The sequence below is a fragment of the Ornithodoros turicata genome, chromosome 7 (assembly GCF_037126465.1).
Source record: "Ornithodoros turicata isolate Travis chromosome 7, ASM3712646v1, whole genome shotgun sequence".
Classification (NCBI taxonomy): domain Eukaryota; kingdom Metazoa; phylum Arthropoda; class Arachnida; order Ixodida; family Argasidae; genus Ornithodoros; species Ornithodoros turicata.
In genome coordinates this window covers 48,645,708-48,880,717 of record NC_088207.1, presented here as the reverse complement: position 1 = coordinate 48,880,717, position 235,010 = coordinate 48,645,708, and the positions used below count along the sequence as shown (strand labels likewise).

The following is a 235,010-nucleotide window of genomic DNA, read 5'->3' as shown; positions in this document are numbered from 1 at the left end:
CCTTCCGGGACTATCTACACGGAGTTTAGGGAATATTTGGGGAGCTCAGAAGACTAAAATGGGGAGTAACTGCGATAGGGGGATTGCAAGCTGTAATTGCTCCCTAATGTCTTCTTTGCCTCTCGGAGCCCGGATATAACGAACGAAGTAGGCACCTATATAACGAACTGACGCAGGTGAAGAATGAAGCAAAAGACTCAGGGCGAGAGCCACCAATATTTCTACCAGAAATTGCTCTTCTCTACACTCTAAAAACAGAACTTCACCGCAGGGCATGCTGTGCGCCAACCGCTGCCACGAATGATAGGATTGTCGCTGATCCGAAGACAGAGGGGGGGGGGGGGGGGCGTACGCCTTTTTGCGTCAAGTAATGATATAAGTATGCAAATTGACACAAAAAGTCGTGCGCCCCCCCCCCCCCCCTGTCTAGCGATAACCTGTTGTCTATCATTCGTGACAATATGGTTGGCGCACAACGTACTATGAGGTGAAGTTCCGTTTTTAGGATGTACTGGTGGTGGTTCCTTGTTCCTTTGTCATTAGAAAAAACAGCACTGAACCGTATGTGCACATGCGTAGCTGCATCCCCTACACTCTTAAAAATGAACTTCACCGCATAGCACGCTCGTAGCCAACCATCATCTCGAATGATATCATCACCTGCCCTAATTTGTTGAAAACGGGAGGCGTACGCCTTTTTGTTTTGAACAAATCAAGGTAGATAACGATATCACTCGAGATGATGGTTGGCTAGGAGCGTGCTATGCGGTGAAGTTCATTTGTAAGAGTGTAGAAGTGAAATGAAACAACAAATAAGTGATGACGATGTAATGGGATGTTTCGCCGCGGACGCGGCATCCTGTCCCATTGCTTGAGGGGGAGAAGATGGTGACAAGGACTGCGCACGCACTGTATTTTACACCTTTTTGCCGTACACGAAGCCATTATAACGTTTCGTCTGAAATTTCAACCGGTACGACATCATTCAGCAACATACGCTGGTGCTTCGCCCCGTCTCTCGTTTCTCATCTTTGCGGTGCAAATAACGTTTGGAATGGCAATCATAATCCGTATTATCGTGATAGACGTCTTGGCTCTCGTCGTCCTTAGTCATTATGCCAAACATACGCTTTAATTTATAGCGCAATATTTTCCTCGTTTGCTGCTGTCAACGTACCTGCGCCCTGGCCATTTCGCTTATTTATCAGTTGCGCAAAATCGAAAGGAGATGTGACGAAAGATTCTACCGTCCGCCCTGTTGGCGCTCCCGCCACCGCCTCTATATGCTTCTGTGTGCACGTAACTGCAGGGGATTGCCTTGGGAAGGACTTTGTAGGGATGTAGTTTAAGCGTATTTAGCGTCTAAGAAGTGAGCGCTTCGCTCAGGCGAGGAGGGAAGTAAAATGCATTTATCACTATTCATGAGCCTGCTATACCACGCCTGCATGCACTCTGCCGCCTGCATGAAAAGTAACGCCACAGTACGAAAGGTAGCTTCTTTATCGAGAAACTGCGATAGCGAGACCGAGCTGTACAGTCAGAGGCTTTCCAGACGAATGTCTACGCACGCGGAAGTCGGCCCAGGACGCATACTAACTTCCCTGTCCCCCATGCACTCCTGGTCACAGCCACCGTTGCTTCGCCACGCTTATACGGAATAAAACAATAACATAATAAGAGTTACAGTCACAGAGCTATATCTCCGCCAGTAGGGCATACGAGAAGATGGCATCAGAGAAGCCGATTTACATGTATTTTGTTAACGCAAATGTGTTACGTGTTTGCTTTCAAAGCATATATAAATGTGGTCTAAGTTACTTCGTGTCGTTTTCACAGCATGATCAGTGCAGCAACAGTTTGAAGCATGCACGCGCACTACGTTGTGACTCGGAGACGTTATGCGCCCCCTTAGGCCAATCACGGACATCTTTAGATTTGTGGGCGGAGTTGATTTGTCCCGAAAGTGTAGTCCTTGTGTGCGTTTTAGAAGAACCTTGTTGTACTTACACATACCTCGATATAAAAAGTTTCGATAAATCTTAGGAAAAAAATTTGTATCAAGTGTCCAGCATGATCCTTCTGAGGCATGTCTCATAGGCATATTCCCCACACGTAATATACGCATACATACACATGTTGCAATACATATTGCATACATGTTGCAACAGAAAGACATCATCTTAATCGTGATTTCGCCAAAAGCAGCCGAAAACCAGACAGAGCCACAAGAATGAGACACGGACCACGGTCCGTGCCTCATTCTTGTGTATCTGTTTGTGTCTCTGTCCGGTTTTTGGCTGCTATATGGGATGGTACAAACCACCCCTCCGTTCACAAGTTATTTCACCAAAAGTATATGTAGCTGTAAGAAGCATGGCGCCACCAGCAAAATGTACAGCGTGTACCATATCATTTTTAATCCAATCCAATCCGACCTCGTCTCAATGCAGGCCCTGTGTGCTGCGACAGACTGTGGAAACACCGCATTTTGACTGGTTTTCCTTGGGCCGCCGCCTTCGGGCATCCAAGGTTTCAAACATTTCTGCCTCGTTAGTGCAAGATGGAAAACGCGCGGTGCTACTTCTGCTTGTTTCCGCGTGTATATAACAATGTACACAATCCATAATGCACACAACTGTTCAAGCTGCGATCTGTCAGTGTCATATTTTGAGGCATTCTTCTTGAGGGCAGCGAAAGCGTAACACAAGGTTGTCCACATGTCGAGACGTCACGTCGTGGTAAGAGCAACATACCGCATGCTACTCTGCGGGCGAGCTGTCAGTCAGGTGATGCATCTAAGGTAGGTCCAGCATGGGACCAACGGCCTTCTTTGAAACGGCGCGGTCTTCCGCGTTGCCAAGACAGTTTTGCTATCACTAGGGCGACAAGGTCGTCCAAGATAACGAGGGATGAAGCTTTTGCGTTGTGCAAAAATAGAGCGCGCGTTCGATCTGCAGCGTCTTCTGGCGTCGAAGTGGGGACACTCACCGGTCACCTTACAGGAGCAATGAAATGCCATTGCGTAACGTTTAGATTTTGTGCAAACGAATAACATGAGCTCTTGGGAACGAACAACGAGTGCAACTGACCTGTAGCACGCGGGAGAGGGAAACCCTCCACTCCTTCAAAAAACGTGTAAGTGAACGGGGGAAGACTTCCCCCTTCCCTTCCACGGGAAGTTGACGTCACCTTGTGACGTATCGCAGCCCCGCTGCTCCCCACGCAGGTCTGCTGACGTCACGCGAGCAGGCTATAGGACGGTGGCAGTTTATCGGTTCGTTCTTGAAAATTTGATCGCGCGGTGACAATACACAGCACAGCGAAATTAATGGGTGACTTCTAATTGACTGCTTGATGAATGAGACAGGGTTTTGACTATTTTGAGCCATGTTTTGTGTCACTTCCTTGATATGTGGTACACGGGAGGGTATACAGTCAACCCTCGATTTATGAACCTTCGATTTATGAATTCCCTCGTTTTATGAACACTAGCACGAGGAACCAAACTTCTTACATGCATTTTTCCCTCGTTTTATGAACCTCGATATTCGAATAATGAATGGAATTTCTGGGAACCAACTAGGAGATGCCCAGCGTTTTTGCCCTCAATTTATGAACGAATCGTTCCGAGGTCAATGAAAACCTTCATAGGGATTATTCGTGGTCTTTTGAATGACGCCTGAACAGACAAAACGTTTTCCAGGTATTGCACCCTCGGTTCTTAACCCCTCGAAATCCGAACAACAAACGGGTTTTCCAGAAGTGTTCCTGACCTCAATTGGTGAATAAGGTGTCCGCTGTCACCCGGAGATCAATAAACGTAGGTTAAAAATCCCAGAGGAAATCCGAGACCAGTTGAGTGCGAATGTGCTGACATCTCTTCTTTCCAATATTGACACAGCGGAAGGCATGGTTCAAAGCAAAATTAAACAATTTAGTATTGCATAATAAACAGAGTGTGAATGCGCTAACACATGTTCTTTATGAGATTGACACAGCAGAAGGCATGGTCGAAAGCAAAATTACACAATATATTGCATTATAAACACAGTCCCAACTCGGAAATGCTGTTCCATTTGCTCGATAGTACTCACTTAAAGTAGCACAGAAGTCATTTTTAACACCCAGTTTTCTTCCTATAAAACTGTTAAGTACGCCAGTAAGATGCACCATGCGAAGTAATTTACACCACGGAGTCATAATTATCGCGGAAATTGAATTTAAAATACGCCGCAAAAAGTGACCGTGCGCAACGGTGGTGAAGAGCAGTACCAGCCTCTGATCTGCCTGGAACCTCGCGCTGACGCTATAAGGAGAACGCTCGCTGATTGGCCTAGAGAAATGTTGTCTGCTACTCCGCTGTCGTCTGCTACTCGGCTGTTCGGGGTTCTGATAAAGCCTTTCTCCTTGCTCGGTAATGCTTCGGCCGCTCCTTCTCTCCCCAATTCTCCGGGAAAACTGGCAAAACAGGTTTACGGCAGCAAAGGGACAAGGCGCTGACCCCCACTGACCGGCAAACCAGAACGAGTCTCCTTATGCCGTCATCGGTGACGTGCCATGATACCTCCTCATCCTCGTTATAGCTGGAGTGGCGAGGCGCGGAGCTATGTTTATGTGAGTTTTTTTCTGGGAAACAAATTGCACACATCAAAACCTTTCGCGCTTTTCGGTATAATGACACACACACTTTCATCAGGTGTCTTAATCTGAAATTTTTTTGGATGGCCCTCTGTACTCCTTTAACGGAATTTTCGATTTATGAATCCCTCGATTTATGAACGATTTCTCGGGGAACCGAGGGTGTTCATAAATCGAGGGTTGACTGTACACTGAAATGGTGAACAGGATTAATTGTGGTGGTGTGATCAGCAACGGGTATAGGGGTTACGTGCTTTCGACATCCGCCGAATATTTTTTTTAGAAATTCGGCATGTTCCGAAGAACTTGGAATTATACCCTTGCACATAGTGCTACATGCAACATGCTACAGCTGCCCTTCGAGCCTCTATAGCCTCTATAGTTCAGGGGAAACATTTCCCTGTAACACTTCGATCAGTGGGATCAGTGGTCCCACAAAGCAGACGAAATTCTTTGCTTTTTCAGTGCCTATAGAAGCTGCTCGCCTTCCATTAGTCCTCCTTCTCCCCAGTAATTATAGCTGCCGATTTTTCGGCATCTATTCCTGGCGCAAGCGTTTTGTAAGGTGCCGAAAATGTCAGTTTGTGACGAAACATATGAATGCCGAAAACCAACCGCCGAAACACCGCGGAAATAAATGCCGAAAACGCGGCAACTGCCTTAGGCCAGGCATTTTCGCAGGCCCCGCAGACGCGGAGGGCCCATGCTTCAAATGCCACACAATCATTCACAGATGCCCAACAGGTAGCCAAATATGCGTAAACGTGCTTGCCGGGCGAATCCTCGCCTCTTTCATCAAACCGGTCGCATATGAACTGTGAGCATAGGTTTCCAAAGGCATGCGCACATTTCCCGTCGGCACCCATACCCGAACGGCGTATATATATAGTCAGCTTTCTCGCGGGGTGCGAGCGAACTTTCCCACGCTGAAACGGATGGCTACGAGGTAGAAGATTGAGCTGTGCTACTTCGGTACCTTCCAGAGTAACAAAGACACGTTCCTTGACTTTGAAGTAAAGCGCCTCGAGGTCTGTTTGCTGGGCAATCATACCTGTGTGTGTGTGTGTCTCAGACGTTGCGGAACGTGGTTACAGTGCTTCATCATTCTCCAATCTACTTCTTTACGGTGGCACTCTGTGGGACACGTGTGCTGACGAAGCTAATTTAGAGACACAAAGTGAAAGCCCGAAATTCTTCGGCTCTTATTGATGAGTGACGTTCAGTGGAGTAAACACAGGAGAATTGACTGAAGTTCAGGTGGAATTTGCATTTAAAGTGGCAACGGTTACGAAGACTGTTGCCTGACGAGTGATAACCACTTCTTTGTGATAATCGCAAGCTTTCTTCAACAACACCCGGGACGCCTATTCGGTAGCGCAGTAGCCTGACACCTCAATGGATTGGATTGGATTCCCTTTAGAAATATTGTGGCTCCACAAGTGTTGAGCCGGCTACTCCAGCTCGGATGTACCACTAAAGGGTGCACTCTTAAAAATGAACTTCACCGCATAGCACGCTCCTAGCCAACCATTATCTCGAATGATATCGTTACCTGCCCTGATTTGTTGAAAACGGGAGGCGTACGCCTTTTTTGTGACACTTATGCTGTTCATAATTGTCACAGAAAAGGTGTACGCCTCCCGTTTTCAACAAATCAGGGCAGGTAACGATATCATTCGAGATAATGGTTGGCTAGGAGCGTGCTATGCGGTGAAGTTCATTTTTAAGAGTGTGGTCAATAGCAAAGATCACCAGGACGGGGGTTCACGATGATGCGATTATGCGATGATTAAAGTGTTTCGTGGGTGGGCAAGATTTCCGTGGGTCACCGCTATACGTTCCACTGTTCTGTACTGACACCAGGCGTCAAGAACCTTTTACCCGCTTCGATGGTCCCTGACCGGAGTGCCACGGCCGGAGTACTTTAAGAACACCTTGATGATTTTTTTTATTCTTGACGATTCTATTTAATTTGATTTGACTTTGATTGGATTCTTGATTCTTTGTCAACATGTATACGGCAAGTTATCGGTGTATTCCGTGACGTGTTGCTCAACTGGTTAACAAGCTTATCCACCGTTTCCGATATACTTGGCCACTCTGCACTCTAAGAAAAAAGGAGTAACCCTTTTGGGGACTAAATGTATTGCCACAAAAGATAGTCCCTTTCGGGAGTAAATGCACGGGAATAATTGAATGTCACAGAGTGGAGACTGCATTTCACGCTGTGTTCTAACAGTCCCTGTGTGCATGCATGAAGATACTTTGAATCCAACTGTCAACCGTGATGTATCGAGCGATATAAGATCTTGCGACATACAGAGTGCACAAATTGCGAAGAAAGAAGCACTAACTGTTTCTTACTCTGTGTGGACGAAAAATTGCTAAGTTGGCTGAGTTATACAGCCTTATATGCCATCAAGTTGACCAAGAGCAGACATTTACGTAGACTTTTACACTCGGAAGACGATTTGTGAAGTTCAGTGACTCTTTGCAGTCCTGCACTCTTAAAAATGAACTTCACCACATAGCACGCTCCTAGCCAACCATTACCCCGAATGACAACGTTCTCGCCCCTGATTTGTTGAAAACGGGAGGAGGAGCCTATTTTGTGCCATTATGCACGGCACAAAATAGGCTCCTCCTCCCGTTTTCAACAAATCAGGGGCGAGAACGTCGTCATTCGGGATGGTGGTTGGCTAGGAGCGTGCTATGTGGTGAAGTTCATTTTTAAGAGTGTGGGGAGTAAATGTCGGGGTTAGGGGACTAAAGTGGGGAGTAATTGCAGTCTAGGGGACTAGAAGCTGCAATTACTCCCCATTTCACTCCTTGGTTTCTTATATAGAGTGTGGGCCCTGGAGGCGGGCTAGCACCAATGCCGGCGTGACGCTCTATACGACTTCTATAGACGCTCTACCGTCGCCACGAACACACACGCAATCAATAGATGAATCGTGCTTATCAATGGAAACACAAAAAACAAGGCACGCAATCACGAAAGCAAACAACCACTTACCGCATGGCCGTGAGTCACATCCGCCACAGTAAGCACCATTCCTCGGTCTTACTTCTCACGTATACGCCAAAATAAAAGTGATACATTCTGATGAATGGCGTGTATAACTGATTGGCAGCGCCGTGACGGCGTTTTGCAACGTGCCTCCCCCCCCCCCCCCCCACCTTTCTTTCGTCTGGGCCTCCACTTGTCATTCAGGAGTCTGGTCTTTCGACGAGCCACACCGGCGTCGGCAAGATCATCTATCAAGCGAACGACGATGTGCTCCGGGCCATGCGTGCTCTGATGCGGAACCAAGCGTTCGTACGCTCGGAGCCATGGGTGGTCACATATCGTCACTTATATGATATACCTGTTGTAGCTCGATCTATGGAGAGAACGTGAGGGCACCACGTGAACGCACATGGTCCAGACAAGATCTGTAGCGACGGTCGTGTTGCGGGATGGGAGTTCCTGATGGTTGTGATTGGTTTGGACTACTTTTTTTGTGGCAGGGAACGTTGGCTTTTAAGACTGCCGCTTTCGTTGATTACGATATGGGTTTGATCTGGGTTTGACATCCTTCAAGTGTTTTACAGCAGTTATTGTGTGGGTAACACTTCCTTCACGATGGCGCACTTATGCGTGCGAAAGCTACAGAAGAATCGTCGAAGCCCCCATACTCAGCATTAAAAAAAAAGAATTAACGAGGCAACGAAACATCGGCTTCCGTGCATCCAAACATGGGGCAACATGGCACTCTCAGGAGCGTTGTATTCGGGTACCGCTAGGGGAGCTATTGGTGCAGAAACCGAAACGATGGATGCTCCTCGGTAGTGCCCCTAGCGGTATCTGCACACAACTCCTGAGACCCCAATGTTGCCCTGTTCTGATGTACGGAAGCCGATGATTTCGTTGCTTTGTTTATTTTCTACGCTCAGTGTGGCTTCCACGATTTTTCTGTAGCTTTCGCACGCCGTCGTGCGCCACCGGAAGTGCGTCAGCTAAGCAGACAACGAGTTACGTGTGCAAATGACACCGGAGTTTATCTGCACGTACCCTGTAGAACGTGAGGTTCCATGGGCTAATGGTTCGCAAGGTTTATGGGGTTCCTGACGACTACCAGTTTGCTCCAGACGCTTTGTGTTTTTCTTCTTTTCAATGCTTTTTCTTCGCTTCAGCCTGTTTTTGTTGTGTATAACACAGTCAGACCCGAGCAAAACCTAAGTGATCCGTAAACGACCTGTATATGTCTAAGCGCGCTAAAACCCCAGCGTCAGGGAGCTAAAATAAGAAACACAGCCACATTGCACTGTCTGGCGAACCAAGAAACTTTATTGTCTTAAAATTCCGCTTATATCCTGATCTTCCTCATATTCGCTCCGCCTTCTTCTCGAGGTTGCCCCTCCTCCAACCGGCCTCCCCTGATCCAGTGTTCTTACACTCTTAAAAATGAACTTCACCGCAAAGCACGCTCCTAGCCAACCATAATCTCTAATACCGTTATATGCCGTGATTTGCTGAAAACGGGAGGCGTACGCCTTTTTTGTGACAATTATGAACAGCATAAGTGTCACAGAAAAGGCGTACGCCTCACGTTTTCAACAAATCAGGGCAGATAACGATATCATTCGAGATTATGGTTGGCTAGGAGCGTGCTACGCGGTGAAGTTCATTTTTAAGAGTGTACAATGCCCGGATGATCCTCGCTATCAGTAGCAGTACGTTCTTTATCATCATCTAGAAGCCCCTGAACCCAATCCGATAAATGAATTGACGGAAAGCTTACACATTTCAAACCTGCTTTCTTTATCTGCATAGCTTCATGGAACAATAAGGCGCTCATCTTCCTTCCTTTATAGATAATTTTTGTTTCTCCAAATTTTGCAACACAACCCTGACAAACCCTCAAATGGTCTACCTACGCACCATACCCCCATTCACAGAATATTGATGTTCCTTCAATATATTCGTGCCCACATTCCAAAGGTATGCAATAAACCGCCCCCACTCTACAATCTATATATATTTTTTTTCATGTTTGGTCATACACCCAACCACCCTCTCCTGATTTACTGTATTGATTAAAGATCTCAAACCTGGTTTCTTTCTGAAAACCACGTCCACATCGTATTTACTTCAGCTTATGAGAGGCTTTATGTGTGCATGTGAGCACCCCAAAATTTTCCCTCTTTTCCTTTTCGGCCCCTTTTCATCATCTTCATAAGGTCTTTGATCACACCGTCAGGGTATCCCGCCTCCACCAGCCTTTGAATTTGACCTTCACAGCCCGCTTTCATTCTGTGGATACATGTTCTATTCGAGGCATTAGTTATTACACATTTCGCAACTGAGTTTTTCACAGTTTTTGAAACACACGACCCGTACGGAGTGAAAGCTTTTTTGCTCGTTGTTTCTACTGCCAACACACGCCGGCCTGGTGGTTGATGGTAACCAAGTCTAGAAACTGTGACATCCCTTCCTGCTCCAATTCTAAAACTCTCCCCATTTTTGTCAAACAGCTCCTTAACATCCGACTCCCTAGCTTTGGATTGCGCACACACAAGATAATCATCCACGTATCTTAAGATTCTATTTATACCCAAACCATCCCGCTCACTAAAAACCTTTCTATCAATTTTCGCCATAACCAAGTCACTAATGGAAGGAGCAATTTTTGGCCCTATGCAAACACCCGCCTTTTGTCTAAAAATGTTTCCACCCATTTCCACAACGGTTGACTCCAGATGTAACCTAATCAACTGTATAAACTGCACCACCGAGCACCCTGATTGATTTTGAAACCTTGAATTGCCAAATGTTTCAATTGCTTCTTCTACTACCTGAAAGATTAACCTCTCGGGCAGGCTATAGAATAGATCTACAACATCCAAGGAAAAAAAATTACCTTTTCCTCCTCTACAGTTTTTATATATTCAACTACTTCGCAAAAATTCCTCACCAAGAAGGGATCATCAACATCCAAAATTTTAAGGTTGTCCTGAAGAAATTTGCTCACCACATCCTGCCAGGTATTTTTTTTCTTTTTTTTCACAAATTATTGTACGGAAAAGGGTTCCCTCTTTATGTAATTTTACCGTATCGAGCGCCTCAAGGTACTGACCCTGAGCATTCTTTATCAGGCACGCAATCTTTTCAAAATTGTTATCTTCAAACCACTTCCTAGCTTTTGTTTTTAGATTCCTGCTTGGCCTCCCCAACACACTAACAAAATCCGTGTCTATAGAGCCTCTTTCTGCTTTTTCTGAAAATCTGTTTTCCCCGCTATAACAAAGGTACTGACCTTGTCACCCTCAAGAAGCTAGTTATTTTTTCTTCAATTCCGTACCTACATTCTTGGTGTGCCCTACAGCTTTCTATTTCCTCTTATCATTGCATCCATCTAGAACAGCCTCATCAATGAAATGGCTCCTGTGCTCTTCTTTAATCTGATAAACCATATCAATCAAGTCATCCTTCGTGGTAGTGGTAGCAGGTGTATATTTGGGTCCCTTTTTCAGGAGTTCAACACATTCCTTGCAACCGCAGGCCGTGGCGACTTCACGTCCTGCGGTTCATCTGACCAGGTCGTTCCAGGTCACGTCATCCAGCTGGTTCCCATCCCATTGATGAAGGTGATCGATCGATTACAGCTATATATCATCTTCAATACCAGCTTAAGCGATTGAGCGTGTGCCGTAAGGCGATTATAGGATTCGGGGACCTCCTCTACCGCAGCGTCACTAATTAAACCACTTAGATGCACTTAGATGACCTTTCCTTTTTCCTTAATAAACATACCCCCCCCCCCCTTAGATGCTTCATGATGGCGGCTATGCTCGCAGCACATAAAGTAAAGTAAAGAAGAGATTGCCAGTACCATGAAGCGAAGTCCAAGTCTATAATAAACATATTTGAGAGAAAAAAAGAAAGCATAACGCTAGAATGCAAGCGGACTGAAGCATATTACTTGAACACAGGATACCATGAGCATGTGTGCAGTATATCGAACACACACCCTGTATATACTGGATAACATGTTATGCTCAATACCATTATACCATTATGTATCGTATCATTATTACCATTACCATACCATACCATATCATTATTAAGTAGTATAAAAAACAAGTGTAAATGTTAAACCTAAGATTTGTAATACCACAGGGTACTCAGGTACGAAAAATACAAAATTTATGTTTGTCATTAACATGCAAGCTGAAGGAGACCAGCTACAAAGAGTAGAAGGTTTATTGCAGAAGCTTTAAGAAGTGAGCTGGCCAAAGGCCAAGGCAGAAAGAACTTCTTCGAGCAAGCGCCCAGAGGGAGCTAGTATTGAGGCACCCTCAGAGCCGTATATTAAAAGGGAGTCTGGCCATTAATGGGTCATGCCTATACCTGAAGCTCCACCCACTTTTTCAGACCAATAGAGTCTTGAAATATGGGGCGCCATCAATCAACCTATCCTCACTATTTGTCCCCGTATCCAACATGGGCAGCACCATTTTGGGTGGCAAGTGGATTGGATGGGATTGAAATGGATACATCTGGCTATCTGCAGAACTAGTGGATTTTTGGTGCAAATTTGATTAACGGCACCTAGAGTGCGTGGGGAACGTCGGGAATTGTCGTCTGCTTCCGTCGTTGTACCGCTGCCGGCAGAACCGCCTGCTGGGGGCACATTCTGTCGTTTTTTTGATTTTGAAGCAAATCTACATGAATAGTTGGAATATAAAAGGCAAGAATCATTATATCCACGAAATCCAGCAATTAAATATAAGATTGTACAGCACAGTGCCGTTTTTATTTATGATTTCGTTGTGATCGCCGTGTTCACTAGGCCTAACACCGGCGACAAAACGTATTATTTTCGGTTAGATATCGATGGGTAAGCATCAGTTGAAACTGATTTCCAAGAAACGTATATGAGGATGTACATTTGCAGCGTGAAATCAGTCTGTAAAAATTTTTTGTCACGAAATCCCCGCTTCACTGTGTTTGTCTTCGTCCCCATTTTGGGTGGCAGTGAGGTGTCATGGCGACCCCCTTGATAACAAGCAAACCAATCAGTGGAGTGAAACTGTGATTGACAGGTCGAGCCTCTTTTTGTGACTCTTCCCAATAGCCAGATTCCCGTTTAATATACGGCTCTGGGCATCTTCTTCTTCTTCCTCAGTCACTGGCCGTCATCCACCAAGGGAGATGGGGCTGTTAGCCCGTGTAGTCCGTGTCCCATCTTCGTTCCCTTATGGCGGGCTAGAAGGACCATGGTTCCCTTCTCCAGAGATAATGTCCATGGCGATCGGGTCGCCCAACGATGACGATAACGCTGTTGACACCACGGTCGTAACAATAAATAACCATGGAGAGATTTCGTATAAAGCCATGTACTTTGTATACGTCACGACAGTCAAATTTTGATTCTTAATTACCAGCGGCTTGCTGGGCAAGTGACTGATAAACGTATTCGTCTCAGCTGTGCTACTATCACTTCTTATTTCCTTCTGGTTCGCTATACGATGTACGCTAAGGTACATCGTACAGTGCACAGCATACAAGCGGTGAAGACTCGACCGTAGTATGAAGGCGTGACCAGACGCTTCCATCGGAGCAGTCAGGCCCGTTTCTCACCTTGATGTATTTTGCGCGTCTGCTTCCGCTCGCGCCATGCATGCAGCGCTGAGTTAAGTAGACGACCTGGTCTATAGAAGTCATCATCACGAAACTACCCATCTTTTCCGCAATCAACAAGCGGCAAACGCCTCCAGGAGTTTGTGTCTGCATGTGTGCAGCTCAAGACCGGTTGCCGTAAGCACCCAAGAACCGCCTCGTTGGCTCCAGTTACGTTCTGCGCATGCGTTTTAAACGCAGACGACAGTAGTCCCTTCGTAATGACTGACAGGTGTTGATTGGCGGTAGCAGGTCGATGACAGATTGGAACCTTCACTATATGTCTGAAGGGTCCTTCTTCCGAAACTTGCCATTTCATTCAACTCGCTTTGAACCATGGGCCATTATCCTTCGCTATCTGTATGATTTCAATTTCGGGTACGTTGCCTCGGTAAAGCATTTGTATAGAGTATAGATTAAGCTGTAATAGCGGGAGAGTTGGGGTGTATCGTCCTGACCGGTGCGAGTCGTTGCACTTTTAACGAAACGTCATTGTCTTATCCTCTTTCTCCTCTCGCGATCAAGCGCTCCAATCATCATCATTCAAATGAATTGTTGTTGCTGTTGTCCTTTTTCTCCACCAGGTTTGTCAAAGAACACGCCTGTGGAGCGCCACAGTATACGAAAGCAAACATGCGTCGAGTGAATAAAGCATTCGCTTGCTGGTGGTACGTTTAAGGTCGTGGGTTCGAACCCTACCATTGGCTCTGCTGTCTTAGGTTTTCCCTGGGGGTTTTCGGTAGATTTTCCAGACGAATGTCGGCACAGTTCCCCCTGAAGTCGACCTTGACAGATACTAACGCCCCCTGCCTGTCATTCTACTTCCTGCTGTCCTCTCTCTTTCCACCTGTCCACGTCTGTACACTGCTGATAGCCACAGTTGCTTCGCGATGCTAATACGGAATCGAGCAATTGCTAATATCCTGTTGATGTGTCGTCTGCTAACATACGAGCGGAACGAAATCGGTTAACAGACGACGAGGTTTCTGTCATCTGCGAATGCAGACGACAGAATATGCCGGCATTCGCAGACGATAGAAGCGTAATGGAAATTAACTGTTCTGAGGCTGGCAGACAACATAACTCAAGCCTCAAGGTGCTGCAGTCGTCGAAAAACCCAGATTGCCAGAAGTCAGGTTCGAATCCTGCCGCTGTCTGGCTTTTTCGACTACTGCTATATATACAATGTAACCGAAGCTAATTAGTTTTCATCGTCTGCTAGCGTATAGTTGTCTGCCGCTGAGTGTCTTTCGCTCGTAGCCGCTTAGCGGTGCTAATACAAAAATCGTAATATCGTAAGTAAGTAGGTAAGTAAGTAAGTATCGTAGTATCGTAAGTATCGTATATAAGTAATCGTGCAATTAAGTGAATGTTAATTAAGTGAATGTTTGGTCCACCTTCCCTATAGTTGCTTGTGCGCCATAAAAACTTCAATCGTCATCATCATCATGACCTTGCCCCTCTGCTGCTCCCGATCATTGATGTGTCAGCTATGCGACCTATGTGGTCCCATTTTGCTGTCTTTTTCTTTTTTTTTTTTTTTTTTTTTCATTAACTGTTCTTCCTGTCTTCCAAATTAATCCGGCACTCGCGATCTAATTCTCACCTCACGAAGCGCTCAATTCATATCAGCTTGACGGAGGATTTTGCAGCTGTACAGCCACGCGGATAACCCGGAGGTATTTCCTCCGATATCGACGTTGAATCCCTCTTTACCGATTCATTCACCTGTCTCATTGGCAAATGGTCGTATTGAGACCAACTCCTGCAACCATTCCGCATTTTTAAATCGTACCCCCCATTTACCCCTAGGGGATGAACTAGGGTAATGTATTATACCTCTCCCCCTTCCACAGCGAGGTTCGTGCATGGTTAAACAGAAGTCAAAGAAAGGTCTGATTTTATGAATTAGTCAGTGAAGAGAATACTAAATATTCTAAATGTGTAGAGGAAAGCTACAAGGAAAGCCATTTCATTTGTGGAAGCAAAGGCTCTAAAGTTAATTAGTTCATTAAATTCCTTAATTAAATGTAGTTCCTGGAGAAGCCAAGGAACGTATATGAAAAGTTTCCGGTTTGGTCGCAACACTTCCTCTGAAATCTGAAATCCCATGCGCCAGGTTTACTTTTAGGGCTGGTACTCATTGGCAGAATGTCGGCACATTTCTCCCTGAAGTCGGCCCAGGACGCACACTAACCCTCATGTCCCCCACTCCCTCATGCTGTCCTCTCTTGATCTGTCCACGTCTGTAGGGGCCACTCATAGCACCAGTTCCGCCGCGGCGCTAACACAGAATAAAAAAAAACTATACATCCACTGTATGTAGTATAGGAAGTAGTATAACAACAACCAACTGTACAAATGTCTACTGCACTGTATATTACGCAGTATATGGACTTGTCTTGGTAGCCGTGTTTGCGTTGCGCTCGAAACGTCCTTTGAAATGAAATTAGGGCTCTGCGAATAGTAATTTTAGAACCGAAGTGGGGACTTCGAAGTGAACTGTTATGTAATTGTGCCGAACGCATGTACATCATGTATATGCCCCCACACCATGTACTTCATACACTGAACGTGCACAGGGATCTTCGTATATGAAGCAGCATTCGTTTTGTCTTGCACCCTTTCTTCTGGCGTTTTGGGGCTTACAAGAGCAGCTTCTGAACTGTTCGAATCTGTTCGGGTTCGAAGATACATCAATCACTTCGATACGAAATTCGAATATAAAATTCCATATTCGATTCGAATTCTGCATCGAATATGCAAGTATAATCCCATCGGTGATTCGCACAGCCCGAGAGTGCTTTATACATTTAGATTTCTGCATACTCTAGATTTTTTCACAGGTTCTACCTGCATTTACTGCATGCTACATCGTGCATTTTTATAGCTACTACTTACAACAGATAGGCAAACGAGCCGAGGCGATCTCCATATATGGACAAAGACAACACATAGGGCCTCCAAGTGTCTATGAGAGACAAACTGAACAGGTTTTTTCGTGAATTCCTCGTTCACTTTGTGTGTAAATTTATTAGACGACTCATACTATAGAGCACACTACGAGTACTAATACTAATACACACACACACTACACTAATACACACACACACACATTAATACACTAGTGTACTACTTACAAGTTGAGACTTTGCCTAATGTTACTTTTAACCGATCGCAAAGCACCACTATAGAGTTCACCCACCTTTCTCTGGGTACTTTCTCTGGGTACAAATCGCAAAGCACCATTAAAGTTCACCCACCTGGGTATAAATTTTATGATAACGTACTCAATCATCGCCAAATTCAGCCGGTCCTTCGTGAATTCCTTCGTCCGCGATATAAGCGATAACGATTCGGCTTGATTTAATTCATCCCCACTGGCCCTGAGGTGCGCCACCAAATTTTGGCCGCGCATATAGTGTCTTTCGGGTCGGATGCATGGTGCCACGCATACCGTGTTACTTAGCCCATGGGTGTATCAGGCGTCCTACACCATTAGCACGCCACCAATTACCATCGCTAATCGCTGGGAGATAATCGCATGAGATGTCACAGCCGTAGGAAGACATCAGGCCTGCCCCATAGGTGCTCTTGTCGCGGAAGATAAATCGGTCTCTACTTAATATGCAGGGAAGGGTTTTTATGCAGTTAGTTATGTCTCCGATTAGGTGTCAAGGCATGCGGTGTGGTGCTGAAACTTCAGGAGTCTCTTATCTTCTCCCTTTTCGTTGTTGTTGTTTGTCTATGTATCAAGGTGATGAGTACGTAGCGTATAAGCTTGTCAGTGCCTGCTTAGCCGGCTTACGATGACCTGCTTAAGACGCGATGTGGAGGTTTATATTTGGGTTGATCTTGGTTCCGGACGGCGGTTGTTTCCGATGCCCAGCATTCACAAAATGTTATTAATGTAGCACAATGAATGTTATTTACTAAATTTCACCGTCGTTATATATAGTAACACTACGACTTGCGAGACAAGAAGACATCTTTTTTAGAAAAACATGACACGCGACCTTTATTACGCCACTGGCATTTTGGGATGTTGCCAACGTGTGGACAAAATATGAAGCAGTCTCGAGGGAATTTCTGTCCCATACACTAAGAACTATAGGCTGAATTCATACTGTGGCATTTCAGGTTGGTCTCATGATGTTGTTGACAACAACGCTGAGCGGGAGTTTCGTTTACGGCTAAGCACAATGGAGTTGCAGAAACAGCTTCGTGTTTGCCAGCACAATACCGAATTTTATGCAGTTCAGAAGTCACTTCGCGAAGACATTCTTGGTTGAGACTCTTTGCAAAACAAAAACGTACACGAGACCTATAGGAACGCGGTTGCAGCCCGCACATCCTCCCCTTCTCCCCCACGGTACATGCCCCCTCCTCCTCGGTCCAACGAATGTCACATTCAGGTTTACATCCCCTTACAGAAGCCAAACAACCCCCCCCCCCCCCATTAACCACACATTTATCCGCCCACTCTTTGCCTTTTAGCATTCTTTAATCTCACAGAAACGTGCAGTACCTCCCAACTTTTAAAAACTTTCTGGCGAAACAGCAGACGAGCAAACCCTCTCTTACATGAAGACCACACGCGATTCGACAAAAGCCGCTTTTCGCAGAAGCACTTCACGTAAAGTAGAGGATGATCCACATAAGTGAAATTGGCTTCTGCACAGCAGCGACGGCACACGATGGCAAACATCGATATTCACTTCTCGTCCCAGCCTTCCACAGCCGTAGCACCTGACGCCTGGGGCTATGGTTCATGTTCTCCTGGGCACCGAAGTCCTTAGCTTCGATTTTTGTCTTTGTGCCGTCTTGGCGAATGCCCCTATGCCTGGCACGCGCCACACGCTGTTTTTGTTTTGTGTGTAGCGGAGACCTCACACCTGCCGGACATAGAGGATTGCTGCTGGGGGTATAGAAGGAGATCGTCCAAGTGTTCAAAAGATATTGGTTGCAGATAGAGACTCTGGCGTGTTGTTCTGCAAGAGAGGAGCCAAGTGGCAGCATAGAATTGCGCAGTGCGTTTTTTTCTTTCTCTCTTTCCCTCTCTAGAAAAATTGATGGGGGTGTTTACTAGGTTTGTGTGGTTTCTGAAACAACAGTGCGGTAAAAATATGATGGATGTTGGTCATCTTCTTTTGTTGGCAGGGAGTGTGTCTGTCTGGTGCGAAATGTGTCAGTTGAACAAAGAGATAACTGTGATTTATTAGTGATGCCGTCCTTAACAAGGACTCGTAGCTACGTCACACATTCCTGTATTTGTCGACATATCGTCAATATGCTTAAGTGTACCAGGACCGGTGCGAAGAACTGTGCATCGATCTGCAAGGTAGATTATGTGCTATAAAGTCATTGTAATTGTCTGAAACAGATGCGAAAGAGGAACTTGCAGTCCCGTGCAGTCGTATCAAGTAGTCCGACAAAACCCTATTACAACGCAATTACTTAGAATGTAATTAATTCAATTAAAATAGGCAATCGTTCATTTTGCTAATGGTGTACTTTGGCCGTAGCGTGTGAGTAATGAAGAGACAGTTCTAAGATATCGGTGACGGTGGCGTTTTATTTAATAAACAAGCACTTGTTGACGTCGTAAAACGATGCCGGTCTTCAGCGACTCCATAGTTCTCGGTCTGGCGTATACGGCACCCGTCGGTCAGCGTGTACGACCGACAGACAGCGCGGCGCGTGTTTGCGACTTGTACTACGCCATACGGCTGGCATCTGCAGCCTTTAGGTCAATGGACGTTATTTATAGGTCAGGTAGGGCACCGGGCTACCCAGCCTTGGGGTAACTCTTCATCTATCGTGATTTCTTTGTGGGCTGTACTATAATGCGATTGCATTTGTGAAGAACATGCAAAGCTGCGTGTTATGTAGCTGGCCAACAGCTACGACACAACGGAAGAACGGACTATTCTGCTTTTGGGTTGTAACAGGAAAAGAACAGTGAAGATGGCATAGACGCCGGCGGGATGATGACATATGTTGGCACAGTTCCCTTAGAAGTCGGCCCAGGACGCACATTCTGCCAGAGCGTCAGTCGTGACGTTGCCCACCTCTGTGAGGCCGACAACGGCGAGCTCTTTTAGCAGTACCACTACCACCACCACCACCGAGATGGTGAATGAGATCCATGAGGGGAACAGCCTGAGACTTGGGCAGCAAACGCAAAAAAAAAGAAAAAAAAAGAAGAACAGCCTCTGTTCGAAATATCGAAATCGTCGATATTTCGAATACAACAGAACAGAAAAACAGACTGTTCTTCTAATGGGATGTAGAATAAGGTGAAAGAGTAACCTGCTCGAATGTCGATATTTGGAACAGATCACAGAACAGTACTGGGCAGTAGAAGCAGAAGAACAAGCTCTGTTCGAAATACTGAAATCTCCTATATTTCGAACAGAACAAAGAACGGACTGTCCTTTTACTGCATGTTCTTCTATGGGTTCAAGTACAGTGGAAGAACAGCCTCTGTTCGAAGTATGGGCGCCTCCCGACCCGAGCTTCAATGCAGATGCCAGAGAATGCTGCATGAAGGTTCTCCGGGAAATGTTCTGAATATTGTGAAACTCCTAAGTAAGATATAATAACAACCCTCCTTTAACGAAAATTTTATCTTCCCGCGCATGTTAGTAACATCGTACTTATTCCAAGTCCGTCCAAACGTTATGACCATGCAATTTACACGAAGGCGGTGCGTTTGCATTTACATACTTATATTTGTTTACAGTGTTTCACGCAGGGTTTCTACGCAGAAGTTCGCGTCGTCTCACATTGACCGTCATTAAGTACATCGTACACTCCACGACTGAACGAAACTGCTTCAGTTATATACTAACATCCTCGGATCACCTCCCTCAGCGAAGATTTCAAAGTTCGATACAGTCATGCTCCAGGTGCTTTATGTCTTCCTAAGAAGCATTCTGCATTCTACACCATGATTGCACCACAAGTCAATACATCAGAATTAGAGACGTTTTAATAACTGTGGATGCCGCCACCTGAACACTAAAGACGCTGTCTTGTATACGCTCCATTAATGTACTCGCTAACGGAGCTTTAATCTCGGCATGATCTACCGAAAAAAGAAATGCGTTTGCAGTGCAGCGACTTGAGTCAGGGTCACTCTGGCGTCTCCGCGGTCCCGTTGATAGCACCGAGGGCGCGTGGCTAAAGGGAGATAAGGGCCAGGTATTCCTTGCCAAGTAAATGAAGTAGCCAACACAGCAGCGCGATACGCACTGCATCCCAGATGAGGTACGGATGCTAACTTTGGGTCTGTAATTTGTTTCGTTCCATCGTTTTGATGAATAGGGATCCCATCGTAAAGATAACTAGGCGGCAGATGAAATGAGAGATAAAGTGCCTGATAATAAACTGCTTGTCTGATGTGATGTCATCGATCGATGCCTTGTATATATATATGTGAGGAAATCGAACAACAACAAATTTATTAGCTAACGAACGAAATAAGGAATATAGCCTTGGGTGCTCTTCGTGGCTTTCTCTCTCCCCCATTCCGTCCCCGATTTTGGTCTGCCCATCCTGTTTCAGTAATTAAAAGGGTTTAAGTACGAGCACCGTTGAATTTATGTTCAAAGAAACGAGACAGGGTCGAATGCCATGAAAAAAAGGATAGCGGCAGAGAAAAGACGAAACAAAAGGGGGAAAAAAAACCCCTCAGATTTCTGTAAGAGAGTTTGCGTTGTAGTCTCCAATCTCAAGGTTTATATATGCAGTATAACAGCTATATGCAAAACCTTAATGAAGGAAGTTCTGTCCGGCAACTTGGCACATCCTCGACTTTTCTCGCATCCAAGACTTCGATGGCGTGACCTGTGAAGTGCTCGCTTCGCGTTAGTTGCGATGCTGTCTCATGACACATAATACTACATAATATACATACTAAATAATACACATGACACATAATACTGCATAATATAAATACTACACAATACACATGACACATGATACAACGTAATATACATACTACATAATACTGCTTAATACGCATACTACATAATACACATGACACATAAGACTACATAAATACTAATGCTGTCATTCACGTAACTTCTGTGGAAGTATTTTTTAGCGATTGCAAGCACAGGTTACATTTTCATGATGCGTCATGTTCTCATCAGCGCCATGCAGAACGAAAATGTACATACCTTATGCAGTGGTTCCCAAACTTCCCCGCCCCGGGGCCCATAAAAATAGAAACGACCCCCCATCCCCCCGGTTTCCGTCGTCGCGATGTCGGACGTCTTTTGATCTCAGCGCTAGAAGGTTAGCCAAACCGATACAATGACACTTTATTGGATCTACATTCAGAGCGAATTCTCTGGGCCAAAAAGTCTTGCACAGCGGCAGGAGCGCACGACCACGAAAGCATAGCTATACCTCTCCCTAGTGGTTGAAGTGAGCCTGTTTTTTGGAGCATAGTTTCTCGAAACGAGGACGGTGTTTGACACCGCAACCCTCAGTCCAGTCTCGACCTTGAGCTGTGACCTGCTGTACTTTGTTTCGAGTGTCGCCACAGTGGAGAAGCGAAGCTCGCATAAGTACGCAGTCGCAAACGGAAGCAATATATTTATGGCTTTTCTCGTCAGCAGCGGGTATTCTGTTGCCGAACCTGCCCAAAATTCCGGAAGCATGGTTACCGCGGAAACCGCAACCTCAAACTTTAATCCGAACTCAGATCCATGAGCTGCTCTTAGTCTGCTGAACTAAAGCCCTCGGGAAGATAAATCATGCTAAATTGATCCCTCATCCTGTCATGTCTCTTGAACTGGCTCTGCGGTAGGTACTTCTCAAACTGAAGCTTGAGAGCCGAGATTTGTCCTTTAATATAACCGAGGACTTCAGCTGTGTCACACGACGCCATGCGCCACGACTGCGCGGTGCGCCGCGACAGAGGCAGACGCTGTGGCCTTTAGTGGGAGTGAATGTCGTTCTCACGACATAGATTTTGGCCCTCGTGCACAAATGACATCAGGCGTGAAAGCAAGGCTGTGTGATGCATCGAAAGTACCCCGTACACGAGCGCATTTACACTCTAAGAAAAAAAAGGAGTAAAACAGGGAGCAATTGCAGCTTCTACTCCCCTAGTCTGCCGATTACTCCCCATTTTAGTCCCCTAACCCGACATTTACTCCCCAGGACTGCAAATTGTCACTGAACTTCGCGAATGGTCTCCTGAATGCAACGGCCCACGTAAATGTGTGCCCTTGGTCAATTTGAAAGGCATAAAGCTGTATAACCCAGCCAACGTAGCAATTTTCCATCCGCACAGAGTAAGAAACAGTCAGCGCATCTTTGTTCACAAATTGTGCACTGTGTATGGCGCAAGATTTTATATCACTCGATATATCACGGTTGACGGTTTGCTTCAAAGTATTTTCATGCATTCACACGAATTATGTACTTGGCACTCTTGCAGCAGCGCGGGAAATGCAGTCTCCACTCTGTGACATTCATTTACTCCCGCGCATTTGCTCCCCAAAGGGACTATTTTTTGTGGCAATGCATTTAGTCCCAAAAAAGAGTAAAAGTACTCCTTTTTTTCTTAGAGTATATGAGAAACCTCCGGGTCTGCTGTCACGGGTCTGGTAACGCAGAACAGCGGGAACGGCGTGACATTTTTTCTTTTTCTTTTTTTAATTTGTGGGCCGCTTCGCGACTACCCTCGGAACATGTCGCGATCCCCCTCGCGGTCGCGACTCACAGTTTGGGAACCACTGCCTTATTGGAAACGTACAATCATTTTCAGGCTGTTCCCGCAGACCCAGGAGGTTCCCCCGCCTTGCTACTGCTGGTGGCTGTCGTTGTAGCAACCATATACGCACACGTATATATGCATTTCAGCCCACTTTCCATTTCAAAATAAAGTTGTTGTTGTTGTTGTTGTTGTTCCTTTCGGGGAGCCTCGGCGATCCGATTTTGTTTAAGTGGTTTGTTTTCGCTGACTTTCATAATACTGCTTGTCCCATGTGTCTCGTTTCAAATGGAACTTCTTGTCGCAAGCATCGTGCCGTAGGGCTTTATAAAGAGGCCTCGAGATATCCGACTGGGTGATGTCATATATGTCAGTCTATAAGCTGTCATATACGCCGCTTCACGCGCAACCCCTGGCAATAAAACACTGTTTAAGATCTTTCGCTTCGTACACCATCACCCACGCACTTCGAGACTCTATACCTAACTAAACGTTTTTTCTATATGCAAACCAGTATAGTTTATAACGCCATTGTGCTGTACGGAATGCCATTCTGTCGGCCACAACAGTCAGCTGCGAGAGGTCCTTGGTAATGACCTGCACTGTTGATAGCCGTTAACTGCAGTGCGCGGCAGCATGTACGTACACAATCTGCCAGACGAATGAACTCGGATGTTTTCCGTCTGTCAAAAAAGGGAGCCTTCACCCTCCAGGGCGAATGGCCGGGGAACACGAAATATGGCGTTCGATTGTCGGCGTTGGCGGCACCTGTTGGGGCTCCGATTGTTCCAAGATACCTGGCTGCCAATCTGCTCCGTCTACCATATACCTTCACCGGTGCACATGTGGAGGGTAAGACGTCGCCCTATAGGGTTATAAGGAGCATATGATGTACCCTGATCTATGTGTACACGTGCGCGCGTGCGGATAGCGCGTGCGAATTACGCGTGTGTGTCACGCGAGTATAAGGCATTGTTTTCAGCCCCTGTCTTGCTGAGAGTACATCCTTAAAGGTCGTGGCGTTCGTTTCTGTCCATTGTTATTCCTAGGACAATGTGGTATCCTGTCGCTGATATGTGATCCGTCTCGAAGGTTGTGCTAGTGCACATTTCGGCTCACGCTTTGTTTTGTTTTTGTTTTTTGTTTTTATACAAGTCTCGTTCAAGGTTGACCGAGACGTTTATTTATCTAAATACGAGGAAAAATTCGGGAAGCACCAAACTACGTCAGTTTGTCGAAGTATATTCGCCATGCGCATCTAGACAACGCTGCCATCGCTGTGGCAACTCTTTGATGTCTTTGGCGTATAAAGAAGTGTGCTGCTGTCGTAGCCACTGCAGGACGTCTTTCTGGGGGGCTTCGTCGGTGTGGAACGTCTTTCCTCTAAGGTGCTCTTTAAGGGGCTCAAAGAAATGGTAATCGCTGATATGTCGCCATTCCATGCTGCATCATTTTGTCTCTGGAGTGAAATGATGCATCCACATTTCATCACATGTGATGATTGATTGCAAGAATTCCTCCCCCTCAGATTGAAACTGGTTCAGAAGCTGCTCAGAAGTTGCCATGCGCTCTCTCTTCTGGTCACAAGTGAGGTGTCGGGGAACAGACACACCCATCTGCACATGCACTTGTATACCCATCTTGCACAGACTTTGCGGAACAGTAAGTGCTCGTGCATGACTGTCGTGTGACGAATTCAACCTCTCCCTAGTATTTTTTTCTTCATCAACATCAACGTCAACGTCTCCACACTGCCGCCACCAATATTACGCTGGGCTGCAGTGTATACCGAACTGTTACTCGCGGGTTCTCGAGGATGGCTTGCTCAGCGCCTGGGATGTTCGCTGGCGTAACTGTAGTCGGACGAACGATTCCATGTGGTTAGTTCGCCACCATATCCCATCCTTCTCCAAACTGTCTGCACAGTTCCTGCACAGTTCCACTTGTAAGTGTCTGCAATCTTCGCAAAACCTCAGCTGGTTTGACTTTCTCCTTCACAAGTAACTTACTCATGCATCGCTGTTCCACAGCTACACCACAGCCACAGACACACTGGTCGCCGTCATGAAAGCTGCCGCTACTGCACGTTCTGCACGTGCCGCTGACCTGTGAGGAGGATTGCAGATCGTCCTCCGAAAGTTTTATTCAATTACATTTACTCCCTGACTTTTCTTGAGTAAAAATCTCGGTCTACGCTGAACGACCCTTGCGAAATAAATTTTGCGATGGTCGCTCTTCGCGAAAGTATATCTCGTTAATTCAATTGCATGTGCCGTGCAACTGTATCGTCGAGGTATTCGTTTTTGGAGTCTGTGTAGTCTAGGCTAAAGTCACTGAATAGCTTCAGAGTACTGCGACTGATGTACAACTGCTGTTTTCACGAGTCCTTGAAATAAGGGAAATGAATTCATATGCTGTAAAAAGACTCGTTGATTTTCACTATAGCTAAACTTTCTAGCATGTTAGAAACGTCAGAAAAAAAGCTGAGCCGCAAGAACGGGATCTTTTTTTTTTTTTTGCGACCATAATAATGCGCAGCTGGGCCCGTTGGTACACGTCAACCAGGATACCGAGCACCTAACGAACGGGACACGGAGATAGGAGCACAGGACACACGTTATGTGGTGAAGCTCTGCTCCTAGATCGTAACGCTTTCAGGTATATAAAAACGTGTATCTTTCCCGAAGTTCAGTGAATGGTGTAAAATGTTCGGACAAGTCAACGTCCGAATAAGTCATAAGTTTTCGTCTCTCTTTATTTTTGCGAAAGGTACATATTAGTCACCCCAGCTCCCTACTTCCTCTGTCGTTGTTTTAGTTGCACGAAGGTTGCACTGGGAGGTACCCGGGTTCGAATCCCGGTGCCGGCTGTGCTGTCCGGGGTTTTTCCTGGGTTTCCCCCAGACGGGGGGCTGAAAGACATATGTCGACACAGTTCCCTTAGAAGTCAGCACAGTAGCATATTCCCGGAGAGCGTCAGTGTTGACGTTGCCCGCCTCTGTGAGGCCGACAAATGGCGAGCTCTTTTATTAGCACCACCACCACCAGGGGGACGTGGTACCGGAGTGGTTCCTCGCGTGCCCCTTCTGTGGACTTAACTTCGCCGGTCGCTGCAGTCCCTCAAAGCGTGTTCGTCCTGGAGTCTTTTTCGGAGGTACTCTTCACGGCTCCACAAACTAGGTGCTAACAAGCATAGACACGCACCATTCGCGCCTCGTTGGCACCTTGTGTTTTCAAAGTATAATCAGCGCCATTCGTTCCGCGAGTTACTAGTCTTGGGCATTTACACGTCCGCGCGAAGACAACCGAAGGCATCCATCACGCTCAAAGCCTTTCATTAAACATTGCGATCTCCACACCCACCCTTGTACACACACACACACACATTCTTAAAGGTGACCCTCGCCTAGTGGTCCAGTCCCCCTATCCATATGTATAGTATTTGCCGTTCTTGCGGGAGCATCGGCGCGCGTGCGCCGGCGAGTGGGCGGCACAAGACGTGGGGCACCTGCCGCCCTTGGTCCACGCTCGTCCGAGGAGCATCCCCCTCTGCCCCTAGGGCACCAGATCACGAGACACTTCGCCACCTGGTGGTGAAGGTTGCCAGCTTCGAGACGGGTTTGTTCTGCTGCTACCGGAATGCAGACGGTATTGTTCTGCCGCCTTCCGAGTTACGGCTGTTTTCCTTCTTTGCCGCGGAGCCCCAAAGATGCCGCGCTTCCTTTTGGTCGGGGGGGTTAAGCGACGGGAAAGAAGAGGTATAGTATACAGTGTGTGAATGGTTCACAAGGACCACTGCTGTGGTGGTGTTCGGCAGGACGTTGACCGCCGTGTATACATCGTATGTTATGTTACGGGGAGAGTTGAGGTCAAAGATCTTCTTGCGGGTTTGGTTTATGGGAGGTACCACGGGCGTGAAGGTATATGACGTGTGATGTTGTTGTTGAGGTCTTTGGTGTTGTGGAGTGGTGGGAAGTTGCTCTTAGTGAGAATTAATGAAGTTGCGCACAGTTGTGACAAGGGTACGAAGTCCCACAAGCAAAAAAAAAAAGTTTGTTTTTACTCAAATGGTGCTCTTTACGTTTCAGTGTAATTTTGTAGGTGCCTTTTTTTTTTCGGACAAACAAATGAGTTAGACGAAGTTAACCGTACAGGCCAAGTATGAAGCATAAAGCAGAAACAAGAGGGAGAATTCTTGAACGGTATTTGCGCAAGGACTTCAACATCTTTAATAGCTATATAGAAGCATACCTCACTCTCATTCTCTTTAATCTGAATGACGGCAGTTAACAAAAAAAAAAAGCCAAGTTGCTGTTTTTATTTTTCTATTCAACAACAACAACAAATACACCGACGATCATGAATGGGGATATTACAAATGCAGATTTACCGTCCACTATTATTACAACCACAAATAAACGAACAAATAATAATGCTAATAATAATAGTGTTGGCACGAAAACCACTTTCTCCAAAACAAACCGCCCGTTGATTGCGACACTTTCCATATTTTCCAGAGGATGAAACGCACGCTTATATTTTTCTCCCACTATACTTTGGAGCCCGTTTCCCGTGCGCCCTTCAAAGCCAGCGTATGGGCTACACCGTCTTTAATGACAAGCTGTACCACCTAGAAGAACAGCTCCGAGGTTGTGGCTGACCACACGTGGCATTTACGCTCCGCACGTACCTTATTTAAGCGCGTCCAATTTCCTAAGACATCATTTGTCACTGAATGCTACCAGCTTTCTCGTATATACCTGTCCGTTTCTGCCGAGAAAAGGTGTGGCGAAATTCGCTTCTGTTTGCTGTCGTATAGTTGTACCTGCAGCAGACACCCATCTCAGCGGGATGTCGAAGGCTATTCGAGTGCGCTACTTTGTATTCAAAGCGCGACGAAAAGTAGTCCTTAACGTGTATACGCGTTGTCGTGCTTCACTTCTCGCACGCGTGACGCAGTAGCTCGATGTTATTACAGGGTTTTTTTCTTCTTTCTTTTTTTAGTGTTGGGCAAAAAAAAAAAAAAAAACGTTTCGTGATAGCGCTTTGTGGTCCATATATTTGAGGATGCCGAAATTCGATAAAGCGGAACCAGTTTGTATACCTGGATATCGGTTTAGATTTCATAAAAAAGAAGCAAATAAAAGGGGTGGCGCATTCCACAAGTGCCGCGGTGAAACGTGTGGCGAATTTCGACGACCATCGGCCGTGCCTTCACGTTGATCCGGTGCTTTACGAAGATCCGGTGATTGACACAGCTTAGCCGAAGTCATATAGGTGGCAGCATGTGCGGTAAGCCGTTTATTGCTGTCTCAGACGCGAAAATGCTCCGGTGCTTTATATCATGCTTGGTGAGATCTGAAGGCGGATCTCAGGATCGAAATCATGATGGTGATGATGATGATGATGACGGTGATTTCATTTTTGCATGTTTGCGAGCGTAGGACAGGATAGCCTATTACTTTTGAATTTGAAGCTGTTGAAGCTGATATTTCAGCGTTGAATAAACAAGGTTAAAATCTGGGCAGGTTATACACGTGGAAACACCGGTACGAGAAGAGGAGGAGGAGGAGATGATGATGATGATGATGATGATGATGATGATGGTAGTGGTGGTGGTAGGAGAAAAAAGAATGGAGATGTGAGCCCGCTCACCGCGGGACAAGCTACTCCAGGTCTAGTAGAGAAGAGGAGGCCGTTGTTTGTCGTTACTTGTACCGTCCTTTGTCCCTTTTTTACCCAGCACTAAGGTTTTATCGATTTTAAAATGATATTTCGCATCTTCTCCCCGACTGCCGCAGATTGGACAACCCTCGAGCTGCGGTGCACAGATTGATTGATTGATTATTTAAAGAAAACAAGGGAGAAATTGAACTTGTCTCCTGACTACGGTTCTGCTACTCCCAAAACAAAACAAACAGACAGACTTTTCTCTGTCCACACTGCTCGGCCCAGTACGACACCCCCCTACACAGCGGTCTGTGACCAATGCAGTTTTGACGTTCCTCAGCGAGACAGGTCTCGTGCACAGCCTGTGAACTCAGGCCTTGTCATCTCATTCGTCAGTGCCCCACTCTCACCGCTCACCCTCATACACATCACTCTCATCTTTTTTTTTTTTTAGTCTTATTTGTCTTTAATCTGTCTCATCCTTCTTTCACCTTTTGTTAGTTTATCCTTTATTTCCTATTTCTTTTCTTTTCATGTTGTACGGAATAGCAAACCGACGCACCGTTTGGCCGACTTTCCCCCCCCCCCTTTTTTTCTGTTCTAAGAAACATGTCCCCCCCTATTACTTTACCATTATTATTTACATTTACATTTATTATTACATTTACATTTATTATTAACTTTTAACATGCACGCCAACCTTTTCGGTAGTAGACAGTGACCAAACGCTCACGTAATGAACAGCGTTGAAGCATATTTATTGAAGCATCTGGCTGACCTTTCCTTTTGTTCTTTCTGAGTAAACATATTCGCCCCCCCCTTTTTCCCGCCTATTGGATTGGATTGAATTGGATATGAAAGAAAAATATGGAGAACATCCGCCTATTTGTGGGGTAAACCTCTCCACTTCATCGTCAGAATATAACTGTTGTTGTTGCCCATTGAACACTTGGAACCGTGTATAAGGTAGTGAGCGTTATGTTTTACTGTAATCTACCAAAAAGAAAGAAAGAAAGAACGAAACTTAATTTGGGTTTTTAGTGTATACTCGATATACAATGATTTATTTTCGTGGCCCAAGGCGCGACGATATTTCTCCTTTCATTCTCGTAATTTATTGGATGAAATATTGGTCCCTGCCCCTACATCGAGGCATCATCAGAATACAAGTTGCTTTCGCTTCTTGCTCGTATATCTTTTAGTGGAACAACATCGTCCCCGACCGCATGGAAATTGCTGCCTCTCTTATATGACCGGCAGTTTTGATCAGTGCGTGACCATCTCTTCTGTGACCCGGTCTTCCCAGTTCCTACTATATCATGAGCTACAAATCTCGTTTTATCTTCCGTTATCATCCAGCTCCTTTCAGAAAGAAAAATGAAAAGAAAAGGAAGCGAAGTGCGTATACGTATATTACCATTACACACGAATATATCTAAGTTTATACCCTACGTTCAAATTCCGGCGAAATGCATCGCTATGCAGTTAATTGACGTCCAATTAAGATTCCCGACCATCTTTAATTAGTTTTATTGCTTCTGTACGCACCGCACCCGCACTGATGGTGGTCGGACACGACCCTTCGGGAATACATGAGACCAAGAACCCCACGGGGCAACTGAAGCTCCCGGCGTGCACTGGCAAATTTCCTTTTTTTTTTTCTTCCTATATATATATATATAGTATACTATATACTCTCCTTCTTTCTTCCTTTTCTTCTTTCCTAATAACTGGACTTTAGGTCGTGCAACGACATCGTCTGCGATTTTTCATGTCTGCTTTCTTTTTGCTTTGTATAGCAGACGATCTTCTGCTCTTATTTCTTTCGCAGACGGTGCAGTAGTTTTCTCCGAAATCACGGCACTCGATGCGGTATAATTGGGCCCGTTACATAATGAAGTCGAAATGGACTATAATGGGCTGTTAATTACATATTCGGGGTTGCCGCATACTTGTCTGCGACATGTAACGGAGAGTCTCAATCTGATGGAAGACAAGATGAAAGGCTGTTATTGTCGCGGCGTCGACAAGGAGCAGTTTCTCTCTGCACTGCAAAGTGGATGAAGATTTGAGTCGTTTGTGCAAACCGATGCGCCCGGATGTTCTGCAGAAGATGACGACAAAATATATGAACTGCACTGGAAACTGCAGAAAAAGGAAGCGAGCTTGGAGCAAAAAGGTCAAGTGCATTCCCTGTGCTCCAAAGGATTCACCAAGGACGAAGGCGCGTGCATGACTTGCAGATTTTTAGGCTCCCATGTTTCCGCGAGCCTCGTTGTTATTGGACAATTGCCCTCTCGGAAAGACGTTACAGCTCCGCGCGAGAGAGAGCACATTATAGCATGATGGCACATTTTGGAGACATGCGTTCTCACGAATGAAGGTTGCAGAGGTGACGGTTGCCCTCATCATTGGCTGCATTAAGACTATGCATGCGCCATACTTTTTCTTCTGTTCTTTGTTTGTCTTTATATGTGTTGTTGGGGCCCCCACCTATGCCAGTAGCCAGAAACAGAGGGGTAAATAAGGTGACGTTCAACCGCAGTCGATGCACGAGGTGTAGGTAGGTAGGTACGTGGAAGTCTTCTTGAGGCATGTTGTGAGGTCCACCGCGTGGAGGAATGAATGGCCAGGTCTGATATGTGATGACGCCACTGTTGAGTGGCAGGGTTGACACTGTGGCTGAAAGATAAGATCACCTTTTTGCAAGTATACGATGGAGACCACTTTACTTTTGCGGTGGGCCACTGCAGCCATCGACTCCGCTCCATTGTTGCCTCGACATGCATTCATGCATCGCAAAGCAACTTTTACTGTTAACTTACACACTCTTTTTTAAATACTTACACACTTTTTTTATATATTCCGTGTTACCTCCCCGAAGCAACTGTGGGTGTGAGCGGGGAATAGACGTGGAAAGATGGAAAGAGGACAGCAGAAAGGAGTGGGGTACAGGGGGGGTTAGTATGCGTGCTGGGCCGACTTCAGGGGGAACTATATGCCGACATTCATCTGTGAAAGTCTGCCGGAAAACCCAGGGAAAACCTCACCTGGTGTGCAATGGCAATTGTAAGTATTATGCAGAATTCCATACTGGCCATATTGCACTGGAATCGGAGACAGCACAGCCGATGCCGGAATTCTATCCCGCGTCACATCCCAACCACGGCGTTATGGAAGGCGATCATCCTATATAACCACTACGCCACGCCGGCTGGTCACACACATTTCTCGTGTGCAGTCTTCGTACTGTTGGCACGAGAAACCAGACACGTGACCCTATACATTTCATGCAAATAATTAGGTCAACTTAGTAACACTTTTCGCCGCAGTAATGCCAACTTTCGGACGAATAAACTCCCAGTGAAAAAGAAAAAGGCAGCTTGTCTGGAAAACACGCGACAAATACCTAAAGAGCTCTCCTTCGTATTTATAAAACGTGCATAGAAACAAGTATAGCGGTGGCGATGCAGGGGTAGATAACGATAGAGAGACTCTTTCGCAATTAGGACAACCCTCGAGCGTCTTATACTGCGTTGATATTTTGCAGCCATTGGTAGCGCTTGGGGCGAACCGTTATAGACGTTTCACCTGTCTGCCGGAGGAAAAATAATAAAGCGAGTCCGTTAAGAAGAGGACAGGAACGAAATTATCTCGGATCCACGCAGGTGGTGCATGGCTCAAAGTCCTGCGGGGGACCTGCGATCCGCAACGGCGGAGGAGGAGGAGGATCTATTGTCCTAGAGAGTCGGTGGCAGTCGCGTGCCTGCCACACGACACCTGCACAGCCTAGATTGGGCGCAATTGGAACTAAGGACTTTTTTTTTTGTCACATTTTTTTTACAAGGTAAGAGCGAGAAGTGCTCGAGGTACCAACTTGGACGCGTTACTTTTCCTACAGTGTATAGGAAATAAAGGAGTGCGCACGTCTTTATGCACCGCTCTTTGATATCTGTGTTTTGCACGAGTGGACAAAGGCATATATAGTCTTGTTCGGTACCTATTATTTAAACGGATCGCGTGTAACGTCAGTCGGAAGAGCAACAGGTATTGTGAGGAAGACGTACGAACAGGCGCCACCATGGTATCTCCAGAAAAAGGGCAGCTCAACTCCTTTTGGGACCGTGGCAGGTTTTGGCTGTTCTGCTAGGAATAAATGCGCCTACACAAGTATATAGAATGTTGACCAGCTCAGTGTTCACTTGTCCCGGCTAAGAGAGCTTACCGACTACCTTGACGACACTTAGTTGTCATCCTCAAGGCACACCCATACACTCTCTTAAGGGACTTCTGTGTAGTGTCCATTAAAGACACTCATGGACTCCTTTAACGGAGTTTATGACAGCTCACTCACGATACCATAACATTTTGTTGAGTCTGCCGCTTATTTATTTCGTTCTGGTTTTTGTATCACTTCCTGATCCTCTACTTTTGGCAGGCCGTATACGTATATACTATAATATCGTTGATGATGTTGTTGTTGATGATGATGATGATGATGATGTTGATGAAGAAAAAATACTTTAGGAAGAGATTGATTTAGTCACTATAATATCGTATTCTAACTAAAAACAATAATTATAATGATGCTGGCTGTGGTCGCTATCAACGCACTTTCGCATCGTATATAGGCGCTTTCAATATTTCATTTAAATTTTTGGTACGATGGTACGAGAGGTGCTTCGCGGATCATGCGCAATATGAACGCGAATCTAATCTAAAAATATTAAAGAGTGACGGAAGGAACAACTTATTTATTTACACATGGTAAAACAAGACTTTCGTGCACGAGACTGCACTTCTTCAGGTTACAAAAATATAAACATGGTACAGGCACATATATACAGTTGGAGGTGGAGTTCTGGCATGAGAGGGTGCCAGAACTCTCCCTCCAACTGTATATATGTGCCTGTACCATGTTTATATTTTTGTAACCTGAAGAAGTGCAGTCTCGTGCACGAAAGTCTTGTTTTACCATGTGTAAATAAATAAGTTGTTCCTACCGTTTAATATCACTCTTTGATTTACTCACCACCGGCAACTTGACATCGGCTATTTTTTCTGCCTTCGTATCTTCTAAAAATATTAGTACGAAACTGTCATCGGGGACCGGCACTCGGCACGGAGTTATAACGCTATAACCGCAACTTTTGTGGATATAATATAGCGCCGCGCGAGTGTCATGTGCAGAAAACCTTTCTCAAAACGTGGTGGACGACATAGACATCTTCAAGACGTGCTCAATGATCTTGCAGACGCAAGGACTGCAGTGCAGTGCAGGAGGCGTACAACTGAAGCAGGTGCCTTCTCGCTGTCACATCTTCATCCAAACACTCTCCGCCTAAAAAAAAAAGAAAAAGAAAATAAAGACAGAGCTATACGCCTCTATATTTCTTTTCTTGTAAACACCGGATTCCTTGTCTGGCCTTTCAATGCTTCTAACGGACGAGGCAAAGCAAAGCAAAATCAATGAACCCATCACGGCACCAAGCCATGGCACCACGCCTTGTTAAAATAAAAAAAGATTAACTCCAGGGCGGCACAACAAGAATCGGGCGCCGCCATCTTAACATTTCATTTTGAGCTCCACAATAAACACGCCATATTATAGGAGGCGACCACATCAAGTTGTCATGCCGCACCACACACACACATATATATTTAGCATTCTGATGCATGCCTTCTCAGGAGCTGCAGTCCCGTGTGCCAAACCACGAGCTTCCGAAAAGCTATAATGGGAAATTACTGGCTGCGAAAAGTCACTCTGCTCTGGGCAAAGGAACCTCCTGGCTAAAATGTATCATTTCCAAACGCCCAAAAGGGGAGAGGAGGTCACCAGGTGTGCGGAATAGGGACAAATAATTTGGCAAGAGAAAAAAAAGAAAGGCAAACATGCTCGAGACCGAGAGGCGGTGGCAATATAGACCGAGGGTGTTTTTTACGACCTCTGGCTAACTTTGTTACAGCTGCCTATATGTCTCTCTCTCTCTCTCTGTGCGCGCGCAGGACTGCCGAAGGAATTTTCTGATCAGGGAAAGTGATTCGAATCTGTGTATGGGGCGTCAAACTGGGAGAAACGGAAAAAAAGTAGATCAAGATGCGTCAAAGAATTTTATTCGTGGCGTTGATGTGGGATAAGTTGTCTTCTGGCAGCTGTCGGCTGCTATACTGTCGTCTGCTACTGTTGCTGTTGTTTTTGGCTTTCAGCGAGAAGAGAGATATAATTGTCGTCTGCTACTGTGGCGGCGGTGGTTTCGCTTTTGAGGGTCGTAAATGACACCGCATCTTTCGTGGCCTAAATACAGGTGGTCCCTGTCCAAGTTGGAGTGTCCGAAATGGTCTGTAATTGATTTGTGCTTGGTTTATGGGCGTTTTACTGCGCGATATTTAGCTTCTGAAAAAGTACAGCGGAGAGTTTTCTTGTAGCATTGTGGGTAAAAACACTCATGCACGTCCACAGGAAGTCGAAGTAGAACATCTGTAAAATTTTATGGCTTTCAAATGTGCGCCCGTCGTGTGATGCTCGTAGTTCAGTGAGAGGTCCTGTTTCTTTTTTAAGGTTTTCGTTATTCTTTAGCCAGCTTAAACAACCTGGGATAACTGGTTATGCAATGAGTTCTCGTCGGTTATCTGTTTTAGTCCAGTCCAGTTCGCTCGATTTCAGTACAGTGTGACGGGGATAATGGAATAGGTATGTCTTGCTCGCACTGAACTGAGCAGGAACTTTGGCAGATATTGACCGAGAAAGCCCTTTAGGCATGTATATCTTCTTGTTCCACGCATTCCTTTGACAAGGTGAGAAATAGGTGATGCGGGTGCTATAATCTCGAAAACAACATGTACCTGCATTCACTCCCACACTAATCCTGTATCCTATTACTTTCTTCTGTATCTGTTTCGTGTAAAAAATCGTCCGAAAGTCCTTGTCCTTGCAACAACCATTGCAATTTCTTTTCTCCCACATTTTCCAGCCCGTCTAGTGGCTCATTCCAACCTTGTCTCTGGGAACGGCGCCAACAACACATCTTCACAGCAAGCACGTTCACGAGGCAGCTGATGCCCAACTCCATCGATTACATCAAGAAAACGACGCGTCTCATTGGCGGACATCGGAAGAACCGCTATGTTGGGAGAGAGAGTCACACGCGCGCGTCTCGCACGCGTCCAGTGTCGCGTGCCGCTCTCGCGCGACGTTCCGGTTGGCCAAGCGGCCGTGACATCACCGCTCGTGGCGCCTCCCATTGGTGGGCGGCGGTGCGCGAGCGCAGCACGGAGCTGGGACACGCCCGTGCGCGCGAGCTCCGGTGCAGTCAGTCACAAGCTCCGCGGCGCGCGTGGAGATCGCAATGTCTGCTCAGATGCTCTTGCCCTCTCCCCCGAGCGAAGACATGTCTGCTTCAGCTTACTATGGACACGTGACTTCGGCTGCTCCCTGGACTACTACGACCAGTTTGCCGGGGCTTGGGATATGTCGCAGGTAAGGAAGTCTGCAGGCCGTGGAGTGGTTTACGAAAGGACAGCCAGAAGCTAATTTCCCGCTGCAGCTCTTGCAGTTTGCGCCGTTTCCTGTAAGCTGCGTTCAATTTTAATTGTCGCTGTCGGAATAAGGTGAATGTGTTGCGGAGTACAGGTTGCACTGATCTCATGTGTGCGTGAAGTGTGCGTAAATGAACATCGAAGGACAATGTGGGGTGACGGCGTGGATTTCTTGTGTACGAATTCTCGTCGAGTCGCTCGCTGTGGATGGAAACTATTTCACACTCCTATACCGCGTACCTGTGACAGTTAGCTTCCCAATCAACTGTAGGCTTTACATTTGTTACATGCGACTTGACAGTGACACGGCGTATTTATACCCTACGGTTTGTCAGCTGCACTATGTTTGATTCTATTTGCAATGTTGCGATTGTTTGCAGTTTGTCAGCTTCTTACTGCGATCGCCCCATCGTCTGCACGATACCTTTCCATCTCCTTCTTTTAATTTGAAACATATCACACGTGAACCTTTTTTATTTATTCAAATGAGGCGCATTGTGTGCGCATTCCAGCATCCAAGTCATTCATGCACTGGCAGCGGCAACATTTAGTTACCGTGCATCAAAGAGCTCAATGTGGATATACTGTTCATCCCATTTACGTGAGAGTTCATGCGCATGCAAGCATTGATTCTTTCACTCAACACCTCTGTCGAAGTCATTCCCGTGCACATTCTGTTCTCTTGTATCCCTTGGGAACAATTCCTCCACATTATTCATTATCTCTTACCCCATCCTTTTTTTCTCTCTCTTGCGATGTAAATCACGTACATGTTCCTGTATCTCTGCTCAATCGACGATACAATAACAAGAGCCACCTGTGAACTGACATTCGTCTTGTTCATTGAAGCGAATCATGGCTGGTTAACTCCCAATTAGCGCCCAGCCGTGGTATAGAGCCATTCACTGTGCGCAACCAGGCGTGTAGCAACATGACGTCGACCAGTGCACGTGCACCCCCTTGTTTGCGTGTGCCACACAAGAGAGTTGCTCGTCTCTACTAAAATGATGGACCTACGTTCGGTGTGGCGAAAGTGTGTTGGCTGTAATTGTGATTTCGCACGAGACTACGGGGGGAACTTCGGGAACATCACGCGATGCACAATTATGGTGGGGCCGGCGTAATGATTTTGTTGTTTACGACTTTCGCCTTTTGAGCAAAACGTCAAAACATTTCGCCGAGCAGTAAGACTTTATGACGAGGTACCTAAGTCAGTTTTCGTTTTTCTTTCGTGTTTCTTTTTCCACGTGTCTTAGTGAGGTTAATATCGCGATATTTTGGTACCTGTTGTTGAATTACTAAAATATGTATTATATATACCAGGCCATATAGTGTTAGTTACCAAGTTCGACTGTTGGGGTTGACTCTATTGTACAGGTTCCTTACATCATGCATCTACGGCCATTCCTATTGGTAGTCACATGAGCACGTGACCTCTCTCATGCCGCCTCACTGGCGGACAGGTCTGCAGTGATGTCAGAGCCTCTCTTTCTTTCTTTTTATTGCATTGTACTACATTTATGAAGGTATAGGTATACAATAGGACCGAAAGGAGAAGCCCTGGTATTCGGTATTCCTCGCGGCTAACGCCTGATTGGCTGTAAAATCTTAAGTGCAGGTTCGCATGAATGCAAATAATTTTTGTTTCACATTTATTTGGCGTAACTTGGGACGAAGCGTCGCCACCCTTTTAATCTGTATGATCATCACGTGACTCCTTCTTTCCCCTTTACAATGTATCACGTGCTCTACTGGATGAGAAGGTCGTGTATCCGCATCGTATAAAAGATAGTGGCTCGCATATAGTGGCTCTGCGCGAAGTTGCCTTTCTGCGTTACGCTGAGCGAGTTTATCTTCAAACACTTTCTTCTTCGCTTCTTCTCAGCTTTTTTTTTTTCTAAGCAGCGTTCATGAGTTTTAATTTCTGTTTACCATTAACGACACAATGTAGGATTTCTGCATTTTTAGATTCACTTTCGCCGAACCTTTTCCAAGGATCGTTGTCGTGCTATATGACTGCAGTGAATGACGACAGTGTTTTCCTTTTTAATAATTTTTGCCCAGGATCATATAGTTGTCCCGTGACATGAAGCCACGAATTATAATAGCGTCTTTGTCCAGACGGTGTTCTTCCAACATCCGGGCTTCTTTCTTTTTTTTTTTTTCATTAAACACTTTCGCAAGCATTCATCTTTACGTAGCACTTTTTCCTGCATGGCCCAGTAATATTGCGTATATGGTAAGGTGTCGGTCTACATCCACTAAGAACAGGGATTTGTGCAAAATTTTCATCTTGGGGGTGGGGTGAAATTGCGTATGGGGGTGTGTTACACCCGTATCTGCTGGCTTTTTGGCCCTTTCGTCAGGCTTTCCTTTTCTTTTTTTGGCGGGGTGGGAGGGGGGCGTGATGGAAAAAATCCTGACTACGAGGCAGTGAAGATGAGCGGACTCGAACCCGGCTCCTATTATTATTTTTGTCTGACCTGGGCCCTCACTTCTTCCCAGGTACGACGGAGGATCGCCAGACACCCCCGACAGCCAATCGGATGACTCGAGCCGCGACTCGCAACCGAGCCCAACTTCCTCCACGTCATCGGCGCTGGGCGGATCGGCAGTAACATCGTCTTCTTCCTCTAAGTCCAACTACAAACATGTCCCGCATCGCGAGAAACCTCCTCATCTAGTAGCCCGTCGGAATGCCCGCGAGAGGCGACGAGTGCAGGCCGTCAACAACGCTTTCTCGAGGCTTCGGAAGTGTGTACCTGTGGAAAACCGATCCAAGAGGCTGTCCAAGGTAGGTTTTCCTTTGAGTTGCTGAAAGAAGGCTCCTTATCTGCGTGAATGCTTACGCGAAATGGTCGGAATGGTGAATAGTATTGTACCTGAGCTTCCGTGGCCCAAGCGAAAAGTTTTAAAAAGGACTACCAACGTCGTCGACCATGTCCGTCCGTCCATGACAGCTATGGAGAGAGAAGAAAGGGAGCTTGATACCGTGTATCTACACGAGCGACATTCCCCACAGTGCTACAGCGGAAGATGCGAAAAACGTCATAGCTTTCTGCTGTCACGCGATCGCGAGCGCTCGACGTTTTGTCCTGACGGACACTGCTAACCGTAGGGAATATCCTGCAATATAGCAACAAGATATTTCGTAGCAGACGACAGGAAAAGACGCTGACTGTGTCATCTGCTAAGTGTCGTCTGCTAAGCGCGCAGTATGCCTACGCCGCTCCCAAAATTCCGGCACCGTGTGAATGCTCAACATGACACGGGACGGTGCTCCTGCTCCGTGAGCAGTGTTTTCGCTTCTTCTTCCACTAGAATATTTCGTGAGGATGTCGCTGCATGCATACACGGGTAGAGACATCTTCCGATCCCCCACCTCTTCTTCTTCGTCCAATCAAAAGATGGACTTCGTTTCATTGCCCATAACTTCTTCCTACATCTCTCTCTCTCCACACTTGTCACGGACAGACATACACGGCTCGCGACATTGGCGGACCCCCCCCCCCAAAAAAATAAAATAAAATAAATAATAAATAAAATAAATACGAACAATCGCTTGAATAGCTTGAAGGACAAATACTACACGTAGTGCCTGTCAGTTGCGTGCCATATTACTATTCCTGCGTCTCATTTCATCTGTCCATTTAAAAAAAAACACAGTTCCCGCAAACTGCGATGTACACAAGAATGTTCTATTATCTCACGCTGCTCAGCGATGTTTCGATTGTCCGTAAACGGCATAATACGTACAAGATAATCCTCCCACTGACGAAGCCGTGCCGCGCATTTAAATGTGCAGCGACGATGGAATCAGTCCTTCCTCACTCGAGACGGAATTTCGTAGAGAGGAAAAGATGCTGGACGATTACCGGCAAACCGTTCTTGGAGTGATACAGAAAGGCGGCTTCTCCTATAACACATAAGTGTACGGTGAAGCAAGCTTTACAGAGCAACCATGTCATTCGAGCAGATCAGCCAAATACGTGATAGTAAAAAGACGGCAATTATTCAAGCTGTAAAATGCACGATCGGTACCTATGTGACACTTACCGATCGTCTGTGTGTGTTGTTCCGTAGGTGAAGACACTGCACAGGGCTATCGAATACATCCACGCGTTACAAGACATTCTGGAAGATGCGGATAAAACGACTTCTGTGAGCTCTTCCGTACCGGAAACGAACCTGTCGGTGAACCATTTCCCAGACCCTCAAGTCACGCACAACAACAAGGAGAATGATGCTAGTCAGCGATGGATTACGCTGGAAAACGTGAGTACACGCAGACTATCAATATCGACACCTTGTAATTCTATATGTATGTTTCTTTGCTATTCGGTTGTTGTAAGCTTCGTTGTTGAGCACAGTCGTCGTCTCGTGTTAAAATAGGAATTACAGAATCATTCCTGTATGAAACCTCGATAATTACAAATTGGTTTGGTTTGATGTAATTACACGAAGCTAAGATAATTCCAAATTAACACTAATGTACTCTGTGAGCACTCGCAATATTGATGCGACTTTCTTGAAACTGCGTAATCTAGAAATACGAGTATATCTGCTTTTCCAATCCGAACTGGGCAGTGGTACATACTTCTGTGCAGGACAAATCATCCGCGAACACATGTTTTTTTTTTTTTTTTCTGTGGAATTCAGTTCAGTTTTCAGTTCAGTATTTTGTTGGAATAATACTACATCCTTTATTAATGATCATGAGAAGAAGAAGGAAAATAAAAACACTCAGTTGCTCTAAGCTAGACAATAATTAGTAATACAATCTTAGTTCTGTGTGAGCGCTGCAGTACAGCGTAAATGGGGAAAACAGCCATTGTCAAGCTTCCCCGAATTTTTGCTACATCTTCAAACCGAAAATGAAACAAAATTCAAATTTAAATAGAAAATACTTTATTATCATAAATAATTCTTTGTCATTTTGCCATCCAATATAGATATACGAAGCACTTATCAATTTTTTACTCTTTCCAGGCGGTGTGCTCAGCTCAGGAGTCCTATTCCAACTACCTTAGCTTCTACGAAGAATACCCAACCGGATTTGCTAGCTGATTATAGACGGGCCTATACGTCATCGTCTCCTCCAAGTGCCAGGGATACTTTTTCCCGCAAAGTGCCGACAAGACATCTCCATCCGCAGTATTCCGACCCGAGTCCTCTATACCAGTCAAGTTCAAGTATAACCCCGCGATGAAAATTCGCGTCTGTACAAGATGGGCATTGCATGGACATTCCATATACTTCGGTATTTTACATTCCAAGACGCCTGTTCGTCAACTTAGTTCGTGGGAAAGGTTGTCCACACTTCGTTATAGTCATGTTGTTGCAGTATTCCGAATCCCGATCTTGTCGTCCTTGTCGCTGTCCTTGTGCGTCAAGCTTTATTTGATTTACGTTTTATTTCCGCAGTGATCATTCAACAACTGCCACGTATTGTGAATGTCGTCGTGTCCTTTTCTTTTTTTTTTTTACATTCCCCTTCAACGTATAGATGCTTGACATGGCGTCACCGCGACCTGTAATATACTCGTGCAAAGTTCCCTCGTCCATAAACTGCCGGATTTCCGTAACCTTGCACTGCTGTCAGTGTTACGAAGTACGTTCTCGTTAAGGAGTTCAAAGGTAGTCTTCAAGGTGCTAGTCTTCAAAGGTACAGCTCACTCGCATATAAGAACGTGTCAAGCACTGAAGGAAAGAACGACATACATTACTTTCCAATGTTCTATACCGGGCAGCTTGCCTTCATGTCTATACTCATAGTACCAGGCAATACTCCAGCGGCCCATGCCTTACTTTCTTGATGTCTGCTAGAGCTCAGCAGGGTTGTCGTGCACTTGAAAGTGTCCGCAATTCGCGGAGCAGTGTACAAAGAGCAGCGTCAAGAAGTGCTATACTGCGCTCAGCGGCAATCACTGTATACAATGCCAAGTGTAGTGGTCATAGACTGCTGCTTCTGGAATAAAATGTGAATAGTATTCCTTTTAATGTTGTGTATTTTGGGTGATATTTTTGTGTAGATGTCTCGTGGCGGCAAACTCTGCCCCCCATGGGAGTACCGAGAAGGGGGGGAGGGGGGGGGCAAGGGAGCAAGATCGCTTGTGAAAATAGTACGTTAGTATTTAGTCATAGGTCGTAATGATTATCCTCAGATGGCATAATACGAACATCTGAACAACCCGCACAGTCCGCAACGTACGCCTCCAGAAAGAGAGGTGGTAACGAGGGGAGGTTGCACACTTGCCCCCCTTGGAAAAAGCCCACGGGCACGTCTGGCAAATCTCCCGTGCGCACATTCCAAATCCACGTGTATACGATTGATATATGGCAATCGCCGAAAAAGCCACACAGCGGATTCGTCAGTTTCTGTGTTCCAGCCTAAGAAAAGTTAGTTTTCACCACGTGTACGGTTGCGATGATACGAGCAAAGCAAACTAAATGGTCCTGGCCGCACTCTTCGCCACCGAAGTCTCGGAAAAGCAACCGATCGTTAAAAGCGTGAATGAACCTACTGCCGTACACGACGTTGATGGTTCTTTACTCTGTGCATTAACGAGAACTTCGTCATTACGACTTTGCGTGTCAAGGTGGCTCTCCCTTACGGCGTCCTCGAAGACTGGAAGGGATCGGGAGGGAGTGGGGGGGCCAAGAGAAAGCGAGAGGGAAGTTCGTAGAAGTTGTCATCTTGGAAGCAAATAAGTATAGGTCTTCCCGACGAAGCTCCCGTTTTCTTCAAAATATGTCGGCGAGGGAGAACAAGAAAGTATAAAGACTGTCTTATTGTGTTTTAGTGACAGCCAGTACTTTTGAAACGATAGTTTTGTGGAAGCTAGCTTACCGCCTCTGTACATACGCACCCGAAAACCGGATGAGAACAAGTTTTTTTTTTTTACTATCTTTTTTTTTTTTTTTTTTCTGTTCATCAGACAAATGGTGAGTTGTCACGAAAAAAAATTATAACGTGTTTGCATTTTCTTGTTCGCTTCTGTAGTTGGCAGAAAACATGGGTGTGTGGTGATGGTAACAGACACACAAAAACGAATTTTTAGCACTCACTGATACGCGTTATGATTTTTCCATCCTCTCCCAGAGGAAATCTAACTTATAAGTCTGTCCTAACTGATGTCATGATGGGCCTTCCCGCATGACAAGGCGCTACACAAGCAGAGTCGACCATGGCTGCTTAGTTTCACATGAGTTTCAGCAATAATGTCACATTAGCACCGTCCCAGACCACTCCCAGACAGCTATACGAATGACGGAGTGAAGTGATTTATTTATTTATTGGTAGATCCTGCCAGGAAGAAGGGCCGCATAAAGTCACGACTTTCACTCATGCACTTAAAATAAATTAGAGCTATATGCATTTTAGTTCAGGTTTGCGCATCCGCATCCCTCTTCGCAACTTGTATTTTTTTTTTCAAAAGCACTTTTAATTTCTTCCCTGTCAATTTGTCGCCATGTGCCGGAAGACAGACTTTACAATAATCGGACGTGAACACTTCTCTGAAAGGTCCCGAGAACAAACTTGAACGGCTCTGAGCCGTGATACACAGGTTTTGAACCTGGACTTACACGTAACTTCTGATCCCGGGCTCACTTGCGTTCAAAGTCGAATAAAGTTATGTAAGCGTAGTCATGTAAAACAGTGTAAAATACGTAAAGTCATGTCAACCGTGTACACATAGTGTAAACAAGGGGCCTCGAACTGAAATGAGGTCGTGGGTCACATTGACCTTCGACCGCATCATGGAGGGCCACATAGAGAAGAAATAGCGGTGATTACCATAAGATACCCTGATGTGCCATAAAATAAAAAAAATATACACAAAGAACAGGAGCGATGTAGTTATTGTGGAGCCGGACGGTGTGTGCAGAATTCATTACTGAAAAATACCGCTCGACGCACCAAGAGAAATAAATAAGTTGCCCTTCAGACTGGGTACTGAAAATATGAAAAACTATTTCGAGAAAAATGCGTAGTCTTTCACAAACGATTATGACAATGTTAAGGAGCACTGAAATTATCTGTTGTTTACACGCTCCATTGTTGCGTTTGCTTACAATTTCAAGTTGGAAAAGAAATAAAAAAAAAATCACAGAGAAAGGGCTAGCTGACACAATTTGAAATGGATGGCTTTGCAAATGCGGGTTTGCTACGTTAATATCTATCCGAAAAATTAAAATACCATGGCCTTTGTACATAGTTGTTCTGTCTCTATTTGACTTAGTGTGAGAATTAAGATGAGCCCATCTTAATCCTCACAGTAGTTACGGTGGTAGAAGTGCTCACATGAGAAAATTCTGCCTAACATGGACAGGGGCAGCTGTACGCGATACGCCAAGGTCAAGAACAATGCCTGAAAGTCTGTCTGTTTTATAATTCTGAATTATTTATTTATTTATTATTATTATTTTAGAGGGTAGCTTCCTTCTCTTTGGTGGTCAAGGGCCCGCGGGCCACATAATAGGTCATTGCGGGCCACATGCGGCCCGTGGACCACGTGTTTGAGACTTGAGAGGTGCTGGAAGATTTACCCATGAAAGATAACTCATTGTGCGCACTCCTACGCCCTACAGCAAGGCTCGCGCCCAGTTCGTTTCGCGTCTTACAATGCGGGTATGTCAATCAACGGGCATCTGCTTCACGGGTTTCGGTTTCGACTACTCCCGACAACAGGGCAACGACCGTCGCGTCCTCTGTACGCCATCTTCGCTCGTTTATTACGAGAGTATCATTCGTTTCGCCATCTTGAAGGATGTTGTTACACAAAAGTGGGTTCATTCAGTTTGGTTTAGCGGGAAAAACTGTTCTACGGGGGTGCTGGGGAGCATCGGAGCTCTGACCTCTGCTCATACGTCAAGATCAGGGCTGCTTTGACGAACGTTGCCCATGCGCAATCTTGTGCAACCGCTCTTACTACGACAGTACGTGTTTCGTTGACTGAACAGTTCCGTGCCAGTTCTAATTGATCGTGTGCCAGTACAACCGTGACACTATCACGTGCAGTGTGTTTTCGTGTACTGTCTACGTCTTACGACCCCACGCTTCGTAGACGGTTATATCAGTGCAGCGCCGCAGCTGTTTGATGCTATTTAAGCCTAAGAAGATTGCTTCGCCACTGCCTGCTCAACGAAGCGCTAGTGTCAGTTTTTTTAGCGTAGTGTTTGACACCAAGAATTGAGCTGCAATTTTCTGCTCCCCCTCACGCTTTCAGAGACATAACTCAACTTCGGGCAAAACCTTGTGAAGAGTACAAGTGACACCGAGGTACGTTGCCGAGCTTTTCATTTCAACGGTACGTACGATGTGCAATACCGTGTGGGAATTTTTGCCGTGTAGTGTAGCGATCACAGACGCACAGTGATATTAGTTCGGTGTAGCTAATGTCGCGACGCATGCGATCTACGCCAAAGAAATGGGGCGTATACGTCGCATTTGACAGTTGCGACAATGTGTCACGTTCTTCGGCGGGCGATCGTATATATGTACCGGGTGTGTACAGTACACTTACAATACATAAATTGCTGCGGGATGACACTGTACTGTGCTAGCGGGTGGCACAAGGCTCTATTCATCCATTAAAGTATGGAAATTGGCTCGCTGATAACATAGATGACACCCTTGTGATAACGCTGTTCAGATTAACATGCTCTAGCTACCGAAAACTTCTGTTTTTTTTCTCTCCACTTTTGTCGTCCATGTATAAATCATCCTTTGCTCCAGTGTGCTGTGTACATCATTAACACTTAACAAAGCTTTACACATATACCACCACACATATCGGTAAAAGTAAAACAAACTTCCTCGTGTATAGCCTTCTGTGTCATCCTTTATGAACATCCCATTTCACTCCTCGTAAAATAAACCTATGTCACAAACCTAGTGTACGAATGCAATGACTTTCCAGCAAGATGCAGTTAGTTTTGGAGTGCCAGTAGTAGTTTTCTGCATATATACAGTGAAAGTAATTGCAAATACATATTACGAATTATGTGGTTCGCTGAACTTCCAAGCTTCCTCACTCACTTCGTCCATTTACGCTGTACCAAATATAGCGTAGAAAACGATGGAAAGAGGGACACAGTTAACATCGCTGTCACTTAATCCACTAAATCTGGCCAAGGCTTAGGCTACTGCATCAAAGCCCTCATATCTAGGAAAGCAATTTCCTCTTCATGCAGCCTTCCTGTTCATTACATAATGCCACTTCCCGATACGTATTTATACGTACCATTCATAGTGTAGCACAAGTGCATTTATTGTGTAAGAGAAGTCGGCACAGTTGTTTCGTGAAGGGTTTTCTTGGTGACTTTACTGAGATTCAAAATGTGACTCGTACTCTCACCAGTCCTTTCTTCTGAGAGAGAACCCTGTGAAGATGGTACATCGTTTTCCTAAGCTTTCTGTATGATGCGTTATGATTCTTTTTTTCCTGTGACCAATCTAGACTGCATCAAGATGTTCTGGAAGTTCAACTTGATCACCACTTCGCATGTGGATGCACTTCTCAACAAAGATGTAATGTCTTTTCTATGATTTTCAATGGGCTGGAGCAGTGAAATGAGAATGTGTTACTTTTGTTCAGAATGTGACACTGCAGGAATTGATGGATGAAGAGGACATCCTTCAGGAATGCAAGGGACAGACAAAGCGGTTGATTGAATTGTAAGACGTTTTGAAAACGATACTGCTCAAACTCGAGCAAATATTCTCTTATGTTTTGAAAGTAACCAGAACTTCGCTTTCAGTTTAATACGCCCTGAAATTATGTCGGAACTAGTGGGCCTTATCGTTAAAGAGCCAGAAGCTGGCACAGATGAAAAACTGCAGTACAAGTAAGCCTGCCGCTTTCATTCACGAGATTATTTTTGAGGTACGATCAGGTGCCATTGTTGCAAAAGAATGAGTATTCAATATTTCATGCATGATGCAAGCTGAAACGAAAATAATTATCGACTTACCTGCCATGCCACTGTAGTAGAATACAGTAGCTTTAAATATAGCATCTATCCGCATGTAACTGATAATTGGTTGCTTTCCATCGTGAGACAGCTACCATCAACGCGCACACTTGTGGGTTTAGATGCTTGGTACAGTTTATTATGAAATACCTCAACATAGGTATCCAAATGTTGCCTGTGAGATCCTGACGTCGGACGTGGCGCAGATCAACGACACGCTTGTTTCGACTGAAGCACTTATGAACCGATTGATGGCGTACCTAGACACCGATCCGCCTCTGAATCCACTTCTGGCAAGTTTCTTCAGCAAGACGATGGGCGTGCTTGTCATGCGTAAAACTGAAGCTGTAAGTTCCAGTACTGCTGTTTGATATTATATCCTTGGGAAAACATTTGTATCGCTCATCATGTGGTCTCCTATGCAGATGTTCCAGTTTTGTAAATCTAGAGAAAACTTTGTGCCACTACTATTGAAACACATCGATACTTCCGCTATTATGGACCTTTTACTAAAGTTTGTGACTAGCGTTGACAACCAAGAATTAAGAGCTTCAATTATGCAGGTCAGTGTGTGGACTTAATTTCATCAGTGTGGAAGGCATGTTGGTCGATGCACACACAAAATGACACTTTTAGGAGTGCTTAGTTTGTAAAATCATGTATTTTTCAGTGGTTAAATGGCGAACAGGTGATACAGCGACTAGTTGGATTGATTGACGTGTCATGCAGCGAAGACCAAAATGGAAATGCAGCTGAAGCGCTGTGCGAAATTGTGAAAGCCAGCCGTGAGCAGATGTGTTTGTTACAAGAGAAAGCCCCTCCTGATCCTCTACTGGAAGCAGTAGAATCGTATGTAGTAATGTCCTTTACTGTACGAGAGCAGTAGCTGCTCAGCCATGTAAATGGCTCAAGAACTATTGTCTAGGCACAATGGCTTCTGTGTTATAACTAGAGATTGACTTTTTCGGGTTAAATGCCTGTCCCGGATTCGGGGGGTAAAAATCGGGCGGTATAATCTGTATTTCAGGGAGAAATCGGGCGATAATTGTGCCTTCGGGTGTTATCGGGTGTTTTTGTTTCTCCTCTTGTCTATTAAGTCCTTTCCTAATCTCTCTCTCTCTCTTTTTTTTTTTGAGGGATCGTGACCTTCCAGCGGTAATCCCCGAAGGCATAGACAGTGTTGACACACATGGGTGTATTGCTGGGAACGTAAGTGACCCATTCTTACATGTGTTACACGTGGCGACCTTTGTTCGTCTTCAGTGGAAACGTCACTTGAGGATTAGTGACTGGAATTCGAGGAGAAATCGGGTTTAACCCGAATTGGTCGGAGGTCAGTGCGGGGGGAATAACCGGGTGAAATCGGGTTTAACCCGAAAAAGTCACTCCCTAGTTATAACTTGTTTGTGTTTTAAGTTTTAAACTTGATTTCCTCTAATACTTATACTGATGCAAGACCTCCTTTTTTTTTCTCGTTGCTTTTCTAAGCACTGTTGTCTGTGGCCCATGTACATCTAGAATGAAATATAAGTAGGGAGTGACTTTTTCGGATTAAACCCGATTCCGCCCGGTTATTCCCTCTTCCCGAACTGACCTCCGACCAATTCGGGTTAAACCCGATTTCTACCCGAGTTCCAGTCACTTTGCAATCCTCAAGTGACGTTTCCGCTGAAGATGAACAGAGGTCACCATGTGTAACACATGTAAGGACGGGTCACTTACCTTCCCAGCACTACACCCACGTGTGTCGGCACTGTCCATGCCTTTGGGGATTAGCGCTGGTAGGTCACCGAAAAAAGAAGAAATAAAGATTAGGTCTTAATAGTCTTAATACACAAGAGGAGAAACAAAAACACCCGAAGGCACAATTATCACCCGATTTCTCCCCGAATTACGGATTTAAAAATAGCGCCCGATTTTTACACCCCAAACCTGTGAAAGGCATTTAACCCGAAAAAGTCACTCCCTAAATACAAGACACATCTGAGGTCTGAATAAGTGAAAATGAAGTTGATAGTACGTATCGCTAATGTATCCGTAAGCACCGCAAATGGCACTGTGACTTTCATTTTTGAGTGTTCACAGCTAACGTGTGTTTATACGAGGTGGAGGACACACATTCCTTATTCCTGCAAATTTCACGTCCTCCTCAAGACCACACGGCAGGTAGCACGCAGTAACTCAAATTTTTCTTAATCTTTCCAAACAGGACAGAAGTGGTTGCAGATTTGCTTAACCACATGTTTACTTCAGGAAAGAAAGAGTCCGTCCTTGTGAGCGGAATTTCTGTACTACTTTCTCTACTGGAGTTTAGGAAGCAAGGGTACGTATTCCTTCTCTTCTGTTCTTGGCCAACATATTAGAAAAACGCTTCTGACGACCGAACTTTTGTAACAGTTTGGCAGGGCAGCAGCAGCAACAACAACAACAGGCACTGAATTGTGACGCAGGAGGGGGATCGCAGGAAGGGGGACCAGGTGGTGCTGCCTCGCTGCTTCAGGGAGAGACAGCTTGCTTTGCTTCTCTCTTCTTCCGCTCGGAGAATGCGGAGCAGATGACTACCCTAGACATTGAACGTCTCAGAGCGGGAGTGGCCAAGGTACTGGCTGCCGTAGGGCCCCGTCTCGGAGACTTCCTTTCGCTGCTCAGCAGTCCTCCAGAGGTTAGTTCCATGCAAGGGCGCGGTAACGCTGAACGATAATATTGTGTGGACACGGGCAAGCTGGTGGATGAATAGAGCCTGAAGTTTTCGGGTTTTATATTTTTCCAAATTCGGAGGGCAGAAATCGGGTCAATAAATTTATGTCGAAAATTCATGCAAATTCGGGTGTAAAAATTACCATCAGACTGAATTCGGGGAAAAATCAGGCTTTATTGCAGCTTAAACGTTCATTCTAGTGCTCATCCAGAGTGTCAGAAGTAGAGGTCAACCATGTGTTTTGTAAAACATTAATATGTCTTTACCTTCAGGTGCATAGCTGAGGTGCAGTTTTGCGGGTAGAAATCGGGTTTAACCCGAAACAGGTGGACCTTGATTCGGGGTGCAAATTCGGGGAAAAATCGGGTTTAACCCTAAAACTTCAGGCTCTATGGATGAACAATGTAACGCTGAACCTCATTTACTGTAACGTATAACTATTAACGTCGTTTCCTCGTCTGAACAGAAACCGTCATGGACTACATCGTTTGGCCTTCTGGATCCACCTTTGGGCCAGACACGCCTTGAAGTATGCCACCTAGTAAATGCGTTGATAAACTCAAACAATGATGAAATCAACGGAAGACTGGCCGAGCTCGGCACTCTGCCTGCTGTTCTGGTGAGTGTTACCGAGGACAACTTACTCAGGACGTCCCTATCAACGTGCACCAAGATTTTAAAAAGATGGAGCGCCGTATGCAAATGAAGCCAACTGAATGTTGTTAGCAATCATGTATTAGTTAGATGAAAATAATTAGCTGACTTTTAAAATAGTATTGGTTTAAGGAGGATGTTGCTCTTAAGGCCAAAAGCTTTTCTTTTTAAGATATCTTAATGAAACTTTGCGGCCGCACACATTTTGATATTCTGGTCTCGGATGTGTCATGAGTTTTGAAATTGGCTTCATTAGAAAGAAAGTTACAAGATTATAAAAATTAATCATCGCCAGAACATTCTGAAAATATGATTTTTGTCTAGCAGTAAGGTTACTGGAGGAGGTGAAGCTATTTTCTGTTCTTTTTTTTTTTCTTTGTTTAATGCAATATTTAGTGGCAGGTACACGAAAAACTGGGAAGGTTCAGCTTTGGTGGTTATGACCTTCTCCTTTGTGCAAGAAATCGTACTTTAAATTTCGAACAACAGAAAATTGCTTCGCTCCCTAGATAATTTATTCACAAACATTAGGAAGCGAACATTTTGGAATTGCTCGAAGGTCAAGAGAGACTAGTAATTTATTTAGTAAATAATAATTGAGTTCTAGTGTGAGTGGTTGGCTAAAAAAACGGAAGCTGAGAAAACACCACTCAAAAGGGGGAAACCAGGGGCTTGGTACAGTCAGCAAGACACAAGTATACTGTTTTTATTATTTTGCGGTCTGACTCTTCCAAAGTATTTCAGGAATAGATAACAACCATTCCAATAAAAATGCTTTTGAAAGCTTAAGTTTTGGGCCGTTTTTTTTTTCACTCTCTGAGCCACATCCCTGCTTAACGGGCGAGGCGTCAATCAGAAAGTTGCAGCGTGCCTTGGGAAACATTCTGACTGTGTGCTTGAAAATATAGTATGTGACATGTAATGCCTAATGTAGTGGTTGCCATTCCTGTCACCATTCATCTAGTCTTCACTCAGTAATTCAAAACATTTGAAAACAATAGCTCCCTTTTTACACTTCACTGTTTTCATGTTGTCGCAGGATCTGTTCTTCACTTATTCCTGGAACAACTTCCTTCACACCCAAGTTGCGCAGATTATTAATTCTGTGCTTAGTTCTGCAAGTTCTCTCGACCAGGAAGGGAACAAGGTCCATCCCCTAATAGACCAGCTCTTTGGAGCTTGTGCCATAGTACAGCGAGTGCTAGATGCCTGGGATGAAAATAACGTAGAACAGTAAGTTGTATAATCGCTATTTTTAGGTGTTGCGCTCTTTGGAACTCTGCCCTTATTTTATTTTTTTATTTTTTTCTTCACAGGTCACAGCCAGGAAAGCACAGGAGAGGATATATGGGTCACCTGACAAAAATAATCAACGACGTCGTAGCTGCAGCCGAAAACGGAAACAACTCAGAAATCGTACAAGCACGGTTAAAAGGTGATTAACAATGATACGCTTTCGGTCATGTGGTTCTTCACCTCCATGTTTTCCTCCTCCCTGTTAAGCTCTTCCCGCTGAACTTCTGAGCCGATGGGAGGCCTTCACCGCAGAAACCCTTCCTGAAGTGAACAAAAAGAACACTTCTGCATTGGTGAGTCCGATTCACAACGTCAGTCTTTTGTGTAGCTCATTGGATGCATTGGATCATTTGTGCTTCATAGTGTGGTGGTCTACCAAACACGTCAAGCACAGAAGATGACGAATGCATCGACCTGCGGGAGGTAGGCTTCAATCAGGATACGGCCCTTCAGCAGGTATTTAGGATACTATGTATACAGTGGGAGCAGCCTGCGCACTAATTCTGCATGCAGCATGGAACAAACTTTCGTTTTTGTTTTTGTACATTATGTCTTCTCTTTTCTTACAATGGTAGGCCTGTGTGAGTACTGTTGCTTAGTGGTGAATAATATTTCTGATAACGAAATTACTTGACATCTATTCCTCATCAAATAGTGCTATTAAAAATGTCCGCCACACTCGTGACGGCCATTGAGATGCAAATGCAGAAACAAGAGAAGACCCTGTTTCATTTGTGGTGATTAGTCTTGAGAATCATGTCGTTCGGTTGGCAACACTAACGCATGACGTCTGTCTTGCGTCTCTCAAATATGTGATTGAGCAAACCATTCAGTGCTCAGTGCTCTTGACACGTATCTGTATGATAAAATCAGATACGATGTCCAGGACCTATAATAAGATAAGCTGTCAAAGACGTTACACAGTCATTATATGGGGTTATTAATAAGTCTTTTGTCAGCTTTCATGCATCCACTTCGTTGAGGCCTCCACTTCCACTACGTTTCATGACTCTTCGTTGTTGCACCAAAAAAGCAATCAATCAATCAGTCAAGCTTTCATGCACTGACAGATTAAATTAGCCTTACCAATTCTGCGCGGTGTCTTCTTAGGCACGCCTTTCTGTCGACCTTTGAAATTGCACTGCGTTTGCAGACCTCTATGTCTGTTGGCAACATTCAGGTCCCGACGGACTCCCCTAACTACGTTACATGACAACCTATAGGCAATACACGTTTATAGTCACACTGATAGCAATGACCTGTGCAGGATCCCATTTTGCTGATAAAACAACTTTTCGCCACATATTTCAGTGCCAGGTGTTTTGCTAATTGTTCACTTTAACCCTGAAAGAGCACACTTAACATTAGGATGCAGAAACAATTAATACTGAATCCCCTAAGGTTAACTTCTGCAGTGTTCCCCGTGACAAGCATCTTGAGGTGAAGAGTCACCCGCCCTTGCCATGTCATGCTATTTTCATGTCATGTGCCAGCTACGACGTGGGAACATACAGTACAACTTGGCACAATGCAATGCATTTTTTTTTAAATACCGCCTGCTCCGTAAATGAAGGCCTCTTTCAAAGCTCGCAACTGTCTCTGGGTTTCTTGTTTGTTGGCTCTGCCTGTGTGGGTTACCTGATTACTTGCCTACAACGGTGGTGCTTTGTCTTGTTCCCTCTTTCCTTCTGACTCTGTCCTCCTCCTCCTGCAGGTATTCCCAAGGTCGGTTCAACAGGTGAGAGGCTCCCCTTATTTTTTGTTCCCCTTTGCTCCTGGTATGTGTCTAGTCACAGCACTGGCATTCTGTCCTGTCCTTCCGAATTGCATGGGGAGATAGGGAAATAATATTCCTGTGTAATTTGGATACTTTTGTGCTATTTATGTACTAACAATTTATTTTGCCGCAATTTTTTGTAGCTGTTTAATGTAGTGCAACTTGTGCTTTTGTGTTGCAACGGCGTCTTGCATTCTGAAGCATTTTTCCCTCGTTGCGTCAACCCGCAGGCCTTTTCTGATTACCAGATGCAGCAGATGACTAGTAACTTTGTCGACCAGTTTGGCTTCAATGACGACGAGTTCGTAGAGGCTGATGAAAACATTGTGTAAGTGTTTGCTTGCTAGTTTCCATGTCTTCCACCAACTGTAACGCTTCGTTCTAGGGGCCATCTGGACCAGCTAGCACGGGCTAACTTCCAGTTACCTTCTGAAGTTAATATGGTAAGCATTTGTGCAACAATTATTTCAGGGTTCTACCTCGGGATTATTGGTAGAATATTACTTTTCATTTTTTGTTTGCTTTCGAAATGGTGGTCCCACAAATTTCACAAGCTTAGCATGGCTGGAATACAAGTTGTCTCACGATGTAAAACTGAGTTATTGAGATTATTAGGGTAAAACTGAACATTATTTGAATTTTATTTATTTTTATGTATTATATTATAATTTGATTTAGTTATTTAATTTTAGATTTGAAGGAATCTAATATTGGCATAAATTGATTTTATGAAGTAGCATGCTTCCTATACTGAGATTTATAAGAAGAGACAGAAAGACAGAGGTGACACAGTATGTTTAGTGCAACCAACAAGCAGATGTCGTCTGCATTTGTTGCACTCCTTTTTGTCGTCATGGAGCAGTATTCATCAGACCCCTTCATGGAGCATTGGAGTAGTTGGAACGGACGCAAATGCTGTTGTATTTTTTATCTATAGAGCAATGCTGAACTGTTTGAGCGTGTGTGTCGAGAAAAAGCACAGGCTCTGGACGATGCAGACAGCGATGAAGATGTCTGGGAAGATAAGGAAGTGACATTTTCACCAGCGGCTGATACACAGCGGTATGTTTGCATCACTTCCGCGACTTCTGTAGCGTATCGTAGGGTAGCATTTTGTTAGTCGTTTGACTGTTATGTGTGGGCAGTGTCTCCCGTATCTCTATGCCTGTCAAGTCAGCGGCGCTCCTCGTTCTTCACGTATGTCCGCATTAGTATCGGGGACCTCGGACAGGTGGCGCCAAATCCCTGGGATACGCACCACGTGATACACACGTAGCAGCTGTCCGCAATCAAAATTTAGCCTCGCGTTGCATCAAGAAGCACTTCAATTCTAAATTTTTTTTTTAAATTGGAAAAACGATTCATCGATAGCAGACGACAGTTCTCGCGACCCTCGGGGACTAGTGCCACCACTGCAAAAAAGGACCAAGGGAGAGGAGGTGCAGTAAAGAAGCGCTGGAGTACTGAGCGACCATCTTGCCAGGCATTACAGAAATATAGGAAGCATTGATGGGGGTAACAATATCCATGTGGATTGGCAAGGAAGGGGAAAGTGAAAGAAGTAGGCAAAATTTGGTGTTTGTTGTTAAACAATGTCGTGCAAGGCACGTTCAGCAAGAGTTACGAATGAGCTTGGAGTCTCTTACGTACCTTCCCATACAAATAAAAAAAAGATTACCTCTAGACTCTAGCGCAATGACCATAGAAAAAAAAATGAACAGTCACGATGGACATAGAAACTAATAAGTGCATGGATAATAAGTGCATAGAGTTGCTGGTATGTGAAAGTTCACAGACTATAAAGAGGGAACTGTGTTTTCTGGTTTGATGTTTTTCGAAGATCGGGGTAAAAACCGGGTTTTATTTCAGGAGCCGTAAAACATGGTAAAACTGGGTCATATTGGGTGGAAAAGTATATCTTCGGGCGGAAAATTAAAAAAAAAAAAGATGCGTTTCTCGCATTCTAGATGAACATGAGATGCAGAACAAGTGTGCTCAATACCGAGCGTTTAGCTTTCTCCGGTGTCCGTATTGGTGGCTGAGAATGGGCACTCTGCCAAGTTAATTTACGGGTTTAACCCTAAATGGTGGTGATGCAAATCGGGTTTTACCCTAAAACACAGTGCCCTTATAAAGTATGTGACAGATGTATTGATGGCTTGATGGCTTGTGTTTCCAGAATGGTTTTGCAGTAAGTAGAGAACATACAACCTCCTTGGATGTAAAATCGAGCTTACGCAAAAAGAAATATTGCACCATTAGTGAAAAGTTGGTTGTGCTCTTCATTCCCGAAATCCAGACGACTGACCGACGATGGGGATGAACGCTACAGCAGTGATTCTGATGATGATGGAGGGGCGCAGCCTAGTGCAGCTGTGGCCACGTCCAGCGACGAGGTCAAGATGGATGTGGACCATGGAGACTGTAAGTGTGGTTCATGATTAGAGCCTGAAGTTTTCGGGAAATATTTTTTTCTAAATTTGGGGGGTAAAAATCGGGTAAATAAACGTGTGCACTAAATTCGTGCTAATTCGGCTGGAAAAACTTCCAGTACGCTAAATTCAATCCCCTCTGGGATGTCTACCAAGATGACCCTCAAGATGAACGTTTCGAGAGATATCCTAAAACTCGCGTGTTTCATGCGAGTGATCACGAAAATCCTGTAAAAATTTGTCTCACGACGTCACAACTCGGAATTCCCGGAACCCTGCACGACCTGTGTGTATGAAAAGGGGCGCGTTTTGCCCCGGCCCCCTCCGGCAAATTGAAAACTCTCCGCCTATGTGCCATAATATGAAGCAGCTGTCGCCCCAATTGAACGTCTTCTAATTTCTCAGCCCCATGGGGAGGCCAAGCGGATGCTATTGCCATGGACACTACTAGCCCTTGGGATAATGCAGCGTCCTGCCCCGATGAAGGAGGGTGGGCTTCCTTCGACAATTTTGCCAATTTCAACGCTGCCAACTTTGAGAAGTAAGCCGCAAATCCGTCTTTCCACAACAAAATGCTTCATCCTTTGCTTGTCCTCCAGTGTTGCTGACACCACTACTCCTTCACTCACCGTTGCCATGGAAACATCAGAACAGCAGCAACAGCAGCCTGTTACACAAACTCTTACTCCTTCTAAAATATGTGGTATGCAGAAAACTCTATTGCTTATGTAAACTGTAGTTTTATTTCTCTGTTTGAAACCATGCAACTGCTTCTTTTTTTTTTTTTTCGCTTTAGATACAACCACGGAATTTGATGTTCCAACAAGCAGCACCGAAGTTAACTCTGCTGTGGTCAGTTCCTCCGTTGGTGCTAGCAAATCAAACAGGTGGGCCAGTATTGAGTGTACATCGACAGACCTGCAGTTGTGGCTTTCACTATCGTTAAAAACTCTTACTGTTGCCATTAAAGCCATTTTGGTATCACTAAAGATCATCAGATATTTGTTCGTATATCATTGAGCTATTTCACGCAAATTCTATTGTTCCGACTACGCTTATGACAGTGATGTCGTATTATGTAAAAATTTATTTGTTCTAGTACAAATTTAAGAGAATCCACTGTGGGTGTGTGCCTGCAATTCAGTCTTCACTAACTCGAAAGTATAGGAGGGAATTAATAAACGGGCTTACGGTGACTCTTTCTGTGTTTTATTATCGTAGAACGTGAAGAAAAAACAATGTACAGGTTTCCGGCGATGCAGAATCAAAAACCTTGTCCAGCCACCTCCTATTGATTGCGTTTTGTTTTTCATTTTTGTTGTTATTTGTATTGCGTTTGTAGCTCTCTTCACCCTTACCCTTTTCTCTTGTACCATGGGACTTGGTTTTTGATATATGCTTCACCACTTGTAACAGGTCCTCAAACCTGAAGAAGCGCAGCCTACTGCACGAAAGTCTTGTTTTTTTATGTATATAGTAAACAGTTGATGCTCTTAACCGTCTTCGTTATTTTTGTGTTTTATTACTTAGTGCACTCGAGGCACAAGATGGTCCAGCTGACTCAACACCCACTTGCGAGGCCGCAACGAAGCAGAACGTCGAGCACGACGATGACGCTCAGTCTTCCGAACCCACCACTACTGATCTCCCGCGTGCAAACGGGCCAGCACCTCAGCAGGCAGCAGAGTCCAAGCATGTTTCTCCTAACACTTCAGGTGTCAGGTAATCTTTCCCTTGTTCCTGCTGATCTTATCAAGTGTGACTTGTGAAGCCTAACCTCTTTCCTAATCTTGTTAAATTCCTTGACTTGCCTCTTGAAACCTCTTGACTTTCCAGTAAACAGCTCTTGTTGCATGTCAAAACAAACCCAGATGTGTAGTTACCCAGCCACAAGCCAGTCTTGCTTCTGCTGCGTTTCCACTTGTGCACTGATACAGCGTCTTGCACATATATGTAGGGCATGATTTTTTCGGATGATATTTTTCAGCAATATCGGGGGGTAAATACCGTATTTACACACGTGTAAGACTCGTATTTTTTGCCCAAAAACATGCCGCCATTAAGGGGCGCGTTCAGTACACTGGGGAAAATTGGAACCCAACACTTAAAGTAACGCAGAAGTCATTTTTAACACCCTGTTTTCTTCCTATAAAACTGTTAAGTAGGCTAGTAAGATGCACCATGTGAAGTAATTCACACCACAGAGTCATAATTATTGCAGAAATTGAATTTAAAGTACGCCACAAAAAGCGACCGTGCGCAACGGTGGTGAAGAGCAGTACCAACATGTGTCCTGCCTGGAACCTCGTGCTGACGCTATAAGGAGAACGCTCGCTGATTGGTCTAGAGAAATGTTGTCTGCTACTCCGCTGTCGTCTGCTACTCGGCTGTTCGGGGTTCTGAAAAAAAGCCTTTCTCCTGGCTCGGTAATGATTCGGCCGTTCTTTCTATCCCCAATTCTCCGGGAGAAGTGGCAAAACTGGTTTACGGCGGCAAAGGGAGAAGGCACTGACCGGCGAACCAGAACGAGTTCTCCTTATAACGTCATCGGTGACGTGGCATCATACCTTCTCATCCTCGTTGTACCTGGAGTGGCGAGTTAAGGGAGAACGCGCGGAGCCATGTTTATGTGAGTTTTTTCCTGGGAAACAAATTGCACAGATCCAAACCTTTCGCGCTATTCGGTAAAATGACACACACACTTTCATCAGATGTCTTAATCTGAAATTTTTTTGGATGGCCCTTTGTAGTCCTTTAAGGTACACTTAACTCCATTTTTATTCTGAGATATCAGCAGCAATCTCCACGGAATCGAATGTTGTGATTCTGCCTCGTCATCGCGATTTATTCCGAGATATCCATGGCAATCTCCCCAGTATGGATTGCCGCAATTATGCCTCATTATTGAGATTTTTTCCAAGATATCCGATTTTATCCAAGATGCATCTAAGAGACAGCAGTGTCTTTGTTTTCACAGTTTTTATGATCATATTTATGCATTTACAACATAGTCTCCGAAGTTCTGTTTTAGTTGTGATGACTTCGAGTATTGGGGAAGAACAGGGTTGAGAGCATCGCTTTTAATCTTTTTAATGCAGCGTAATAAGAGCCTGAAGTTTTCGGGAAATATTTTTTCCTACATTCGGGGGGTAAAAATCGGGTAAATAAACATATGCACTAAATTCGTGCAAATTCGGGTGAAAAAACTTCCAGTACGCTAAATTCGGGGAGAAAATCGGGCTCAGTTATTCAAACTAACTGAAGTGGTTTGGTAAAAACGGTGATGTAACTGTATTTTTCTGCCAAACAAGTAAGTTAGTGCATTCCTACAGACATCCCAGTGAGGGCAATTTGCCGGGTAAAAATTGGGTTTCACCCTAAAGAGGCAACCTTTAATTTGGGGTGCAAATTCGGGGGAAAATCTGGTTCAACCCTAAAACTTCAGGCTCTAAATATACAATACAGCTATAAAAGTGTGTTACAGGAATGTTCCTGTAATACATGGTATGAGCACTACATCACTAAAATACCATAAGGCAAATGCAAAATAGCAAATTTTTGCCGAGTGACAGAAAGGCACAACACTCTCCTTTCTCACAGTATGACCATATATCCTATTGCAGGCTTGAGGATGAGCACAACCCGACCTCAGTTGCGGTTGAGCTCGCCGACTCTCCAAACCAGGTGGACAGCAATACGAGCGTTGCGCCTTCAGCAGCAGCAGCAGCAGCGGTGCAGAACGGACCCATGTGAAAACTGGAGTAGTGTAGCTGCGTGTTTGTGTGCATGTATGTGAACTCGTCTGAATGATGGAAAAGGCGAAGGAGGCACGGTCAGGCACGGGATGGCGGGCTGTGACCCAAGGTTCTTTGCTCACGACTGTTGGTGTGCGAGCCCAAATGGTTTGGAGTACCCTGCTGTTTAGTGCCACATGTATTTGCCTTATGTCGCTTCCTGGTTTTATTTGTGACAACACCCACCCTCGGATGAAACAGTATTAAGGCTCCAGTCTTGCATGCTATCATCTACGAGATGCAAGGTAATACAGAACGCTGAGGAATGGCGCAAGGACATTTGGTTTGCACGGGCAACATATTTAGGGGTGAGTTATTCTAGAAAATGGGGGGGCCCCTTTGGTACACTCCCTTTCTCTCATTGTAGATGGGAAGTCCTTTCCTGTTATTTTGTAATATTACCCAATCACCCAAGAGATGGAAGTGGATACCTATCTGAACGAAATTCTTCTGGAGTGATGTGTTGCGCTCGATACATGTGTAGCTTCTGTTGGTATAAAATGCTGTACATAGGAACTGGTGTTTTAGAAAAGAACGTTTGATGGCAGAAAATGCTTTAATGAATTATGCTTTAATAACTCGAGTTAGTCTCTTCACTAATGCTACATCATTTTAGTTGCAGCTACTACAATTACTGTTGATAATGTTAACTGCAATGAGTAAGATGCTCACTTTTAATTGTTTTTGTAAAGTATAGAACCGAGCCGTCTCTCTGACAGATGTCTCGGAGATCATCATTAAAATATTAGCCACTTCAGATTTCCCATCCCATTGCTTCGTGTAAGCACAAAGTTTGCTTCCAGTGTTCTCACACAAACAGCTAACAGGCCTGTGGCACCCAAAACTTGTAAATGGGATGCAAGTTCATATTCCTGCGTAACATACTTCCGGTCAGATGGATGAATGCAAATGAAAATAGCACATTGTGTAAAAGGTCCTGACAAAATTTTGTAAATTTTAATGCCTAGCATACCTTCCTGCATGCAAGAACAGGGATGCAACACTACCCGGTTGGTGTGCCGAAAACTGTCCTCATACTGTAGCTCAGAATGTGTTCGGGAAAAGTGCCTTTGAGATGTGTCTCCTTGAAGGACTGACAGCAGGACATGGTAGGAGGCTTTGGGTATGCAGCTATTGCAGGGAAGGATGTAACTGTGCACATTATAATACTAGAAATCGGAGAATAATAGGAAAAATGACCTGTACATTTGTCAAAATTTGTAGTTTGAAAAGAAGTTGCAATAAAAGCATGAAGTGCTTATGGTCTTACTGTACTACGTGGCATGTGTACTAATCACTCATGTCCTTGGCAGAAGCATACATGAACACAGCACAACGTAAACCGCCTGTGTGTAAAACTCTACTAAAGATGGAAATGAATACCTCAAATTAAATGCATTTCCTGTTAATCGGTCCGATGCTGTGCAACGGTGGTAAAAATGCTGTTTGCATTGAATCTCTTAATTTTTCCTAGACTTGAGACTTAATTTTTAATAAACAGTAAAACAGTATGCCTGTACACGTGCTTCCCTGTATAACTAGGCCGTAGTGTAGAGAAGCCGAACCTCAAGTCATGTTTTTCGAAGTGTCGTTAACTTTACATATCTTAAACTGTTACATAATTGCAAAAGACGTTCGTGTTGCGAGAAGTCCGAAGTCTGCACAAACGTCTCGGCTATCAGCTACGTGATTTTGCGATTCTTACGGTGGATGGGATGGGAACCGTCTGATTGGACCTTACTCGCAAATATTCACGTAAGAACATTTTGCAGACAGCTGACAGTTATGTAAACCATCTCATTGTTGATTTTGTTTTCAGAGCTTTTCAAAACATGCGATCATTTAAGAACTCATGTACAAAGGAATGATGTTCAATATGCATGCTCATATTTTCGTGCCGACGGATGAATCGTTTACTACTCTTTTACGCCTTCGAAAAATGTTGAGTGTTTGAACAAAAATATAACGCAAAAAACTTTGGAAATTCCGTCGTCGTTTTTGCAAATAATTGATAAATACTTCGATGCAATAAGTCGCAGACGAAGTTTTGCAAGGCGCGGTAGGTACGGGCGGGAAATCACAGATGAGCATTTAAAATAACCCGAGGCGGTTAATTTATGTTTGTACAAGAAAACAGGTCAAGTATCTATCAATGTAAGGGCATGACAAATTTTATTTTCCTCATTTGTGAAGTTATCTCATGAAACAATGCCAACAGCACAGGCGTTCTTGCGATACGAAACTTCGCCTCGCCTAACTCAAGCCAAGCTTTGCGGCTGCTTACCCAAGCGTGCTTTGTAACGTCGAGGAAGTCGTTGTTGTAAGTAGTTTTTCACGTTGCCAATTTCAAACAACAAGCATGCTGTTGTGACCGTAATAGAATAACAAGGCACCCTGAACTGTCGCCAAATGGTAGCGGTATATGACAATCGCGAAAACTACCAAAATTGGTCATTTTATTGTGACCCGCTTTAAGCCTTACATCATTCATTCAAGTCGCATGTCCATCAGTTTGCCCATTTTTCTCTTTTGTTACCGCGAAACACACTCGTTAGCTTTCGTATTGCATGACAACAGAGCAGTCGCGTGTAGTTTGCTTCAGTTTTTCGCATGTCACTTAATTTACAGTACCGGTCTGTTCAAATGCCTTGGCGAGGTAACGCTACCACGATTCTAGCGGACATTGACCGATGGGCGATCGATATAGGGATACTAAAGGGGGGATCCTTAGCTTACATCTCGTGTTTTATATTCTACACGCATTGTCAATCTTTTTCTAATACTTTAGTGACGTGTTCCCCCATTGCAACACACGTTAACCTCTTTCTCTTTCGCGCACATATGATCATGGAGCGCCTCCGTAGCAGGCCGTGACCCATATATTGTTGAGCATACGAAATTGACTTATATACATCTTGCTTGTGTGTAGCGAAAAATCGACGAGGAATTTTTGGATTGCACGTGTCGTAATGTCAGTAAAAAATTACTGACACGGTGATAAAAATTGTGAAGGCCAGGCCAGAACATAACAGTGCAGAACAGGCGCCTAGCACTTGTACAGTATGCCTTTGAAAACATTTGATGCCCTTTACTGACAATGTGGTTCGATGTCACCTGCCATAAAAGTATATCTGAGAGTGTCTGTTTCACCTACGCCATACGATTTTGCTCCTGCTCATTTCAATTGCATAGATGCTGGAGTGTGGTTTGCATGCTAAACCAGCTGCACTCTGGACTGTCGTTGAAAAGGGTTATGTTTCATGTTTATGTTGCACGAAAATTGGCACAGTTTATATGGTTGCCACTGACCTGTTACATTGCTGTGAAACACTCACGCTTTGTGCACAGCATGTTGGCTACGGACGTAACAGCTGTACTGAGTACCGCATGTTACTTACTCCAGCTCTCAGATAGCAAGGTTTGGTCTATAGTGTCAGCATGTGCACTAACATGTAATTGCCATTACATCTATTCGTGTCACGTAACACATCTTCAAATCATGATTGTTTTGTAATGCTCGTCCACAGGCACAGGATAGATGATACTTGGTTACACCGGCTTAGCAGTTTGCAGCATTACAGCAGTTTGCTTGATGTGAAACATCTTTGGAGGGGCATATAGATGTGCACTTTGAAGTGGTTAGAGGGGGTGAAAAACACCAATGACTTAGGTGTTAAAAAGTATGGTGCATTGTTGCAACAGTTGAGCTCGGAGACTGGCATTAGTGAGGTATTTAGGATGTAGATTAGATGTAGATAGTATGCCTAGATGCAGGCTACCTGGTGGATAAGCTCCATGATAAGCCCCTTCGTGTTGTGTTGTTTACCTGCCTTGCCCATCGCTATATCTATATCATATTAACTGTACTTAAAACAATATTTAAGAAGTGTTTTTGAGTATATTTGCACTCCTTAACCACATGTAAATATTTTGCGCTGAGCTTTCAGGCACTATATTGTATTGACATGGCACATCAGTGCATTGCCATGCGATTGGAATCGTAGAATGTACTAGCTAAATAATTTAGGTGGTGGCCCTTTTACAAGATCTACAGTGCAGGTCGTTTGTAGTTGGTGCAGTGTGTAGTGGAGCAGATTTTGCATAATTTTCCTCCAAAATTAAATCATTATTTTAGGTCACTATAGGTTTTTTTTTTCACAAATAAAAGGCAGCTTTTCACTATGGGATTGGCTGGTGAAGTGGTCACCCGCATGAGGTCAGCATGACATGCAACTTTGGAATACACATCCTCCATGGAGGGTTGCACATCTTGCATTTTTTTTTCTTTTTTAAATCATTTGCAAGGCTGTAAGGCATTCCAATAGGAAAGACAATAGGCCTGTTTAGGAGTTTTTTTTAGCATTTTAGGCTGAAATTTAGCAGTTTGCTGAATTTCGTAGTTCCCTTGTCTTGGTGGTGCTGTGTAAGATAAGGAACTACAACCATGTTTTAAATAACATGTTTGAACCAACAGCATTTTGTTTGCATCGTATAAAGCCCCACAGTTTGGACAAGCGGGTTGCGCGCATTCCCTTTGCGTTTGTTGTTATACATTTGTTTGACACGCGTGGTCTAGCAAATAGCACGCGAAATTCGTCGAAAGTCTACGCGTATGTAGTGGTGTATTACATTCCGGTACATGCACTTGCAATCGTAGGCGCCACTCTCGTCAAATTCAGACGCGAAGATGGACGTAGCCGGGCAACATACGATCGTCGACTCCATTTATCATCGCCACCGCCAATCACGAATCATGCGCAGACGACAACTGTGGAAAGCAGACGACAAATACACGCGCGGCACGCTGCGCAGGGCAATATATCTATATTATTTGATGGAAAAACTCGGTGAAACAATTTTTCATGTTGAATAACACCTATCGTATTACAATTTGAAATCTATATTGGCCCCGCGGAGATGTCGAACGAATTGTAAATATCATCGTGTCATATACACAAAATGTGGCTCTGGCGAGGAACGAGGGGGGGTTGTCCTCCGCTGGCGCTTCGAAAGCTAGCGATCGATTTTCGCTGCGCGTTCCATTTTTCCGTGCTCGTAGGGGGGAGGTCAGTGCTTTTTCGGAGACCGAGTAATTCTGCAAGTGGCGGTTGGAAAGTTGTGCAGGGAAGCCGAATAGTGACGGCAACCCAGGCCAATTTGGTGGTCACTGTATCGCGTAAATGGTCGAGGTTCCCGTCCGTGGACCGCAGCGTGGTGGGCACGGAGGAAGCACGGCGGATAGTCGATCCACGACGGACAGAGGGTCAGTGGAGTGACGGCGCTGAAAAACCCGCATCGTTCTGCATCGCGATCGCAGGCGTGATTTGCACGCGTTCGTGTGTTCTTGACAACGTTGAACGCTGTGCTTCTTTAGCATGTTGTTTATTCGTTGCATGCATTTGCATGATTTAAGGCTGCCGATTGGGAATCTCGCTGCCCCGTAAGTGGGTAGCATGGAAGGAGGGACGCAAATGGTGAAATCGCTAGTTAGGGTTTGCTGTGCTCGGTGAAATCAGAATACTAGTTTATAATCAGCTGTGCAACAGTTGTGCTGCCATGTGGTGCTTAAAGCTGCACAATCGTGAGAAATCGTATCCCTTTATGTGTACTATACAATGGTCGTGTACACCATCAGTCCAATACAAGGTATCCATACAACATACATTAACAGTATAGCAGCACAGTTCCCGCTATATAAGCAATTTAAACTTATTTAGACTTCACAAATTGTATGTTTTGCTCCTTGGGTTACTCCAGCAATCTTATTTGTTTGTTACCAGTGTCGAGATATGCCTGTGTTACTGCCTACCTTTGCTAGCTGACTGTGAGTATATCCTTCATGCAGTTGGTGCTGGTGATTGCCATGTTCAGCTTCCACAAGCCGAAGATCTACCGCTCGGCACTGGGCTGCTGCATCTGCAGAGCAAAGTCCTCTTCTTCCCGTTTTACGGACTCGAAGAAGTACGAGCCCGAGTTTGCGCGGTGCTTCCGCATCGTGGACGACAAGCGTTCAGGTGAAATTTGCAATGCCTGTGTACTGCTCGTCAAGCGCTGGAAGAAACTACCTCCGGGCACCACCCGCGACTGGCACCACGTAAGTCAACAGCCTTCCTTCGCGCAACGAAAACATTCCATATCCCCCCTCTTTCCGATTCACACCATGTCCCCATACAATGACACATTAAAGTAGCACAGAAGTCATTTTTAACATCCAGTTTTCTTCCTATAAAACTGTTAAGTAGGCCAGTAAGATGCACCATGCGAAGTAATTTACACCGCAGAGTCATAATTATTGCGGAAATTGAATTTAAAATACACAGCAAAAATCGGCCGTGCGCAACGGTGGTGAAGAGCAGTACCAGCCCGTGATCTGCCTGGAACCTCGCGCTGACGCTATAAGGAGAACGCTCGCTGGTTGGCCTAGAGAAATGTTGTCTGCTACTCGGCTGTCCGGGGTTCTGATAAAGCCTTTCTCCTTGCTCGGTAATGCTTCGGCCGCTCCTTCTATCCCCAATTCTCCGGGAGAACTGGCAAAACAGGTTTACGGCGGCAAAGGGACAAGGCGCTGACCTCCACTGACCGGCGAACCAGAACGAGTTCTCCTTATACCGTCATCGGTGACGTGGCATCATACCTCCTCATCCTCGTTATAGCTGGAGTGGCGAGTTAAGGGTGAACGCGCGGAGCTACATTTATGTGAGTTTTTTTCTGGGAAACAAATTGCACACATCAAAACCTTTTGCGCTATTCGATATAATGACACACACACTTTCATCGGATGTCTTAATCTGAAATTTTTTTGGATGGCCCTCTGTACTCCTTTAATGTTCTTCTGGGTGCAGGTCGTAGATGCCCGAGCGGGACCAGGCACTAAGTCTGTCAACAAGGGCAAGGTGAAGTCCCCAAAGCGTCCTCTCAAGAAGCACCGCTTAACGGCGGAGAAGCGCTGCAAGTTGGACTTGGGAGGAGGTGCCCTCTCGGACGATATCACCAGTAAGTGGACGTGGCTCTTAAATTTTGCAACCCCCCACCCCGAGTCAAAACGGGAGAGTCTTGCAGTTGTCCGCTTTCCTCGAACGTTCTGACGCTTCCCTTTTCTGCTACACAGTTGGAGACGACAGCCTGAGCGAATCGTCTAACCTGTCGCCACCAGAGAGCCGCGCCGCTAGCCCGACACCGAGCAATTCGTCCGAGGACTCTGGCATTCTCGACGAAGAGGACGACGACGATCAGGGATCGTCGCAGAGGTGCAGCAAGAAGGCCAAGAAGAAGAAGCTGAAACAACGCGGCTCTGGACGTCAGGACCGCTACAACTCTCAGCAGCAGCGCTCAAGGGATCGGGCCGCTTCGTTCAAAATTTCCTCCTTCCTCGACATGAGCTTTTGGAGAAAGTAAGTGCGCTTATAGTGGGATGAAAACACTATGTGTGGATTCATGTTTCATGAAAAGAACCCACGCATGTCCTGTTAGCAGTAAGGTTTTAGCGTATAGCTGAGTGAACGGGTGCAAATGCATCCATTTCCTTCATAATTTCACAAAGTGACTGTCAGCATGTTGTGGTGCGGGGATCAGGTTCCTTGTGATCTCCTGCGTACGATTACCGAATCGCACAAACTCGCATGTGTCTTAGAGTGTTTGATACTGGCACCGTGCCATTCATTTGCGAGGAGTTCTTTGACTCACTCGGATGTCTCTGCAAATCCAGTAGGTGTGGGAGGGTGACACCCATATCTGCTAGCTTTCTAGACTTCTTTTTTTTTCTTTTTTGCTTTCTGGCAAGTGTTTTTTCAGGGGTGGTGTTGTAAGATCTTTTTTAGGGGGAAGGGGTCGCAAAGGAAATGACACCTTTAAAGGGGTTGCGACAGATAAACGTAAAAAGCGGTGCTCTGCACCAATGTGAACAAGCATTTAAAGTTTCACAGCGAAGAGGGTAATAGAAACGGAGAAAATGGGCACCGCGGATATCAAAACTCACGCGGCTCTGACATCACAGCATATGTGGGGAGTAGCGCGTCACAAAGTAGTGTGTTACCGGTAACGTGTTACATTCGAGTAGTGAAATATGGTAACGCATTACATTTGGGAGAAAAGTAGTGGGTAACGTAACGTCATTGCATTTTTACTAACTAACTCGTAACGGCGTTATGCGTTACTATGTGTTCGGGAACATTGCTTCGTCGTCTAAACTTGAAAGCTTGAGCGAGGACCATGCCTGCAGAATTCAGGAAAGTCCCCAATTTTTTTTCTATTCAACTTCAATAATGACAAGTAGGTCACATCGGAACCCAGGAACAACGCAAAAGAAGGATTATTGACCTACCCTGGTTGAGATGTCACCTTTGTTTACCACCTCTATTTTTCACTCCCTCTGGTATTTTTCGGATGAATGGGGTAAAAGCGACAGAAAAATATCCTCTACCGTCTGAAGAAGTAACAAAGTACCAAGGGATTCGCTGTTTGGATTTGTACTGTGTGAGATAAGTGGTCGCCGTCTCTAGCAACCTTGACAAGCAGCACGTACTTGTCGTTAGGCGTCCTCTCAGCCACACAGATGAAAATTTTGAACGTCAACTGCTTCCGCGTTGCAATAAATCATACATGTAAGTTGTGTTCATGCGTGACCCTTGTTTGTGCACAACATTACGTGTATTGATCTGCGGAATGCACTTATGCGACTCAACCAAGAATGGTATACATATTATAAGGACAACTGGTAAAGTAACGCAAAAGTAACAGCATTACTTACCAGAAGTAACGACGTTAGTAGCGCATTACCTACTACCGCAGCAGTAACGAATAACGTAACTAAGTAACGGTAGTGCACTACAAAATAAAAGTAACTCCCCCACCTATGCATCACAGACCTCACCGCTGCCAATGGGAATGGACGTAACTCTGAGGTCCGTGAAGTCTGCGCTTTGCTCGGGAGCACATTGGAGGACTTGTATCTTGCTAAATACGACACATAGAAGAAAAATTATTTTTTCCTCTGTATTCTGGCGTGTAACACAATTCGTCCATGATCTAATGAGCCACGTCTATGAAAGTGTCTCAACCCCTTTAATGACACCGTGCACCGGCCTTATCCTGGCTTGTGACTTTTTGCTCATGTCATACTTTCACTATTCCCACAGAGAGAAAGTTTGCTGTGGTATCATCTTCAAGGGTCCACACGGTGAAGTGCTCATCTACCCCAAGCTGCTACGACCCTGTCGGTGCCGACGTCTCAACAGCAACCGCCCTTCATCCCCGTCGAACAACGTAGATCCGCAGACTCCCACCAGTATGACCGCGACGGCTGCCACAAAAGTTGGACCTATGTCAACTTCCGCCACCGGTGGCGCCGACGTAGCGGCGGCGCTCCTCTTCCCCACACCGGAGGTGTCGGACAGCAACCTGAGCAGCCCCGAGGGCTTTGCAGGGGGAACTTCTCCCTACGGCAGCGGTGATTAACGCTGGCTGTTTACTTAGGCCTGTAAATTCTTTTATTTATTATGTAACTTATTTGTGTTCTTTCAGTCAACATACTTTCGTTTTTTTTTTTTTTCTCCCCTTTCATTTCTCAGTTTGAGGGCCTCTCGCAGGTTTGTCTGTGTGGTTCAGCTTTGAGGGTCGAGATTGGATACACGTGGCTGAATATGCAAATATTATGTCTTTTTTTTTTTTCTTCTTCTTCTTTCTTTTCTCTCTCGAAAGGTACTGCCTGCTGAATGTGGCTATCTGAAAAACTTCCAAAAATTGAAGCGGGATAGTTCAGTGGCATCGAAACAAATCGCCCTTACAGTGGATGCCACTTTTGTTCTAAAGCGGCTTATTGTTACCTTTTTGCGTTTCTTCATCGGACGACATCCCAAATATGCTGGTGTCACATGTGTGACAGTGCTCTTGCATGTGGTGCGTATTTTGTATCGTTAAATTATAGCATTTTTGTACACAAGACTTCAATCTGGGCATCAAAGATTAACCATGCTTCATCCTTGTGCCTCAGCCAAATTGGCCTGCAGTTTTTGAATGTTACAAGAATTTTACGGAATCACTCATATTTAGCTTGTATCAGGCACTTTTGATGATCATCATTTTATCTATGTATTTTATGTCGCGTCTGTTCTCTGTTTGACATTGTGCTGGTTTCCAGGGGTCTGCAGCACATCGAAGTTAATCTCCATGCTGTAAGATGTTTGACATGCAAAAATGCTAGTGCTTCAAAAACAGCGTGCAGTCAGTAGCTACCCTGGTATCAGTGATTATTAATATGACAAATTTTTCTAGTACTCACTATTGAACCACTCTATCTGTAAAAATCAGTGTAATAGCATTCGTTTCAGAGAGTTCTCATCCATACCCCCTTGATTCTTTGAGGAACAATTCCTTAGAACAATTACGATTTGAATAACAATTCCTCGCACTATTGGTTTCCTTGCACCAGTGCAGTGCCATTTGCTTGACTCACCAGTGTTGCAAAACAAGCATAGTGTATTCTTTTTTCAGTGGAATATTTAGCCTACTAATTCGTGAATCTCTAAATCACACACATTCTTGCTCTATGACATTCCACCTTGCTTGCATTTTTTTTTTACCAAGAGCGCTACCAAATATGGCATTGTCATCCACCCTACTTTCACCAATATTCATCGAGACTTTTTCGGCAGGAAGTCGACAGTTTGACGTGTTCGACGGTTCGAATTGGATACCAGTATTATGTTTGTCTCAGCATGAAATGGGGGCCCTATGCATTACAGTAGTGAGGCGTCAGCATGTAGCAGTGTTTATACATCAGCTGTAGTACCATTGATCGATTGAAACTGACTGTATCATCAATCTTTTCTCTCCCTTTCATTCTCTCATTAAGATGCTGTCTTTCTTTCATCGCTTCGTTTTCTTGTAAATATCAGTACAAGGCTTGAGTTGACAGTCACCCTTGCACTTCTTGTCTTACCATTGTCACTGTGTTAGCATGTGAAATTTTATTTTGTTCTGTGTGCTCTGTGTTCTTTTCCTGTAAGCATTGTCATAATACCGAAGGCATTTTGCTCACTTGGGCTGTCCTGGGAGCAAGTGTGATAATGTACCCCCCCCCCCCCTTTCCTGACTTTCATGGCCGAAGACTCTATATGGATGTGTGCGTGTTAAGATTTTTGTTTTACATTTCGGTTGTGCTCGAGTCTTCAATGAATTTTCAGTGACTGGTTGGTGCATCTCCAAACTCAGATGATTAGTGCATCTCTCTGTTGTATCTCGTTCTATAAATCAAAAGGGATTAATAGCGCTCCCAGTTTTATACATCACGTCGTCGGCTATACGTCATTACGTCGTCTCCAGAGTGTGTATTATGTGAGGCGTTGGCGCAACTCCAATTGCTCATTATTGAATATGCACAAACGACATCCTATTGCATCTTGATACCTGACCGAAGATGTCACCAGAGCAATATCCTGCAAAGAAAATCCATCATTGCACTTGTACAGCAGAAGCTCCGAACATTCACAGTGTGAATTCACCTTGAATCGTAGCAAGCTGTTTCAATTCAGACAAAGAAAAAAAAAAAATCTTGGCAAGGGTCAACTATGCTTACACCGACGTGACAGGGCCTCAACGCCGGACATTTTTACATTTTTGATATGTCTAGTCAAGTACAGTACACTAGCACATTTTCTTATTTACCATCCCATCATTTTGTGTGATTTGTGTTGTTGTACTGTGTGTGTGCTCGCACATGTTTATACGCAGGTGGGGTAATTCAGTGAAACCTTGAGCAGGCTCTGAGCTTGTGAAACTAGCGTGGAAACATGAACGGAAACTGACTGGGCACAAAAAGAAAAACGGAGCCGCCTGACTAAGAGCAAAAAGATGTTGATTGTGGTACGTTGAGAACCTGCATGGCAGTTTTCGCATTGTTACGCGCCACAGAATGGATCTTGCCCATCGAGAAAAGATGTTGGAGAACAGTGGAGTTGTTTTGGAGTGTTATGCTGTTGTTAGTTGTGGGATGTACAGCTGTAAACAGTGTAAATATGAATAAGAGAGTGTTACAGAGCAACATGGGAACGAAGGATACACTCCATTGTTGTGTCTGGGCTACATTTTCCTCTTGTTTTGCTTTTTTACTCTTATTATTGATGGATTTTTTCCTTTTCTGCGCATGCGTTCTCTCTTTGTTTATCGTGAGTAACAATCCTTAAGAGGGTTAATACATCTGTAATTAAGTTGTCGTCGGTGATGCCCGTAGCTTTATTTCGTAACCGTCGTAACCTTATACAGTTGACTTTGTTACATAAATGTACTTGAGGACTTGATTGATTCATAAACATGAGCTCTATTTTCTTTCATCTAATGTTGGCATTTGGAGCTGCTGACCAAAGTTTACCTGATGTATTTTATTATCATTGGTATCGCGCTAATCACATTTATGTCCATCAGTCACCCCATATTGTGCATCAATGCCATACATATTAAGTTTTACCAACTTTTGCTCAAGCATTTTTGCAGTTCTTACGTCCGCTATTATTTTCTGCCCAGCGGAAGCTGACAAACGCTTGCTCTGGAAAGACATCAAACGCACGAACAACGGAGAAACTGGTGTAAATTTGGAACAGTTAAGAGTGGCCATTTGGAACTTCTTACACAATGACCAAATTTGCTGTCTTATTTATTTTATTTTTTTTTTTTGTACTAGCTTTGCACTCAAGTTTGTCTGCAGATGCTATCGGAACAACGCACGCAGAATCGAAACCGACCTTTTTCTCCGCAGTTTGCTGCCATGTATGTTGGGCCATGAGGCGAAATGAAACTGTATCGATGTTGTAGCAAGCCCACGTGTGTTGTCTCTGAAGCGACAAAGCATTGCTACGCTTTGTCATGCACATCCTTGCTGTGAGTCATGAAGGGAAAAGGATACCTGTATGGCGCAGTGATACTGTTGGCATTTGTTGTGAGCTAGTCTGGGCATCACTGCCATTTTTTAAAAACTATAAACATATACACTATTATCTACTTGTATGTGCAAGTCTGTAGCGCGTGTATCTTACCATCTCCCAACCTGATTTGAGCTGCCGTACGGGCAAATTTCCATAGACTGAAGGAGTGCTGCTCACTAGAGTACATCTTTAGACAAGAGTCTCTGTGGATAGTGGTACGGTTTACTGCTAATGGTGTGCGAGTACACGTTTTTCATTCTGGTACTCAAGCACCTCGCACTAGATTGGGAGCACTTTGAGCAAAGACAGCGCAGATGCTACCACAGCAGCGGGCGTGTGTTGAAATTTCGTTGCATGCAGCAACAGTTTTCCTGATAAACATGGAACTGCTTCAGAGCATATGCAATTAAAATGAGATCTGAAAGGCATCAACATAAAATGAAGTTAACTGTCAAGATTAAGCAAAATTTTATTCTTTTGAGGCTACAATTTTCGAGTACGAGCGACAGTTCAATCTTGCAAGGTGCATCAAAATCTGTGAGCGTGCTCCTGTTAACAAGGCATCAGGTTGTGTAACAGCTGTGGTTTATTGTTGTGCAGAAATATTTGTTGTCATTTTGCGCTGTTGCCTAGCTCTATTTGTTCCACAATGTGTAATCCATACCTATTACCTTACTTTTGCATTTACACATCCTTGTACTTAAGCACGTGAGAGCAGCGTTGAGTCCGCAGTCCTTTTTTTGTTATCCCCGAAGATATTTACGTAGGTTCGCGACAGTATTCATCCAGTCCCACAGCACCTTTTTTTTTTTGTTCCTGTGCTTATTATGGTTTATTCTATAGTAATATATTGATGTCAGTATATATGTATAAGAGCCATAATACACAGCATTATATCCTGCACGTTGCACTGTGTGCCATGGAGTCCCAGGTTCAGCAGCAGCTTGGTTGCAGTGTGTGCAATAATAACGCCAATTTATTTGCGTGTCTGTGCATCTGGAGGAACGCACGACCTCATTCCCCCCCTCCTCGACGTTTCTCTATATGCCTCCTACGGGTCATAGTCCGTTGGACTTTGCTGGTTGTGACGGGATTGGATGAAGTGAATACCGGTGATTTTCTACTTCGTCGTATTTCAAAGGGCCCACGTAATTGTGCATCTCGTGGCTGTTCGTGTTCCATCCGCTCGCCTTTCATTTCCGCCCCCCCCCCCCACCTTCTTTATTCCTGTTGTTAAGAACGGCCCACAAATTGCAATGAGTGCGTACTCACTGTCATCGAGTTAAGACAACGTGCCATTTTGCTTGCTATGGGCCTTCTGCTTCTCATGGATGGAGTGAAGAATGTGTGACATTCGTGAAGATTTTTTTTTTTTTTTTCGTTGTTAAGTAGCCATTTTTTGTGCTAAGTCATATATCTTTGTGGAATCACTTTCCTCAGTTGTTCCTCCCCCATTTCTGCCTGTGGCCTACCTGCTCTCAGAGGGTCCTTGTCCCCCCCAGTATTTTGTTACAAGTGTTGATGTGCTGTGGTTTTAGATGTTCAGTTCCTTGTTTGATATCAACATTGTCTCTTGTTGGATAGAGTGAATAAATGTGCATAACAAAACTGTCTTGTCATTGACATAAAAAGCACATACCAAACCAAACCAAACCAAACCAAACACTGGGATGAGAACAAGGTCACCAGTTCACCTAGATTTATCATTTATTGTGTGTGGTGCTTTGGTGTAAGTGATGATCACATCCCACTCATAATCTGCATTTCAGGCAGGATATTTCATGTTGAACATCGTGGTGCTTATGTGCGTCAGTAAAGGTGGCTCTTACTGGGGATTGCAGGTGACTTCACTCAGTGATTTATCCAGACCCCCCCCCCCCCCCCCCCCCACACACACACACGTGTTTGGTGACACCCCCCTAACTTTTTTACATGAGTACCCCCTGCAGGTGAGGAGGCCCTTCAGCTGTAATGACATATCGGTAATGATACGTGGAGCTGTTATGGTGTACAGCTCCCGTCAACCTTAATAACACGGGAATAAATTCTGTCTCATTTCCGAGCGCGATAACAGCCGCCCTGGGGGAATGTTAAGTGAACAAAATCATTGCGTTAAACTAACAGAATAATTTTGTTTAATTAAGATTGCTTAATTGCCCCAAGGGTTGCTGTAATCGCGCTCAGGAACCAGACCACATTTTTTCCAATGTTATTATTAGGGTTGACGGGAGCTGTACATGTAATAATGCTTCCCCCCCACGTGCTTGGAATTCTGGATAAACCACTGACTTCACTGCTCTTTTGGTGATGTGACCCTCTTGAGCATGCTGCAGCCCATGCCTAGAATACCCATGCTGGCTGACTTTATAAACTTTTTGTGACTATAATAATGATGCATGAGGGGTTGTACTAATGCAACTTGGGGTTCAGGGATTTTCCCAGCACCCCCCTAAGACACCCCCAAAGATCTTGCAACACCCGTCTAAATTGTCTGCCAGAAAGGCCAAAAAAGCTGCAAATATGGGTGCAGGCCCCACCCCCCCCTACAGAACCCCCATCCCCCCCCTCCGGAGACGAAAATCCTGGGAATATCCCTGGGTACAGTATAGTGAGATTTTCCCAAAAATCTTGCAGTCCCCCCCCCCCCAAAAAAAAAAAAAAAATGCCTATTAGCCAACAGATACGAGAGTGATACGCCTCCTACAGAATGTACCCCCCCCCCCCCCCCATTTTTTTTAAACCCCTCCTCCTGCCAAAATGTTACTTGAAAGGGTCGGAGGGAAAACACCAAACACTGAGGCGTTCGATGTCCGAGTTGGTTGAGCTTCTGTGCGCTGGCTTTTACCACTGTCCCTTGCTTCTACCCTCGCCAACGCCACGGGTATTTTAAAATTGGCGGGAAGTTTCTGCAGTTTCCGTTCATCGTTCGTCCATCTGAGATTTGGCTAGTAGTGACTTGTACAGTCACGTGATAATGACCTGCTAATACAAGAAGCCTATCCAGTAGCCAGTGATTTGTTGTGTCTGTTGGTGGTGAAACAATCGTGATTCCCGTTCTGCGTCCACTCCTTTAGCTGTAGTTACAGTCTAATAGATTCAGTGCTTCTTAAATTAAAAAGTGAAAGGCAGCGAGTCCTAAGAGCGCCTAGACATTCGTATTCTTCTTTGTGCTTCCGTATCCTGCCTTTCATTTTTAAAGGTATGTAAGCAAAGTATTGCATGCTATCGTTCTAACGTAACGCCTGTCCACCCTTATAGTCATCGAGTTTGCATAAGTGAATGACAACAGACCTGGCACGCCAGGTCTAGCTTTTTCGTAGAACGGAATGTTGAAAGTGTTAGCAGTCGACTGATATGGGCAGTATGATGTTTTTGCCGTAATACTGCGTGGATCTTAGTTGTCATTTTTACACCGCCCTGTAACACCCTATAGATTAAGCATATGTCTTGAATTGTGTGAAATCACACCAAGCTGTCACTAGAAGACTAAAAACGTTGTTTACCTGTGGACCGCATTCCGCCTATTCCCTTACATGCATGTAAAAGTGTTTTTGTCGTTCTTTACAGCCGCAAAATGGAGTGGTTATTCGGCAGAAGAAAGACTCCGGAAGAAATGCTTCGTCAGAACCAGAGGGCTCTCAATAAGGCAATGAGAGACCTCGACCGTGAACGTGCAAAGATGGAGCAGCAAGAAAAAAAACTTATTGCAGACATTAAGAAAATGGCAAAAGACAACCAAATGGTATGCTGGCACTGCACTTTTGATGTCTGCAATTCATTATCTACTCTGCAAAGTGAATTGTGCTCACCTCTTGTGATAACTCTGTATGATTTTGTGACACACGATACATGCCCTGTAGCTAATGAGCCATTTAAAGTTAGCTGCGTGCCTTGGAAATAATCTTGTTTGTCTCGTGAATAGGACGCAGTGAAGATAATGGCACGTGACCTGGTCCGCACACGGCGACAAGTGAAAAAATTTATCCTGATGCGGGCCAACATACAGGCCGTGGCATTAAAGATTCAGACTTTGAGGTCGCAGAATGCCATGGCACAAGCAATGAAAGGGGTCACTCGGGCCATGCAGAACATGAACAAACAAGTGAGTTCAAATATTCAGGTATTGGGATCGTTTTGGGGGTGTATACTCAGTGCCTCACGTTGAAGGGTAAAACCTGTTTTACCCACCCCAATTTGCATCATTTTCACTCGGGATAAAACCTGAAAAAAGAACTTGCCAAAGTAGTTTCTTCATGGTGCTAACATGGAATAAAAAAAAGAAAGAAAAGAAACAACTTGCAAAAGTACAAGGTCAGCCACCTGTGCAGGCAGTGCATAAGGCTAGGCACTGTGCATTGAATACAGGTGGTCGGCATCTTGTGTTCATCTGAAATGCGAGACGAGCTTTTTTCTTTTCTATCTGAAAATCTGCTTTTTCACCCGGCATGTACCAATGTAGTCCGATTTTACCTTATTTTACAGCTCCTGAGATAAAACCCAGTTTTTACCTTCAATTTTCAAAAAACATAAAACACGAAACGTCGAGTGTCGTCTGTGTATAGTTAGGGCATAGTTAGTTTCAGGGTAAAACCCGAAAACTAACTTGGCAATGTGCCAATTCAGCCACCAATACGGGCATTGCTGGATACTAAACACTGCACATTCAGCATGGCTGTTTCGTATCTTTTGTTAATCTACGGTGCGAGAAGCGCTTTTTTTTTTCTTTTCTATTTTCGACCCTAAAATCTGCGTTTCCACCCAATATCGCCTGATTTTACAGTTTTACAGCTCCTGAGATAACACCTGATTTTCACCCCCATTGATTTTCAAAAAACATAAAACTTGAAACCACAAGAGTGTCTGTGTATACTGCCCCTAAGCCTATAATCACAATTTCGTTTTTTTTTTGTTTTTTTTTTCGTCAGATGAACTTGCCTCAAATTCAGAGAATCATGCAAGAATTCGAAAAGCAGTCCGAGATCATGGACATGAAAGAAGAGATGATGAACGAAGCGATCGACGACGCAATGGGCGATGATGAGGATGAGGAGGAAAGGCAAGAAAAACACGTTTTTCTCTTTTCATCGCTTTGCCAAGATTCTTTGCTAGACTGATTCCTACATCGCACAAACCTGTCTTTTTATACACTAGTGATGCCGTCGTGACCCAAGTCCTCGACGAGCTTGGTCTGCAGCTCGCGGATAAGTTGACGGATTTGCCGGAGACTGCAGGCTCCATCGCCGCACAGAAGGGTAAAACAGCAGCAGCAGTGGCGGATGCGGATGCTGACCTGCAGGCTCGGTTGGAGAACCTCCGCAGGGAGTGAAGTTCACAAAATGGGACAAGTCACTTCTTGTCATCTTGTATATAGCACTTTACTGTCGAGCCAGTGATAATTACACTTGTTCGAGCAAATAGGAAAATACTGGCCCTTAATTTTATTTCTACGAGAAATGTTATTTTGACTCGCTTCCATTAGTAAATGACGCAAGTGATTCTAATTTGGTAAGCTTTGCAAGAGGGCTTCAGGTCTGATCTGAATACTTGTAAGCCATGGAGCACTGATAAATAATTTTTAATATGTGGCTCGTCGTTAATTTATTCAAGAGGTATTGCATCGCACGTGCCACGAAAATGGGTTCTACGCAAAGTAATTTATCATGGAGCAAGTTTTATCTTGTCGCGTGTATTAGCCGGTTATTGTTGCTGCAGTTATTTCTTCATTTTTGAGCGAACCTAATTATGGAGAACTATGGGAACGTAACACTCTGGTCTGGTTGGTTGGTTGCACTGCATTTCCATGGGAAGATGCTTCCACAAAATATTTTGTGACAAACAGAACTACTGCTCTGGTGTTGACTCCTTGAGCAAATGACAATAGTGGAGATGTTAGTATATACGAAAATTGGTGACCAGGACTCCTGAGCACTTTTACCTGCTAGAGAGTGAGCGGGAAGATAAAGTTAATAGGCATCCAAAAGACAATCATGCACATGCCCTGTTCTGCCATGGCTCAGGCATCCACCAAGAGGTAGCCAGGATACTAAATCTTCTGTATGAATCTGACTGTACTGTAAAGATCTGTACTGATCTGAACAATAGAACATAGAACAATAGAATAGAATGAATCTGAACAATAGAACATCTATGGCATGTTTAAAGCGGTTGAGTGGTGGTGTCACTCTTGGCCGAAGGGCTTGAGGCAGTCGTCATCGTCAGTGCGGAATGTTAACAGTAGCATCATGAAATATAGTGATTAGTGCAAAAGACATCTTTTTTTTCTTTTTTTTTTGCTTTGCTAGTGCTGGTACGAATATAGCAAACTGTTAGCCACTCCTATCCTCACGCTAAAGAATACCACCTTACGGAGACTATAGAACTTTCGTGAATCACAGTACATCTGGTACAGACGAATAAACGAATCAGCGAGCATTTGCATACTATTTTGTTTTTGTGGGACAAGTTCCCCAAGGCAGAGCTCATTCACCAATGCTTTGTTTCAAAAATTGGTTGCAGAAGTAACAGGTAATAAGGCTGTTGTTTGGTTAGCAGGGATTGGTTGGACTTTGATCAGCATGACTGCATTCTAAACAAACTAAATATGGGGCAGAAAGGGATCACCCCCCTTTTTGCACTATGTACCACACAACCTTTGGCTTAGTTTGGCCAGGGCTGAGAGTTGTTAATGCGCAGTACAACATGTGACTACAGAAAGTGATTTATTTACAACCCAGTATGTGAAATGAGGCTTATGCACATTGTCACCCAGCCATGTCCAACAGACTTTGCATGGATGTTGGCACCCAGATCTTGCCATTGAACATGAAGATTACGCTCCTGTCGATATAGAGCATAATTCGACCCAATCTGTACACCTGCTTGGCCTCTTGGAACCGGTTTGGAATGGGCATGAACAGTAGGTTCTTTTCTTGAGCCTAGGAGTAACAAAACGTGACCTTTCTCTCAGAACTTAAGCTCAAAACACTGAAGCTGTTTTACCTTCTGCTCTATAAGCTCCTTGAAACTCATGTGAATGTTTGCAAATGAGGGTGCACTGCGTACTGCTGGCATTGCCTGGATAGAAAAAAGCAATAATGATATTAGACATGACTCCGTTTCTAAAAGAAAGATGATTTTTAAAAAATTAGGCAGGCAATGTTGAAGGAATAAATATTTTGTTGAGCAAATTCGGGTGGATGGCAAAAGAATGCTAAAGCAGTGTTTGCTTGATAATGGAAGGAAATGAATTTGCTTTTGAAGGACATAGGTGAAGTATATTAAAGAAAAAAGATTGAGAAGGGTAAGGACAAAGTAGCTGAGGGGGAGTTAGCATCCTGTGTGGTAACTGGACAAAACTGCAGGGACCAACGAGGTTCCCAAATGCCATGGACTACATTAAAGCAGCGTCCTTGTTGCCAGTTGCCCAGCATGCCTTTCCCTATACACCAGAGGAGGAACTGTGAAGCTTGGCAATGGGGGTATATCACGTGATAATTGCAATACATATGGCAAACAGTGGAAGTGCAGCGGTACCTCATAGTCTCTTCTGTTCTGATTGAAGTTCACCTCCGGGACAGGCGGTATCTGGTGAGGTGGTGCTGGATAACCCATTGGCACTGGGGCCGCACCCGATACTGCACGGTTCATGATGTCTAGGGCAGCCTTGAATTGTTCTGAGAGCGTATACAAGGATCCACGGTGAAGCTTGTTGACCGACAAACGCTATCGGCGAAATGACAGCACTTACCCCGAATAGCTGGTTCTGCCAGAAGTGCTTCGGAGAACAGAGATTTCCAACCGAGGTACCATTTTGAGACTTCTTCGTAATTTGGATTATGCTGAAGCCATGTACACAGCACTTGTAGCCACTGGGGGAAAAAAGTCTTTTCCATGAGCGTTGCCATGCTGGATGGAGGGCACATGTCTTCCCACGCCATCACCCAGTGCCACACATCTGCGGATGATGATACAACATTAGGGGCAACTCAAAAGGAATTCGATTACCGTATTTACATGCATAATTTGCGCTTCCCTAATTTGGCAGTTTTGTCTGCGAGTATATAGGCACACACAAGCCATGACGCGGTTCAAGATGGTCAATGTTCTTTCGTGCACAAGGCTGCATTTTTGGCTCTAGACAGACCCATCAAAATTTTCTCCTTACCAAGAATTTGGTGATGAGGGTTGATGACCATCCCTTGCAGAGCAACGGCTAGCTTAGGAAGAATATTTGCCACCACAAAAGCCTCCAGCGTTCCCCCTGAAAAGACCCTTCTCCAGGGCTCCAAAATAAGTTTGGCTGACCCATCCGAAGGATGCCAGTTGGTCAACGCATTCGAAAGCTTCATTCGGATTGGTGGATACAGAGGTTCCAGTCTAGAACCTGCATGAGATGGGGAAAACGAGGTGGGAGTCAGCGGCAGAATAAACAGGGCACACATGGATTGGCTTAATATACATAGATTCTGAAATTTTAGGGTTTAGCACGATTCTTCCCCGAATTGAAGGTTGCCTCTTTGGGGTGAATCCTTATTTTTACCCGGCAAATTGCCCTCACTTAGATGTCTGTAGGAAGGCACACTTAACTTGTTTGGCAGCAAATGCAAGCACATCACCGTCTGTACCAGACCAGTACAGTTAGTTTGAATAACTGAGCCGGATTTCTCCCGGACCTTAGCATACTGGAAGATTTTCACCCGAATTCACTAGAATTTAGAGCACGTGTTTATTTAACAGATTTTTACACCCCCGAATTTAGAAGAAAAAAAATATTTCGCAAAAGGTTCAGGCTATAAATCTACAGTGTAGTAGTAACCTCATTAATTCGAATCGAAAGTGAATGGAGAAACAAGCTGACATAATTTACACACTGTGCATGCGCTAGGGCGTTTACCCCATGCAGTAATAGGGATGCACCGAATTGGGGTGCAAGGGCCCATACCCATAAGCGGCAGCCAGGGGTGCAACCAAGAATGTATGGGTACAGTATCGGTCAGAGGGTTCCACGCCTCCACTTCCTGCTGCAGCCTGGGAAGCACAAACTGGTCCAGTACATTGTGAAAGATCCATGGTGGGAGGAGGGGCATCCATGTCTCCAGCAATTCTATCGCTGGATCACAGTTTCTCGGTGACCAGCTCCTGTGGAGGCACAAGTGTTTGTGGATCATGACGACGATAAGATTGAGTTAGGCATTTTTAGTGAGCCATAGCTGTAAGTAGTGGAACTCACAGGATAGTTTGTCGTACAAGAGGCATCCAACTTTCCCAGACAATGTGGTGGTAAGGGTCTGGATTGCCAGCACAGTGGTGCGCGTAAGAACGGTTGAGTCCGTCACTACCTTCTAAAATGTCTTTCCACTCTTTAAACACGTTGACCGCAAAAGAAGGCTTCTTTAGTGGCTGCCACTTCTCGAGGTGCTTTTTAAACTGTGTGCAAAGGAGACGCAAGTTTTCACATAAATATGCTGTATGCTGGTGGATTGCATGTTTGAAATCAATACAAATCAAACAGGGATACACAATGAACTGAATACAATTCAGTTAGTTATTTAATATTTAACAAGTACCATTTGATGTCCATAGCAAATCAAATTCAGACCATACTCTGTACGAGGTAAGCGAAGAGCATAAAAACAACAGAAACAGAGTGAAATCTCCAATGTCTGGTTCTGTATTATTATAATTTCATGTTAGAATTCATACTACTGGAGCAAATTTATTTCCTTCACTTTCATTTTCAATATCCTGTATGTCCAGATGGCCATGGGAAGTGAAAATTGGAGTACTGTAGATGTACCTATGAAGTTCAGTCCCCTAACAATTAAAATCCTTGGTCATAGATATCTGGGCTAGAAAATATGTATATACTAAGCTTAGGCACCACAAAACATACAGGCCTTAGCCATCCTGCTATTAGAGATCGTACGTGAAGGTGTATATATTTTTGCGCATATTTTTCTTTAAGGAACCCTCAAACTACTATCCAGATAGGCACTGTACTGTTGCACGTGGGGCCATTTTTAAGTCTGAACGCATTTCACTGAATTCTAGTAGCCAAGAGTACATACTAGTGGGCATATAGCAGTTATGGCAAGATCCGATAGTCCGAACATCTTGTACTCTTCATAGTAAGACTCGAGTAAAGAACGGAAGTGATCTGCACATTCTGATAACGTCAATGGATCTGCACAATCTTCCTTCGTTCGTTCTTCCACCCTGAAGTGAAGCAAGAAATGTTTGTCTGATATATTGCTCTTACTGTTAGACAGGCTTTTCACATGCTCACCTATAATCAATGAACAATAAAAAAAAAAAACTCACTCTTTCAAGATGGTCGTAACAGCCTTTAACCGCGCCTCTTGATTTTGTTCGTGAAGCGTGGTTTCCTCCAGCTGTTCCAGCTCATGTTGCATGTTGACTAAGCGATCGTTTTCATGTCTAAGTTCACGATCGTTCTGCATGATGCGCTGCTCCGTCATGTCCACCAACAAGTCTAAATTGTGACTTAGTTCAGGTACGGAAAAATTTGCACCAATGGAGCGTGCGACATCTGGCGCATCCTCTTCTTCGGGCCTTGTGTGTTGCTGATGCAGCTCATGGTAGCCTGGAGGGTCAATTTTGGTTCTTGCATTGTTAGTGTGAACTTTCGAATGTATGGGTGCCAATGTGAGTCTTGGTATTGTGCAGTTCAACAGGTTTCATGTAACAGATGCTGAATTTGAAAACGAAAACTCCATTCCTCGTGTACATTCATAAAGCACCTAACTTCAGGGGATGCAAAAATTAATTTCTCTGCAACCTCGGATTTGCAAATTCGCAAACTCCTTATCATCCTCCATCTCCAAATAACTCCAAATCCTTACTCCAGAACAAATAATCTTTACTTCCTGCTTAGCAATTTTGCGTATGAGGTTGTCGCGGACATTGCCAGGACACACTCAAGTGGGACTTTCCACAGATGCAGTGACTAAAAATTCAACAATACAATAATATCAATTGATCTTACCAGAAAGCACCCTCTGTTCTGGTCCAGTCATATCAATAACCTTGACCTTGCTAAGCTTGCTCTGCGGCGCGGACGTTGTCCTACGGTAGACACCTTCGGACTTCACTTCGTCGATTGTCTTGTAGACGTATTTAATTTTCTTTTCGCCTTCCTAATAAGAGTTGTACATTTTAGAATCAATTTCAGTAACACACACACCACCTTGAAAGTCAACATGCCTTGCGTTTCTTCCACTGATTTGCGTCGTGCAGCTGAGCCTTCTGTGCGGCATCGTCAGCGGACGGCTGTGTTGATGCCGGTGCGGTCTTGTGCTCTGGTCCGTAGAGGCCAATGGCACCCTTTCCTTTCCGAAGCTTAGCCTCTATGGGTGCGGAGATGCCTTGGAGATCTCGCCCCAAGCCTTTGCCTGGCTTGTAGCCCATCTAAAGGAAACGAGGCAAAGAGCACCTGTTAACTTTCGATCTTGCATTGTTTTTGGTCAGCACTACTGCAACTAGATAAGGTGCTCGGGAATTTACCTCGTTGGGAAGTAACGAGTAAAAGCAGGATGCATAAGGCATAGTATACCTCGCCAACCCACCCAACATTAATTTGTGGCCCCGGCCATTACAGAACCGCCCAAACAATTTTTGGAGAACTAGCAGCATGTATGATTACTGGCTTCAGCGTTCTAGAAGCTTCCTCCCCGACTTGTCATGTGCTCCTCGATAGATTTTAGCGCCATCTTATCAGCTGCCATTCTCAACACAGCGGGTGTCATTCTGTGTGTGTGCTCGCATAAAGTAAGGCATTCCCAGTAGGAGGCCTAATACTAAGTCTTATTATAAAATACAGCATCAATATATGTTATCTTTCCTGCAAGGGTGTATGATGGAGCATGTGTTAGCAGCCACTGTGGTGCTCAAAGCGCACTTCTCCCAGCCCAAACATCACAATAAATAAATCTCACACCTGAAGAAGTAACTTAGCTCCAATACCCTTCGTATGTTTTTCCCAGTGTCCAAAGTTCCTGCAAGAGAAACGGAGAAACGTTTGCAATAACGTAAATGTTTTGCAACAAAAAAACAAAACAAATGTCGGAAGCACCAGGACTAAAAGTATGGAAAGAAAACTCACTGTCCCTCGCCGCTGAACGAAGGATGGCCCGTATGACGTCCTCGAGCTCCAGAAAATCCAGATTTCTTTGAGCGCACAGGAAGCTTGATTTCGTCTTCACTGGAGGATTGCTAATGTTGTTGTAAACACATTGAGAATCAAATTAATGCTTCATCGAGGTAGGTTGAAGAAGAAGAAGAAGAAGAAAAAAGATGTCCAGCAGAGAATAAACATGCGCAATACCAGTGACAAACTTGACACAAACTTAGAAACCCTCGTGATTTTGTTTACTTACAACGATCGGACTGGTGCAAAATCATTTGGTACAGTTTACATTTAACTTTTAATTTACCTTGGCGCATAATATAACTCTAATACGTCAGGTACTGCTCACGTTCACCCGAGGGTCCCGAGGTTTCTACCTTTTACATCCAAACAGTGATTTACGGAGCTTCAATATGGTCCGCTGTCTGTATCGTCTGCACGCAATGCTCCCAACAGGGGTGTAGCCATAATTTTTTTTATTGAACGGGAAGGGGGGGGGCACAAAAGAAAAGAAAGAGAAAGACCCTGTCTTTGCTCCCACGTTTACGGGGCAAAATGGTGATCGCCAATCAGTGGTGATCACATTTCCTGAGCGCTGTACCGAATCAACCTGAGCCACCATGAAGAAATGGTGTTGTACATTGAGGGTGACATACATTTTGGGGGGCCTCTAGCCCTCTAAGCCTCCCCTACGCCCCTGGCTCACGTGGCATCGATGTACATATCCAAGGTGGAGTGCTACAAGCAACATAGTCCTGTCCAAACCTGTTGCCCAGCCGAGCTTCTTTCAATATTTTGTCTGTTTCAATAATCCACTTAAAAGACAATAACTGCACTGAATAACAATGTATTTTAGTTAAATATTTAGTGGACGCTTATGTCTCTTCTGTGTTTCCCTGTGTCCCATGTCTGTGTACCACAATACTGCTGCACAATCTTGCCATTGTGAGAAATTGCTGAAAAAAAGAAAGCTATGGAAAGCATGTAATATCACACAAAGCTACATGCAGTCAAATTAATTTTGTCCATGCACCAAATTTGTGGTGAGAATTAACACTATAGTGACACAGATAATTTGTAAAATTTGCACTTTTGTCTCATGCTCGGTTTCAATATTTTATGAGCTTTTGAGGGTCTTAACACCAGGCACCATCGGAAAGGAATCTCATACTAAGGCTCATGTCACCACAAAGCCAAAACTGGATATAAACAACATGTTTCTCTTAAAAATTAAATGTTTTTGCTGAAAGAAGCATTGCATAACCATCTTCACACGACTAGAAGAGAAACGCTTCTGCAACTTCCAAACCCAACAGTGATCCCTTTATCCTTACAGTTATCCTTTTTCAAGTTTTGCTTCAAATATTTTGTTGAAATTTTCTGAGATACTTACTTCATCAGCAGATTCCTCTTTCTTCTCTTCCTTCTTCCCTACCTCTCGAATTCCACCACTTACAAAGCTGATTGGAGCACTAAAGTCTTTCTTCCTCTCCGAACGAAAGCTCGGTCGGCCATCATCACTGTCATCGTCCGCCCAGATTCCTTCATGTCAGGACAGAGACGTAATCATCACATATAGAATGCATCTCTTTCGGAAGCGTGCACCGTTCACATAACAACGATAACATGCAGGAGAGGTTCACTTTACCATAAATCTTTTGGTTTTTTGTTGGTCTTCGTCTGATCCTGTCTGGGTTGAATTCATTCTCAATGTCCCAGTCTGTGATCTCGAAATTTTCCATTTCAACCTCCATCTTTATTTGCGTGCCTGAAAGAATAGACTAACTTATTGACTGCCTTGTTGGGCGACTGAAGTTCTCCACCAAAAATTCACACAATCAGATATGAGCAAGGTGATGTGGGGCAACAGCTCAGAAGCTGCACTTCGTAAGCCTCTGTGACATGCTGTTCTGTAACTTGCTATTTCTCGCTTATTAAATGTAATTTACGAAAAGGTGTTGTTGTTACAGACAGCTTTCAGTTCACAAAACGGAATAACTTGCATAATTTTGTTCTAGTATATCAACCACCAGGGCCTCGGCGGAACAGTTGGTAGCGTGTTAGCGTTCCGATATAAAAGTTGTGGGTTCGAACCCGGTCCAGGAAACCAGCAACCCGGTGGCATGATACGATGCGTGGTCCCGTGTGGGCACTAGAATCTTGGTCAAGCATTGCTCCTGATCAAAGTTGTCACGCGACGTACAGTCACGAGTAAGAATGGGGGAAAGACGTTTTACGTTAAAGGGGTGTGCTCAACCAATGCATTTCATGTGTTGGCGTGATGAAGCGTACAGGTGCCCATGAAATATGTAATGAAAGTTTGCAAATCACCGCTTACTTACCAACTGCTTTACGGCAGTGCTCGAGGTGTAGTAAGAACAGTGCTATATCCTCCCAAACTGCGTACTTTGTGTTGTTTGTGCCAGGTACTACTGAACCTTAGTCATCGTACGACCAGGGGATCCAAGTTTATACGAAATTCTATTTCTCGTCAACATTACCGGCCGCATTGTTACAAACGCACACAACCGACAGATATCGCCATTTTTTCCCACAAAAAAGAAAACAAAACAAAAAGAGGATGCACAGTGTGGCCAAACCAAAACGTGTTCTTGGCACAGCACAGCCAAACCCAAAACGAGTTTGCAACATCCGTAAAGAACATTTTCAGAAAACGCTACCGTACAATTCAGCTCTTTTTTTAGTACAGTTTAATTTCAGCTACGCGTTAATTCGTCATGCTCGTTGTGCTACTTTGCTGTGCCCGCTGTGCCGGCTGCACTTTATAACGGTGACGCAAATATGACGTAATATCCTGTGTAAACTTCCTATCATCTGTTGGTTTGGCTCGCACGGCGTGTAGGAAGCTGGTGTTGTAGTGCTTCCTCGAACAACGCACACATTTATGCTACAAAATTGTCAGGAAACCGAAGACAAAGTGGACATTAGTCTACAGCTGCTACATTGCCTTACCAGAACACAGAAGGTAAGTGTAGTGAAAATGCTTACGAGATGTCTTACGAAACCGGACGCTTCTTCCTATACGAATGTACTGCGCAGACTGCGCAGCATTATACATCATTCGTCAAAACCTTTGTATAGACACTGTTCAATTAATTCTCTGAGTTGTCCGTACCTATAACTGTGTTATGTAATGATGAATACGAAGGAGTTGCTTCTATGACGTTAATTTTACTAGCAAGGATCTCCTTATCCCCAGGCTTTTGGCGCTCCTGCATTGGACATTGTTAGACAGAGCAATCGCGAGCAGAGGCGCGTTATCAGGCAGTTCAGAATTGAGCAGTTTTCCTTTTCCTTTTACACTGTGATTTTCTCGCTCTGCTCTTCAATGTTACATATTTCACCACAGCTCGAATTCCACCAACTGTTCCACGAACCCAGCTTTTTCGCACAGCATCGCATCGCATCGCGCACGAAACTACTTAACCCATATCATTTTTCGGCAGGCCAGGGATCCTTACGTCAACCCCGAGATCTCCCAAAATATACTCCAGCGCGCCCCTACAAATAATGCAAAAATAAAAAGTGGGTCACAGGGAAGCTTTTTTTAAAGAGCTAGCATCAGCTGAGCGCGCGATGATTCCGCTTGAGTACACACCTAAAACTGCCCCAAATCAGTGTACGCTGAATACCGTTATTTGGCAACATTCAAACAAGGACGCTAACTCTTTTTTTGCTGCCTAGTCTTGGCACTGAAGATATAGATAGCCACTGTTGCAATGTGATACGTCAAAGTTCCAGAATGGCGCATTGTTACCTGCAGCATTTCGTGCGGAACACGCTTTTCTGCGATGTGATGTGATGTGATGTGATGTGCGATTCACAGTGCCGCCGTGTTCCAGGGGAGCATAATACACTTTCATCCCTCTCACTCACAGCGCGTCTGCGTGAATCACATCAAATAATCATAATTACGATGCCTTGGTGTCGGATTTGCGATGCAGGCGCTGTGGCTGTATTGCAGCGGCGTGCGCAAAAAACGACCGGCGCTAAACCACTTGCCGTAATAGCACTTTCGGAAGCCAGTCGTTGGGCTCTATACAACTACTCAACAATTTGCGGATTTTAAATATTTTCTATTTTATTTTGTAGGACACCCTGCACGTGGGTGTACGCATAACGAGCAGACGCTTGAGCCCAGATGGTTTTAGCACCGTTAATAAAGTGGCTTGCGTCGAACCGTATCAACCGAAATCAATCGGTGGATAGGATTCTCAGTCACACACGACTGCGATATTGGTCCCGATAAGCACGATAACCTTACCAACAGTTTGCTAAAACTATATACCTATTATTAATGTCGAATTGAAAGCTAAATGTACTCCATATTAATATTCCCAAGCTCAAAAGGCTCATAACATACATAGGATATCATGAGTGCAAAGACTGAAGGATGTTCCTCGGGTACCGTTTTCTTCCTTGCATGATGCTTGGTATCATTACAGAACATCGGTGTAAGACTAGGTAGAAACCCATAAAAGCCATGGATTTGTCGTCGCTGGTCGTACCTTGCCGCTATTATGTCCACAAGCAGGTTCGTACTCCTACGCTCGGTCTGAGGCATAAAGTGCGCAGTTTCATTCCATTATACCGAGGTAATCTGCATATGGGAAGATGACGCCGTTCCTGGAAACAGGGATCCATTTCCGCGTAGGCTGTCCCGCACCGGAAGGTATATAAGCTCCGGAAGCCTGGCCATTGGCCTCACATGCCCCTCCGTGGGTGACATTATACCGTTTGTTATTCAGGATGAGCACGTTACAAGATCTACTGGCGAGGCCCACTGAAATGAGGACTGCAGTGCGTCTTACATTGCATTGTTTGACGTGGGTTGCTTCTGCGGAGCCGTTACGAGTGAACAACGGGTGAACAAGAGCAAAAAAAAAAACGAGTGCAAGCTACACAAGAACAGTGCGTATTCCGTGGTGCTGAAAGTGAGACAGAGACTTCCGGAAGGGACTTGGCAGCTCCACCAATCTGCATGAATCGCCTCATACGGCTTCTGGAAATGTACATGTTCGATCTGCGCTTCAAACCTCTGGGGAAAAATTCAAACTGAAACACAGTGAAATGTTGAAAAGTGAATGGGGAAAATTCAATTCCAAATTCTGCGGCGAAAATTCTCCCGGCTCTTCGCTCTATTACCTAACCTTATGAGCCGCCCGGCGCCTCCTCTGGAAAGGTCCCTGTTGCACCAGCATGTTGATGACACGTTAAAGTTCGCAGCCTTATAGCCAAATGACTTCCATCGTGCCATATCACAGCACATGGCATGGGCCAAGGGAATTGTATTGTATATACCATCCCATACATCGTTCGCTTGTGATACGGTCTGTTGGTCGAGGAATGACAACGGCCACAATACCGTGTAGGAGTATAGCAGCCAACATCCTCCACACTGTATAGTGCTGGCCGCACCGAAGAGCTCTTCCACATGGCTCACACGTTACGAGGACCAGAACAGCGGTTCAGACAGAGAAAAGCGAAGCGATATTGCGTAAGGAGGCAGACAAAAACATTTCCATACTCACCGTATGCGCTTTACAGCCTACAGAGAAGTCAAGGTAAACATCAAGTGAAAACGAATCTGGGTTGATCGAAATGATGGATAAACCAACCATTTCGCCAGGACTCCATACGGAACGATACTATCACAATCCTACACTGCCGTATACAAGGATTACGTATTCAAAATCTCCATATCGCTCTTTGCTTCCGTCTTGCGTCAACTTCTCAGCCTTTTTTTTTTCTTCTTCTTTCTTTTTTTTTTTTGTTGCCCACTAATTCAGCTTTGGAACATTTTCTCTGTGTGGGCCTTCCCCCTTTTGTTGTTTTGTGTATAGACGATTATAGACTCGCTTTCTCAAAACATTAGTGCACTATCACCAACAATGCGATCCGCGCTTGTCTAAGTGGACTACTTCCACTGGAAATTCTCCAGCATCTCTGAAGAGTTTATTTGAACTTGGTTGCTCTTGTGCCATAACGCAACAAAACAACGAACTTCTCTGCGGAGTTATTTTAGCTCTGTTTGTTTATTCCCGTTCCTAAAAGAACCTGCCCACCCCTGCATACAAAATAATGTAGAGAATAGAGATTTGCATTTGCATGACATGCACAATAATATTCGTGCGTGAATATTATCTTCTTTGCCGCTTAGCATCTTTGGATTAGACATGCCTCGGTTTGCAATTTGAGGCCCCTCAAACCTTTTGAGAGTCCTGAAGTGTGCAGGATCCATTCGAGCAGTTTGGACAGTTTGGCGTAATTTTTATGCAGTCTTTGATATTGTCCGATTACAGCATCTCATACGGCAAACTCAGTTAAACTTCATTATAGGCCTCAGTGTACCTTTAAGCTTGTTGTCAAGAGTATACTACTGCTACATAAACAACAGCTCCCCTATTGTTCGGACATCGACATGTATAACGCGGTTCCACGACAAACTCCTGTATGTCCAATGTGGACAGCCTTCGACAGGTTCGCTATATACCTCGATGACCTTCTACGGTGAGAACGCTCGCGTGGGCAGAACCGCGTCTGGTATAGACGAACGACCCTATCGAGATGCCAAAGATATACCCTTTCGAGTGAGCGCGGTTGCCACGGGCAAGCTCGTTGCTGAATCATGCCAACCTTGACATTCGTGACTGCGCGCGCTGTACCAGTCGGGCATGTCAAGCTGTCAGAGGAGAGATACAACGAAGCAGTTGCAGATAATTATTAGTGCGTGAACGTCTAGCTGCGTCTCGTTCATTAGGCTACTTTCGAGACATTTTTTTTTTTAATTCCCGTGTTATCGCCGCGAAGCAACTGCGTACAGACGTAGACAGATTCGGAGAGGACAGCAGAAAGGCGTGGGGGGAGACGAGGGGGGGGGTAGTATTGCGTCCTGGGCCGACTTCAGGGGGAACTGTGACGACGTTCGTCTGGAAAGTCTGCCGAAAATACCAATGTGAAAACCTCAGATAGCACAGCCGGATTCGAACCCACCACCATGACGCTGGTCCGAGACATTTTGGTGGTGTTCCTTCTCCGATCTTCCATCGGTTTGTCCATAGGCTTGTTCGGCTGCCCAGAGGGCGCCCTCGCTCACTGCCATCAGTGCCACCTGTGGTGGCAAGGATAAGTTATGGCCACCATTTATTTCAGTTATTTCGCAGTTTCCTGCAGTTGTTTCATCAGGCGTTGTACATATTCACTGAGGTAGGTCGAACACAAGACAGAATTCAAGCGACGACGTGTGAAATCGCCAACGTCGTCATCTACGCTTGTAGAATATGCTGGAAAACTTTTCCTCCGCCCGCCACCAGGGAAGAAAGCCGGCGCCAGTGTCGCCGTGCACAGGTATACTCTTAGTGAAACTGTGATTCAATAGGGCTTCTCTCCTCACCGATTGGTCACTTTACTTTCACAAAATTTCCACGGGCAATGGCAAACAGTACAGCCTTTGGCGACGAAGTACCCCAATCCTCATCATCGGCATAAAGTTGTTGTGCTTCAAGAATTCCGTTCCAGACCAGCATGACGTCTCGGTCAGCTTCCTTCGCTGTCAGAAGAAATCTAAAAGGACTAAACTCTGTGACAGGGCCTCCAGACAAATATTAGTCAACTACTAATTAAGTTACTAATCAACTAACGAAACTGCAGGTTGAGATGTTGTCCGAACTGGAAACTTTTTTTGTCAGAACAGCATTTTGTGCACAATCGTTTATACTTCGAGCGAATCACAGTTCGAGAAAAGACAACGGAGCGCACGGTGCTCCCCGCAGTCCAATAAGGGCGTTCCGCTTAGCTTTCTCGACGCATCAAGTTATCTCGGCAATCAACGAACATAGCCCCCCTGGACAATGTATAGATGATGATGTATTTCTGTACATGATTCATCCTGGTCGGTGACCATATGAAATCTCCTGGCGGGCGAGATGTCATGAGTACTTCGCACCACGTGACCTTAGACAAGGCCAAGGCTGATCGAACTCACGAATTCCGCAATGGCTACTGCATGTGCGAATGATGTGATCTCACTTTTACTATTTGATTTATTCTTCTTGATTTCTTTTTTTTTCTACGATGTCCATATGTGTTTCGAGCTGCAGAGAGGGCAGGAAAAATGTTGTGCAGCGTGTCGTTTGCTCATAAAAGGCAGTATCTCTACGGTCATCCACAATGGCTTCGTTTCCTGCCTGCCGACCTCTCACGCTGTGTCATCTTTTCCGCTTTATGTGCGTCTTCCACACCAACAACGCGCTCTTTCGCGTTACAAGTCGCCACGGAGATTCAGAACGGGGCGGAAACGACGGACGACTTCGAGCAAGTCCATTACCCGCCATCCGTACACTGTGTCACGGGGTCAACGCCACAATGCGTTGAAAGACGCGGTGTAAGATTGCGCTTTTGGCCACCGCATGTATAGAAACAGCGCCTTTAATGATACAGCGAACAATCAGTAGCTCGACAACTCTGTGGGCTGGACAGAGTTTGGTGAGACCAATTTTTTTTTTTTTTTTTTTTTTTTGCGGCCATCATCCATACCAAGCCAGTTTAGAACAGTGCCAGAACGGGGCTGTTACGTCTGTCAACATTGTTGTGGATATTCCTGTAGAGTGGGCTCGAAAAGGTACGAAGCATCACAAAAAATGCTCACGAATCCCGTGAAATGCCCCTAATTAAATGTGTCGTTTTCGGCTTCGGCGTCTTGTGCGACGAATAACATGAGCTCTCGCGAAGGAACGAGAGCGCAGCGCACCGTGAGAGGCCTTTCATTTCGAAACTCTCCAAGCTCTCAACTCCTTCAAAGAGCGTGTAAGCAAATGACGGAAATCCGCTCAGAATCCCGTTCGAAAGGCGAATGAGGTGACTACTGTAGTGACGTAGCCAGCGCGGCTGAAGCAGCTTTAGCTGTAGCAGACGAATTTTCGGTGGCCAATGAGTGCTTACGGCTCTTCGCAGGTCTGCTGACGTCAGGCGAGGAGGTCGGGCCGATGGCTGCTTTCTTCGGGCGCTTTTGTAAATTAGTTTGTGCAGTGATAGGACATCGCACGTCAGAAATATTGTGCATTGTGGTTCCCTATAGACTGCTTGATGAATGCAACAGGGTTCTGAGCAATGTTAAATGTCACTCCCTTGCTCCTTTAAAGACCATGTGAAGGAGGAAAGAGGAACAAGCTCTGCGTTCCTATAATATTGAACTGGCGTGAACCATTCCATGCGAGTGTGTGGTAGCTTCAGGTCCTGCCACCGGCTGTGCTGTCTCATGTCTGCCCTGAGTTTTCCTACAGTCTTTTCAGACGGATTCTGAATAGTTCTCTCTGAAGTCGGCCCAGGACACACTGTCTTCCTGCTGTCTTTTTTTTTTTTTTTTTTTTAATGATAGTAAGCCGCCCACAGTTGTTACGCGGGAACGTTCGGCTAGAGTTTGGCACGGCGGCACTGGCGCCGGCTTTCTTCCCTGGTGGCGGGCGGAGGAAAAGTTTTCCAGCATATTCTGCAAGCGTAGAGGACGATTTCACACGTTATCGCGTGAATTCTGTCTTGTGTTCGACCTACTTCAGTGAATGTGTACAATGCCCGATTAAATAACTGCAGGAAACTACGAAATAACTGAAATAACTGCTGGAAATAACTTACCCTTGCCACCACAGGTGGCGCTGATGTCAGTGAGCGAGGACGCCCCCCTGGGCAGCCGAACGACCCCAGGATGTTTGCGAGTCTTGGCGTCCATTTCTGCTCATCGAAGTTCACTTAACTCCCCGTGCTTATTATTTCAATGAACTTTGTCGAGAAGTTGCAAAGCAATGCGCCGGCAAATCAAATTGAGTGTGGAGCAGAATTTATTAGCACACCGAAACATGACATCTGAAGGGGTTGGGCCCGGTTTCACCAACGCTGGTTAACTTTGAACCGAGATTAAGGGTTGCTAAAATTAGCACTCAGTAAACCTCTCCCTGTTTGTAAACAAATGACGTCATAGTGATAAACTGATGTTCTGAGGCTGGAACGACATAGAAGGGACAGATACCTACAGCTGGCTAACCTTTTCAGTGACTTTCATCTTTCATCGTTGACGTCATAGTGTTCGACAGCGCCACCAGTTTGGTAGAGTTGAACTACGCTCGAAGCTAGGGGCGAGCAAGGTCGCGCCCGAAAGCCACGGTCTTGAGGGGATTACGATGGCCCCTGAAAGGGACGCGACCTTCGGTCCTACTTTTCATCCAACAGGAGGCAGCGAACAAGTGCCCATTCGTGGAACCCAGCCCTCCCCTTCCGATTTGTTTCGGTTTCAGTCTGTCTACCAACGTCATGATAACGTTTCTCGGGTAGAGGTTTATTCTTTTTTACAAACACTAGTCGGTGACGTGACGAATGTTTCAGTGACAGTAAGGTCCGGTCTGCTAAAGTGAACACCCAATTCTTTTTTACAAGTAGTAGTAGTTGGTGACGTGATAGAAGTCTAAACTTGCGACAAAACCGGAAATCAATACGAGCTTGTGTTCGTCACTTCGCTACCTGGTTCCTGCCGAGATGGGATGCTGCGCCGGTACTGCAGTGAAGCTTGCATCGGACGCGGAATGTTCGCATCAGATCGCGTGTCGGCGTGGCGCAGAAAGAAGAGAATGAAGTCAGAAAAAGTGCGCGTCCGTCTGTCTATAGTGGTATCACGTGATGTAAATCCCTCTCTCCACTCCCCCTTGCGAAGTCGCTGTGGTGTCACGTGATACGCGGCTTCTTCCCTTCCCCCTTTCTGCGAGGATCGCACGACGCGTTTGAGAGTTTGCCTCGGTGTCTGGCGCTATCGATGGTTGAGACGACCACTTGACTGTCGGTAGCTTTCCTCAAAACTATCGATAGTTTGCGGGCGCGAAACGCAAATTCCGAAGGTTTTCTTTTCATTCAAAAGAAAAACATTTAGCTGTAGTTTTTAGCATTCTGCCAAACGCTTTGAAATGTGGCAGCTCCATAGGGCCATCACGTGGCTATGTCACGTGGTGGCCAGAGGTGGGCACCCTCACGAGGGCTTGTGAGGGTGAGGGTTCCCTCACCCTTACCTCACCCTCACCCCACGACATTTGAGGTGAGGTGAGGTGAGGGCCAATTTTTCTGGTGATGTTTGAGGTGAAGTGAGGAAAATCTTCAAAAAAAATGAGGTGAGGTGAGGAAAACTATGAACGCGCACTTTATGAAAACTTTTTCCGCGCGTACACGGGATATATTTCCTTCTTTTTGCAGCTTCTGTCTCTCACCTGGGCGGGGACTGTCCTCCTCTCTCGCCGGTGATACGCGCAAGTTTTACGGGTATAACAATCGTTCCACGAAGCGTTTTCTGTGATTGATTAGGCCAAATCTGCCAAAAAAAAAAGAACGACTAAGCAATTTCACGAGTTCATTGACAGTCACGCAAAGCCAAACGCGACTTCAATGATGAAGATTATTCAATCCCTGCGAATGTCACATCGAATACACGAATAGCTTGAAAAAATTGAGGTGAGATGAGGAAAAGTCTCAAAAACTCCTTTGAGGTGAGGGGGGGTGAAGAAAATTTTCAAAAAATTTTTTGAGGGTAGGTGAGGAAAAATTTTCAAAAATTTTTTGAGGTGAGGTGAGGAAAATTTTTCTCCCAGAAAATTGAGGTGAGCGCGAGGCTTGTGAGGACAAACGCCCACCTCTGGTGGTGGCTGGCCCAATAAAGTCATAGACCAACATAGTACGTAGTAGGACCTGCAAAGCTATTGCCTTAATAAGTGAACACAATAAGTACACGTGCACACTATCCGTAAATTACGTTGTTAGCCCCGTCACAATCCAACAGTGCTGCATAGAGTTTGAACATTTATTGCAGGAAATACGAGGCTTCCTTGTTCTATGCAGACATGGCAGAAAAGGAATCATCGGAAGATGTTCCAAAGCGACCAGCTACTAGCAAAGCGAGAGACATTCCTGTTAAGGAAGGTGCTCGCTTTCGATCGCCCAGTCAAAGTAGTAATGGTGACACCGGGGACGGACACTCGCCACACCGTGAGGATGCGAATCCGGCAAAGAAGCAGCATTGTGCCACCAATGTCCCACCACCCTTGAATGCGACACCAGGATATGTACCAGGTAAGTTACTGGGAATATCGGCAAAGCCTGAGTCTGTTCATGTGGGTTATTTCTTGACAGCAACATTTTGGAACTATTCATTTGACCTGTACACGATTAAGTAGATTAAGACACGCAGACACTTTGAATGTAGGAGGGCCCAAGACTGGTTTATTTGCAGAATCACCTCCGAAATTTGTAACACTGAATCAGATCATGGGAAACATGCACTTGGCACACGAGATCGCTATGGATGGCAATTTCCAGTTGAAGCAGGCGGAGTTTCCCGAACGCAGGTGAGCGTGTTGTGCCCAGTAGCAGATGTTGAGAATCGGGAGAAGCTAGGTTGCCAAACAAAAGCAACGATTCTATCATTACACAGTTGCTTTTGTGTTCACTACATCTTCGATTCAACAACAACAACACAGGAGCAATGTATTAAAATGGTTACACACATGCTTTGCTAATCGCCCTGCAGCTTGGAAAAAACTGTGAAGGAAATGGTTCACAAGGCGTACTGGAAAATCCTGGATGAGGAGCTTAAGGAAGACCCTCCAAAGTATGGGCATGCGCTGAAACTTCTAGAAGAAATGAGAGAGGTAGAGTCGTTTATTCATTGTGCTGCAGCGAACCTGTAACCTACATGGTCCTTTTGTGCCCATCTTTCCAGAGCTTGCTTGATCTTCTGATGCCTCATAATGTGCGACTACGGGCTGAGATTGAAGAAGTATTAGATATGCACCTCATAAAGCAACAAGTGGAGCACGGGGCATTGGATTTTGACCGCTACGGAAGATTTGTTATTTCTGTTATGGCTAGAATTTGTGCACCTTTCCGAGACGAAAGCGTCCGAAAGCTCTTGGACATTAGGGAACCTGTAGCACTTTTCAGGTACAGTGAAATTTGTTCAGAATTTTGTTATATCCTGGCGTAACGACATCGACGTTACAGTCACCGATCTCTCTGGAATCATTTTTGATACAGCACGAGCACGATCGTGAATGATGCGCATGTATACATGTAGGCTTTTTGTTGTCATACAATTTAAGTATTTCTTGTCGTTTATGTAGCTGACACTCTAAAACAAATTTGTGTAACATTTGGCATTACAGTTTACTGTAGTGTTAAATTAATTAAATTAATGCGTGTACAAGAAACACTGTAGAACAGTGTCAAAGTTCCGAAAGTGAGGGAAGTAAGAAACTGGTTAAACGGTTAGGGGTGTCGAATTTATTAACGACAAGCCTTCATGCAACAACTTTGTACTTCCATGCACGAAAGCATGTTGTCATTACATTTGATGCTGCTAACCCTTTAACCAGTTTTTAAATTAATGGAATTAATTACATTACATTAAAAGTCGCCACATTGAATTCCATGCCGAAACCTTGTGAAACTCTCCAACGGAGAGACCCCCCACACCTTTTTTTTTTTTTTCATCTTGTACAGCTTCGGACAAAAGTTTATGGAACACCGGGTTCTCGCATTTCTCCACTGGAGCAATACCCTGGCGGTAAACATGAGCAGCCACAACTATTGAGAGATGGATAGAATAGAGCCGGTCACGCGTTTCTTATTTGTTCTCCTCCTGATAGCTACCAGGGGTCGCTCCGATGAAGAAATACGTCAAAGTTGTGTTCAGTAAACTTTTGACTGCAACCCATGTTCTTTCTTTCCTATGTCTCTTACAGTGCTGACATGTAAAAGTGAACAGTTAATTAATGCATGTCAGTACATTTCTGGATTTTTTTATTTTTTTATTTAAGAGGGATTATAGAACTGCTTCAAGAATTTCATTTGGATAATGCTAATTTCCTGATCCGTCAAGTGAGGCCGTACATCCAAGCTCATTCTGCATCGTATGAGCAGGAGAAGTTCAAGGAGTACCTTGAAACTCAGTCAGGTATGTGTGGATACATACATACCTCTGTTTTCTAAATGTATGTTTATTATTATTATAGTACCACGTACGGCCTAAACGATGTCACCTATTGCCTCTGATTGGTGCTGGATGTTTAGCCTGGAGCTTACGTACATCCTTTTGTGCCCTACAGGTATTAATCCTGACCAAGATACAGTTAAAGCCACCCGTGCATGGCTCAAGAGGAGCTTTGATGAGCTTTGTGAGGCCAAATCGCAACACAGCCCCGACCCCGTGAGCAACAAAACTTCCAAGGGACCAAGTTTTGCTCGGGTCCTTTCCAGGGCCTACATGAAACTTCTCTGCTGGAATGAAGACTGGGAATACCCAGAGGTAAATGATACAGAAAAAAATGCTGGAGTTGGATGCAGAACATAACCTTTGAAAGTATGCTAGCTAGCATACTTTCAAAGGTTATGGCACAGCCTGAACACTATTGCTTACCTTACTGCTTGTCTTGTGCTGATGGCATAATGATGTCGTATATGTCATTCTTTATATACTCGCACATGCTGACAATGAGAATACACCAGATTTCTAACAATTGCGGTTGGGTCTAACAATTCGGGTTGAGTTTCCACCTCAGCTTCTCTGCGGTGACATCTCATGTGAGCTTCTTGTTCTCTTAGACGCTTGCTCTAGATCGGGCCCGATACACGGAGCTGGCGGAAAAGGTCCTTGAAGCAACGCTAGTGTCCAGTGTTCTACTGGTGACATACAGCATTGGTGGTATTGCACTGCAAAACATATCGGAATTCAAAGACGAGCTTAAAAGTCACGTTCAAGTTCTGCTTCAGGGTGCCTCCGAATGCAGGTATTTCTTATTAAGGTTGTGCGTTGGTGATTTCGTTTCTTTCTTTTCTTATCCTTCAGTGCTCCAATAACTGCTGTGACTTTCTAGTGCACGGCACTGGGATGGAACCGGCAGCTATTATTTTTCAGTGAACGGTGTAGATGCAGAATGTGGTTATGGATTTCGCATGCCTTACTATTGCAGTGAGGACGAACTCAAGGAGAAATTGAAGAATGTGGCTGAACAAGTGATTAAAGAAGTTCAGGAACGTCTTCAAAAACACGGCTACAATCCGATGCACTTCAGCCAGGAGCGACTTCTGTATGACAACGTGCAAGATGTTGCATCTTCAACGCATAGAGTCCGTGAGCTTCTCAGTAAGTACATACTTCTCATAAATGCCTTCCAGTAGTGTCTCTAACTCCAAGCACAGTATGGTGCAAGGAAAGGTTTGTAAGGACATTCCATCTGGATACGAACATTGTGTTTTTAAAATGCGAAAGGTCGACATCAAACTGCAGTTTGAATTTTCAGTAGCCACCAGAACGCTTTCAAATATGTGTTTTACGCATTGTATCCACTTCTTCAAGTGGAATCCTACCGCCAACAACCTGCTCATATGAGGTGATAAATATGGCACACGTATAATACAGTAAAACCCGCGGATAGCGATATCGCGTATAACGATGTCCCTCGTAAAACGATGGTTCATGATTTTACCGTCAAAATATACATTGGTTCCATGGGGAAACGACCCGCGTATAGCGATGGAGACCGCGGTTCCGATTGTAACGGCATATTATTGTTCAGATTGTAATGTCCGGATTGTAATGTCCGAATTTTGTAACGGCATAACGATGTTGGACGCTGTCCAGTGCGCGTAACCACGCGGCGATTTTCGCCGCGATAAGATACAGTAGAGTCTCGATGCTACGAATCTCACGGGGTAGCGGAAAAAATTCGTATCATCCGAAATTCACATCAACAGAATTAAACCAAAATAAAAATTGAAGCAAGAAAATAGACAGAGACTGTTCATTTTCCGATACTGTCAGAGAAAGGGTAGGTGGTAACGCTTTTGTGTCTCCGTGTTTGGCAACTGCTGCTCAAATTCGCGAGATGATTCAAAAGGCCTAGCACGTGCTTTCCACCCGCGAGTCGCGCGACAGTGTTCTAAAGCGAGCTTCTCCTAGAGCACAGAGGCGTTAGGTGAAGCCGACTTGCGGAATGGTGACGCGATAGTGTTGCCAGAAGTTGTCCTGCTATGTTGTCTGGTACCCTCCACGAGTTCTGATCGCTGTTTTCCCAAGCCACTGAGATGTCACACAGCTTCGCGTTTTTTTTAGCATCTGTTTCATTTTCTTTGGCTACACACGGGGTGGCGTGCGACTTTTCCGGGACGCGCTATTTAGGTCAGCCCCCGTTTAACGATGTACCCCGTATAACGATAGAATTCACGATTACCGTCAATATCGTTATACGCGGGTTTCACTTACTGTGTTTCCATGCACACCCCACAAAAAACTCCACATTGTTATTCTCAGCATTCCGCTGACATTATGAATGTCTAGAAACAGAAAACGGTGTGTGGCAGTCAGGTCTCGGTTTTCATACTGTGTCTTGTTTAGTTTTTCTGTGTAATGATTTCGCCTTTCTCAGGCTGATTTGTTTGACATTCTGTAGAAAAACGGAGTAGTGAACACAAGCAGATAAGAAGGTACGGAACGAGGGTAACTAGAATTTGAGCGAGCCCCACTTTAAGGGAGAATCACTCTGAAGCTGTGCAGCTTTGTATGATCCACTGGGTGCATGGAAGTTGTGCCTCACAGCTGTTTTTGGTACATTTTAAGTACCCCAACTCACCCCTGCATAAACACTCCGACACGTTTTCAGGAGCTACAAAAGTTAACATAATGAATGAACACCAAGAAACACACGTATAGAACACACACGGGACAAGTGTTTTTCTTGTGTATTCTGTCTGTGTGTTTCTTAGCGTTCGCTCATTATGTTGACTTCTAACCGACACGCTCTCTTTGTTTTGTCTCTCCTTGCTACAAAAGTTTGTTATGCTTCGGGTAGGAGTGGTAAAGGGTGGAAGAACAGCAGAAGGACTGCATATGACTTAGACACTTACAAACAATGACTCGTGCAGAAATGTACACAGTACGAAAGCACATGGAAGACACAGAAATAGGAAGGCATGACCATAGTACTAGTCAGAAATCAGAATGCCCAGAAAACTGTACCAGAGCAAGTCACTGCTCCCCATACAAACTCAGATGGAATGTATAGAGGCATAGCAACAAGGGGTATGCTGTATCTTTAACTTTCAAAGGCACGAGTCAACGTTGTTCTCATGCTGGGCACCGTCCGCCCGAAAAGTTGATAGGGGCTTTGCTGCCTTGATCATACCTGCCGATTGTCACACATATTTGCACTGCTTTTGTACTTTAGGCTCTAGAATCCTGGAGTTTGTTGAGCTGGCTGTTTCATCATCATCTGTGGCAAACCCTACAAAGATACCACCAGGCCTTTCAGCGCTAGAGAAGGAATTGACGGCAATCACAGGGTCCTTCCTCAGGCTCGTTTCCCACAACAAGGCTGTACACTGCGAAATGTACGCAGATATCATCGCACGACTTAAAGAGTCGTAGGCAAAAAGGATGAAACCACAGGAATGTTGTTCAGAACATGATGCAGCGAGCTGCTATCGCAACCGGCTGTCATAGATTGCGCAGCCAAAAGCAATACCGGTGCACTCGTATGGTAAAGACCACACCGCAATGGAGCTATACCAGCGTAGCTGTGTAAGCTACTGTTTGAGAAATGCAGCTAATGACTGCTGCAAAAATTTCCAAATTGCGCACAGTAAATGTAAAAAGTTAACTTTTATGGTTCAATTTCCTGCCTTATTTAATTTTTTTTCTATCAAGTATCATATCATATAAATGGCAATGTACAGTCGCGCCTCGTTAATATGGACGGCTCAAAATGTAGACAATTTTTATTGGGACCAGATTTTTTTCTGTACATTTATATATACTTCGTTTTTGGACAATGGACAGGACAATATGGTACCAAACCTATACAGCTCTATGCAAAGGTGCCGATTGCGGGGGGGGGAGCTCCCCCGGAACTTTCCCAGGGGGTGCCAGGCCCCCTCCGGGAGGTCTACCCAGCTGACACTCAAGATAAAAGTTTCGAGGGACATCCTAAGAATCGCGTGTTTCATGCGAGTGATCATAAAAATACCTGTAAAAATTTGCCTCACAACGTCGCAGCACGGAATTCCCGACACCCTGCCCGACCTCTGTGCATAAAGGTGGGGATGTTGTGCAACGGCTCCCTCTGGCAGATTGAAAACTCTCGGCTTATGGCTCTATCTATTTCTGTGTCGTTATTATGGACATGTATCAGTATCGAATCGAGGGAACTTGCACATCATTGAGCAACACAGGAACGGGTCAAAACGAGGACATCGGAGTCGGAAGGCCCCTCAGGCAAGCAAGCTAGCAAGTTTCTCTTGCTGAGATCTTATATATTTTGAGTTGCACATCATTGTAAGCATGTGAACAACAGCCAAATTATGTTTTCCTTCGCACAATAAATTTTATGTTGTTTTTCTGGAATACTTGATAATATGAATGACCTGCTTCATGGACAGCTTTTTGTCGGGGACGAAAGTATCCATAATAACGAGGCATGACTGTATTTGTTCATGTGGTGCAAGGTCCAGTCCTAAGTACTAGAAAAACAAAAAAGGTATGGGAAACTAGACGGTGGTACGGCATGTGTCGACTTCCGTACAGCACTCCGTTCCATGGCTAATCGATCTTACGAATGTTTGAGGCTGGGAGCTTCACTCGTGACAGACCACAACAGACAGACTTTATAAAAGGGACGAGGTCATGAAGCTAAGCTACTATGAACCCATAATCTGACAAGCACTAACAAACGATAACTTGGTGCAGTATAGTGCTGTAGATGTCGTTCATTCAACTGCTTTTGTGTTTGAAATAAAAATGTCTTCTGAATAGTGATTGAGCCTTGAATGTTACGTGCTTACTGGATAAAAATGCGTTCCTGGAATATTTGGGTTTAGTAGAGAACACTGCGCACAGAGGTGACTTGTCGGGTTCCTTTCACCTTGTTAGTCTTCAGGATTGCTTTGCGTCCCATTCACCACCCTTTTTGTGTGTGCCCAGCACTTCTTCTGTTCGCAGGGTGACTACGAGCAGCGTGTTCTGCATGCTCAAGGCAGAGAGCTGCATCTCACAATTGCAGCCCTGTTTCATCAGGTCACAACAACAACAAGTAGGTAATGATGATGTAGAGGGATGTTTCGCCGCTGAGACGGCACCAAGTCACATTCATGCGTTTATCCTTTAATTCCCAGGCCTGAGAGACACACTCATCTTTAAAGTTTGTACCAACCTCTCCAATGATCAGTGTTGTACTCGTCCGAAACAGCATTGCTTCGTTTTGGCTGCCATAGGATGAATCAGGCTAGTGTACCGACTTCAGGTCGCCGACTTTTAACAATACAGTGGGAAGCAGAAGCTCCAGGAGTTAGAAAAAAAAAATCTCATGGCACGTGGAACATATTTTGTCTGAATGTGAAAACGTTTCAAGAGCCGGGACTTATCACAAGGGGGAAGAGTTTATGTAACAGCAATTTAATCGGACGTTTCGTCTCCCATGGCAGGGACGTCATTTTGGGGGCTCCACTATGGTTACCGTGCCTGGGCCACAGCGCATAGTCAAACTGGCGCGCGGTTGCCCAACAACGTCTGGCAACGGTGGCATGACTGACTCTGCAGAAACGAGCTCCTCCTCAGAGTCCTGGAGCTACGGGGTAGAGGTCCTAGAGGCGGTCTCCGAGAATGGCTTTTCTTTCCCGTACTTGAAGTCTGAGCAGTCTGACTATAGTTCACCATAGTCTGACTATAGGCTGACAGCCAACGCCATTGGTGCGCATGGAAGGGCTCGTGAACGCACGTGCCACAGCTTGCACACATCTTGGGACCACAAAGAGGCGTCGCGTCTGAGCACTCTGTATTTAATTTCAAGGTTTTTATTCAGATATTTACTTTGCATTTTAATATTTGTAGGAAGCAAAAATTCATCTATTGCCCATCAAAGAGGAACGGACATCTCAAATCCTCCTCTCTGACGTCGTCCTTCGTTTCAGACGTCCACCGATATGGTCGGGATTCCGTCGCGGTTGCTTAATTGAAGGTTGGGCGGTTTGAACTAACAACTATTGACGGCATCGGCGCCGTACTTAGTTGTTTTCCTTCCATTTACGGGGAAACGCCTCCCGACGCTGTAGTATAGGCGACGCGCAGCGTCTTCGAGGAACCGTCGACTGCTCCTCCTGGAGCGCGGAGGTCGAACACATCCGCTGTGACACTTTCTGCGCCGAAAACGGTGTTTCGTCCGTGGTGCGGCATGGGAAACTACTCCAGGGGCCCTACCCTCGTCAAAACTAATCGACCTCGATTACTTTACGTCACAAGCTGCGGGGCTGCCACGAAATACTCCGCCCTTACATCCCGCCCGTTTCAATTGAAATTTGTACCTAGTTTTCTTTCGCAGCCTCTCGACCCTAATCTCGGACCGTGACCCTACGTCATTTTGACGTAACAATGACGTAAAAGATTAGTTTCAAAGCTGAAAAGTAATGTAACGAAAGAGGGTCGTCATGAAATATGACAAACAGCAAAAAATGAAATTAGCGAGCGTGCTTTTCCGCGCATTTTCCACGAAATTCGGTTTTACGCCGGTAGAGTTTTCCGTTTCCGACACCAAAGCAACCATAGACCTGACTCCGGAAATAAGCATCTATTTCCGCCGCCCGCTCACGACGCCGCGTCGGGCGTCGCCAAGTGAGAACTGGCCCTAACACGTTGGGCCATTGGTTGATAAAAGGTGGCAACCACTTTTAATATTCACGCCTCTTTCGATTGTGCACCAATGACAGAAGAGATTTAAAGTAATCGAGGTCGATTACTTTGGCCAGGATGTACGCGACCAGCGTAGGGCCCCAGGGCATTCCCGAAAAAAAAAAGTCGCATTTTCGTCCCCAACGTGCCAAGAAGTGACAGCGACACCTGTATCTTGGCGCAATGTTTTCACGGTTATGTTTATTAATGCACACATGGGGGGAAATATTTGCACACTTCATTTGTTCAAAGGGCGACGGCAGACCTTTATGATCAGCAGTGTACGTCGGGAAGGCGAGGTAGTGCAATCCCATAGGAATGTTCTCGCCGAGGACTAGGTCATGGTCAGTGCCTGTACGGTTGCGAGTGGTGGTCGCGTTCACGACCCTGCGAAACCACTCGTTCCTCCGGCCGCTGAAGTCGACGTTAAAACCTCCGGTGATTACAATATAGGTACGTTCTCGCGACACACCAGAGAACTCAAGTCGTTCGCGTGATGTTGCGCGCGTGCGAGAGCCACGTCGATCCGGAATCACAGTCTGTCGTACACGTCATACTCGTTACGGAGAAAATTGTCCGCAAACTGTGCATTGGCTTGGCCACTAGGAACTCCGACGGATGCGCACTCGTTTCACGTACACACGCCTCGAACCGTTTGCGTCTCTTTACTCTCGATATGGCGTTGTCTCCGCTGCGAAGTCTGCTTGCCTGCGCTTCATGGCCTCCGGGTCTCCTAGCCTTCTCCTATGCTTCTCGTTGTATTTCGCTTTGTGTGCCGCTGTTCACGGCTCACAAGTAGCAGCCGCACGCTGCGCTTTCCACTCTCGCTCTAGTGTGGTCGCCTCATTGTGAGGAATCTGGTGCAACCGCGACAAGCGCACAGCGACAGGTTTAGTTCCCTCTCCCTGCTGCGATTGGTGGTGCTACAGGTGGTGTGGTGTCATGCGCGTGTGATGCAATAGGTAGTATCCATTGCAACACGTGATGTTGTGACGTTATTTTGTTTGTGCTACGCTAGTCTAAAAACACACTGTCGCTGTCATCTACATGTTTAGCCAATGAGCAGGAGAGAATCCTCGTCATCTGAGATTCGGATAAACAACCTGTGCAGCCAACATGGCAACCAAACTGATGGACACTTCGGCAGTCTATAGGGAGCGTCCAATCTGAGGCATATGCTGGATACGCTGGAATAACTAAATTCCATCCTTTCTCTGCTGCAAAATGATACAGTAGAACACTGTATAGTCGTGTTCAACTTACATACGCCGTTGGAGATAAGGAGACGCAATAACGCGCCAGGAGAAATACTGCAGCGCCACCGCAGGGTAGTCAGCCAATCCGGAAGCAGAGTGAGTATGGTGGACTACATTATCTTGCGGAGGAGCAAGCGTGACCTCTCTGTGTCCAGCCACCCTTATCTGCGGCGAAGTAATATCTTGAGAGCTGATGGACTGCATTTCTTTTCGTTCCCCGATCGACGACGATGGAATGTTCCACCCAGATACAGAAGGTCTGCTTATTGCCTTCTCTCCCTCCTCCGCTACGTGGACATTTAAAGTCAGAATTCGTCTGCTACTGCGATTCGCCGTTCTGCAAACTGCAAATTCAAGAACCCGCAAATGATTGCGTCTAACTTAGGACCTGTAGAGTTGAATCTGTAGACAAAAAGTACAACACGCTTTCTAGAAAGCCCGTCTTGAGCAACTTATGGGAGCGTTTATTTTAAAAATTTCCCATTTAGTTCGCAAGGACGTTCAATCACTACTCGCAGACGACGGTGGTTCGTCTCCATGGCTACGACCGCTGAAAGCGCACGTTCGTGATTGGCTACGGCCGTTGAAAACACGATCCCGATTGGCTCACTCCTAGTTGTTACGTCACGTCGACGAGTAAGCAGGCTTTCTGTATCTAGGTGGTGTTGGCCGGATGCGCTGGGGAGCTTCTTTGCCTGTGGCCTCACACCAGGACTTCGTTGACAGAAATCACCAGGACCAGAAAAGGGCACAGTTTCATGGACATATCACCTACCGACATATGACCTCATGTTCTGCGGCGGCATTAAGTGATTCAGAGCAATGCGCCTAATGAACAGTATTCCTGCTATGGCATGGCCCTCGATGTCCATGCATACTCTGTTACACATAAGCCAAAACTTATCCTACCAGGAGAGATGCCATGTGGTCCTGTCCCGCTACACAAACGTCTAACGGCGATCAAAACATCAGTGTACAGCTACCACGAATATTAAATGATCTTGGATTTGGCCCAGTCATACGTATATAAACAAACAACCAGATTAAACTTCTATTTTTCACTTTTTCTACTTCACTTTTTGTATTTTTTTTTTTTTTCTGTATGCAACTGCGTATCTTTGTGCGCGTTATTTGTGAATATACGGACCGTCTGTACTGCAGGAGACCGGGGCCCTCGCCAAGCTAGAAATAGCTTTTTGTCCCGGTTCCACCACCATGTGGAAATAAATTATTATTATTATTATTATTATTATTATTATATATACACCAGAAGGTAGGGCGGCGCGTAAACTTGTTATGTAGATAGTACGCGCACATGCGCATTGTACGCCCGGTCACGAAGTTAGTCCTGGTATCCGTCGCTTTAACATATCGCATTTTCCACGTGTCCTATGGACCGCTGTTACAGCCTCAAGGATCACTTACATAGTAGCCGGGGGGAGGGGTTCAATCCCCTCAAACGAGGGAAGAATCCCCCTGTCCCACGTAAGGTCCCCATAGAACCCCTCCCGAAATGTTTTCCTGGCTATACGGCGCTGTAAAGGATCCTTGGTGCACGGCGTCTATATGAAAGTAGAAAAGACTGGACTGCAGGCTAAGGCGTCCGCTCGTTGGCGGTAACCAAGTTCGTGCTGAAGACTGGGAGGTGGTGGGTTCGAATCCTACCGCCGGCTGTGCTGTCTGAGGTTTTCCCTGGGTTTTCCGAAGACTTCTCAGACGAATGTCGGCACAGTTTCCCCTGAAGTCGGCCCAGGACGCATACTAATCCCCCTGTCCCCCACTCCTTCCTGCTGTCCTCTCTCCGTCTGTCCACATCTGTACGCCGCTCATAGCCACAGTTGCTTCGCGGCGCTAACACGCAATCAAAAAAGAAAAGAAAAGATTGGCAAAATTGAATTGGGTCTACGCGCGTGCCGAAACGCCAACGTTCTTTCCCCATTTTCCGCAGAGAAGTGATTTGCGCGAAGTTTAAACACGCCCGAGGGGGTGCCAATTTCTGTATGTCTCCGAACAGGCAGTAATTAGGAGCTGAATCACACAAACAGGGGAGGCTTTATTCCGCGTGAAAAGAAGCGCGTTGCATACAAATTCGTGGTGGCGTCATTACCTCTATACGTCTCATTTTAATGATAGCTGACGAAATGTTCAAATTTGCCCTTAAGGGTTACACGGTAATGAGAAGGCATATTTGCTAACGTAAAGGAACAAAGACCTTCCAAGCAGGATAACGCGAAATGTCGGCAAATGCGGTATAAACTCTCCGAAATTCTGGTAATATAGTTCTATTCATCGAAACAGTTCCGAGAGTACATGGAGAAAGCAGAGATAGAAGAAATACAGAGCCTGTGTGTGTAATATAGGACGGCGTCCATTTCACTGTCTTAATGCGGTCTATTGATTCTGACCTGGGTTGCCGTTAGAGATTCCACAACAGTACTCGTCTCGTAATAAAGCGCTGGTGATGGATGGCTGGTGCTGTGTGCCATGCGACAATATTGACAAAAGGCGCCAACACATTGTCGCAGCCCTCGAACCTGTCCCTCGTGAGCAAATATTACTTGAATGATGATTAGCTCAACGATGCTTATACAGTGGGTTGTAAGGAATATATTCCTTTTGCAGAATGGTGACGTTGCCCTTTCGTGATTAATAATTCTTTTCCTTCTCCCTGTGCAGCACAAGCTTGTGCTACATACGTACATGATTCTTAGGTGGAATAATCTGTGTGGTCGTCCTTGTCCTTGTTTGGCCCGCCGATTTTCCAAAGAATAAAACCCGAAAACACAGGAGTCCATACACAATGTTGCTAAGTTTGGTTCTTATGCCACTCTGAAATGGCTCCGGAACAAACATAGCAACATTGTGTATGGACTCCTATGTTTTCGGGTTTTATTCTTTGGAAAATCGGCGGGCCAAACATGTGAATTTTATTTCACTCTTAAAATAGGGTAACATCAGGTGAGCGCAATACAGGAAAAGACAAAGAAAACAGCACTTGTCGCATTTTAGACGAACACGTGCGGCTGCGATGAACGTGCGAATGCTATCCGGTGCTCCGAGTGGCGGCTGAATTTGCATTTGGCAACTACGTTTTCGGTTTCTTTCGGGTTTTACCCAAGTGACGATGATACAAATCAGGGGTGCAAAAAAAATTACTTTTTACCGGGTTTAATCAAGTAACTAGAGTCTTTAATTACGGCGATAGAACCACAGACTGCGTTTCTTAGGTACCCGAGTGAATTTTATTTGAAACACGGCACATAATTCCATGTCAGTTCTGGAAGACAGTTCCCAAAATTTACTAAAATCTCGGCAAAATTATCTTCTTCTAGTCGATGAAGCGCATAGGCATGGTTTGTCTGACGGACAGAGCAATGGTGAAAGCATCGTTGAGGATGAATCCCTCTTTCTCCATGGTTTCGATTTGTATGACGCGGTCGTAGCCGCATCCTTCATTTGCTCCGGCGCTGCCCGGTCGAGAGAAACAGGTGATCAAGTCCTTTCTCGCACCAGGAATCAAGTGCCTCTTGACGTTCTTTTTGCCGGTCTCCGGGTGTACCAGGGTGAAAAGGATGGGCTTCTTGACGGGCCAGTCGAGGAACTCGTCAGCGGGACCCTTCATGAAGATGGCGTACATGCCGAGCCACGCGCTTGAAGGGTCACCTTTATCGATGTCTACCTGCGATAGGTATATTGTAGGAACGTTTTCAAAGTGGAAGAAATAGGCCCCCCAAAGCACTGCCATAGACAGTCACTGTATAGAGTGACATAGATGACGACGACGACGAACTTCGATGTATGAAAAATAGAGCTCTACTCGAGAAACGTCATCATGACGTTGGTACACAGACTGAAACCGAAACAAATCGGAAAGGGAGGGCTGGGTTCCACGAATAAGCACCTGTTCGCTGCCTCCTATTGAAAGGAAAGGAGGACCGAAGGTCGCGTCCCTTCCAGGGACCATCGTAATCCGCTCAAGACCGTGGCTTTCGGGCGCGGCCTTGTTCGCCCTTAGCTTTGAGCTTAGTTCAACTCTACCAAATTGGTGGCGCTGTCGAACACAATGACGTCATTTGTTTACAAGCCAGGAGAGGTCTATTGATCGTCTCCCCTCCTTGTCAGGAAATGACTCTTCTACAGCACTCTTACAAAATATTTCAGAATCAATGTTTCGTAACTACATACACTCTAATAGACAAAATAGTAACTGCAGTCCTTTTACGGGCTGCACTGCCAGAACCATTACATTGTGCAAATATTAGGGTCTGTTTGCAGGGCTCGGCTTTCAGGCTAAGCGAACTAAAATAGAGACTAATTACAATCTAGAGGGACTACAAGCTGTTATTGCTATCCAACATTGCTCTCCAACTGTTTGACATGTCAGAAGACACCGAAGCCTATTCTGACAGCAAATGTCACTTGTCATGCACTCAGATGTGTAATGCGATACGTTTTGTCTGAAGCATGAACGTTACGACAAAGTTCTTACCTGCAGCTTGACAGTGTATCCCGCAACGATGAGCGGTTCGCTGAACCTGCTAGCCAGCTGCAGTTCAGGGTCGACCTCATTCTTGAAACTAGCGTATCTGTCGACATGCCAGAAGGCTTTTGTCTTGCATGTCCTCATTTGGATCAGAGACAATTTCCTTTCCAGTAGGTCCATTTTTCCAAGAATGTCGCATACTTCAGCTGGGATTACGTCCCTGCAAGTAACTGTCACGCACTCCGGCAATTTCTTGTCCACCTTTCTGTCCAGGAAGTCTTTGCACCCTACAACTCGTGGGTCGTTCACTACGCATGTCTGTTCCTCCGTCGTCTTACCCGTCGCAGACCTTATCGCTGTATTCAGCTGTATCACCGACGGTATTCGATCTTGCACCAAAGATTGGAGAGAATTGATCGCATCTTGAATTTTTAGAAGCTTCGACATGGCCGAATCACAGCTTTCTGCGCTGAACAATTTGGCGGGAAGGCATTCGTCAGTAGTTTCTTGAGAGTCTGCGGCTGGCTGTGTCACATTCTGGCTTGGCTTCCTCAGATCAACGGCCACAGTGTCACTTCTGCACTCGGGCGCTAGTCGTTGGCAGGTCGTCACATGCTCGAGAATGTTAGAATGACTCGTCATCGCTAAACACTTTCTGCATTGTACCTGGTGATGACAGCACTCGGAAAGGTGACGGCTAAGGGTCTCTGTGGCTGTTCCGGTAAAGGCGCACCCGTGTATGTTGTTCGGACAGAAGATGGAGCCGATGTCATTGTCGCCATTGTCCTTCTGGACAGTGTCAGCTGGCTTGAGGACGAACAGGTCCAATGGACAGACATGGCTTTGTTGCACAATGAGATCCAAGCAAATGTTGCAGAACGGATGGCTGCAGCTCGCGATGTTGAGGCGTTTAGGCACGGTACCGCACAGGCTACATACCTTCTGCGACGGTACCTTTTCGACAAACTGTACGATCGTGCGCTCTAATAGGCCTGGAAAGCCCACCAGAACCCTGACGTTATTGTACGTAGCCATTCAGTGACCCCAGCCCTGCTGTGCATGGCACGCACCAAGCGCACGAGGCTTGAGGCTCTCAGGGTTGTCTGGCACGGCTTCGGTCACTGACCTGATTCAGACATTCTAGGAATAGTAACGCACCTTATGAAAACGCAGATGGACTTGTCCACGTATATATACTTTCGTGTTCGCCGTATATACTCACACAGTAGACATTCAATCTTCTACTGTCAATACTTCAGTATAATGATTGGATCATGATGATTTAATCAGCATGATTCTACTTCAATATGTCTTACAGGCAAATGAATGTCCATCTACAAATGAAGCTTTTTGGTTTCTTTGTCTATCTGGTAGAAAGTTAAACATTTCTCTTTTTATTGCGAACAACGTGTAATATCTGTATATAATACCCGAAATTCTGCAGAAACTGACTTTCTGAGCACAGGCCGGTGCACGGAACTGCCAAAATTTATTGGATCAGCTATCATTCGACAGTGCAGTTGTACTAGAGTTTATTCTCGATTACGCCGCGATTTACAGTCACCGGCGCGTACTCGATGCAGCACAGCATTGAGAATGCTTCCATTTAGTCTTCAGTTTGACCGGTCCCTTTCAGTGAAAATGCGTTCCTGTCGAAGATAAATTCACCTAGGCCGGTGCCCACGCGCTCCAAGTTCGTAACGTAGTCTGACAATTCCTTGATGTCTCTTACTTGACCATTGAGATATTCTACCTGCAGAAAGTCGCACAGCTGCGCGTCACCCAAACGTAACGCCGTATCGTAGAGATCCAGGAGTGCCTGGTTTACCTTCTTCTCAAGCGCCAAGGATGCCTGGATCGCGTGTAACGGAGATTCCCAATCATCTTGGGCAGGCTTCTCAATGGGATACAGCACAATGCGACCACCACGCATGTTCTGGTACCGCATAAATTTCTCCGCGTGTCCGACCTCTTCGTCCGAGCTGTTCTTGAAAAACTCGAAGAGTCCTGGTAGAGCCACGTCGTCCCTGTCAAAGTAGTAGGCCATGGAGAGGTAGACGTAGTTAGCGTACAGTTCCATATTGATTTGCTTGTTGATGAGGTTCTCACATTCTTCAGGGTAGTTCTGGCGGGGCTGTGCCGTAGCCATTGCTCAATAATGGATGTCCCAGCTAAGGCAGTGAAGAAATATCAATGTTGCTATGCGTACGCCGGTTGCATGAGGGGCATTTACAAAATAAGTGCCTTCTCGCTTGAAATGCGCGTCACTTTAGGTTGGCATGAGACAACGCCCTGATAGTGTGGTACGTACCTATATGCTCCAGAAGGACATAATTTGTACCAAAGACGCTCACGTGAAGAGCATCCTGTTTCTTCTTCTTCTAACTGCTGTGGCGCACAGCCAAAGGCAATTGGCCACGGGTCAGTGTGTAGGTACAAGGGAGGATGAGGTGCCGGCTGTGCTGTCGGGGGTTTTTCCTGGGTTTTCCTCAGACGCTTTCAGACATATGTCGGCACAGTTCCCTTAGAAGTCGGCCCAGGGCGCACATTCCCCCAGTCGGGACGTTGTCCATCTCTGTGAGGCCGACACCGGCGAGCCCTTTCAGCACTACTACCACCGGAGGATGAGGGGTCGAGGTTAAAGACTAAAAGCCATGTGATGACAAGATGAATGATACTACAGCATGGAAAACAGCTGATGGGGCCGAAGAGTCTGTGGTTAAAAGACAGCATAGAGGATAAGGATAATGGAACAGAAAAGGTGCGTAAGGTGTTGGTCAAAAACAGTCGTCGGATGGACGAATAAAAGGGGCAACAGAGAAAGACCCGGACCCGGACGCCCGGACCCGGGACGAGAAAAAGCAAAGGGATGTAGAGCACATTTATTGGCATTCACAGAGAGCCCTATGCCAGACAACCACGTGCGTAAGACGTCTAGATACCGCTGCAAAGCAGACTGAAGCTGCGGTAGAGACGCACTTCTGAAGGCAATGTCATCAGCATATACAGAGGTCACAATATCAGGATGCGTAGGAACGTGTCTCAGTAAGAGGTCAAAGAGCAGAGGAGAAAGGATACACCGCTGAGGCACACCCCACCTCTGATTGGAATAGTGCGAAGAGAAAGCGCCATCATGTGCAATAGAACTGACGATTATGGAGGAAGTGCTCCAGCCACGCGATAATGTATGACTGCAAGGACACCGCCTGCAGAGAGCTAAGAAGCAGAGAATGCTCAACAGAGTCAAATGCCTTGGAAACATCAATACTGACCAAAGCAACATACACTGATTTCATTTTTGCCTTGCAAAGGAGAACGTCAAAAATAACATGAGTCATTCAGATAGAGAAACCGGGTCTGAAGCCAATTTGTACTGGGGACAGAATATCATTTTCCACTACAAATCGAGGAATGCGGGAAAAAATAACGCGCTCTACGAGTTTAGCCAAGAGAGAAGTTTTACTTGGGCGATTAAGGAAAAAAAAATATTCACAGTCCAGTCTGGTAGTATTGGGAACACTAAGTTCAGGGAATGAAGCACTCTTTGAAACAAAACTTTAATATACACAAGCTTTCGTGCAGAACCTGCACTTCATCAGGTGAAGACAATGGGACGTAGGTTGTCCATGGAACAATCTCTGAGGGGGCTTTTACTGATCAAGACAATCTTGGAAAGCTCCCAGGCATCAGGAATTCTGCAGTCACGGACAGAGATATCGAGACCAATCAAAAGAGATGGGTGGGAAGATCATAGCGACTTCAGTAGCCGAGCCGTGATTTCATCACGAATTCCATCGCGAAGAGCGCGAGCGCGGTCATCATTCCACAAGAGGGGGAAGGAACAAGTCTTGTCTTCACCACCTCGTACAATTCTGAACTTCATCTTCATCGCTTCCTCGTAAAGAAAAAGTAAAAGCAAAAGCTGATCATAGGGGCAGATTGCGGAAGTTCTTCGGTATGTTATGTTGAGCATTCTCACGGAATATGGATAGTGTCGTACTGCGCACTTAGCAGACGACCAGCTCCCGTGGCTCAGTGGTTAGCGTGCTGGCCATGTCACGTCGAGACTGGGAAGTACCCGGGTTCGAATCCCGGTGCTGGCTGTGCTGTCTGGGGTTTTTCCTGGGTTTTCCTCACACGCTTTCAGACATATGTCGGCACAGTTCAGTTCAGTTCTTCCCTTAGAAGTCGGCCCAGGACGCACATTCCCCCAGGGCGTGAGTCGTGACGTTGCCCACATACGTGAGGCCGACAACGGCAAGCCCTACCACCACCTTAGCAGACGACACCGTCAACGTCTTTTTCTGTCGTCTGCTACGGAATATCTTGTGGCTGTGCCGCGGGGTATTCCCTGCAGGTTGGCGGCACCACCTATAGATACGCCGAAGATATGACGTTTATATAGCGCTTATGTGGCAGGACAAAGTTATGACGCGTTCTGCACCTTCTGTTGGATTATTCTGGGGAATGCCGCTCGTGTGCACACACGGGTACAGTTTTCTCAGACGTCTTCTGCGCCTTCCGTACTGGGTGAATGAACCCGCCCATGATGCATTGCACCGGAAGCCTTTGTCGCTTTACCTCTCTTTTTTTTTTCTAACGCGATTCTAGAGAAAACCGATAAAGAGTCAATCCTGTCGCTTGCGAGTTCTAGGATGTACTCGACAGCGTCACGCCGACAGCGTTGCCACGAGCGACCGTTACCATGACGACTCTGTGCTTACCAAAAAGGCCCACACACGTGTTTCGCGATACCCATGGTGTATACGTCGAAGTAGATGCATTGATAAAGTTTGTCAGCAACGGGGTTTGTTTCGAATGTGTTTCCGTCCTTTCGTCTTCAAGCGCTGAGGCGAAGTTTTAACAACATGGTAACCAGGAGTGATGTTCCCATCTGGTCCAGGGCGTTCAGGTACGTCTCGCATGACATCGTCATTGATCAGATGGTTCGTCTTTTATGGAGCCGTCGAGTGACAATCTTATTGCGGTAGAGGTCCCATTTGAGGTCAGCGAGGATTTGTGTCAAGGGTAACAAAGTTTCTCGCACGCGGTGTATAAAATTTAGGATGGGACATGACTGAAAGTGGCTAGCATGCATCATGAAACACAGTCCACAAGGAGCCGCCAATGAATCCTTGCGTAACTTTTTGTGGGTATCCAATTTGAGGGCTTTACGGCCTGTACATACTAGTACATACTCAGATATGGGGAAAAGACAAAGAAAATATAATAACATACCGTGTAACACTCGTATGTCTTCTGAGTACACCGTGATAATGGTGATGTAATGTCCTCCTGTCGACAATAGATATCGCGCTGAATGGAACATAGAAGCAACTTTAAAAAAAAAGACAAAGAAAAAACTTCCAATACACTTAATACACAGCGTTAAATGCCCCTTGTAAAAAAGAAAAACAGAAGGAAAAAGGAGGTCACGTTGACTAGTTTGAAGACCTTTTAAAACTTATCAAAGTTCCGTTGAGCCGGCAATGTTTAATGAACGTCTGGCAGGGGTCTAGCAGATTATAGCCTTTTTTTTTTTTCGTAATGTTCCAAGGCTACGTATTTTATCGATGTTATGCCGTGCCGTACGTTGCAGTTTGAAGACCAAGCCACGTTCGACGCAAATTATATAGTACAGCGCGTAAGTTTGATCATGTGTGGTCGGCTTTTCTTTCTTTGTTTATTTATTTCTTCTTTCTTTTAAACGGTGACAGCGGTTACCGTCAATGTGTCAAAGTTTTTCGCATTAGCAATGGTTATAATAAAGAGAGAATCGACGCGGCACATTTAAAACTGGTCCGCGAAGAGAAGCTGAAAGCTGAGTCCCTGACAGAAACGTGCTTAATTGAGGAGTGCATCAGTTTGCAGAGCACTTCACACGCTGCCACGTTCCTTGGCGTAAGAGGATGCGTCGTGATTTTCCGCACGACGGCAATATCGACGGAAGTACCCTGATGGGAAATTTAAGTTTGATGAATCGAGGGGCCTTGCGCGCGCCATAAGCGATTTGAATTTTGTGAGCGAGAGAATAAGTTGGTGGTGCAAAAACTGTTAATCTGTCTCCTTTTTTTTAATTTCTTCTTGCACCCAATTATACAGTCGTCGCGCCCGTTGAATAAATTTACTGGGGTCAGTGACACTCTTAAATGGATGATGACGTCGAGGCACGGTGGTAGATATATGAATTGAGAGATTGAGATTCCGCACATGCGTCTAATGTTGACACTGTTGAGACGAATTTCCCCATTCGTCACCATTAAATTATCTGTTGTTGTTGTTGGTGGTGGTGGTACTGTTGACGTCTTTGCGCGTGCATTGAATGAGTTTCTCATGTTGCACTTTTGATGTGTCAATAGCTTGTGTGTATTTGTACATTTTTTTGTTCTGTTCACTCCTGCCTTGGCCCCCACTGGGGGCTGGCGGTACGTCTAAATAAAAAATAACATAAAATAAATTTCTTTACCGTCCTCAGTAACCCACTTCCACATGGTATTTGATCACTGCTGTAATTGGAATAGATTTACAAGCAAGGTGTGTCAGCCTATCTGTGTGACTACATGTCGCACGTGCCACAGGGTAAGACTGTGGATAATTTCGACCACCTGCACTCTTAAAAAAAATGGTGTACTTTAACTCCTTTCTTTGCCACATATATAACACCCTTTTGGAGAGTACAATTACGCTCAAACGGGTGTCTCCTCACTCCCTCAAGGGAGTAGCATAACACCTTCTCCCTGCCGGGGAGTAATATTACTCTCCAGTAGGAAGAAAGGTGTTATGCTACTCCCTTCAGGGATTGGGGAGACACCCTTTTGAGTGTAATTGTACCCTCCAAAAGGGTGTTATATATGTGGCAAAAAAAGGAGTTAAAGTACACCCTTTTTTTTAAGAGTGTGGGGTTCCTTTGACGTGCTCCGGAGATCTCACTGCACTGTTTAACTCCCCCAAGTCTTTGATAGGCGTAGTGATTTAACCATGAGCCTGTTTGTTATGCAGCGATTGCTTTTAAGGTGTGGCTTCTCCACTAAACACTTTTATTTATGTATTAATTAATTTATTTATTTTCTTCAGTTGAGAGTGGTAGTTGTCCTTGTCATCGTCTCTCGATCGTCCTTGTTCTTCGTGCTGCTTGTTCACGCAGTGTGAGCTACACTCTTAACTCGGTACCCTTTAGTAAAGGGTAAAAAATCGCAATATTTTACCCTCTATTTCAGAAGCTACCAGGTACCCTCTGAGCGACCCCTTTTATAAAAGTTACAAGGAAACCCACTAATTAGAGGTTACGGCCTTCAATCCAGCACCTGCCCGTAAAGGTTACGCCAACGTGCGGCTTTTTATACAGGATGTTCATTTTTATTCGCAACAGAGTAGCGCTCATTTGGCAGGTGGGTTATGTGAATTTTTGCTAATTAATCGATCCGTAGTTACAAATACATGCGTCAGGAAATGTCGGAAATGTTTGTAACTACGGATGGGTTAATTTGCGAAAATTAACACAACCCACCTGTCAAATGAGCGCCGCTATGATGCGAATAAAAACAAACATCCTGTGCGTGGGATATGGACAGACATTTACAGAACACACCGAGGTACCAAAATGCACGAGCAGAAAAGGAGATCTTGCACATATGTATACTACAAAAACAGAAGTCTATCTAGAGGTGACACATTGTGCACAAGTGCGATTCTGATGTGAGGAGGAACCATGATCGCTTTACCAAAGGTACGTGGAAAAAAGAACTATCTTCTAAGTGAGAAGCAATGCATAAAAGTGCGAGGAAGCCAGCGAGTCAAAATAACTGACCTATGTTTGCTAAGCTGAACAGACCCAACGAAATGGAAATTGCAGCAGAAAAAAATTTATTCCACATTCGTGTTGCAGAGGCGAGCGCAAAGGGCAATACAGTATTACATAAAACGCACACAATCTTGAGGAGTATGAGTGTACAGTAACGCAGGAGACACTACATTACTGCGTTATCAGCGTTGGAGGCGCTCTGGGACGAGTTTGTGAGGTACTGCATTTTGCGCTGGTTGACGGTATGTGAACCTGCATGTAGGATCCTGGGAACAAAAGTTTGGGTAATGAGAGTAACATTTACGGAACCATTCAAATCCGTACAAAGCACAAGGTACGCTGAGAGAGCAGCATAAATGCGGGAAGGCGTTCACTCCGCGATTGAGTCTTAGAATATCTTAAGAATACAACAAGTAGGAAGCTGCGAATTATATATCTGGATGCATATATCCGCAGCTCGCAAAATGCACGCCGGTGTATTGACTTGGCGACCAAGTAAGAGAAGAAAAGTAGCAAGCGTAAGTGGCGTTCATATGCAGGACCGCAAAACGCTTGCCATAATCACAACAAACATGCGCTAAGAGCTCTTGCTATCAAAATAACGCACGTACCTAGCACAAAATGTACACTTACCCAGTGTATGAAGTGTGTGAATTAGGGCTGCGGTGGATGACGTTCGTTTTCGGTTATATATTCTTTGCAGTCTTCGCACTCACTACAGTTTCCCCTGAGAACACCGAAAATATCCTTGTTTGCTAGCGACACCTAGCTTTTCCGTTGTTCCTGACGATACTATGATAAACGCGAGGAAAACCACTGATTAAAACACATTACACTTGTTAACGGACGGACGACGAGCGTTAAGCGTTTCAAGGAAACCGCTCTCAGTGCGGACAGACCTAGACCGCCGCTCGGCTACGCAGCGAAATCGGAAATGTTGGTGGTTGCGGCATTGACAATGGTTTTTCACCCTTTAGGAAGAAACATACTAACAGTATTCCAGACTGCGAACTTATACTCTGTGTGCATACAGCATTGATAACATGCAGTCGACGTATAGATGACGCTGAAACAGATAAAAAATAACAGCGTAGATTCGCAACTGTCGTCTCGAATGGGAGGCTGAAACGCGGCATTATGCTGCAAAACAGAAGGAAAACAAACGATAAGAAACTAACAAAGAAATTATCGTTGGAGATATCGCTTAGAAGTTACAGTGCCGGAGTAGAGGGTACATTTATAAGTTACAACAAGCTGTTTTTGTTTTTTCCGAGATGTAACTTCTATTCGTGTTGTGAAGACATGACCTTGGTCGCTTTTAACCTCTAAATATACGTTACAGTGGTGTAACCTGTAAGAAATCTCGAAATCTACGTCTATATAGAAGTTACATGTTTGTAAAAGTTACAATAAAAGGTACGGGTTTAAGAGTGTACCGCGTTCGCCTAACCATCATTCGTCACAACTTGACCGCTCATGACGTCGATGACATTGATAATGCCAGTGGAGAAGAAGCACTGCCGCAACGTCTCCATTTCAGCTGTAAACAGTTTCGAAAGCAGGCCTATAAGAAAAAAAGAAAAAAGAAAGAAAAGGAGGAAATTGTGGAGCAATTAGATTTTTCAACTACCAATTTTAGTTCCTCGACCCCATAATTTACTCTTCAGCCCTGCAAATAATCCCCAAACTTCCGTTGCATCTAGTCCCCAGAGTACCGTATTTTCGGTGTATAACGCGCGCGTTATAGTTTGAAAAAAGTGTCGCGCAAGAGGCACTGCACGTTATCTATCGATGCAAATAACTGTTAACTTGCATGACTGTGGTGCGCATTATTCATCAGCGCGTTATACGCCGAAATTTTCAATTTTCGCTAATTTTAATGGATGTGCGTCATACATCGGTGCGCTCTTTTTTTTTTTTTTTTTCTCTATCTCTCTCTCAGAGCGTATAATGACCTGCTTTCAAATTCTGCTTGTCGCCGGGGGAGCTATTTCATGAAAGAAACGAGGAAAGCGTACATATACCATAGAAATTACAATTACCACTGTGGTTCACCTGATACAGTTGTAGAATAACTTACTCACAAAGGGCCTTGGCGAGATTTTTCTGGAAATTTGACACACACACAAAAAAAAGGGGGGCGAATAATAAAGTAGTATGCCATTTTATTTATTTTCTTCTTATACGTGCACACATGCTGAGCTTGCGTTTATGTTTCAACCTTCTAAACTACGATCGAAGCCCATTTCGAGCATTGTATAGGTTGCTTTCAATGGGCCCGATTTCTTCAGGGAGAGTGAGAGAGAGAGAGGAAGTCGATAAAATTTTATTACCTCCAGGAACGGACTTATAGCTCCAATGACGAGAAAAAGCTCCGAACTGTGTTGGACAAGAAATCACGTAATTTCCTGTAGCTATACGTCATTAACCCTCTGCGAGAAATCATAAATGATTTACGCGGCACTTATCTCGAAAAGAAAACAATCTTGATAAGGAGAATGCATTGGAAGGATGTATATAGACTGCGAGGGAATCGGGCATAATGTTCCACTGCACATAATGAGACCACATTTTATGCGCACTGATGGCGTAGGGTTGATGTTGATCGAAAATAATGCTCTTTGCTCAGAGAGAGAGAAAGAAAAAAAAAAGAAGGAGAAGAAGCAACGTACGTACACAAAGCCTTCTGAAACCATTCCTTTGAAAACGAGATCTGCCATTTGGAAAAAGGGATCTACCCATTAACCCTGCTCTGTCAAAGGATGAAAAATGGACGGCCCATTTGAAATCGCTTCTATTTTTTTGGCTAATTTTCCTTCTTTTTTTTTTTAAGAAAAAAAGGTCACAGAGTTCTTATCAATGCCTTCCTCTGATGTCTTTTTTTCTGCGCTCGAAACGGAAAATATCATAATGAGGAGGGAAGAAAGAAAAAGACGTCTAAAAAAAGAAAAAATGTCATCAGATACAAAAGCCGAGTTTCCTCACGCTGGCTTAACGATCCTGCAAGGATCTGTGCAAGTAAAGCATAAAATAGAAACGATACCCACTTTTTTTTTTGTGTGTGTGCCCCTCATCTATGACAATAAAAATCACAGAAAAAAAAGAGAGTCTAAAAATCGGGATCTTATTTGATGGGAGGGGGTCAAGTTCGAAACTCCTCCCCATCTGCTCCGCTCGTCAAAAATTCGTTCCAACTCTTCGTGCCTTTCCCAAAATGAGCGTTATATATCTTTCTCGCGAACACGATTTTAATGGGCAACTAATGGGGCTGTGTATCCGTATCAGCCGAGGTGAATGATTCGCCTTGTACTCCCTTTCGCTGCCTTTCCAGTTATCGGTATATGGAGCCGGTCTCCGCGTTGCTTTAATTGCTTCGTATATTCTATCGTTATCTTCGTGTATCCCCCCCCCCCCCCCCCGTTTATGGGTCGGTAATTGGTACGGGATGGGAAGTACGACAGAATATGTGGGAAGTAATGACGCGATGAGGTGGTTGTTCGTTAATGAGAATGTGATTACTCGTTTGACGTGACCTTTGCTCGTGGCGGTGAACTATATAATGAGCGAAAGTGGGGTGGGAGAATCGTGATGGCACGCATGGTACATTGTTACGGTTGTTGTTGTAATAGCTGCGTTTGCATGTCACTATACCGTTGTCTACTGCGAATACGACGTGTTGCAAGTAATTACGTCAAAACCAATCAAGTCGAAAGAGTGTTCAGCCTAACTGGTGTTAAGGTAACACCTAAGAGGTGTTAAAGGTACTCTAAAGCAGTAGACATGCATGATATGCCGGTGATGTGACTAGAGACTTTGTTGCTTCTAAATACCATATGCGGAACCACACGACCGAAAACGCGCTATAAATATTTTTAATTTGCCATGAAAAAATGCGGCGTAGTGGAGCGGTGCGACGCCTGGTGTCAAACAACCCCCTTTACAGCGGGCAACACTGAAAATTGGTATTGCACACTATTACGTCGGAACTTCGTTATTTTAGTAACGATATTATTAGTTTTCCTGTTAAGTTCCTGTTAGTTTTCCTGTGTGCATTCTGAAACCCCTGTTAACAGTGTTTTTTGCGAACTAACGCAGCGCTGGCCGCTCTTCGATGGGTGGCTCTCCCCACTTCTCTGCTGCGCCTGCGCGCTCCTTCTGTTCGCGGCCTCCGTTCGGTTCGTTACTTCAAAAAAGTAATTGATTACCGTTACTCTTCTAGCAAAAGTAATTGGTTACCGTTACGAATTACTCGACTCAAAATGTAATTGAGTAATGAGCATAAAAGCAACGCGTTACTCGGGCCGTTACTTTCAATTCATGCAAAAATTTCCGCCCCTGTGTGCTTGGATAAAAAAAAAAGAAGAAAGAAAAAATCCCAACTCCCAAATGATTGGGACACCTGAAATAGCGCGAAAGACTCGCGCGTGAGAAGTAGCAATAATATTTTTTCAGCTTAGTACAGTAGAATATAGATACAAGACAACAACAACAAAGGTAAAAGAACACACACACACACACACACATAAATGGGATGATGATGAGCTGGGTCATTCTCCGCCGTTATGGCGGAAAGAAGAAATTTGTCACAGAGCATTGTTATTTTGCGTCAGACTGTACTTCAAAAGTAACTGATTACTCGGTAATTGATTACTCGAAATTGTAATAAAATTACTTGCAAAATTACTTGTTCCAAAATGTAATTGATTACTCGAAAAATTACTAAAAAAGGTAAGGCAATTACTTGTAACGCGTTACGTACAAGTCTGGTGGTAACTGACGGGCAACAATTTTGGGATGTAACTGTAAATGAACCTGAACGAATGCGTCCTTCCGGTGAAGTAACTTCCTTTCACTTGCTATATATAATACTTTGCTACTTTATATGTAAATATTTAAGCGTATTATTGCTGTTTCTGGTATGACTAAAGAAGTAAATGCCTGGGCCTGGGCTTCGGGAGGATCCTTGCGCGGTGATCCATCCTTTTGTCCCTTACGCACGGCATGGCCGAGTGGGTGAAACCATCCGCTCGTTGAGGGTGTATTAGTCCAAGGTCGCGCTGAAGACTGGGAGGTCGTGGGTTCGAATCCTACCACCGGCTGTGCTGTCTGACGTTTTCCTTGGGTTTCCCATGCAGCAGCAGACTTCTCAGACAAACGTCGGCACAGTTCCGTCTGAAGTCGTCCCAGGACGCGCAGTAACACCCTATCCCCCACTCCTTCCTGCTGTCCTCTCTCCATCTGTCCACTTCTGTACGCCGCTCATAGCTACAGTTGCTTCGCGGCGCTAACGCGGAATAATAAAAAAAAGTATTTGTGGCGCTCATTTCGGTGTTTGCAGACCAAATGAATTTTTTGCACAAATCGAAAGGAATTGTCGAAGTAACGTGTTACTTTTGCTTGCCGTTACTCGATTACATTTTTAGTCGAGTAATTTGTAACGGCAAAAAATTACTTTTACCAGAAAGAGTAATAGTAATTGCAATCAATTACTTCGTTGACCAACACGTACAACTCTGCCGTGAATCCATTGATCGCAACTGAAGAAGTACAAAACAGTTGAGCTCCATCAAGCTTAGTTGTTGTAAGTTGCTGCTTCATTTTTCCAAGTGCAAACATGTGTGCTCCTTTTTTTAATTTTTATAATGCTTCGTTTACATACCTATTTGTTTATTGTGCAAGTACAATACCTCTGCACATGTCTAAACAGAAAGGAAGCCGAACTTCTATATTGAAAGGCTCGATAACGGTAGAAACCCACCACAATACATAGATCGATTGTTGGAAGGAACCCATTTTCCGAGCGACTGTCAACATTTCGGGAACCTTTGTCAAACACAGTGCTGTCAATAATTCAATCGAGTTATTTGTCCCGCCAATAATGGCGAAGGGAACGAGTGCAGGTTGACAACGCTGCGCTTCTCTACACAATCAACCCGACATCCCAGCGTAACCCTTTCAAAGTCAGGTAGTCTTAACGCCTCCGAACATCATTCCTTTTCCTCGGGGGTAATCATTCAGTTGAGTCAAAGGCTGCGTTACTCTGCGGAACTTCCCCTATAGACAAGGCCTTAACAAAGTCCCTCAAGAAAGTCCCAACAAAGTTATAGTCTGATCTTTCCGCTTTAAGGAACTGAAGACTTGATCGATGTGCCTGCAAGACACTACGTGATCGATGCGTCTATTCTCTCTTTGAATGATCGGCGTGTTGTTCGTTAGGTAGTCGCGTTTAATCGATGTCTTTTTTATCTCGCCGAAATCGTTCGATGTGTACAGCGGACAGCTTCGCCCTTTTGTGGTCTATTCCGATGACAACTGCTTCGGACAACTGAGGTCGAGATAGATTTTTTTTTAAAAATTGACCAGCTCCCGTGGCATAGTGGTTAGGATGATCGCCTTCCCATAGCCTCCTATATAGGAGGCTATGGCCTTCCATGCCGAGACCGGGGGGTGACACGGGTTCGAATCTTGTCACCGGCTGTGCCGTCTGAGGTTTTCCTTGGGTTTTCCGAAGACTTTTCAGACGATTGTCGGCACAGTTCCCCCTGAAGTGGGCCCAGGACGCATACTAACCCCTCTCTCCCCCACTCCTTCCTGCTGTCCTCTCTCCATCTGTCCACGTCTGTACGCCTCTCATAGCCGTAGTTGATTCGCGGTGCTAACACATAATTTTAAAAAAAATTGATAAAGGGCAAATGGAGTAGTCGAGTGCGTCTTGGTCCAACGGGGATCGAGGCGGTTTTTTTTTTCTGCTTTGAATTTAATATCATTTACCGAGCCTAAAAAGAAAGAGTGTTTCTCGTCTCACGGACTATACCTCTATAGCTAACGTGTGATTTATTGGCACGCTTTCCTGCAGCAACGCTCTACGTGTCAAAATGCGTCGCACGTTGTTTGCCATTCTACCTACCGCAGGGTAAAATTAATTGCTCTCCATCACGCAAAAGGCGATCCCAGTGATTTTTAAAATCGATAAAACGCTTAGTGGGGGCGAAGACAAAGGATGAACACAAAAGAAGACGACCACAACTGCACTGGAGTTATATAGTTGTGTCAGTGCAGTTGTCGTCTTCTTCTTTTGTGTTCGTCCTTTGTCTCTGTCCTCGCACTGAGGATTTTATCGATTTTCAATATGGCTTTCCAACCCGCCCAAGTTTTAACCCTTAATCCCAGTGAAGTGCATCGATAACAATCCGGGATTATAATTTAATGCAGAACGGCAGTAGGAGAGAGGGTATGATAGATTAAAACAATATGGTGGGGAGTCGCAGTTAACAAGCTTGAAATCCAAGGATATTTCAGCGTTGATGACTTGCCGAAAAAAGTTTGCTGACCCTTCCGGTTTCCGAAGCAATTGGTTTGTCCAGGATGAACTCCTTTTCTGAAGTATTGTTATATAATACTTCCACAGGAGTAATTTGTCTGAATGTTACTTCACTATCTTAATTCCCTTGTATCGATTTTTCCCGCATACATATACTGTTTTCCTAGTATGCGGTTTTTATTTTTCTCTAATTGATAGAGGTGGTACAGATACACAATCACACACTAGCAGTGCTGAGAAAAGCGCTGAAAACTTCATATGATGTCGAAGAGCGCAGATATCCGAGCGTAAAACTGTAGCTTCCTTAATTCCCTTTAGCCTTGGACTAGCACAGTTAAAATATCCGATTCACACATCTCAACTCAGAGTACAAGTGTCCCGGAGGTCACTTCCTCTCTCTCTCCTTCTTTCCTCTTGCTTTGTCTTTGTGAGTATGGCTAACGCATTCGACAGACCCCACGCGCATCAAAAAAGAGAAAAGAAGAAGAAGAAAGGAGTAAGTCGTGGAGCAATTACAGCTGCTGCACTCCTAAATTGCAGTTACTCCCCATTTGATAGTAACCGGACCCTAAAAAATAGTCCCCAGCACAGCCAATAATCCCCAAAGTCCCAGAAACTGCTGTAATTTAGCTCCGAAAGACAATGTCCTCTGTGGACTCAGTCCCAAGCAGTGGCGGATCCAGGTGTGTGTGTGTGTGGGGGGGGGGGGGGGGGCAGTTGGGCGATCGCCTCCCACACCCCAAAGAAAACCTCAGTTTATACATTGGATTTCCCTCGCTTTGGACAGAGGTTTCCTACGGTTAAATTCACTCAATAACGGCTGTATAAATTTACTAACGCACGTCTCTGCTTTGCAACATCACTCTGACTACCTTTGCGAGAACCCGCAGTGCAGACACACTTCCTCGCGAGAGAAGATATCCGCGTAAACGAGCAAAGCTAGCGAGACTGTATTAGCTTCGTGTCTCGTATGGACGGTGGTACTCTATAACTGACAAGATAATTATGTGGACGGGACATATTACCGGGAAGGCAGACGCAAAAAAGGTCGACTAATTGGCCTTTAACTACGTTTAGTGGCCGCAGGGGAACTCTGTGTAAATATAACATCTAACCGTACAACGTGTGCTTACGATATTTTACGTTTGTGCACTGTTTTGCTCGGAAGCTTCGACGAAAGCGTAATATTATTAGGCGGGACCTCCCGCACAGTTAATGGAACGGAACGTTTGTTCTCGGGGAACTTGCACGTTATCGCGAATAAGTTTCACATGCCTTGCAGGTTTCTTTGACATGCCGCGGTAATGGCGTTAGGCGATCGTGCCATATGTCTAAAACCACTCGGGAAACATCGAAACATCCCTAAATTTTAACTTGTATTGTATTGACTGTATTGTACTGTAGTGCCACTATAGGTTCAAAAGTGGTCTTTATTTTATTTTTCTAAATCAACCCTCCTTCAGAGTGCGCGAAATCTGACTGCCGGTCAGTGAACATTCGGCGCGGAACATCATAGTTTCGAATTCTCCAAGAGTACGTATGACGCCACCGATGGCTTTGGGGTCTATATTTCCTAGCAGCAGCAGATGTCCCGGTCTCCGCGCTCAGTACCACGTTGGAAGAATGTCAACGGCTGTTTGTGAGTGGGGCCACTAGCCATAGCTCTACTAGTGAGGAGACGGAAATCGACCTTGGAAGAAGAATGTTGCCTCACTGGATTGCGCCAACCGTGACGTCATATACGTCTAAGTACCAGAAATTAATTTTATGATACTTCCGCGTCCCTTAGAGATGCAATATTTTGGGAGAATGCACATTAGAATATATTTATTTTATAATAAAATTTTATTAATATTATTAGTATATTAATATTATATGTAATAATAGTAATAGATATATTATTAATATTAAAATTTATTTAATAAAATATATATTAATATTTGGGAGAATATTTTGGGACCACGTAGATTGAAATGGCACGATTCTCACATAATCGCAGTTATGGTGACCACACGGAAGGGTTTCATGAAGAACAATGAACAATCCCGTTGTACACACGCAACACCATTCTCCTCCTAATGACGAACTGCGTGCTCCATACCCAACGACACGCGTGAGAGCGAAGTCTCGCAGCATATTCTTATAATATGCGATCGCATTCGCGCGAGCCGACAAGCACACCAGAATACCCTGGATATAATCGATAGCGAGCCATTTTGACGTCGTGCAAGTATCGGGTGACTGATATTGACTCTGTTGGGTGAATAGATACGAGTGAGCGTTTCGTCAGTTTTCATAATAAAAGCGCTTCGTTCGATCCGTTGGTAACAGTTCACGTTGCTAAAAGTTTACATGCACACACGTACGCTTTTTTTTCGCCCCCGGGACCTTTTGTAGCGCTTGTTACCAACACGAACTGTCACCAACAGCCTTAAAACGAAGTCAGTCTTGACTAGAAGATAGCACAATGCTCTCTCGTCTTCCAAACTCACTTCCCCAAATTCATTGTATGAATACATATACTTCAATATGAATAAACATAGCAGTATCCGGCTAATACGGACCCAGTAAGTAATTCCTACATCCCTAAGACGAAAATCCTGGGCAAATCCCTACCTACGTCTCCACGTTTTCTTTTCTTTTCTTTTCTCTCTCTCTCTCTCTCTTTTTATCGATCACTACCACCTCGTTTCTCCTTCAACGTTTTTTAATCGTTCGTCGTTAAATCTTGTCGGATCCTATACGTATAACACGTTCGACATATATACCATTGCGGCATACACCCACATCGCATTACAAAATCTGCGTTACTGAATATTTCTCGAAATATCTTGCAAGAACAAAAAAAAAAAAAGAAAAGAGGAGGAAACTTTTCTGCCATGTCTTTCGAAGCGCGTAAAGCGACGTACCATAATCTTTATCCCATCTCGTCCGTATATAGCTTTATACGGAGTCCTCATGCACCGCTGACTTGTCGCTACTCGACTCGGAAGCGCATGCAGGGAGCAGTGGCAAAACGGCTGCATACATTACTCCACATAATTTCTACGCAGTGGAAACTTTGAAGTGAACCGCAGTCAGTGTGGGAAGTTTTTATTTCTGCTACGCGAACTTTATTAATGGTACTGTCACGCGGAGCGAATTCGCGGGCAAGTCTTGTCTAGCATTATTTGCGCGGCGCAATTTCATCTTGATGCTTCTTTACAGTTGAGGTACTTTGTCATCGTCGTCTGCGATTTGTGGTGACTGACACGACAGAAACGCGACGGTCTTTTCGTTTGCGTGCTGCGTTTTGGAGTGTTGACGACGATGGCAGGGATAAATTAACAACTTTACTATACCAGGTAACACAATGTAACACGTACTACTGCCATGTAATACAAAGTTCTTCGCGAACGCAAGTACTGTATAAGACGATTGCGATCGATGTCCCGGTGTACTTTCCTTATGTCACCTTCAATTCCCCTTTAAGCGAATTCCCCTTTTTCAATGTTCCCTCGTTTCAATAACGTTCCCTTCAAATTTCGCAAGTACTCCAAGAATGTTGTTTCTGCGAGGTAGGGACGTAACACATTCACAGCGGGGCGAAGCAAATTCCGACGAGTGCACCAATTTTCTATAGAACCCCCGGCGAGGGACCGAGCAAGTTTCAGCTATACACTAGCTGTGATTACCCCACTGGAGCGATAAACGCACTGGCAGTAAAACGTGAAGCTCACGTAGTGAAAGTGAAGCTGTCCCCTTCCATGCAACACGCATCTAAACGCACGCGATGCTCCATACATGTCGCTGGTAGAACAGCCAAAGCAATTACGGTGTTCTCTCCCTCGTAAAAAAAAAAAAAGAAGAAGAAAAAGAAAGGAACGACGGCAATAATTTCACCGCTGCAGCTACCGTTAGCCGTTAAAGTTTGCGCCCCCCCCCCCCTTCAGCGTAGTATACGAAGAACAACAACCCTGCGCTTGCACTAAGCGAGGTGTCCCCGTGATTTGCGCCGCCAGCACGTTTCGCGACGATACTTTCTCTAGATTTCTTCAGATATGTTCCCTTGAGAGGTAATGCAACCTGCGCGACCCCATACATTAGGGTTTTAGAATAGCATATTCCCAAGCGCTTTGGGGTCTATAGACGCCGCAGCTCATGCCCACATCCCAAACAGTGTTTGTGATTGTGGTTGCGCCGTCTTATCGTTTTGGGCCCCAAAGCGCTGGGTATATGATGTTATAAGACTTCCTGTTTTCTATGGAGCAAACTCCGCGTCCCCTTTTTTTGGTGGATAGTGGATCGATCTTCCCCAAATTCCTCAAATTAATATCTCTAGGGGAGTTAGCGAACATGAGAGAATTGATGTTCTGAGGCTGGAACAACGTAGAAGGGACAAATACATGCAGAACATCAATTCTCTCATGTTCAACAGTTGCCGCTTGCGTCGATCCCTGTCGTATGAATGTTTGTATGAGTGAGCAAAAATGTAAGAGTGAAAGGAGGATGAGTGAGGGAGAGTGACTGGTTTGTTCCTTCAGATGACGCACCCTGGAAGTCGCTGAGAAGGCGTGTTAGCTTAGCTCAATTGGTAGAGCCATGGGTCGGTAATCCAGAAGATGTGGGTTCGAGTCCTACAGCTGGCTAACCTTTTCAGTGACTTTCATCTTCCATGAGTTCTGATCTGACGCGAAAAGCACAAAACTCAAATAACGAAAGACGCAGGCGAAATTTCGCTCCCTAGCAAAGCAGAAATCTTTCTATACTCGTGTTCAACTTAAGAAGGGAAAAGAAATCTAGTCCGTCGTCTACATACACCGTTGGAGATAAGGAGACAAAATAGCGCGCCAGATAGGAGAGATACTCCAGCGCCGCCATGGGGAAGGGCTCACGTGGTGTCATGCGGCCAGTCTTAACGGCCAATACGGAAGCAGAGTGAGTGTGATGGATTACATTATCTGGCGGAGGAGGGAGAGTGACGTCTCTGTGTCCATGCCATCCTATCGGCGCTGTAATAGTTTGAGAGATGACGGACTAGATTTCTTTTCCTTCTTAAGTTGAACACGACTATAGAATGTTTTGATACCAGGATCATGCATATCTAGTATTCTGTTCTCGTACTATACGATAAAATTACACCACTATACCACCGCCACCTAGAGTAAACGAAGCCCGCTCGCGTAAACGACTTCGTGTCAATGACGAACGTTCTTCGGCGGCCTTTGCTATGCAGACGAGCTGCCATCAGCCGCATGATAAGCCACTTGTAGCCACAAAGAGTCTGTGTTTGAAATTGCAGACGACATCTCTCTCAGACGACATGTCCACGCGGCGAGGGATGATTTTTTTTATATCCAGGTGGCGCTGATCTGACATGCTGCTTATAGCAATCTCTCCCGCCGCCTGTGACGCCACGTGTCTCCTTAGGAGGTCATGTAACCTCCCCCTGAGGACAAGAGGATACGAGATGAGAGAAAGTGTCGCGTGAAGAGATGCACTTTCCAGAGAACTATTGTCCCTGCTTCCTTCTGCGACCTTGTAAGTTTTGTATCATGGGATAAGAACGGAAAATGGACAGATGTGAGCTCTCGGTATATGAAGCCATATCACGCCATCTGCGATGTCGTCTTGCAGAGCGACACAAGGATCATAATGCGAAATGAACACTATGCTGAAGAGAGAACACGAAAGCACGAGCAGCGATTCCCGCACTTATGGTTGGCATACATCTGGGAACACTAAGATGCATATTGCGAAGTCTAATGGTAATTTAATTTACCTTCATATACACGGATGTAGCGGCCAGATGATATGAGTGTTATCCCAATCCCCCTCTGCGGATTACAAAAAACAAACGAACAAACAAAAGCAAAGAAAACGAAGACTACTGTTAGGGTTAATTAATTATAAGGTGCTGTGTAACCCCCTCCGTTTAGTGCAGTGTTCTTGGACATCATGCGAGGTAGGTCGACATGAACAGCTGGTTGTTTCTGGGTCCATTGGGTAGGTGCATTCGCTGTGCGGGAACAGAGTCCGCGACGAGGAAGCACTTTGGCGGTCAATTTGAAAGTATATTTCCCAGAACATTCTAAGCATGATGTTTCTCGTTGTACTATATATAAAAATAGGAAAGCGGTACAAAAATTGCTTTACAGGAAATCTTCCATTCTTCGTGAAATCATATTTTCCAGCCATAAGAAATGTATACTCTGGGTAGGCCTTGGCCAACGGAAGGAAGCCAGATTACTTCCAACAACAACAACCACAATACATGATGATGATTACATGGGGTGGTTCACCGGGGTGGTGCGGCACCCTACCCCATTACACGTGGAACATTATACGAAGATGATGGGGGAAGGATGAAAATACGAGAAAGAATTAAAGCGTCTGGAGCAATCCAGTGGACGACAGGAAGTCCATGAACAGGTGAAGAACCCGACGATGGAGCACAGGATCTTCCAATATGCTGATTAACCTTCATTTGATGATTTCGACACACAGACTTCATTTCATCCCCGGGCTACGCGTTGTGAGGTACTAGGCGTAACAAAAGACATCGCTCGTTGTGTCCATTCATCAAACGCACAGCGGAAGGATTTGCAATCGATATTTCAATTCATTTACGCTTCATCCCAACCTCCACTCCGCCACAGCGAAGGACCAAACAGACAGCCATTGCCATCGGGGGGCGCTTTTATCCTCCTCCCATTGTTTGCAATCCAAAGTTTGTTGTTCCCTCCGTCTTGTTGTCTTTTTAGTGTTTCCTTTTGAGTCGGAACGTACGTGAACGCATTGCAAATCAGGTTATATGAGGCTGAGCAAGCAGGCTTCCTTCTCTTCTTGCTTTTACGCAACGCTGACCTTTCCCCTTAATCGATACAAGTTGTGCGTTTCTTTGGCACAGCAACATTTGCCGAAGCAAAAAGAGAGAAAAATTGGTAACGCGACGCAAAGTAACACGGGTGATTTACGAAGCAGGGGCTATCAACGCCACTGGCGTGCGGCGAGCCTTCCGGACCAGAAATAAGCCTTCATCAAAACGTGTTGGACGACTGGGGTTGGCAGTTCAAATGGGTGCTTTTCGGAAAGCTCTTCGTATTCTTTCACGAGAGACTATGACCTAACCGAAACCTCAAATCCGATTGAGTGTTTAGACACGCGGATCATGTTGTAGTTTCCTAAGTTGGGAGTAATTACAGTTGGCACACACGTTTACGGTGTGTTATTCCTTTATTATGCAAATGGGCCAAACTTAGTTCCTATAGCGAGCGGGATCTAAAAATATATGTGAAAATGGAAACTTATTTTGCCAAATGATCAAAATTTGCTCCTGGGCCCGTTTGCGTAAAAGTTGAGTACGGGTCTCAGACTCCTTCGCAATAAGAAGAGCTGAGCCCCTACGTCATCGAATACGTAACGCCGGCCGCCGCGCAAAGCATGCTGGTGGGCGTCTACCAGCCTATCAGCAGACGCGTTCTTCCCGCTTCTTGCCAGTGCCACCTGGATACAGGAGGCCTGCTTATTGCCTCCTCTCCCGCCTTCGCAACGTGGAAATATAAAGTCAGAATTCGTCCGCTACTGCTGCAATTCGGAGTTCTGCGAATTCAAGAACTCGCAAATGATTGCACCTGGATTGGATTGGATTGGAAAAGAAAGAAAATTATGATTGCACCTGACTTTGAACCTGCAGACTCAAATCTGCAGAGAAAAAGCGCAACACGATTTTTGAGAAATATATGGAACCGTTTTGCGCTTTATTTTAAAGTTTTCCCCATTTAGTACACGGGGACGTTCAATCACGACTCGCAGACGACGGCGGTTCGTCTCCGTGGCGACGACTGCTGAAAGCACGTTCGTGATTGGCTACGGCCATTGAAAACACGATCCTGATTGGGTGACTCCTAGTTGTTACGTCACGTCGACGAGTGAGCGGGCTTTCTCTATCTATAGGCGGTGGTGTTCTTGCCCACCACAGCGAAATATATCCTCGAACCGGTCTTCTCGTAACGTCACATGTTTATAAACAGCGGGTGGTCTGGGCTATATTAAGGTTGAGTCCGATACTCGTACCCAACTTTTATATAAACGGGCCGGATTTCTCTTGGAAAGCAGTATAGCACCTCAAGCTGCTATTTCCTTATTTGTTACGCATGGATGTTTTTTTTTTTTTTTTTTTTTTTTTTTTTTGCCAGTGCCATATCGCGACCGACTGTATACACTGGCTGAGTGTACAGCTCCCCTCAACCTTAATAATAACACTGAAAAAATTTCGGTCTGATTTCCGAGCGCGATAACAGCCACCCGGGGCACGGGGGGAATGTTAAGTGAACAAAATCCTTGCGTTAAACTAACAGAATAATTTTGTTCAATGAAGATTTCCTCATGGCCGCAAGGGTTGCTGTAATCGTGCTCCGGAACGAGACCATATTTTTTCCAGTGTTATTATTAAGGTTGACGTGAACTGTACATGTTACACTGTTCGGTTCACTGCGCTGCACGGGAACGAGCAGCGGAATTCGCCATAAACTTTGAAGTTGTCAAGCGCGTGCGGATAAGCGATGGTCCTTGGGTTGCTAACCCATCGCCTGCTCTGGATGTCTGGTTTGCAAGATTAGATAAGGCGGGGACCCGGCGGGCGAGATACGGTTGTGCCATGTTGACGCTAGGTGGCTCTTTTTGAGGCACAAACGTCGAGCCAAGAACATGGCCGTGCTGGGACAATGGCGAAATAAACCTGTTACCGTGGTAAGCTGAATTTGGTGTTCTTTTTGGCGTGGGTGACACTGGGGATTCGGTCCAGATCACAGTGCGGGACACGAAAGGAAATCCCACAGACAGCGTTTAATGGGTTAATATCTTTCAATACCTACGGTAGCGTTTGTTTTCGCCATATGTGGGAGCCAGCGTAAGCAAAATAAGGGCACACTCTATAGGTGAGGTGAGGTGTGGGGAAGAAGGAGATGGGGATGTTGGCCCCTATAAGCGATCGAGGGGCAGGCTACTCCAAAAACCTCTTAGACGTAAGAAGGAATGTGTCCATGCATGTCTGTTCATGTGAATGTGGAAGGAAATGAAATCTATGGAAATATGGAAGGCTCCGTGACGTCTATATAAGAAATTTCAGCAAGGCTCTGGTCGCTTATCGCCTTTGCTCATGCGGCCACGCTCCTAATACCTTGCTCAGGTTGAATGGACTGTAGTCTAGTCGTTGTAAAGCAGATCGAAAGGTCATTTTGATGCAGACTGTATCGGGAGCAGGGAAGTAGGATATGTTCTGTGTTGCTACCCATATGCGGAAATTTAACCAGTTCACTTACCAAGCTTGTAGAGGAACGCACGAGGAAAGCGACGTCAAGGAAAAGTCCGTGTATCAACGAACCAATCAATGAACCAGTGGTACATGGCTTTCGGGTTAGAAGACGGAAGGATAGAGTAATAGGAATATAATGAACATGAGATGAACAAGTGTGAACAAGAGATGAAAGAAACAGTAACGAAGGAGTAGAGTTACTGTCGCACGAGTGTGCGACAATAAAAAAAAAGATGAAAGACAGAAAATATCCGGTGGTAAAAAGGTGTAAATAAGGTATAACAATGTGCGCTTATACCTTTGGCGGGAATAGAAGAGGTACAAATTTCCTATTTATACCTCCGACACTTCTCAAGGGCATGAAAGGGGTATGAAGGAGGGCTAGCTAACGTACCATATTTATACCTCATCGCCACGCGTTTATATCCGGTACCAGGCTGCTGATACCTTCTGTTTCTTTATACCTTTATGGTTTTTCATACCTTTACTTCCGCAACGTGCTGTATCACATCATTATTATTTTTTCTTGAGACGGTATCAGCTATGTTAAACGGATATTGAATTAAGAAACACAGACATCAGTGTAGTACTATCTGCATCCACATGGTTAGTTTATGGCTGCATAATATCTGTATTGCTGGAACATTGAATCTAGATGTCCTCACCCTTAGGGTTGCGTACCAGACGAAGGCTGCTCCACAGTTAGTCAAGTCGCCACTGGTATATCAGTACTTGTTGCTCTGTAAATATATGCGACTGCGAAGAGCGATATTGCTCCTTGAAAATTTTCTTTAGTTTTTAACTCCATATTTTATATTTTCCTTTTTTTAAACATGGGGAGTAATGTGCACGAGCTTTGCTTTCTACTTCACAACCTTATGCGTTTGCGTGTGTTTGTAGTCGTGTGTGTGTGTATGTCAAAAACTTTCCAAAGGTGATTTTCCTAGTTCCCTCCTCTAAAAATGCCCATGCCTAGGTGTGATTTAATACCATGGTGGTGCTCGTGCAGACTCTAACAGGGGCGTAGAGTTGTACCCATAAAGGTATATGGCATATAGCCCTTTGTTGAGGACTATTTTTTTATACCTGTAAGTAGGGTATAAAATAATACCTAAGAAGGGCTAAGTTATTGAGCAGGTGATCTATACCTCTAAAGGTATAGATTTTTCTCTGAGTGTACAGTGTTCTTCCCTGAGGTCTCTGAGCTCTAGAACTAGAGTAATAGAGTAGGGTCGATCCTAGGGGTAAGAGTCTAGATTCACATCAGTGCAATGTGATCTGATGTTCTGTACATCACATAGGCAGTATTACCAAAACGAATGTGCACGAGTAATCACAATTCAGTCTCTCAATATATTTCTAATATACACGCTAGAATATCGGTGAGGGCTTCCAACTTTCTGCTTACTCTGAGTTTCAGAATTGAAGGAAATCTCTCTTTCGCAGTTCCAGTCGTGTATTGGAAGGTCTGAGGGGAAGAGTAAACGGCGTAGAAACCATCGACGTCCCAATGGTATTAGGGGAAATAATATCGGGAAAGATAGTTACCAGACGCACGAACAGAGTAATCTGTTCTACGTGGATGACGGGAAATACCTATAATACCTTTTTCAACAAAGAACCTGCTTCAGTTATCCTTTCCATAGTTTTCTTTTACGCGTCTAACCTATTCTAACCGTTAAACTTTTTGTGATGTAATTCAACTCACCTGTAATGAATTAAATGCTCCTGACGAAATAAGAAACCATTTCATGAAACAGCCGTCACCGATATCAATGAAACGTCTATTTTCCCATGAAACGACGTGCAATGAAATGTCCTGGAGATGGTCTTTCGGTAACCGAATCAACGTATTACTCATTTTCCTATCGTACCATTTTTTGTGTACTTGCATTGTAATTCAGAATATCAGTAATAATACATCTCTTTGATCTCTTCCAGCACAGAATGGCAAGCCACACCACCGGGAACGGCCATGGAAGAACGTCCACCATCACCTCCTCTCACTCTCAGACAGGAGAAACTACAGCGTCAGGTAAGGTAGCAGGCATCGTGAGTGGTTCCTTGCAGAGCCGGCTCCATCCTGATTGAACGCTGAAGCCATGCGCGAAGCTCGAAAAAAAGAAAAAAAAAGAAAGAAAATGTCATGTCTTCAGGGCCCCCTAGTTCGCGAGATCCAACTGTATTTTCAATCTTCCGTCGCGTGATGTTGCCCTTCTATGACTGGATAGAATCCAAATGGATTCCGTGTATATATAGAAATACATTCCGGACCTCGCATAAGGCATCAGACGAAATCTGGAATCCGCACACAAAAAATAAATAAATAAATAAAACAAAATAAAAGCCGCTGGTAGGAAGTTGCAACGGTGTGATCCATTGTCAAACCCTTGGACATATAGAGGGTCACAGGAAAGGGGAAATATGTGGAGGGGCGATCGGCTACTATGAGGACCCCTTCTCTGCGCAGACAGGAAACTATCAATTTTCTCTTCTTCTTTTTTTTTTCTTCTTCTTCTTTTTCTGCTGGGCAATGTTAAAGCACGCAGCGGCGTATTTTTAGGGTAGTATCTGGAGCGGTGTTTGTGTTTGTACCGAGGGAGGGTTATCCCGGTAGAAATAGGACTTGAAGTTCGATTGTCACAACAGCTCCTGCTGAAGAATCCGATAGATGGCAGAGAAGGGCTCTATTGTCCTCTCCTACGATGTTGTCCCGCCTGTGAGTTTAAATTTCGTTGAGAAGTTTCAGTCGGGAGGTTAGAACGCCAATTCTTTTGGTATATACACGAAAACGCGCACAAACGATTCATGATGCTTTTGAGGAGGACGCCTTTGTACGAGATGTCTTCATGAAAAATGTACTTTAATGATGAACACAGGGCCATGAAGCTTCGTTTCTTTTTTTTTTTTTTTTATTCTCGTCTAACTTATTCTCTATTTTTTTGTTTCGGTTTCTCTTTGTTCGCGCGCGTGCCTGGAAAGCAGATTTGGAGGATTATATTTCCATCAACGCTTGGAAACCCTTATCGACTTCATGACGTCACTGAATACCCACCAAGGAAGTGTAGGAACACGCACCCGGACGACAGTTTATAATGCACTTATTATAATGAATAGTTATACTGCATAATTATAATATTATAATGCATGGCTTTCCAGATACGATGCAGTGCTTCCCGTATCCCTACAGTTCGACCCTTACGTGGTTGTCGGGTGTCGAAGGCGAATCGTATAACATTGCATTTTCCAAGGTAGTAAATAAGCAGTAAATAATGCTGTAACTGGTAATAATACCGTAACTATATAGATACTTTTTAGATCTGTAACCGGATACGTTAACGAGTTGTAACTCGCACAACAGCACAACATCTTGGCCAAATATTGGGTCGAAATTTTGTGCTGCTTGGGACTTTTCTAGGAAAGTAACTTGGAACTGTAAATATTGGCGCTTTGTGCAAAAATAGCTGTAACAACAAGTTCATTTTGATGATGATGATTGGAGTGTTTCATCCGCATAGGATAATACCATCCGACCATACCATCCGACGGCGTAGTGCAAGGACGATACCTTTCGCATTCAATTACCTCATCAACAGCTGCAGAACTCTATGCTATTCTATTCTTTCTGCATTTGTAGTGTGTATCTTTGCATTAGTGTGTATCTGTTTCCCTGCATGTTCTAGTGATATTTATTCACTTGCACCTAATGTACTAACACACTAATTGTTGGGGATGGGGAATGTACTTTGTTTGTTTTTGGTTGTTTGTAGGTTGTTGTTTTGTTTTGGGAGTAGCAGAACTAGTCAGGAGACAAGTTCAATTTCTCCCTGGTTTTCTTTTAAATAATCAATCAATCAATCAATCTTTCTGCAGCCTATAGTTGATTTTAGCCCGCGAGAATGGACAGTGTTCACCGATTCCAAATCTGTACTCCAAGCTCATGAGAACATAGGCATACGAGGCTCGTCCGCACCCTTAGTGTTAATGGATTACCAGCACGTGCACGAAGCAGACTGGTTCTCCAGTGGGTTCCAGCCCATTGATGTTGTCGTGGGGAATGAACAGGCCGACAGCGCCGCAGAAGCAGCTCTCTCATCCAGGAGACGAACGCGTATTGCCGTGCTGAGGGGAGACCGTCGTTCCATTCTTCGGCATCTAGTGGCACCACTGGTTTCCCGCCGGTGTGACAACTGACCTTTTCCCCCCATCTATGCTTGCAAAACTTGATCCAACGCTCGCTTTTCGGGTGCCACGAAACATCCAGTCTCGTCAAGACGCTGCATTAATTCATCGAATGCGACTCAGTGTGGCTTTCACAGCTCAGTGACGTTACCGCTTGCGACAAGTTGACTCTACTAGATACCGTCGCTGCGGTGATCTGGGAGATCTAGAGCACATCCTTCTCCATTGCCCGCACTACCAACCCCGCCGATCCACCCTTTCAGTGTCTCTAAACAAGTTAAACCCTCGCCCTCTCACTATGTCAAAATTGCTTGGACCATGGCCAAATTCAGTCCACCAACCCTGTGCCCTGAAGGTACTTTTTAAAGTTATTAGACACCGTATACGGCTTCGGTCCTCGCTGTGAGGCGACCCATTCCATTTCACCGCATTACCGCCAGCAATAGGGTAGAGTATCGGTGATAGGTTAACACCGCAGGGTAGAGTACCGCCGCTGGCGATGAAACTGTCGACTCATCATCATTCAAATAAAGTTGTTGTTGTTGTTGTTGTCATGTTGAGCGGCAATACATCGGAGTCTCATGAACTCGGATAAAGATAATCACTGCTTTTAAACACGAGCGGTAAAGTTCACTCTTATTAGCGCGCACCTGTTAACAAAACAACGTCATCACTTTTAGAAAACACTTCGCCTCGTTAAACTCGCAGACGACAGAGACGCGGACGACGAAGGCGCTCTTGTACGGCTAAAATAGAGTGACACCGTCATCCTAATTAGCGCGAGCCTGTCCTCCTTATTAGGACGACACATGCGTGCGGCAGCGTTTTTATGGCTAGCTCTAACGTTCGAGAGCAACAACCGGAGAACAGCCTTTTGTGGATCTCCTCCTCCGTAAGCTCGCTGTCGTGTGCGTGTGTATTTGTGTATAAGCGTGAGGACAAGCGTCGTCTCAACCGAGAGGACCCTTTGTTAGCTAAAGAGCTCTCACATCATCATCCGTCTCTACCATCTGCACCCTCTTTGTGCTCCACTGAGTGTTGGGAGTGACTTTGTTCCAGCATAACCTTCCATTTGCACTATACTTACAACCACACTTTGCGCTCGGATGCTGTAGATGTCCCTCTCCTTTCTTTGTTTTACTATTGTGTCTGTAAACAGTCGGGGCGGCGTCTCGGTTCGAAAGGAGTGAGTGACATATCGTTCCTTCCGAAGTGAAAAAAAAGAGAGAGAGAGAAAAATGAAAGAAAGAAAATACGATAAATGGCGGCTCAGTAAAGGGATCTGATAAATTTCCCGGGTGACAGCGTGACCAGCGGAAGGCGGTGAATGAATAGGACTCTGGAGGAAATAGTTGTGTCCCCGATATCGTATCCTCGATATGTTGCGCGATATAGCTATCAAATAATTCACGGACGTCACATCCCGCTTCGAAGAAAGCCAACGGGAGGACGTTGACCGAATTGTTATTTGTCAGGCGGCGAATTGCATCTTTCTTGTGTTCAGTTACCACTAAAAAAAAGAAAAAGAAAAGAAAGTAAGAGGACAACGCTCCGTATTTTTCAGGACAGGCCACGTTCTTAAGACGGGACATGGCACGCTCAGAGTGAGCCAGCTGCCCGCAACGATACCATTACGTCACCTGAATTGCTGAGAAAGTGCACAAATGCCGGCGGGAATTTACGGAGTCGCAGAGTATTACAGAAGTGCCGCCTTGGTCGAATTTTAAAAGGGTCTTTGCTCTACTGGGCGAGGTGTTGTGGGCAGAAAATGGGGCGATAGATTATGCGAGCTTGAACCGTGCATCTGCGCGCAACGCATAGCCTCGCTCTGGCCGTAGCGTTTACCACGGAGAGTGTAAGCATGTAGGGCCATTTTTCCCGTTTTGTAATGGGTACGATGCGGTGAGCTTAAGCGGCAAAAACACCCTATAACGTTGTATGTATACGTTGTCGTTGTTGGCGTGCGCGGTGAGCAAAAATGCCACGAAGTGAGAGAAGCCCTATTACGTTCCTTTCATGGAGAAGAAAGATGAAAACACGCACGAGAGGGAAGAAAGAATGAGGAAAAATTTCCGAGGCCTCCCCTCGTCTCACCCAAGAACGCACGGCACATAGCGCAATGTTCTCTCATAAAAGAATGTTGACACGCACGGGGGTTGTATACCATTCCACGCGATCCACAAGATCCAGGATTCGTTAGAAATGTGGAGACATGCTATGTAGGTGTCTGGGCGAGTTCTTTCAGCACTGCCACCACCATCACCACCACCACCACCACCACCAGATGTCTGGGAAAAGGTTTACTCTGTAAGCGCCTTGAAAGAAGGGGCAGACGGCGTCGTATAGATCACGGAGAGGCAAGGTAAACAATAAATCAAAAGAACAAATACATGATAACCATATGACATGGGGTGTTTTTACATCCCGTACAAGCTTATTATTGAAATTCTTTGACGTGGAGCTCGATGCGTAAAATGTGATAGGTGGCACTCGAAGAATAGTGTCGATTATACATATAAAAGTAAAATAATAAGACGTGGACAACAACAACAGCAAATATAATGATAATGAATGGGGAAATTCGCCACGTAAGGTGCGGCCCACTACCCCAAGGCACAATGGGGCAGGATGAGATGTGTCCTGATGATGAGGTGATGAACGATGTTAAATAGGGTCGATAGTCAGTGGAGGAACAGACAACATATTGCAGGGAAGTTAACAAAAATTGGTTGACTTAGTGGGTAGTTTAACACAAGGGTTACTATGAGACGTTTAAAAGAGTTTTTTTTTTAAGAGTAAAAGAGGCTTTTTAGTCCTGACGAAGACAGTGCCACTGTCGAAACGTCCACCGTTCTTTTAAACGTCTCATAGTATTATAACTTCTGTGTTAAATTACCCACTAAATAAACAAGTTTTTGTTAACTTCCCTGTAATCTGTTGTCCACGTCTTACTATTTTACTTTTATTCAACTTCTCAGCCGTCTGATATATCAACCTCTTTAACCTATATATATATACAGTCAAACTCCTTTATAGCGAACAGCTTTTTAACGAAAATACCACTACAGCAAATTTTTTTTGTGGTCCCGCTGGAGCCTATAGGTCCAATAATGGACATCCTTTTTAACGAAAATACCTTTACTGCGAATTTTTTTTGCTGTCCCCTGAGTTTCGTTTTAAAGGAGTTTGACTGTATATAACTTTTTTTTTTCATAATAACTTGCTCGAGATTACTGTGGAACTGTTCGATACATGAAATTAATGGAAAGAAAAGGAAGGCGAAAAGATCGCGTTCGCCCTTGTGATTTATGGCCGGTTGTGCGGCAGAATAAGAGGTGGAGATCCTGACAGACGACATAAGGAAGTCCCCACAGCTACCGAACAGAAAATACAGCTGTCGCTAATCTCACGAAACGGAGAATGCTTTGTCATGATATTTTCTGACGGCTCCATGTTTGTAGAAGCAAGATATAAGCGCAGTAAAATTTTTATACGTTTTATCGGTTGTAAATGTCTTTACCATGGCACACACTTGCACGTTTCACACCATATACAGGAGGGTGTTTTGTAAAACATCCTTCTAGTATGGTGTATATTCTGCAAAAAGCACCATATCAAAGGGCATGTCCTACGGAAAACACCACTTCAGTGTATTCAGTTTAAAACATTGTTTCATATGGTTGTTATGCAAACACCATTTGCAATACTGTTATTACACCTTTCGGTTGAGCGTATGGAAGAGCAAAAAGAGTGTTTACACCCTTTTCCAGTGGTTTATCCAAAATCCCAAGCACAGGGGGGGGGGGTGCAAACAATTTGGGGGGGGGGTCATTATTATAGCTACATCATAACAGCTTTAACATATCATTACCGACATCTGTTTAAAGCTGAAATAGCGGGGGCACCTCTTTCAGGGGGGTATACACAGGTAAAAAAGTTAGGGGACTGTCGCCAACCATTTGGGGGAGGGTTTTAGGGGCTGGGTAGTGGTGTCTGGATAAATCACTACCCCCCTTTACGCGCTAAAAGGCGTAAAAAAAATTATTGTGTGCCCTTTTATTTTATCTTATTTATTTATTTATTTATTTATGCCCACATATTTTATATTGTATCTGATATTAGTCCGAGTGCCGTTCGTCCCACACGGAGTCTGCCGCTATTTCATACCTGAGTTTGGTTCGCAGACCGTTTTTACATCCTGGCTGTTCTAACATTTAAAATTCGTGTGACGTCACCAGCATTACTGCGCCATGCGGCCATCAAATCAATTTCATTTTGTCGCCGGGTCGTCGTGACAAGAGTGGACTCGACGGAACGCTACGAACACAGACCCGTATATTTTACTAGTATTCATAATTTAACAGAAAAAGCCTATTACTTACATGTCCTGTTTCGCTGAGCGCGAAGAGAGCCGCGCAGACGGCCGTTTAAATTACTCTATAGTCGCAAACGGTGCAGCGCCTCTGTTAAGTGTTTTCTCTATTTATACAGGATGTTCAAAATTAAGCTTTCACGAGCGCTACGCAAACACAGTGATGACAGGAAACCGGACGATAACTTTACGCTACTTGTGTAAGAAACAGGTGCTGCTAATTATGTAGCACCTGTTTCATACTCAAGGAACAGAAAAAATAGCACCAGTTTTCTTTTGTTCGCCTATTTATAAAGTGCTAGTGAAAGCTTAATTTTGAACACCCTGTATGTTTCTCAAATACAGCGAACAACACGTGGTGCATCGTCTCGGATAGATTTCAAAATTTAAAGGTTGACTGGTACGGTTGGGTGGAAGAAAAAAGTTTAGGAAGGTTGAACGTGAAAGTAATAAATGTCATAAGTAAGTAAGTAATGCAATAAATGCGAGCGACTTGGCGAATACCTGCTGAAACAAACAAACTACTTCATTTTAATGATGACTGGAAGAGTTTCATCGCCAAGGGTGATACTCTACCACACTGCTGGCGGTAATGTGGCGAAATATAATAATGGATAACCTCACATTAAATAGAAGGAGGACCGAAGTCTTGCGGTGTCCAAAAAGTTTAGAAGTGCTTTTAGGGCAGAGAGTTTGGTGGGTTGGATTTGGACCAATCAACACGCCTCCGAGTTTGGGGGAAAGAAAAGAGTGGGGAAAAAAAGAAAGTTGATTTCTGTGTTCTATCCATTTTGTCTTTCCCCCAAGTTGGCAACGCGAAGTTAAAAAAAAAAATCTTCAAAGGTTACCCTGTTAGCCGTAAAGACCGAGACATATACTGCGCACTGCAGCCTCTGAACAAATGTCCGCTGTTATACTTTTATCATTACACAGTTTTATTCTTTTTCCAGCCATCCGCTCTGCCTGTAACTCGGAAGAATTCGTCTTACAACCTTAGCTTCTATTTATCTTGATTTCACTGATTTCTTGATTTGCTGAGAAGGGATACTCGATAGTAAAGCACTGAGTGCATAACTGGTGCTTATCTTGACCAGTGGCCTAGAAAAGACGAAAACAACAGGCACAGAATCAGTCACGACACATTAACATATTTCACAGATGAGGGACTAGATTGGATTGGAATGGATTTGAGGTAAAAATATGGGGATTGCGGCCCTCCACAAGTGCGAAGCCGGATTGTCTGCATCACTCGTATACCACTAAAGGGTGTCAAATGGCACAGACCGCCAGGAGTTGGTGGAGTTAATGATGTGACGACAGTATAAAGAGTGAATAAATGATTAAGAGCTGGCGAAAGTAACTTATGAGCATGCAAGGTTTCCATGTGTCGCCCGCTACATTACACTGTGCACCAAAAAGTAGTCTGAACTCGTTAATATGACCAAGTCCGTTCCTGCTGATTTTGGTCATAAAACGAATTCTCACACTAAAGAGAAACACCCGGAACACATCGTTCCTCCCCCCCCCCTCCTGACAGACACACACACCGCGTGTGGTCCTACTATATATTCTGAGAAGCAGAGGATTTAGTGGTTTATTTACAATTTATTTGAGATAAAGATTGGCCCTGTCCTTTTAAGTACTGCTTTATGTGCAAGGACTATGACTTACAATGAATTCACCTGAAAACGGTGCCGTGCTTTGGACGACATCGTCCACGCATGTGTCACCCGGGGCCAATGTACTTTGCGGAACAGAAGGGTTGACAGGTCGGTGATCGTAATAGGGGCAGAACGCCAGTGTTCTCTGCCGTTCATCCTCAAAGCTCTGCTCATAGTTGGTGAGGTCAATAGTCGGCAGTCATAATAAGGGGGGGGGGGGTGGGAATACACGTGTTCTACCCGATCCGTTCTCAGAAGTTCGGTCATAGTCAGATAAACGAGTTGTCAAAATAACCGGGGGAAATACATGCTGCTTCTATGGGGAAGAAACGGTTCCCTAGCAAAACAGTCACAAAGTGAGGATGTCATATTAACGAGTTGTCATAAAAACGAGGGAGAAATGCATGCTGCTTCTATGTTGAAGAAACGGCTCCTTAGCAAAACGGTCACAAAGTGAGGATATCATACTAACGAGTTGTCATAAAAACGAAGGAGAAATGCATGCTGCTTCTATGGGGAAGAAATGGCTCCCTAGAAAACGGTCACAAAGTGAGGACGTCATATTAGCGAGTGTCATAAAAACGAGGGAGAAATACATGCTGCTTCTATGGGGAACAAATGGTTCCCTAGAAAACGGTCACAAAGTGAGGATGTCATATTAACGAATTGTCATAAAAACGAGGGAGAAATGCATGCTGCTTCTATGGGGAAGAAACGGTTCCTTAGCAAAACGGTCACAAAGTGAGGATGTCATATTAACGAATTGTCATAAAAACGAGGGAGAAATGCATGCTGCTTCTATGGGGAAGAAATGGTTTCCTAGAAAACGGTCACAAAATAAGGGTGTCATATTAACGAGTGTTATAATAACGCGATTCGACTGTATATGTACTATTGATCTCGTGAATATCCAAACACGTTTATGAAATCCTCCCCCGGCAACTGTGCTTCTCGAGAAACTTTATTAATGTGTTCTAGTCTTTTTTAATGCTTCTCGGACGAAACTGACAGCTTACAAGATGCATGCTCATTCGGTTCTGAAATATAGAAGTGCGCTATGGGGTACGTTCGCATCTGCTCATATTGATAAATAAGAAATGCGGAGACATCCGTCTCCTGACGCAACTAGCAGAAGCTTACTTGAACAGGGGTCCTTATCACGCAGGTATGGGGGCACAACATAATTGATGAAGGTGTTCGAGGGGATCTCAACCGACGTAGATCCTTGAAGAGAACTGTATCATTCATACTGAGAAGGGAAGAGCCGAACTTTCGTGAAGAAATATTTTTGAAGAAATGCGCACGTGTTCAACAATTACAAGGGACCAGTGGCATGGTCGAGAGGGTTAAGATGTCACGCTCGTTGGTGGTATAGCCAAGGTCTTGCTGAAGACTGGGAGGTACCTACCACCGGCTGTGCTGTCCGAGGTTTTCGCTGGGTTTTCCGAGGCCTTTCCAGGCGAATGTCGGCACAGTTCCCCTGAAGTCGTCCCAGGACGCACACTAACCCCCCATGTCCCCCACTCTCTCCTGCAGTCCTCTCTCCATCTGTCCACATCTGTACGCCGCTCGTAGCCACAGTTGCTTCGCGTCGCTAACACGGAATAAAACAATTACGAGGGAATCAAAGCGGTAATCCCAAAAGAATCAACACACTACGATCAAGAGAAAATGATTTATTATTATTTTTATTGTATTGTTATTATTTACAACAACAACCCGATCATCATCATCGCAATAAAATACTTGTTCTTTTACTAGATTGTTGCTATTATTCGATCTACAAAGTTACACGTCATGATATGATATGTAACTTCGCATATTCAACTGTTACTACTCTAACTCAAGGTTTTGAGCGGCGTTTTGCAAATTTTGAGAAGGTGACACAGAGCATCAATCCTCTCATTTTGTAATCCACGCCTATAGAGTTGGAGGTGACCCGAACTCGAACCTATGCACGGCTGTGCAGTCTGAGTGTTTCTCCTGAATTTTCCTCAGGTTCTCAAATGAAATTGTCGTCAGTTACCTGTGAAGTCGACCCAGCATGGACGATACACCCACACACACACCCTTCCCGGCAACATGCCACCACACCGGTAGGCGGGTCGCTGGGCAATAACAAATACTACTTACAGGACAGCTTTTTTAGACATGCTTTTTTTTTATTGACAGTTCCAGCAGCTGGCTCCGCATTTGTGTTTATATTTATCTTTGGATGACTCCATTTTTGGGCGGCTTTATCCAATATAGAACCCAATCCAATCCAGCTTCTGTTTCTTTCTTTTTTCGATATATAATTGCACGAGGACAAGGCCGAGAGACACAGGAAACTTACGAGGCGAAGCGTGCTGCTAATTAATTACTGAACAAAATTAACCCAGGGCTCATCGTGTCCAGAGAGACTGCTAACTACATTAATTACTGTTTAGCGTAGCGTTGCTGTGCTGGCCTGCAACTCGAGCGCTTGGGAAAGCGTGTTTACTTCTTGGCTCGTGAAATCATCCCGTACATTACCCCTGTGTGGCTGAATGCAGTCCGAGCTCCATTTGCCTGCCCCCCCCCCCTTTTTTTTTTGCTTCCGCGCAAAAAAAAAAAAAAAAGTGGAGGTCCAGACCAAGAGGGAATAGGACTGATAGCAGTGAACGCATGGAAGAACAGATAAAAGAGCCCTTCGTATCTCATTCCTTCTTATTCTCTCGGGATTGGTAAATACCTTGTTTGCGTTATCACCCAAAGACATACCCCTAAATGTTTCGGAGGATACTTTGTTCCCCTAATGGGGTCTTGTTTCGATTGTCTATCGGCTCCGAGCGGACCGCCCTGTACACCCTCTTTTGCCCGTACATCTGGAGCTCTCCGAAGAGCGATATGTGTCGGTCAAATTGGTTTTTGAGTGATGCGCTCAATCTGTGCGGTATCTGCAACATATTTGTCTGTCGTTTTGTAACATTCGCCGCGCATATTATACAGAACATAAAACGTAAATTTCACGACGCGTATTGCTGCCCTTATCGTTTGCGGGTGCTTATTTATGACCTTCGATATTTATGATCGTTCGTCGCGTATCTCTAAAGTGCAGAGCCACCAGAGAGGGATGATGTAGCGTTTTGTAATAGCGGCTGCCGTTCCGAAATAAATTTAAATTTAATTTTTTTTTTTTTGCGCGCGAGAGAGATGTATGTATATATGGACAATGTTTATGCCTCCGATGAGAGGTATTTTTTGTAGCGCGTCTGGATCTCGGACTGCCATCTCGAAAATTGTGTTTTCGCATGACGAATCGATTCGCGTGACAGCGGCAATAACCCCGCAATAACAGTGTCGTCTGCTATTGAATTCCGGGAGAAGAACACTTCCACATATTATGTGTACCACGCCCCTGCTAAAGAAAACACTGGCAACCGCAAAAAAAAAAAAAAAAAAAAAAAGCTGCTGCCAGCGAACTTTTGTTTATTCGTGACTCGTATAGGTAAAGGAGCTTATATTAATATCTTAAAGCGATTACCCGCTGTAGCCTTTAGAGATTACAGTGCTCTTTTAATCCGACCGCGTGGATCGCTTTGCAAGCACTGAGAATATTTTGCGTATCGTCAAGACGATGTGGTTCTGGTGTGCGATTTGAGGCTTAACGTCTCTGTATTTTTCGTACTGTGTCAGATCTGACCCACTTTTAACCATCATTTCCAATGGTTAGTGACTAAACATTCAGTAAGTATTAAAAAATTCACACAAGTGTGATTTTTTTCCACTGCGCGTAAATGTGGCTAATTTTGTAGTATTTCATGGTTATTGAGAAGCAATCTTAAACATAAGAAATCAGTTGCTTGATAACTTAGTTCCGTTTTGAGCGGGGCGCGTTGCTTCGTGTTTCTTCCGAGATCTGCTTGGAGGCCATAGACAAAAATCCGATTTTTAAACAGTCTGTTTTAAAACTGTTAAAACCCGACTACGCACGCTTATAACTTCTTTTTGATGACGTCTTTCGTTTGTCTTTTTTGTGTGGTTGCTCAGTTGTGTCACCTCTCTTGTATGTTATTGAGCAGAACATATTTAATATATTTTATTTTCGCGCCATTGAGACACTTCCAAGAAGTGGAGCAGCGGACCCCTGATGAGTGTCACCGCACTCAACAGGTACTTCCTCCCCCTTGTCCTTGGAAGGTTGCATACATTACGGACGGAAAACTGTGGAGTTCGCTCCACATTCTGGCTGTTCCTATCAATGGTTCCAATTATCAAATATTTTAGACAAAAATTTCAAATTAGAATGTTGTAGCTCGTCTTGGAAAATTGAAAATATTCCAAATGCCGGGGATTGACATCTTTAATGGGCATATACACCGGCAAACAACAATACAACAAACGAAACTAGTTTGCCTCGAAAAATGCCAGACCGAGCTAGGTGCTTCGAACAAGGTACTTTTTGTGTCGGCTTTTCCGTTTCAGGCCTAAAAAGAAATCCCGCGAAATAAAAAGGAAATACCACGTGACAACGCGCCTCTTCTCGCTTTAGATTTATGAAACGGATGATGATGATAATTATGATAGAGAAGAAAAAAAAAAAGGAGTCGTAAGTCGCGACAAAGTCAGGCTGCCGACAACAGAGAGAAGGTTTATGGAATATCTCTTCCGAGATTTCCACACGCAAGAAGCCCCCCGTTAAGAAGCCCTGCTGTCACAAACAGTCATTTGCAGAACGTACAACCAGCCAGAAACGTCTGCCACAGTGCAGTAATACGCCTTGATGTCCTCCTTTTCTCCCCGTTATATCCAAGAGAAAATGACACGAGGCTAATCATTTATTCCCCAGCAGTGTTTATGCGAACTGTCAAACATCAGGGCCCCAAATGACAAAGGGAAGCTCCTGCTCCAGATAACGTCGTACACCTCTTTCAAATAGCAGACGACACAACACGGCCCAAAATGAACTCCACATATAACCCACGGTATATCGCACCTGTCATCTATTTGAGTTTGCAAAACTTTTCACCGTCGTTGCACGAGCGCGACTGGGATTCCTTAGTGCGCAGCCGCGCTGCAAGACGGCGCTAGCGACGGTGTCGTCGTCTGCGCACTCTCCTATAGAAAGGTTGTTTTGGCGGGAAAGACCGGCAGAGTCGTTGGGGTATCAGGTTGAGCAGAGGCCCGGCGTGGGGTTGACAGGAAGCTATGCCAACGTGCTCTCAGTGAATGTTTGACATAGGAACCTGGCTATCGGATAAACATGATGCCGCTAATGCTAATTATGATGGTAAGGTTTCTTTCTCCCTGTTTCATTCGTAGAGTGCATGTTTCTAAGAAGGAACATTGTAACATACAATGCGAGCATGCTTTAAATGTTCCTTCCCCTAGGCGTGTGTGCCCGCCCCGTAATATTGTTGGCGAAAAAAAGTGCAGCGAATTTCTCATTTCACATATTCGTCGTTGACGATTATGTCCATGCTGTGCACGCTTGTAATTGAAATTAAGTTTTATTAAATTCCAAAAGGATTCTACATTATTTTATAACGCAATGTAATGAAACTACGCATGTTATGAATTTCCATGTAGCGTTTGCATGAAGAGCATGTGCCGTTACGTTATAGTGATTCTCTTTCAACAGTTATTTCTGAATTTTTGTTTAACTATTAGACTAGCGTGTTTATTGTTCCGGCCTGCTCTCGAAGCATTTGTGACAACAAAACTCTCGTAAATTGGGCGAGACAGTTCTTTTTTTTTTATTGCAAGTATATATGAATATTTAGTTAATTTGATGAAAGTGATGATATATATATATATATATATATATATATATATATTCAGGTAAAAACCGCCCGTATTAAGCAATGAATATCGGAACAAAGGGCCAAAGCAATTTCAAGTCTGCTACCAATTGCGAAACGGACTTGAAAGGTTGCTTCGCCGCACTAATATCCTTAATGAGGTGAAGCACGCTTCACAGGCGGGCGCCTTCGCGAGCGCCTCGCCATGCATGGAGGCAGTTGGGCATTGTTGGAAATTTCGGGCCCAAATAATGAAGTGGCATTCAATTCTTCCTTTCGGGTTGCACATGCACGACAGCTTCTTTGAGTCGCTAAGCAAGTGACGAGCTAGTTTCACCAGTCTCTTGAGGATTGTAGTCCTGAACAGGAGAATTTATATAGGCAGGGATAAAGGTTCGGTAAGATACCGAACTACTCAAAAACCGTCACAGGCAAAAACATTAGAGAAGGATGTGATTAGTGTGCGATAGGAAAATGGAAGCATATCCTTTGTTTCTTAAATCAAATTTTCACTTCACTCAGCAGGACAGATACTGCTATTGTTATCGTTTTCGGGGTGATATCCGCGTTACAAACTACGATCCCGTCAATTTAAACGTTGTATTCACTTATGTATTCATAACTTGGCGAAGGTGAGACTTAAGGAAGGTCAAAAAGCAGTCTATGGTGCGGGGTAAATAGTACATAATACAAAAAGACGTTATTACGTGCGACGCAGGACCCGAGGTGGTCGAAATTATCCGCAGTCCCGCCCTGCGGCACATGCAGCATGTAGCCACGCAAGTGTGTTTGTGGGCTCACATTATGTGTAAAGCTACTCCCAATTATTATTGTGGGACGTCAGCCAGCAAGCCGTACGCATGCACGAGGGCCATTTATAGCACGGAAGACAAACCTCGTTGATGTTGATGTTGTAAAAAACATAATAATAATAGGGAGAGAAACCTCGTGGGTTGCTTGCTTCCCCTACGGACAGATATTTCCCAATATTGACACAGGATGCCGCGACTTCTTATGTACCTTTCCCCTTAAGAAAGCGAAGACGGCTCAGAATCATTACTGAAAAGCTTTCCGCTGTTTGGAGGTCCTCGTAGCTCAGTTATTCGCCGCTGGCGCATAAATTGTCAATCATTCTGAAGCCTACTCGCAATCTAGCAGTGGAGCTTCTCCTAACAAGGGTGTCTTCAGAGAACAAGCGCACAATAGAGATAAGAATGCGAGTGTAACTCAGAACAAATTAGGAGACTTTAAGAATTTTAAAGTCTACATAGTCTACATAGTCAACGTAAAGTCTGCATATAAGCTCCCCCGTGGCAGCTCCGAGCGAGCCGGGAGGCCGACGACACATTCCGGTTGCCCAATTACATGGCGTTCCGCTAGCAGCGCAAGACAAGGCAAAGCCCCGTTGCTCATAAGAAAGGACTTACCCGAGACTTGCGCGTCCATGGCTCGAGACTTTAGTCTTGTTACTCGTTGCATAAAAATGACTCATAACGCGAGTCCGCTCTGGCGGTTGCGAGCTTGTCTGCTCCTGCTGGAAAGAGACGCTCTGACGATGCGCGCATCGCCTTTCTTGTGTGGCAAATTCAACGCTCAAAACGTCTTACGGAGGGAAGACATTTCGATACAATACAATAAACACAATGCAATAGGATACGACACGATAGGATAGGATGCGATGCGATGCGATACGATACAATACAATACGATACGGTAGGGTACGGTACAATGTTTATTACTAAAACAAAAGTTATACAAGCAGCCCTCTAAGAGACCGCTAGGATGTCGAGGTCTACTGCCTTTCTTAATGACCGTTCTCCGACTTTCGTGGCCTGTCGTATTTGAGTTGTCTCGGTGTCGCCTCCCTCTTTTTTGTGACAGCGCGCGCAATCGGGGCATGATCGCATGGCTATATCGTCGTCTCAGGGTGTTCGGCACCACAGACGGTTCCTACGTATAAAATGAGGATCTTTAAACAAACGCTACAGACGCAAGAAGAATTCACAGCAGAAAGTGAAACCCTCGCTGCACTCCGCTGGAGCCGAGCACTAGGATCAGACGTAAGCGCACGCCGTTTTGAAACGCGGAAAATTCAGCGATCCGGTAAAAGCAAAGACTGAAGCAAAGGCCTCAGGTCGGGATATTTCGAACAGAGACTGTTTTTGTACTGGGCACTGTCCTCATCAGTGGCAGTGTAGATAAAGAGTCGAAGGAATATGGTTCGAAGCGTAAAGTTTACCCGTACACGCCCTGTACAACTACGTACTCCACACCAATACATAACCCTATGTAGCATACTTTAGACCGTACTCCTTTTCTTTTCTTCTTTTCCTTTTCTTTTCTTCGCCTTTTCTCCTTGTTTCTTCTCCTTTTCTTTTCTTCTTTTCCATTTTCCAATTCTTTTCTTCCCCATTTTCCTTTTTTTTTTGGAATAGCAAGCCGACCTCGTCTGGCTGACCTTTCCTTTTGTTTTTTCTTAATAAACATATCCCCCCCCCCTACACACACACCACACACACCGTACTCCTCCGATACTTTAGATACACTGCCAACCTGACAAATTAGATATATAGATTTAGATGCACTGTCAACCTTATATTCTCACTCCTTTCTACTTGCCGCAGTCGCAGGTATGAATAACGCCTCTGTTGGAGCTCCACGGCAACACCGTTGTCCTCGCGCAGCCAGCCTGCGAAACAGCGCTTCAAAGGAGAAAGCGTAATCTTTCCTTCGGCCCCGTCCGGAGATTGCGTACCAGCCCTGTACGGAATACTAACTTTCCTCGCAATTCGTCAATGCTCGTAGTTGGGGAAGCGTTACTGCCTTCGTCCCTTGTATTAAGGAGTCAACAGGCGCCAATCCCTCCGGGTCATCAGAATGTATGACAGGAGTGAGGTGTTTTGAATTGACGGCGTTCTCAACCACATGCGACCTAGTTCTTTGTTGAATGAATCGCGCTGCTGCCTATATTTTGTTCCCCTGGAATTTCGTTCAATGCCGTCTTCGTACTACAGGCAGTTCTGTTCCATTACTATCATTGTGCGCGTACTGCAGTGTTTTCTCAATTTTAAAGTTGGTACTTCAAAAGAGTCTACACTTTTACAAAACAGAGGGCGGAGTAAGGGGCGGGGGGGGGGGGCGAGTGTGACGTCGACATTGACTCGCTGTTGTTGGCCACACGCGGAACCAGCACTTCACAGCATAACGTGCTCCTAGCCAGCTATCATCCCGAAGGCGTCTTTCTTTTCCCCCATTTGTGAAAGAAAAAAAAAAGAAAGCCATGAGGCGTACGCCTTTTTGCGACACTTATGCAGTCGTGTTAAGTGTCACAAAAGGGCGTACGCCCCACGATTTCCACAAATCAAGGGTGATAATTACAACGGCTTGTCTTCTATACGCTGCGTGGTGCTTCTGATCAAAGTGTACAAAAAAGGCTGCTTGTATAATCTTCTGAAATAGCACCATCGAAGTATAGGTATGTGGAAAACGTATTGAAAGCTTCTTGTGAAACAGCACACGCGTCCTGGCGCTTGCGCAGACCAATTCTAATTGGGAAGCTGGATCTAAAATTTATAATACGAGATAATACAACTTCTACCGCAACAGAAAAAAAAAAAAAAAACAATCTGGAATGTGATTTTCATCAGGAGGGTGACACAGAATTCCATTTTGACGTAAACCCTTAGTGAAATTAGAAACCTTTCGCCGGCTAGAAACGCCTCTGTCTGAGATGATTCCTTCGGCGTATCCCATTCCAAGACGAAATGAAAGCGCGGAATTGAATGTAATTTTGGTCTCGTTATTCCATCCGAGTTGCTCTTCGTTTTTTCTTTTTTGTTTCTTTTTTTGTTGTTGTTGTTAAACGTTCGAAACGGGAACACTGCGTTCCGCGCGCCGTGATGCAAAATGATAAACAAGCCCTTCATTCTTTTGTTTCGAAGGTAGTCGTGGTTCTGACGGGACGATCGAAAATTCAGAAAAATAAAAAAAATTAAAAAGAAATGCAAAATAAACAAATGAATGTCGATGGTAAGTTTCTCGGCTCTTCTGACAGGTGAGCACACTTCAGCCCGGTGTGCATTTGCAGTTTCGCCGCACATTTATTGTTTCAGTTCGCCGCTGCACGTGCGATATTTTGCCGCGCGGAATTCTTATATTGCATTTGCACGCTGTGTCGCAGTTCGATTTTAAGTCTCTTGCACGCACTGAAACATTTTTCTTTCATTAAAGTCTTGGAGCAGCGCATCGATTCAAAGCGGAGTGAAAGCGGAAAAGGCTTTCATGCGTGATACAGACGTGTTTCTTTACTCAGTTATTAACTGTTTGAATAGGTGACTTTACACTCTATAGGGTGGCAAATTAGAAAATCAACGTGCCATTCCAGCTTCTACTCCCCTGGATTTGATGTCCTGATACTCTTTTTGGTGTCCTGACTTTCAAATTTATTCGTCAGCGCCCCAAACAACCCCCAAGGACATCGTGGATTTAGTCCCGAAAGGGAACAATGGTTGGTACTATGCAAGTCCCCAGACGAACTAAAATTACTTTTTTCTTCAGAGTGTGCGCGAAAGAACCAGAACGTCGTCATTCTTCGCTTATACAGGTACCTATATATACGATATCAGCTATATGACTCCCCCCACAACACCGAATATCCTCTGAATGTATGAATAATGTCCTAACGAATTCGTACATATAAGGACATTCGGTGTTGTTGGGGTCCGTAAACAAATGTTGATCAGTAACTGAGGCGATGAAACACATATACCCTAATTAGCATCATCACAATAAAGCTCTCGTTGTTGTTGGATCTGCAAGGAAAACAAAGTGCCATTAGTAAGTCTGGAACAACAACGCACAAAAGAATCGCTCACGAAGGGAATAATTACCAGGCGTTATTAGCCTCGCCAGAAACAATGTAGGTGTCAGACAACCACATGGGCGACGAAAACGCCCAGTCATCACTAATTCGCCCTCCCTCTCCTCCGCGCAACTTCTTTTTCTTACTCTGTCTCTGTAACAGAGTACGATTTTTGTGTGTGTGTGTGTGTGTGTTCCACGGGAATGTAGTATGTTAGCGGCACTGCACGACAAAAGGTGCTAATATTTTAGGCACGGCATGAAAGGCATCCCTTGTAGTGATTTAGTCAGCGCCATATGAGCTTGTTTTGCTCTGTGGGTGATCAAGGGTATTTTCTTTTCTTTTCTTTTTTTTCGTTCTGCTTTCAGTCGGATATGAAAGAAGATTAAGGTTCAGAGGTGAATTGCGATCCATTTCTCACGTGGAGAAATGACCGCTGATGGCGTCATTTATCGTATAGCATGGCCGAAGACCAACAGTAAGTGAAGAGTGGATGCCGAGGTATAGACATATAACGCACCCAGCGACATGGCCTTAATCTTGAACGATGTATATGTAACTGAGGCTTTCGGTGGTTTATCTGGACGCCCATGTGTAGTAGCAAATCAGTTCATCATTAATGTTTGCGTTTATACATTAATACATTTACGTTAATGTTTACGAAATCGATTCTTACGAGTTAGTGGTCGAACCCCTTACTATGACCAGGGCAGAGAACAGCTTTCAGTTAAGTGGCAAATTTCCTTACTCACCATCACTACATGTATTTGTTGTTGTTGTTGCAATCTAAAAAAAAAAAAAACATACGAACGATCGACATCTACACATCAAAGGGAGCATGTATTTACTTCATCCATGCAGAAGGGCCTGCGGAGACCCAGTTATATAACTGAACGGGAAAGTACATGATGTAGCAAGGCTTAAATGCATGTACCTCCCATACATAACTGAAAAGTAGAAAGAAAAGTAACTTTTAGTGCGCACGCGCCGAGCCGTACACCAGGACGAAGCTCGTTTATTTTCCCACACGCGAAACCTTGATCTAAAACGCTCTATAGATACGTTAGGCTGCTGCGGCGAATGTAAATAACCTTGGAAAGAAAGCGGAGAGCGAAACCCACTTAAAGTGCCATTGCTGACGAGCGTCAGCTGCCCCATTTCCCAAGAACGCTCGACGACTAATGCTCTCGCAAATAAATTGACGCAGAACACGTTGCCTCGCATTGCATCACGGGATCTAAGCGAAGAACTCCTTAAAATTCCGCTGGCGGCTTTTTTTTTTTTTTTTTTGCTTCTGCTGCGTACACGGCGTCAGAGGTTGTGTGAGCAACGCGCGCGCGTCCCCGCGAAATTGTACGAAAATTAATTTCTCCTTCCTCCTAGTCTCAAGCACCGTGTCATTACCCTATCGCCACGTAGCCGACCCTTTTCCATAACGAGAGTTTGTATCACAAACAAAACGGCGCAACGTGAAACGATTCTCCCGGCTTTTCTTCCTTCCTGCCGCCTTTATCTGTTTGTGGAATCGTGTGCGGTAATGGGTATGAAAATCACATCCAAGGCTTCCTCGTAATTACGAGAGCTCGCATCGCCTGCTAAAGTAATTAGCGGCAACGAAAGAATCGTAAATCGTGCCCGGCCAACTATTACCTGAAACCCAGCTCTCGCCCCCCTCTAGAATGCAAGGAGGTAACATCTGGTGTTACTTTTACGGGCGGACTACCCGCGTTGATCGCGTGCAACTTTGGGAGCCGCGCGCGGAAAGACGCGCGCACTTCCTCGTGAAAGACGGGGAGAAGCGAGAACGCATCCCGCCGTCTGAAAGGATGCGGAATTAGTGCGGCGGTTTCATATAGCATACATTATACGGAGATATGGAATATGAAAGCAGCCAGGGTGGTATTGGGAAATGGGTAATGAGAAGTAAATTTATTCATTCATCCGCATGAGCGACCGTGTGCGCTCTTTCGAGATGGGCGCGAGTTATACATTGGGAGGATTTTGTGCCTCGCTGGCGGAACGAGTGCGGTTCAACTGTTTGTGCGGCGAGTTTGGCAAAAGCGATTGAAGCCATATTGGTCTTGCGGGACGTTTTAACTCCGCCATATAGAGGAAGAAGAAGAAGAAGAAAAAGGCAAGACCGAGCTGGGAACGTGATGATAACTGTATTCATGTATTGGGTAAAGTAAACAGCGCCACCTGTGTCATCCTTCCCACATGGACGCGAGTTCCGCACGACCCACCACATGAATACGAGGCTGGGAGGTACCCGGGTTTGAATCCCGGTGCCGGCTGTGCTGTCCGGGGTTTTTCTTTGGTTTTCCTGAGACACTGTCCGACATATTGTCGGCACAGTTCCCCTAGAAGTCGGGCCAGGACGCACATTCCTTCCAAAGCGTTAATCGTGACGTCGCCCACCTATGTGAGGTCGACAATTAACGGCGAGCTCTTTCATCATCACCATCACCACCACTACCACAACCACACGAGCTCCATAGAGTGCGATGATGACACGAGCTCGGATTTATCTTACAGTGACAGAACACGACAAAGGAAAAAGAGGACAAGTTAATTTTTGAGCACTTATAACGAAGCTTTTTGTTTATGTCGACACAGTTCAAAGTACGTATACTCGCTATCGGAACTATCCAAACTGTGTCTCATATTTCTCATAAAAAAAGAAGAAAATAAAACAACAAAGAAGCGAGGAGAAAGTTAATGTCCTAACGCAACGGTAACTCCCTCATCCTTGCACCTTGTCTTCCTCCGCTCTTTAACGCTACCCTGCACGTCTCGGTCACAAACTTAGTCTCCCTGCGTTGACTTTCGTTAGCGTCGCTCGCCCTCATCCCCTGTCTCACGTCTTCTGCTCCCCAGCACTTCTCACGCGCACCTCACACATACTATGTACTATGTCCAATGGTTCCCCTTTGGCTTCTTTGGCAAGCGAGAAGAATATCCAAGTTTTATGGATCCAATCTCGCTGGGACTTCCTCATTCTGCTACGCATCACATTTACATGTGCATTTCCCCCGAAAAAAAAAAAGAAAAGAAAGGTATCTGTGCTGGGCGGAAGAATGTGTGTAACTTGCCTTCCAATGTGAAACATCCTGCCCATCTTGTCGCAGAATATCGATTCGAGGAGTCAGTTATCGTGCTCCGATTTGGACGTGTGTCGTATAATCCACTTTATAGGCTCACGTTCGTGTTGGAATTTTAATATCGGCGTTTCCTTCACGAGCGTGCTGCTCAATCGGGAATGCGAGATAGCTCGTCGGTGCATGACTGCATTTTCGTGTCGTTATTTCAGACCCATTTCTTTTCGTGCTTACGAATTCCCTGTTGGATGCATGCATGTTTAAAGAAGAATATGGAGATGATGTTTTCCGCAAACGTATTTGTGCGTGCTTCATAGCACTAAAAGCTACTTTCTTGCCGTTAGTCTACGGTTGCAATGTTTTCAATCTGTCCCTCTGCGTCGTTTATGACTCTTTGTATGGTCGTGCCCGCGTGCATCTCAACGCGTATCTCAATTGATTTTTAAGTGCTTCGCGGGGGTTCTTGGGACTAAGCTAAAAAGAACAGAAATTCAAGTCTACTGCCTTCTGTACAGGTCATCATATCCTGTTGAGATTTCAGGAAAAGCAACCGGCTTTTTCGGCAACTGTTTTTATTCTTGTTACTACTATTATTTATTATTATTATTATTATTATTATTATTATTATTATTATTATTATTATTATTATTATTATATTGTTGTTGCTACTACTACTATTATTATTATTATTATTGTTGTTGTTGTTGTGTTCAACCTACGAACGGTGAGGTGACGTGGAGTAGGAGGAATAACGAGGCTGCTTCAAACTGCTTAGAATGCAGTATACGCTACGAATGGTCTTGGTGGTGCGCATGTCTCTTCCCATACTTCACCACCGAAAGATAACGTGCCGTTATCCCACAATTTGGTTCCTTGAAAGGACACAACCGAAAGGAAGTGCTGAGAGGAGCAGGATCTGACTCTATACAGTAAACCGGAAATTCACTGAATCCATCCTTGGGGGGGGGGGGGTTCACATCCGCCAGCAATCCTCCGTCGTCGCATCTTCACGAGACAAAGCTAAGAGGCCACCTCTAATAATTTCATCGGCGAAATAGAGACCTTTCGTCTCCGACTCGAACAACAACAATTCGGGTGTACGGTTCGTTTACCCCGCGCACGCCCCCATTAAAAACAGATTAGCACCGACTTCTAACACAATGCCCCCCCTCCCTTTTCCTTCTAACAAACTAACATTCTCCCTCTTTTTGTGAAATGGGAATCTTTCGCGACCCAAAAGAAGTTCGATAAATTGACCGGCCGTTGAATGCGACCGCTAACGTCGCGTACCGTGGGCCATCGATCTTGAAAAAGGTTCCACGTGCTGATTGGTAGCGAAGCGAGAGAGAGAGAGAGAGAGAAAAAAGAATACACGACGTCCAATAGAGGTTCTAGTGTGGAAGTCATTTCCGCTCGAGTCGCTGCCGTTATTAGCGAACTTGCAGGGAGAGGCGAAAGACCGTCTACCATTTGTTACCTTGGTCGGAAGAGTGGCTGTTATTGTTCCTCTGAGGAAACCCCCGCATGGACGTATACCCCGACGAGATGAATTCTGGACCAAAGGAGTCTTGATTACCGGACGGTAATGGGTGGGGAGTTATGGAGTATACACGGCTGATAGGAAGGCCATATAACTTTGCTCAATCACGCTCCGAAACGAACGGAAACAGGGAGGCAACTGTTTGGAAGTGAAATGATTGCGGCGGCTTCTGTCGGCGGCGAAATGAAAGATGATGGGGTGTGATATATGTGGGATTGTACCGCTGTATAGTCTTGTGGGCAATGAAGGACTTGACGTAACGTCAATTGCTGTATGCTTCGTCATTGCGTATAGAACGAATGGTGGTGAGAATGTTTGTGGTGAAAGAACAAGTTGTATGGTTGAGACGCTTCGTGGAGATTCCGTGTTACTTAGTGAAGTATGCAGTTATGTTATAAGCCCCTCGTGTACTATTGGACGCTGTTAATGTTATGGAGAGAAGGAAGGGTATAGGATCGCGAAAGAGAGAGAGAGAGAGAGGAGAACACACCACGCAGTATTGTTCATGCAGGCCCTTCTTTTTCCTAGGATACCAGCAGTGTGGCTTCATACAGGAATATTCGATCCTTTATATTGTCCCTGGTTTAGTAAATTCGATAAAGAATTCGCTGTTGAAAAAAAAAGAAAAAGCATTGCTCTGCCATATTGCTCAGCGTTGCCGAAGTTTTCGGTATTGTTGAGCAGGCTCGTCCTCCTCCTAGCTGCTTCTATCAGGTCGAGCTTGTATAATGTCACCGATTGACGAATCCGTTACTTCCCGTCCCGTTTGCAGTGACATTGTTGGCAGCGAAGACCCTGTGACATTTAGCTGCTTCTCGCGATCCTGCGAGAGGGATTCACCGGGGATTCATTCATGGGGTGCGTGGGATTCACTGCACACCCCTTACTTGTCCCATCTCTTAATGGACACCTCTCGAGTCGCACGACCATTATTAGAATGACTTAGGCTAACGACGCAGCGTTCTTCGCCTCAGCTCCCACGATCCAAGAAGTTCGCATCGTATACGGAGGATTACGCATAATCCTCCGAGCGGTACATCAGCGGGCTCTGTTGCGTGACGACATCACCGACAAGAATCTATTCCCTCGTATGGATAGGTCGCACGTGTCAACCCATAAATGCAGCCAAATCTACCGTTCTGCTACTCGGTACCTAGACGACAACATCTGAAATGGATATTGATGCACGCAGCTTTTGGTATATCTTCTATCCTACTCATATATCCGCGAATATCGAAATGTACCTTGCCCGCCGACTCGGGAGATTCTGAGAGAAGTACAAGTAAACGAAACGCGTGACTCAGTCATGATGAAAGACATTAGATCCGCATATATGGGAAAGTATTAAAGGTGAAATTGAAAAGGGCATCAGCTGAATGTTTTTGAGACTAACGTTTCCACTTTTTCTTTTTCTAATCAATCAATCAATCATCAGCTGAATGTGGGATATCTGAAATGTAAATAGGTTTGGCAACGAAACACTAGTCGGTGGTGTGTGTGTGTGTGTGTGTGGGGGGGGGGGGGGGTACTGTAATAGCAAAAAATAATAAAAAGAGAACGAACGTAGGAGTATTATCGGGTGAACACTACTGAATAGTGTTGTCCTGTCCAGGTCGAAATAAGGATGTATTATTTTAGGAAGAGGTTATCAGTATTGAAGCAAAAGAAAAACTCGTCCAAACTAAATCGTCTCGGGACTATATACGTATATACGGAAGGCTTCTCAAAACATGGCCGTGCAAATCCACTCCGGCTATGCAAGTCATGCATAGACAAGCGGGTCGTGCTGAAGACTCGAAAGTGGTGGGTTCGAATCCCACCACCGGCTGTGCTGTCTCAGGTTTTCCCTGGGTTTTCCGAAGACTTTCCAGACGAATGTCGACACAGTTACCCCTGAAGCCGGCCCAGGAGGCACACTAACCCCCCTCTGTTCTCTACTCCTTCCTGCTGTCCTCTCTCCATCTGTACACATCTGTACGCCGCACACAGCCGCAGTTGCTTCGCGGCGCTAACACGTAATTAAAAAAAAAATCAGTATTCAGTATGTTCAGTATTACTCGGTGTGAAATGACACGGCCACCTGAGCCGAAATTTTCACGTCACGCCACGTCATGTCACGGCTAAACGGTTCTCAGATAGCTCAACGGGATCACTTGTGCTGCAATTGTGATGCAATGGGATCTACTCGAGCTTGTGCTGCAGACTTCCAGCAAAGCATGTGTCACTATTAGAGTAAGTTGGTCATGCAGCTCGGCGTAAACTTAATTGGACAATACAGCATGGCTGTCACTCCGCACTGTACGTGACATGCACATTAACATTCAGCGCGGAAAGCCTAACTATGACACATCGCATCTCACTCCTAACCTCTACCTGAGTGCTGCACTGCTCTGTCGCCTCATATGTTTCGTGTAGTTGATACATATCGCCGGCATTGCGTACGATGCCTGCGCATTGCGTAGTGAAAATTTCCCGTGAAATAAGCGGCCAGTCAAGATGCTCAGGAAGAACCCAAGAGGGCCGCGTGAAGCGATGGAGCTGATTGGAATCGACGCTGATCTTCTGACCACGATAAACGACGTCGTGGCCTTCCTTCGCTCTTGATGCGCTTGGTTCCGGTATCGGTTCATTTGCATTGCAAAATTTTGTTGATGGATCAAAGTACGTTCTCGTCTCAGGATAATAATAATAATAATAAAATAGAAAGACTGATTTTAATTAATGACTGGCTCCATTTCTGCTATCTCACATTTCCCCGAAAACCTCCGATTAATATTTTAATGAGATGATTTTGGGTAATTTTTCATCTAGTAGTTGCACACTCTCTTCGATAAAATGTCCACCTGGCCGTACGACCTACCTGCTTTTTTTGTTTTGAAATTTTTTATCGAATTAAAAAAGAGTACCCGTGTCCTGAATATCAACCGTTGCCCACTCAGTAATTCGATCTACTTCATATTTGAGAGCCAAGCTCTCGAATGGTTGTCACGACGATCATCATTTGAGAGTGTCGCATACGAGTGTCTTTTAGTGTTTTCTTCCTTTACCATAATGTGCGCTTTTGCAGTTCAAGTTCTTTCTAGGAATTACCGTTCGCGCAAATAAAATTAACATCGCAATGAGAACCGAGATATTCGGAAGATCATATTAATCCTCTATCTGTACGTGATCAATTACGACGTAAAAAACACGAAATTGCAATGAAATAAAAACAACGAGAAAATAATGAATCACCATCAAACTGACAGCCGGCCCATGGGCGTTGCTACCGAATCCTGGCAGCAGGTGAAATCATTCTGTACTCGCCTCCCTCCTCCTCTTCGTTTCCCTTTATATCTATACGACAGAAAGAGAGAAATATAACTCAGCCTGCTCGATTTCGTTCCCCTTATTAAAATTTACAATCCTCGAAACTTTTACCTTACTCTCATTTCCAATCGATGCGGCAGTCGAATAGAGACGCATGGAAACGAAGAAGTGGACCCATATAAATCATAAACCCACGTTGGGAGGATATCGGGTTTTCGCACGAAAATGACCTACAGTATGAATAGGAAAGCGAGCAAATCCTTAGGTCCAATTTTCTCGGTAGCAGCGAGTCACGCAAGCGTGAAGTCCCCCACAACCAATTGAGTGTCCTAGGCTACTGCTGCAAGGTCTTCAGGATATTCTTGAGACGCACGAACGATAAAGTGTTTCTGTGTTTATGTATTTTATTTCACAGGTCAGGAAAGACTGGAATAGAAACGTTTTATGCAGAGATATATATATGTAATAATCTGGGTAGTAAATACGCTGTCGTCAAAATCAACTTCATCTTGTTGATCGTCCTGTGTCTATGGTACGGTACATGAACCGATACCTGCGTACTCAGCAGATATTTTGTGGCATTCTTTGAATCTTGAGGACGCACTTCTTTTTACCCTAGAGATTCACGACGAAACAATTTTCATTTCCAGCGAAGTTAGCCGAAGGACATTCAGAACACTTCACGAGACAAGCGTAACACAGGAAAGAAGCGGAGGGAGAAACACACCAACGCGTTGTCTTTAAGAGTGACAACTGAATGTTTTGACTCACGAGCGCGCTTGTTCGGTGTCTATCTTCCCCCGGTCCCTGTCTGTGTTGTGCTCGTCCCATGATGATACCCGTATACCCGTTTTGATTCTGAAGCATGTTCAGCCTGTACTTAGACAAATACAAGCCGCAGATACGGGTGGAACAGAACGGTAGTTTGATTCAACAATTATTTCATGTTTTTAATCATGATGACCACGCTTGATATCTCAGGTCTGTATTTTTACAGCGGTAGCCGTTAACGGGAAGGTATCGGGAAATCTCTTGTGGTTTTCTGGAATAGCAAGCCGACGTCTCGTTTGGCTTGACCTTTCCCCCGTTTTTTTTTTTTTTCCTTTTCGTCTAATAAATATGTCCCCCCCCCCCTCTGTGGTTGTATGTCAGAACCCTCCACCTCTTCTCTCTTTTTCTTCTCTGTCTCCTTCTGTCATCTTCTTCTGTCTGTTGACTGTCGGTTTCGGTGATGAGATGGGTACGTTGTCGCGGAAAGTGTCCCGTTTTTCTCCCGATTTTAGTAATAATTTTGTCCCGATAATCCCAGCTCTACACATCACCACTCACTTCACAGATCACAAGGCAGTACTAGTCACTCTAAATATATATCAGTGTCATATATAAAAGTGCCCACACCTACACACAAGAGCTCCCGCTGAAATTCGCGCTACACAATCGTAACCGTCCTGTACTTTTTTTTTTTTTAAATCATGGTGACATTTGACATTTCAGATCTGTGTGACATCATCATCCCATTTATGTGTGTGTGTGTGTTTATGAAACGTCACATAACGCGATCATTTAATTGAAGCTTCCGCATAACCTTTCGTGTTCCGAACCGCATCCCAAAGACACTGTAATAGAACAATATCCCAGTTGTCACCAAGTATTTTTTTCTTTTTCTTACCCACACAATCTCTCCGCTCACATAAGCCGCTTTGAGCGCTTTCGACGTCTGGCAAAATGCTCGCGCACTCAAAGTTTCCGACTAATATATACAGCTACATTCAATTTACGTGCTCGCAATTAAGCTGAACGACTTTCCGCTAACGACATCGTTCGCATTTTGGGCAATTATGGCAGTAAAGTAATTACCTTTACGAGATTGATCGATCGGAGCGTTCTATCTGAAAGGAGCGATCAGAAGTATCGATTTGTGAGACGAAAGGGTTACTTTAATTTGGTGCAGCTTTCGACCTGAGGCAGGTGGGGCGCGACGGCAGGTCGACATATCGTTCATCATACAGAAGTATAAGGTGCGTTAATAACATCAAAGACGAGAGAAGCTTCTAGAAAGGAGCACGTCTGCGGTCGTAAGTCAATGGAGCAAAAGAAAGAATTATGAAAAACGGCCAGTCTTTCATGAAACGATGTCGAAGTATCAAGGGTCAGAGTTCGACGATGGTGGTGGTGGGTGCGCGAAAAAGGCTTTTTTTTTTTCTTCTTCTTCTTCTAACTTGGGTGTTTCTAAAGGAGGAGATGGCATGTTTGCGGAACGTGTTGGTGCATTCGCGCAAAGTTTGGCGGAGCGCTGCACTTGACTATGGGAGAATTTATAGCGAGAGGGGAACGTCAATGCATAGGCGTAATTTTGAATAGGCGAACATTAAACTGTGGATCGAAGCTTGGCTGTTTGCAGTGAAATATATCACGTGTCTGCCTGAAACGTATGCGCAGAAAGCGAGTAACTTGTGCATTGGGTGCTTTTTTGAAACACGAAATATTTCGATTCCACCTCCGTCTTCACATTTTGTCGTCCCTTTGGTCATCAAACTTTGTGTCTGTCAATATGAGGTTTGCAGGCTTCTCGTTTTCAGGGAAAGGGAACGGTATGTTCCCGATATATGACGGCATGTCCTCGCTATAAACAGAAACAGAAACGCTATGTTACCGAAATTAGAGCTGGTAACAGAAACGGAAACCGGTAACGAAAATACGTCCGCTACCTTTCCGTGGTTGCTGCTAACAAACGCGTGAAATACACGTTTATGAAAACGTTTGAGATCGAATCTAGAGCAGACGAATGGACACACATAACATCACCAGCGACAGCCACCAGACGGGTCACTAGAACATGAACCCACTTCACTTAATTATGAGTCTGCTCCAAGAGAAACTGCACATGACAGACACAGGGAGAGCACGTAATTTATCGTTCGGATTACGAAATAGTTTTCTGCTCGTGACGTCCTTTTCTATGCAGCGTCAGCTTCTGGAGGAGAAGCAGAGGCACAAACGCCAGGCTCCGGCACTGCTGCAGGCATCGGATGGCAGGCCTATCTCCTCGGGGAGAGCACGCAGGATACTGCGAGATGAGACGCGTCCGCTGATGGCAGGCTACTCCATTGAGAAGAGTATTCATCACACGGTGCCATGTGAGTACCTAGTTCATAAAAAAATTAATAGTTATAAAAAATTGTGAATAAAAAAATAGCAAAAAAGTTGTGAGTTGGCGGATGTCGGTGCACAGCGTAAGGTCCAGTTGTTCGGACATATCACTTAGGAGAGTGGTCTTCTCGGCCAGTGAAACGTCCACGTTGAAGTCTCCGACGACGAGAAGCTTGCGCGTGCGGTAAGGCGCGAGTACGTACACGATAAAGTCGCGGATGCGTTCCGGCGCGGCGCGAGGCGAGAAGTAGCACACAGCCGCCACGGCCCTGTGGGAAGTACGGCACAGCCGACGCTGTAAAACTTGACGTACTTTGATTTTTATCTCACTTTCCATCGATAGCGGTTGTAAACTGGCGGGATTCTCCTCCTTACTGTCAGCTGAGCGCACATGCGAGAAGAGTATTGCGCGGACATGCGGATGTCAACGACGCCGACGCGATCTCGTGAAAGTCTCCACTCTACAGCTGGCGCTCTAAAAAAGAATCAGAAAAGAAGACGCTCCCTGTACGCTACTGTACAGTGGCTCGCACAGCGCCTTTAATGAAGATAAACAATGACAAGGAAGAAGAGTTTTTTTTTCTTTTTGTCTTTTAGCTGGTGTGGGCATGTCTATTTTACATAGTGCTGCCTGTTGTGGTTATTAATGAAGTATTAAACCTCGTCCATCGCTTGAGCAAGCCCATACGATTATTATGAGTTGCCAGGTGTTCGCTTGCACTATATGAACAAGGCGTAGCAACACACAGGTGCATGAACTTCACTTTACAAGTCTTTGAATGCATGCAGAACAAAAACAAAAAAATATGTGTTGTAGGGCAAATAACGACCATACTGCGCATAAAGCGCTACGAGCTTTATCAAGACAGTTGTTTTATTACACTGTTTCGTTTGATATGCCCTGTCGCACAAAACACTGAACTTGTTTGTTATCATTTCTGTCGCTCTGTCCGGCTATTCTATCTGGGCTCTTGAGGCGAAAAGGGAGAAAAAAATCCTAACCTTGTCGATTGTTGCGCTGTAGTGCAGTCGTGCTATGCAGGCAAAGCACGCTTTACAGAAACAAGCGCACCATTTTTAGCCCCGTAGAATGACAGGCGTTCTAATAGTTACGATTATGCCCGTTTCTTGAAGGGAAAGGAGAGATCGCCATATGTCCCTGCACTTCTAACAAAACCTTGTGGTAGCTATTGCAGAATTACAGGAAACAAAGACGGGTCATGCTTTGTCGAATAAAAGGCGCCGTGGCTATCACTACAGCTCCCTACAGAAGTATCCTGCACCGGCGTAGTCAACGTCTCCGTAATTTTTTCTTCTCTTTCTCTCTACCCCCCCCCCCCACACAGAAATTACTCGATGTCACTCCCTCTCCCAACTCATCTTGCAAGACGTAAGGAGAAAGCTGATCCGCTAAATATGTAACCGAGAACTGTTCCCTCAAAGCACACACACACGCAGACACACAAACGGTGTGACATCTGCACGTGGAGCAGCCTTCGGGCGGAAATGTGATGCGAGTTTTTTCTTCTTTTTTTTTTTGTATCTTGCGTACACTCTCGCATGTTTTCCACCGGGTATTCTTCTATGACGTTCCCGCCCGGAGTCATTTTTGTTGCAGCTCGACTGCGGTGAGCTCTTTCGCCCATATGCCAATGTACTTGTGGACGTCCTGGATGGCTCCGAATGTTATTTCGTGGAAATGCTTCTCCGTTATCTAATCACCGCCAGCAGGCTGCCCGTAAATAAGGATGGACGTTAGAGGTTCCTTTTGCAGCTATCACGAGTGAGTTGGTGAGATAAGAAAAGTTCTCCGAACATTTGCTTACCCGAACTTACGTTTCGGGCACTATGTCCCTAGTTGCCTGAGTTCGCCTACATATAGAGAACGGAAGAGATATAATGTGATCAGCGCCACAATGCCCGTCTTGCGAACGTGCTTTCACTACCGTGTTTCCGAGTTTTGTGATGTCTCCCTGACTCCCGGAGCTTTTTACAGTATTAGATTCCGTAGTGATTTGGTTCTTCTTTGTTACCAGAATCTTCCCGTATTGTGTGCGCGTATTGGCGGTAATGGTATTGCAAATAACTGAGGAAAGAAAGGTGGATAACAAGATACGTATTGTGTTCGCGTGAGACTCGGATCATAGTAGAGTGCCTCGAACACAATCTTGTTGTTGTAGGGTAGCTGCTGCCGCTGCAATACGTAAAAAGCGTATTGTGAAAAGCCGTAACCGAATGGGTGGAGATAAAGGTCTTCATTGAAGTCCTAAGATATAGGTTCAGAGAAATAGGTAAAGAACTCCAGACAAAAGGGGCGCTGGATAGACCGTGCGGAGGAACGGGTCTTAGGTGCAGTTTTTTTCTTTTTGGGGGGGTTGTTGCAAGGCACTTAGCAAAACAGCCAAGCTGCAGAACTATCGTCGAACGTGAAAAATATTACTTTAATCTTTGCGCTTTTTCTTTTTCACTATAACACCATAATAAAAAGCATAGCCCGGTAGAGCAGGAAACATTTCATTCGTTCACCAAGAAAAAATGTACCAAATGTGTAGCCTGCGCGTTCGAATGTCTTGTACGAGTGGACGGTCAAGAGCCTCCGTCATTGCGTTTTACCGTGCGTGCGTGCATGACGGACCTTCCGTTTGTGATATTTGCGGTGAGCGCAATTACCGATGGACCACCCCTAGCCACCCCTGAAAGTCCACACGGTTTTCCACTATTCTGGCAGTGCTACAACCTCTTAGCTGCCTTCTGCGGTGTCTACGAGACGAGTTTTGGCTAACAGGCACAATGGCTTTCACGATACTCAGGAGGTGGACGTTTAACATGGTTGCCTACAAGTGTTGCCACGATGAGTATGGCAGATACGTATGACATCAAAGCATTCCAAAATGAAGAGAAGACGCAGATTTCTGCAACGCGAAGATGCAGCAAAGGAAGTAGACTTGGCATATGTTCGCCCTTAAGCCACAGGTCAATGGAGAATGCAGTGAATTCGTTGCATGCCCCTCTGTCATCACCGCTTTCATTGAACTCAGCTGATCTTCAGTCAACGTCGCCTTCTTTTCCCAACAGGTTACGATGGCCCCATGCAATTCACTATGAACTCGGACAACCCGGACGCATCAAGCGACACCGTTGCCAGTCCAGTTCATATTCTCGACGACATCATGGACGGAGAAAATCCTGTGGCAATTCTTCGCAACAACAGCTCTCCAGGAGGTAAATCTCGACGCTTGAAATGCTACCTGTGTTGTCCGAGCAACATCTAAATAGCACCCCCCCTTTTTTTTTCATCATTCTGCTTATATTATTCTCATGACCCCAAAAGACGACGTAGGCAGCAACTTTAAGCAGATGAAGTTAGACCCTGACGTGGCAAGTTTAGACGAAGAAGACCTTGAAAGTATTCCAATGGTGCCACTTACACACTCCAAGACATCAGGTTCATTAGGAAAAGGAGCTCCCCTCTTTTTGGATACCCCAACAGACCTCAAAGATACGATTGCGCAGGTAAGTTGCACAACAATAACAACTTAATGTTGATGATGATGATAGGGGTTCTTCATCACCGCCGGCGATAACCTACCCCATTGCTCGCGTTAATGTACTTTTTTCACGTACGCGTCGTATCCTAGCGACTCTCAAGCGAACCACCTCCGGCACGCGCCAAAACAAACCCACGTGGGTAGCACAAACAAGAAGTGAGCACGTGCTCACGTCTGCCGTCCCCGTGGAGCGCCATCTATAGAGCACGGGGATAACCTTGCCCGACGCACCCAATGGCATCAGCGGCGCAGCGCATGCGCATAAGCATTTGTGAAAAAGGTCCATTTGACGAAAACATAATAATGATCCTCGCAGTGTGGACGGAAGTCCTACATCAGTAAGAGACATCAGACGTCTAAGCAAATATCTAAGCAGTGCACCTAGGTCTGCAGTTGCAGAACTCCATGGTGCTTCAATAGGCAAGTGGCATTGTGTCTCTACGCATGAGAGGAGGTAAACTGTGAGGAGGTAAACTGGGGGGGTCGAGGTAGCTTGCCGTTGTTGGCCGCACTGAAGTGGAAGAACTACGTGACGAGGTGTCTGTCCAATCAGATGGCAGCAATAAGGAGGTGCTCGTAGACCTCCTTCCTCGGTCACGCGCGTCTCACATTTGACCGTTATACCCCTTATGTGGGACGAGGACCAATGAGATCGTTCCTCAGAAGAAAGAGATAAACTGATGAGCTGCAAAGACAGTTGACCTACTTATGCATAACATTCGATAACGTTGTCCCCCCCCCCCCCCTCAATATTTCAGATCGAAGATCTGAGTTCGCTGGAGCCCGAAAGATGTGACGAGGAACTGAAAAAGAATACGACGCACGAGCTGAGCCTGAACCTGGGTCCTCTGGAAGAACTCCTGGACAAAGGGCGTTTATCCGAGTTTGCGACGGCCCCCTGCCCACAAGGGGCAACAGTGCGTTGCAGGATTACGAGAGACAAGAAGGGTGTCGATCGAGGCTTTTATCCCACCTATTTTCTACACCTTGAAAGGGAAGATGGAAGGAAGGTAACCTGGTGACACAACAGACTATCATTAGCAGTGCTGTGAAGCATTTCCTATCTAATATGTTTCCTTTTTCCTTAAGGGAGTTCGATTGTCGCAGGTCAACTAGTTTGAACTCTTTCTAAAAACATGAGTTCAAATTTGCTGGTCTGCTATACAGTCGAACTCCTAAACGGCAGGGCTGCTGTTGCAGTTCATGGACCCACTGAGCTGTGATCACTAAACCATGTACACTCTAAGATGAAAGGGGTAACATTAGTACTAACTTGGGGCATTAAATGCAGTGCCACAACCATTAGTGCTTTTCACATATTTCGCAAAACATTAAAATGCTTTCGTTAAAAAAGATTAACACCTCACTTTAGTTTCACCAAAACTTCACTGAAAACAATAGCCATATAGAGCTCTAGAACTTAAATGCGTTTGGCACAATGCTCAAATATCCATGAAATTTACTTTTTCTTCAGCGACGCTTCTGCTTCTTAAAAGTGTCAACTAGAAAGTGCATCCAGCATAACACGATGTTCTCTGCCCAGGTCGGAGAAAAATCCCCAGCGCTCCGCAAGCTAAAAAGATGGCATGATCGCTGTTGCGGAAAATTTAACTGCGCTTTTTGACCCGCTGTGGCAGATGCAACGCTTCAAACAGTTTCTTCGCTTTCTTTTTCCTGCTCTGTTCCCTTCCAAAGGGTTATGGTTGGAGCTCTGTTCCTCGCTACGCATTTATTCTGGTTGCGGGAGCACTAAAAATAGCCATGACCACAGAAGCGTGAGAGCATCGTGTCTTTATAAACTGTATAAACCGGAAGAAAAAGAAGAAACAGAAGAAACAGATCGAAAGATAAGGAGATAAGGATAAGATGAGGATATATATGTGAAATATAGCCATAGTCTTTGCTGGAGGAGGTGTACGTATAGTGATAAGTAGTGTTGATAGTGTAAATAGTTCAACATATTTCCTCAAAGAAGAGAAGGAGGATTGTACTATGCCATCTGTCCAAAAGGGTGCACCAGCAGAGACCATATGTGGAGACTACTATAAAAAAAGAAAGAAAAACAAAACTAGTGGAGATACAGTGCATGTAGCTGCATAGAGAATTACACTCTCGGAACAAAAACGGAGTAGTTTTAGTCCTTTTACAGACTAGGTGCATTGCCACAATCATTAATCTCTTTCGGGACTAAACGCGCATGAGTTTTTGCGAACTCTAGTGCTGTTTGCAGTGCTATAGGGAGCAACTTTCAGGGTTAGAGAACTAAAATTGGAAGCAATTGCAATGTGGCAACTGGAGGCTGCAATTCTGCAATTGCTTTTCTTCTTTTTCTTTTCCTTTTCTTCCCCCTTTTACTTTTTTTCGAATAGCAAGCCGACGTCCGTCTGGCTGACCTTTCCTTTTTTTCTTCTTAATAAACATACCCCCCCCCCTCTCCGATTATAGCAGCTCACACCCAAGCAGTCGACATGACAATACACCACATCGCAACGGAAATAAATGAAAGGACCACGAAAGGCAGTCTCTTGCCTTTCAAACACAGCCATCAAACGCGCTCGTTTTAACGACGCCCTGTCCCGCGTTCTGTTCCCTTCGAACTGTTCTCTCCTCTCCGCCGCCACCCCCCTCTCCCTCATCTCAATGAACACGGTCGTCACCTATGGGCCGTATTTGGCTTAATAACGGGAGGGCGGTTCTTTTCGAAAGCATTCTCGTGTCCCACAAGGTCGTTAAAGCTGATATACTCTACGTTGCAGGTCTTTTTATTGGCGGCCAGAAAACGCAAGAAGAGTGCTACATCCAATTATCTGATATCGGTGGACGCGACGGACCTTTCGCGTGGAGGAGAAGCGTTTGTGGGAAAACTTCGCTCCAACCTTCTAGGCACGACGTTCACAGTCTACGACGCGGGCGACAGTCCCAAGAAGGCGGGAGCCCTGTCCGATAAAACGGGAGTCAGAGCGGAAGTGGCAGCTGTCGCTTACGTGAGTCCTCTTAGCGTGTGTACATATATATGGTGTGTCCGAATGTTGGAACATTATATATGGTTACCACTGGTCCTTGTAACCCGCCTTGGATGCCCTTCTTTTCTTCTTTCTTTCTTTTCTTCTTTTTCTTTTTCGTTTCTTCTTTTTCAACTTTTCCTGTTTTCTTTTCTTTTTAATAGCAAGCCGGCTTTTTGCCTGGCTAACCTGGAATTTGAAAATGCCACTTTCAAGGTCTGGAAAACCTGGCTTTTTTTTATATCTTTGAAAATCTTTGATTAGGCAGTTTTCTAGTTCTCGTGGAGCTACTTGTGCAAAGTACGCTTTTCCGGAGTCAGCCCTGTAGAACATAGAAGTAAAATGCAAGCAAGCAGGTGTCTACTTGACGTTGGCAACGTGTCCCTGAGCTTAAGGGAACGACAAAAGATTTGCCTTGTCTCTTGTGGGAACATGACGACAAGACAAGACATGACAAGATGACAACAAGACAAGAGCCTTGTATTGTGCTGTTCGTTTTTGTGTTTTGTCCCTCCCCCAAGCTCAGGGACAGGTTGCCAACGTCAGAACTGTAGCTTCAAGACCACTCTTTACTGCAATAGGAATCGACAGCAAGAAATTAACGGCACTTTCTGTTCTATTAATATATATTTTTATGATTAACCATGATTATACTTTGAGAAAATACGGCGTCCGTCTACAGGAAGACTTTGTAAATATTAAATTGTATGCTGCTAACCGTTTAAATTTCACTCTGACCACCTCGGACTTGGATTATACTTTGTGTTCTTACATAGAAGAGAATAGAAGTAGAAACAAAAATATGGAATGTAATTATATTCGAATACTGTTCAGTAGCTTCAACTATTTGACGAACTACATATGTAGATACAATATGTAGAACGCAAAGAGAGGGCCTAGTGGCCACGAATTTATACAAGTAAATTAATAAATGAATCGAATAATGAATAAATGAAACGAATCAACAAATGAATGGATAACAGAGACTACGGGAAGGTAAGTAACACTTATTAAATAATTCAAAAGGGAGTGATTAATTGCTAGAAATATATTTGAATTAGTAGAACTGCAAACAGAAATCGACGTTTCGGATCTATAGGCTCCACATTATTTGAGACAAACAGACATACTATACATAATATGTTACACATGTACTGACTGGGGAAGTGTTGAAAGAGTGTATCGAAACGTAACGCTCTGAGAAATGAGAAGGATGAGGTGTTGTTTTCATAGAAAATATATTCCCCGTGGCTCTCGAGAACACCTCGAAAGTTGCGCTTTCAATGATGAATTCTGTGGAAGGAACGCTACAGCAGACAACCTCTCAAAAGGATTTAGCCCGTGTGGTTCTCGCGTGACAACAACCATGACACAAGCTCGGATTCGTTCGCTGCAGTCGCCCGCTGCGGTATCGGCTTGCTAGCTTTCAATTCACCAAATGGAGTATGTCCTCACAAGTGTTTCTTGGAACTCATAGTGCCTCTTTCGGTCATTCCGTCTCTCACATAAGCAGCGTTATGCGAATGAAAAGAACGGCATTAGATTAGGCATGCACCTGTCAATAGCTCGTTGCATTTTACCGCACTCTTAAGATTGTCGGATAAAATTTATTACGAGTACGATCGAGCTAACAGCGATGCTTATCGAATTATATAGACAAGCAAAGAGGAGAGGGATGTATGTGGGATAGAGGGGGATATTGAGCTGCCTGTGTGTGTGTCCCTTCTGTGTTGCCTAAGCTTAGACTTCATTCTTCGTAGGATATGTAAAGTTGAAATACGCGGCTGGTCTCACAAGAAGAGGTACGCGTGCGCGCTAGGTAACGACTTCCTTTCAAAATGTAATTTCTCAATCAATCAATGAATTAATCTGAAAGGCCACGTCAAGAGCTCGCTCGATGAGTTACGCGAACGCAGATCTAAACCTTCCTCGTATAGGAGGGATTCCGGAACGCAATTCCAGGCACTGGGCAGCGACGCATTCAAGATTTTCGTAATCCCGTTTCTATATGACGTTCCATTTTCCTCCGGTGGCTCCAGTGGCTCACCCACTCTAAAGTCTCGAGATGACGATAAGTGAGTGCGTGCGCTGTTAAAAAAAGAAAGAAAGAAAAAGCTCCGACTAAAAGACTATATAAGGTACTCGATAAAATGGCATAAATACAGGCTCTAGCTGACGGAAAAGCTCCACCATGAGGATTTTCGTGCATAAGAGGTGGCTTTATATAGTATGAAGACTATGGCGCATATTGTAATGCAGAATAAAAACCTTTTAGAGAACTGACAGCGTTGCTATGATTTATTCGCAAATTCGTCGAACGGAAATTATGGCTAAACTCTTTCACTCATTTTTACTTACTGTAAATCTCACTCGTTTCCTGTACTGCAAATTAACGTCTACTGTCGCGCTGCATTCACAAACCAACCGTTCAGGTCGTCCAATTTCTGCTCCCATAAGTTTAAATGAGATAGAAATAGATTTACGGTGCGGGGCAGTTGTACACGACACGAATTTAAGCTGCGAACTCTCTCTCACTCGCACTCTCTCTCTCTCTCTCTCTCTCTCTTTCTTTCTTTCTCGATTTAGGGAAGCCCTTTCTCTAGCTCTGCTACTGGGCCGCCCTTGTCAATTGTTTATGATTTGGATGGGTACAATAAACAACAACAACGATATTTTACCGGGGGATCTTCTTCCACGTCACGGCTTGCTGGGTCGTGCACCTTCGACTTACGTCACAGGGAACATTTGTCTCAAAGCGCCCGAGGGAAATTTCATTTAATTTCATTTCATTTACCCGAAGAGCCTCAGAAGGGGCATTAGATCAGGGGGGCAGAACATGCGCCCATAATCTATATTCGGGAACTAAACAGAAACTAAAGTTCACACAACCTAACAAATTCATCATGATTGCTTACAGTAACAAAATGAGAACGTGAGCTATTCCATTCACGTATACCACATTGCAAAAGAGAGTTGAAAAAATACCGAAGATCCGAATGTCGACTGTAACTGTAAGACATGAAAAACGCGCCCAGAGATAAAGCATGCCGGCCTTAAATATGTGGATTCTGCGTGCAATAATTTATGCATGAATGACAAACGTTTGATTAAGCGTCTATTCTCAGGAAGTGCCACGTTATTTTGTATTTTAACGCCGTAATGCTGGTAGAAGTGTCACGCCTGTTAGAGATAAATCGTATAGACTTGTTCTCGGGAAAATCTCTGAAATCCAGGGAAAACGCTCGGGAAGTGCAGCCGGTGCCAGGACGCGTACCGGCTTAATTTCCCAGACGAAAGGCGGCTATATCGTGACCACCTTGAGGCACACCATCTGTCTTTTACATCTGTGCATAATTTGTGCCGCACACCTCTATCGTTGTGACATAAGCTGCTGCTCTAGCAGTACCCTGATCTGATTTAGCCTATGGTTTAGCGTAACCGCTTTTTTCTTATGAGTACACCGTAAATAGCAATATTTCCGCAGCGTCTGTTATTACGGAACCTCATTACATGGCTTTCCGCGATAGTTACTGTCCCAGAACCAATCGAAAGTGAGCTAACTGCACACGTAAGAGGAGAAGCCAATTACAGCCTCATATTGCTCATACGATCACCTTGGATCTCTTCCGGCTAATGTTGCTATAAGCTCAGCCCTGGACGGCCCTATCAGTGTTGATGTTGATGTTGATAAAAAAAAATCAGTTGATGAAATCAACCTATCAGTCTTGATCAGTTGTTGATGAAAATCAGTGTTATTTACGTGTTGACAAATATTCACACTATTTTTGCGCATATCTGCTGAATATAGAAAGACGTGTGCGGTGTATCGCATGCTCTCCCACCAAGGATGCTCTTTATGTTCTTCCTGCAATGGGGGGGGGGGGGCGAAAGAAACAAGATTACCGGGCGACTAACAATAACATTATACAAATACGCCATTACTTTTAATGGTTTCCCGCTCAGATTTCAAAGCCATCAAGACGATGTACCTGCGAAACCTGAGCCGGCAGGCCTTGACGAGCTTGAAAGAGCTCTTTCGGTATTTTGAAAGAGCACTTCGTCTGTGACCGAAGAAATCAGCTTCTGAAGAACTCTCATTCGAGCCCTTAAACAAAATGGGCTGGCCTCCTGTAAGATAATGTGTGTCGTATTACGTTCCTATAGCTTAATCTTCGTTAGCACAGTGACTTCAAAACATTGCATGTAGGTTTATAGGTTTCGACAGCCTGTTTTGTTCGATAGCTTTAGAGAACCCGCCAACGTTGACAGCCGTGTATGTCCGTCCACAGCAGTTGTGAAGAGAGAGAAGCAGAAGAGAGAGAAGAGTAGGAACTTGCAATGGCACTGGAACGAGTGCTGGCGCCTCAGCAGTGATTTCCCCAGAAATTCACTACTGGGGGGGGGGGGGGGGGCGAGCTTTCAAGGGGGGGGGGGGGTCATGCTTGGTGAAGATTCCACTTACGGAATTTTTCTTAGACACGGAAAGCATCATGGCACAATGGTGACATCTCTGCACAGCTTTCCCGGTTTATTTGTACAATTTTATTACTTTAGCACACAGTACATTAGAGTAGAGATTCATTGTGAACGGCATTTCAACATTAAGATGCATAATCACACGACCGACAAAGATAAGAGACCACCATCTTGTCAACGAACACCTAGCACTCAACGGTGAAAACCTTAGAATACCTCGCTTGGTTGAGTTGGGCGCAAATGGCTCTTGATGATCCACATTGAGTTTGCGCGCCCGCACGCATTTTTCTCGTACATACGCGCAATATATGCATTGCACAGTCACTTTCAAATGATTTTGGACAAATGCATGGTACGATCATCTACATGACTGTGGTCCTACAGCCCAAGTTTGAGAGTACGGGATGTAATTCACTGCGCCGGACTCACTACCAGAACGTGTTGGTGGCCGAGCTGGGTGGGGTCACCTTCGAAATTTCAGGGGGGGGGGGGGGGGGGGGGTTGCAAAAATGCAGGGAGGGTGTACACCCCCCTGAGGGGGGTGTAGGGAAATCCCTGCGCCTCAGAACAGAAGAAAAACCATCATCATCATCAGAAGAAAGAAAAAACAACTTTATTTGGTGATGATGATGGAAGATGCGTCCCATAGAGCTGCTGTATTTTCACGCGTTTCGCAGAATTCCCAGAGACGCAGCGTTATTCTATTGTTATTTTTTAAGAGTTAATATGTTCTCCTTTTTCCTCCAGGAGACCAACGTCTTAGGCTTTAAAGGCCCTCGTAAGATGACAGTGATCCTTCCAGCCATGAGCGGAGACCAGAAACGGATCGACCTGAAGCCTTCTTATGTAAGTGTAATGCCCTAATGAACAACGGATAATGAACAAAACGCAACAAATTACGTTTTTTTTTTACTGTCGTAAGCGCTCAATCTTTGCCTCGATCCTACCCTCTCCAGCTTTGCTTGAAATCTCGTAAAATCTCGTCGCCTCGTAATTTGTCTACCATCGTGAAAGCGTGTCTTAACTTCTTGTACGAGCAACTTGTTCATGATTGCCCCCCCTTGGGAAGATGAAGCATGCAACATTTTCATCGGAGAGGACGACGACGCCCGTAAGCCGCCGAGGCTATGCTGTTTTTTTTATTTCTTTTTCGATCTCTATCTCGATCCATCATTCAGGTGCTGCTCGACCAAAGTACAAGGAAGATACCTTCCCACATTGTAAAAAGTTTTCGTAATATTAAATATATTTTACGTATTCGGAAATTCTGTAAGAGGCCACACACGGTCTGCAAGTATTGCCGTGTTTACGAAAACCGTGCCTCAAATATGTCGTAAAACGTACGCGCGTAATCGCTGTGTTTCAAAGAGATTACGTGGGATTGCAACAAATTTCAACACACATTTATCTATCTGTTTCATACCAGTATGCCACGTCTATTTTCGATGACTTTATATCTCGGAGTTCTCTCGAATATGTCGGAGAGGCTCAGGTTCAAGACCTTGTAGCCTCGATAAGCATTTTTTGGCTCTTGCCCTTCCTTTCATCGAGCAGTATGTGCAACCTACGGGATCCCTCCAGAGGCGTGGTGCTGAGGGATTACATTTACTTTGAAAGCGGGTTTGAGCCGAGGGTTTGCGAGGTTTGACATAGCCCCACAAGGATGAGAGAGCTTGAGCATTCGTACGGTTGTTGTTTCGACGCCGCAGAGTTTCGTTACGATTCTACGAACGAAAATGACGAGTTTTAATCCCTTTGGGGAATAGGCACATTGTCTCAACCAATAGTTTCTTTCGCCCCGGTGATACTAAGCGCACGTTTAAATGAAGGTTACGCCTGGTTTAGGAACTATTTGCAGTGCTCTTGAGTAAGTTTCAGGGCCAGGGATTAAAAAAGGGGGAGTATAGACGGCGCAATTGCTGCCCAATCTACTCCCGTTTGCATTGAGTGTTCCCAAAAGCATTTTGCTGTGATTGTGTGACCGTGTGTGTGACTTTTCAGTTTTAGTTTTGTGTTCTTCCTTTTCTTTTCCTTTTCGTTTCTTTTCTTCTTTGTCTTCCCCTTTTCCCTTTTCTCTTTTCTTTCCCTTTTTCTCCTTTTTTCTTTTCCTTTTCTTCCCCCATTTTCCTTTTTTAAATAGCAAGCCGACCTCCGTCTGGCTGACCTTTCCTTTCTTTTTTCTTTATAAACATATTTCCCCCTCCCCATTTTGCTGTCTCTTGCTGTCTATCTTGAATACACTTTTACACTTCCGAATAAAATGGAGGCATATAGACTTCATGAACCGTATATGCTCCAGATATGCTGAAACTCTCTGGTATACTCAACAGCAAATAATTTTTTCCTCCTAAGACTACTGTCCTATACTCTTAAGTAGTACGGAATATTTCTCCTTGATCCCCCATTAAGACCACTCGCCGATTAATTTTAGATCGCTTCCCGTGAACGATTGAAGCTATTCATCCACACGACTTCGATTCATCGTGATTGCTTTCCCCCTCAGTCTTTCAAAGCGCACAACGTGACTTATCCACCACTTCCTTTTCATTCTAATGAATACCGGCGATTGTGAAAGATAGCTGAATACCTTTATTCCGCCATTGTGTGCTCATACGGCTCGAAATCGTGGAGTAGAATGACGCTGCGCGAACTCAAAAATCGGGCGCCACGTGATCTCTGCTGGCGAGGACCCTTTTTGGGATATTGTGTTCGCCATTACCAAATTCAAAATCTCTATGTTTTTCGTAAAATGGAGTGTCGTATAGCCATAGAGCTCGTGTCTTCACCTCACCTCACATCGCGACGCTGCTGACGTTTTAGAACGTTGCTATAACTTTATTGCGGGTTGTACTTACCATGCGCCTTGTTTGTTCCGGTGTCCCAACCAGATGCTCCCGTTTCTTTCCAGGAACACGAATCGTTGATAGAAAGATGGAGAAATCGGAACATGGAAAATATCTTAGAGCTTCACAACAAGACTCCTGTGTGGAACGAAGGTGAGTGTAGTTTTTTTTTTTTTTTTTTTTTTTTGTGGCGTTGAAGGCGTAAAGTTACACTGCTGGATAAAAGGGCCGCATAAACGTGATATCTACTTCTCTCCGCATTGAGTTCCGAGTAATCCAGTTCTTTTGTCATGTTATTCGAAGTACAGAGCCACAGTTTTTAAAGCGGCACCGCCGTGTAAAAATGATATTTATTTTATTTCGTATTATGAAGTGGCCTCGCTCGAAGTCTGAGTACGCAAAATATAGATGTCATCTGTGAGCGGGTTTCCGCGAATTTTCGAAAGAGCCCTTAAAATTTAATAGTTTCGGATTCTTCAAAAGCGGATGGCGTCGCCACGAACTTCGGCGCCTTGTAATAGCAACAACGCCGTACACCTTCACGGTCTCAGCTCTTCGTCTTAGATTAGATTAGCTTAGATATAGATTAGGAGGAAAGAAAAAAGAACAAGGGGGTAAAGGTTGGAACATTCAGCAGCCATCTCCGTCTTATGTTATGTCATATATTCGATAGGAAAAGGAATATTCCTAAGAAGATGCCGGAAGATCTGAAGCCAAGAAAACGATACATTGTCCAAGCGTCGATACCAAATATGGCTGTCGTCCAGCAAAGAATCGTCCAGGCCCCAGCGTAGAGCTCGGTTTGCGAAGCTACTCCTTGCATCGCAGTTTAATGTGTACTTAACAGTGCGAGGATTGCCCAGGGTAGGGTACGCAGTATAGAAGGCTGTCCTGTTTATTGTTGCCCTGCGGAAGTGATAAACATGAAGAAATCCTTCAAGACCCTATTGAATCTTTCCACTTGTCCGTTGCACTGAGGGTGGTATATTGAGGACTGCGAATGCTCAATCCCCCCTCTCTCAGAAAGACTTTGAAAGCGTGAGACTGAAATTGAGGCCCATGGTCGGAAACGATGATATCCGGTTACCCTTCTCTTGCGAACAACTGTCGTAGAAACTCAATGACCGTATGCGCCGTGACACAGTGTGTGTGTGCTGGACCTCAGGCCATTTGCTGTAGTAGCCGACGGCTGTGATGGCGAAACGACATCCTAATGGTAGGTTTCCAAACAGTCCAACCAAGTCTAGTCCAATTTGTTTCCAAGGTCCGGTAGGAAAAGGCACTGGTTGAAGTGGAGCTGGTCTTGTGCGCTGCGCTGCAGGCGTCGCATGCCCGAACGTAGTCTTCTATCTCCACGCCTTGGGCCGCCGGTAACGCATGCGGATCTTTTGTTCCGTGCGTACAATTCCTGGGTGCGTTTCATGCCTTAAACTGATGATACGCTTACGAAGAGCTACAGGGGGTACCACATTTTCACCTCTGACGACGACACCTTGAATTGTAGAGAGTTCCTCACGCACGAAGTATTACGGTGCGAGGTCTGTGTCATTCTTCATAGTCAACGATTTATATCCGCTGACGAGTGACAAGCGCTTAACCATGACCAGATCACCTTCCGTCCCAATGGCAGCTGAGACAACGCGTCGGCTACCGTGTTGTCCTCTCCGTTCTTGTATTGTACTTCGTAGTTATCCAGCTCTGCATCCTACTCAACTGCATCGGCACCGAGGGTCAGAAGCAGTATCGCTATCTGCTTGATACTGCTGCTTCGGGAGAGATACGACCTCGTCGAGATACGACACCGTCAGGCCAATATGCTGAATCGAACGCTTTATTCCGAGTCAAACAAACTGCGTCTTTATAGGACGGCACAAAAAAAATAGAATGTCCACAGACACTCGCGCCCCACGTTCCTCCATCCTCTTCATCTTCTCCGGTAGCGTTGTTGCAAAACCCAATGCAACACAACATACAGTACTTTTTGTATCTCTTTAGTTTGCGTAAAGAAATTGCTACAAAGCACCTCCTGCTGGCTAAACTTTTTGTATTCGCTTCCATGTTTGTTTTCATGACTTTATGCATCCACGTCGCTTTCCTGTTTTTGCTTTCCCTCTTCACGCTGATCCTACCTGCACAAAGTAATAATAATAATAATAATAATAACAACAACAATTCGTGGCTTTACGTCGCGAGACAACTCTGCCGTCTACAAAAGAACTGCGTATTACAATTATTGTGCTTAGCAGTGCACAGACTTTACAATGCTTATAGTGTAAAGTGAGCTTCTCCACATAATCACCTGTGGTGTGGCAGAGCACACTTTAAAGGAAGCGATTGTCCTTTTGTGTATCTCCTTTTCACGAAATCCTACCGCGTAGACGTGGTTCCGGTACTGCTTGAGGCATCTCCTGTGCCAAATGTAAGGAAAAGGGGGCTGAAATTCCGGGAATACGGAGGTAAAAGCTTATAGGGGACCTGACACAGGAGTCCGGACTAGTAATCGCCTTAACTTCGAAGAGTGCTATGCCCACGTTGATGAGATCTCTTTCACCCGGCAGTTCGGAGCGGTGGAATTTCTCAAATATCCCCCGCGTTCTACAATCGCCATGATGTTTACAATCACCTAAAGTACTATGCGGGTACATTTCAGACACACAATCGTACGTGTTGAATTTCCATGGGCGAGTGACGCAGGCATCGGTGAAGAATTTTCAGATCGTGCACGAGAATGATGGTAAGCTGCTTTTGATTCGCCAACATTCTCTCGCAATTTCACTAAGTTTCCTACTAGAAGAATTCAGGCACAATTTCAAGTTCATAAAATACTTTGAGACAAGTGAACTCCTACAAGTCAACTCCGCCAACAAATCTAAAGACGTGTGTGATTGGCTTATGTCGTCTCGGAGCATAGTAAACGATATGCGTATTCTGTAACCGTGCCTTTTCTGTTTCAGTTGATTACATCGTGATGCAATTTGGACGTGTCGGCGAAGAATGCTTCACCATGGACTACTGCTACCCACTGTGTGCCCTGCAAGCGTTCGCTATCGCGCTATCGAGCTTCGATTCCAAACTAGCATGCGAATGAACGCTTCTGACGTTACGAAAAGAAGGTCCCGAGAACCCCACCATTCCCATAGCACCGCACTGAGGGCGTGTTCGCACTGCCTCTTCGAGCGAGCACAGACCAATGAAACGCAGGTCTCCGCCGTGCATCATGTGACATGGAAGCGTACACGTCTTCGATGTTTGACCACAGAATGTTCTTCTACGTATGGCCTCTATCGCGGCGGCACTGCCAGTTTCTTACTATAGGTGGACGATCCCATTCTGTGTGACACTGCTCCAATTTGAGGAGGATGCTTTTTTTTTTTTCCCCGATTATCTCGAAGTCTAATTCTCATGAGATTTCACGTTGCACTTTGTAAGGTCAGAGTAACTCCTGAAGTAAGGGGCTGAATTATTCATGTTGCTTGTTCGCACTGACCCCCGCGTATAAAGCTGCACAGGGTTAAATCAGAGAGGACAGGACGAAATAAGAAAGCATCGTTGTCTGGAGGACAGCTCGTTTGCGGATCTCCTAGACGTCTTGTAGAATAAGGATAACTCAACAAAAATAAAAATGGTCATCTCAACGGTTTCAGAGCGATGTGAGTCCAGCATCTAGTTCATAGCAGATTACACATATCTGCTTAATAAAGGGACCTTTATGTAAGAACACGATAAGAATTAATGGGTGAGCGGTGCTCTCGCAATATTGTTTGTGACCTCGACCCACACAGTTGGACTTTACACACAAAACTGGCTCATGGATCAGCGTCTGCAAACGAATAAAATAAAAGTTCTCCAAATGGTTAACTCAACGCCAGGTGCTGTTCGCTGATGACCTAACTACATCGTCTCCATTTTGTCTACTTTCCATCACGACTGAGTTCAGCCTAATCAAACGCGCCTTTCCATAATGTTTTCATTACTACCGACTCCTATATGATTTCATGAATTAAAGTCGCGAACTGCGCTGAGAAAATGATGATTACAGAATGATTTTTCGGTGACCAGTGATTAGATCGTGATTTAAAGATGCATTCACCTATTTATGAGTCAATTGAGGCGAAATATTTTGTTCTTTCGTCTGCAAACAGTATTTTTATTTTTAATGCGTCTTTAGCGATATTATGTTAATGTGACCTGCTCGGAACGGAAGTATTCGATATTGTATGTACAGTAACGTCGCCAAGTTGAACAGGGTCTTTAACGCTTTTCGAAGTATATCTGATAATTTACGCCGAACTCGTGATCTGTCCTGCCACGCAAAATATTGACCTGTAGCTAGAAAGGTAGAGACTCCAGGGAACCGGGAGGGAGATGCTAGAAATGTCCAGAAGAAGAACAGTGTCTGTTCGAAATATCGGCGGTTCTCGTCCCGAGGATCTTCACTGACCTGTAGAGTTCTCCCAGCAACGTGGTTGGTTCGATACTGTAACGCAGGCCCAATGAATGTGTTGCGGAAGCCGACTAGCATTATCTCGAGCTCAGAGTATAATTATCTTCCTCACAAGGTCGCTCAGAAGAACTCCAAGCCGTCGGCTAGCTGAGTAAGGTTTAAGTGCTCTGGAGTATAGCCGACTCCAAATTTTGTGGAGCTGTCCCATCTCTACACGTTTTTATTATTTTTTTATTTTTTTCATCCATTCAATCCAAACCTTTGAGGGCCTTAGCAAATCGCAAGATAAAACACGCCACGTTCTCGATCTTGTATCCGGCAATCCTCTTTCACATCCTGAAAGAAAGTGGAAAACGGGTTTCAACTGTATAATTTTCTCTCCAATCTAGAGCGATATATAGGAAGGGAAGGAATCGCCGAAAGCTATCGTTTCACCTGCCCTTTCGAACAGCGCACACGTCCATTGACTGTTTCATGCAGCCGGTCCAGTAAATCCTTGTCGCTGGCAAGTCATGTTTTGCCTTCGGGGGATGGTTTGTAAATCTGCGCACAATGATTGTGCGTCGTCGAAGCGTCGGTATATATTCAAAAGCCCGTTACGGGTCTATAAACATTCTCACTGCTAAACATACCACCGTTATTTTTGCCTGAACAACTTTTGTTGGCGGAGAGCCATAGACTGGTATCATATTAGACTCAGCACGCACTCAATTTATCGATTGATATACTGCGCAAGCAGACAGGGGAAAGTAATAAAGGGTTTTAAAATAGGCGGCGGATACACTCTCAGAAAAAAGGGTAGAGTCGTTACACATTTTTCTTTTTTCCTTTTTTTCTTTTTGTGGGCGGGGGGGGGGGGGGGGGTAACTGGTCTGCTACATAGGTTGTTCCCAAAGTGTTGCAAAGTTACACTCCAAGCAAGGGTGTAACCACATTACCGCATACAGCAGGTAACTATGCCATATATAGAAGGATGTAGTAATAATAATAATATATTATTATTAGTAGTAGTATTATTAATTGCACCTTTTTCTTTCTGAGAGTGCCGAGTTGGGACTGTGGCCGCGCTGCCCACCAAACATTATCCAGGATCCCTAGCAGAGGTTTAGTATCAACATCAACAACTGCTCATAACATTAGAGGGTTTCTAAAATAAGGTACCCATGCGTTTCCTTCGTTTGCGTCATCCGTACGCCCCCTTCTCCTAGGCGGCGTACGGCGTACGTAGGGGAAGGGGGCGTACGAAGGAAACGCGTGGGTACCTTACTTTAAAACCCTCTAAGGTTATGAGTAGTTTATGTTGTTGGTACTAAAGCTCTGCTGGGGATATTGGATAAGATTTGGTTTGCAGCGCCGCCACAGTCCCACCTCGGCACGTAAAGCGTATCTGTTTGTTATAGTTTCGGTGCTGCGTACCAGCGGAGTGGTTGAGGGTGCTAAAAGCATCCGCGGTGGGCAGCCAAGGTCGGGCCGAAGACTGGGAGGTGGTCGGGTTCGAATCCTACCACTGGCTGTGCTGCCTGAGGTTCTCCCTGGGTTTTCCGTCAGACTTTCCAGACGAATATTGGCCAGTTCCCCGTGAAGTCGGCACAGGACGCATACTAGCCCCTTTATCCCCTCACTGCTTCCTGCTGCCCTCTGTCCATCCGTACGCGGCTCATAGCTCGCAAACTGTTTAAGAATTAAAAATGAAACAAAGTACTCCGTATGTAACCACTTTGCATAATCAAGGAAATAGCGGGTACACACGCAAGCGTCGAACGTGGCTGTAGAACCGTAGAAACAGACGGCGTGAGGCCTTCCCCTGCCTCCTTTTATCCCTTCCCCGAGCAACGCGCATGCAAGCAGCGCGTATGCAAGCATATTGCGTTAGCTGCAACTAAAACTCTCAAATAAGAAGGGCATGCAGTGAGTGAAACCAGCAGTAGTGGATACAAGAATGCTGGTGTATAGTCCTGTAGTGGTGGAAATGGAGCTTGAGCTTGATGATTTATAAGCACAATGTTGATCACTTTTGTTGGGGTAGGTGATCACAGTGACAGTTTGAGTAGTGGTTAGGTCAGGTTATCGTTAAGTAGAGTATAACGGTTTCCAATGGGCACGGCTACCTCTGAATTGACAGACCGAGCAACTCGAACCGTGCCCAAATACACCGCCTACTAGTAGGCGGGAAACTAAGGATGACAAAGAACACAAACAAATACACTGATGATGATGAATGGGGAAAAAGAAAGAAAAAGAAACGAAAAAGTTTAGCCTCACGGTAAAACCTAATGTGCGACAGCGCTTTTTTATGAGCTACTTGAATTTCATTGAGCTCTGAGCGTAAGGCACTTAATTGGTTGCGTTGTCGACTGAATGTGCTTAGCTCAGCGCATTGACTTGCTTTGTCTTTGTGATGGTGTAACTTCCCACGGTCATTGGAGTGTTCGCGGAAAACGATCCTAGAAAGTTCCGGGGAACAGGATTAAGGTACGCAAAACAAGAAACCATTGGTTACATCATTGGGGTACAGTCTTCACATCTTGACAGCTACGCTGTAAGAGAAATGGAATGTTGGATGTCCATAAATCATAGTACGTCTGTGTGCTCCAAATCGATAAAGATACTACAGATTTTCGCAACAGGTTTTTGCGCGCAACGAGGCGTGCCGCGGGGGTGCCCGGTCCTCACGTGCACCATGCGCTAGTACGGCAAAAAATAAAAGAAAAGAATAGCGAGGGACCAAAAAGGGCCCGCTTGCACGAACGTTGACGAAATTCCTCACTGACGTCCTCAGTGGCTTTGGCAATGCTTTACGCACGAGGAGCTTTGACCTGTCCGTAACGCTACTCAGGTACCGAAGCTACCGTGCAAGCGGGCCCGGACTACCTGTTCGGATGATGACATGGGGACTTACCTTCAGTGATAAAGAGTGTATCTGTAGATTGGTTATAGTGTCACCGTGAAGTTGTCGTGCCCACCGGAACGAATAAGATTCTAAGTCAAAACATCCATTTGGGCTTGTTGGTACATTTCCTTGACGATAAAAGCGCTAAAAGAGACAAACACAGACGACACAACATAGAGCACTGTGCTCTATGTTGTGTCGTCTGTGTTTGCCTCTTTTAGCGCTTTTATCGTCAAAGATTATGAGTCACGCACGCTGCCATTAGGCCCGGTATAGGTACTATATGCTCGTCAGTTCTGACCAATCTCCCGTTACCGAGACCTCGCTCCGCTCGACCTCGCTCGCTTTTCCATGGATTGAGAAGTTGCCCGTCAAAAAGAACTCGTTACAAGTTAAGTTACCGTGTGCAAAATGTAACTAAGTTAATAACGAAGTTCTTCAGCCTGAAATGTAACTCGCAGTTACTGAGTTACTTAAAAAAAGAACGAGCTACTTCGGACACAAAATAGCATTACGCAGGTGCAGCGCGCGTGAGCAGTTGACTTAGACCTTGAGTTGGCTGCGGAGGAGTGCAACATGCTTAGGTCGTTTTCGTTTATGTCCAACAATAGACCTCTCCCTGTTTGCAAACAAATGACGCCCTAGTGTTCGACAGTCAACTGCGCTCGAAGCTAGAAGTGAAGGTCGCGCCCGAAAGTCACGGTCTTGAGGGGATTGCGATATGTTTCCTTAAAGGGACGCGACCCTCGGTCCTGCTTTTCTTTCAATGGGAGGCAGCAAACAAGTGCCCGTTCGTGGAACCCAGCCCTCTCCTTCCGATTTGTTTCAGTTTCAGTCTGTCTATCAATGTCATGATGACGTTTCTCTGGTAGAGGTCTATTCGAACGCTTTGCATCTTTTACTCCCTGTGGGCGCACAATGGTTCAGCTTCATTTCAATGGCAGCGGTTCTTACTTCCTGAATAAAATACTGTCATTGATTGAATATGACTTTTTATGGCAAAAAAATGCCATGAAGGATCCGGAGAGAGCAAGAAAATATGTGGGCGTGAGTGAAAAGCGAGTGAAAAGTAACTTGGAACTTAAGTTACTTTGGCAAAGTTACCTGAAAAAGGAACGAGTTCCTCGGAAAGTTACAACGGCGCAAAAGTACCGAGTTAACTTACAAGTTGCAAAAAAAAGAAACTTAGTTACAGCAACGAGTTACCTCGTACTCTGCTCTTTTTTAAAATAAGCGCTGACATGGGGGAGGCACAATGCTGTCGTTCAGGAATTCAGGAAGTCCCAAGGAACAAGTTTTTTTTTTCGTGCGTATATGTGTGTCTAAGAGAGAAAGGCTCTCTTGGTACACGTGTGCGCAACATCCCACATAGGAGCAATCACGGCAAACACCTGACGAGCGAACCACTCGACGAGTGCAGACTTCCTTGTTGCACGTCAGTTGAACGCCTATCAGTGCGCGAGGCCACACTATCAGAAGCTTGATTAGAACCGACGAGTACAGTACAATAATTTCAAGGCGACTTTAACAACGGTCCGCTTACACTTTCTACTAACTGAGAGTAGATTTACAGGTAAGGTGTCTAAGCTTTCAACTTGTCGATAATCCCCAGGAAGCGCTGAATGCGTCACTTCCCCAGTGATTCTCCACGGGGTCCTGCGCGAAGGCTTAATCGGACGTTTTATTCGAAATCCCGGCCGGCTCATACGCTTTAAGACAAATAGTCGGCTCGGCTCCGTGTGAAGTCGCCCCGGGATACACGATCCTCCCATGCACGCCAACGCCAAAACCGGACGACGCAAACGGTTTTCATGTGCTGTCGCATGACTTTCAGAGCATGTTAACCAATAAAATAACGATAATGCTCGCCACGCGCCTGTTTACTCTTGTTTGCTGCACCATTGCCGATGAAAAGAACACGACAACGAAGAAGTTGATTACAAGGTGAAACAGAGGGCTTAATCGTTTCATCGTCGTCACGGTCGTTACGAGCTAACGAGTGGCGGGAAATTCCAAAAGACGGGCGGGAAATTCAAAAAGATGGGCACGTGACACATTGCGCGTGACATATACCACGCCCTTCACGCATCGCGCGGTCGTGCACGTGTTTTACCACGTGCGCCGCCCCTCGTTAGCTCGTAACGCGTGCAAGCGATTAAGCCCCCAGAACATACAGTCCCGTGTGACAACGAAACGTGGTCTGTTTTCGTATCTGACAAATAATATTTTGTTGCTGTTAGAGTAATGCTAAAGCTGTGTTGAAGATGTGTAACACTAACTTCTCGGCAAGTTGGTAAGATATCATGGGCCAAACTGGCCACTACATAAACGTCACGCTGAAAGATCATAAAAGAGCTGCTAGCCTACAAATGGTTATACAGGAGCACATGCATGTTTGAGGGTGTTCGCCACCGTTAGTGAGTTCAGAGGGGACAAGATGCGTAAAGCTGTTTTTATCAGACAGGGCAGGAGTCCAACGTTCGAGTTTCGAGTGGGAAGCCTTAGCTAGAGTCACTAAATACGGGTAGAGAGTATCGCATTCCTTTCTCGCGCCGGAGCCACCGTTCGGTGTCCGCGATTGGGCCGATCGTGTCACGTGGTTTCTCCTTCCAAGAACTCGCCTCCATGTTGAGTCAGCGAGGAAAACCGGTTTCGTCGGTTGCGAGCTGGCTCGACCGCGCGTTGTTCTACGGCGGAGAAGGAGGAGATTGGCGTCCCGTTGCTAGGCGACGCAGCCGCGCATGACTCAAGATGGCCGGCTCGTTCGCCGACGTGGCTCAGTGTCGCTACTTTATTCCCTATTTAGTGACTCTAGCCTTATCTGCAAAAGAGCACGATATGTTAAAATATACCTTCGGGTGAGTTATTGCCCCACCCGTTTTAAAATGGCGTTTTGGGAGAGAGTTTGGAAAAGAGGGTCACGGTTTAAATGTTTTTAGATTCCAGCACTTTGGTAATAAACATTGCTCGTATAGTGAGTTCCGTGTGTCCTTCACCTGCGCTCTTTTTCGCCCATGCTAAAGATGTCCACACGCAAAAGATAGGAAATGGAAGGAAATCAACAAAAGGAACAGAATGAAAGGAAACTCATATAGTATAGACGGTATATAATTAATCGTTCTTATGCAGCGAGCTCGACTAGAGACGCGTGGTGAAAATTTCAAGTCAGCGCTCGAGCTGCCTTGAACCCGACTTGGATTGCTCTCCAGTACCGCAGCTTCGGGATGCCACATGACACTCAGAATCTTGTCTTGGCTTTACGTGAGCTCGTGCGTCATCAATTTGTTTACAGGGCTTTTGCACAAGTGTTAGCGCCAAAAGACAGGTATAAACTATGAGTCCTGACGATAAGCAAAGCAAATTTTAAGTGTAAAATTGTACGAAAGTCATCTCGCTTCCAGGCGCAGTTAAAGTCCGCAGGGTGCAACTTGACGAAGTAAGCCAGCGGAAGGGTTCATGAAACACATGAAACACACAGACCGTCTTGAGCGATGACAGGTCTTGGCGACTTGCACGAGTCAAGTCACATCTACGAATTCGGGGGTAAGTCTCTTTTCTGTGACCCCGTTGTTGGGCCCTATTTCAGAGCCTGACAAGATTTGAGAATGCATTTTGCTTATTCAAATCTATGGGCGTCTGGCCGTCGTGTTGCTGTTGCCACCTTCGCAGTATCACGTAATATAACGCCGCATTATGGAAAGGCAACCACACTAGCTCAGAACACTCTTTTGCAGAGAACAATTTCAACAATGCGGAGAAAATAAGACGCGGTTTATCGACGAACGATTCATTCCCCCCGATATCTTTGATAGCAGCAGCAAGAGGAGGAAGCTCGAAAGAAACGTCTGAGCCTGCAAATCACTGAGCCGAAGAAACGACGCGTCACTACGTATCCTATCAGCACATTTCATTTGCTGTCCTATCTATTCTTCCTCGTTCTTTGCTGCCTCCATTATGATGGGTCAGGCAATTCTGTCGATGAAACTACCGCGGGCTTCTTTTTTGTGTGCGCGGTAATATTGCGACTCTTTCCGCAAGGTGTGGCAATGTTAATTTTTCCGCGCACGGTAAATACCAGAGTATAGAAACACAGAGCCCTCCGGGTCTGCAGTGTTTTTCGCTGAGCACACGCTATAGTTCATAATGTGTTGGAACGCCGGAAACATATCACACATTCCTCGAGACAAAGTCATTCCGGTGTGCTCTTATATGTCGCACGAGTCATGAGCAAACAATATTACGCAGTCACGCCGCACCATATAGAATTCAATATGGTTTGTTTGTCCACGCGAGCTTTGACGCAAAAAATTTTTTGACGCAAAAAAAAAAAGTTTATAGACATAAAAGCCAGTACTTTGACATAGATGGGTAGAAATCCAGCGAACCGGTAGAGATGTAGGAAGGGAGCTGCCTCAGGACAGAAGCCGCCGATATTTCGAACATCGGTTCGATATTTCGATCATATTTCGAACATCATTTCGAAATATCGGCGGCTTCTGTCCCGAGGCAACTCCCTTCCTAGTACTTTGACATAGATCGTCAATGTCGTGATTAAGTTGATATAAATTAGGCTTACCTTAGCGACATACAAACAGTATGAGCGTATGTCCTAGCTCAGTTTAACATTAAAGTTGAAATTCTGTGTTTCTCTTAATGTTGCGCAAGGTGTACGCAGAAATCTAATCGTACACGAACGTGCTGCCCGTGCGCATCACAGAAAAAGCATGTTCCCCAATCCATCGCTGTCTCCCTCCTGTGCTGACGTCACCAGTATGGCGGAACGAAGCAGTAATACGAAAAAAAAAATCAAACTTTTTATGTCGAATTTCCCTCTTTTCTTTGTGTGTTCAGGGCAAACATCGGAAGTTTAGTCTCTGAAATACTTCTCCATTTGATGCTTGTGTTATGTCCGCCTCCTTTTAACCAATAAAATGGCCTCCCTTCTACTGTAGATGTTGACACGTTGATATTCATCATCCTTGAGCCACTCCGCAGCTTGTGTATCCACGGCCTTATGATAGACGCTTCCGCTCAAACGATGACATGCAACAGCTGCGACGATATAGGCACTTTGAATGAACGTGTGCTATTCCGCATTCAATATCAAACGAGCTTCTTCCAGGCCCTCTCACACGCTCTATGTACCATTCGGAGCACAGAGCAAACTGCGACGCAGCTTTGTGAACAGCTTGCTGCTCTGCTCTTTGAAAGCAGCATAGAAACAACTATATTCACCGACATTGACGTCCCTCTTTACGTTTCACTTCTTCTTTTCAGTATAAGGTCTCCCTACAGAGGATGACTTTTTGGCTTAAAAGAAAAGTACTTTTATGGAGATAGCTTTACATAGGACCAACCACTTTGTAGGTCCGTCCGAGGCTTTATAGGGTCACGTGACTACCACCACGTGATCACCACACTATCGAGGTGTTCGTGATGCGCTGAAACTGTGTAGACGCCACAGTCAGAATGCCAAAAACTTAAAAGTGAGTTAAATGCCCTCAAAAAAAAAATTTAATAGCATTTCAAAAAGAGTTTCGCCAATACTTTTGACGCAGACGATGGCCCTATAAAGTTACCCCATTTAAATGCGTCTGGCGCAATGTCCAAACATGCAGACCTCTCTCTTTTTTTTTTTTTTCGTTGCTTGGCACTTTGAGATCACATGACTGACATCACGCCCGGTCAGAAGCCCTGTCAGACGGAGATCTTCCCAGCAAACCCCGTCCCCACCCCAAAGATCTTACAACACCCCCGAAAACACCTGTGAAAGGGGCCATTCAGGTATTTTACCTGCCAAAGGAAAGAAAAAAGACGCTTCAGAAACCAGTGGGTAGTGGTGCTTCCACTCCACCCCTAGGTGTTCCAGCAGCCCCCCCTCCCCCCGCCCACAACAGAGATTAAAATCTTGCAGAAATCCCTGCTGTCACACATCTTGCAATCGATGCAGTCGTTGTGCCGGTACACTTCGTTGTGCCGGGCCTCATAGTCTCCAAAGGTACATGTATGGAGCTTTCAAATGTAAGCAGTAGAATTCAAGTAGCACGGTATACTGAAAGAACCCGGTTCCACCAGCTCTTGGATTGAAGTTACCGTTCCAGCGATGGCTGCAATGACTCCGACTAAGACAAGTTCCCATAGCAACACCTTTTCCCAGAACGGGAGACTCCTGCGAAGAAAGAGAAACATCGTTGTGCTGAGGAACGCAGGATTTGGGAGGTGCGCCACAAATATCAACCACTTCCCATCCACACACACACACACACACACAACGTGAAACTTCTACTCGGACGTAGCATTATGGATCGTGAATTCCGTTACCGCTGCTGACACATTGGAAGGAGTTTATTAGGTTATCTATATTCCAGAGTTCTTGCGAATGTTCCTTCGTATTCAGAACCTCATGATGCATCAACGTGCATCAACGCAGTTATTAGATATGCTGTGTCGGTTCTTGATGTCTGGATCGCGTTGTTGAGCTGTGAAATATAGGGTTAGCAAGACCTAAGGATTCGTTGTGTTTGTGCATTTTGGTTCCTGTCTCTTGGTAATTGGTGCTTCTCAGTATGCTGCTTGCTGGTGCTATGCTGCTTGCAGTATGGCGCTTCTCAGCAGTTGCTACGCAACGACTGACGGTAAACTTAAAGAGTATAATTAGGGTTCCGTGGATTCGGCGTTTCTTTGTTTTCGGTGTTCATAGATTTTCAGGAAATCGGCCTTTTTCGATGTTTTTCCTGGCGTGTGCACGGTTTACCCGACAGTTATCGGCGATTAGAAACCGCAACGTAATTTCCGCACGACGCGCTGATTGAACATGGCGTTGTTAGCTGCGGTGGCGTTTTACGGCTAATGAAAACGTAAACTGACATTTTTCACGACCATCATATCAATGTATGGTTTTCTGATCTGCATCAACGACTTACTGGGCATGCGCAGCAATTTATCTCTGTCACCGTTCCTGGAATCTCCCTCTGTATTCGACGTTTTTCGATTAAAACCGAATGAGGGAAAATTAACTCGGCGTATGTTTTTCGGTTAAAATCGAAAACGCGGAACACTAACTAAACTGTATTATGTATGAAGCATAATGAGTTACATCCGGGGTGGATTTTGTTCTTTCCGGCATTTGTCGCACATTGATTTGTTGCTTGGCATCAGATCCACACTGTTGTGCCAAAGTAGTATAGGTCTGTAGTATAAGTTACACTCTCCTTATTAGGATTTGATTCGAGGGTATTTGTAAGCCAAACTTTAGGTTAGACCGCGGTGATCGATACACCAAGCAGGTTGGAAGACAATTGCTGTTTAACGGCGGAGTCGATAGAGAATGCTCGCATACCGTCACGTGTTTGCAGTATACACGATATACTCACCGATCCTTCCAGTCGGGATTCGTGCGGCTGCATAGCCTGATGTAGAATATGGGAGGAAAGACGAACGTAGTTAGTCCAACATAGACGGCTCCAACGAGGGACAGCACTTTGTCGAAGTGAGGAACTGACTGACACACGAACACGATGGCGAGCATGAGGCATGTCCTGACCGCCACACGTTTCCATGTGAATTCTGCGAGAGAAAAACTTGTAAATACGTATGTAACGCGTACCAGCAACTTTAACTTCCTTGGTTTTGACCCATGTACAAGAGGAGCACGGATAGAGAAACGGGCTTGGTATTACATCTCATCGTACGACCTGTTGCTCCGAGGAGCACGAGGAGAATAGGGTTGTTGGCTGTTCATACGTTACATAATCTGTATTTTCAAAATTATGTACACTGTATCTTATGAAGCATTATTTCAGTAACAGATGATCATGATCGAGGAAGCACTAGTGGGCCCGTGACTCAAGCCTGCACAGCTGAGAGTATCTTAGCATGACCCGAAACCTCGGGACTCGGTGATATTTGTGCGCGTCTGAGCCTTAAAGTTGTAAGCCCCGTGTTTGTACGCTACCTGTCCTGACATCCGAAACTGTAGTTAGCACGATCGCGATTTAAATCACCGTAGCTCAACATTGAGAAGGTGCTGGGGTACTGTGCGTGAGACAACGTGCACTTTGCGCCCTGGTGAGCTTTCTGAAAGACATCGGCGCTGCGGACATCTTCTAAGACTCGAGGCAAGGCTCACAATATCTCAAAGGAGTGATTAGCGGTCCTCACTGGGACATTTACCAAGCGTTCTGGAGCAGCTGGCTGCGGCGGAGCGACAAACGTCTCCCGTTTTTTTTTTTTTTTTCTCCTTAAACCATCATAGACTAAGGATTTGCAAGACGCTGCATGTCCGCAGAGCGTCTCACGCAGGATACATCTGGGACTTACCTCGAGGTATACCTATGTGCTCTTCTACCTCTTGACACATGGGATTGATGAGAATTAGAAATGCACACACTAGATGTAGGATGAAGAGACCCTGTATGGCGGCCCTCAGTGACTCGTTCCCAATGGCTTTCAGAATGTTCACGTGCACGTTGCTGCCGAACGTCCCGTAGCCGACACCACACATCACAGTATATAGAATCAGCAGCACTGCAACACAGAAGCAGACCGATTCAACACCTTCCTCAACTATGTACTCAAAAAAAAAAAAAAGAAAGAAAAAAGACAAGCAAATTGGAGAGCAGTTACAGCTTGTAGTTCTCCAGATTGCCATTACTCCCTAGCTGTCCGTGTGCCATTACAACTTGAATCATCATCATCATTACTCCTTATTTAAGTCGCCTGACTATGAAATTTATTCCATGGCAACTGAAAATAGCCGCTAAACTTCTCAAATGGTCCTCTGTTGCGTCAGTACAGGTGCTCTTTGGTGGAACAAGGCAGCACAGTTCAGCAACTTTCTGACTACAGTAGAGTAAGAAATAGTTCGTGGTTCTCTGCTGGCAAGTTGTGCTCCAAGTAGGTAAATATTTTATAACCGGACATTGTATTTTGTATGTAAATTATTTCATTTTACAGGGAAATAGGGGTCAGGTAAAAAAAGGAGGAGGAAAGGATGCCATCAGCACTCTGTACTCCTAGGTGCACTCTTAAAAAAAGGGTGTACTTTAACTCCTTTTTTTGCCATTCTTCCTACTGGAGAGTAATATTACTCCCCGGCAGGGAGAAGGTGTTATGCTACTTCCTTGAGGGAGTGAGGAGACACCCTTTTGAGCGTAATTGTACTCTCCAAAAGGGTGTTATATATGTGGCAAGGAAAGGAGTTAAAGTACACCCTTTTTTTAAGAGTGTGGTCTCCCTCCCAAGTATTGTTCCGACCCCAATGCTGCTAAGCTTCGGTGATCGGACGACAACCAGAGTATTCAAGTAAGTCTGAAATCTGCCCACACATTGTAACGTTTTTCGCCATAAACAGAAAGCGCAGGTTGCATTGTGAACACAGGACTGTGAGGACAAAGCGCGAAATGACGTCCCTACTCTGCACTCTAGGAAAAGAAAATGTGTAAGGTGTAAAAAATGTAAATGTGTAATTGGAAGCAATTATTACAGGTTATAGTCACCAAGCTTCTAATTACTCCTAGATTATGATCCCTATTTGAATCCTGCGATTAAACATTGCTCCTCAGCAATGCAAGTCATCCCTAAATTTCGACTAAACGTCCGTGAATTTATGCTCGAAAGCGCCTAATTGTTGTGTCAATGCATTTAGTCTCCAAAAAGAAGTAAAAATACTCTTTTTTATTTTTTAGAGTATGCGAAATCCAGTTAGTACCATGCACTTCATCCCGATAGAGACTATTGGTTTAGGCAAAGCATCTAGTTCCGAAGGAGACCAAACACTGCTCTGTCTCTCTCTTATTCTTCTTTTCTATTTCCTTCCTTTTTTTTTTTTTTTTTTTCCTTGGCGTTTAGAAGCGTGCACTTACTTGTTGTAGCGTCTCTAACAGCCATAGGAAAGCGCGAGCGCCTCCGCATGTCATTCTGGATGGTTGGGAATTGAGACGTTCCGCCGTATGAGAACATTATGATCCCGAAGGCCCTGAAGAAGGTGTAAAATGTCGGTGTCTCGTACTCCGCCCTCGGAAAATTGGGATCTAAGATGTCAATGACACAGACGACGATGACGACGATGCAAGCGAGCAATGTGGCCCCCAGGGCGCCAAATCCTGCGAACCTGTCCAGGGGAAAAAATATTGTGAATGGGCATTCAATAACGTTACGTCGTCCTGGATATGAGACTCGCGAACGCTTACCAAAAGTCTTTCGGGGTTCCTAACCACATGAGGATACCCATGGGGACTGCAAGAATGAGAAGCCAGTAGCACATAGAGAAGTGGAGGCCCTTAAGTGCGAGGTGCCCAACGATGTCTTGCATAAGATCAGCGGCCAGAAGTAAGAACACGGTGCCGTAACCGAACAGGCCAAGTACTTGAAATGACGACACGAACGACCTGAGTAATGGAAGTCCGTGTAAGTTTGCTATGTTTCTACCAGTATGTGTCACGCCAGGCCCAAAGTTAACGTCTTCAAAAATAAATAGTCCATAGTTAGTATCTGTCGAGAGATATACGATACAAGCCAGTAATGCTTCCAACGAGGAAGGGACAACAGTAACAGTCTTGGGCTCTATCATACATCACGGAAGACAGAACTCAACTCCATAAAATAGTTTATATTATGTATTTATTAAGTAACGAATAATTACCGGACAGTCATCTTCCTAATCTCTAAGCTGCGAGATGGTATGTTCGCCTCGACAATGGCTACGCGGTAATCTGACATGATCCGGGGAAGGAACTATGGGGATTTGTGGCGCCACCGTCAACTTTACTACCACTTGCGTAGGTCTTCCTCGGTCTGATGGAAATGTAAACTGTAGTTCTTAAAGGCAAATAGTTTGATATTTACACATGAACTGGCACAATTGTACGGTAAGTAAAGAGGACAAATCCGCAAAATAAACTGACGTTTCCACTTTTAAGAAACTCCGTTTGGTTGGCTGTATGACGTCGTCTCTTTCCTGCACGTTTTGCATCTCATAACCACATTTACGAGGTCCTGTCTTTTCCTTTTTTCCCCCGAAAGGATTAGTATATAAAAATAAGTGTCGTTCAAGAGTGTCGACGTTGCAGTATGATCCACAAAAAAAATGTCTCGCTTATGCCATAAAATAATAACCATCAGAAGAGTATTAAGGATGATTGTGGGCACGATAAGAAAAAAAAATTGTTTTTACCGCATTGGTCTCCCAAACGCTCTGTACGCTATGGAAGGATAGGGATTCCTCGTCTGGCTCTTGTATTCTTCCCAGCGTTCTTCCAGGATTGTCCAACATGTTCCCAGCTTGGAGCCGGAATATCCTGCAGACAATGCGCCCCATACGACAACCGCCACTCCAGTCCAGCCTAGAAAAGAACACGGGCCATAAAATCTTTGTTTTGTCACGCTCCTGTTGGGGCAAGGTAGTGTAGCACCACCGTGTACCTGCAAAGAGCACCATACCGCACGACTCTAGTATTAAGTCTTCGATATTTACTTGCACATTTGTGGTTCCCACGCGAACCACCCTCCTAAGTAATACGAGCAATATCGCGAAAAATAGAGGGATCTGTAAGCGCTGAGGCAAAGTTGCAGGAGCTGACAGGAGCTCTCCTAAACAAACAAACAGTCTCGAATTCGCAATGATGGCAGTCGTATTTCTACTCTGCAGGAATCTTGGCACGCAATGGTGGCATGAAAGGAAGAGAGGAAGGGGGCTAAACGATATCGATTGTATCGTTGTTCCTGTTCGTCCAGACAGTCGTTCTCGGAACGACCGATTTGCTCAATATGTGACATGCCATATGAGAGGAGAATTTCATGTTACGACCAGGAGCGTTTAAGGAGACAAATATTCGAGACATATACACAAGACGAAAATGAAACGGAATATGGAGGAGACTGCATGGGAAGGCAGGCGGGACAGATTTTCGAACTCGTATACATAGCGCTGCTTTGACGGGTGAGGAATGTCGTCGCGTCGTAAGTTGTCTAAGCTAATGTTTTTTTCGCCATTCGAAGCAACATTTTTTTTTTGTTCGGGGCAATATACTTTCAGCGATCCCTTTTACGCAGAGAAACTTTTTGGTTTCCCCACGAATCGGTAAAGCCGTGCGTGCGACGCTCCTTGTTCCATAGTTGCTCTCTGGGCGCTTCAGCATCCATAATTAACATTCAGGCTAATCACAAAAGGCAACGTTAATTACTAAAGGCTAGGAAATCGGAACAACAAAAAGTAAACTTCCTCCGCCCGTAATGAACCGCTATAAATATCATCCGTTTATTGGAAACACAACGCAGCTTTATGTATAACGTCATAAGGTCGTTGACAGTCGAAGTGCCACATACACGTGTGTAACGAGAGGTATAAATTCATCTCTCGTTACACACGCGTTGCTTTTATACCTTATAATCCAGAATAGGATAGAATAGAAATAGAAATAGAATGACAAAAAAAAAAAAGGAAACGTAATGGAAAGCATTGAATGATTTAAAAGATTCTTTCAGCGCGTATGTCCTTGAGGTAGTTCGTCAGTATTGTATTTAACTTCGTGTAACTTATTTCATAAGCAATTCGCAGTACTATCGAATTTATAGGCAAGGGGTACATGCGATACACCCGTGACCCAAGCAGCACAACATCTTTGCCGAATATTGGACCAACATTGGCAATACCGGCCCAGTATTGGTACAATATTGGACCAATATGTTGCGCCGCTTGGGGAGATACACACGATGGCTACAGATCGGAATACCAAGCAGCAACGCCTCGAAGTTTCAATCACACGGCACTGACTCGGCGACTTCGTGTAGATAGTAACAGCTCATTAAATTATTCACAAATCTCTGCGCAGAGAATAGAATACTGCAAGTCAGAGGTTGCGCGTCCCGTCGTGATATACAGCGCTCTCCTGCGGAGGTAAGCCCTATATTGCTCAACCTATATACGCTTGCTGCAGCAACAGATCTACGGATTAAACTAATTAGCCTTAGAGAGCGTCTCAAAACTTGATGTAGTGAATGTTTTATGTATTTCTAAACGGTGGCTCTACGAACGGCAAATACGTAAGCAGAGGGTCGTAAATAAAAGTGGAACGCGTTTTTTTTTTGGCGAAGGCATAACGTACAACAACATAAATCCGATGCTTAAAAATATCGTAGTGTCGTTAGACTTGTGGTTGTGAGTGTTGCTACAATGTTAACTGTTAATGAACTCGTTGCCACGGTTATTTTGTCGCTGCGTCTCTCTTACCGAAGAAATAATGTCGAATGCGTAGCCTAAGCGTAATGTTGATTATACGCTATCGCTTTGCGCTCGCAAGGTAGGTAATAGCCTGATAGCGTGTCACAGAGCATTGTTTTCGCGACGGTATCCCGTAGATTAAACAGAATTTTAGTGCAATAAACTGCAGGGCGAACTTTTCCGCCCTCTTCTTAAGGGCGTAAATAACCCCCGAGTAATAGCCGTCGTGGCATGGCTGACCTTTCCTTATCTGTCTTCTTCTGCCAATAAATCCCCCTGGAGTGAGAAAGAATGTGTGAAGAGGAGCGATTCAGACAGCCTTGATTCGTGAATGCTGTTGTAGATAGGGTTATCTTTAACAAGATGGGGAATAGTAGTGCAGGACGCCGGCCAAATGGGTTGCGGACGAGTTAGCTTTCCAACAGTTTATCATCTAGACTGTTTCTAACGGATACAGAGGCAATATAATGATCGTGATCATGCAAGCATTTGCTCCGTTCCATCTACACTGCCGTCATGCACTTAGTATCGCGCGCCTTCTCAGTAAAACAGTTCAGTGTCCAAACCACATGGTTACATGGGGAAAAGCGACAAGGGACGCGATTTCCTCAGCTGTCATCTTTTGTGGTACCCTCGATACCGCTCACCAGGGCTGCCGGTTGTCCCATCGCAACTCTTCGACCTCAGCCGAGCTGTACGGAATCCTGCTGTTTTTACAATATGCGGCCATCTGCGACCCACGGCGATGGGTAGTCTGTACGGACTCCAAGTCAGCTCTTCGATGCCTGAAAACCTCAGGTCTCCGCGGCTCACTGGCCACACTTGTGATAAACATTCTACGCCTACTGAAGTCTATAACTACCCACGGCCACACCATCGCTTTTCAATGGATTTCGGGTCATTGCGGAATCTCTGGCAACCACGTTGCCGACGCTGCGGCAGCGGCCGCCCACCACCAGGGCAAGTGTGTCCCGATTGTTCTCCCAAGGGGGACAGACGGCCCCTTCTTCGTGACTGGGCTGCCTCCTCATCCGTCGAACAATGGCGTCGGGATGTCCCGGTCAGTACCATACTGGGAATTGTGGACCCAACATTCTCGTGTCGCTTACCGACATCTTTACCGCGCGTCATTAAGTCCCTCCTACATCGCTTACGGCTGAATGTTGCCTTTACGGCGTACTACCGTTACCAGATAGGGTGTGCCAGTAGTCCCTTGTGCCCGGAGTGTGGTGTGCCAGCGACCGCGGACCATGTGATCATCGCATGTGCCACTTATAGGAGGGAGCGTCACTTGTTGGCAAACGACTTTGCGCGGATTGACAGCTGACCCCTTGACCTCAGACTCATTTTGGGACCATGGGACACACGAAAGCAGATGTCCGTCTTGCGACCCTTCATCAAATTCCTGCAAACTACCGGCCTGATCGACTCTCTCTAAAACCCTGTCAGCGTCGTCAGCATCATCCTCATCACCATCCTCTCATTTTCCCCCAATAGCAATGGGGTAGCATTCTGCTCAATGAGCGGAAGTCATCCCCATATCATCGTCATCATGTATTTCTCTCTCTCTCTCCTCAGCTGTCATTCCTTAGTCCCGAGACATTCCGCTTCGTGTGGCTTGTGGCTGATACTTTGAAATCCGGCCGAAATAAATTGAGTTGACTCCGGCTAAAAACGTGTAGCGTGCAGTGACCGTTGCAACGAGATCGTGCTGGCAATGCAAAACAAAATTCATTAAGTAACACCCCTGTCACGCGAACTAATTTCGTGTCACTTTCAACCAGTGACGCTTGCACTTAGTGTCATTCGCGTGCTGTCACACGGCCTCTTTTAGTAGCACTCGGCAGAAAGTGCACTAAGGATTTAGTGGGTTCCCCAAAACACTTCATCTCTCTTCGGAGGGTCGAGTGCGTAGCCTCGCCGGCAGGCTTTCAGGTACAGGCAAAAATATTGAGAAAAGTAAGGAACCCCGACAAGCACAATATTTTTAAACAAGAATTTTGAGCAGTGTGTTTTTCTTCTTTTTTTTAAGTACAGTGTGACATTCTGCCCCCCCCCCCCACAAAAAAAAAAGAAAGAAAAGAAACACGCTCTCGTCAACAATAATGGTACCGTGATGTTATACGTCGAGTTTGTATGCGCAGTGTGGCAACATCTTGCACGTGCCACAGGGTAGGACTGCGGATAATTTGGACCTCTTGGGGTTCTTTCGACGTGCGCCGGAAATCTCCGACACCGTGTGCTGGAAGCAATGTTTACCTCCCCCACATTGCTACCGCCCTTGGCCGGGATCGAACCCGCGATCTTGACAGTTAACAGACAGATCTTGTGAAAACTTGAGAGTCCACAGGCGATCTGGCGGCGGCCATTTTTGTTACGGCACACGTTTGAGGCCAATTTGTTTCATGTTGGAAGAAGATTGGCAGAAAGTGTTTCTAAATCAATCAAAGGAAAACGTTTTCGGGAAAGTAGACGTACAGGAAGAAAAACTTTCTCTGACGCGCGCCTAAATATTTTGCCGCCGTTTATTTCTATATATCTATCCTAAATGACATTATCGCTTAGTGACGCGGCAAGCACGTGGAGAAAGTGACAGTCGCATGGTTGGAGTGCACTTCACGAAAATGACACTAGATTAGCACCTCGTGACTGGAGTATAAGAAAGCGTTACAGGCAGTAAAAGAGAGAGGGAGACAGCTGCGTCTTTGGGCATTGTTCCAAACGATTAAATGCATTAGATTTTCACTGCCATTGTTGGCAATCAGCCTTTGGTAACGTGCTCTTATGAAGTTACGGACGGACTTACACGGTTGTTGACTCTCGCTTTAACAGCGAGTTAAAAGTGAGTAGTCCTGGCCGCGTTTTATAAATAGTTTTAATCGCCTTTATGAAACTGCCACCTCCTTCTTTCAGTGGCGATATTTTATGTCATTCAACCCAACTTATCACATTAAGGAGTGAACTTAATAAATTGCAGAACTAAATCCACCTTCTGAATTTATGTTTCAATGTAAGTAATTGAAAGCGCGTACGGATGTCTGTAATTCTGGAAAATAAGTAATCGGTTTGGAGTTATGAAGAGTAACGTCGCAGAAGTTGCGCAGCGTGCCATTTCAGCGAGTCTTACACATTACGGGGGTGCTGAGGCTTATGTCTTGCCTGCCGTGACGACAATTACGGTGCGAGCATTGATGCTAAGAGTTTTTGTGAGAACTGCGCCACGTACCTGAATCTGCAATGGCGTGCGGAAGTGCCAGGACGCCGACACCGGCCACAGCCCCCAGTACGAATATGGTCGCCGTCAGCCGTGAGATGCCGTCTGATCTTTCATTGCCGTCAGGCGTTGTTGAAATGCTGATGCTCTCTGAGTCTGCCATACCTTTGGTCCACGCGACACCTTTTCTGGTAGGTAGCAGCTGAGTCCTGAGATTTGCGGGGGAACACTGTCGGTGAGCAGAGCAACTGACTTCACAAATCAGTCGAGTAACACTGACAAGTTCATGCCGTGCGCATCATTGCAGTCTTAAAGCTGCTCTTTTATTATTAGTCCTTGTTGCTTGTGCACCTTGAAATTTCCGAGCATCATCGTAACCCACACGATGAAACTTTAAAGTTCTGGAGCATGCCAGACACGTACGACAAAGACGAAGAACAACCACCGCGCTTTCATTGGTCATGTCGCAAGCACGACCTACTAGATTATAACGACCATGTCATAATCGGCAACCCCTATGAGGAGCCCGTCCGCACGATCCGCTAGGGGCGCTACTCCTCGGCCCGCGAGATCTACATCATGATTGGACAATGGAAATCTGAATTTTGAACGCGCAGAAGCGGACGTACGACTACCGTAGCAGACGACAGCAACAGCTCCTATGAAAAGGCGGAGAATGATGATGATAACCTACTTTAGAAAGAAAGCATCTCTCGTGGGACATCCACCGCTTGTAGAAAAATTCTAAGGTAAGCTAAAGTACAAAGTATTGCAGAAATTGAGTAAGCAATAACCGGGCTGATGAGTAGCGCCACCGCTAGACTCCAAATGCGGCGCTGGGAAGGGGTCCGTATGACATAGTCGCTATAATATAGTAGGTCGTGGTCGCAACATGAACATTTGTTCATTGTTCATCGCTCTCATACATAACTAACAACAACAAATAATGATGATGATGAACGGGAAAGTTCGCCACCTGGGTTGTGGCCTACTACCCTAATGCCGACGGGACTGCATGAAATGTAAATGACAATGAGGAGACGACAGGGGAGAGACGGTAGCAAGGCCGCACATCAGGGTTAATGAAATACATGGCTAGGGATATGTAGAACTCTTAAGAATCGATAAACTGCGCTTGGGTAAGGTTCCTGCGGTACAATATGGAGTTGTACGCCTACCTTTAGTTGAGAGCGCAGAGGACATAACTATGCTGTTACCCCGCCATGTTCGACCTCTACACTAGCGACATGACAGTTGGATAGTGCCATAAAAGGCGGAAGCCACTGGCTGAAGACTAAGCTGGAATCATAAAGCGATAAGAAACACCCCGGAGAGTATTTTACGACTGCTCTAATGTTCTCCTTCGTCCGACTTGGTAGGAGTAGATGGAGCAAACTCCAAGAGGAATGACATGCAGGTATGTTCCAGGGATTAGCGTGGAGCGTGCATCGGATTTATTGCGGACAAAGCAACAGGGAAATATATTCGATGGTGCAACTACGATGACACAAGACACTTATAGACATGTACACACACACAATATCGAGGTTGTAAAGAGCTGTGCTTGTGGTTAGCTGGTAAAAAAAAAATAAGCCAATCAGGACATTGCCTTAGGAGTTTGCTGGTGCCCTCTTAAGGAGTGCCCTTCAGCATATGCTATATTGCAATTGACTTCAAAATTGATATATATATATATATTAATAAAAAAAAAGAAATGATGGAAAGCGTCTAACGAAACGTTTCTTGGCACTTTGCCAGAGTTCTTATGGACGCCCAGGTTCCATCTCGGTTTTTGTGGTTAGCGTTTCCGTTCTTTGAAATAGAAACGAGAAAAGAAAAATAAAAAATCATGAACATATGCAAACATGCATACACATTGTTAAGTGTGAACTATGGCGACAGTGCGGATTCTGTTTCGCGATACATATTTGTGACTAAAAGTAATCCCGAAACAGAGGAACAGGCAGACAACCACAACAAATTCTCGAACACAAAGAGTTTTTTACCAAGGGATGCCGAACGTTAGTGAAGATGTACAAAACGGATTTCTTCCGAGACAAGTCACATCCCCGATGATGGGCTTGAAGAGTTTGCTGATTGCTTCACGCACTTTTGGAAATACCGCAAACCTCCCAGTTTTGTCAGTCTTAGCAGCGCACCGGAGATACGACTTGTCTAAAGTGTCCATCCAAGTGTCCTAAAGTGTCCATTGTGTGCATCTTCACTATTGATTAGCATCCCCTTCTAAAACTCATGTGTTCGAAGATTTGTTGTGATTCTCCGTGTGTTTCCTCTGTCACGGGGTTACTTTTCGTCATATTTCACCAGTAAGCCTGCACCTTGAGTCTTATCAACATACATAATTACGTTCACACACAAGTGATTTTTAGTAGTTGTCATCTAATATTCTCGGAGCCCACATCCCTATGGAGGGCTCAAACAAGGTCGACAGCCGTGTAATCCGTCCGTAGCAGTTGCGGGAAGAGAAGAAGAAGAGGAGAAAGGAATTTACAGGGGCTATGAGTGCAAGCGTACAAAGGTCAGAATCCGAACAGAATCCACAAGCGTCGTAAAGCTGCCTGTAAAGCTACCCTATAAATAGGGTTCCGCGTTTTTGACATTAGCCGAAAAACGCCGAAAAACACCCGAATTATACTCTTGAATCCTATACGCGGAAAATACCGCTCGTACGGAGCAGCTGGCCCCTGGTTCAATGAAAAACCTTCCACGGTAACACTTTGGTCAGTGGGGCAAGAGGGTTCAAGCACACGTGGAACCCTCCAGCCAAGCAAAGGAAATCCTTTGCGTTCTCAATACCCTCCTGTACCGAGCTGCTCTCCTTCCATAGACCTTCTACCTGGTCATTATAGTTACCGATTTTTCGGTATCTATTTCTAGCACTAACGTTATAAAATGACGAAAATACCCGAATTTGACAAAACACATAAATGCTGAAAAACACACCAGCCGAATCTCCCCTGGAATTAATGCCGAAATCGCGGAACCCTACCAATAAAGCACTTGACAGCATGCTCAAGGATGACGCCAATTTTCCACTTAACGTAACCTACGTTGGTACATTGAAATGGGTACTCAGTGTCAAATATAATACATGAGAAAGATGCATTGAAATCTGCTAACTACAAACAGCGGGGACGCTCAGACAACGTGACGGTAAACTACTTGTAAATTTGCACCCACGTTACACTTTCTGAGATATGCACGTCAAAGGATTCGACTACGCATGCGTAGTTATTTTATCCACCTGTAGCGTTCGCATACAAATGGGAACAGATGTTCTTTCGTCAGTCGTCATTGATGACCGAGCCACCTGCGAGGTTAGCTCGAGCAGTGTGTCCGCTCGCGTACTGTGTCACGATATCCTCACGCGCGAGTGATATTAATAATAATTCGGGGTTCCACTTCGCCAGATAACCACGAAGATTTGAAGCGGATGTTTTTACCGTTGTGGGCGTATCTCTTTCCACTGCGTTTGTTACACTGTAGAGGTATACTCTAAGAGAGAGAGAAAGGAGTACTTTCACTCATTTAGGGAGACTAACTGCATTGACACAGCCATTAGTTCCTTTCGAGACTAAATATGAGTTTAGTCCATTGTCAATGAAGTAGGACAGGGAGTGACTGCAATCTAAGGGGACCTGAAGTTATAACGTAGTAGTAGATGTGGCAGTTAAACACTAGAAGTTGTAATTGCTCCCCAAATTACTTTTTTCCCCTATGGTATAGATCTGTGTAAAAGTGACACAGGCGATGAAAACAGAATCGAAGCGCGTTAGGCTCCCTATGACTCCCGCTCTGTGTTACTCGCCACAATATGCTGTTACACGTTGCGTTCTAAAATCCGACAGACGAGGTAGCAAAGTTATCTCTCACGAGGCAGCAAAGTACAAGGTAGCAAAGTTATCTCTCACGAGGCAGCAAAGTACAAAGTAGCGAAGAACATCCGGGTAGAAAAGCACTCTCATATCGAAACACTTGACCCAGGTGGTGACGTATGTAGGAAAGTGGAAATAAGAAAGGAAACAGAAGTTGGTTAGCTTTACGTACCATTTTAACAGATCTTGTGGAGTGTTCTTGCCACGATAGATTCACTTCTTGCAACCGAGCCGCCGGCAGGCGTGAAACACACAACACGCGAGGGCCGAAGGCCGCTATGACTGCAGTTGTCGAGTGCCCACTGCAGGTACGACAGCGCACTGTTCACAGATTGTCGCGTTTCTTACGCGTATCTTGTTTTTCTTGTTTTCCATATTACCCTTAAAGATCGTCGTTACATATGCGGCTGAAGCTTATCAGCTGGAACACCCGAGGCCTGTCCGTCACAATCATCATATATCGAAATGAAGTTAGGCGACGCTTAACGGGCATAATTTTGCGCTTCTTTTCGTACTTTTTGACTTGGAGTTTTGTTAAACTGAAAACATTCAAAGTTGTACAAAAACAAACTTTGCGTTTGTTAGTAGGATTTATTTTGGTCTTTCTTTTCTGGGGGACCATTTTTTGGACCTATAAGGCATGTCAATGGGCGCACTGGACGGTGTCTTATTTTTAAAATTTGAAGGGAAGGGGGGCGAGGTCTCGCTGCATGCTTCTTACCACGGATGGATAGCAGAAGAAGATGTATAATAGAAGCTTTAGGAGGCCAGGGGGCCCGCGGATTTTTTTCTTTCTTTTTTTCTACACGCGCTGCAGTTCACTTTCCCGCCATACGAATTTATATATGAAAAAGGCAAACGCGGCAGTTGTGTTAGACAAGTAGATTTTTAAATATAATTTTATGACACCTTAAGTGAAACACCCTGTATATACTTTTCACACATTTTGCACTAAGCTAAGGGCTTCAAACTCAAATCGAGTAGCAGGATGTCTTTACCCTAGACCACATCGTGGAGGGCCATCCCGAAAAGGTAATTACCATAAAATACCGTAGTGTACCATAAAATAAAATTGTACGCAAAAAACGGAAGCGGCGTACTTATTGTGGAGTAGGACGGTGTGTGCAGAATACATTACTGACAGGATCCACTTGATACACCAAGATAAATAAATAAGCTGTCTTTCCAAAATCGGCTACTGAAAAACGATTCGAGAAAAATATGTATTTCCTCATAAACTATTATGACAATTCTCGGGACTCCACAGAAGCTATCTCCTATTTACACACTGTGTTTCTACGTTTGCTCACAATTTCAACTTGGGAAAACAAACTGAGAAAATCAGAGAGAAACAGCAAGCTGGCATTTTTGACAATGAATGACTTCAGGTTTGCTACTTTAATATGACTAAAAAAAAAAAAATAATAATGAAAATACAATTACCTTTGTACATAACTGTTCCGTCTCTATTTGTTAGTGTGTCAGTATTCAACATAGTGTACGCACTTTATTACACACTTAGTGTCACTTAGTGTAGTTTGTGTGCCTAGTATTCACAGGTGGGTCGACCAACTTACACTGCTCCACTGCTGCCTTTACAATTCCGACTGCGTCATTGTGCCACGCATACCGTCTCTCGCACCGCACCTCATCCACGTCTGCAGAGTTGCATGCCATTTTGTTCTCCCTCAAGCGCATTCCCATCCGCCGATATCAGCAGCTGGCTGATATACTGTGACTCCAAGGCAGCTCTTCGGTGTATAGCGAACATGGGTATTCGTGGATCACTGGCGCCAGTGGTTGTGGAAATCCTAGAGGAACTAAGCCGTCTTGAGATAAGCGGGCACTCTGTCTACTTCATGCATACTGCGGCATCCGCGGCAGTGAAGGGCTGGCGGGACTGCAGCAGCTGCGTACCATTCCCGATCAAGCGTGCGGATTACCCTCCCCAAAGGTGACAGGCGAACCTTCCTCAATGATGCAGTGAGGCCTCTCGCACATGCACAATGGTCCCGTGACGTTCCATCAAGAGTTCCGATGCGTGAAGTGGCAACCTGACCTTTGCTTCACCATGCCCTCTCGTGTGCCTCGCCAGTTTGCATCGCTGATGCATACGGTTCGTCTCGGGGTTGCGTTCACCCCCCAGTTCAAGCATCTGATCGGCCGTTCCGACTCCATGCTTTGCTCGCGTTGTGCTGTTTTGACGGATACTAAGCATGTGCTACTCGACTGCCATCTTTACAACTCCCAAAGAGCAGCTCCACAGTGTCGCCTGCAATCGAACGCGGCCGCACCATTCGCATTGGCAACAATCCTCGGCTCTTGGCCTAACCGGATCGACCACCGCCAAGCTCTGGAGTACTTCCAGATTTTTCTCTGGGACACCGGTCTCCTCTCTACCCTATGATATGTCTGCCTACCTGTGTGCTGTGTGTGTGTGTTGTGTTTTTGCCTAGCGTTCTGTTGATGTTGTCTCACTGACTCCACTGACTGTCGACCCCTGTTCAGCGTCGTTCATCGTCTCGTCATCAGGACACATCTCATTCCGTCCATAGTGCCTTGGCGTAGCGGGCCGCACCTCATGTGGCGAATTTCACCATTCATCATCATTAATTTATCTGTTGTTGTTGTTGTTAGCGTGACAGTTCGACGAGCCCTCCTTAATCCTCACGATATTCACAGTGGCAGGTTACCAAAGCGCACGCGAAGTCCAGGTTGCTGTCCGTATCCTCGTTGAGATTCATGAGCCACAAGCAGTGCTCACATGAGTATGTTCTGCCTGACAGGGACAGAGGCACAGCTACGCCGGGCATCGGTAAAAACAATGCCTGAAAATCTTATTCTATTCCTAATTCTTCATTAATTTTTTGAGAGAGTAGTTTCGTTCTGTTGTGGTCAAGGTCTCTCCGGCCACCGAATAGGTCATGGCGGGTCAGATACGGCCCGCGTGTTTGAGATCCCCAGCACTACTTCGCTGTGTGTTTCGTGCTACACATACTTCGTTTTTAACAATGGTATAAGAACTGTGCAGTATGCGCCATCGCTTTTTAACAGTTTCCAGCTCAAGGCCATTCGTTACTTGAGCAAGAGATGTCCCGACACAACTCCCCTATACTCTTGCCCTTATCTCAGGCGCTGGGTTGGAGATAATCTCCATGGCACACAGCCTAGGGTATCATTCTGTTTACTGTCCCTTCTCCACGTGACAGACTCTGATTTGCCCGCTCGACTGCTCTGTACTTGACCGTTAGACGAGCCTTATCGGTGGTCTCTCAGCCTATATATCGTCAAATTTCAGAGCAGCAGGGTTCGTTATCACTTAGTTACCATGGCCACCAAGAGATGGAGTGTACACGACTACTGCCGACGAGAGCCAGGCAGTTGTAAATGGCATGTGGCTTGATCAGCTGTCTTTTACCGTCTCAGGCGACATTCACGCGAGATGTTTCATCCCTGCTACCACCTCGTCTGAAGAAAGTTCTGGCTTGCCCTCATGAATCCCTCGGTTGCGCCTCGTTTATTCCTCCGTGCTCACCTTCGCCTTCACATATCTTTTGCTGCCAGGGCGGGTCACAGCATGATTGGCTACACGTTCAAGCAACAATGACCGCTCCAGTGACGTTACCCAGGGCAACGACGAGGTGTACGTTCCTCTATACTTTGATCACCATCTATATTCACCACCTTCGTGCAAACTCGAACGCCTATTCTACCGGAGCTTCGGCAACCTTGTGTGGCACGCCGGCTGCGTTCCGCAGAAGTGAAATATGTGCATGTGCTCGTCTTGTACCGTGTATCTTTATGAGCCAGCTACGTAATACACTTGTTACTGCAGTGGAATGTCCTCTCATAGCCACGTAGTACGATGCCCTTGATGTATGAGTACACAGAGACAGTTGTCCTAAGCAGCACAATGTACTGAAAGTCGAGTACAATGGGGGTTGACGAGTAGGTGGAAGGTCTTGAACAGACCCGTGAAACTAAAGACATTGATAAGGCACATACCGTCTACCCCCATTGTACTCGACTTTCTGTACATTGTGCTGCTTGGGGTACTATATATTCTCTCAGAAGAGCGACCTGTTCAGCGTACTTTCTCATTATAACGTTATCTTTTACGATGACCACAAAACAGTGGAAACATTCCTTGTTCTGCATCTTTCATGGCTGACGTTTAGTCCATGCTGCGCGGAAACATGCTATCAAGCGGAAGTTGCTGTGTTCATGCATCAGAATGCAATCTCAGCAGCGGTATTATACTGTTGGTATTTTCCATATTTCTTTGCTATGTAGTTTATGGTGTCTAGAGCGGCTGTAGCCCCTGAGGGAGTGGTTGACAGCATTTTAAAATCAAGAAATGCTAATACATCGCGTAACACTTTTAGCACCAACCACTATGTATAGTCAAATGTATAATGGGTTACACAGATCCATTATTTAGCATTATAATTACCTCAGAACTACCAGAATTTATGTAATTTGGAACAGAAGAGTCACGCCTGCTGTTCTGAGTAAATAAAGTATAGTAGTATTATACTACGCGGCAGAACTACAAAAAAAAAAAAAAAACGTCGTTTTTAGGGGTGTTCTGACGATCTCATTGTAACGAAAAAAGAAATCTGTATAATTCGCATGTGGAACATAAGCGAGCGTACCCATAAAAGTGGTTGACTTTGCGCTGGCTCATACAGTAACTGATAGCACGTAGGTATCACAAGAATATATGGCTGACCACAGCAACGCCTATCTAAAGACCGAAGTCTAAATGCTCGCGAGGGGCGTTTGCAGTACATTTCTCTGCGACGTATGCGTTGTTCGCTAAAAAGGTGTCTCTTTTATTGGTCTTTTTCTTTTCTTTAATTTGTTCTTGTTTTTCTCTATCAGAATATTCTAAGGTGGAACACACGGTATGAAGGAGGAGTACCCACGCCGGAACATCGCTGAGGTAAGGCAGCTATCCTCAATTTAGTCCACAGGTGCGAAAGGAAATGGTCTGATAAACTACATACGAGTTCGAAGTGTCAAGTGTTTTTCTCAGATGATGACGATGATGGTAGGAGAGAGAAAAAAAAAGGAGATGCGAGACCGCTTACCGCGGTACTGCGACGGCAAGTGGACGAGGATGAAGACTTGCCTCTGTCGCCGCGCGCCACTGCACCTGCCAGCCCAGTTCTACGGGCACCGTCGTAGCGTGAGGCCACGACCATCTGCCCTCTGGGACATTCCATCGTCGCCGGCCAGGACTCGTGTAGAGGAACACCACCACCACCACTCGTGTCACCAAATGTTGAGGAGGTGGTGCTCCTCTACGTGAGTCCTGACTGGCGACGATGGAATGTTCCTGCGGGCAGGTGATCGTTGCCTCACGCTAGAACGGTGGCATGAGGCACCAGAGGCAGGTCTTCACCGTCGTCGTCCACGGGCGCGCCACGGGACGAGCTGCTCTAGAGAAAGCAACGGGAAAAAACGTCTCAAAAGACGTGAGCTCTGCTATGCTCTTAACGAAGGTAATGAGTCATCGCTGTGTACTCTGACGAAGAGCGGGTGACGTCGATGACGGGTTATAAGACGAGCGTAATGACGCAGGGCTTCAACATTTCGTTGTGTAGGCCATGGGTGGTTCCCTCGACTCGGCTACGGCTGTAATGTTGGACGTTGCGGTAGGGCTCCGAGGCATAGCCTTACACTTTTAGTCAGGACCCGCTACAGAATAGTTTCAGCAGAAAGGCACAAGCCAGTCTAGATAGGAACGTGATACGCCGGCATTTGTCGAATTAGGGATGAGTGAAGACCGAGCAGAGCGCGGCACGTCGAGCCTCAACGAGTACCGCAAGGGTATCGAAGCGCATTGAGTGTAGTATCTGCACGATATTATAAGAGCCGGACCGACTTTTAGTATCCAAGCATTAGACCAGCCTTGTTTAGTATTACTCTGGAACTCACACGTGTTCAAGTGTGACCAGTAAAAAGCTGCATTTGGAAGCATACACCATTCTATATCTGCAGCTTGTATTAAAAGAACCCCTTTCGACAAGAACCATTTTACATCTTCTCATGGAACATACACCACTGCTACTACGAATCATATCGTAGTAGATTGTGGCTACGAACAGCATGACGTGCCGTGGGACCTCACCAATTTAATTGAAATAAAAACACTTATCCACTACTCGGATCCACTAATCAAGTAAATTACCATTTCAACTTAAAATGCTCCAGAAACCGGAAGAGAGAGAGAGAGAAGAGAAATTTAGACGATAGCCGCTCACGGCAAGGTTTTTCCTACTCTCTTGAGTACCTTATCCCCTCTATTGTATCTTACGTGGCAACGTAAGAGGGTCGTTCAAAGTTGGCCGAGACTTGTATTTCTTTAAATGCAATAGAAAATTCGGGAAGCACCAAACTACGTCAGTTTCTCAAAGCACCCACCGTGCGCACCTAGCCGCCGGGAGCGCAAGAGGGCTCCCTCCTATAGGTCGGAGCAGGGCTTGCGACACTCGACCTGAAGTGTGACCAGGTGACGCACTTAGAGATTCTTGGTGGCTGCGAAGGTGCCGTGGGGACGTCAAGTAAAGCGAGATGTTAGAGACGACCTAGGTGGAGACTTAATACGATCAAGGGACACCGTATCGTGCCTGACGTTGATGCTCACACGAACAGTTTGGTCAGTTCGGGTTAGGGATGGGTAGGGTCCAGTGCAAGGAGGTGTGAGGGCCGGATGAAGACATGCGTGGCGTTCCTCGAGGTCATCGACTTGGGCAGCGGCAATCTCATCTATAAGCTGACAAGACATGGTGCGCAGCAACGGCTGTGACCCAAGATACCCAAGTCGGCCGTACTGTTGTCGACGCCCTGAACATGACGGAGGTTTGGAATCTGCTATGGCGGAATGACGCCCAGGCCGGAGAGCAATTGGTGATTTGATCTGAGAGTTCTGCCGGATGTTCCAGGGTGAAGCCATCATTGCCCGCTAGGATAAGTCGCACATCATGAGTCATGATCAGGAATCCTATGATTCCGTGGTCACGGTAAAACGCGGATTCCAATGCTGGTTGCGGAAAAACGCGGGTTTTGATTTTGGGCACGGAGAATCGAATAATTTGTGACTTTACGTCGCGAGACAATTATGATGATGAGCAACACATGGCATCGTAGTGTCTTACTCGATACTTCTACGTAACGTCTGTGCTTTTACATGTACTATCAGTTTGTGTTTTTTTTTTTACTCCGCACCGAAGATACTTCTCTCCCAATACAACGCCACTTCACTTTTGTCTTTAACAGACAACACATCTAACGGGGCTGCCCAAGTACACAGAATCACTGTGTCCTGGCTTCTTTGTCCTCCATTTCTAAGGCAAAGAACCTCGAACATAACTTCCTCGAAGACTTCGAGGTTTATTCAGCAGGGATATGTCCAGTGCATCTTTTCACACAGTTTCTCAGAAGACAGGAGTTGTGGATCGTCGTGTTGGGGTGTTCGTGCTACTGAAGAAAAAAGTAAGCACTGAGCGGAACTCTATGATTATATATTACGTTATATTCGTGATTGTAAGCTTGGGTGGTCTTTTATGTGCTGTTGTATGTGAACTGCAGAGAAAGAACAGAAAACTGTCTAAAATTTGAAAACTCAATTGTTGTTATAGGTCATCACCAGCATGTTGTGCCCATTTTTAAAGTTTAAAAGATCATTATGACCTGTGCTCACATCGAAATGTGGCAACCATTAAGCATTAAAGCAATTAAACTGCCTTTAGAATATAACAGAGCTCTCAACCCCTTTGCAAATACGCAATAGAAACAATAGATGTAGACTAGATTAGGACACCCTCACTTGCCCTTCCTCAACTGCTTGCGTCTCCGGCCAACCCAGCGCATCAGCTACGAGCTCTTCAAGCCCTCATCACCTTCTTAGCAGCAACATGGCTTCTGCGTGAACTCTGAACATTCATCATCATTCACCATCTTCTCCCCCTCAAGCAATGGGATAGGGCGCCGCCTCAGCGGCAAATCATTCCACTAAATCATAATTACTACTTATTTGTTGTTGTTGAAGCAGTGGTTTTTCTCTAGGACGTGGTGGAGCCTCTTCGCTGCTTTGTCGCAGCTACACTGGGCCTTCCGGCACATTCTTTATTCGCACTAGCCAATAGCATCGTAGAGGGCTCGACCAGAAGCTTCCAGATTTCGACTGACAGAATACCACTTCCCCGTTGGTGGTGTAACATCCGAAGCTCCCAATTCACAAATAAGGCGTGTGTGATGTGATAGAGAAAAAAGAAAAAATATTGGGACGTCAGAACGTCGACGAAGTCAGACTGACTGCCCCAGACTACTTAGCCACACAGATAGTTGGAAAGAAAAAAGAAAAGAGAGAATACCAAGTAGTTGGGGTGGGTGGGGGACAAACATCCGGAACCAGTGGGAACACATGTCACAAAAGAGGGACCACAAAGTGTCGCAAAATGTCAATCAGATGTGTTTCTTCAAAGAAACGTACCGCTTGATGACTGAATGGCTGAGGACCCAGGAGCTTTACAAATAACGGGTCATGTGCTTGTTTTCGGCATGTCGCAGTGTAACGGCGTTGTCTGCAATCACAGTATGCTTGTCCCCCAAAATAGATATATTTATAAGCACTTTTAATATCAAGGCTGCTAGGTTTCCCACCGCCCAATTCGTGCCCTGTACGGAAAAGGCACTATTAGCATTATAGCGAAACATTAGACATGAACCTATAAATCCGGGATCTACATATCACTTGCTTACTGATGTGCCACGGTGTAGTTAGTCACAAATGAAGTGATCAGTGTGATTGAGCAATGAATGTGATTGATGTGATCAAACATTGACCAATCATGATTGCGACAACTCCTCATGAAATCTGCTATTATAACTTGCTGAACAATGTATTCCAGAAGCGACAATTATAAAAATCTTTTTCTAATCTTTGCAGCTCTTCCACATTTCGGGACCAGCCTCCGCTCTGGAAACTACGTTTCGACATTTGAGGTGGACCCAGGGATATGTCCCTGGTGAAACGCTTAGTCAAGCGCACTCGAGTGCTGGGCTCTACACCAAGCCACAATGTATTTTCGTTGTACAAACACTTCTGCGAACGGCGGCCAGTGATTGAGGTACTTGTCAAGGTCTGTCTCTACGACAAAGCATTTCAAATTATTTTTCTTGATACAAGCGATGACGGCCTTTGGAAAGGAATGACTCTCTATGACAGATGTAAAGTCTACGTCACTTCACGAGAAAGCGAGAATGAGACGTTGGAAGTCCTAGCCCACGAAATAACCCATCTGGCGATGCATCAGATCTTTAGGAAGCATGGTCAGCCTTATGATTTTTCGTCATCGGCACTAGAAAAAGAGATTTCGTTTTGCAAAAGGAACAGCTCATATATACTAGACCACGTGCTTTCCAGCTACTATGAATCAGACTGGGATAGTGAAATCATTGCTTTCGCGATGGGATCGTTGTTTATGTGTGATAGAGAAGAATGTGTTAATGAATTATTAGAAGCGTTCAAGGGACACGTGTCGAAAAATTGTAGGAAGTTCAAGACAAGTCGAAAGACAAAGTTTTCGAAAGTTTTTTGGTGGCTGCTCGGCTTTATTTTCTCAGCATAAGGAATAATATGGGAAAACGAAGAAGAAATGAAGAAAGAAGAAAGTCACTGAAAAGGTTAGCCAGCCGTAGGATCTCGACAATCGCAACGCCCGGACTCATGGGTTTAGCTCAAGCGAGGCAGCCATCCGTGGACGCCTCAAGAGAGGTAGAAGCATTTCGCCATTACACTTGTCTGGCAACGCGGAATTCACGCGCATGGACTATAGGCCATCTGACTAATTCCTACGTACATGATGTTATGATGCCACTCCGTCACGAAATCCTGCTACGTAAAGTGCTTGAAGCCCCAGTTTGCTCCCTTTTGAACTCTTCATCAGCCCAGTGTTACTGGACCACCTCGATGCACGTGCTGAGACAGCTAACAGTGAAAGTCACAGCCAGGCACACGGCAGCGAAAAACGCCTTCACTGATGTATCAACGAAGGATATAGGGACATCCTGTATCCTTACGCAAGTATCCAGTGCACATCGTGCTGTTCGCCTCTCACACAAGGCTAGTGGAGTACTGAACGTCATTCGGTACATTCCATTGTAGGAATGTCCGACGACTCGATACTTTTCAGCTATTCGAAGGGCGACCTTGAAACACTTCATGATGTCATGACGCATGTGGTCTTGAAGTTGTTGAACAGGACATCATCATGTAGTGCAATACTGTTCTTGCAAAAGGACACCACATAAGCAGGCAGGGGATTCCTGGACACAACGGCATTGGTGCGGACGATGCAGTGACCTTTCCTATTCCCAATTCCATTCGATTTTTTTCCACTACGGTGTCAGGCGACAAGACGGATACGACAACGAACATCTTGATCTCAATGAAGTACTGGGTGACCATGGACCAGCTGTGCTCCACTCTGTGATATCCTTCCTTGGGACTCTCCTGGTACACACGTCGTTCAAGCACTTTAGTAGCGAAACCATACTTAGCGTGCTGGAGTAGACAATCCCAGTGTTGAGGGCGGCCAACCTCTCCGAATTAAACTATTACAGTATCATCTCCACAAACTTCTCAGGAATTAAAGATCTTACCCGTACGCCAGTTGTATTCACTAAAACGTGCATTCGCAGAATTCGCGGTCACCCTCCCGTCGGCACGCTCCACCGCTATACCGAACTGCATTGCGGGAAGCGGCCTTACAGGACAGGAGTACAATGAGAAATTGCGTTTATGCCAATTAACACCAAAACCGAATAAAAATTTTAAGATGTCATCGTCTAACAAGTAAGAAGAACATGTAAAGAACTCCTGGAAACAAGAATGGCAGCAGCAGAATGTATATCTAGTGCACCCAGGTCAAATGAATTTCAATGCATTGCGCCTATGGGGATTTCGTCGATTTTTGCACAGGGCCCATTTTTAGACCATGATTTTTCGACAAAGAAAGTAAAATTTTTGAAATGTCATCGCCTATTTTGAATCACTACATCCCCCAGGCCACATATCAACCACCGCACGGTGTGTGAGTGTTAACCCTGATGCACCCTGGGCCTTTAAACATGCGTCCCAGACAAGCATCCGTTCTTAGGCGTCCCGCGCACTAAGTTCTAGTATTACCGTAATACACATGCGTCGAAACAGTTCGAAAGGCGAAGGGCTATTCCTTCCGGATATCCAAAGGGCACACCCGGGGTGCAACAGGGGAACGAGACCCGGGTCCGATACTCTGGGATATTAATTAATAATATACAGACTACATAATTAGATTATGACATCTCTGATATCAATTTTATATCAAGTGTTATTATCAACCAAAGTTGATCGAAATGTCATTTTGGCGTCTGGGACGGCCGTCTGGACTAGGATTTGAGCAAACGCGCCAACCGTGGGTGCAACAGGGGAACGAGACCCGGGTCCGATACTCTGGGATATTAATTAATAATACACAGACTAAATAATTAGATTATGACATCTCTGATATCAATTTTATATCAAGTGTTATTATCAACCAAAGTTCATCAAAATGTCATTTTGGCGTCTGGGACGGCCGTCTGGACTAGGATTTGAGCAAACGCGCCAACCGTGGGTGCAACAGGGGAACGAGACCCGGGTCCGATACTCTGGGATATTAATTAATAATACACAGACTAAATAATTAGATGATGACATCTCTGATATCAATTTTATATCAAGTGTTATTATCAACCAAAGTTGATCAAAATGTCATTTTGGCGTCTGGGACGGCCGTCTGGACGAGGATTTGAGCAAACGCGCCAACCGTGGGTGCAACAGGGGAACGAGACCCGGGTCCGATACTCTGGGATATTAATTAATAATACACAGACTAAATAATTAGATGATGACATCTCCGATATCAATTTTATATCAAGTGTTATTATCAACCAAAGTTGATCAAAATGTCATTTTGGCGTCTGGGACGGCCGTCTGGACGAGGATTTGAGCAAACGCGCCAACCGTGGGTGCAACAGGGGAACGAGACCCGGGTCCGATACTCTGGGATATTAATTAATAATACACAGACTAAATAATTAGATGATGACATCTCTGATATCAATTTTATATCAAGTGTTATTATCAACCAAAGTTGATCAAAATGTCATTTTGGCGTCTGGGACGGCTGTCTGGACGAGGATTTGAGCAAACGCGCCAACCGTGGGTGCAATAGGGGAACGAGACCCGGGTCCGATACTCTGGGATATTAATTAATAATACACAGACTAAATAATTAGATGATGACATCCCTGATATCAATTTTATATCAAGTGTTATTATCAACCAAAGTTGATCAAAATGTCATTTTGGCGTCTGGGACGGCCGTCTGGACGAGGATTTGAGCAAACGCGCCAACCGTGGGTGCAACAGGGGAACGAGACCCGGGTCCGATACTCTGGGATATTAATTAATAATACACAGACTAAATAATTAGATGATGACATCTCTGATATCAATTTTATATCAAGTGTTATTATCAACCAAAGTTGATCAAAATGTCATTTTGGCGTCTGGGACGGCCGTCTGGACGAGGATTTGAGCAAACGCGCCAACCGTGGGTGCAACAGGGGAACGAGACCCGGGTCCGATACTCTGGGATATTAATTAATAATACACAGACTAAATAATTAGATGATGACATCTCTGATATCAATTTTATATCAAGTGTTATTATCAACCAAAGTTGATCAAAATGTCATTTTGGCGTCTGGGACGGCCGTCTGGACGAGGATTTGAGCAAACGCGCCAACCGTGGGTGCAACAGGGGAACGAGACCCGGGTCCGATACTCTGGGATATTAATTAATAATACACAGACTAAATAATTAGATGATGACATCTCTGATATCAATTTTATATCAAGTGTTATTATCAACCAAAGTTGATCAAAATGTCATTTTGGCGTCTGGGACGGCCGTCTGGACGAGGATTTGAGCAAACGCGCCAACCGTGGGTGCAACAGGGGAACGAGACCCGGGTCCGATACTCTGGGATATTAATTAATAATACACAGACTAAATAATTAGATGATGACATCTCTGATATCAATTTTATATCAAGTGTTATTATCAACCAAAGTTGATCAAAATGTCATTTTGGCGTCTGGGACGGCCGTCTGGACGAGGATTTGAGCAAACGCGCCAACCGTGGGTGCAACAGGGGAACGAGACCCGGGTCCGATACTCTGGGATATTAATTAATAATACACAGACTAAATAATTAGATGATGACATCCCTGATATCAATTTTATATCAAGTGTTATTATCAACCAAAGTTGATCAAAATGTCATTTTGGCGTCTGGGACGGCCGTCTGGACGAGGATTTGAGCAAACGCGCCAACCGTGGGTGCAACAGGGGAACGAGACCCGGGTCCGATACTCTGGGATATTAATTAATAATACACAGACTAGCTAATTAGATTATGACATCTCTGATATCAATTTTATATCAAGTGTTATTGTCAACCAAAGTTGATCAAAATGTCATTTTGGCGTCTGGGAGGGCCGTCTGGACAAAGAATTTGAGCAAACGCGCCGACCGTGGGTGCAACAGAGGAACGAGACCCGGGTCCGATACTCTGGGATATTAATTAATAATACACAGACTAGCTAATTAGATTATGACATCTCTGATATCAATTTTATATCAAGTGTTATTGTCAACCAAAGTTGATCAAAATGTCATTTTGGCGTCTGGGACGGCCGTCTGGACGAGGATTTGAGCAAACGCGCCAACCGTGGGTGCAACAGGGGAACGAGACCCGGGTCCGATACTCTGGGATATTAATTAATAATACACAGACTAAATAATTAGATGATGACATCCCTGATATCAATTTTATATCAAGTGTTATTATCAACCAAAGTTGATCAAAATGTCATTTTGGCGTCTGGGACGGCCGTCTGGACGAGGATTTGAGCAAACGCGCCAACCGTGGGTGCAACAGGGGAACGAGGCCCGGGTCCGATACTCTGGGATATTAATTAATAATACACAGACTAAATAATTAGATTATGACATCTCTGATATCAATTTTATATCAAGTGTTATTGTCAACCAAAGTTGATCAAAATGTCATTTTGGCGTCTGGGAGGGCCGTCTGGACAAAGAATTTGAGCAAACGCGCCGACCGTGGGTGCAACAGGGGAACGAGACCCGGGTCCGATACTCTGGGATATTAATTAATAATATACAGACTAGCTAATTAGATTATGACATCTCTGATATCAATTTTATATCAAGTGTTATTGTCAACCAAAGTTGATCAAAATGTCATTTTGGCGTCTGGGAGGGCCGTCTGGACAAAGAATTTGAGCAAACGCGCCGACCGTGGGTGCAACAGGGGAACGAGACCCGGGTCAGATACTCTGGGATATTAATTAATAATATACAGACTAAATAATTAGATGATGACATCTCTGATATCAATTTTATATCAAGTGTTATTATCAACCAAAGTTGATCAAAATGTCATTTTGGCGTCTGGGACGGCCGTCTGGACGAGGATTTGAGCAAACGCGCCAACCGTGGGTGCAACAGAGGAACGAGACCCGGGTCCGATACTCTGGGATATTAATTAATAATACACAGACTAGCTAATTAGATTATGACATCTCTGATATCAATTTTATATCAAGTGTTATTGTCAACCAAAGTTGATCAAAATGTCATTTTGGCGTCTGGGAGGGCCGTCTGGACAAAGAATTTGAGCAAACGCGCCGACTGTGGGTGCAACAGGGGAACGAGACCCGGGTCGGATACTACGGGATATTAATTAATAATGTACAGACTAAGTAATTATATTAGCTAAGACCGGACATTTGCTCACCCGTTCGATTTTACCATGAGCCCATCCTGACAGTTTCATAATTTATTTTCATCCTTTCCATTGTGTCATCGTATAACGAACAATAAATTGTTATATTCCTCAAATCATTTTTTTTATTAACTTTTTAGAAGCAATACATCGTCCAACAGCTGCTAAAAGACCAGCTTCAGTCTTCCTGCGATGGGGGTGTTGGGTAATAACTTATAACAGACAATAATGACTCCATTGACCCAAGATATGATAATCTTAGATGCTGTCAGTCATTGTAGCCCTATATAGCCACAACTCGCTTTTCTTTGTTGTTTGGCGGTATTGAACCAAAATTGCTTAGTCGGCATAGTGCACAAACCTTCTAGTGCTCGCTATCTGTACAGAAGAACATCACCTCACATCAGCACCGCTCCCTGAGGTATGAAGTACAAAATACCTTCCAAGGTTCACCGACCAGGAATATACGGATAATCTTCGTAGCGTCTCACCATATATATACTATGTAGCTGTTGAGGCATTAAAAAAAAAAGAAAGAAAAGCAGAGTTCACGGCAAGAAACGACCACGCTTATTCTTATACCGCGCTATTTTTATACACTTTTACACTTGTCAGTCACGCGAAATTTTCACTAGTTAAATCAGTCTGCTTCGCAACTGTTAAAGATATCTTTTGAGGTGAATGAACGACCAATAAATGCCCTGCGCTTCTGCTCAGCTTTTATTGATACATCCCATTACCAGTTGAGTCCTATCGTGCTTGTGCACGTGTTTGAATTATTTTACTAGTAAGGAGCTTCAGTCATGCGCGTTGTTGAAAACATGATGATCCCCCAAGCCACAACAAAGTGTAACAGACATTTCATACTGTGCTACAAACGAAACACGACACATAACGATTTCGAACAATTCAGGGGAAAGAGGTACCAACACCCCGGGCTGGCCGTTCGCTTTGGTCTCTCTTGGCCATTTCTTCTTGTTTACCACACTTGCGAAAACAACAGGAACGCAAAAAGCTTGGTGAGCATTTTTACGCCTTGAGCGTTTGGTCGGCGAGACTGCCACATTCATAATTGTACCACATTTGTCGCGTGATTGAACGTTATCTGACAGGTATTTGAGAAGTCATAAATTAATATAGCTGTCTGTATATTTTAAACTGATGTGCGAATCTTTGAAAAATGTGGTTGATGTCTCTGTTCTACTCTGGAAGAGTGATTGAGGTTCTAGTACAAAGGCATGGCTCCTTCTATTTTATAGAATATAATAGGGAAAGTCGCAACGTGCCACTGGCATGGTGGTTGTCACTGGTGGCATGTGACGATGCATTTTGTATTTACAGCATTTTAAATATACCTCAATGACGTGGTTGACCCCGCTCACTTCTCGAATTAATTCACCCTGATTTTAGTGTTCTTTGTGTTTCCCTTCTTCTTTGCGGTAGCGAACTATAAGTAAATTAGACGCAACAATGTTTTATTACAATTATATGTGAAAGGCACAAGGCGCAGACAATTGTATTTTACACATGCTGTATGGGATTTATGTGCTTTTCACAAGTCATTGCAAATGCATGGCTATACCTCAGAACTATAAATAATATGGACATAATTTGATGGTTGAATTTTCCTGTGACGTACACTACCTAAAAATTTCTACAGGCCTTCCACGTGACAGAGATTGTAGCCCAGTTCCCCATCCCAACTCCCAGTGAAGGGAGAACAGGATGCACGGACAATGCCATTCTTAGGTTGAACACGACAACGAAGGAATGTCTGACTCGCCGGGAGAAGCAATGCGACGAGTGAATTGGGGTCGGTTGAAATGAGCCGGTTGTTTCTTGCCAAAGAACCGGGACGGAGAAGTTGAAATGAGGGAATTGTGCACCCCGCTGGACAGGTTGCTCTGGAACCACAAAAAGGAAGCAGCAACCTTCTCCCCAAGTACACAAAGCAAAGGCATCCCAGGGGAATTGTTAGTTTGGCTTTCTGCAGTACAAGCTAGAAATAACAAGTGCGATGCAACAAAGACGTGAAATTTAGTATTTCCGTGTTTTCAAATTCCTGGCCTGATACGGGCCAGAAAATTGAAGAGTCATGTGCACGTACGAAAGCCGTGATGGGCGTCTGCACTTGTTGTATTGTATGCTATTCGCAGAGTTGTACGCGTTACTCTAAAAACGTAACTCTTACTATAACTCTAGTGGCAGAAGTGATTTTTACTATGTATGCACAGTACGTTCTCGTGAGACAATAGTTTATTATTATTGGGTCTAGGACATTTCGGTGCACGGACGTTTCGTTGCAAAGCGTTACAGCGGCGGGGGCGGGACATAACTGCAACGTCGGTTCCGGGAAAAATGGTCCCAGGAATGGCTGCCACGATGTCGACATATCGTAATAAAACAAAGGGTAGAGGGCGGCTTGGCATAAAATGTAGTGCTGTAAAGGAATTTGGTTTACATAGAGAAGAACGTGCTTTTTGGTTTACTACTATATGTTTAATACCTATTCTGCATGTGATCGTGGTCTGTCGTGGCTTTTAAACTTTTGGGGCATTTTCTTTTTTAATATTTTGCGCCCCATGTTCTAGTCGCTGCTGTACAGATATTCATTCCCGCCCCCCCCTTTTTCCAAGAGTAGATGAAGAATTGGTTTGTCATTTTGTAGTATTATCTCGAAGTGGGTATCTTCAAGGTACTGATAACTCAACTCAACTCATTTTATTGCAACAAACAATATGCAATTATGATATTTAACAATTTTAATTCCATTTGTTCAGGACTTGTCGGTTACCGCTTTGGTGTAAGCATTTGATTAGACGTTATTTCCCTTGTATTCCAAAAAGCTTACCAAGTTACCATGTCGCGTTCCTGTGTTCTCGTGTCGATAAAAACTCTGCACCTTCCCGTTGCCCTTCAAGTTTCCATAAATGGAACAAAAGCATGGAATAAGCCATTTTATCATATTATGGCCATCCTGGGAGTGATTCATTGTGATGAATTTGTTAAAAATAATGCGGTCCGCAGTAAAGGAAACACTATACAAAAAAAATTGACTTGAGCGACAAAAGTAACACGTTTAATGCACTCCGACTTGCACTACGCATTGGTTCAGTCAGTCAGCTTTTGCTCTCGAGTTACGAAAACAAAAGATTGAGGTGAAACCACAGAAGCAGTATACAGGGTGTATGCTCTAAAGTGTCCAGAAATCATATTTAAAGCGAGCGATAAAAGAAAAGCAAGTGGTACTTTTCTGCTACTTGTGTAAGAAACAGGTACTGCTTCACTATAGTAGCACCTGTTTCTCAAGTAGCTCAAAACTAGAGCTCGTTTCTCTTTCATCGTTCGCCTTAAATAAAATTTCTGGACACGTTAGAGCAAGCACCCTGTATAATTGTCAATCACGTAATTTATTATTTGAAATTATTTTATTATGTTAGGTTACCGCAATAATTTTATGGCTAGCGAGTCTAACAGCTTTTGGAGGGGCACCACGGTAGTTCTATGTCGTTGTTTAGGCCTTGAAAATACGCGGCCATTACCGAGGAAAAAGTATGTAGAAGTACAAGGGGAGTAACATCTAATCAAATGCTTCCAATGAAGATGTAACAAATGGAATTCAAATTTCATAGTATCCGTACCATGAGGATACCCTTTTCGAGATAATACTCACAACAAAATGACAAAGCGATTCTCCATCTACTCTTGAAAAAATAAATAAAAAATAAATATCTGTACAGCACCGACCAGTACGTGGGGTGTAAAATATTAAGAAAGAAAATTCCCCAAATGTTTAAAAGCCACCAGAGACCACAAACACATGCAGATCAGGTCTTAAATCTATAATACACAAAAAATACGTAAAGCACGTTCTTCTCTATGTAAACCAAATTCCTTGAGAACACTGACGAAATTATTATTATTATTATTATTATTATTATTATTATTATTATTATTATTATTATTATTATTATTATTATTATTATTATTATTATTATTATTATTATTATTATTATTATTATTATTATTATTATTATTATTATTATTATTATTATTATTATTATTATTATTATTATTATTATTATTATTATTATTATTATTATTATTATTATTATTATTATTATTATTATTATTATTATTATTATTATTATTATTATTATTATTATTATTATTATTATTATTATTATTATTATTATTATTATTATTATTATTATTATTATTATTATTATTATTATTATTATTATTATTATTATTATTATTATTATTATTATTATTATTATTATTATTATTATTATTATTATTATTATTATTATTATTATTATTATTATTATTATTATTATTATTATTATTATTATTATTATTATTATTATTATTATTATTATTATTATTATTATTATTATTATTATTATTATTATACTATTGCCACCAAACACGACACATAATTTGTGAAAACAGGACGCACGTAAAAATCCTGTTGAGCATTGGTCCGCCCTAAGCATTCGGACGGTGCCCAAATGTCCGGTGAGCAAATGTCCTGGAACCCGCTGGGCGTAGAAAAAAAAAAGGTCGGTGGTTGCGTGGGCGAAAAATAAAATAAAAACGGTCCCGCAGGCTCCTGCGCGCTCAAAAATGCGCCAGGGCATTTGCTCACAGTATGAAAGCTCAAAGGGGACAAATGCTCACCAAGTCTTTTGCCTGCTGTTTTCTGAAGTTATGTGTCGCGTTCAATGGCACAGTACAACAGAAAAATGTTTCTTTCAGGAGAACACACTTCGTTGCGGCTGGTGAGGGAGGGCGGCTAGAGAGGAACATCAAATTTCAACGTCATGTTTTTAACCACGCGCATGACTGAAGCATACATGTGCACAAGCATAGAAGCGTGGTAGGACTCCCGTACTAGTGGGTTATGTCGGTAGAGGCGAAGCATGAGTGTAATAATCTAGTGTATTTATTTGCCGTTCACTTACTCCTAAAAATATATTTAATAGTTGGGACATCCTCCTGGAACTCTTTATTTTTCGGTCTTGTTATAATCCGCCCTTCGACTTTTCGACATAAACTCATTAAAAACAAATGTGTCTCCGAACTTTAACAAATCGGGTGAACAAATGGTAGCACCACCTGGTCAGTTGTGATGTGTTTCATGAGCCGTGCGAAACCACGCGCTTGTACTTTTGGGCACGCAGGAGCCTGAAGGATATTTTTTTCTACACATCCACAACTACACATCCACAACTACATTTTGTCCAACTCCCGTTAGTCCGTACACCAAAATGTCCGTACACCGAGACGTCCTGTGGGGCGCGGACAATTGCTCACCGAACAATTGCTCACAAAAAAAAAAAAAACTGCTGAGGCCGGACAATTGCTCACCACAGAACCGTTGAAGCCGGACAATTACTCACCGGGTCTCTCACCACACTTATATTGTGATTTTATTTCGCGTTTATGGCGCTTGACTTTTTTATGGTAGATGCACTTCATTTTTAGCTGTCTAAGTTGCTTCAAATAGCTAGGAAATCCACCAGTGAAGACGAGGACGCGAGAGGTCGTCCAGGCGAGAGATGCAGGCACGCCTGAAGAGTCTTTGTCAGGACCTGCGTCGATGGGGCGTTCTTCTCGGATTTTTTTATGGGGGGGGGGGCAAAGCATGCAACCGCCTTCCGTGGCGCGGACTGATTATGATATTATTATGACATCTGAGAACAAAAATCGTGACGTATAGATAGAGTGTGCTCAATTTTCACAAGTGACCTTGCCCCCCTCACGGTACGCCCATGCTATTTAACAAATCACAGTTTAACCACTAAAGTTCAGGAATTTTCTATATCTGTTCAAGTCAGTTTAGCAGCCGCATTTTAGCGCCCGATTCGCGGCTTAGCAGGGCCGGCACGACTGAACAGCACGTATTAGGTTAGTCCAAGTTCAGTGTTTGCATTGCTATGTCCAGGTTAGTCAAGTTCGCTGTTGACAGTTTCCCGCGCGCGACTGTGCATTTTGTAGTTAGATAACATTTATTTACAGTGTTTATTTTGCAGCGGGGATTTCGATCACTTTATTTCGAGGTACATCGAAGTTCAGCTAACATAGAAAAGTCAAGTATATGAACGCCATAGACAAGAAATAAAATCACATCGCATAAGAACGCGAAATAAAATTACATATAAGTGCGATGAAAGAGGCGGTGAGCAACTGTCCGGCTTCAGCAGTTTTTTTGGTGAGCAATTGTCCGGTGAGCAATTGTCTTGGATCCCTGCACCGTAATGTCAAACACAATAATGGACAATGCTGTTGAAATTGTCAATCCGGTAGTCCAAGACGGCCTCGTAGACGATTGGAAAAAGCAAAGGAGGGGACGACACATACACACACGAAGCTCGTTTATTGGTATCGAAGAAGTGAGCCCAGTATGAGAAATGTACCTCTGCAGGAAAAACGGTGGCCTGCTACATTTCAGAGAATAGCGTTTTTGAGTACATGTCTGTGGTTTCACGACGGCCTCTGTTTCGGTTTTCTTTCTGTCCTCAGTGACGCACTAAAGAAGACTACATGCTACGCTGACACATCATATTTGTCCTTGTATTATTGATGACTTCGATCAGAAGTGAACTGTTTTCACCTTTTGCATAGATTGACTTCGTGCGAATACACCTACTGTGCAGTAACTGATACTGCACTTTATAATTGGAGATAAAAAAAAACAGATGATTATTTTCGTGTAATGACAAAATTTCTTCTAGCTGTAACATTTGTTAGGAGCACAGCTAACAATACGGAATACACGCAGATATCGAAATTTCCCCGTATACTGTAGGGCGATCAAGACAGGAAACCTGGTACCGAAACCAGGACTTTACTCTGAAACGAGCTTTTTTTTTTCTTCTAAAACATAACTCGCTAGGCTGTGACATATTCTTATTTTCTCATGACGATGCTCACTAAATCTTAGGGGGCAATAAAAGTAATGCGCTTCTTTTTTTTTTTCTTCTTTTTTTTTTAATTCACGGACATCGATATACCGCGTACGCGCGCACGGGACCTTTCTTGTTTCTCCCATAGCAGCTCGGGCTTTCTTTTTTACACATCATGCGCTATCACTCAACAAAGTTCGTGAAATTTCAGTTTGGCAGTCCGAGAGAAACCTCGCAGACGATTTTGTCAAACGCGACTCCTTTGCAGGGGGAAAACGACTGGCAAAATCTCAAAACACACGACACGGCCAAGCTCTACTGGTTTTCACAGCTTTGTTTGTGTACTTGAAGATCTAGGCCAGAAGAGCACATTGTACTCCGTTGTGGGTATGGCAGCGGGATTACCGACGGGGTATCGAAGAGCACGAGGGAAAGGATAGGAAGAAAGGGGGAAAAGAATATGAGGGAGAGTTGAAGGTGGATACGCCACGTGGTGCCACTTTCGTGAACTAAATCGGGGTGTCCGCCAATTCTGCTCATGTAAGATTTGTAAATAACAACTTCTACTCAGGTCCAGTTATGTGGAACACTACGCAATAATAATAATCACTACGCATAGTATTTCTGCATATTATTTTTACACTCACTCGCCTACCTCGAAATCATTTTCTTTTACCCTGTCATTCGTTCGTCCGAACTATGGCACGCATTATACTGGGTATAAACTGGGAAAACACCTGAACGCCATCTCTGCTGTCTTGGTGTTTTCCTTGGAATTTCCTCAGACGCTTTAAGACAAATGTCGGCACAGTTCTCTGAGAAGTCGGCCCAGGACGCACGTTACCCCCTACGATATTCGTGACGTTACCCGCTTGAGCGTGGCCGACTACGGCAAGCAGGTCCATCACTGCCCACTGGGTGCCGAATTTTTATTGAATTGATGGAGTCGCTTTTTGAAACTGTTTTAACATTTAATGAGTTTATAGTAGTATAGTATATTATATTAGTCATATATAGTTAGTATTATATATATATAATGAGGGGGAAAGCCATTAAAGAAACAGGTAAATGACACTAGACGTATTTGAAATTAAAAATTACAGGTTAAGATGGCTTCTATGGCTGCACGCAGAGAAACATATATAGAAAGAGAGAATATATAGAGAAACATATACATTATATATATATGATACTCATGGAACACGTGTTGCGCCGTGTTTACGGCTCGTCAGCTCTGGGTAGCTGCGCATCGTTCGGAATTGGCGAACCAGGGGTCGCTCAGCGAGCGATATACACCTGGGAGGGTGACTGAGCACTCCTCAATGCCACAGCGCAAGCCAGTGATATATAGTAGTAGTTATTATATTATATTAGTAATATATGGTATATTACTTCATACAGACATTGCTTTTTAAGCTTGTTTTTCTCATGGTGTGTCAAACCGGTGCATCTTATCAATACAAGCTCCCCAAGCAGCAAAATGTACTGAAAGTCGAGTGCAATAGGGGTGGACGGTATGTGTCTTATCAATGTTCTTTAGTTTAAAGAGTCTGTTCAAGGCCTTCCACCTGCCCGTCCACCCCTATTGCACTCGACTTTAAGTACATTGTGCTGCTTGGGTCGGTCCGACCCAACAACAACAATAGATGCTGATGATACTGACGATGAGACCCACTGCCCGACCCACCTGCAGATATACAAACGCGATCTCGTCGTCGTAGACACAAAGAGCGAGATGACGATGAAGAAGAGAAAAATGGCAGGTTGAAATATTTGAAACGCGAAGCGTCCGTTTTTGCTTGTGCTATCAACAGACCCATGTCTACTACAAGCGTGAAATTTTCCAAGGTTGAACTTCGTGCGGTCATGAAGTTCCTGTTCATGCAGAAGCCAAACTCCAAGGGAAATCTAATCGCTCTATCTTCGACTGACGGTATACCAATGCTCTAAGTCAGAGCGGTCCGAGCTGGAGGAAGAAAGAAGGTGGAAGAAAGAAACAACTGCCGAAGCTGTTGTCAGAGCGCTCCATTTTGACCACTCGAAGAGAGCGCTCTTGAGCGATCGGTGGCTGCCAGTCGAAGATGACATATGAGTGAGTGAGTGAAAAAGAAAAACACGAAGAAATGGCACCACATACGTGAAAGCCGGTTACTACCACGTAAACAGCTCTGAGCCCATGAACGTACATAGACAAACACTCAGATATTGACTGCTGCGACTCAGTGCATGGTGGGGAATTCACGTACCACCGTTTTCGTGCAGCGCCAGTGTATAGTGTGCGGTGGTGGTGTTTGTGAAAGAGCTCGCCTCACAGAGGTGATAACGTCACGACTAACGCTCTGGGGGGAATGTGCGTCCTGGGTCGACTTCTAACGGAACTGTGTTGAAACGAACGAAGAGCGAACGAAGAGCGAACGGAAGGACCAATGAAGGACGTTGGTTTGAAGCGGCCGTGTCACATGTATATACGATCAAGCCAGTGTAACTTTTTGTGCACTACAATGACCAGCGGAATTCTCCGTGACGAGTGCCCATCATACTCAACCGCGAAGTATAGTGGTGTGCCAACTTTACTCGTGGGCACTTTGACACCGAAGACGCCGGAACATCGGGGAGACCTTACGCAGCTATTCATGTTACCCCATTGTTCACAGTACTTACTATCATTTATCAACCATGTACGCGCCTAGCCCGAGTATTGCGCTAGCAACGAGGAGTTTGAGAATATGTCGGAACAAACAGTGCAGCGTGAACCTGTCGGTGCTAGCCTTCCATTGCCTGTTAAACGACACAACAACTGGCGACGAGTGCGAACTCCATCGGGCACGTGCCACTAAGCCACTGAAGCCTGAGGTACTTCTGAGAACCCAAGGGGTGACAACGAACATTCAACATGGCGGTCGCACCCGCTGCCCTTCCTCCGTTTGACCTTTCGTCGGATCATACTACTGTTGGGCCCGTTGGCAGCGTTCGATAAATCGACTACTCGTTGGTCACAAGCCCTACCCCAAAGAAAGCACTGCTTCTACACCACATTCCACGGATATGACGTACATACCTCGCTGGAGCAGGCTGGAGCCGCACCCAGACGCAGCCGTAACTCAATCCTCCGAAGCAGAATCACGTCCCGATGCAGCCTCCACAGCAGATGCCCATACTGCGGCTGAGAAAAAGCTCCACTGTCACGCCTAATGTAAACAATAACGCGATCATTCACTTCCGACGAACGACGCAACAAGAAGGTGAGAACATCGATTCGTCCAAACGCGTCTGCGTATACAGTGGCTCTGTGCTCGTTCGCAAACACTGAAGCAGAAATATAATCTCAAATTGCTCTCCTGCACAACGTCCACCAAACAGACGCTTCGCACTCCAGAGGGATGCAACACCTGACCCGCTCCTGACACAGTCAAGCATAAAGCGGGGCACGGACAAACAGAGACAACACGAGACAAGCGCTGTTTCCAACGTTTTCCTTGTGAAAGGCTTTCTTGTTACATAAATACACGTCACACGACCGTCAGGTTCTCGAAAATTCCAGTCCCTTATCAGAAAAAGATACAGAAGACGTGCTGAGACACGAGGATCATCTCTGCCTCTGGTTAATCTGTTTCTGCTTCTTTTCTTTTTTCTATGATAGAATGACTTTGGAACACTGTCTTTACAGCCACACGAGCTGCAATGTTGAGCTAGCTATTCGTCGAATGCGACTCTGTGTGGCTTTTACAGCTCAGTGGCGTTACCGCTTGAGACAAGTTGACTGGGGGATCGACACTCAACTTTTTGTTATTGCGTACCACGCGGTAAATGCACGACTTCGCTACGATTCGTCACGAGCTCACGCGCAATGACCTGCCAGTTTTGTTTCTTTGAAATC

At 44.8% G+C, this 235,010-nt stretch overlaps 10 protein-coding genes and 2 long non-coding RNA genes across 23 annotated transcripts; 8 read left to right on the top strand and 4 right to left on the bottom strand.

Annotated features, from left to right (window-relative positions):
- Positions 1-36,005: 36,005 nt before the first annotated feature.
- LOC135401373 (achaete-scute homolog 1a-like) lies at positions 36,006-42,158 on the top strand. The gene is made up of 4 exons (XM_064633747.1): positions 36,006-36,182; positions 38,747-39,035; positions 40,325-40,516; positions 41,231-42,158. The coding sequence occupies exons 1-4, from the start codon at positions 36,052-36,054 to the stop codon at positions 41,306-41,308; spliced, it is 690 nt and encodes a 229-aa protein (XP_064489817.1). The 5' UTR covers positions 36,006-36,051; the 3' UTR covers positions 41,309-42,158.
- A 2,838-nt stretch (positions 42,159-44,996) lies between these two features.
- Positions 44,997-61,143, top strand: LOC135401372 (serine/threonine-protein phosphatase 6 regulatory subunit 3-like). The gene is made up of 24 exons (XM_064633746.1): positions 44,997-45,524; positions 46,705-46,775; positions 46,843-46,922; positions 47,006-47,092; positions 47,379-47,565; positions 47,644-47,781; positions 47,889-48,067; positions 49,428-49,541; positions 49,616-49,880; positions 50,383-50,535; positions 51,610-51,803; positions 51,887-52,005; positions 52,074-52,159; positions 52,230-52,322; positions 53,581-53,604; positions 53,874-53,971; positions 54,029-54,086; positions 54,581-54,705; positions 55,943-56,067; positions 56,481-56,616; positions 56,675-56,778; positions 56,872-56,962; positions 57,606-57,797; positions 59,699-61,143. The coding sequence occupies exons 2-24, from the start codon at positions 46,716-46,718 to the stop codon at positions 59,826-59,828; spliced, it is 2,838 nt and encodes a 945-aa protein (XP_064489816.1). The 5' UTR covers positions 44,997-45,524; positions 46,705-46,715; the 3' UTR covers positions 59,829-61,143.
- A 912-nt stretch (positions 61,144-62,055) lies between these two features.
- Positions 62,056-73,684, top strand: LOC135401370 (SIN3-HDAC complex-associated factor-like). 2 transcript variants are annotated; one of them, XM_064633744.1, is made up of 5 exons: positions 62,056-62,189; positions 65,715-65,963; positions 66,712-66,862; positions 66,978-67,260; positions 69,004-73,684. In XM_064633744.1, the coding sequence occupies exons 2-5, from the start codon at positions 65,733-65,735 to the stop codon at positions 69,320-69,322; spliced, it is 984 nt and encodes a 327-aa protein (XP_064489814.1). In that variant the 5' UTR covers positions 62,056-62,189; positions 65,715-65,732; the 3' UTR covers positions 69,323-73,684. The 2 variants fall into 2 exon arrangements, with proteins under 2 accessions (XP_064489814.1, XP_064489815.1); XM_064633745.1 differs by lacking the exon at positions 62,056-62,189 and adding an exon at positions 64,979-65,132.
- Positions 73,685-75,794: 2,110 nt separating this feature from the next.
- LOC135401369 (charged multivesicular body protein 2a-like) lies at positions 75,795-78,368 on the top strand. Its single transcript, XM_064633743.1, has 5 exons — positions 75,795-75,982; positions 76,351-76,525; positions 76,706-76,885; positions 77,709-77,839; positions 77,935-78,368. Exons 2-5 carry the CDS (start codon positions 76,358-76,360, stop codon positions 78,107-78,109), a joined length of 654 nt encoding a protein of 217 aa, XP_064489813.1. The 5' UTR covers positions 75,795-75,982; positions 76,351-76,357; the 3' UTR covers positions 78,110-78,368.
- A 1,117-nt stretch (positions 78,369-79,485) lies between these two features.
- LOC135401368 (tuftelin-interacting protein 11-like) lies at positions 79,486-87,505 on the bottom strand. 2 transcript variants are annotated; one of them, XM_064633741.1, is made up of 16 exons: positions 87,271-87,505; positions 86,577-86,696; positions 86,322-86,470; positions 84,905-85,014; positions 84,740-84,797; positions 84,003-84,210; positions 83,789-83,935; positions 83,104-83,386; positions 82,851-82,998; positions 82,013-82,209; positions 81,725-81,921; positions 80,948-81,166; positions 80,531-80,737; positions 80,317-80,456; positions 79,783-79,857; positions 79,486-79,718 (listed from the first exon to the last, which is right to left on the bottom strand). In XM_064633741.1, exons 2-16 carry the CDS (start codon positions 86,680-86,682, stop codon positions 79,545-79,547), a joined length of 2,418 nt encoding a protein of 805 aa, XP_064489811.1. In that variant the 5' UTR covers positions 86,683-86,696; positions 87,271-87,505; the 3' UTR covers positions 79,486-79,544. The 2 variants fall into 2 exon arrangements, with proteins under 2 accessions (XP_064489811.1, XP_064489812.1); XM_064633742.1 differs by lacking the exons at positions 86,577-86,696; positions 87,271-87,505 and having other exon boundaries at positions 84,766-84,797; positions 86,322-86,438.
- Positions 87,506-87,738: 233 nt separating this feature from the next.
- On the top strand, positions 87,739-103,784 carry LOC135401367 (T-complex protein 11-like protein 1). Of its 2 annotated transcripts, none has more exons than XM_064633739.1 (10): positions 87,739-87,914; positions 96,818-97,048; positions 97,209-97,323; positions 97,506-97,626; positions 97,698-97,918; positions 98,794-98,930; positions 99,082-99,281; positions 99,578-99,762; positions 99,946-100,118; positions 102,199-103,784. In XM_064633739.1, exons 2-10 carry the CDS (start codon positions 96,820-96,822, stop codon positions 102,396-102,398), a joined length of 1,581 nt encoding a protein of 526 aa, XP_064489809.1. In that variant the 5' UTR covers positions 87,739-87,914; positions 96,818-96,819; the 3' UTR covers positions 102,399-103,784. The 2 variants fall into 2 exon arrangements, with proteins under 2 accessions (XP_064489809.1, XP_064489810.1); XM_064633740.1 differs by having other exon boundaries at positions 96,789-97,048.
- A 6,432-nt stretch (positions 103,785-110,216) lies between these two features.
- Positions 110,217-112,535, bottom strand: LOC135399991 (uncharacterized). Its single transcript, XM_064631734.1, has 2 exons — positions 111,435-112,535; positions 110,217-110,624 (listed from the first exon to the last, which is right to left on the bottom strand). Exons 1-2 carry the CDS (start codon positions 112,461-112,463, stop codon positions 110,274-110,276), a joined length of 1,380 nt encoding a protein of 459 aa, XP_064487804.1. The 5' UTR covers positions 112,464-112,535; the 3' UTR covers positions 110,217-110,273.
- A 408-nt stretch (positions 112,536-112,943) lies between these two features.
- LOC135399990 (soma ferritin-like) lies at positions 112,944-113,824 on the bottom strand. Its single transcript, XM_064631733.1, has 2 exons — positions 113,740-113,824; positions 112,944-113,599 (listed from the first exon to the last, which is right to left on the bottom strand). The coding sequence occupies exon 2, from the start codon at positions 113,575-113,577 to the stop codon at positions 113,035-113,037; it is 543 nt and encodes a 180-aa protein (XP_064487803.1). The 5' UTR covers positions 113,578-113,599; positions 113,740-113,824; the 3' UTR covers positions 112,944-113,034.
- A 2,354-nt stretch (positions 113,825-116,178) lies between these two features.
- Positions 116,179-185,284, top strand: LOC135399989 (tubby protein homolog). Of its 3 annotated transcripts, none has more exons than XM_064631729.1 (11): positions 116,179-116,340; positions 137,787-137,880; positions 167,596-167,767; positions 170,856-171,002; positions 171,112-171,293; positions 172,087-172,338; positions 174,085-174,312; positions 179,554-179,652; positions 181,715-181,802; positions 184,300-184,383; positions 184,604-185,284. In XM_064631729.1, exons 1-11 carry the CDS (start codon positions 116,297-116,299, stop codon positions 184,735-184,737), a joined length of 1,524 nt encoding a protein of 507 aa, XP_064487799.1. In that variant the 5' UTR covers positions 116,179-116,296; the 3' UTR covers positions 184,738-185,284. The 3 variants fall into 3 exon arrangements, with proteins under 3 accessions (XP_064487799.1, XP_064487801.1, XP_064487802.1); XM_064631731.1 differs by lacking the exon at positions 116,179-116,340 and adding an exon at positions 135,224-135,280; XM_064631732.1 differs by lacking the exons at positions 116,179-116,340; positions 137,787-137,880 and adding an exon at positions 151,194-151,311.
- Positions 185,285-192,379: 7,095 nt separating this feature from the next.
- LOC135401366 (uncharacterized) lies at positions 192,380-198,013 on the top strand. The gene is made up of 3 exons (XR_010424802.1): positions 192,380-192,526; positions 197,780-197,882; positions 197,939-198,013. It is a non-coding gene; the product is annotated as an uncharacterized LOC135401366 (long non-coding RNA).
- Positions 194,480-234,609, bottom strand: LOC135401363 (uncharacterized). 6 transcript variants are annotated; one of them, XM_064633733.1, is made up of 8 exons: positions 234,192-234,609; positions 205,429-205,645; positions 200,157-200,325; positions 199,174-199,371; positions 198,847-199,094; positions 197,303-197,509; positions 196,357-196,549; positions 194,480-195,152 (listed from the first exon to the last, which is right to left on the bottom strand). In XM_064633733.1, the coding sequence occupies exons 2-8, from the start codon at positions 205,577-205,579 to the stop codon at positions 194,999-195,001; spliced, it is 1,320 nt and encodes a 439-aa protein (XP_064489803.1). In that variant the 5' UTR covers positions 205,580-205,645; positions 234,192-234,609; the 3' UTR covers positions 194,480-194,998. The 6 variants fall into 6 exon arrangements, with proteins under 6 accessions (XP_064489803.1, XP_064489806.1, XP_064489808.1 ...); XM_064633736.1 differs by having other exon boundaries at positions 205,429-205,625; XM_064633738.1 differs by lacking the exon at positions 234,192-234,609 and adding an exon at positions 209,485-209,607.
- LOC135401364 (uncharacterized) lies at positions 211,274-219,988 on the top strand. 2 transcript variants are annotated; one of them, XR_010424801.1, is made up of 4 exons: positions 211,274-212,955; positions 214,197-214,257; positions 216,597-216,812; positions 218,269-219,988. It is a non-coding gene; the product is annotated as an uncharacterized LOC135401364 (long non-coding RNA). The 2 variants fall into 2 exon arrangements; XR_010424800.1 differs by having other exon boundaries at positions 211,274-214,257.
- Positions 234,610-235,010: the final 401 nt, after the last annotated feature.

What these genes read in the sequence shown, in the direction of transcription:
- LOC135401373 (XM_064633747.1), top strand. Translation starts at nt 36,052, where the DNA reads ATGTCTGCTCAGATGCTCTTGCCCTCTCCCCCGAGCGAAGACATGTCT. An exon ending in GGGCTTGGGATATGTCGCAG is followed by an intron (nt 36,183 to 38,746) that starts GTAAGGAAGTCT and finishes ACTTCTTCCCAG; the next exon opens with GTACGACGGAGGATCGCCAG. An exon ending in GATCCAAGAGGCTGTCCAAG is followed by an intron (nt 39,036 to 40,324) that starts GTAGGTTTTCCT and finishes GTTGTTCCGTAG; the next exon opens with GTGAAGACACTGCACAGGGC.
- LOC135401372 (XM_064633746.1), top strand. Translation starts at nt 46,716, where the DNA reads ATGTTCTGGAAGTTCAACTTGATCACCACTTCGCATGTGGATGCACTT. An exon ending in ACAAAGCGGTTGATTGAATT is followed by an intron (nt 46,923 to 47,005) that starts GTAAGACGTTTT and finishes CTTCGCTTTCAG; the next exon opens with TTTAATACGCCCTGAAATTA. An exon ending in GCACTCTGCCTGCTGTTCTG is followed by an intron (nt 50,536 to 51,609) that starts GTGAGTGTTACC and finishes ATGTTGTCGCAG; the next exon opens with GATCTGTTCTTCACTTATTC.
- LOC135401370 (XM_064633744.1), top strand. Translation starts at nt 65,733, where the DNA reads ATGTTCAGCTTCCACAAGCCGAAGATCTACCGCTCGGCACTGGGCTGC. An exon ending in CCACCCGCGACTGGCACCAC is followed by an intron (nt 65,964 to 66,711) that starts GTAAGTCAACAG and finishes TTCTGGGTGCAG; the next exon opens with GTCGTAGATGCCCGAGCGGG. An exon ending in GACATGAGCTTTTGGAGAAA is followed by an intron (nt 67,261 to 69,003) that starts GTAAGTGCGCTT and finishes CTATTCCCACAG; the next exon opens with AGAGAAAGTTTGCTGTGGTA.
- LOC135401369 (XM_064633743.1), top strand. Translation starts at nt 76,358, where the DNA reads ATGGAGTGGTTATTCGGCAGAAGAAAGACTCCGGAAGAAATGCTTCGT. An exon ending in TGCAGAACATGAACAAACAA is followed by an intron (nt 76,886 to 77,708) that starts GTGAGTTCAAAT and finishes TTTTTTCGTCAG; the next exon opens with ATGAACTTGCCTCAAATTCA. An exon ending in GATGAGGATGAGGAGGAAAG is followed by an intron (nt 77,840 to 77,934) that starts GCAAGAAAAACA and finishes TTTATACACTAG; the next exon opens with TGATGCCGTCGTGACCCAAG.
- LOC135401368 (XM_064633741.1), bottom strand. Translation starts at nt 86,682, where the DNA reads ATGGAGGTTGAAATGGAAAATTTCGAGATCACAGACTGGGACATTGAG. An exon ending in GTGGAAGAAACGCAAGGCAT is followed by an intron (nt 83,936 to 84,002) that starts GTTGACTTTCAA and finishes CTTATTAGGAAG; the next exon opens with GCGAAAAGAAAATTAAATAC. An exon ending in AGGAGCTTATAGAGCAGAAG is followed by an intron (nt 79,719 to 79,782) that starts GTAAAACAGCTT and finishes TGTTACTCCTAG; the next exon opens with GCTCAAGAAAAGAACCTACT.
- LOC135401367 (XM_064633739.1), top strand. Translation starts at nt 96,820, where the DNA reads ATGGCAGAAAAGGAATCATCGGAAGATGTTCCAAAGCGACCAGCTACT. An exon ending in TTCTAGAAGAAATGAGAGAG is followed by an intron (nt 97,627 to 97,697) that starts GTAGAGTCGTTT and finishes CCATCTTTCCAG; the next exon opens with AGCTTGCTTGATCTTCTGAT. An exon ending in CAGGGTGCCTCCGAATGCAG is followed by an intron (nt 99,763 to 99,945) that starts GTATTTCTTATT and finishes TTACTATTGCAG; the next exon opens with TGAGGACGAACTCAAGGAGA.
- LOC135399991 (XM_064631734.1), bottom strand. Translation starts at nt 112,463, where the DNA reads ATGGCTACGTACAATAACGTCAGGGTTCTGGTGGGCTTTCCAGGCCTA. An exon ending in GATACACTGTCAAGCTGCAG is followed by an intron (nt 110,625 to 111,434) that starts GTAAGAACTTTG and finishes TACCTATCGCAG; the next exon opens with GTAGACATCGATAAAGGTGA.
- LOC135399990 (XM_064631733.1), bottom strand. Translation starts at nt 113,577, where the DNA reads ATGGCTACGGCACAGCCCCGCCAGAACTACCCTGAAGAATGTGAGAAC.
- LOC135399989 (XM_064631729.1), top strand. Translation starts at nt 116,297, where the DNA reads ATGGTAACCAGGAGTGATGTTCCCATCTGGTCCAGGGCGTTCAG. An exon ending in AGGAGAAACTACAGCGTCAG is followed by an intron (nt 137,881 to 167,595) that starts GTAAGGTAGCAG and finishes TTTTCTATGCAG; the next exon opens with CGTCAGCTTCTGGAGGAGAA. An exon ending in GACTCCTGTGTGGAACGAAG is followed by an intron (nt 181,803 to 184,299) that starts GTGAGTGTAGTT and finishes GGTACATTTCAG; the next exon opens with ACACACAATCGTACGTGTTG.
- LOC135401363 (XM_064633738.1), bottom strand. An exon ending in GCGTTTGGGAGACCAATGCG is followed by an intron (nt 199,372 to 200,156) that starts GTAAAAACAATT and finishes TCCATTACTCAG; the next exon opens with GTCGTTCGTGTCGTCATTTC. An exon ending in TGTTAGAGACGCTACAACAA is followed by an intron (nt 197,510 to 198,846) that starts GTAAGTGCACGC and finishes TCTGTGTTGCAG; the next exon opens with TGCTGCTGATTCTATATACT.